At 35.7% G+C, this 245,895-nt stretch overlaps 7 protein-coding genes across 15 annotated transcripts; 3 read left to right on the top strand and 4 right to left on the bottom strand.

Annotated features, from left to right (window-relative positions):
- Nucleotides 1–3,252: 3,252 nt before the first annotated feature.
- LOC138332301 (clathrin heavy chain-like) lies at nt 3,253–33,535 on the bottom strand. 2 transcript variants are annotated; one of them, XM_069280339.1, is made up of 9 exons: nt 33,395–33,535; nt 30,618–30,728; nt 18,727–18,829; nt 14,837–14,989; nt 14,116–14,234; nt 13,766–13,930; nt 13,058–13,174; nt 12,608–12,781; nt 3,253–10,739 (listed from the first exon to the last, which is right to left on the bottom strand). In XM_069280339.1, exons 1-9 carry the CDS (start codon nt 33,437–33,439, stop codon nt 10,521–10,523), a joined length of 1,206 nt encoding a protein of 401 aa, XP_069136440.1. In that variant the 5' UTR covers nt 33,440–33,535; the 3' UTR covers nt 3,253–10,520. The 2 variants fall into 2 exon arrangements, with proteins under 2 accessions (XP_069136440.1, XP_069136441.1); XM_069280340.1 differs by having other exon boundaries at nt 14,116–14,231.
- A 230-nt stretch (nt 33,536–33,765) lies between these two features.
- Nucleotides 33,766–38,012, top strand: LOC138332302 (ribosome maturation protein SBDS-like). Its single transcript, XM_069280341.1, has 6 exons — nt 33,766–33,898; nt 34,174–34,303; nt 34,460–34,660; nt 34,947–35,031; nt 35,794–35,879; nt 36,957–38,012. The coding sequence occupies exons 1-6, from the start codon at nt 33,768–33,770 to the stop codon at nt 37,080–37,082; spliced, it is 759 nt and encodes a 252-aa protein (XP_069136442.1). The 5' UTR covers nt 33,766–33,767; the 3' UTR covers nt 37,083–38,012.
- An 830-nt stretch (nt 38,013–38,842) lies between these two features.
- LOC138332299 (leucine-rich repeat-containing protein 74B-like) lies at nt 38,843–121,502 on the bottom strand. 8 transcript variants are annotated; one of them, XR_011209803.1, is made up of 15 exons: nt 120,632–121,500; nt 66,013–66,202; nt 64,498–64,617; nt 59,594–59,766; nt 58,943–59,050; nt 58,378–58,471; nt 58,058–58,107; nt 56,589–56,756; nt 55,795–55,910; nt 55,452–55,530; nt 54,711–54,806; nt 54,152–54,394; nt 50,705–50,790; nt 42,958–44,497; nt 38,843–41,788 (listed from the first exon to the last, which is right to left on the bottom strand). XR_011209803.1 is itself a non-coding variant. In XM_069280332.1 (15 exons), the coding sequence occupies exons 1-15, from the start codon at nt 120,953–120,955 to the stop codon at nt 44,495–44,497; spliced, it is 1,884 nt and encodes a 627-aa protein (XP_069136433.1). In that variant the 5' UTR covers nt 120,956–121,502; the 3' UTR covers nt 38,843–44,494. The 8 variants fall into 8 exon arrangements, 7 of the variants coding, with proteins under 7 accessions (XP_069136433.1, XP_069136432.1, XP_069136435.1 ...); XM_069280332.1 differs by adding an exon at nt 49,489–49,522 and having other exon boundaries at nt 38,843–44,497; nt 120,632–121,502; XM_069280331.1 differs by having other exon boundaries at nt 38,843–44,497.
- Nucleotides 121,503–129,971: 8,469 nt separating this feature from the next.
- On the top strand, nt 129,972–133,496 carry LOC138332298 (coiled-coil-helix-coiled-coil-helix domain-containing protein 2-like). The gene is made up of 4 exons (XM_069280330.1): nt 129,972–130,130; nt 131,208–131,361; nt 132,284–132,509; nt 133,122–133,496. Exons 1-4 carry the CDS (start codon nt 130,093–130,095, stop codon nt 133,130–133,132), a joined length of 429 nt encoding a protein of 142 aa, XP_069136431.1. The 5' UTR covers nt 129,972–130,092; the 3' UTR covers nt 133,133–133,496.
- A 4,691-nt stretch (nt 133,497–138,187) lies between these two features.
- Nucleotides 138,188–166,370, bottom strand: LOC138332295 (kinesin-like protein KIF22-B). The gene is made up of 16 exons (XM_069280328.1): nt 166,270–166,370; nt 155,914–156,057; nt 154,156–154,283; nt 153,362–153,522; nt 150,979–151,124; nt 149,208–149,381; nt 148,043–148,118; nt 145,236–145,280; nt 144,655–144,799; nt 144,169–144,304; nt 143,539–143,774; nt 143,094–143,246; nt 142,423–142,503; nt 141,870–141,994; nt 141,318–141,377; nt 138,188–140,413 (listed from the first exon to the last, which is right to left on the bottom strand). The coding sequence occupies exons 2-16, from the start codon at nt 156,054–156,056 to the stop codon at nt 140,390–140,392; spliced, it is 1,833 nt and encodes a 610-aa protein (XP_069136429.1). The 5' UTR covers nt 156,057; nt 166,270–166,370; the 3' UTR covers nt 138,188–140,389.
- A 19-nt stretch (nt 166,371–166,389) lies between these two features.
- On the top strand, nt 166,390–172,685 carry LOC138332296 (PAXIP1-associated glutamate-rich protein 1-like). The gene is made up of 4 exons (XM_069280329.1): nt 166,390–166,512; nt 166,888–167,241; nt 168,894–168,973; nt 171,212–172,685. The coding sequence occupies exons 2-4, from the start codon at nt 166,961–166,963 to the stop codon at nt 171,832–171,834; spliced, it is 984 nt and encodes a 327-aa protein (XP_069136430.1). The 5' UTR covers nt 166,390–166,512; nt 166,888–166,960; the 3' UTR covers nt 171,835–172,685.
- Nucleotides 172,686–174,086: 1,401 nt separating this feature from the next.
- LOC138332294 (mitogen-activated protein kinase 1-like) lies at nt 174,087–244,437 on the bottom strand. Its single transcript, XM_069280327.1, has 11 exons — nt 244,278–244,437; nt 217,799–217,931; nt 201,765–201,820; nt 190,211–190,400; nt 188,487–188,619; nt 187,369–187,440; nt 185,871–185,950; nt 185,483–185,561; nt 180,568–180,677; nt 180,216–180,352; nt 174,087–179,646 (listed from the first exon to the last, which is right to left on the bottom strand). Exons 1-10 carry the CDS (start codon nt 244,397–244,399, stop codon nt 180,218–180,220), a joined length of 1,110 nt encoding a protein of 369 aa, XP_069136428.1. The 5' UTR covers nt 244,400–244,437; the 3' UTR covers nt 174,087–179,646; nt 180,216–180,217.
- Nucleotides 244,438–245,895: the final 1,458 nt, after the last annotated feature.

The raw sequence follows: 245,895 nt of genomic DNA, 5'->3' as shown, positions 1-245,895 counted from the left end.
ATGGCTCACAGCGGGCGATGACGGACAAAACACGATGACTACTGTAAACCAACTTTTATTCGCGGCTCTTAAATTTTGCTAATTCCATTTCAAAACAAATTTGCAGAATTGACAAATTTAAGATTTTTTCCTTAACTTTTGTATTGCTTTCTTATGGGTAATTTTAAAGTTGAGGAATGTTTATGAAACTGGGTCCTCACTATATTATTAGAAAAAAACCCAAAAGAAACCCAATTGTTTAATTTTGTAGAATTGGATGCAAAAATCAATTGTATTGATGTATTATTTTAGCTCTACAGTTAAATGATTTGTTTACCAACGTCTGTGTGTCTGAATTGTTTTACCAGGCATTCAGTTCAGTTGGACAATTATTGGTGACATTTGATCCTAGTCTTTTAACATATTGGATATAAAAGTTTTGTGAGTACAGACTCTCACAGTTTTAACACAAACGTACAAATCACTGAGATAATCCCGTACATAACAGGTGAATGGCAATTTACAATTGTCAAACAATTATCAACCAAATAACCTTAAGCAGTGTTTTCAATGTGACAAATGCTGTGGTCTGAAGGATATTTTGATCTGCCTATTGACCAAAGGAGATCTGTATTTACATTGGTACTCAAATACGGTAGATGTCCGACAATCATATTATCAATATTTAATCTTTAGTTTTGACTACTACCATAGCTAGCCCTGGATCCGGATCCACCTGTATCTTTATAGTGACTTGGTGGCTGATTGGTTAAGGTGTATTCTACCACTAAATAGTCTCCTATATATATATATACCTTTTGAGTCACAGCAGGTCCAAAATCCATTTAGGACATTAAATTGCTCGATTTATGACTGATTTTTTTGTTATTTATTTTTCATCTTTTGATTTTTAATGCTTTAGTTGTCTAGCTCCTACCAACAAATACCACATATCCTTCGGTGACCATGTGTAGCTATTGGTAGAATATACAAAACATAAACAAACGTAACTAAACAGGAAATACGTGAGAAAACGTATACTGGACAGGTATGTATAATAATTACGCTAATTGTAGAAACCTGTATATTTATGTGTAGTAGTACATTTTTTACAGTAGCGGCATATGCCTTTGCGGGAGTTTACTGTACACAGATCGGCACCAGCGATTACAAGACTACAATTGTTTTGACTAGAGAGAGTTTAATTTCTCTTAGCTCGTTGGGTTTTACATTAGACTAGAAAGTCAAAAGTCTCAAGTTTGATCCCTAGCAAGGGCAGTAATTTATATAAAATGCCCCAAATGTAAAACACTTAAATGTCAATAATTCATGATATTAAGAGTTATTTCCCTTTCTGACATTAGTATGGAATAAAGCTCACAAATCTTTGGTGATTTGAATGTACTGTACAAGTATTACACAACTGCTTTACATGCTGTGGTAATTGATTGCAATGGTACACAACTAAGGTGGTTATAAATGTGAAAATCAATGGGTAGCTCTGCAATGTACTGTACAAGTATTACACAACTGCTTTACATGCTGTGATAATTGATTACAATGGTACACAACTAAGGTGGGCGTAAAATGTGAAAATCAATGGGTAGCACCAATGCTGCTTTAAATCATTCACCCCTGAAATTCCACAATAGTCTTTTCTAGTCCTTGATTCAGAAGGAGTGTGAGTTTAAATATAAGATTACTTTGTCACATCAGGTTATGAATTACAGTTAAGGTTTAATCTCCATTGGTAATTGTATGTAAGACTTATTGAAATACAATTGTGATGGAGATATATTCCTAAAACTTTGTTTTATTATTTCAACAGATTGCGGATACAGTATGAAGCTCTACTAAAAGAAGAAAGAGAACAGAAAGAATTCATAGAGCAATTCACTTTACAGAAATAGCCCTGAATATCATTACCATAATACCGTCCTTTGTGAATAGTTCACATCTAAATTATCATGTACATTGATTTCATTTTCTATAGATATTTTCTACACATACATTGTATTTTTGTAAATAAAACAAAATTAAAAGTGTACTGCAATGTTTTGGTGATTTTTCTTTTCTATTTTCTGAAAAATTATCACTCTGATTAAATTACATGTATATCACTTATACAACATTCTATCAGGGTCACATTCTGATAACCTTTATACTCCCTGTACATATGTACTTCAGTTTGAATCCATCTAGCTCTGTCAACTGAAACATTTTGTTACTGCATATATAGCTATTTTGTGCTCTTTAGCAGGATAACCACATACATGAAAATGATTCTGACAGCTCTTCAATCTTTTTGTCCCCTAAGATTTACTTCAAAGATCCTGGAAGTAGAAATTTAATTGACCAATTCGAAATGTCACCAGAACGTAACCACTAGTGGGATGTTCACGGATCCTTTATGAAACGGAGTGACAATAAGATTGAAAACATTATGATATCCAGAGTGAACCTGATCTGCTTGTTTTGAAGATTTATGGAAATACCGGTATGAACTTTATTTATTTTACATCGATTGCGAAACAAGTTATACAACTTATACAAATCACTTTTGATGGCCTAGATGTTAGTGCGCGAGGTGTCTTAGAGTGGAAGGTAACCGGAGCGCCCGAGTGAAGACGATTGGTCAGCTGATTGCTTCATAGTTCTTGGTTTAGATTCTTACTCTGGCTGGTGCAATTCTCTGTCTGAAGAAAGCTACAGTACTGTAACTGGTCCTAATAATATAAAGCTAAGAAAACTCTATTACATATGGTAAGGCCATACAAAACGTGTTTGGTTTTTGCTGTTCATCTCAACATGCATAAGGACCTGCGTATCTCCTGGTTGTGCATTTGGCTTTATCTTATATCCTAGTATAACACCCAGAGTTGCCAAGGTTAGGAGGAGAAAATATAATATATAGGACCATGAGTATTTTCTTATATGATTTTATGAGACATTTTTTCAAGAGCAAAAATTAAAACTTCAAGATGTGTTTATGTTTTGAAAACCCTTGCATGAAAATGACAACAAAGCAAGATCTATAGAAAAATTGCCAACCTAAAGCCAGAACCTGGCAACAGTGCCATGTGGTGGGTTTTGAACTTGAATCCAAGGGGTGGAAAACTAGTGAATTTTTCGGACATCTAACCCAGCTCAATCAATGTGAGAGGTTATGTAAAGATAATTTGGTTACAGGTACTTACATTACACCATATACCAGGTAACATAAATAGTCATAAACCTTTCTGCTAGGTGTGTCAAAATCAAAACAAAACACTATTTTCTAATTAAGTTTTAATATACATGTAGCTTTAAATGTTGCAGTACAAGATTAACAAACAAAATCATAGATAATGTACATAAAATATTTTATATACTATAATATCGGAGATGTCAGATAATATTTCATTGAGGAAAAAAGTTTTATCCTTGAAATACTGAATTCAATTGTCTATTAAAACATTTTTTAAGAATGTTTATAATATATACCGGTATACCAGTATAAATAATTATTGTCTATTTGTCAAGTAATTTATTTACATAATATTGGCCAAAAATATGAGACAGGAAACCATGAGACCTAACGTTCCTGTGTATGAATGGTTGTCAATTATAAATTGGTAAATCATATCAAAGGACATTAATCTTTGGGAGACATGTAAACATTATACATACGTGGATTTAAAGCTCCAGGAGGTGAGTGCCTGAAAATATATTAATTGACTTGATTCACCCCAGAAATTTCTATATTGAACTGTTCCAGCTTGAGCTTTAGAAGAGTTTAATGTGTCTTCATGGGTGAATGACTTAATACATCTCAAGCAAAACTCATATTATGTAACATACTCCAAAGTCCTGTTATTTAATGTGAAATGTAAGATTATTGGTTTACATTGTAATTTATCAATTACTGTAATTTCTTTATCTTAATGTGTGTCTATTGATTCCAGGAGGCTACACTGTATCTCTGTGCAATCAACTGTGGGTTTCTTACAATGAAGATGGTTATTTAAGGATTAAATTTAATAGATTTTTTATGTTATGGAGATATAACACAAAAATCTGAGTGTATCTCTAGATAAACTGCGAATGAGAGTACTTTCAGATTTTTGTGTTATATCTCCATAATATACAAAATCTATTCAAATTAATCTTTATAATTCAATGTAATAAAGATGATGGCTTCAATATTCAAAATTCATTTTGTGACTCTTTTGTCAATGAAATCATTACGCTGTCATCTCAGCCAATCAGAAGCAACATTACAAACGGCAACACCATTTTTTTCTTTATGGGCTGATAAAGTAAATTTTTAAGCCAATGAAAATCCTTGTAACAAGCAAAATTGAATTATTTATTGCTATCAGAGACAGAATTGACAGCCTCATTGATGTAGTATGAAGCATAATAATATAAACTTAGTTATAAAATAAAAAGTAATAACAGAAATAAACAATAATAATAACTCAACTATATATCACACAGTATTAGTAGCCTCACACAATACCAGAAAACTTAAATATACGTATATATATATATATATATATATATAAATCTCAAACATATTAACAAGCTACAATCTAACTTGTTACACAACATGTAAATATTTACAAATGTTGATCGATGTAAAAAGCCATTATGTAAAACATGGGAAGATCAGTTTCAGTCGGTGATATTTGAAGATTGATAAATACACAGGGACTTAATTGGTAGGAATTCTGTAAATATGATTTAAATATAGATAAATAATATATTCCCACTCTGTTCCATAGAGGATATCTGACAACATCCCATCACAGGGAAGTCAATGTGATTGTCCAACAAAATTACCGATACTGTCTCCAAAAATCTTGAAGATAAAGTTCCAAGGATTCAACAGTTTGCAGAGCTTTCAAAGTATACATAATCCTTTTCATGTATGTAGTAATATCACAAAAATTGTAACAGGATTAAAAAGAAAATAGTTACAGATCACCATAGCATGAACGGTTGTCAGATCTTTTATGAAATGGAGAATAAGGATTCATATTTTAATCAAAATATTATTTATTTATCATGTAATATAATTACACCACTTTGTGAGAACATCCTCAAACCCCGACGGCACGTTATTGTTTACCAGCATCAAGTCCTGAGGTCACAATAAATTTCCAGCCAAAAATATTACATGTGTGAAGTCACTGGATATCAGGCGGATTATGTGATAAAAGTAAGTACTGCATTTACAATCAAGATCAGAGATGGATTGTCAACATAATAAATACCGTATTCCACCCAATTAGTGCCCATGTCCAAATAAGCGCCTCTCCCACTTTTGAGGCCTAAATATCATTATCCGAGCATAAATAAAGACCAAAATTACATAAATTTACAATAATTTCATCTTATTAAGCACCTTTTCATTTTTCAATTTTCTGAACAAACTGGACACTTATTGGGTCAAATATGGTACTACAGATAAAATCATAGGTTACGTTTTTATCTATAATGCTAAAAATGTACAATATCAACTAAAAAACAAAATATCATTGATATACATGTATAGTCATACATTTAAAAATGGCACAAAAATACAAATGATTGTTTACAAGTTAAACAGTAACTATATATAACAAGCATTGAAATACACACATATATATATATATAAAGCCTTCATAAAGTAAAATTTCTAGCACTTCTAGACATAAATTTAGACTTTTTCACGGTATATATACTCATTTACATTTACAACAAGTTTAAAGGTTAAACCAAGACCATTTTACATGGTACTATAGTTAATACACTAAATTGGATATTTTTCATTACTTTTAATTTTAATATCACAATTCCTTGCTTTTAATACTTTTTGAATTCAACTTGAACAATATTCTGACGAATACTATATGTCTCCATCATGAACCTCAAGCTAACTTTTCTTTGATTTGCTAACATTCAGTTCCAAATTGAAAATATTACACCTATCATTTGTACTGTAAATGTTCTCATTATGATGTTATCAAATTTTAGTGAAAAATCACTTCTGAACAGATCAGTGTAATGATAAATCTACACATTCATATGGTTATTACTATTCTTATGACAGAAAATGCAATTAGCACAAAATGTCTGGCGCAGAAAGAGCTATAAAATATGATTAACGCTAAAATATAGACATTTACTGTAATGGTACCTGAAAATTTTTGACAGTTTTACACAGAAATAAGGGCTAAAAGCTGCCTTCAGTACATCAGAAGGCACTAGGAAATGCTGCGGAGGTAGGAAATAATCTTAAAGGCTAAACCAAAAAATTCTGTCAGATTAGTCGAGCCTGCGACATTGCCAAAATTAATTCTGCATTAGTATATTCTGGAGTTGTCTCCTCTTGTGTGTAGGTAATTGATTTTGACGTTATGTTGCTGTAAGTTTAACGACATATTTCTAAGAGAAAACAACATGATTTGTGCGTGTAAACTTATTATGTCAAATCTACACACAAAGGCAGATAACTATGTAAGGAGATGGAGTGCAAAGCTTTGGTAAAATTTTAGAACCAATTTTCAGTGCCAAAGAGCAATTATTAAAGCAACCACACAAAACTACTGATATACAACGTCATAGTAAAGCTATATTACTATGTACAAATCCTTTTACATGAACAAAAAATACTGTGGTAATGCGTAAATATGTAAACTGTAATTTTAGGATTTCTAATAGATTTAAAGCTGAGTGTTTGTGACAATATTATTTAAAATGAATACTAAAATTCTGCTAGAAGTAAATGTTTCACGACAACAATTAGGACTACACTGTTTTATAATTACAGATCATTGTATTTTACTTTTGGCACAAAGTTGATTTTACAGATGGGTTTCCCCAACTTACACACAAACTAAACAAGCCAGGTAATAAACTAACAACTATTCGATGTAGCTCCAAATGTCAACAATATATAGCTATACAACAAACATTTGAGTGGTGTTAGTAAAGGTTTGATTCAATGTGAAATATCTTCATCAAAATGCTGTTATTTCGAAATTCTGATACAAATGTATGTAATTTACATGTATTATGAAATGAAAAATCAAAGGCAATAAAATTTTTCTTTTATTGAAAGAAAATTTTTGCTGTTAGAATTTCAGTCATATTCTGAAGAAAGATAATTTATAAACAAAGTATTTTTGGAGCAAAAAGCATGATATGATTTTATTATCAAACTTGTTTTAAAGAAATTTTGTGTTTGGAAATTTAGTGCTGAATCAAAACTTTACAAAACCTTCACTTTAAAGCCAAGAAGTATTCAATGTGTAAGAAATGACGACTGATCGAGGCATCCTGATCCACATATCAACCATACCATCAAACCTCATTACTTTTAACTAACTTCGCTGCGGATATTTGATTTTGCAATTCAAAGTCATATGGGTGTATGTTACTCATTCTTGTGACTCTATTGCAGCAATAGCCATTCTCATGACTTCTGCTTTACCGCAAAATTGAAGCATACAATGTAGGTGAAAATAAAGGATTTACAGTAACTCAGTAAGTGAAAATAAAGGATTTACAGTAACTCAGTAGGTGAAAATAAAGGATTTACAGTAACTCAGTAGGTGAAAATAAAGGATTTACAGTAACTCAGTAGGTGAAAATAAAGGATTTACAGTAACTCAGTAGGTGAAAATAAAGGATTTACAGTAACTCAGTAGGTGAAAATAAAGGATTTACAGTAACTCAGTAGGTGAAAATAAAGGATTTACAGTAACTCAGTAGGTGAAAATAAAGGATTTACAGTAACTCAGTAGGTGAAAATAAAGGATTTACAGTAACTCAGTAGGTGAAAATAAAGGATTTACAGTAACTCAGTAAGTGGGGCCATGATAACAGTTCAATTCTGAATATTTGTATGTTCTGCTATTACTAATACAATTAATGCTTCAAATTAAATGGATCTTCAACTTAAAGTAAGCCAATATTCTTTCCCATGCGATTGACTTTGGCAAATTTCACATGCCCAGTAATTTTTTGAAAGTTGATCTTCGTGAATGAACATTTACAGCATTTATATTGATATGAATTTAAAATTCAATTTTTAAACCTGCAAATGATTATCTTCTTGAACTTGTTTTGAAATGGAAATTGCGAAATTTAGTAGACGCAAAAGACCATTTTGTTACTCATACCATATCATATGTCATAACTATTGTTGTATATAGTATTGACATCACACCTACATGGATTTCATCAAAAAAAAATTTGATCCTACAATGAGATCTAGTTTATATATCAAAGCGGTTAAGCATACAAATAAGCTACCACAAGATGTTAATAAGATTTAAAATACCCTTACACTGTAAACCAAATCATTTTCTTAGCAACTAATTTCTGCATTTTTCCTTTAATCACAAGAGAATAAGTTGGTTTACAACATCACAAGTGTATCCTTTTACACCAGTGTCAATGGCTGGATTTCTATTGAGAAAAACGTGGATTTTCTATGGATTTCAGTCAACAACAAATATAGTGGACCATCTATAATCCAAACTCTTAGTGTCCCAGGCCTAAACATTTGGGATTGTAAATGTTTCGAATATCGTTTACTAAATCAGCTTCCGGATTATCATTCCATTGTATGTTTAACCACATATCATAACTGTTGAAAGCTAAAACAGATCTTTCCTTTGTTTAGACAAATAATATCACATTAGTCAGGATAAGAAGTTATATTGACACAATATTTAAATTATTTATTAAAAATTTGTATAAGTACTCTCTTCGGAACTAATTCACTTACATACTTTAATCAACAGATTGACTTTTAATTGTGTACAATTTATGAAGACAATTACTGTATCAATTATAACATCATGGCTCACATTTCTGCCGGTATTAGACAATATCAGTCAATTAATTAGACATGACTATCTATGACATTTAATCTTAATATACGTAACACAAATTAAAATTATGGGAAACACTGATGATTCATGACCTACGAAGGTTAAAGATTTATATACTATGTATATTTGATGAGAGGTGAAATAAGACCAACCAGTAATAAACAATATGAATAGGTGTAACTCTAGAGACCACTAGCCCTAATTAACATTCACCAGGTAGTTAGTAGCTAGTAGCCACACATCATGCATGTACCCATTCAATGTCATGGAAAAAGATGTTGAATCATAATACAAAATGCAAAGTCACATGTGTTACCCACTGGCGATTCGTCAATATACCTCTTGGCTAAATAGAGTTTCAGTAACCCTGATAAACACTAGCCCCAATATACTGGCACCCCTCGGCCAGAGAGAACATTTATAAAACTGGTATATACTAGCCCCAATATACTGGTACCCCATGGCTAGCTAGTTCCAATATACTGGTACCCCTGGGCTAGCTAGCCCCAATATATTGGTACCCCTCGGCTAGCTAGCCCCAATATACTGGTACCCCTTGGCTAGCCAGCCCCAATATACTGGTACCCCTCGACTAGCTAGCCCCAATATACTGGTACCCCTCGGCTAGCTAGCCCCAATATACTGGTACCCCTCGTCTAGCTAGCCCTGATATACGGGTACCCCTCGTCTAGAGAGAACATTTATACCACTGGTAAATACTAGCCCTGATATACTGGTAACCCTGGGCTAGCTAGCCCCAATATACTGGTACCCCTCGGCTAGCTAGCCCCAATATACTGGTACCCCTCGGCTAGCTAGCCCCAATATACTGGTACCCCTCGGCTAGCCAGCTCCAATATACTGGTACCCCTGGGCTAGCTAGCCCCAATATACTGGTACCCCTCGGCTAGCTAGCCCCAATATACTGGTACCCCTCGGCTAGCTAGCCCCAATATACTGGTACCCCTCGGCTAGCTAGCCCCAATATACTGGTACCCCTCGGCTAGCTAGCCCCAATATACTGGTACCCCTCGTCTAACTAGCCCCAATATACTGGTACCCCTCGTCTAGAGAGAACATTTATACCACTGGTAAATACTAGCCTCAATATACTGGTAACCCTCGGCTAGAGAGAACATTTATAACACTGGTAAATACTAGCTGCAGTACACTGCCTTATAACACATTGGTTGATACATTTTGATGATCAATGTACTACTGTATATGATGCTATCAATGCTTTAATATTGAGAGGTCAAACAACACACTATAAAGCTGATGAGGATACTGATGATGAGAGATGAAGCTTCTTATGAAACGTTTGAGACCGGATGATATCGTCTTTGAACATTAAAACCATCAATGAAATTCTGAAATGCTATCATGCTGACTAGATTAGATATAAGAGATCAACTTCAGTGGTTATTGTGGGTTTACAACCATCTGAAATTGATGTCAATGTTTCAAATAAGCCAAATGTCACATGACTTACAGCAATACCACATCCATTAACACTATCTTGTAATCCATATAAGATTTTCTTTTACATTCCAATAGATGGTACATATAGCTAGAAAAAAAAATTCTGTAATCTTGACTTGATTTGTTTGCCAAACTTTATCATCAACCTGAGACATCGTTACCATTACAAATGTGTTTATATTGATGTCTGTATCATTTCAGTTTTGATATATTGCTGTTTGCATCTCGTAGCAGAAAAGAGTTTGGCTCCATTTGGGAGGATGTGCTGGTGTCCCGCGATCCCCTTACATCCTCATCATTGTCTATCTGTATAGAAATGGCCTTCTCTAGTCGATTGGCCTGGTTTGTCTTCTTGGCAGTATCACGTACATACTTGATGAAACCATCCTTTTTAATATCCACAGTTACAATCTGAAACAATCAAGAATAACAAACTAACGATCTAGCCTAAATTGTAAGTCTTTGATATTGACATACAAAGTTTTAATGAAGATATTACCTGGAGTTAAAATCTACTGATACAAATTTTATCATTGTAACTGTTTTGGATATTATCAAAGTCAAACTTGAATTGCTTGATAAACATGTAGAGTATCACTGAAAAGCAAGTTCTAAATATTTCTGATAATTCTTCAAATAACAAGAGGGCCTGTATCGCTCACCTGGTTTGTAATGTCAAGCCATATTCTGAATACAGGTTCATTGTTTCTTTTCTGAAGGAATTTGAATTTTTACCTCTATTTCCCCTATTGGACCCCGCCCCTCCTGCCCCCGGGGGGTCAGAGCCAAAATTTATACAAGTTCTGTTCCCCTTTACCCAAGGATGTTTGTGGCCAAATTTGGTAACAATCCATGCAGAACTTTAGGACAAGTAGCAATTTATAGGAATTACCTCTATTTCCCATATTGGGCCCCACCCCTCCTGCCCCGGGGGGATCAGAGCCAAAATTTATACAAGTTCTGTTCCCCTTCCCCCAAGGATGTTTGTGCCCGAATTTGGTTATATATTCCATGCAGAACTCTAGGACAAGTAGCGATTTATAGGATTTACCTCTGTTTCCCCTATTGGACCCCGCCCCTCCTACCCCCGTGGGGTCAGAGCCAAAATTTATACAAGTTCGGTTCCCCTTCCCCCAAGGATGTTTGTGGCCAAATTTGGTTACAATCCATGCAGAACTCTAGGACAAGTAGCGATTTATAGGATTTACCTCTATTTCCCCTATTGGGCCCCGCCACTCCTGCCCCGGTGGGGTCAGAGCGGAAATTTATAAAGGTTCTGTACCCCTTCCCCCAAGGATGTTTGTGGCCAAATTTGATTACATTCCACGCAGAACTCTAGGACAAGTAGCGATTTATAGGATTTACCTCTATTTCCCCTATTGGACCCCGCCCCTCCTACCCCCGGGGGGTCAGAGCCAAAATTTATACAAGTTCTGTTCCCCTTCACCCAAGGATGTTTGTGGCCAAATTTGGTTACAATCCATGTAGAACTCTAGGACAAGTAGCGATTTATAGGATTTACCTCTATTTCCCCTATTGGGCCCCGCCCCTCCTGCCCCCGGGGGGTCAAAGCCAAAATTTATACAAGTTCTGTTCCCCTTCCCCATAGGATGTTTGTGGCCAAATTTGGTTACAATCCATGTAGAACTCTAGGACAAGTAGCGATTTATAGTATTTACCTCTATTTCCCCTATTGGGCCCCGCCCCTCCTGCCCCAGGGGGGTCAGAGCCAAAATTTATACAAGTTCTGTTCCCCTTCCCCCAAGGATGTTTAAGGCCAAATTTGGTTACAATCCATGTAGAACTCTAGGACAAGTAGCGATTTATAGGATTTACCTCTATTACCATTATTGGGCCCCGCCCCTCCTGCCCCTGGGGGATCAGAGCCAAAATTTATACAAGCTCTGTTCCCCTTCACCCAAGGATGTTTATGGCCAAATTTGGTCACAATCCATGCGGAACTCTATGACTAGTAGCGATTTAAGTTAAATGTTGACGGACGGACGGACGGACGACCGACGGACGGACGGACGGACGACGGACGCCGCGCCATGACATAAGCCCTTTGGGCCAGGTGAGCTAATGAGTCAGGGCATTCACATTTACTTGTACAGCCATCGTGTTAACAAAATATGAAATAAATGCTGACAAAACATGTGTGATAGATACCCCATATAGGGCCTCTGTAGATACTCTCTAACTAAAGTTTCATAATAAACATCTGAAGCTAACTGTTGAAATAAGACTAAAATTTAATAGTTTACAGAGGAAAAGTGTACCTGTCCGCCCCGCGTTACGCCCACTATTCCCTGAGAATCGGTGTTGAGCGTCGAGGTAAAGATGACGTTGAGCGAGACTCGTGTACAACACAGACAGGCAGCCGTTTCCATGTCACACAGATAAAGATAACCATATTTGGTCATCACAAACAGCAGGCCGTACTTACAGGATACCTGCACACACACAAACAACAGCTTTATATATATACATGCTTGGAAATTATTCTCTCACAATACTTAATAAATAGTATACAAACAGCTCTAGTGGGACGGACATTTAGACGATTTTGTCAAAGATACCAATTAAATAGGCCATGGCTTACAACATGAGACTTATTATCAAGATTGAATTATATTTCTTTTGTGATTTTCATTAATATTGTACTCAAACTCTCATAAAATATGAAAATCTAAACTTTTAAGTTATCGAACAAATTTTACCACACTTACATGCAGAGATACTGGGAAATCATAACGATCAACGTCATCTAGATACTGAATGAGGTCGTAGTTGTTTCGCGGGGCAAAGTTTCCCTGTTTGTATGGCCCCAGCTCTATCACATGTACCTGTAACAAGAGTTTGTCAGAGTCAGATGCTGAGTTGCCAACCTTTAAACATGTAAGATTCACATCAAGGTCAGTACTTTTGACTTGATATTACATTATTTTGGTAAATTAGCAAAATTTATCTATTCTTTCTATCGAATTAGAATTTATTAAAGGATGTTGAATATGATGAAATACCTCTACAACAATGAACATTAGATAGAGACGTTCTGATACAGGGGAGAATTCTGACTGTCAATCCACCACTACTGTTACCCAACTTCTTTTGCTATTTACATGATCAACATCAATTGACGAAAATTCATCTCTTCAAATAAAGTAGCTGAATCATAATGGATGGTTTTTCAATCTTATTGGTATATCAGCAAAAGTTGATCGCTGCAAAATGGTTTGAAATGGAAAGGACAAAATTTAGAATTACCACCAAAGAAAGTTGGTTCACAGAAAACTGAATAGTTAGTGGATGATATAGTTAGAACTCATTAGGTACACACATTCTATACCAAAGAACTGAAGCGTCCATCTGAAATGTAGTCACAAAGAAAAATCTTTAAAATGTGAAAAATTCCTTGTTTTTGTGTTGGAGCTGACCTTCCCGTGGTCGTGGGTCTCCCTGGAGGCCACACACATGACGGTGGACTGTGACGGATTGTCGTCATAGTGATAGGTAGAGAAGCAGACGGCGTGGGCACCAATACACTGTGTGATGTCATCACTGACGCTGTACAGCTGGGTGATCCCCGAGATCCTCTTTTCCTAATTAAACAGATATGAACACACCAAGTACAGTTGAAACAGTTTAGAATCTAAAGGAAGGGAAAGAAGGGGATTCAAAGGTTTTTTTCCCAGACAAAATCACATTTGACTATAAAGCAATACCCACCACCCAAAAAAATGAACACAAAGCATCATCAAACATGCATGTCTTCATGTAACCATACCTCAGGGGTGAGTCCTGTGACCGCTAACCATTTGAGGCTCGGGTCAGCCTTATAACTGATGATTTCACTGAAGGCAAGCCTCGGGTGACGACAGAACACTCTTTCCGGAGGATTGTCTGCTGGAACAATACAAAGATTCTATTTTTCTAGTTACAATATAAAACTGATGTTTTTTGTCTATCCCCCGATTTAACTTTCAATGCCAATGGACAAGGGCTAAAGACTCTTATATATTCCCATATTTGCATATTACAGAGTTGTCTGCCCTTATGTGTTTCTGAGGATAACATCATACTTTTCAGAGATAATGACATGAGTTACACTCACAAAATAATGATGTCACAATTGATACCTAACTGAAAGGGAGATAACTCTGTTATATGAATCAAATATACCACTGAGGAAAATCAAAAATTTGATTTGATGAAATATAAATTTTAGGGTAAAATTACGAAATTTTTGACCTGTTAAAATGAGTGGCTATATAGTATTGATTTTGTATGTTTTCTGTTACCAAGAAGTTTGTCTTTAATTGTTCAGTCAATAATGGTAACCAGGTATAGTATAGCTTCATATGAAATTGGCTACTGGAAATATTAATTGTCTTGGAATTAGCTTATGTGCTTGCTCCCTAAACATATGGCTGTACTGCGGTATATGAAGTATTTTTAATACAAACTAGGTATTTTGCTAACATATAGCTATACTAGTGTCGACTTACTCTGCCATAGGTCCCAGTGGTAAATGACCGTGTCAGTAACCATGGCAATGATATCCGGGTTTAGCCATGTCCAGAACACCACAGGTTCATGTATCTTGGTCTTACTGATCATAACCTTGGTGTCAAAGTTAAACACTTCAAACCGAGCTCCAGCTAGTAAATAAATAAAGGCTTTATTACAAAATGTCTACCAGTGACAGTAATGATGTTGATGGAAAATGTCTGTAAAACAATGTACTGTATAGTTCCTTATATTAACGGAGGTTTCAATTTTGCTGAATTCACGGATTCCATCAAATCTGCAAAATTGAAAACCTCGCCAAATTTTTCAAAAGTCATGGATTAACATAGCACACAGTCATATAAATGACACTTTCAATGGCTACAGGGTGATCCGTGAAAATTAACCCCCGTGAATAAATTCCAAACAGTAAATTGAAAAATTTTACACCTGCAAAATTTACAACTATAGAGTAAATGTCTTGACTACCATATAGGGAACAACCAATTTTAACTTAATGAAAAAAAAGACCTTCAAAATGGCCGCTGTGTATATAAGATTGAGCCCAGGATAGAATTTTAACCTGGCCACTGATTAATGGCTAATTATGAATTTCAAAAGTAAAAATGTTTTCCGACAGGTAATTATTCCTAGATAACCATGTTATGAATTTGGAAATTCAGATTGAGATTCAGGTTCAAAATATCAATTTTGATAATGAATAGGTGAAAAACATTAGAATTTCATGATTTTTTAGTGGAAAATGTGCCTGATTTCATTAGAGCTACCATGGTTGAAGTTTGAGCTGAAGTACCCCAATTGTTTTTTTCTATCTAGTGTTATATGAGAACCTAGACTTTAATCATAGAACACAATAGCTACTGTAACTAATATTCCTTTGTTTTCATAATACATTACAAAACTTTAACAAACTTTAACACTGTGGTCTATGTAAAATTATTTAGTTGGTTGTTCTCTATTTGATACCTGAATGGGACACAAAGTGATAACCATGATATGAATTTGGAAATTCAGATTGAGATTTAGGTTCAAAATATCAATTTGATAATGAATAGGTAAAAACATTAGAATTTCAGGATTTTTTAGTGCAAAATGTAAAATGTTCCTGATTTCATTACAGCTACCCTGGTTGGAGTTTGAGCAGAAGGACCCAAACTTTTTTTGAGACTTTTATCATAGAACACAATAGCTACTGTAACTAATATTCCTTTGTTTTCGTAATACATTACAAAACTTTAACAAACTTTAACACTGTGGTCTATGTAAAATTATTTAGTTGCTTATTCTCTATATGATATCTGAATGGGACACAAAGTGACAAGACGGATTGAAAGGAACAGGACATGACATCACAAACATGGTTAACACTAGTAATATATGCCCCTCTAGTTCAATTTATAAAACATAGTAAAGAAAGGATTGGGTGCAGATACAACACAGAATTATTCGTAGAACCCATAGATACAGATATATGTTTACCAGTAATTAGACTTCTATTTTGATAGATACCTAAATAGATAAGTGACTAATAGGGTACCAGGACATGAAGACCACTTAATTTCATTATACACAATTTGAAGTCAGTCTACCTTTATCTATCTTGTTTACTAAAGTTGATTGATAAGATATAAAGTTTAGCATGCATTCCTTTCCATTTTGTTGGCATCAGTTATCTGCAGCACCAGGGTAACCAATACCGCCACAGGAAGTTAATTTTTATGTTTGGAACATGTATATGTACAAGATATAGTCACCATCTCAAATTATTTTTAAAGAAAAACTGGATTTATTTAATTACTAGTAATACACCAGTGAAATTATTACTGAAAAGATGAACCATGAAAATTTCTCAAAACAAAAGAGCCCAGACATATTTCATGTAACACATTATTTTGTAGAGAATGTTGCATATACTGTATTTGACCCTATAAGCGCCCCTGGCCCTATAAGAGTCAATCCTCCCCCTTTTTGAAGCCTAAATTTCACTTATCTCAAATTAAATGAAGACCAAAAATATGAAAACCATTAAATCATTGATTACTTTTGCAAAATTACGTATCTTAATCCTTATACCTTTGTTTGTGGTTTGGCGGTCCTATTAACCACCCTTCACATTTTTTCGAGTATCTAAACATCCTGGATGCTTATAGAATCAAATATGGTATGTAACACAATTTTGCTTTCAAAACAGAGGAAAAATAAGTTTAAACCACAGACAGAAGTACAATAATCATATACAATAATGTGCTATATTTCACTGGTAAATTTACAGTGTAACTAACAGAAGTTATATGTCTCTCCAATTATCACCATCAGAACTCAGCACAATCCTCACTTACAATCCCTAACACTATGAATATTTCAGTGGAATTACCCCTGACATTTAGTGTAGAAAGTCTAGCTAGGGCAATCATTCAAGGACGTCCAATGATGAAGTTATCTGTATTCATTATAACACTTAAATATTGTGTCTTCATCACCCATATTAACACTATAAACCATAAATAAATAATAGAGGTTTTGTGGTTGTCGAAGTATCTTAAAGTGTCCGACTTTCTCTCACTAACTCTTCCCATTTCTCCAGGCGAATGATTTGGACATTCTTATGTACTTTTGTTTCTCTAAGACTACTCTGGCTTTTCTTCACTATAGCTAATTCTGTTATCAGACATATACACTAAACTAAATAACATTTACAGTTGACACTTTTAGGCTTAAACTTTTATAACTGAACGACTGTAACAATCATTGATTTTTAATATTTTTATCGTTTTGTAATAACTTCATGATAAACATTTTAACTTAAACACTCTAGTAACTCAGAGTTTCTTCAATTGTCTCAGTAATTTTATGGTACTTGGTAACATTAGATTTATTCCAAATTAATAAGCAGTTTTTTTTCGTTATTGAAGGTAGAACCAAATTTAGCCGGGTGGTTAAGATGTCCCGACATTTTACCACAGGCCCTTCACCTCTAGGTTGTGAATTCAAATCCAATGTGGGATAGTTGTCAGGTACCGACTGAAGGTCAGTGTTTTTTCTCTGGGTACTCTGGCTTTCCTCCATCTAAACCTGGCACCCTTAAATGGCTGTGATTGTTACTACAATATTAATCTAATTAAACTAAAAGAACTAAATTCAGCAAGAAGATCAAAACCAGAGTAAATCATCAGTGGACTAATACCCAGATATGTTGCTTACTTCCTAGAAGTGCCATAATGTTGTGGTCGGGATACTCTGTAATTTCTGTAAAACAGACATCTCGGAGTTCTACAGCCAATTCACATACAACAGGTGATAATTGGATTCTGTGATGACTAAAATAGATTTTTTTTAACTCTAGTGACTCCAGGAATATTCAATTATAACACACTCGTATCTCTCTTCAATCTGACTATAGCACTGCACAACAGACAAAGAAAACAGCATCCAGACTGCAGACTCAGTGATTAATGATTCTACTGTGAGTTCGACCTGAAAGCTGTCATTTCACTCCAACAATCGGTATAACAATATTCTCCTACCATAGCGATGACAATAAAGAACCAATACGATGATAAAGAGCCTCAACTCTGTGAAAGCTCTACATTGATCTACATAGAAAACTTCCTTGCCCATTTTACACCCATACATATAGTCACATATAATGAGCAACCCGTCGCCCAGGAGCAATGGTTTTCTTTGAATGTTTTAGTGTATAGTTTGGTTTTAGTGTAAAGTTTGGTCGCAAACTGCAGACAGTTAAACCTTGTTTATCCAATTTATAACTCAAACAATGAGACTACTCTGACCTTGACCTTTATCATAAATTATATTTCTGATATTAAGTTTACAGTGACCTTTATTACAGACTTCTAATATGTCTGACCTTTTAAAGCTATGACAGGCTGGGTCGGATTCATCTGTATCGAGTCTGCACTCGTCTGTCCAGCATACGATATGACGCCATCCTTCGGGTTTAGCACTGTCACCTGAAATGATACATATACATATATATCTCATCTTCAAAAACTACAGAACACAGAAATTTGCAGATTATTATAAAATACAACTTATATAGCTACCAATACTGACCTTTCTGAAATAAGTCAATATTAAAGTATGTTAGCTCCTTGTTAACCTGTTAAATCCAACCCCTCGACACCCATTAAATTAAATGTAACATCACAGAAAGGCACCATCTTCTCCCTATAAAGTGGAACTTGTCTATTCTGACCCTTCATTGTTATAGCAATGATACTAGTTTTTACCAAAATGAGAGCTCATGATTGCCAAACCTGCATAACAAAGGTACATAACTAAAAAAAAGACACAGGTATCATGTCCAATATAAATTTTGCATATCTATACACTTTATATGGAATATTGTCACCAAGATTTATTGTTTTTAAATTCCTCCAGATTTTTAGAAAGAGTAGTTATATAATCTATTAATTCAAAATTGTTGTGAGTATATATGGACAGAGAGAAAGAGAAGGATAGACAGACAGACTGACTGAATTCGGTCATACTTCCCCCCTCCCCCCCAAACCAATTTTGTTCAAGGGTGTGCCTATAATAACTTTGTTGTGGGGGATATAAATACTAAAATCTAAAACTTTATAGGTTAAAGTATTTTGTTGCTGCCAGATTTGGCAGGTTCCATTGCAGTAGTTAGAACTATACCGATCATTCAAACTCATTCTGCCACACAAAAATAGTTTTCTTTGGTAATTGTTTATCTGAAACTTTGATAGCTTTTCCATATCACCAATTAGCATATGTGTGTGATAATGGCTATTCAAGAGGAACTTGGGAAGGAAAACATCTGGGTCTAACACGTAGGAACAAGGGCATGGTCAGGCTTGAGACAGAGAAAATATTGGCACCAGGGCCAGACAGAGATCAGTGTAGCTAATTCTGACTGAATGGAACTGAATCATATAGAATCACCTACATAAATTTAGTTTTTACATTCTTCACTTATCAATCTAATCTCACTCCTTTATAGAACTGAAGTTTTAAAATCTTCACAACCAGAGGGAGATTTTAAAGTTCAAGCAAAGAGTTTTAGGGAAGATACCCAGCAGACAATTCCACAAAAAAGTGCAACTAGCTGTACGTATATTATGTTAATTAAGGGAAATCAAAAGTACGACAATTACCATGAAGATGTACTTGGTAATTCAATAATGATCAGATGTCATTATGACAAATCTAAATAAAATTCCATACTTTATGTGACATTCCATACATAATTTCTAATAAACATATGCTGTTGGTGACGAAGAAAATCTAAAAGCGGCTTGAACAGAAAACCACCTGGAGTAGTGAACTGTGATTGTAAAGGCTTCATTATAACCATTAGGCAGGGTGGTCCCTCGAACACACACCTCTATATCAGACCAAATTTCACCAGAACTATTCAGTGTTTATCAGAAAAAAACATGTATTTAGATAAGAGTGGGATTTTACATCCTGAGACAATTCTGTGCATTATACATGTACACCGATGGAATTGTGATACTAACAGTCTGGTCGGCTTTAATTTGTTACACCAGATGCTCTGGGTTAAAGCAGTGCCGAGGAGAAGACATGTGTCTGCTGATCGGCTTTGTTACACCAGATGCTCTGAGTTATAGTGGTATGGAGGAGAGGACACGTGTCTGATGGTAGTGGTTTTTGATCTGGTAAGGGATCAGAATCTACAAAGGGATGTTGACCTGTTTATCTCTGTTCAACCCAGTTTCCCAATTGTTGAATGATGTCTTTTATCATGCAACAGGTGCTCCTCCTTCATTGTTGTTTATATATAAGAATCACAGTATATATGTAATTGTATTTTAGCGATTGATATTAGAAAGTGATAATGCCTCATTGCACACACAGCGCAGCCAGTAAGATTACTTTGTCAATGAAATTAAAGAATATTATATTGCTATTATATGTATATATGAATCTTGACTATTCTAAAGAGATCTTGGCTCATAATGGAATATGTTACATCTTTTTACAATTTATGACATTTTAAAATGTGTTTTAAGTGTCACTGCCATGTAGTACAAGTTACATATAATACAGTAAGATAATATATAGGACAGTTACAGGTAATAGTCTTAAGTGTTTTTAAAGATTATTATAAAATTCAAACCTTTTTTTGACAATTTTCAAAAACCATTAAATAGGCAGTAATAATTAATTGATATTTACGGAAATACTTGAAGGGAGACAGATTAAATGTTGATCAGCAACTGGCAGCATTGGTTTTTTTTTATGTCTGATCGGGAAAAGCAATCCTTTGATTGTGATTGATAAAATAAACATATTCAATACATCAACAAAGTTTTATTCCACATATTTGCCTTGTATATATTTCCTTATTTAAACAAACAGAATTAGGTATCAATAAATTCTAAAACCCATGTCTAGTTTTTGATAATTATATATAAATTGACAGTGACATCAACATATTGCTGCAGCCTGCCCAGGATTTCCTGTACACCACACCCCGTAGTGGGGGAAGTAAATAGTGTATAATTACCGGGCTAGTCAGTGTAACAGGAAATTCTGACCACTGCCTTGTCATTTAACTTAGATACAAATCATGTAATTTAACTTTCCTACAACTATTTAAACATCTATATCACGAGTTTATTTTTATAATTACAGATTGGTCAGTTTTGGACATATAATTGTCTGAGACATATTTTACCATTGTATGTTCAAAACTGATCGATTATCAGTTCCCTTTCTGTTTCAAAAATGGGGTGAAACTCTGATATCATGGATATTAAGGGTCAAAATGAACATTATACAGATACAGATAGGATAGTCATTTACCAAGACAACTCATTTTTCCTTTCACAAAATCATAGCACAAAGTAAGCCATAAATCAATTGTCAAAGAAATCAATTGTCAAAGAAATCAAAAAAAGAAACTTGGTTGTCATATTTTTGCAATGAATTTGAAGTGAAATTGAGGCTTTTAAAAGGAAGAATGGCAGTTATAGGGACAAGGGTGCTTAGTGGTTAAAATACGGTATCTGTTCCGTAACTCTGTAATTACATCACAGTAATACATTACAGCAACAGTATAAGGCCCATTCATCAGCTATCCCATTATTACTGTTATTCCCAGGAAACAAAACCAAAAAGGAAATCCAATTTCACTTGGTGTTAAAACTTCCTGCAACAATAGACTTCCTAACAGTACACAGAGTATTGTGTTAGAACGTTATGGTCCTTAATGTAATGCTCTACCAGGGAACCCTCCTGTAAACACTAACATGGACCTAAGAGTCTGGCACCAGCTAATGTAACTAGACTTCTGAAAAGTCGGCTGGGTCGGCCCACACCATAGTATCAGACTCAACCACAAGCAATTCTCTACTATAATACACAATAATGCCAATTATATTGAAATATTTGACTCAAGGCAACAGAAATGACTAGAAAATGTCCATAAAAATGATAGAAATGATAAAATTCATTAGGATGTTGGCCAAATAGCCTTGTCCTCTAACGACGGCCAGATGTCATTGAACTATGGTAGCAAACCAGAGAAGAACAGCCTGGCCACGGTCTATATTTTTATTAAGTGGGGAGCCCCTGTTTTGAGCCATGCATAAACAATTAAAAATCAAATATATTCTGAAATTGGTACATCCAATATGGAGGGTTTGATATAAGTTTCATTTTTTTCAAAAATAAACATAACAAAAATGGGTTAGAGATTACAATTCTGGGCTCCTCCGGAAGTGCGTCTTGACCGGAAATGCTAGCTTTACTTGAAGGAAAATCCATGGTGCGGGTTTAGGCAAAAATATTGAAAAATCCACCTAATCGACCTATGAAATGAATTAGCTTATTTTGCCATTGTGATAGAAGTGCTCAATTTGAGGTAGGTCTTAAGAAAAAAATTGAGTACAATTTTCTGCAATTTTGGGCTAAAAATCATGATATTTTGCAATTTTTCAGGTATTTTTTTGTTGTTACCATGGTATTCTCATGCATGAATAAGCGCAGAATATGGCCAAATCTGCATCAAAATATCAAATTGTAATTGCAAAAGTTGTGCTGATTAATAATATATATACTTTTGTACAGGTATTTTTTACAGTTAAATGACTATATCTATATTTCTAAGGCGTGCGCCTTAATTTCATAGATTGTCCAAATCTACTGTTTTCTGCTACCTTATACTGCATGGAAAAAGAGATTTTCGAAGGAAGTGCATTGTCAGTTGTAAATAAGCAGCGCCTCTGTTCATTATAGCTGGGAACCTCAAGAAAACAGGTCATAGACAGGGAGAAATCATGATTTTCACATGGGATGGGTAAGGGGAGGTAATTGGCTTATTTGCTCATTTTCATGGCATGTATACATGCTTATTGTTAAATAATTTGGCTAAAATTCATTTTGCTTTCATTTGTTTGAAAACTAACTCATTATAACTTATTGGATGTTATACAACCCATATTGCATGAATTCTGATTATTTTAACTTGATTTATTGCCCGGTATCCATGGAAACTTAGAGCAATAGTGTTATTTTGTGATTTTTTCTGTAAAAACACTATTTAACTTGTCTTGATCTCAAAAATGCATGTATTTGTCCAAAATTGAGTGTGCGGCAAGGCCGGTATTGTCTATTATTACCAATTTCTTAATTATATGAGGAAAAACAGTCTATTTTTGATAAAATAGGGGTGGCGGAGACTTTTACAGATTATTCATGAAAATGCTTATTTCCAGGGTAAGAATACAAAACCATAATGTCATATACATGAAATTTCCAAATCCTTGATGTCATGTCATTATTTAGATATCAGAATCAGTTTATCTGTTGCAGAGCAACAGTATAAGAAGGGTTTCTGACCTTATTTTTGACGTCATTGAGTATTTATGACGTCATAGATACACACTGATAATGTCATGGTTACTGATGACGTCATAGTAATTATGACGTCATACAGCAGGGTCAATATTGATGAAATCCTTGTTTTTTCCACTGCATGTCATAGAGAGAATCTCAAAATAACACATTCAATATTCAAATCCATTTTATTTCAGTAAATGACAGAGTTATAGGACTTTTAATTTTTAAAATTACCTCCCCTTGTTGCTTGTTTGAGAGGAAAATCAATCAAAATGTACCATTCAGGGAAATTGGCAGTACTCGGTGACTATTAAAGATACGCGTTAACCGGATATGTCATTTTGTTCGTCGCATCATGTTCAAGACAATATTTGGGTTTTCGAGAAGCTTAGAAAGTTATAACTTGGTGTATAAGGTAGCAAACCAGAGAAGAACAGCCTGGCCACGGTCTATATTTTTATTAAGTGGGGAGCCCCTGTTTTGAGCCATGCATAAACAATTAAAAATCAAATATATTCTGAAATTGGTACATCCAATATGGAGGGTTTGATATAAGTTTCATTTTTTTCAAAAATAAACATAACAAAAATGGGTTAGAGATTACAATTCTGGGCTCCTCCGGAAGTGCGTCTTGACCGGAAATGCTAGCTTTACTTGAAGGAAAATCCATGGCGCGGGTTTAGGCAAAAATATTGAAAAATCCACCTAATCGACCTATGAAATGAATTAGCTTATTTTGCCATTGTGATAGAAGTGCTCAATTTGAGGTAGGTCTTAAGAAAAAAATTGAGTACAATTTTCTGCAATTTTGGGCTAAAAATCATGATATTTTGCAATTTTTCAGGTATTTTTTTGTTGTTACCATGGTATTCTCATGCATGAATAAGCGCAGAATATGGCCAAATCTGCATCAAAATATCAAATTGTAATTGCAAAAGTTGTGCTGATTAATAATATATATACTTTTGTACAGGTATTTTTTACAGTTAAATGACTATATCTATATTTCTAAGGCGTGCGCCTTAATTTCATAGATTGTCCAAATCTACTGTTTTCTGCTACCTATGGTCAGTTGGCTCCTATCTTAATTCAAAACAACTTTGATTCCGACACTTCATGAAGTCATAAAAAGATGCACCAGGAAAGAGGCAACATTGACCTTGACCTATAAAGATAGTGACCAAGTTACTTTGAGCTCTAAAACAATAGCCCTAACCTCTGACTCATTGAATTTGTAACTGACCTATGGTCAATTGAGTCTCTGCATAATTCTTGAGCAATTTTGCTCCACATGTACAATGTAATCAGAAATAATGTCAATCAGAAAAGATTTCAAAATTGGACCTTGCCCGGTGACCTAGGTCTCTCTGAGTTAATTCCTCGTTTGTAAGTTGTGGATAACTTTGGATCCTAATGTTATCACAAAATTTTTACCAGCAATATTACTATTATGATATATCATTGGTATAGAATGTTTAATAGACAGCAGATTCACAGCATCCCAGGATCAAGTCTGGGACGAGGTTACAAATGTATAATTTACCATTGGTATTTAGATTGAGAATCAATGATGAATATTGTGACTATCCTAATGCAATTCTACAGACAGCTTATCTTAGAACTAAATAGTCTGGGGCCAGTTGAGTTCATATCATACATAAATTGCGTCATTTTCAGAACTAGTGATGGAAAACCTGACTTCTACAATTAATTATATAGGCAGATTATCAGTCAGTCTGGAGACAGCTAGCTTTATACTGCTGGTGTATAGATTGAAGTATTGATGAAGGAATGACTGTGGCTGAACTAAGATATATTATTTACTGGGGTATGATACATTGTAGACAGAAATCAAGGAGTCTCATGATCATGGCTTGGCTAATGGAACCCCATACTAATCAGTGATAGGGTGGTAGTGCCCTATACATGTAAAGTACTGGTGATCAATGTTCAGGCTAATCCTACTTAAATCCTATAGATAATATACTGGGGGTTAGTCTTGGATCACTCTTATGACAATGATGCAAGATATCAGTGCTGAACTATTCATTTTAAAGCAAGAAGCAAATTTAGTCAACCAAGTTCCCAAACAGAAGGACTAATTTTAAAATAACTTCATAAACCTACAATATCTGATAGCATTTATACTCCAGAAAACTTGTCAGATGTTTCATCATAACCACAGTACAATAACTATCTAACCTTATTGGGCGATTAGTACAGTTATTTTATGATTTGACCTCAAACTAATTGCAAAAGAATTAATTTCACTCGTTATATAGACAATGTGATACCCTTAAAACATTACAAAAAGTCTAGGAAAACCTAAATGGGATAGCATTACAAATGTCTGTGTCTGTAATCAAACAGTGGTAACACTGAACTCTTAACCTATACATGTATGGGATGGCGTAGAGAAATTAGAGACAATTCACCCCAGCTCTACCTATACATGTATGGGATGGCGTAGAGAGATTAGAGACGATTCACCCAGCTCTACCTATACATGTATGGGATGGCATAGAGAGATTAGAGACGATTCACCCCAGCTCTACCTATACATGTATGGGATGGCGTAGAGAGATTAGAGACGATTCACCCCAGCTCTACCTATACATGTATGGGATGGCATAGAGAGATTAGAGACGATTCACCCCAGCTCTACCTATACATGTATGGGATGGCATAGAGAGATTAGAGACGATTCACCCCAGCTCTACCTATACATGTATGGGATGGCGAAGATAGATTAGAGACGTTTCACCCCACTTTTACCATAATTGCTTGAAGCAAAATAAAACTAGATCGGGTGGTGTAGTGGTTAAGCCACTTGTCATTCACCTAGCCAGTTGGGTTAGATTTCCGCCACGGACATGAAAAGGTTGGTTTTCTCTGGGCACTCCAGTTTCCTCCCACTCTAAGACCCATCACACACTTTTATCTGGGCCATTGAAAGTGATTTGTATAGCAGTATAAATTGTTTCACATTTGATGTATATTAATAAAGTTTATATTTATTTAACCTAATCCATCAGTGATCATTTTCATTACTGCTGGTATGACGGGAAAATTTGATGAAACGAAAAATTTGTGATAAAAGGAAAATCTTTTATCTATTGCTAGCACGCCACAGCAAACCCACATGGATAATTTTGAACTTGCAAACCAGAGTAGATGTGAAAGGATAGTGAAAACCATTTGGCCATGTCAACCACTGAATATAGGTAGAATTTTATTGATATCAGGTCGCATATTTCCGTCTTTGTATATGACAGAGTTACCTCCCTTGGGGGTAGGTATCAATTGTGACGTCAATATTTTTTGAGTGAAATTCATGTTGTTTTCTCTGAATAGTATGATGTTAGGATCGCAAATACATGATGTAACAATCATTATACCTGTAAGGGCAGATAACTCTGTAATGTGCAAATAAAGAATGATTACATAATTTTAATTCCGAATGTGTCACTGTGTTGACATTATTATTATTAAATCATCCTTCTTGATAATTTGAAATTAGAAATGGAACCCACTTTCTAACCTGTCAGTTACTTATCAGAGAAATCATGGTCTAAATGATGAGGTTTAATCAATGTTTGTGTCAGACCGACCTAACATATTGGTGGCTGGCTATTGATTGAGGCTGTAAAATGTAACTCCTGCTGTCCTATCCTATTACCTGTCGAGTGAAGTGTGAATAGTCAGGAGCATATGATGAATCAGTCGACAACCCTCCGGGATTTTACACAGAAGAATTTCTGTGAGGCCTTATAAATAAGTTCGATAAATCATTTCTTTATCTCAATAATTCCTACTCAGATCAAATAAAAATCCCCTTATTCTGAAAACTACATTTTCCAAAATGTTATAAAAAATGATAGTCTGTAATCAGATACATTGTTGCTTCAGTCTTTGAATCTAGAAACTCAAATTATATTGATGTCCTTGTTATCGTCCATCTGTACCTGTGATATGACTAATTAAGTTAAACATGATTAACACAATACATTGTTATTCCACTCTCAAACCACTGCATGAATGTTCTGTTGTTGGTTAATTACACTTAAGTGATGTATGTACTTCAAGTCTATGGTCAAGATTTAGAAATTTGTGACCCAAAGGTGATCATATGAGTATTGAAAATATGTTGTAGAATATCCGTAGGACTTTGAGAACGACAATTTAACATGTGACCCAAAGGTGATCATATGAGTATTGAAAATATGTTGTAGAATATCCGTAGGACTTTGAGAACGACAATTTAACATGTGACCCAAAGGTGATCATATGAGTGTTGTAAATATGTTGTAGAATATCCGTAGGACTTTGAGAACGACAATTTAACATGTGACCCAAAGGTGATCATATGAGTGTTGTAAATATGTTGTAGAATATCCGTAGGACTTTGAGAACGACAATTTAACATGTGACCCAAAGGTGAAAGTTAAAGAATGTTGGAGGAAATTCATTGGCCACTTGACTTTATATTAACTTCTATTTGTAGACACTATTTCAAGTTCATCGTTTCAGAATCAGAAGGTTCAATTTCTGATCTGAATTTTATTCAAAGGAAGTGCCATTAAATTGCAATTTCATTGAAACATGTGTTTTTGTTCACTTATCAAAGGTTATAAAACTTTGAAATAATTATTTATATAGATGGGTCTTGAAAAATCACAGTTTCTTGGCATGCATGCAGCACAACAAAGTACAGCAGACGAGCAATAATGGTAGAGGGTGGTAGCGATACCAGACTACATTTATACAAATGTACATTGTTTTGTACATGTAGACACAGGCTATTTTAGTGCTCATCATCAACATCAATCTATGAACCTGAATCCCTCTCTTACATTTATACAGATAAAACTTCAAACAGATAAATTAATACCTACCATAAACCTAATTAGCTATATATACACACACTATAAATAGACGTCTAGTGGTGCCAGGAAATGGAAGGCGGCTTACTCTAAAACATGGACTAGCAGATTCTCATATGCATATATATATATATATATTTGTATTTGCTATCATTTATAGAAGGTGCATTATATTCAGAGTACAGCTTTTGGCAATTCATGTTTACCAAATAAAATATATATCACTGCCAAATCAATTACAACTATTATTGGATTTTAGAATCCTTTTTTGATACAAGAGTGAGCAACATTTTTGTGAAAGGGTATACATTAGGTAGTCCAAGTTTGGTCCCATCCTTCTTGTTAATTAAATGGGCACACTGGGTGCCTATTGGGTTTGAAAACAGTAATAGGTATATGAAATGTGTAACCTAGCTCGAACCCAGTAATAAGTATATGAAATGTGTAACCTAGCATGTTTCCTTTTGATAAAACTTACCATGGATGATATTTTGAACTGATTTTAATTGATTGAAATCAATATTTTGAATTAACATGACGTAATGATTAAGTGCTGTCAGCTTGTTTGACATGTAACTGATATACATATTTATTCCATAATTTATTTACATCAATTTATATATTAAGAGATATAATATTTTCAGCTATTATCTCGACCTTTCAATAAAACCTTGTTATATTGCACAGTTCGAAGCTATATTGCACGCTTCCATATGGAAATGTTATATTACATGGTTCAAGATGTTATATTGCACGGCGTTAGAAACACCTCTCTGTTGTTGTCTGTTGTTTTGTAGAAACTTCTGAGGAATCGCACGTAAAAGTGAGTTACCTTATTATGACGTCACAAAAATTAAGACTCAATTTCACACTATGATAGATCTCGAATCAAGCACGTCATGTAGACGTTTATTGAGTAGAGGACGGACATGACGAATGTAGTAGATTAAAGGCTGCGTGCAGGTCTAATAACGTAAAAGAAGACAATAAGACATCCAAACAAGAGTTGCAATGTGAAGTACGTAGGCTATACGTCAATCTTCCATAGGATTTGAAGTTTTTTCAGTACGGTACAGTGTTGATGATCTTGTTTAGTTATTGTCGTATTCGTTTATAAAAATATTCAACTGAAAAATTGGTGATTATGTAATAATACAAATATTCCATGGGTTACTCGGTGGTAGTAATCAACAAATATTATATTGCATTCAGCTTCGTACAATATAATATTTGTTGATTACCGCCACCTCGGGTTAAATATTATGAACTACTAGAGCACAGTAACCTATAGAATATTTGTATAAGAAGGATTTGTGTGCCGCACAGATCAATATCAACACAAGAACTCCCACTTTGAAAGTCATGTTTGCAAGTCTGTTACGAAATATAAACAGGACACATTTTCTTGTTGTCTCCAGAAAAGCAACACGTTAGCCTATGTAGACTATCATCAAAGGCAAGACAAAAAACAGGATTATCTACGATAGAATCAATAAGAGTTATCTATCATACTTATATGACCTCATGACAATACATAGCAACATCTGTCATTATATCAAATAGAAGAATATATATCATATGATTTTATGAAGGTTTTGTTGAGGATGAAACAACAAAACTGCCATGTACAGCACATGTACCCTAATGACTCATACAACAAATGTTTAAAAGCAATATTCTATCAATCAAAACAGGGATAAGTAAAATTCATTATAGTATTAAATAGAGAAAAAAATATTCCTGCAATTATATTTGCAAAAACATAAACATGATGTATTTTGGTTAAGTAACGAATAAAACCCTCTCACAAGGATACTTAACTCTGCATTTAATGCAGAATTAAAAGATCGTCAATGCATGCATTCAAAGGTGATTTGAGCAGTGTCAGATATCATACCCTACAGATCTATAAGAGATCATCAGATATATCATATTTCCTTTAGACTTGTACTGTGGTATACCATATTTCCTTTAGACTTGTACTGTAGTTTTTTCCCTATAAGTTATAACTACCACTTACCATAGCTTCCTTATCCTCCTTGTTGCTATGGCGGATGGCTATCCATCGGTCTGATGTCATGGTCACCCTGGACCATGTTACCTGGTCACCAGGGATACCAATATGGGCCAGCTGTAACAGACACATTTGATAAAGAGTACATTTAACAAGACTACAGGAAATTAAGTCAACAATATCTGTTAGATATACTACAAATGGCTACTTAATGTCTGTTCATATTTTTTTAAGCAAATAGAGAATTAAATAATTAAAATAATCCAATAGATTTGTATGCATCAATTATGCACTGATTTCTTGTTTACATGAAATCAAAGTGCCAAGGCCACTCATAGATGCTGTGATTGAAGGATTCAAACCAAATGATAAAGAAATTGGTTTTTCATTTAAATATTGAATTTAGTACACTTTAAGTGCGCAGTGTTGAATTTTGGAGTTTAACAAAATATATTTACGGTATACCGTATTTATTTTATGATATTTGAAGTTTTTCAAGAACAATAAGTTGAATAACTCATATTTCTGAAATAACTGTAATAAATTTCATATCTAAATAAAATTATTTCTGAAATAACAATTTCGACACCAATGAAACAGTTCAGAACCTGAGTATCATTTTTTATGATTCTTTTTAATTACTTAATTATCAATTTCATCAATGTCTCTTCAAAAACAAAAAATAATAAGTAAACAATATTACCATTTCCGGACATGTTTTGGTTTCCTTTTTAGAAAACCTACATGGGTTGCTTTGACGACTTTTGACTAATAAGTCATGGCCAGATACTTTTGCCAAATAAAAGGTACATTATTTCATTACTATATCACTCGGAGTTCTTTTAAATTCACAAGATCGCTAGCCGTTAACATCAAGAAAACTTCATGTAATGTACCGGACTTTAGCAAGTCTTCGTAAGCCAAACAGTAAGTTGGGGAGATATCATCGTTTAATACCGAGAGTTGTGCTTTGCCGACTTTTGACTCATAATAAAACATGGCCATATACTTTTGCCAAGTGAAAGGTACATTATTTGGTTACTTATAATACTCAAATGTCTTTTGAATTCATAAGAACGCTAACATCAAGAAAACTTCATGCAATACATCGGACTTTAGCAAGTCTTCATAAGGCTACCGTACATTACACAGCAATATAAGTTTATTTGTCACTTTAAAATGCTCGTACATATATAGGTCTAAATTATCATTATATTTTGTGTACATATATAGGTCTAAATTATCATTATATTTTGTAAGTTTACGTTGATAAATTTTGTACCTTTCTCCTTTCAATATAACGCAGTTGTTGATAAATAAAAGACACAACTCCCAGTGACAGATCAAGAGAGGAAACGCATACTCAAAACTATTAACCTTTACTGTGCAATAATACCATCGGATATAGTTCGTCAATGCAACCAACACAAAAAACTTTATAAGCGTTATAAGAACTTTCTTTTGTAGTAACCTTCCTAACATTTGATTACAATAATCGATTAGTAGCATGAATTACGTCAAATTTAAATAAACATACACAATCCAAAATCCACCGAAAATCTGTTGCGGAGGAAGACAGCGAAGAAGGCGTTGTTCGTGATTTTCGAGAGACTAGTATCTCGGAGTAATACCAATATCATAGAGTCCCAACTGAACACTAAAAACACTCCATTCATGGTGTATATGTATGTACAAATTCAATGTCTGTGGTTTTGAATATTGGGGTTTTATTTTTCATACCATCAAGTATTATGTAAAATGAACAGAACAACTTTTAATATTCATCGTGGAGTGGTTTCATTGTTTTGATGTGCACAGGCTTGCCAAGCGTACCTAAGAAAGCTGTTTCACAGCATCAAAAACAAATGAATCACCTGTATCAGTCTAATATAAGTCTTAATCTACAATATAGTACATGAATTAACACACTCCTATAATGTGTGACTTACAGTCATTTTGATAGATGAATCAATTACCAGAATATCACTCAGAACACCTAAATTACAATATCTTTATCAGTGAATCCTTATAACAGTATGCTTATTTATCTATATGTGATGCTTAAAAACGAAATTAATGTTTTTATTTTCATTTTCTTTCTCAATACTATTTTTTGTCAGTTTTATTCCCTATTTGCATGTCATGGACTTCCAAATTATCAATTCTATAGTCATCTTTCAATGAATTAACAAGATGTTAATTGCCACTAAAGCAAATTATACAGTCATCTCTTTCATTGTTTTCATAAATGATTTTCTGAACTACTGGCCATAGCACTTATTTCTAAGATCAAATGTCATTTGTTATCACTTAAGTACCCTGTCTGGCATTTTTTTTCATTTTTTTTTTCTTTAAGAAATAAAAAAGTTGATAAATAAAAAAAAAATGAAAAGACGAAAAAAACAAAACAATTTCAAAGCTAGTGTTTGTAATAATTACATTATAATAATCAAATATGTAATATGTATATTTAGAATCGAATATGTGTGATGTGTAAGGTTTAGTGTAGATTCAATGTAATCAGTGCATCTAAAATTAAAAGAAGAAGCTGCATAAAATGACAAAAACTTAATTAGATAAATAATGAACAGATTAATCATACATTTCATTTAAAATATACAAATTGTTGTCAATGTCAGGGAAATACTGTTATTCAGATCAAGCAATGGACCTCTTTAACAGTGACCATGTGAACTGGACAGGTGCTACTGTACTGACATTGACAGCTGAGAGCCTGAGATAACGTTAGATGACTGCTACTGAAGTATCTGGAGATCCTTTACCTGTATTAACTCATGGATGGATACTGGTGGTTTCGTGTCAGTCATTTTATCCTAACCGAGATCTGCAGATCCATAGCACCGACAAAAATGCAGTAAAATCCTCACTCTTCTCAGCATCTTTCAACAGGTTGTTCAAACAAATATATCAAAACATCCTCCTCCTGTGCGCACTGACAGTCAGAACTCTTCTAAAACGGAAACCACAAATAGTAGTCTTGCTGTAACTTCCGGTGTTGCTTCATCGGTTTGTTGTAGATGCAGTATTTCATTATTTCGCGTTTTATTTCGTGTCGTCGACATCCATTCTTTGTGACATAGTTGTAGAATCAGACACACTGTATCAGCTTTAGATTTAGTGTGGATCGTCAGCGAAATGGCGACGCTGAAACAGCCAACAGGTCAGAAACGACTAACCAACGTCGCTGTTGTGAGACTGAAGAAAGGAGGGAAGAGATTTGAGATAGCGTGCTACCCTAACAAGGTTGTGTCATGGAGAAATAAAGTGTAAGTTTAGTTTCCAGATAATCTGTTTAAAATTTTATATCATTTGGTTACTGATACAGTAGCTGAATGCGTGCGGTTTATTGAGCATATGTTGAGAATATTTGACATCTTTTTAACTATAACAGAGTTATTGCCCTTCGTCAGTTTGTTAATTTATTTTGTTTCAGCCAGAGCTGTCAGTTTTCAGAGTAGAATCACTATAATTTTTCTACTTCAAAAGATATGTAACAGCTATAATTTGTATTCTTACCTGATAATATGATTTAATTTTGCAGGGAAACAGATATTGATGAAGTGTTACAAACCCACTCAGTTTTCACCAATGTTTCTAAAGGAGAAATGGCCAAAACTGCAGAACTAAAAAAGATCTTTGGTACAGACAACCAGACAGATATCTGTTTACAGGTAAATCTTCTGCAAAACAAATAGAAACATTGTCATGTTTTTTTTTCAATTTTACTTCTTTAAAAGCATTTGAAAATGTTGATTTTAGTTCAAGTTGAAACTCGAATGAGACATACTTTCTGCATTTGATTATTGAACTTTCATTATGTGTTTTAGATTATTGCAAAAGGAGAGCTACAAGTGTCAGAGAAGGAACGCCATGCACAGTTAGAATCTATGTTTAAAGACATTGCTACAATAGTATCAGATAAATGTGTGAACCCCGATACAAATCGCCCCTACCCAGTGACACTCATAGAAACAGCCATGAAGGACATACATTTCTCTGTGAAACCAACAAGAAGTACAAAGCAACAGGTAGGCTTGCTTGTTAGATATACTGGTAATTAGTAAATAATAAGTTCAGAGTTATTTGCTCCTTCTGAGTCTTTTTATCATATTTTGCATGCCATTTCATTATTCATTACAATGAGTTAGTTATATTCAGCTTTATCAATACTAAACAAACTGGAGAATTAAAAAAACTACAGAATGTGATACTTTCAAATTTTCTTATATTCAGTGAAAGTTGTAATTTTTGTAAAATATTATAATTGTAAACCTGATGCAGTACATGTATCAGTAAATTTCTTCATGGCTTTAGGCTTTAGAAGTCATAAAACAGCTGACAGAAACAGACTCAATCAACATACAGAGAGCTCACATGCAACTTAAGATCACTGTCCCAGGTAAGTCACCAACATAATATCAATTTCCTGGTAAATTTTACCTGTAATACCAAAGTTTATTTGTTTGCAAATTATTCATCAATGGCCTTTTATACTATTTGTATATAGATGAAGCTCAGCTTATCCGATTATCAATTCAAAGTGTAATCGTTTATTGGTCAGGTTATTATTGAAAATTATTGTAAATAAAGAAAATTGCCGATTATCAGATTGGATAAATCTTTTGAAACCAAGTGATGATCAATTATTGTAAAACAACTTGATTTTTAATTCTCAGTCAATTAAAGATTGTGAAAAATCCTTGCTCTTAAAATGTATCAAATTATAATACAGGTGCATATTAGAACCATACAAATCTAAATACTGTATTCGATCCTATAAGCACTCATGTCCCTGTTAGCGCCCCTCTCCCTTTTCCTCAATTTCAATTGTCCGGGCGTAAATAATGACTTAAACTATCCAAACTGTATTAGCTTCGTCTTTGTAAGAATCTTTTCATTTTTATAATTTTTTTAACGCCCTGGGCGCTTATTGGGTCGAATACAGTTACCATGTAAAAATAGTTGTTAGGCATAAAAACGGTAATTCAGTGGCCACGGAAATCAGTTGGTTTACAGTATACACCAATGTCTAACTACCTAGTTTGTTACCTAAGATACTATGTCAGACCAATACTAATCCTTACTGACGTATGCTTTGCGTATATGCTTGTTCAGCTTTTGAGCTTGTAGGCATGCATTTATGTTTTTTATGTTATTTAAGGAAAAGATGGAAAGAAAGTTAGAGAAAAAGTGAAGAAACTTGCTACAACAGTTGAACAAGATGAATTTGATGATGATCTAGAAATGGTAATGATTTTCAAAGCTTGTTTCCATTTCTTTACATAAGTATCAATGACATTGCTTAAACTGAATGTTCATGTATATAACCATTTACTTAAATACATTTAACTTAAGATAAATAAAATTTATATGTTAGCATGCCAATGATTTTATTTTTATTGAACCTGTATGTCACGAGAGTGATAATGTGTGGATATGTTCTCTTCGCAAATAAACTACTCTAACAACTGTAAACAGCTGATAGTTTTATTATACGCAAAACGGAGACAGATAACCCTGAAATAAAAAGAACAATACCTGACAATACATAGGGACACATAAATGTACCGGCTATAATGATATATTTATACTGTAAAGTAATAAATATCATATACAGGTATTTATTAATTATATATCTATAGTAAATTCTATTTTAGTTGCAGAGTTATTACATTTAGTTTACAATCACTTGACCCTATACCTTACCCGAACCTAACGGACCACCTGCGGTCCTTTGTTATACATATTAAAGGTTTATGGACAATTTATTTAAAGAAGTTATAACAGAAAACTATTAAGTATATTAATTATTTTGCATAATGAAGAATAAGTCAATTACTTTATTTCTAGTTATATATTTAATAAACATACCTTTCAGCACTGTGGCCGTAAATCACACAGGCTTCCCGCTATAGGTGGTATCTGTCGGTGCCTATTTTCCATGTAATGTGTGGACACGCTTCCACCAGGGTTGGCGTGCACGTGCAAGGACAGGGTCATGCAGGGTCAATGTGATACACTCAACCAATCCATTCACTCACCTCTCATACGTCATCATAACAACTTACATACACACAGATTTACATGTACAGAACATTACATGACACAGGGACATGTAAATTCAGACAATACACAGCGCATGTAGTTTTAAGACCTAATATAATACAATATTATATCCACCGTGAATTCAAACACCGCGACATTGATATAATAATAATATTCTTGTGTAATCTTGTTTTGTCGTCATTAACGAGTTTACAATGTGCTGATTTGTGAGTTTATTGTAACATGAAGTAAGCTATATAATTTATGTTTGTTTGACAGGTGATACTGGTTGATCCAGGCTGTTACAGAGAGATACACGATGTTGTGGTGTCGGGGACAAAAGGAAAAGGACAATTCGAGGTGCTGAACTTAAAACATGTGGAGGAGGGTGACGAGATGATGTAAAGAATAAACAGTATATGTGTTCACTGTGCCTAGTCATCCTACTGTGTTGATAGGTGATACAGTGTCCATCTTGAGTTTAACATTCGTATAAATACAGTGAGACTGGTAGACTCCACCACTGGCCAAGCCATCATCTGTCATCCTGAGGAACCTTGTGTCTATACAGGCTGTGTTGTAAACCATCATCTTCCCTCACAGACCAATCAAGTGGAGGCAGAGTGCCCATCTGAAGTGTTAACAGTATCATTTTCTTCGGGTGTGAACAGCTTTTTCCTCAGGACTACAGATGTGTCTTACAAGACTCTATATGGAAATTTAGATCATGATAAATGTGTTCATGCATGCAATAAGCAGTATCTTATGTTTATCATTTGTAGGACATTATACCCAAGACAGCAAATTAATTTGTTATGTCCCTTATGTTTTCTTTGATACTAATCAGACATCAACGAGTACTTTATTTTCTGCCAAGAAACAGCATGTGATTGTATTTTTTTGTATTGTTCTCATAAGATTTAGAATTACATGTACTAGGCAGACACCTTACTGGTCACGGATGCTGAGTGGTGAAGATGTCTTGATATATTACCACAAGTCCTCCACCTCTGGGTCATGAGTTTGAATCCCATGTGGGGCAGTTGTCAGGTATACCTCTGGTCGGTGGTTTTCCTTGGGTACTCTGGCTTTCCTTGACCAGTAAACCTTAAATGACCCTGGGCATTAAATCAATGAAACCAAACCAAACCTTAATAACCAAGTTCTGCATTACTGCTATATTGAACAGTGTCCACATAGTACCAGTATGTTCTATGATCTTTTAACAGAATATTTTTAAAATGTTCACAATGAAGAAGAATAAGACTATTGGTTATTCTGAATGCAATGTTTGAAGTTTGGAAGAAAAAATAAATCAGTGCAATCTTATTGAAATACAGATCTTTATTTTGTTTCTGTTTCATAGAAAATCTGAAAAAATCAAGAGTTTACACCTGTATACTCCACCATCAACCCATAGTGCAACAGGCAGTGTCATCTGTATCAAGTCATTTACATACAACAGGGATCTATTAACACGTTTTTTTGGTCGTTTTTGAGCCACCCATTAGAGTCCTGGCATGCTTATCGAAGGAAGTCAGAGTGTTCAAGACGTTGATATCTGGCTATTTTCAGATGTTTCAGAAGTAACATTTATACAGAATGATATATATTGTATCATACCAAATTAAAGATAAGAGTATTCCCATTGTTACATCTTATACGGTTTGTTAATAATCATTCTTAACTGAAATCGGATATTTGTTATATGGCTGACTGAGTTATAGACCTTGACACAGTATTACATATATATATATATATACAGAGAATATATGTACATGTATAGAGCCAAACGCCTGTGGTCAAATTGGTGTTATATTATATCAATGAACCTGTTTATGCCTTATGGAACCAGATTTGGCAAAGATTTCATACAGAGGATGTTGTCAATGAATCAAAGCATAGAATATTAACTTGGCCAGATCCCAAATTTGTATTTCCCTTTCATAACTCTCTATCCTAATTTATTGAATTTAACAAATCTATCAGTTTATGATTTGCTTGACTTTAACTTGGATTGTTGCTACATGATGTTAATATTCCTTGTCAGTTTAGTGTATTGGGTGTATTTGTTACACAGAATTTTAATGTCAAATTAAATCCAGTCTCCAGAAAAAAATGTTCATTCAGAAACCATGTAATTAATAAAAACAGAAGGAATGAAATGTTTAATAAATATAGACTTTTATTTTGTATTTCATCACATGCTACAGTTATACATAGCAACACAAAACAACTTTGCTGAAGTTTAAAACTTTTTCGTTAAAAGTCTAAATATAGGTAAAAATGCATGGTAACAAGTTAAAATCACACTAGAGAATGATGCCATTGGACATATAACAATCTTACTATCTTAGAGTGTAAGAATAATGAAAAGAAAAACAATATCAATATAACAATAATAGATATTGCAGAAATAAAAACATCTTCCGAGACCCATAACTAATTGTACTACTGGGATTTCTATTTTTGCATATTACACAGTTATCTCCCTTACTGGTAGATTTTCATTGTGAGTGAAATTCACATCATTTTCTCTGAAAATCATGACGTCGATTTTTTAGAAATGTAGCATTGTGCAATCAGCAATGGTCACAGAGGATGAAATAAAAAGAACAGATATACTGTAGATATCAGTCAAAACAGAGAACTAAAAAAAGACTTTCAAAGCCAATAATGGTAATAATGATATTTGGTAATTAACCCTGATGGCCAATTGAGGCAAGAGTTGTCTACCTTGAGTCGCTACAACCCAATACACAATCAGACAATGGTGGATCAACAAATTATATTTACAATGTAATTACATTTGCAAATAAATAAAATACACATTAATAACTTATTTATATTACAAAATCCAACATGTTGAGATGGGAAGTAAATAAGAACCAGGAGATCTTTAGTTACACTATAGCTAGCACTTTATATACAGATATACATATGTACAGGATAATTATTACAGCAGATCATGTCACAGCAGATTTATTTTAATTGTTATAATTGTTAATTGACTTGGTAGCATGTCAAGATTTCCTCCTGATCACTCTCCTCTTATTTCTCATTGTAAACATGAATAATTTGCTTTTGCTGAGTTAAAGAGGAAAATCTTTTTCTTAATATGTTAGTAATGTAAATACATACTAGTTTCAATTTTTTTTTTCATTTTTTCTTAGATGGCATCTTGGTCAATAAAAAATTGTTATAACTTATGTTAAAAATTTTCTCTAAGATTTGAACTGTGCGCAAATTGTTGTTTACAAACCATATGAAAACAAATTGGAGGTCTATTCTCAAGACCAATGTTTCTAAAACGAAAAATGTAGAAAATCATTAACCGAGAGCAACAACAAATGACAAAATGATGGACGGAAAACACCAAATAATATCACATATTGCTTTATTATCACATCATACTACAGATACTTTGATGTAGGAGGACAGAGTTGATAGCTACAATCTTTAGTGCTACAGGCATTGTATAATGTAAACATTGTTGTAATTATTGAAATCCTTCAATTGAAAAACTGTAACTAAATAGGAAAAAATAAAAAAATTTCATTGCATAATATATTGAAAAACAAACAGAAAAAGTTATAATTATATCTCTTTCAGATTGAAAGCTATTATGTAACAAAGCTAAAACAACAGGTTGAGAGTTTATCTAGCAGGTAGAGATTACAAACAAACCATACTGACAAGCCTATATAATATACACTTACTAATTAACTTCATTGTTAGCATGTGAGCTTATGGACAAACTTCACTTAAAAAGCTTACTAATAAAACTATTAGGTTAAGAGCTTACTAATGAACATTCAGAGCTTATCACAGGTTGAGAGCTTACAAACTATATTGACAAGTTTAGAGCTTAGTTACAAACTACATTGACAAGTTGAGAGCTTACAATCGACATCAACAAGTTGAGAGCTTCGTAACAATCCACACCAACAAGTTAAGAGTTTACAATCTACTTTGACAAGTCGAGAGCTTAGTAACAATCCATACTGACGAGCTGAGAGCTTACACAAGCCATTTTGACAATTTGAAAGCTAACACAGACAAGTCAAATGCTTACAAACAAACTTCATTATTAGGGTTAGATCAAATATGAACCAAGTGGGTGGAGAGCTAACACTAGAGTGAGCAGGCTGCTCTCTCTACACACAATACTGATACTGGGATGTCCTTCTGACGTTATAATCGTTGAAGCAATACTGTGATGTGTAATACTGAAGGAGACAGCCTTTATATTTTACCATTAAAATAATTGTTCGAAAATGTGGCAAAAGCTCCTAGAGCTTGAGCAGAGAAATTTATAAACATAAACTCATTAACTCATACTACAAAGTAACTGGATGGTCTGGACCAAAATAAGCTGAACTTGTATACTCGGATATTTCAAATTTCATTGTTTAAGTTGACGAGGTTTGACTGTCCAATAAAATGTTGATACAAAGAAGTACAGCAGAAATACCATCGAATAAAAAAATGAAAATATTGAACTATTTATAAAAAAAAAAGAAAACACATTATACAAAAAAATTAATTATGAAAATGAAATAACAATAAAAATTGCAAAGGGAAATAACTCTTGCTTACTGACAGTGACATTGGTATTCTAATCTACACTCTTCACATAAACAAAATTGACAACATTTTCCAGATGCATCCATGGTTAATGGTACCCTATTGCACAGTCAGAATAAAGTGGAAATATGTATTAAGTAAATGAACTAAAATATTAGGAAATATTATTGAATCACCTACAATAGTAAAGAAATAAAATAAGCACAATGCATTGCACTTTCATCTTCGGGAAGAAGCTAGAGTACAAAAAAAGGAAATATTATGGGACAGATATTGCTCATGCTCAAATATACATGTATACCTCATTGTGTATAATTATTACAACATTATAACCGTAACATTTGAGTCCATGACATATCATACATACATGTACTACACAAGGTTTCTATTAATATTCTTATTCAAGTTTGAAAGTTCAAAGTGATACAAACAAAAACAGCGATAAAATCTTGTGTGGAAAACTGGACTTAAATGCCTAATTACTTGAAAGCCTTATAAAAGTATCTAAAACATATGTCATTGGCCTCATCTAAAACATATGCCACACAGGCGCTTAGCCAACAAGCTACGAGCCTATAAATTCTCCAACCAAGTAATAAAATGGATTACAAACTTTTTAGAAGGAAGAATACAGCATGTTTCAATAAATAATATAAACTCTGAATGGACAAACGTATCGTCAGGAATTCCACAAGGTTCAGTTCTTGGCCCTCTAGTCTACTGTTTGTGATTTTCGTGAATGATCTCCCTGAAACAGTTAATTCGGACATGTACCTGTTTGCAGATGACACCAAAATTTTCAAGGTAATTAAAAATAGCGAGGACGAAGAAATTCTACAAAAAGATCTTATTACGATGGGAACCTGGAGTGATACATGGCTATTAAGAATGCACCCTGAAAAGTGCAAACATATGCACATAGGTAAACAACAAAGGCGTACAGTGGAAACACCAGCAACATATAAACTTCTTGGAAACGACCTTGCACGTACGGATAATGAGAAAGATATTGGAGTAATAATCGACCCAGAACTAACATTTGAATATCACATAAGCGAAAAGATCAAGAAGGCGAACCAGATATTCAGTCTTTTGAGAAGAACCTTCCATTTTATGGACAAGAAATCATTCATGCTGTTATACAAAATCAAGGACATCGATAGACTCGAAGCGGTGCAGCGCAGAGCTACTAAAAGTCTTCCAGGAATGAACAACCTATCATATCCAGAAAGACTGAAAATTCTAAATCTCCCAACCCTATCATATCGAAGAATCAGAGGAGATATGATTGAACTTTACAAGTTAACAAATAACATCTACGATGAAGAGGCGAGTTCATTTTTAAATCTATGGAAGGATGTGGCACCCCGGCACAGCAGCAGAGGAAACACAAAAAATGATATTCCCGCAGCATTCCAGAACATTGTTACGGAGTAACAGCTTCACCATCAGAACAGTAAAGATGTGGAACAGTTTACCAGAAGATGTTGTTTCAGCACCAAACATTAACTGCTTCAAAAATAGACTTGATACTAATTGGAAAAACGAAGACGTAATTTTCAACTACAGGGCTACCATAACCGGAAAATGAACAGTATATGTTAAAACATGACATTTTCGAGTCCGGTGAAGAGGAACAATAGTTCCTGTACTGGAAATTATCTATATCTATATCTATCTATATGTCATTGGCCTGAACTGAGTACCTGTTTGAAGTACATTTCTGGAGCATCTGCAAGTAAAACTTATAACAAGATTCTGATACAAATTAAAATCAACACGAAGCTATCAGTAACCTAATTACTATAGAGTACCTGCATATCATTGTGGAGCCGTTGTTAACAGTTCTACATACATATCACATTATTCATGTCAGACATAATCAAATATAAGTAACATGATCTTTAAAGACGCTCCACAGCTGACAAAGGATATTTTTTCACTATAAAAAACATGAGCAGATGATTTAGTATTTTTATTCAGTTACAAAAGTTACTTACTTTACACCATTAACACCATTGAAAAGTTTGAGCTTCTAATTTTATTTCAAGACAAAAATATTAAAAATAATTAATTGCATCTAGAAAAAATTCTGTGGCACGATGTCCTTTATGAAATGAAGTATTGATTGCGCATGCACCAAAAAAAATGAATTATTTCATATTATTTTTTGTGTTAATTAGACATATATACACAATTTAACACCAATTATTCTTAAATTGATGAATATTATTTATGCTCTGTCGGTGGTGGAGAATCTTAAGAATATTAGAATATCACATTCACTAAAGGTATCTTATCTTGATCACTTTTGATATATTTCACTACAGTGATATGTTCCTGTAATGATTTCTTCATATCTGTATACATGAATTGTCTCCCTTGTGATGTAGGAAATGGCCTGTCTTGTGATTTCATTTCACACATCTCCTCTATAAGTTCATTCTATTTCACACTTACTGTTTATAGAAGTCAACCTTGACGTCCATATATTCCCATCTAATTGAAATACAAGCAAATGATACTTTAAGCAGCATTTTCTTAGATAAGCTGTCTATCAGAATGATAATCCTTTCTACGTCCCAAGGGACAACATTATGTTACAGGAGAGGAGCAAATGTGACAGCGAGATTAGGTTTCAAACCCTGAACCTTTGAACCCTAGTCCGATGCTCAAATAGATGCTAACGATTGATCTATCTGGTCACTGACAATCGACCTAGTCCAATCCTGTCACAGTTACATAATGATGAAACTACATGACAAAGATGACCTCGTTGTGACAGTCATAGTTTGTTAATAAGATGAAGCACTGGTCTACTCATTAATACAGAAATCTTCTGTGGATTTTCAAAGACTGTGACCATTGGTCGAGGCCAAGTGGTCAGTCTGTATCATGTAGATGGTAGTTTAAAGGACAAAGTGGACATCAACCTAGTGGGATAAGTGGTGGTCAGTATGATGCCCAGTGCCAAATGATAGTTTGTCTGCTCCTAGTGGTGACTGTCAATATGATGTGGTTATTAGTCTAGAACTAAATGCTTCTAAGTTTTGGTCAAGTGATGCTCAGTTTCCTAAGTCCAAAACAAAGTTGTCATTGCTATGGACTGAGTGGCGGTCAGTACAATAAAAGTCCTGGACTATGTAGTCATCGGTCTAGGCTGAGTGGCGGTCAGTATGTTATTGATAGACTCTTGTTGCTCCTGGAATCCAGTGTGTCCAATCACCAGCTCACTGTTAAAATAGAACACAAGTATGAGAATTACACAATACATGTCTTTCATATATAGTGTCTAATTATCAATGCTGGAACAATTACAGCCTCAAAGTTAAACAAAATTCTGTTCAATAAATTGAAGAATTTGGTGCATCAAGCACAAAAAGTTTGATGGTAGCTATGTATCTTGTACTGTAGAATTGACAGATTAAAACATATTTGATTATTGTTGAGTCAAATGAGATTCCTCAAATAGCATCTGATTATTCAGAAAACATGGATTTCCTGTACAGTTTGTTTGTTTGTTTGAGTTTTACGGCCCATCGACAACTAAGGTCATTTAGGGCCAAACTACAAGTCATGCATATACAGGCAGATAGAACTACTAGCCACACATTTGGTTATAAAAGCCCATTGCGACAGGCAGAAAATGTGAAATAGAAGTAAGGAACAAGAGTCATATATTTAGAAATATTCTAAATAGCTATGCCAAGATGAAAATATTAACTCCTTGCATAACAAGCAAAGGGGAGATAACCCAATGACACCAAATATAGCATAAAACAAAGCAGCTGATTTATGACATCTTAAAGCAAATCAGCATATCCTTAACCATAATAGATTTGTTGATCTCTTCATTTCTCACATGCACCAATTAACGTATATATAACTTAACAGAAAGTTAATAAAAATGTAAAAAAAAATTGGTACATTTTACTATCCACATTTAGACCATTTTATTTGAAAATAAATATAAGAATATATAAATGATTAATATATGAACATAAAAGTTTGATACACATTGCAATTACCTTAGAGCCTAAATTGGAAAGTTAGAATTACTTTAAATTACAGAAATGACTATGGATTAACAAAACTGATCATGAATATGTTAATAGATATTTGATCATGAATTTGTGGATAGATATATGATCATGAATTTGTGGATAGATATTTGATCATGAATTTGTGGATAGATATTTGATCATGAATTTGTGGATAGATGTATGATCATGAATTTGTGGATAGATATTTGATCATGAATTTGTGGATAGATATTTGATCATGAATTTTTTAATAGATATTTGATCATGAATTTGTGGATAGACATATGATCATGAATTTGTGGATAGACATATGATCATGAATTTGTGGATAGATATTTGATCATGAATTTGTGGATAGATATTTGATCATGAATTTGTTAATAGATATTTGATCGTGAATTTGTTAATAGATATTTGATCATGAATTTGTGGATAGATATATGATCATGAATTTTTTAATAGATATTTGATCATGAATTTGTCAATAGATATTTGATCATGAATTTGTTAATAGATATTTGATCATGACTTTGTCAATAGATATTTGATCATGACTTTGTCAATAGATATTTGATCATGAATTTGTTAATAGATATTTGATCATGAATATGTGGATAGATATTTGATCATGAATTTGTTAATAGATATTTGATCATGAATTTGTTAATAGATATTTGATCATGAATTTGTTAATAGATATTTGATCATGAATTTGTTAATAGATATTTGATCATGAATTTGTTAATACAAATGTAGATATTTGATCATGAATATGTGGATAGATATTTGATCATGAATATGTGGATAGATATTTGATCATGAATTTGTTAATAGATATTTGATCATGAATTTGTCAATAGATATTTGATCATGAATTTGTTAATAGATATTTGATCATGAATTTGTCAATAGATATTTGATCATGAATTTGTCAATAGATATTTGATCATGAATTTGTTAATAGATATTTGATCATGAATTTGTCAATAGATATTTGATCATGAATTTGTGGATAGATATATGATCATGAATTTGTGGATAGATATTTGATCATGAATTTGTCAATAGATATTTGATCATGAATTTGTCAATAGATACCTGATAAGGTAACATTTGTGAAGTCTTTATCTCTATCCCACCCACATTACCACTTAATGTTTAGACAATTTTATGCTTGATTCCTTAAAGCACTGACAGACCCATTGGGTTGTAGATGCATATGTTTGATATTAATTGACCAGTCGCTAGGCAGTATGTAGCCATGCTTTGTGCTTGAAAATCAAATGTTTCTGTTCAATATCAGGGCAAACATCGTAGCATATATATACAAAGCAAAATGAGGTACCTGACGGATGGCAACCTCTCCATTATCCCAACCCCCAAACTACTACAAAAATACATATATTCAATATATTTCACCGCCATTTCCATATATATTTATAACATTAACCAATTAGAATAGGATTGTAGGAATCCCTATAATTAAGAGCATTAATTGTGTGTATTTATACCGAGTGTTTTTTGGTAATCAGATGTTAATAAAGCCAACATTTCACTCTACCACCTGCTCCGTCTGGTATGCATAAATTGTGATGTCACCAGTTCGTGTGTGAAAATCATGTTGTTTTCTCTTTAATCATATGACTTTATATTCATAATCTAAACTTAACAAAACCTACACAAAAGAGCAGGTAACTCTAATTTGCAAAAACAGAGAGCAGATTACTTGCTGCAGCCAATGCATTTTGTTGCCATGCGTGTTGGTTTTATATGTATGTATAGTGTTTGAAGCTTACAAAACATTTTGCCCAATTACCTACAGGCTATTTGCTGAAGGTAAAAACAATTTGCCCCAATGCTCTTAAGATGTATAGGATAAACACAAAGGTTCTATAGATTGTAAGGCTAATGTGCTCATCACCCCACGCCGTCATCCTTTAGGATTAACTTTCAGGATACAGGATACTGTATATAGGATTAAGTGCATCTATGAGCCACACCTTAACCCTTTAGGCTGTATAGGATTAACCTATAGGTTGTACAGGATTAGTGCCTCTATGACCCCCACCATCACCTTTAGACTATATAGGATTAACCTATAGGTTGTACAGGATTAGTGCCTCTATGACCCACACCATCACCTTTAGGCTGTATAGGATTAACCTATAGGTTGTATAGGATTAGTGCCTCTATGAGCCACACCGTCACCTTTAGCCTATAGGATACATCATCAGGATATATAGGATTATGGGCCTCTATGACCCCCACATCACCTTTAGACTATATAGGATTAACCTATAGGTTGTACAGGATTAGTGCCTCTATGACCCCTACCGTCACCTTTAGACTGTATAGGATTAACCTATAGGTTGTACAGGATTAGTGCCTCTATGACCCCCACCGTCACCTTTAGGCTGTATAGTATTGACCTATAGGTTGTATAGGATTAGTTAGCCCTGCAGGTAGGGCGTTAGAATTGCACCTGTTGCCCCTATTGCATGATCGTAAAAGGCGACTAAATTAAGGATCTTATCTTTTCTATTCTTCCTAACTGACTTTATCTTTCCTAACGTCTCCCTTGACACCGCCTCACATTTGGCCTTGAGTTGAGCGTTCGCCCCTGTGAGGAAGGCTCTGGGTTCTTTCCCCTGAGACACACCAAAGTCTATAAAAGTGGTAGTTTCTGCTCCTGCTTAGCGCTCAGCAAAAAGGGAGTGGGACGACTGGTTCGCCCGTTGTAAGTATAATGTGACCGGGTGGGGTGTGTTGCTTGGTGTCTTCGGTGGCATGCTCCAGTGATATAGCACTATATAAAGGGCAAAAGTTCCACTATACAAGAAGACACAACATGAACATACCGCAGTAAACACGAACCTTGCACAACATACACACAACACACCACATACATGGGAGGCTGTCCTTTCATGACCATAGCTGTTAATAGGACGTTAATTAATCAAACAAACAAACAAACAAAGTATAGGATTAGTGCCTCTATGACCCCCACCATCACCTTTAGGCTGTATAGGATTAACCTAAATGTTGTATAGAATTAGTGCATCTATGACCCCACCATCACCTTTAGCCTATAGGATTAACCTATAGGTTGTACAGGATTAGTACCTCTATGACCCCCACCATCACCTTTAGGCTGTATAGGATTAACCTATAGGTTGTATAGAATTAGTGCATCTATGACCCCACCATCACCTTTAACCTATAGGATTAACCTATAGGTTGTACAAGTTTAGTACCTCTATGACCCCCACCGTCACCTTTAGACTGTATAGGATTAACCTAACCTTAAGGTTGTATATGATTAGTACCTCTATGACCCACACCATCACCTTTATGCTCTATAGGATTAACCTATAGGTTGTATAGGATTAAGTGCCTCTATGACCCCCACCGTCACCTTTAGCCTATAGGATACACCTTCAGGATATATAGGATTATGGGCCTCTATAACCCCCATATCACCTTTAGACTGTATAGGATTAACCTATAGGTTGTACAGGATTAGTGCCTCTATGACCCCCACCGTCACCTTTAGGCTGTATAGGATTAACCTATAGGTTGTATATGATTAGTACCTCTATGACCCCCACCATCACCTTTATGCTCTATAGGATTAACCTATAGGTTGTACAGGTTTAGAACCTCTATGACCCCCACCGTCACCTTTAGGCTATATAAGATTAACCTATAGGTTGTACAGGATTAGTACCTCTATGAGCCACACCGTCACCTTTAGGCTGTATAGGATTAACCTATAGGTTGTACAGGATTAGTACCTCTATGACCCCCACCATTACCTTTACCCTATAGGATGAACCTTCAGGATATATAGGATTAGTGCCTCTATGACCCCCACCGTCACCTTTAGACTGTATAGGATTAACCTATAGGTTTACAGGATTAGTGCCTCTATGACCCCCTCCATCACCTTTAGGCTGTATAGGATTAACCTTAAGGTTGTATATGATTAGTACCTCTATGACCCACACCATCACCTTTACCCTATAGGATGAACCTTCAGGATATATAGGATTAAGTGCCTCTATGACCCCCACCGTCACCTTTAGGCTGTATAGGATTAACCTATAGGTTGTATAGGATTAGTGCCTCTATGAGCCAAACCGTTAGTCAATGTTACATTGCTGCAGTGTCACTATACTTACTGCTACTGGTACCATGCCTACTTCTGAAACAAGACTGTCGGCAGCCATAGCTAGTTAATATACAGACTCTAACAAGCTAGACATTGTTGTTACCTCTAAAAGCTGGCATAATACTCAGTATTACCAGGCAACATGCAGATCATTCTTTATTGTCATGATGACTTGTAGAAATAGAAGATATGTCAAGAGGATATCTTTGAAAAAATATACTTAAAAATTGCTAAAAAGCAAGCATTACAAGTAAAATACAAAATTACAGAAAGAAAATTAGCCTTGATGCATTAATATAGAATATTAATTTTGCTATATGTATATAAAATCATGTATAGTGAACACATAACATGCATACATAGTACAATATTGTGAAATAGGAGTTTGATAACACAGAATACAATAAATCTACTACACAGCTATACTCTTTCTAATCTACCATGTATGATTTTTTTCTTTATGAATATTTGAATCATTTTCATAACCATTTCCTTAAATATTTCACAAAATATAAGGGCCCAAAATTTCTGAGATTTCTGCAGCATGTCTTGTTAAATAGTAATCACCGTTTCCATATTTATAGTTTATCAGTCAATGGTAACAGGCCATGTCTGTACAAGTAGGTAAAACAAGAGCCATAACTCTAGTCAAACACTTTTTTGGACTAAAGTTATATATAACAGGCCAAACACGGGCCACAACTCTAGTAAAAACATTTTTTTGGACTACAGTTATAAATAACAGGCCATATAAGGGCCACAATTCTAGTAAAACATTTTTTTGGATTACAGTTTTATATAACAGGCCAAATAAGGGCCACAACTCTAGTAAATCACTTTTTTGGACTACATTTATATATATCAGGCCAAACAAGGGCCACAACTCTAGTAAAACACTTTTTTGGACTACATTTATATATATCAGGCCAAACAAGGGCCATAACTATAGTAAAACATTTTTTGGACTACAGTTATTTATAACAGGTCAAACAAGGGTCACAACTCTACTAAAACAGTTTTTGGACTACAGTTATATATTAGACCAAACAAGGGCCATAACTCTAATAAAACATTTTTTTGGACTACGGATACAGGTTACAATATTGCTAAGTGTGAGACTATTCTTGTATATAAAACATGACACTAGAGATTCTAACAGCATAGTCTATAACTCAAGATATATGTTTTAGGCCCGAGGGTCAGACTCGAGGGCCAAGGTTACCTACCTGTAGTTGATTTCACCGTCACCGTCACTGTCCAGTTCCAGTAGCAGCTGACTCACTTCATCACTGGACAATTTGATACCCGTCTCCTGCAGACAGTCACACAAAATAGTTATAGCTCACAAAAAAAGTCTTGTAGTAAAAAGGTTTTCAATAATTATTTCACTGAGATATTACTACAAGAACAATCATGAAAACATGATAACATGTACTATACATTTAAACCTTTTTTTCTTAACTTCTAGAAAAAAAATTACCCAATTTCATAAAAGTAAAGATTGCCAACAATCAAGAGACAATAATGAGGTAAAGAAATGTACAGTGTACTTTACACAGATATATCAATCGATATACAATTGCCATATAAGATATAATTAATTTTGCACAAGAATTATATATATCTTATATATTATTTATACAATTTTTATAAATATTAAAAAAACATGCCATTTTGCACAATATATTTCTGATTTATTTGAGTATTTAAGTAAAACAACACCACTTTCCCACAATGGTAACCCACACATACAGCCAATCTAGATTAGTAAGTAATGGTCTATAAAATATGCAAAGCTCAAAAAACATATTTTCTTTATATTTCACTGACTTTTCTATAGATTTATCATTGTAATATCAATCAACATTTCTGATCATATGTTATGTATTTTGATCTTTGAAGTTTAAGATTTAGATTGCAATAATACTATTACATTAATATGATTGATATATAGTAATACAAGCTTTAAATCTTGATAATCAAAATATAATTCTGTACATTTTAAATGAAATGCTTGTTACGCAGATTATACTGAAATCAATACAAGATTGAAAGTTTAGAGTCTGATAACTTCAATTTGATATGTTCATTTAAAATTATTTCAATATGTCAAAATGCAAAATGCAGAAAAAAAAACCACCATAAAACTTTTTTTCATAACAAATAGATAAATCATTAAATTGAAATGTAATTGTAATTAATAAGTTAACACCTGATAAATACACTATGTAAATACAAATATAAGTAACCATCATATATATCCATCATGCATTAATATGACCACAGCACTTATTGTAACACCACACAAAATAAAACCTGAATTACTTCTGGTGGCATAACTAACTCTACAACAAAAAGTCAATTTTATATTCCTTTATAGAATTATTTGTGAATACTATCTGGTGCCATGACAACACATCCTGCAGTAATAACAAACACAAACATCCTGATGCCATAGGAACTTTTATAGTTCCCTGGTCCAATTACATGACAACAGATGATAATGAATCAAGTTCCCAGCTCAACACCACGACAACCACAAAGATGATCAAATTCTCAATTGGTACCAGGACAACCAGTGGTGATAAAGTTCTAAGCTGGTGCCATGACAACTAGTGGTAATCAAATTCTCAGCTGGTGCCGTGACAAACAATGGTGATCAAGTTCTTAGCTGGTACCAGGACAACCAGTAGTGATCAAATTCTCAGCTGGTACCATGACAACCAATGGTGATCAAGTTCTCAGCTGGTACCATGACAACCGATGGTGATCAAGTTCTCAACAGGTACCTTGACAACCAGTGGTGATCAAGTTCTCAGCTGGTAACAGGACAACCAGTGGTGATCAAGTTCTCAGCTGGTACGATGACAACCGATGGTGATCAAATTCTCAGCTGGTACCAGGACAACCAATGGTGATTAAGTTCTCAGTTGGTACCAGGACAACCAGTGGTGATCAAGTTCTCAGCTGGTACGATGACAACCGATGGTGATCAAATTCTCAGCTGGTACCAGGACAACCAATGGTGATTAAGTTCTCAGTTGGTACCAGGACAACCAGTGGTGATCAAGTTCTCAGCTGGTACCAGGACAACCAGTGGTGATCAAGTTCTCAGCTGGTACCAGGACAACCAATGGTGATTAAGTTCTCAGCAGGTACCAGGACAACCAGTGGTGATCAAATTCTCAGCTGGTACCAGGACAACCAATGGTGATTAAGTTCTCAGTTGGTACCAGGACAACCAGTGGTGATCAAGTTCTCAGCTGGTACCAGGACAACCAGTGGTGATCAAGTTCTCAGCTGGTACCAGGACAACCAATGGTGATTAAGTTCTCAGCAGGTACCAGGACAACCAGTGGTGATAAAATTCTCAGCTGGTGCCATGACACCCAATGGTGATCAAGTTCTCAGCTGGTACCATGACAACCAATTGTGATCAAGTTCTCAGCTGGTACCATGACAACCAATTGTGATCAAGTTCTCAGCTGGTGCCCTGACAACCAATGGTGATCAAGTTCTCAGCTGGTGCCCTGACAACCAATGGTGATCAAGTTCTCAGCTGGTACCATGACAACCAATTGTGATCAAGTTCTCAGCTGGTGCCCTGACAACCAATGGTGATCAAGTTCTCAGCTAGGTGCCCTGACAACCAATGGTGATCAAGTTCTCAGCTAGTACCATGACAACCAATGGTGATCAAATTCTCAGCTGGTACCATGACAACCAATGGTGATCAAATACTTTGCTGGTACCATGACAACCAATGGTGATCAAATTCTCAGCTGGTACCAGGACAACCGATGGTGATCAAATTCTCAGCTGGTGCCGTGACAAACAATGCATGGTGATCAAGTTCTCAGCTGGTGCCATGACAACCAATGGTGACCAAGTTCTCAGCTGGTACCATGACAACCAATGGTGATCAAGTTCTCAGCTGGTACCATGACAACCGATGGTGATCAAGTTCTCAGCAGGTACCTTGACAACCAGTAGTATAAATTTATTGTAGTCACAACATGTTTGCGCATTATTTTCTTAGCTTTACAACACCTATCACTAGTTACCTTGTTTCGACAAAAACTGAGACGGTTTAAAGCAAACTTTGCACACTGGAGAAAACATTATAAAGGTTTGGCTTATATGTATCACATTACTACCTTGTTTTTGTATACATATCATATATCATAACAACATATATTCTTGTAATGTCACAGACCTGTCTATGTTGAGGAAGTTAAAGCATACCAATCATTTCTCATACACAGAAACAATTTATTTATATTCATATGAGTATAGAAGTTATCTGTTTACAAATGGTCTATATATTTGAATGCAACAAACTTAAATATCATAATTATGCAATATCATCTGTGTGCACTGTAAATGTGAATATATTTTTTTTTGTCTGTGTAGAAAGGGTCAGCTTTAAAACACAAAGTACTTTTAAGAGCCAAGAACATCTTGGTTTACAACAGAGTTATCTCCCTTGCAGTAGGTATCAATTGTGACCTCATTACTTTGTAAGCAAATATTACGCCGTTTTCTCTAAAAATAATATGTCGATACAATCATAAAACACCACATATCAATCAGTACCTACCCTCAAGGGCAGATAACTCTGTGATATATGCAGACTGAGCACTAATATACATTGTATATCCTTGTCTACCTACCTCTATGCCTTGTTGGAACTCTTCGTACGTCACACTCATACTTCCATCTTTATCAAACTTATTGAAGAAGTCCACAAGCCTGAGGTTGTTTTTCTGTATGTAGTTGGCCAGTTTGACCATGGGGTGGACAGGTTTCTTTGGCTTTTTAGGGGGCTCCATTCCCCCATGTTTTAATTTCATATCAGGGCATTGTTCTTGCACTTGTTTGTAAATATCATTAAAGTCATTGTTCACAAGAATATCCTGTTAAAAGAAAAACATTATTTCACATTGTAGCTAGTTTACTAAAATAAAGATGTCCCTTCATTTAATTTTTTTGAGTGTTATCTCTGTCAACCGTTATTGGTACCTCAATTTATCAAAAACATGTACATAATCAGCAACATGCATTTCAGATTTTCACATTTCCTTTTGTTTTGGTAGAGAAAATGATGACTTAGTTGATTTATCCTCTGAAAGTTTAATTTGGAAATAAATATTTGTATCTTTATATGAGCTACTCAAACACGTTAACAGTAAAAACAAAATGAATGATGTGAATTAAACATCAGATACTCACAGAAAAATCTAGCTCCTTTAAAATGCTGTTAGGATTGCGTAAAATGGCAGCACATATTCCATAGCACCCAGCACTCTGCATCGGATTCTTACCCATCTGTTAATATATAAACCACAGGTTATGATGATAGCACAATCATGTATGTCCTTGACGAGTTATTTACTTATCTCAACTACAACTGTCGCCAGAGTGGCAGAAGAATACCTCCTGCTCGGGCTAATTAGGTCATTTAATTAGTAATAATTCCATTAATAGGGGACAATAAAGAACCCTATAAAGTTTACTCAACTTCCTTTTATGTCAGGGTTCTGCGTACTGAATCTTATCAAAATCTGGTCCACAGTTTAGAAGGAGTTTGCCGGGAAAAGTTGTGCCTACAGACAGACAGAGAGACGGATGGATGGAAAACCCAATTCCAGTATACCCCTCCCCCCCTTTAACTTTGTTGAGGCGGTTATAATAAACTGCTTTCCTCTCCTGTTTTCTACTCTTTAGAGTATCTATCCAGGAATTCAGTTGTAACTACAGACAAAAATATATTTGTTTGTTTACACAGTTTTACAATAATAGAGAATACTAAATTGTTTCACCACACTTGTATACTGACCACCTGCTGTAATAAGATCACTTTCTTTGTGTCCCAATTGATCAATTTGAACACTTCGAGACACCTACTTTGACCTGTGTATAAAGACCTTGCATAGTCCCTCTTTAGCAGTCGTTCTATATCAGAAGGTTTACCTTTAGAGACACGAGAGTCTCATTCGCAGCTATTCCTTTGCCTAATATCACAGCACCCTCGGCAGTTATACGGTTATTCCTGTAGGAAAAAAATCAAATTCAATTTAAATGAAAAACATCAAACTGAAGGAGATCATCATTTTCAAGAAAAAAATAGACTCTGGTGTAAAGTTGATACCTTGAGTCTAGCTAACAACATTTGCTAGCTTAGGTGGGCCAATTTTGTTCTGTGATCAGGTTGTGACTCAATAAACTTGACGAAACTTGAATATATTGTTATGCTAACATGTATTTAGAGGGTATATATGGTCAGAATATACTGATTTCTAGCACCAGAACTCACGTTAAATCTAACTCCTCCAATGTCTGGTTGTTTTTGAGAGCGTCACACATAGCTATAGACCCATCTAGTCCGAAACCATTCCAGGACAAGTTGATTTTCTTCATGTATATATTATGCTAAAAAGAACAGCAAATATTACAGTAGATTTGAATAAATATAATAGCAAACATTACAGTAGATTTGTATAAATATAATAGCAAACATTACAGTAGATTTGTATAAATATAATAGCAAACATTACAGTAGATTTGTATAAATATAATAGCAAATATTACAGTAGATTTGTATAAATATAATAGCAAACATTACAGTAGATTTGTATAAATATAATAGCAAACATTACAGTAGATTTGTATAAATATAATAGCAAACATTACAGTAGATTTGTATAAATATAAAAGCAAACATCACTTCATAATGGTCACAAAGGTAAAATATCTCTCCTACAGTTGTAAGATCTTTTGTTTTTTATAATAATAGAAACAACATTTGAACCACACAGTTTTTTCATGGGGACATTTTTTAACTTCACAGGACATTAAATTTAATACAAACAACCTATCTTTCGGTATTTATTTTCAAGTGAAAAATAAAACATTTTTTTTTATTTCCATGAACTGTTTAGGTACATGTATCTATTTTATCGGTAAAAACTACAAAATTTTTGACAAGCAAAAATAATCAGCTATACACCTTGTAAAAGCATTCATTGTGCTGAATACACTGCCTTTCCACTTTAAAACATGCATGTTTTTTAATTTCCGAATATTGACAATCACTTAATAAATCTTTACCTTAATTCCCTGTGCGAGAGCTATAGCACCCTTCCTGCGTAGAGAGTTCCAGCTGAGGTCAAGTTCCTTCAGAGAGCTATTTTCAGCAATGGCGGGGCCTAGTGCCATACCCCCTAGCTCTCCAATCACATTCCGACTCAAATTTAGGTACTCTATTTTTGTTGTATTCTAGAAAAAAAATTATATAAACACAATGATTTTAAATTTAGGACTTTATTTGCATTATAACTTATTGTGATCAAATTACCTGTGAAACATGGTTATAACAAATTTCTTGGAACCAAGGAAAATTCTTTGTTTTAATCACCATTTGTTATGAAAGGGGGAAGCTAAGATCCTCATCCTTGATACAGTCAAACCTTGATGATTCAAACTCCAATGAATCGAATTTCTCACCTGTAATAGTGTGTCAAACGTTTTGTTTGGCCCCTTTCTTCACTATATAACATTACTAACAAACCCATGTATGAATCGTAGTTTTATGAATCAAAGTTCTCGATGTATCAATTTTTTTTCATTGGTCATTTGTTATAGAATCATAGGTAATTGACACTTGATGATTCGATTAAAAATTTACCTGTACAGATCAGGTGTTCGCCGATACCCCGCGGCATGCTGTCACACCTGTCTCGGGACAGACCTTCGCCAGACAATAGGGATTATGACAGCTTGTGTTGCTTGCTTGATACCATCAAAATAATTAATATCACTGATCACGCCGATACCGGGTGCTTTGTTTTTAAAAGCTACGTTATTAAATCATTAGTACGGCAAAGATACTGTTAGTCGTTTTTGATGTTTGCCACCGCCACTGGTAGTGGTTTGTAGAATTTACAGAATTGTAAATAGCGAGCCACATAATAGAGTATCTCATACTCAAAGCTGTTACATTACAAAACTTCGGCATTTATACTGGAGCAAATCCATCATTCTAAACCGAAGTATTTTTGGAGGCGTTGTAGCGCTTTCAGTTTCTTCTTTTTAGTTTCGTTTTTACACATGTTTTCGTTTTTATATTTATTCCATAATATTAACCATCGCTTTAATAGTCACCATATGTACATGGGTTAGGCCTAGTACATGTAAGTCTTGTTTATAATATATTGCTAACAATAGCAATACATGTGATTAATTGAATACTTCGTTTTTATTTTGTTTTGTTTGTGGTGAACACAATGATTATAAAGTTTACGGAACTGAGACGACATGTACACAACTACCACATTTGGTCTTGGTAAAAAAACATTGGTTTGATTCCAATCACGAATGATTCGAAGTCTCAATGTTTTGAAGTTGTTCTGTCGGTCCGTTGAACTTTGAAACATCAAGGTTTGACTGTACTTTATATCCTATGCCATGAGTCAATTTAGTAATATCCATTCTAAGACTTGCGTTTTATCATTATTTAGCCAAATAAATGCGATAAAGTTCATTAAAATTAGAATTATAATTCAAAGAATGGACCGTACCATGATAACATCAGCAAAAGCCAAGGCAGCTGTATCGTCAAAGTCGTTACCTGTAAATACAAACAAACATTACTAACAACAAGCCTTATCATCAAATTCATTAACTCGTTCATCCTTGAAGACATATTAGACTCTTCTAAATCAAAGTTTAGACCAGTCCATTATGAAATTTCAGGGGTGAACAAGTTCAATAACAACAGCAAAATTAATTGAAGAATTTTTTCTTAACAATCTTTTAGCTTGAAATACCATTCAAACATAAAGTCTCACCCCATACATCATCAGGAGGGTGATATGTGCATATCATATGAATTGCTTACCTGCTAATATGATATGTGTAAGTGTTGAGTTAGCATTGAGAATTTTCCCTAAATGTTCTGCCATGTGTGCCCCAAATTTGTTGTCTGATAAATCCTTAAAAACACAAAGGAAATAAATGAATGTATATAACGAATTTAAAATACATAACATCAGCTGTTTTCCTCCACCAATAGTCTTTTGTTCAATAGAAGTTATCTCCCCTTACATAACTGTAAACCATTACATCTAATGTTCATACTGTGTTAAATTTGAAGTTATCTCCCCTTACCTAATTGTAAACCATTACATCTAATGTTCATACTGTGTTCAATCTGAAGTTATCTCCCCTTACATAACTGTAAACCATAACATCTAATGTTCATACAGTGTTAAATATGAAGTTATCTTCCCTTACATAACTGTAAACCAGTACATCTAATGTTCACAACATGTTAAATCTGAAGTTATTTCCCCTTACCTAACTGTAAATTATTACATCTAATATATAATGTAGTAAACCTAGTTATCTCCCCTGATATAAACTGTAAACCACTATATCTTATATATATACTGTATGAAATGTACCAGGAATGTGATGAAGCAGTTCTCTTTAAGCATCTCACACACGGCCAGTCCACCATGATGTCCGAGCCAGTTATCACTCAGGTCCAGCTTCACTATCTGGGTGTTTGTCTGCAGACAATAATAGTAATTTGTATACTTGGCAGAATAAACCTACATTGTATATTACTTAGGCCAAAAAAAATTGTCGGTTTAGGGTTACATTGGCAAAACAAAATAGGGTCTGTCGGTCGGTCGGTCGGGAGGATTTTTTGTTATTTCAGTGTCTTTCACTCTAAAATAATGGCCGGAACCGGAGTCTGAGATGAAATCCCAACTTTAAATTTTTTTGTAGAAAAGTGGTAAAAAAAATTAAGGTAGGTCAGGTAACCCTATGCAGACATATTTTATTTTTTATTTGGCTTTATGCTTAAATACACTTATGATTCCAGCACTTCAAAGTACATGTACTGCAGTAATGTTTAATATAACCAAGGGCAACAGGAAGGTACATGTAACATTAATAATGTTAGCCATTGCTATGGGATTTATGCTATGGGATTTATGCTCATAGGTCTACAATACCATAACATATATTGATATGGGTTTTTCATGTCCATAGATCTACCTTGCCATAAGAGGCAATGCTATGGGTTTTGTGCCCATAGATCTTACCATTAGAGACATTGCTATGGGTTTCATGCCCATAGATCCCAGTCCATGGTGCTTCATACTAAGGTTCTGGTCATGCATGTGTCGCAGGAAGTAGGAAGCAGGTACGACGCCCATCTTTTTACAGCCTTCGATGTACGCTGTTCGACCAGTGCGGTCATATGTTGTAGTTTGTTCTGTAAACAGGATTTTATAAATGTTTTATAAAGAACTTTTATTTAATAAACTATGAACTCTGACAGTTTGATTTTGATAAAATGTACATGAATAATGATGAGAATTTTATAGGAGTTAGTCCTTAATAGGACTAACTTATTACTTTTCATGGCTGTGTTATGAATTTACTTTTTTTTTTTTTACATTTCTTTTTCTTCACAATACTTTTCTTTTTATTTGGTCATTATGGTAAATAGTCTTAGAAACTGCTTTCTGGACACGGCAACACACACAAATCAATACACAGCTATACAATTAAAAAAATGCATGCGCCAGACGTTCAAAACAACATGCAGGTAGGCGATGAGAACAGGGGATGGTTGGGGACCATCGTCAATCATTATACCACGTCAAACACAACTACATTTCCTTTTCATCAGTTAATGTTCAGCTTAGGTGCCTTTTGATGTTGATTGCGTTTGATTTCACCCCACACAGAACTCAGCCTTATTGTGTAATGATGTCAGATCAACAGGCACATAAATCAACAGCTTCGTGTGAAAAACAAAAAGATCAATAAAAACAACAGAAATGATTCATATGTTTTGTTTCTTAGTTACAATAGAGAAAATATGTAAGATAAATATTCAGATCTATAGAAAGTCAGATCTCACCCTCATCCTCTTTTAGATTTACCATTCCCAATATTCCATCATTTCATATTACAGAGTTATTTGCAGTGCTCCAGATAATGTTTAGGGGGGATGGGTGATTGTACTAGCACTTTTGAAAGATTATGTGCAAATAATTGTGTAAATATATATCTTAATCAAGAGCACATATTATTTAGACTCTTAAAAATAATTGGAAGTAACCTGATTCTACTAAATTTCTTCTGGTTTTATATCTGGATGTAAGCGGTCATACTATTTGGGTTGAGTATTGTATGGGTAATTTGTACACGTTCAAACAATTATAAGGGGTAATTGACAGGTTTCAATGGGTATTTTACCTGTGTACGCAGCTTAACTGGAGCACTGACTTGCCCGTGCAGGTATATAAAGTTTGTTATGAGTTTGTGTCCAAAAGTTTTGTTTTCTCTGAAAAATATTTTACTCTTACATGACATCACAATCAAAGCCAACCTTAGAGAGAAGATAAACTAGTATTACACTAAAAATAAAATAATCAAGTTATCATTCCTGAAAGCAGGTTTAGATTTTGATATCATGCTTTTGCGATGAAAGTACAAATGAATGATGTTTTCCTCATAAACAAAAGACGTTATATTATATACCTGCATTAAAGGGCAGACAACTGATAGTCTTGCCTAAAGAAAAGACTTAATTAGATGTCAGATTAGTCTCTTTATTAAAATATTTGTGTTAATACCACATGATAGAGTGAGTACAGCCTGATAATTACCTAGAGCCAATAAGTAAAATATACACCCAGTTACCAAATACAACTAAAAATCTTTTCATTCTATACTGAAATTTTATACAGTCAAACCTCGATGTATCGAAGTTCAAGGGACCGTCAGAAAAACTTTGAAACATCGAGACTTCGAATTATTCGTGGTTGAAATTAGACCGATGTTTTTTTTTTACCATGACCAACTGTGGTAGTTGTGTACATGTCGTCTCCGTTCCGTAAACTTTATAATCATTGTATTTACCACAAGCAAAACAAAATAAAAACAAAATATGCAATTAATCACATGTATTGCTATCGTAAGCAATACATACGTATATTATAAACAAGACTTACGTGTACAAGGCCTAACCCATGTACATGTGTTCATTTGGTGACTATTTAAGCGATGGTTAATATTATGGAATGAATATAAAAACGAAAACACGTGGTAAACAACTAAAACGGAGGAACCAAAAGCGCTACAACACCTACAAAATACTTCGATTTAGAATGATCGAATTGCTCCAGTATTTATGCCAAAGTTGTGCAATGTAACAGTTTTGAGTATGAGTTATTAATAATGTGGCTCGCTATTTACCGTTCCGTAAATTCTACAAACCGCTACCAATGGCGGCGGCGAACATCAAAACGACTAACGGTATCTTTGCCGTACTAATGATTTAATAACGCAGCTTGTAAAAACAAAGCACCGTGTATCGGCCTGATTAGTGATATTAATTATCTTGATGATAGCAAGCAAGCAACACAAGCTGTCATAATCCCTATTGTCCGGCGAAGGGCCGTCGCGAGACAGCTAACAGTTAGGTTTGACAGCATGCCGCGGGGTATCAGCGAACATGACACCTGATCTGTACAGGTAAATTTTTATTCGAATCATCGAGTGTCAGTTACTTATGATTCTATAACAAATGGTCCATGAAAAAAGTTCGATACATCGAGAACTTCGATTCATAAAACTTCGATTCATACATGGGTTAGTTAGTAATGTTATATAGTGAAGAAATTCGGGACCAGACAAAAAGTTCGATACAGCGCGAAATTCGATTCATCGAAGTTCGAATCATCGAGGTTTGACTGTAGTTCGGTACTGTCTAGTATAACGGGGCTATATGTGACATTATTTGTATCTTCAACATCGTCCACCAACATATGATCCACACATAGATAATGAAAAACAATGCTTGATTTCTATAAATAATATTGTTCTAAGCTCAGATTTTTTTTTCCAAAGGAAATTTTGTGTTTGAATGATTTGTGATTTAATTTGGAAATTCATAATATAGATGTAGTTTGATAGAAGTGACCTTTAATAATTCTCCCATAACCAAACTGTAACCTTGACCCTTTAAAATATTAATTATGACCTTAATCCTGCAAAATATTAATAATAACCTTGACCCTGTAAAACTATTCATTATGACCTTGACCTTTGTATAAACATCTCACCAACATCATATGGTTCATTGTCATTTTCATCTTTGTCATCAAGTGTGAAATGTAACCATTCTGTAATTGTTAAAAGTTTGAAACAGAAGATATAAAATAATCATATTGGATCAGAAAAAATGATCTGAAGGTAAAAAATATTAAGAAAATATAATAAGAAAGCCACAGTACGATGAAGCATTTATCTTTTTATAAACTGTGCTACTATTTAGAGTTACTTCCCTTTGTGTCATAGAGTACAGAAATAATATTGCAACGACTTAGTAGATGGTGGGATCAGTCTAAAGATTACTGACACGTTTTATGGTCTGACCTTAAAGGCAGCAGAATTATCTATCACACATTTGAAATGTTCCATTTTCTTATTTTTTTTTTTTTTTTTTTTTAAATGAGAAAAAATGACACCAAAAAGGTAAATAATTGTAGACAAAATTCATAAATAATAGTTATTCATGAATAATCAATTATATTTTTTTTTGTGATTTGTTGGAATTTAAGGAAAAACATTAAGAATATGATATAGTGATGACTCCTGCAATTACTTTATATTAAAATCATATATTTGTTCATTAATTCAAGATTTCCCATAAATCAAAGTTCAATACTACACAGTATTCAGGTACCCATTCAGACATTCATTTTTTTAATTGTACTACATGTACAGAAATTCTTGTGCAAAATCCATAATATCCATAATGATTTTTGAGGATGACTGGACATTATAAAACTCTTTATGCCTGCATTAACATATGAAAGGGGCACAGAAATTCTCCGATGTAGTGCAAGTTTTCTGTACAATTAGATGCAGACAATGAAAAAGGATGCAGACATAAGCAGTCAGACTTAATGCACATGCTAAAATAAAAATAATAAGGTTATACCCTCCGTATCATCACTCTCTAAAATAAAAGACAAAATCGGTCCTCTATAAAAATAAAAAACACTACCACGTGGAGCTAGAAACGGCAAATAAAAACTGCTCTAATGATCACCATGACAACTGGTTCATTGATTTTCCTGAATAGTAGACAATGGTATTTCATGAATGAAAGCAAAACATTCCGTACACCTAGAAGAGATAGTTTTTCTCTTTATATAAAGTATCCAAAATAATCATAAATAATCTTGTATAACTCAGGGTAGAAAGTATTACCAAGCTTTTAAAAAACTTTTTGTTTGATCACAATTCCTCCAGTCTTGCTTGTAATGAGCATTTTCGTATGCTTAAATATCCATGTTATTATATCGTAACCTAAAAAAATTGCTTCCAGCTTAAAACGTCATTTTTTAACCGAAAAGTCACTCAAGAAAATAAATTCAATGAACACAGCATTACTGGATCACATTAATCCTACATAATATGCTTCCATAAACTTATTAAGCCATATTACTTCCAAATGCTCACAAACTATGACATACAGTAATGGGTCAATACATTGTTCAATCCATTGTCATGCGCTGTATATTGTAAAATCAATTTTTTTCATTTCAATCCGCCAGTAGTTAATTTTAATAAAATCATTTTATATATACCTATTTATAGATATACATGGTATAGAAATACAAATTTTACAAATTTTACTCAATTTATATTTACCGGAAGGTCAATTTTGTTTCTGATATAAAATATTCTCATGTTTTAAATACATCTATTGCCCAATATTGCACTTTAAATTAAAAAAAAAAAAAAAAAATAACAGAAAAAAAAACAATCATTTAAAAAAAATTGATTTTACAATGTTCCCTAAACATTGGACCTTTTGTAAAATTGTCTAATTCTATATAACCACAACTACCACATGTTTACATACTCTTACTGAAATCCACTACTTCTACACGTCAAATAAAACTACCACAAGGTTACATACTGATGGTTTTATAAACATCATTCATGTCCGATATAAACTTGAGGCTGCTATCCATACAATAGGAGAATCGGAAAGCCTGAAAGTCTGCTATCATTTCCATGTGACTTCCATACGCAGGCACTAACAAAAACCACAAATATAACCATCAAATATACCGTAAAAACTACATTAAGAAACAGTGTTTATCTGTAATATATTCCATTAGTGTATCTGGAGTTGTACTTAATATCTCTGTTTTGAGATCCCAAAACGGCATCATTACAATTTACCGTCGATTACTCCCACCGTCTCGTGATTATGACGTCACAAAACTCATGTCAAATGACAACCTCCTACTCACCGGATGGTGGGAATAATCGACAATAAATTGTACTTTATCCACGTCATTTTGGGATCTCGAAACCCCCATCTTCAATTTAGTTCAATCCTGGCTTCGATTTCTAAAAACAAAAGTGCAGACTTAAGTCAAATCTGAAGTGTTTCTCCTTATGAAACTTATGTGAAAATTTTGATTGAAGTCACTTTCATCAGTTTGTTTTGAGAAATTGGGGCAATTTAACTTAAACACATAGAAGTCAAAGAATCTTTCTTAATATGCAATACATCTATGGTCAAAGTTTACATTTAATAACTCTTAAAACTAAAACCAAATAATATCTGACTTCAGGATTATTTGACTGGATTTTCAAAATGTTGACAAATGTTGTATACCTTTATGTAATAGACCAGGTAACACTTACAAGATTGCTTATTCTCTCGTAAAGAATAATTGTTTAATATACTAGCTCTTCACCAAATATGAAGATTAAACAAATTGTTGCAGGCGATACCTCTGTGGCATTAATGCTTTCAGGGTACAGTACGGTTAATTCCAGGACTGAAAAAAGTCTGTACAATTTCTAATGATACACTATCACAGGAAATTGTCATTTCATAGGTAATAACGGTACAGTAACTTAACATACATTAATCATGTAATGACAATTTAGCATAATCAAATACAAAGTTCATGGATCATGAACTGTAGTTTATAGATTTAATGTGAAATGTTCTATACACTTTTGATTAAATGCTTTCTGACAGAACTAATACATGTAGATGTTTCTAAATGACATTTACCAAAAACTTGTGATCCATAAAAAACAATTACAATATGTACTTTTTATCCGTTTAAAAATGATATTTTCTAAATGAATGAACTAGACATAATACTGGCGGACACATCTAAATCTCAATGTATGTTTATATCACAGATTAATTTTGGGAAAGATATGTAACATGAATGGTTGAATTAAAATACAATTATGAAATAGTTTTGATTCCATACAATTTTTATTGGCTTTTTAAAATGTTCAGCTAATTGTCATAACTTTTTTCCGAACAAAATTTGCCTTAACTGTTCCCTAATTGCAAAGAAATATCAATTATCATTCTTCAAATAGTTATACAAGATAGGGTCTTCCAAATTGACAACTTTTAGCTTTTATTTCTAGCATTGGAAGAGATATGTCATACCTTCAATTTCCAGGTCGGTATCAAATGCCTTCTCGTCTGTGATGTCCACAGTGGCAAAGTCGACCTCCAGGTGGGTCTTTTGTCGCGGGACGTCATCATTGTCTGTATCACTGTCTGAACTGTGTCCTGTCTCAAGACGAGACCCACTACTGGCTGGGCGAGACTTCCGGCTGCTAGCACGACTGATCGTCTGAAATAATAATGATAAATAACGGTTTAAAGAAAAGAAATGACAAATCATAACTCCGTTTTTTTTTATCTTGCATGAAAATTGTCCATCATACTTTAAGGATAATGTAAAATAAAGGTTTTCATCATCTTTTTAAAAATTTGACCAAAAATGTTTTTAAATAATTACTGTAATATTTTCTTTAACAAATGACCAAAGTTTATCAGAGTGGCAATGGACCACAGAAGTTAATTAGTCATACAGAGCTCTGAAATAACTTTGGTTACAATAATGTCAGACACCAGAAACCATTTTATACATTGATCACTGAATATTTAGTCACACAACTATGGTATATAAAGACAGGCTCTCTTGTAATGACGTTCATATCAGTGATTAGGGCAAATGGAAATAACTTTTGTTAAAGTGATTGTATTAATATTGAATTCAATTTTTATTCCAACAGCTTTTTTCATTGGAAATGGCAAAGTAATAGGCAAACTATAGAGAAGTCAGAATCTTTGATATATGTCACATAAACCCAAACATTTCTAATGAATAATAGTCCAGTTGATATCAGACACACGGTAATTGATTTAGAACTATCCTATTCGTGTGTCTCTCTTTCCATTTCCATTCAGGACTCACGCCCTCATGTATACAATGTTTGGTGTCTTAGTGGTAAACTTAGAGTACTAGACACCATATCAAGTATATCCTTCAAACTAAGATCAAATATCAATTATACAAATATTTATTTGCCGTTTTATAATTGTTTCTAGTGAAGTATATCTTTGGTTACTTTATAGGGTCATCTGAGCCTCCATTGACCATATAGATACACTGAGGGGTTTCCAGTCCTTCTGTACTAGTGAATACTAGGTATACACTCCTGGTATACAGGTATTTGGTTTGGATCATATTCTCTTGTATAAATAGTTCCTATATAAGGGCTAAGTCAATATAGGATCCAAGGTTTTCAATGTCTACAACAACACAACAAATACCGTAAATTACCAAAGTGCCCCCATCCCTATAACACCCTTCCCCCTTTAATTTGAGGCCTCCATTTCACTGACCTTGAATTAAAAGCAGAAACCTTTAAGTTTTTTTAATTTGATTTCTTTTTCAAATTATTTTTATGACTTAATTTGTGAAATAATTTTTCATAAAGGATAGTCCAAATTTGGTTCTATAAAGTGCCCACTTTTTTTCTTTAACTTGTGCATTGTGCACTTATTGGATCGAATACGGTGCTTCTTAAAATACTAATGATCAGCTTCAAACATTTCGGTGACAGACTTTGAACCAAACAGGAGATTATAACAGTAAATATGCTTAATTTGGCATGGAATGATAAAGGCATTCATTGTCAGTTACCTAATTACACTGAAATCATTACAGAAAAACTTCAAATCAGAGCAAAGATATTCTAACTTTACCTTGAGGTCAAGGTCACAATTACCTGTATATTTACTTGGCATGATACAAGTGTAAACTGTTTACCCTGTAGTCATTATAAAGAATGTATGGCCCGGACAAAAATTCTATGAATTAAACAGAATAAGAACAACAGAATCACAAAAATTTGTTTATACAGTCAAACCTGTCTATAAAGACCACCCGAGGGACAGCCAAACCTGTCTATAAAGACCACTCAAGGGACAGTCAAACCTGTCTATAAAGACCACACAAGGGACAGTCAAACCTGTCTATAAAGACCATCCGAGGGACAGTCAAACCTGTCTATACAGACCACCTGAGGGACCAAGAAGCAATAGTATCTATACACAGGACAAATTGTGTTGAAATAAGCCATTTGGAACCCTAAAAAGAGAGGTCTTAATATAGAGGTGGTCCCTAAGGCAGATTTGAAAGATGAAAAGTTCTCAGGAATACGACAGTCTGATTATTTCTGGTTTTGGTATTAGTCAACAATTCTCACAGCATTAGGATCTGGACTGTTTTCCAGAAACTTGATGTGGACTCAGTACAAAAGATCTAGTGTGTCTCTTTGACAGAGACATGAAGGACAACTAGGAAACAAATGATGTTTGGAGACAACCTTATCTCTGTTGTACTGGATTACTGGATTAGGCAATCAGGAAGGTTCTGTGGAGGTATCTACAGTATACAACAGTATACACATTATCTGATAAGGACTATACACTGGGTCCTTTATTACTGGACCCTTCACACTTAGTCTATCTCACCAGGAGTTTAACTATATCAACTTTATCATACAGTTTCTATCTCATGATGACTAGTCTAATGGTTTGTAATTATATCTTTACTGTCAACAAAAATTGAAGAAATAGTCAACAGGGATATCTGGGTGACTAAGACACCTGGTAGCCTGGTAGAGCATGTCTGACTAATGTTGAAGGGTCCTGAGTTTAATACTTGGTCTGGCCCCCATATTTTCATCTCTCTTGTCATAAAATTGGCAAGCACTATATATCCAAATCCTGTTAAATTAACTCATTCATAATGAACTCTTCTCTAGCCTTTGAAGGAAAAGAGATCATTGATATGTCATCAGGGATGAATTATTAAAAGCCTTTACAGTTAGCAGGGAATACACAAACTTATAAATAGATCATTGATATGTCATCAGGGATGAATTATTAAAAGCCTTTAAAGTACAGTTAGCAGGGAATACACAAACTTGTAAATAGAGATGTTGTGTTTTAGGGTCACAGACGTGGAATAAAGACAGAGTAAAATATTGAAGTATTTAAATAGGTTGGTCAATAGTGACCAAGTAACTCAATCAGTTATGTCAGGCTACTCATGTTCAAGGGTTCTGGGTTCAATATCTCTTTTCTTGTTTCATGACAATCAGTTCCTCAGCATTTTTTTTAATTTACAGGAAAAAATATGACTGATAAGTAGCCATCTTGGATTTTAACACTTTTACAGAAAGTTAATTTGAGATTTGACTCTTTAATTGATTCTGTTGTCAAGCTTTTCAGTCAGAAGACATTTGGTCACCTAGTTGTTATTGAGAATGTCTGTCATCAGTATGAACCCTTTCTCTGAACCTGAGAATGTCTGTCATCAGTATGAACGCTTTCTCTGAACCTGAGAATGTCTGTCATCAGTATGAACCTTTCTCTGAACCTGAGAATGTCTGTCATCAGTATGAACCCTTCTCTGAACCTGAGATGCTCATCTCCTCTCTGAACCTGAGAATGTCTTGTCATCAGTATGAACCCTTTCTCTGAACCTGAGAATGTCTGTCATCAGTATGAACCCTTTCTCTGAACCTGAGAATGTCTGTCATCAGTATGAACCCTTTCTCTGAACCTGAGAATGTCTTGTCATCAGTATGAACGCTTTCTCTGAACCTGAGAATGTCTTGTCATCAGTATGAACCCTTTCTCTGAACCTGAGAATGTCTGTCATCAGTATGAACGCTTTCTCTGAACCTGAGAATGTCTGTCATCAGTATGAACCCTTTCTCTGAACCTGAGAATGTCTTGTCATCAGTATGAACCCTTTCTCTGAACCTGAGAATGTCTGTCATCAGTATGAACCCTTTCTCTGAACCTGAGAATGTCTGTCATCAGTATGAACGCTTTCTCTGAACCTGAGAATGTCTTGTCATCAGTATGAACCCTTTCTCTGAACCTGAGAATGTCTTGTCATCAGTATGAACCCTTTCTCTGAACCTGAGAATGTCTGTCATCAGTATGAACCCTTTCTCTGAACCTGAGAATGTCTTGTCATCAGTATGAACCCTTTCTCTGAACCTGAGAATGTCTTGTCATCAGTATGAACCCTTTCTCTGAACCTGAGAATGTCTTGTCATCAGTATGAACGCTTTCTCTGAACCTGAGAATGTCTTGTCATCAGTATAACGCTTTCTCTGAACCTGAGAATGTCTTGTCATCAGTATGAACCCTTTCTCTGAACCTGAGAAAGTCTGTCATCAGTATGAACACTTTCTCTGAACCTGAGAAAGTCTGTCATCAGTATGAACACTTTCTCTGAACCTGAGAATGTCTTGTCATCAGTATGAACGCTTTCTCTGAACCTGAGAATGTCTTGTCATCAGTATGAACGCTTTCTCTGAACCTGAGAATGTCTTGTCATCAGTATGAACGCTTTCTCTGAACCTGAGAATGTCTTGTCATCATTATGAACCCTTTCTCTGAACCTGAGAATGTCTTGTCATCAGTATGAACGCTTTCTCTGAACCTGAGAATGTCTTGTCATCATTATGAACCCTTTCTCTGAACCTGAGAATGTCTTGTCATCAGTATGAACCCTTTCTCTGAACCTGAAAATGTCTATCATCAGTATGAACGCTTTCTCTGAACCTGAGAATGTCTTGTCATCAGTATGAACGCTTTCTCTGAACCTGAGAATGTCTTGTCATCAGTATGAACGCTTTCTCTGAACCTGAGAATGTCTTGTCATCAGTACAAATGCTTTCTCTGAACCTGAGAATGTCTTGTCATCAGTATGAACGCTTTCTCTGAACCTGAGAATGTCTTGTCATCAGTATGAACGCTTTCTCTGAACCTGAGAATGTCTTGTCATCAGTATGAACGCTTTCTCTGAACCTGAGAATGTCTGTCATCAGTATGAACCCTTTCTCTGAACCTGAGAATGTCTTGTCATCAGTATGAACGCTTTCTCTGAACCTGAGAATGTCTTGTCATCAGTATGAACGCTTTCTCTGAACCTGAGAATGTCTTGTCATCAGTATGAACGCTTTCTCTGAACCTGAGAATGTCTTGTCATCAGTATGAACGCTTTCTCTGAACCTGAGAATGTCTTGTCATCAGTATGAACCCTTTCTCTGAACCTGAGAATGTCTTGTCATCAGTATGAACCCTTTCTCTGAACCTGAGAATGTCTTGTCATCAGTATGAACGCTTTCTCTGAACCTGAGAATGTCTTGTCATCAGTATGAACCCTTTCTCTGAACCTGAGAAATGTCTTGTCATCAGTATGAACGCTTTCTCTGAACCTGAGAATGTCTTGTCATCAGTATGAACCTTTCTCTGAACCTGAGAATGTCTTGTCATCAGTATGAACGCTTTCTCTGAACCTGAGAATGTCTTGTCATCAGTATGAACGCTTTCTCTGAACCTGAGAATGTCTTGTCATCAGTATGAACGCTTTCTCTGAACCTGAGAATGTCTTGTCATCAGTATGAACGCTTTCTCTGAACCTGAGAATGTCTGTCATCAGTATGAACCCTTTCTCTGAACCTGAGAATGTCTTGTCATCAGTATGAACACTTTCTCTGAACCTGAGAATGTCTTGTCATCAGTATGAACACTTTCTCTGAACCTGAGAATGTCTTGTCATCAGTATGAACACTTTCTCTGAACCTGAGAATGTCTTGTCATCAGTATGAACGCTTTCTCTGAACCTGAGAATGTCTTGTCATCAATATGAACACTTTCTCTGAACCTGAGAATGTCTTGTCATCAGTATGAACGCTTTCTCTGAACCTGAGAATGTCTTGTCATCAGTATGAACGCTTTCTCTGAACCTGAGAATGTCTTGTCATCAGTATGAACGCTTTCTCTGAACCTGAGAATGTCTTGTCATCAGTATGAACGCTTTCTCTGAACCTGAGAATGTCTTGTCATCAGTATGAACGCTTTTGTCTTGTCATCAGTATGAACGCTTTCTCTGAACCTGAGAATGTCTTGTCATCAGTATGAACGCTTTCTCTGAACCTGACAATGTCTTGTCATCAGTATGAACGCTTTCTCTGAACCTGAGAATGTCTTGTCATCAGTATGAACGCTTTCTCTGAACTTGAGAATGTCTGTCATCAGTATGAACGCTTTTTCTGAACCTGAGAATGTCTGTCATCAGTATTAACACTTTCTCTGAACCTGAGAATGTCTTGTCATCAGTATGAATGCTTTCTCTGAACCTGAGAATGTCTTGTCATCAGTACAAACGCTTTTTCTGAACCTGAGAATGTCTTGTCATCAGTATGAACGCTTTCTCTGAACCTGAGAATGTCTGTCATCAGTACAAATGCTTTCTCTGAACCTGAGAATGTCTTGTCATCATTATGAACCCTTTCTCTGAACCTGAGAATGTCTTGTCATCAGTATGAACGCTTTCTCTGAACCTGAGAATGTCTTGTCATCAGTACAAACGCTTTCTCTGACCCTGAAGTTTGTTAGCAATACCCTATATACACATCTCTAGTACTTCAAACAAATACCAAGTATAGCTGTGTCAATACCAGAATATTTAACACTGTTACAACAAATACAATACATCGAAAGGAATGTGTCCTACCCATACTAAAGACAATTCCCTCTCTGTTAACACAGATATTGATATTAGCTCAATTTGGGAAATACCATTGGAAATTAAATCTTCTCATCAGATAATCTATATCTAAATATTTTCCATGTTTTACTTTTTGAATTGTTCTTATACTTAATTAAAGTCAAGGTAAACTAGTGCTGCAAATGGCTTTATTTATTTCCAAGGTCAACTCTATTTGGGCTCTTTTAAGAAAAGAAATCTTCTCAGAAGATCTTCCAGCTTATAAATGGAAAAGCTTCAAGAAAAAGAAAAGCTACAAATAAAGTGATCAGAAGTTGTATTCCAGATGTACAAGAGGGCAAATTGAGTTAGGCTCCAATATCATGATACACATTGCTGCAATGGCTTTAGTCATTTCTGTAGAACATACCAACAATGGTCGACTGTCTACTTTTTGCATGTCACATTATTTATGATGATTCAACATCACAATCTCCAATCCAAGTCTGTAATCATTATGTGTTGATTACAAAATAAGTTGATAATTACAAATCAATAGACATTATTACTAGATATTTATTTAGTCTGTTTGGATCATTACTCACTACATCAGATTGTCTGATGCGAGACTAGGGTGACATTTTACAGAACACCAGCATTGATTCCCTGACCTTTCATACAGCACCAGATAAAATAATTAGTCTTGATGTAAAAATTATACGGTATGCTTCATTGAATGATCAAAGAATCAAGAATTGTCTCGAAGAAGACATTTTAAGCGACTGTATTGATTTATAAATGTGCAACAAGTTCAGGACCTTCTAGATGTGATTTGCAGCACAACATTAGCCCATTGCAGAATGTTCTACCAAAGTTCATGTTTTGTCGCTTTGCAACAGTGGAACTGAGTAATAAGCTTGCACTTCAGATATTGCAAAATGATTAAACATATTCTAATGCATTCAGATTGTCATAAACATATTCTAAAGCTATACACATACAATATTCTAAACATTCTCTATAGTTATGTTGACAATGAACATACTAATCAGGTTTTAGAATTTTTAGATTGTTTTTAAAGAATCTCTGTTGTAACAATACCCTTAAAGGGATCCTTCAATAACACTCCTTAACAATTAAGATGATTGGGACATGCTTGAAATTGTATAACTAGGATTATATTGTCTGAAACAGTTTCATCAGTTCCATCAGAGAGTTCTCTGAATGAATTCTAGATGTCCTAAGTAATTCAAGTAAAGTGTATCAAAGAATGTCCTTGAACATATTAAATTGGTTTATCTATACATATATGTCTTTTAAATAAGCTATTGTAGGATATTACATAATGATGACATAGTAAGTGATCATCTCATATAATTTTTTTTTTTTTATATTTACTTAGAAGTGATTAAAATGAAAGTAGAAATTCTCCTGCTTCTATAGGGATACTAAGAGATGTGACATCCCTCTCACTGTTTCATTAAACTTCTACCAAGGTATTTCCCTGTAATCAGAGCGATTGTCTTACCTTGCTGGTACACACATACTTGTGTCTGGCGTTCAAATCTATGGCTGGAGTGGACATTGCTTGGATATGTTATCTCCTTACAGATATATATCACACAGAGTTCATCTTCAATATCCTTCACCAGTTCAACAAACAGTGAATAACATCAGACTTTTTGCCATCAATGATAGAAGAATATCTATAATAATTCATAGTTTTAATCATTTACTTTGTCATCCATTGACAAAAAATCATCAAGCGAACAATCAGCTGCCGTTCCTTCTTCTTTGAGTGTGTCTGACACCGCTTTGTATCACTAAGGTAATCCAACTGCATTTTAATGTAGAAGGTAATGACATTGTATATATATAGAAACTCAATCCTATGAATGATTAATAATTCAAAATTCATTAAGACATATTGTTTTACGATCATTGATGATATTTTTGCAAACACTTCAGAAAAAACGTGAGTGAAAAAACTCTCAAAACACAAATAAATTCCTGACAGCAGCTTTATCCAACTTTCAGAAAATAACTTGTTTCAACAGCTGAGTTATGTCTTTGAGAACAAATATCACACCTCATAAAATATCAGAAACACCAAGGAACTGTTCCAGTTATCAGACGACATAAGATTAAGCCAGAGAAATGTAACTGCCTCTGTCAAAGGTTGATCTGAAGTCCTTCACAAACCATAATGACTTTTGTTAACAATAGACATTGTCTGCGTACCACGAACCACAACACGACAAATCTATAACTGGAACCGAGAGACTAACCACCATCTCTGTCACCTGATACCTAGGACTGGTACCAAGTCAGTCTGGCACACACCTGCAGATACCTGGTCATCATACTACCTCAGGTCACCACGGTTACGGTAACATTGCCACTAACATTAGCAAAGAAGGCAAATATTGCCTCCTCTAATCTGTTTAATGTATCATTAAATACCGATCAGAGATGCAGCTGGATGTTCATAAATACACACGACACACTAATCCAATTCATGCACATGGATATTCCAACAAGGTACTAAAACTTCTCCCATGTGTATGAGTTGGAATGAGAAATACTGCCATGAATTGGCTATATAAATGATAAACCAGAAAATCCTGAATCGGGTAGATTTGATGTTAACTGTGTAATGGGTTGAAATTACATGATTATTCAGGATTTATCATGATCAACTGGAAATGTACCAACTTAAATGCAATAAGGTTAACTTTTATCTTTTAACAACATCAGCTTTTTATACTTTTGGAGACTTAGGAAATGAGGTTAATTATTTCTTCTGTTAAACTATCTTAAGAAAATCTTTTATGACCGAGCCACATTGTGGTCCAAAATCTTTCATCAAAATCTCTCTGACTTACGAGGCTGAATTACAATACTTCACAACCAGTCCTAGCCAATGACTGAAAACATAAAAGTTATACAAACAATCAAAATAAACAAATCACCCTTCGATGATTGAAACATGCTTAAAACAACCTGCAAATAGGTTCAAACTATATATCACAGCAAATAGTGCATAATGATATGTAGATGAACATCGTTTTCAGACCAAATGAATTCAAACCCTAGCTCCTCCATACAAGCTCCTCCATACAAACCCAACATTTCATTAAATCCGTTAATATCCAAGATACGACTGAAACATTCACCCTGAGGTGATATATGTACAATATTTATCCTTTTTGCAGTTCTTTGTGACAACATACCACAGTATTACAATACAATTTCAGTCATTTGACAGTTGCGTTGTGTGACAATACACTACAATAGCGAGAGGTGGTACTAGACACAGGCGCTAGAGTGGAGAGTGTTTAAACCTATTATGAGGGAGATATTGGACATTTGTAAATATTATCAGGAATTGTTCCCATCAACCACCGAGGTGATGAATTATGATGGCCTTTATCTCACTCTGCTCATATTTACCTGGGCGACGACAACGCTGCACCCGCTCACTTCCCCTTTACCAGGTGCCCCCATTAGGTAAACATTCACAAATTTTGATAGCCAAAATTGTATATTTGCATTGAACAGCAAATTAAAAACATCACTAAAATTTGGTCTGATAACTTTTGTCTCTGCAACATGTGTGAATCTAGAGTTTCAACTAAGTGGGAGATAACTTAGTATTAGAATTCTGCTGACAAAATCAAGAAATCAGGTGGCCAGTCTATGACAGTACATGTACTTTATGAAATAGTCCTCATTTTAGTTCAACTATCTTTATTTTTTTTCAAATAAGAATACCAGTACAATAAAAGTACATTTCAACCTGCCTTAATGGCCAGTCTGACCACCTCTATATAAAGACCACCTCTATATTAGGACTGCTTTATTGTAGTCCAAAAACGATCCATTTTAAATTAATTTGACCTGTGTTTGAAGACAACTTGACTTTAAAGATCATTTTTCTTGTTTCATTTGGTGGCCTTTATATACAGGTTTGACTGCATATAGTATTGTCATAATACAATCCTATATAAAATCATTATGAATTTTTAAATTATTGATCATTTTATTGATTTTCTGTATAATCAACAGATATGATAAATCATTCGAATACAATGCATGGCTGTCAATGGCTGTTAAATGTAAAGAAAAAAATACAATGCAACTATTTTATCCCATAAATTCCATATCATATCACTATGATCCTATTATCATTTAACTTTTTATTTATTTTCAGCGACAATATGATCCATCAAATGAAAGCAATACAACTATTTTACCACATAAATGATCTTTCATTATAGAAAAGGAAAGGTAGCAGAGCTAATTCTTAACTCAATATCTATTAAACCTCCAGACAGAATAAAACATTTTACTATGATCAACATTTAAGGACACTTGCACTAGAAGTTTACTTCCTAACTAATAAGTTTGTATAGGAGAATGTAATACCACATACTGCCAAACACTTAGCAACAGTAAAGACAAGCGAGGAGGTAACTGGGCAGAATGGGGTGAATAAATACCAGATATTGTACATCACTGTAAGTCTTTGTTACTGCTGATCTATACAACTCACACCATCGACCAGAATTGATCCAAATGTCTTGCCCCACAGGTAAACATATATATTTTCACCATCAAAGAAGCTGTCAGATCAATGCCAGTATACTTTACACCAATTAAATGTAATATTGGAGTTAGGTCAATATTACATATATTATGTGGCTGGGAATGAGGTAATCACGCTGGACTTACAGATCTCACGTCCAATGATAAAGTGTTCATGTAGGCTTTAAACTTCTCACAAATAAATAACTTTCACCGTTGCCAATAAGGTACAGAAAGCAATACATATTTCTTGATTGGTTATATAATAATATGTAATTGAACGTCCTACCAGGTATTAACAGCTAAGATCATTAAAAGACAACTCCCCCTGTATACGAGGCGTCATGAGTGTCAATGTCTGTATTTTGGGAGGCTGTGGTATGTTTATGTTGTGTCTCCTTGCTTTAGTGTGTTTTGGGAGGCTGTGGTATGTTTATGTTGTGTCTCCTTGCTATAGTGTGTTTTGGGAGGCTGTGGTATGTTTATGTTGTGTCTCCTTGCTATAGTGTGTTTTGGGAGGCTGTGGTATGTTTATGTTGTGTCTCCTTGCTAAAGTGCGTTTTGGGAGGCTGTGGTATGTTTATGTTGTGTCTCCTTGCTTTAGTGTGTTTTGGGAGGCTGTGGTATGTTTATGTTGTGTCTCCCTGCTATAGTGTGTTTTGGGAAGCTGTGGTATGTTTATGTTGTGTCTCCTTGCTATAGTGTGTTTTGGGAGGCTGTGGTATGTTTATGTTGTGTCTCCTTGCTATAGTGTGTTTTGGGAGGCTGTGGTATGTTTATGTTGTGTCTCCTTGCTTTAGTGTGTTTTGGGAGGCTGTGGTATGTTTATGTTGTGTCTCCTTGCTATAGTGTGTTTTGGGAGGCTGTGGTATGTTTATGTTGTGTCTCCTTGCTATAGTGTGTTTTGGGAGGCTGTGGTATGTTTATGTTGTGTCTCCTTGCTTTAGTGTGTTTTGGGAGGCTGTGGTATGTTTATGTTGTGTCTCCTTGCTATAGTGTGTTTTGGGAGGCTGTGGTATGTTTATGTTGTGTCTCCTTGCTATAGTGTGTTTTGGGAGGCTGTGGTATGTTTATGTTGTGTCTCCTTGCTATAGTGTGTTTTGGGAGGCTGTGGTATGTTTATGTTGTGTCTCCTTGCTATAGTGTGTTTTGGGAGGCTGTGATATGTTTATGTTGTGTCTCCTTGCTATAGTGTGTTTTGGGAGGCTGTGGTATGTTTATGTTGTGTCTCCTTGCTTTAGTGTGTTTCGGGAGGCTGTGATATGTTTATGTTGTGTCTCCTTGCTGAAGTGGAACTCTTGCTTCTTTTATAGTCTTATCCCACTGAAGTGCAATATCAATGCAGGAATATCAAAAGAAAGCATGTGTCATATGAACACATTTCAGGAAATGTCATTAAAAACTTGAAATCTATATATAATGGTCACACCTCCGTGTGGAATCAGGACAGAAATCACATGGTAAGATTGGGGTTCAAACTAGGACCTGCTGATCTGTGAACAATTAAGCTCTCAGGTCACTGGTAAATGACACTGTCTAGTTCTGCTGCAAAGAAATAAATGTACATCTGTATGATTATAATGGGCAAATATCCCAGTCAGTTATCATTGACAAATTTTACCAAAAAACCTTGGAAGATAAAAAATATTTCACAAATTGTCAATATTACAATAAAAACAGTCAAAGCAATACAATGGTTTTAAGAAAGCACCTGCCAAAAAATTCTATCATTTGAGTATAATTAATCCTATTCAGCGATGGCGACATCATATTATCTTTTTTTTATTGACTGTGTGACATTACAAGAACTAGAAGTTATACTAACTATACATAGCAAAGCTGCCATATTAACGATAAGCAAACTCTCAAGGCCATTCAGTCAGAGTGAATATGTTCACTTATTAGTTGGTATAAGAGTATAAGAATGGACACAAACCCATGATCCATATAAAGGAATAACAGACCATAGTTTTAGGTAATGTTTCAATGTCCCTTTTTTGTTGATTTGATTTTGTTTACTCTGACAGAAACATAAAAAGCCTGTAAATCTACCATATTCATAATTGATTATTTTCCTTATCATCAATTATCTATACAAACTATGAAAATATGGCCTAATATTAACATAAACTTTAAGCCACAATGCCATGTTGGGTAGAAAATATATTGGGGGGAAAAAACATCACAAAACACACCAATACAACCATCTATTGAACATATATGTTCAGTAAATAAATGTATCTTTTTATGAGCAATATGATAGAAATTGTATCAACGATGTTTTAAAAACGCCTTTTGTGCCAAGTTAGACTGGCACTTGATCACTTGCAGGAAATCATTGTTAATGTATGTATGATACACAATTACATATAAAGTACTATACAGACATTAAACACTAAGGATATAGGGTAAGTGGTCTGAAGTGAATCTTTTACCAAACTCTGACCAAACTTACAAACAATAACAGATGATAGTCTAACCATGTGATCAATCTCTCTCTATATACTGATAACATACAAATAAGGTTCAATATAAGATAAAGTTAAAAATCTCTCTGAATACCCTAAAACTCTCTCTGAATATCCTAAAACTCTCTGAATACCCTAAAACTCTCTCCTGAATATCCTAGATCTCTCTCTCTCTGAATACCCTAAAACTCTCTCTGAATATCCTAAAACTCTCTCTGAATATCCTAAAACTCTCTCTGAGTACCCTAAAACTCTCTCTGAATATCCTAAAACTTTCTCTGAATATCCTAAATCTCTCAATGAATATCCTAAATCTATCACTGAATATCTTAAAACTCTCTCTGAATATCTTTAAACTCTCTCTGTATACCCTAAATCTCTCTCTGAATATCCTTAAAACTCTCTCTGTATACCCTAAAACTCTCTTTGAATATCCTAAAACTCTCTCTGTATACCCTAAAACTCTCTGAATATCTTAAAACTCTCTGCATATCCTAAAACTCTCTATGAATATCCTAAATATCTCTCGGAATATTTTAACTTAAAAACATTGGAGCTTGTAAAAGACATAAACTTATAATTTTCTCTACACTTCCTAATAATAAAAAACGGTTAATATAAGAGATGATATAAGAGTTAATATAAGAGATGATATAAGAGTTAATATAAAAGATGATATAAGAGTTAATATAAGAGATAAGAGATGATATAAGAGTTAATATAAGAGATGATATAAGAGTTAATATAAGAGATGATATAAGAGTTAATATAAGAGATGATATAAGAGTTAATATTAGAGATGATATAAGTGTTAATATATGAGATGACATATGAAATAATATATGAGATGACATATGAAATAATATAAGAGATGACATATGAAATAATATATGAGACAATATAAGAGATAATATAAGACATGATCCCATATATCTCTCCTCATTTCCTTATCATAAACAATAGACAATATAAGATAATATAAGAGATGTTAAAGAGATGATATAAGAGATACTAGAGATAGTAAAAGACATAATAGAGATGATAATAATAGAAATATGTAAGAGATAGTCCTATTAATCTCTCCCCATTTCCTAATAATAAACAAGAAACAATATAAGAGATGATATAAGAAATGATATAAGAGACAATAAAAGTGTAAGAGATAATATAAAAGATAATATAGAGATAATATTAAATAGATAATATAAAAGATAGTATAGAGATAATATAAGAGATAATCTTACAGCCCTCCTACAGAATCTGTGCTGGCTTGTGACATAAATCCCTGACATCTTGACTCAGCCTTGCCAAGGAGCAATAGTGTTCACGGCGAGAAGCATTAACCTCTACTGACTAAAGAAAGTGTCGATGAGGAGCTTTTTAAAAAATGTTTTATAATCTACAGCTGCCACGACCTACTGTTTCAGATCCATATCTAAAAGACAGATAGTCCTTCAGGTTACTTATAATATTTTATTCGGCACTTGAGGTATTGACAGAGAGGTGAGACCATTAGCGTTCAAACATCTCCACAGTAGGAATAGCAATCTCTCATATTCACCCGACAGTAAAAATGTCACGTCTACATTCCCTACTGTTACGACATAAAAAAAACTTGTACATTTAAAGTGTGAAGTAAATATCCCTGACTTCCATCTCATCAGTCATCTTTTTATCATCAAGTTAAATCAAATCAAACTTAACAAATTTCATATCATCAATTATTTGGTGATTTAATTCTTCAATGAAGACTTGGCTTATATTAAATTTGTTGCTTGGAAAACTTCTCAAGATCAATGATCTTTTTCAAAATCAATTAATGTCACCATGCAAGCTTAAATGAACAGTTCCTCAACCCTGATGCCAGTGCTTTTTAATGCCAAAATCAATTACGATAAAGAATGTATTGAAAATTTGTTCACAAGGTAGAAAGCATTTGCATCGGAATGTCAGCCACAGAACCTACCTTTAGTTTAGATTTGCCATAATGTGGGCGCCGTCTCATCACCACTATCCGATCAGTCTTTATATCCACTAATTTATCCATACCAAAATACTTCAGTTTTAACTCATTTCATCACAGCTCGATAGAATTCTTGGTTTTTTTCTCCCTCTAATCCTTCAAAATTTCAAAAAATCATCAAATCTGAACTATCTACATCTCTTTGGTTACCAATTGCTTGACTGTAGGTTGCCATAATAGGAAATTCAGTTTACTGAATTAATCGTTACATCACTGATCAGGTTCAGACACATGGAAAGAATCTGTGTCAGTACCAATCCTAATGTTAATATAGTCCGGCAGTGGTGCAGAAAATTAATAAAATCCATCAAAATATTCATTAATTTTCCACTAAATGTATTTTTTCTAACTGACAGACATTAAACAATAAGTGTTTGTGTGCGATCAGTGATAAACTGGTACTCTATGTTTGTGATGGATCCGATCTACCAATAACACAAACAATAGGCTATTGTTCTCCACCCATTATCACTTGGTACACTCACAGTTAATGGAATCTCTGTCACAGTTAGACATTTCAATAACGCTGTATATAACAAGTCCAAAACAATTTGTCCAGTAGGGCTGTATCACACCAGTCACCCATGGAGGTTAACTGGTGCGGAAAAATGTTTATAAGCTGTCATAAAATATAACCCTGTGGTGTAATAGAGAGGTGCTAAAAAGATCAGTATATAAGGAGATACTGACCTTAGAATGATGTGAAAACTTAGCCCCCCTAGACAACGTTAATCATCATCTATCCCCAAGTATGGAAATCTCTATCTACGAACACCGAGAATGGAAATCTCTATGATACCGTAGTACCGAAATCTCTACCTACGATCACTGAGAATGGAAATCTCTATGATACCGGAGTACGGAAATCTCTATCTTTATCAATGAATTATAGGAAGCTGCACAAAAAACTCTTTGAATAGATATATAAAGGAAAAGTTCATTAAATTATCAATTTCATGAAAAAGACTTTATGATACGAAATGGTCTGATTAAAATTCTATTGGGGAAGTATACATTGATTAATAACAAATTATGATCATGTGGGTTCTAAGTTCAAGCTAATGAGTTTTGCTTTGAAATGATATAGGCCACTAGCATGCACGTCTCTCTAATACTAAAATTAATATATAACTATGATCAGAAAACATATCAGAACTCAGGTACTCATTTTCTACATAATCAGTTGAAAGAAATGTTATTTCCTCTGATCAATTTGTATCGAATCTACTGTATTTTGCATTCACTTATTCAACTAATCAAATCTAGCCTCCAGTAAATGATGAAAATTAGGTGGGGGTCTTACGGAGTCACGGAGGAAATTAGCTTCATTGATTGACAAAAACACATTACCTTTGATTACCATGAAGACCATTACTGTTTCTCTTTGAAAAACTATGACTGACTATAAGACATAAATGTTTCGCATCTCTATATCAAACTGAGGCACACTGTACCCACCCCATTTTAATGCAGGGTTATAGGTAAAAGGTGAAGGCTCCAAAAGAAATCTGACTAAAAAAATCATCACCAATTTCAAAGCCTTCCAAGGGTGTTAAAAGAGAAGTCAAATTTCAAAAGTGAACATTACAAACTGTACTAGAAATTCATAATGAGCTAAAACATCATGTCCACGACCACCATGGCCTGTAACTGCCACACACACACAATTTTTAATTGGTCCCTTCTGTAGGAAAACTCTTATAAATCTATATTCCTTATTGATCTTTTGCCAAAAATTTTGTACGCCTTCAAACATATTCAAACTGCTACAACTGTTGATAGGTTTGTAGCAAGATTGGGCTGAGTCAAAATCAGTGACCAGGTAGCCCAGTGATAGAGTATTCCACTACTGATCGGAGGTCCCGAGTTCGAATCTCAGTCTGGTCACTACAATTCTCCTCTCCTGTTATAAAATTGGCGCCCAATGCCGCTACATGATTATAAGCAATAACCATTTTGAACTGCATGGCCCATGGCAATTAGAGAGGAACATACAAAAGCCAGAATTAGGACTCGAACCTCAGACCTTCTGATTTTAGACAATATAACCATAGAGCTATTCCTGAAGATTCAGAGTCAGGGAACATTGTATTTCTATATGGTTCCACTGCCTCAATATTGTTCCATCAATTAGGTAGTTTCGGTGATTCTTAACACGATCTGAATGACACTTTGTTTGGATAACAGCCTCAGTAACTATCAACTACATGTAATTATCAAAAACTCAGCAACATTTTAGGTAACATTTTATTTAACATCTTGCCCAAACAAAATCATGCTACATAATATACTCCCTTTGTAAGGAACAAAAGCAAAACAACAATAATGAATTGTCCAAACATTAACAAAATTACACAAATTGGCTTAAATTAAGTAGGACATTCCAATTTCACCAAAATAGAGCAAATTTTTAAATATGGATTGACATGCCAATCGAGTTGCCAGTATTATAACGGATTGATTGATAGATATTCCAACTTTCATTGTTGGTCTGATTTTCAAAATTTAAATCAATCAGCTTCCTTCCAATTATCTACATTAACGTGATAAAGTTTCTAGTAATGCATTACAGCAACATATTGCATACCAGCTATACTTTTTCATGTGGTATAAATATGTCAAGGTCTATTTAATCTATTCACCACTGGGATTTTGTAATGGACTGGTCTAGTCTTTGATTAAGAAGAGTCTAAATGTAACTTCAGGGGTTGAAAAGTTAAGGATAAAAAAGATGTGGTGTTATGTCACAATTTAGACAGAAATGTCGATGATTTATGACCTAATTAACCACTAAGCCAATAAAACAAGGTAATTATGGTATAAGTTTTTTGTAGTCCGTAGTTTGACAAAAGGCCCGCACTGCACATCACAAACACATTAACCTGTCTCTGTACTGGTCCTGCTGGGATTTGGTCCACTATTATAATCTGTTACATCCTAATTAGGTACAGGTTGATGTCGTTTACCAGGTAGCTATCATACTGCTTATCTAATTGGGTATACAGGTGTCCTTTACCAGGTAGCTATCATAAATACATAAGGTATAACTTATCATGTGTACATGTTCTCCCTATTTGTATATTGATTCTCCATTTTCTGAACGTACCCTATTATCTACCCCTATAATCTGGATAGCCTGTAATGATAGAGTACAATAAAGGGAAGTAATTCTGATTGATCAGAATGGCTGCACCTTTGATAATCAAAGCTTGTATATCCCCCAAAAAATCTTAAATTTATACCTCAATTCTCATTTTTAAATACATTACATCCATTGATATAATGATCCATAAAAATGATTACCTGGTAAGTAACATTAACAAACTTCAATGAAACATGATTTTCAATTCAGATAAAGGAATTATTTCATTTAATGTATTCATATAAAGCATACATATTCGTTTATATACAATTTATTTACCATACTAAATTCGCTGACATGGCTGTTATAACATGTATAACCTGTTTTTAGGAGCATTCCTTGGTCCCCATGTCTTGTCCTAATTTACTGGTATACCTGTCCAGGTGAGATACAGAATTGTAGTCCTAACACACTGATATAGACGTCCCTGTCCATATGATACCTGTCATTTACCTGGTAACAAACACTATACCAGCCCCTACCATCACCTATCATGTGACACATATATCTTGGCAACGCATGAAAACTTTTTTAAAAGAAGGTTAAAGATGCTCCACCGCCGACAGAGCATAAATGATATTCATCATTTGAACAATAATTGGTGTTTAATCGTGTATATATATGCCTAATTAACACAAAAAATAACATAAAATATTTTATTTCGCCTTTGGTGCATGCGCAATCATTGCTTCATTCTATATAAGATATAGTGCCACGGAATTTTTTCGGGATGCAATTAATTATTTTTCATATTTTTAACTTGAAGTAAAATTAGAAGCTCAAACTTTTCAATGGTGGTAATGGTGTAAAATAAGTAACTTTTGTAACTGAAGAAAATTCAAAATCGTCTGCTCCTGTTTTTGATAGTGAAAAAAATCCATTTGTCAGCGGTGGAGCATCTTTAACAAACTTGTTCTTCACTTTCAAGATTTGAAAAAAAATACTTTAACAAGTATCCAATAGTCCTTAAAATTGTTTTTTTTTTATTCATTTTAAATCAATTGTGACACAAGTTATATAACTTATACAAATCACTTTCAATGGCCTGGATGTAAGTGTGCAAGGGATCTAAGGGTGGGAGGAAACCAGAGTGTCTGGATAATACCCACATAGGACACCAGATTCTAACATGACCTTTTCAAAGCTAAGATAAAGGTCATGGTAAAACGTAAGTGACTTTAACCACTATGCCACCCAACCATCCAAAGGTACCCCGTCTTTAATTATTGCAAGTCTTGTCAAACTGAAGTTTGTAATACCTGTGAAAACTAAGACTGCCTCTCTTGGAAACTAAGGTCTCTAATATCAGCACAAACTTGTAAGATATTGTAAATGAGTAAACACTGTAAAAAAAAAATCAGTAGAAACCGAGACTCCTGATTGGTTGTGTATTACCTAGTGACAGGTAAGGACAATATGGGTCAAACAGGTGAGAGTTTTACACCCCCGTGTTTATATCGGTATGTTGTCGGGTAACGAGCACAACCTCGTATCTACCAGATTACATCACAGCAAACAAATTTCTCTACATAAAACTCAGAAATGACATGTAATGTCATAAACTTAGGAGTTTTCGAGTCAACAAATGTCCCACTAGGGAATATCGACAGCTGTATATATACCCTAAAACGTTGTTGAACACCACTGAATCAAGAGGGCTAGAACTTTGGGCCATAATTGTGTGCCTTGTCCTTGATTTTTATCTCTTATCAAAGCATCTCATAAATTTGTTTAATAGATGTAATACATAAAATTTACAACAAAATAAAGGAGAAGATTTAGCCTTTAAAATGTATACAGCAAGATATACAGAATAAACCTAAGTTATCTAAATAGTGTACAGTAAATAAAATACCAGTCAATAGTATAAATAATGTCTTTAAAAACGATCAATTTTTAAAATTATTTTCTACAGTTCAGTATTGAAAATGTACTTTTCAGGCAATGAGAAATTCTGTTCAGTAAAACCTGTCTATATGGAACACTCAAGGAACAAAGGCAACATAATCTTAATTGGTTGTTAAACATGTGTCAAAAATTACCAAAGTGGTCTTATCAAGCAGGTGGTCATTTTACAAAGGTGATCGCTAAGACAAGTTTCCTTGTATTTTCATATCTTAAAAATGTAAAATATGTATGTATACATGTTGTAGAATATTTAATGCAGTTAGTTAAGTACATAAATAATATTTGATTCATATCAACTTTGAAAATTACTTTAACTACACACATATATCAAGGTGTGTATTGAAATTTAAAATAAAATTGCTCGGTTTCTCCGTATTTAAACAGCACAACAAACATTCCACTCAAGGTGACATGGGCAGACGACAAGATAAAAATCTCTAACCATAATATCATGTTATCTCCGCCTTGTCATTATATCAGCACTAAGGCCGATCATGAACCTCGCACAGTGGATTATCCTTACAAAGGCAGGATCAATGATAAATCGGGGAGAGTGTCTGATGTAAGGTGCAGTCTTGTCACCTCACTTCTTAGACACAGAATATTAGGGTCTGATGTAAGGTGCAGTCTTGTCACCTCACTTCTTACAGACACAGAATATCAGGGTCTGATGTAAGGTGCAGGCTTGTCACCTTACTGACACAGAATATCAGGGTCTGATGTAAGGTGCAGTCTTGTCACCTCACTTATTACTGCCACAGAATATCAGGGTCTGATGTAAGGTGCAGTCTTGTCACCTCACTTATTACTGCCACAGAATATCAGGGTCTGATGTAAGGTGCAGGCTTGTCACCTTACTGCCACAGAATATCAGGGTCTGATGTAAGGTGCAGGCTTGTCACCTTACTGCCACAGAATATCAGGGTCTGATGTAAGGTGCAGGCTTGTCACCTTACTGATACAGAATATCAGGGTCTGATGTAAGGTGCATAGAATATCAGGGTCTGATGTAAGGTGCAGGCTTATCACCTTACTGACACAGAATATCAGGGTCTAATGTAAGGTGCAGGCTTGTCACCTTACTGACACAGAATATCAAGGTCTGATGTAAGGTGCAGGCTTGTCTCCTTACTTCTTACTGACACAGAATATCAGGGTCTGATGTAAGGTGCAGGCTTATCACCTTACTGCCACAGAATATCAGGGTCTGATGTAAGGTGCAGGCTTATCACCTTACTGACACAGAATATCAGGGTCTGATGTAAGGTGCAGGCTTATCACCTTACTGACACAGAATATCAAGATATGATGTAAGGTGCAGGCTTGTCACCTTACTGATACAGAATTTAAGGGTCTGATGTAAGGTGCAGGCTTATCACCTTACTGACACATAATATCAGGGTCTAATGTAAGGTGCAGGCTTGTCACCTTACTGACATAGAATATCAAGGTCTGATGTAAGGTGCAGGCTTGTCACCTTACTGATACAGAATATCAGGGTCTGATGTAAGGTGCAGGCTTGTCACCTTACTGCCACAGAATATCAGGGTCTGATGTAAGGTGCAGGCTTATCACCTTACTGACACAGAATATCAGGGTCTGATGTAAGGTGCAGGCTTGTCACCTTACTGACACAGAATATCAGGGTCTAATGTAAGGTGCAGGCTTGTCACCTTACTGACATAGAATATCAAGGTCTGATGTAAGGTGCAGGCTTGTCACCTTACTGACACAGAATATCAGGGTCTAATGTAAGGAGCAGGCTTGTCACCTTACTGACATAGAATATCAGGGTCTGATGTAAGGTGCAGGCTTGTCACCTTACTGATACAGAATATCAGGGTCTGATGTAAGGTGCAGGCTTGTAACCTCAATTCTTACTGCCACAGAATATCAGGGTCTGATGTAAGGAGCAGGTTTGTCACTTTACTGACATAGAATATCAAGGTCTGATGTAAGGTGCAGGCTTGTCACCTTACTGATACAGAATATCAAGGTCTGATGTAAGGTGCAGGCTTGTCACCTTACTGATACAGAATATCAAGGTCTGATGTAAGGTGCAGGCTTATCACCTTACTGACACAGAATTTAAGGGTCTGATGTAAGGTGCAGGCTTATCACCTTACTGACACAGAATATCAAAGTCTGATGTAAGGTGCAGGCTTGTCACCTTACTGACACAGAATTTAAGGGTCTGATGTAAGGTGCAGGCTTGTCACCTTACTGACACAGAATATCAAGATATGATGTAAGGTGCAGGCTTGTCTCCTTACTTCTTACTGACACAGAATATCAGGGTCTGATGTAAGGTGCAGGCTTGTCACCTTACTTCTTATACTGGCACAGAATATCAGGGTCTGTTGTAAGGTGCAGGCTTGTCACCTTACTTCTTATACTGGCACAGAATATCAGGGTCTGATGTAAGGTGCAGGCTTGTCACCTTACTTCTTATACTGGCACAGAATATTAGGGTCTGATGTAAGGTGCAGGCTTGTCACCTTACTGACACAGAATATCAGGGTCTGATGTAAGGTGCAGGCTTGTCACCTTACTGACACAGAATATCAGGGTCTGATGTAGGGTGCAGGCTTGTCACCTTACAAACTGACACAGTACATCATGTCATATACAATATATTGCAGTTACATAAGTTCACTAATGACATTCAGTTGAGCATTTTCAGATTTAGGTATCAGTCCATGTAATAGGGGTACAGCTTACAGGGCTGATAGGAACATCTAAGTGTCTGTAAGTTACATTATTATTCTAAAAAGAATGATGATAAGAAATTCCAATGACAGCATTTGTACTTATGGCATAGGATAGTTGAGAAAGTTCTGTTAACTTATCAAACAAATTTGGTATTCATCCCCATCCTCATTTCATGGTAAAGGCATACAAATAGAGGATAAGAAATAAAGTTACCATAGAATTTTACAATTCTAATGACAGCATTTATACTTTAGGCGTAAGATAGGTGAAAAAGTTCTGTTAACTCATTAAAAATAAATTTGGTATGCATTTCCTTCCTCATTTCATGGCAAAGGCATACAAATAGATAAATAAAAAAGACTGAAACAAAAACTTAAAATTGATGAAGATTACACCATTGAATCAGCATTTCTTAATTGTGATGTGTTTTCTGTCTGACTGTAGCCATATTAATGCTATCAGACTTCTATTTCTCCAGAGTAAAAATGTCATACAGGTCTGACTGTAGCCATATTATTTGCTATCAGACTTATTTCTATTTCTCCAGAGTAAAAATGTCATACAGGTCTGACTGTCGCCATATTATTTGCTATCAGACTTCTATTTCTCCAGAGTCTTTAAAAATGTCATACAGGTCTGACTGTAGCCATATTAATGCTATCAGACTTCTATTTCTCCAGAGTATAAAAATCATACAGGTCTGACTGTAGCCATATTAATGCTATCAGACTTCTATTTCTCCAGAGTAAATCAAATGTCATACAGGTCTGACTGTCGCCATATTATTTGCTATCAGACTTCTATTTCTCCAGAGTCTTTAAAAATGTCATACAGGTCTGACTGTAGCCATATTAATGCTATCAGACTTCTATTTCTCCAGAGTCTTTAAAAATGTCATACAGGTCTGACTGTAGCCATATTGATGCTATCAGACTTCTATTTCTCCAGAGTCTTTAAAAATGTCATACAGGTCTGACTGTAGCCATATTAATGCTATCAGACTTCTATTTCTCCAGAGTCTTTAAAAATGTCATACAGGTCTGACTGTAGCCATATTAATGCTATCAGACTTCTATTTCTCCAGAGTATAAATGTCATACAGGTCTGACTGTAGCCATATTAATGCTATCAGACTTCTATTTCTCCAGAGTCTTTAAAAATGTCATACAGGTCTGACTGTAGCCATATTAATGCTATCAGACTTCTATTTCTCCAGAGTATAAATGTCATACAGGTCTGACTGTCGCCATGTTATTTGCTATCAGACTTCTATTTCTCCAGAGTCTTTAAAAATGTCATACAGGTCTGACTGTAGCCATATTAATGCTATCAGACTTCTATTTCTCCAGAGTATAAATGTCATACAGGTCTGACTGTAGCCATATTAATGCTATCAGACTTCTATTTCTCCAGAGTATAAATGTCATACAGGTCTGACTGTAGCCATATTAATGCTATCAGACTTCTATTTCTCCAGAGTATAAATGTCATACAGGTCTGACTGTAGCCATATTAATGCTATCAGACTTCTATTTCTCCAGAGTATAAATGTCATACAGGTCTGACTGTAGCCATATTAATGCTATCAGACTTCTATTTCTCCAGAGTCTTTAAAAATGTCATACAGGTCTGACTGTAGCCATATTAATGCTATCAGACTTCTATTTCTCCAGAGTAAAAATGTCATACAGGTCTGACTGTAGCCATATTAATGCTATCAGACTTCTATTTCTCCAGAGTAAAAATGTCATACAGGTCTGACTGTCGCCATATTATTTGCTATCAGACTTCTATTTCTCCAGAGTCTTTAAAAATGTCATACAGGTCTGACTGTAGCCATATTAATGCTATCAGACTTCTATTTCTCCAGAGTAAAAATGTCATACAGGTCTGACTGTCGCCATATTATTTGCTACCAGACTTCTATTTCTCCAGAGTCTTTAAAAATGTCATACAGGTCTGACTGTAGCCATATTAATGCTATCAGACTTCTATTTCTCCAGAGTATAAATGTCATACAGGTCTGACTGTAGCCATATTAATGCTATCAGACTTCTATTTCTCCAGAGTATAAATGTCATACAGGTCTGACTGTCGCCATATTATTTGCTATCAGACTTCTATTTCTCCAGAGTCTTTAAAAATGTCATACAGGTCTGACTGTAGCCATATTAATGCTATCAGACTTCTATTTCTCCAGAGTCTTTAAAAATGTCATACAGGTCTGACTGTAGCCATATTGATGCTATCAGACTTCTATTTCTCCAGAGTCTTTAAAAATGTCATACAGGTCTGACTGTAGCCATATTAATGCTATCAGACTTCTATTTCTCCAGAGTCTTTAAAAATGTCATACAGGTCTGACTGTAGCCATATTAATGCTATCAGACTTCTATTTCTCCAGAGTATAAATGTCATACAGGTCTGACTGTAGCCATATTAATGCTATCAGACTTCTATTTCTCCAGAGTCTTTAAAAATGTCATACAGGTCTGACTGTAGCCATATTAATGCTATCAGACTTCTATTTCTCCAGAGTATAAATGTCATACAGGTCTGACTGTCGCCATGTTATTTGCTATCAGACTTCTATTTCTCCAGAGTCTTTAAAAATGTCATACAGGTCTGACTGTAGCCATATTAATGCTATCAGACTTCTATTTCTCCAGAGTATAAATGTCATACAGGTCTGACTGTAGCCATATTAATGCTATCAGACTTCTATTTCTCCAGAGTAAAAATGTCATACAGGTCTGACTGTAGCCATATTAATGCTATCAGACTTCTATTTCTCCAGAGTAAAAATGTCATACAGGTCTGACTGTCGCCATATTATTTGCTATCAGACTTCTATTTCTCCAGAGTAAAAATGTCATACATGTCTGACTGTAGCCATATTAATGCTATCAGACTTCTATTTCTCCAGAGTAAAAATGTCATACAGGTCTGACTGTCGCCATATTATTTGCTACCAGACTTCTATTTCTCCAGAGTCTTTAAAAATGTCATACAGGTCTGACTGTAGCCATATTAATGCTATCAGACTTCTATTTCTCCAGAGTATAAATGTCATACAGGTCTGACTGTAGCCATATTAATGCTATCAGACTTCTATTTCTCCAGAGTATAAATGTCATACAGGTCTGACTGTCGCCATATTATTTGCTATCAGACTTCTATTTCTCCAGAGTCTTTAAAAATGTCATACAGGTCTGACTGTAGCCATATTAATTCTATCAGACTTCTATTTCTCCAGAGTCTTTAAAAATGTCATACAGGTCTGACTGTAGCCATATTGATGCTATCAGACTTCTATTTCTCCAGAGTAAAAATGTCATACAGGTCTGACTGTAGCCATATTAATGCTATCAGACTTCTATTTCTCCAGAGTAAAAATGTCATACAGGTCTGACTGTAGCCATATTAATGCTATCAGACTTCTATTTCTCCAGAGTAAAAATGTCATACAGGTCTGACTGTCGCCATATTATTTGCTATCAGACTTCTATTTCTCCAGAGTAAAAATGTCATACAGGTCTGACTGTAGCCATATTAATGCTATCAGACTTCTATTTCTCCAGAGTAAAAATGTCATACAGGTCTGACTGTCGCCATATTATTTGCTACCAGACTTCTATTTCTCCAGAGTCTTTAAAAATGTCATACAGGTCTGACTGTAGCCTTATTAATGCTATCAGACTTCTATTTCTCCAGAGTATAAATGTCATACAGGTCTGACTGTAGCCATATTAATGCTATCAGACTTCTATTTCTCCAGAGTATAAATGTCATACAGGTCTGACTGTCGCCATATTATTTGCTATCAGACTTCTATTTCTCCAGAGTCTTTAAAAATGTCATACAGGTCTGACTGTAGCCATATTAATGCTATCAGACTTCTATTTCTCCAGAGTCTTTAAAAATGTCATACAGGTCTGACTGTAGCCATATTGATGCTATCAGACTTCTATTTCTCCAGAGTCTTTAAAAATGTCATACAGGTCTGACTGTAGCCATATTAATGCTATCAGACTTCTATTTCTCCAGAGTCTTTAAAAATGTCATACAGGTCTGACTGTAGCCATATTAATGCTATCAGACTTCTATTTCTCCAGAGTATAAATGTCATACAGGTCTGACTGTAGCCATATTAATGCTATCAGACTTCTATTTCTCCAGAGTCTTTAAAAATGTCATACAGGTCTGACTGTAGCCATATTAATGCTATCAGACTTCTATTTCTCCAGAGTAAAAATGTCATACAGGTCTGACTGTCGCCATATTATTTGCTATCAGACTTCTATTTCTCCAGAGTCTTTAAAAAATGTCATACAGGTCTGACTGTAGCCATATTAATGCTATCAGACTTCTATTTCTCCAGAGTATAAATGTCATACAGGTCTGACTGTAGCCATATTAATGCTATCAGACTTCTATTTCTCCAGAGTATAAATGTCATACAGGTCTGACTGTAGCCATATTAATGCTATCAGACTTCTATTTCTCCAGAGTAAAAATGTCATACAGGTCTGACTGTAGCCATATTAATGCTATCAGACTTCTATTTCTCCAGAGTATAAATGTCATACAGGTCTGACTGTAGCCATATTAATGCTATCAGACTTCTATTTCTCCAGAGTCTTTGAAAATGTCATACAGGTCTGACTGTAGCCATATTAATGCTATCAGACTTCTATTTCTCCAGAGTAAAAATGTCATACAGGTCTGACTGTAGCCATATTATTTGCTATCAGACTTCTATTTCTCCAGAGTAAAAATGTCATACAGGTCTGACTGTAGCCATATTAATGCTATCAGACTTCTATTTCTCCAGAGTAAAAATGTCATACAGGTCTGACTGTAGCCATATTATTTGCTATCAGACTTCTATTTCTCCAGAATCTTTAAAAATGTCATACAGGTCTGACTGTAGCCATATTATTTGCTATCAGACTTCTATTTCTCCAGAATCTTTAAAAATGTCATACAGGTCTGACTGTAGCCATATTATTTGCTATCAGACTTCTATTTCTCCAGAGTCTTTAAAAATGTCATACAGGTCTGACTGTAGCCATATTAATGCTATCAGACTTCTATTTCTCCAGAGTCTTTAAAAATGCCATACAGGTCTGACTGTAGCCATATTAATGCTATCAGACTTCTATTTCTCCAGAGTAAAAATGTCATACAGGTCTGACTGTAGCCATATTAATGCTATCAGACTTCTATTTCTCCAGAGTAAAAATGTCATACAGGTCTGACTGTAGCCATATTAATGCTATCAGACTTCTATTTCTCCAGAGTAAAAATGTCATACAGGTCTGACTGTCGCCATATTATTTGCTATCAGACTTCTATTTCTCCAGAGTAAAAATGTCATACAGGTCTGACTGTAGCCATATTAATGCTATCAGACTTCTATTTCTCCAGAGTAAAAATGTCATACAGGTCTGACTGTCGCCATATTATTTGCTACCAGACTTCTATTTCTCCAGAGTCTTTAAAAATGTCATACAGGTCTGACTGTAGCCATATTAATGCTATCAGACTTCTATTTCTCCAGAGTATAAATGTCATACAGGTCTGACTGTAGCCATATTAATGCTATCAGACTTCTATTTCTCCAGAGTATAAATGTCATACAGGTCTGACTGTCGCCATATTATTTGCTATCAGACTTCTATTTCTCCAGAGTCTTTAAAAATGTCATACAGGTCTGACTGTAGCCATATTAATGCTATCAGACTTCTATTTCTCCAGAGTCTTTAAAAATGTCATACAGGTCTGACTGTAGCCATATTGATGCTATCAGACTTCTATTTCTCCAGAGTCTTTAAAAATGTCATACAGGTCTGACTGTAGCCATATTAATGCTATCAGACTTCTATTTCTCCAGAGTCTTTAAAAATGTCATACAGGTCTGACTGTAGCCATATTAATGCTATCAGACTTCTATTTCTCCAGAGTATAAATGTCATACAGGTCTGACTGTAGCCATATTAATGCTATCAGACTTCTATTTCTCCAGAGTCTTTAAAAATGTCATACAGGTCTGACTGTAGCCATATTAATGCTATCAGACTTCTATTTCTCCAGAGTATAAATGTCATACAGGTCTGACTGTCGCCATGTTATTTGCTATCAGACTTCTATTTCTCCAGAGTCTTTAAAAATGTCATACAGGTCTGACTGTAGCCATATTAATGCTATCAGACTTCTATTTCTCCAGAGTATAAATGTCATACAGGTCTGACTGTAGCCATATTAATGCTATCAGACTTCTATTTCTCCAGAGTAAAAATGTCATACAGGTCTGACTGTAGCCATATTAATGCTATCAGACTTCTATTTCTCCAGAGTAAAAATGTCATACAGGTCTGACTGTCGCCATATTATTTGCTATCAGACTTCTATTTCTCCAGAGTAAAAATGTCATACATGTCTGACTGTAGCCATATTAATGCTATCAGACTTCTATTTCTCCAGAGTAAAAATGTCATACAGGTCTGACTGTCGCCATATTATTTGCTACCAGACTTCTATTTCTCCAGAGTCTTTAAAAATGTCATACAGGTCTGACTGTAGCCATATTAATGCTATCAGACTTCTATTTCTCCAGAGTATAAATGTCATACAGGTCTGACTGTAGCCATATTAATGCTATCAGACTTCTATTTCTCCAGAGTATAAATGTCATACAGGTCTGACTGTCGCCATATTATTTGCTATCAGACTTCTATTTCTCCAGAGTCTTTAAAAATGTCATACAGGTCTGACTGTAGCCATATTAATTCTATCAGACTTCTATTTCTCCAGAGTCTTTAAAAATGTCATACAGGTCTGACTGTAGCCATATTGATGCTATCAGACTTCTATTTCTCCAGAGTCTTTAAAAATGTCATACAGGTCTGACTGTAGCCATATTAATGCTATCAGACTTCTATTTCTCCAGAGTAAAAATGTCATACAGGTCTGACTGTAGCCATATTAATGCTATCAGACTTCTATTTCTCCAGAGTAAAAATGTCATACAGGTCTGACTGTCGCCATATTATTTGCTATCAGACTTCTATTTCTCCAGAGTAAAAATGTCATACAGGTCTGACTGTAGCCATATTAATGCTATCAGACTTCTATTTCTCCAGAGTAAAAATGTCATACAGGTCTGACTGTCGCCATATTATTTGCTACCAGACTTCTATTTCTCCAGAGTCTTTAAAAATGTCATACAGGTCTGACTGTAGCCTTATTAATGCTATCAGACTTCTATTTCTCCAGAGTATAAATGTCATACAGGTCTGACTGTAGCCATATTAATGCTATCAGACTTCTATTTCTCCAGAGTATAAATGTCATACAGGTCTGACTGTCGCCATATTATTTGCTATCAGACTTCTATTTCTCCAGAGTCTTTAAAAATGTCATACAGGTCTGACTGTAGCCATATTAATGCTATCAGACTTCTATTTCTCCAGAGTCTTTAAAAATGTCATACAGGTCTGACTGTAGCCATATTGATGCTATCAGACTTCTATTTCTCCAGAGTCTTTAAAAATGTCATACAGGTCTGACTGTAGCCATATTAATGCTATCAGACTTCTATTTCTCCAGAGTCTTTAAAAATGTCATACAGGTCTGACTGTAGCCATATTAATGCTATCAGACTTCTATTTCTCCAGAGTATAAATGTCATACAGGTCTGACTGTAGCCATATTAATGCTATCAGACTTCTATTTCTCCAGAGTCTTTAAAAATGTCATACAGGTCTGACTGTAGCCATATTAATGCTATCAGACTTCTATTTCTCCAGAGTATAAATGTCATACAGGTCTGACTGTCGCCATGTTATTTGCTATCAGACTTCTATTTCTCCAGAGTCTTTAAAAATGTCATACAGGTCTGACTGTAGCCATATTAATGCTATCAGACTTCTATTTCTCCAGAGTATAAATGTCATACAGGTCTGACTGTAGCCATATTAATGCTATCAGACTTCTATTTCTCCAGAGTATAAATGTCATACAGGTCTGACTGTAGCCATATTAATGCTATCAGACTTCTATTTCTCCAGAGTAAAAATGTCATACAGGTCTGACTGTAGCCATATTAATGCTATCAGACTTCTATTTCTCCAGAGTATAAATGTCATACAGGTCTGACTGTAGCCATATTAATGCTATCAGACTTCTATTTCTCCAGAGTCTTTGAAAATGTCATACAGGTCTGACTGTAGCCATATTAATGCTATCAGACTTCTATTTCTCCAGAGTAAAAATGTCATACAGGTCTGACTGTAGCCATATTATTTGCTATCAGACTTCTATTTCTCCAGAGTAAAAATGTCATACAGGTCTGACTGTAGCCATATTAATGCTATCAGACTTCTATTTCTCCAGAGTAAAAATGTCATACAGGTCTGACTGTAGCCATATTATTTGCTATCAGACTTCTATTTCTCCAGAGTAAAAATGTCATACAGGTCTGACTGTAGCCATATTATTTGCTATCAGACTTCTATTTCTCCAGAATCTTTAAAAATGTCATACAGGTCTGACTGTAGCCATATTATTTGCTATCAGACTTCTATTTCTCCAGAGTAAAAATGTCATACAGGTCTGACTGTAGCCATATTATTTGCTATCAGACTTCTATTTCTCCAGAGTCTTTAAAAATGTCATACAGGTCTGACTGTAGCCATATTAATGCTATCAGACTTCTATTTCTCCAGAGTCTTTAAAAATGCCATACAGGTCTGACTGTAGCCATATTAATGCTATCAGACTTCTATTTCTCCAGAGTAAAAATGTCATACAGGTCTGACTGTAGCCATATTAATGCTTTCAGACTTCTATTTCTCCAGAGTCTTTAAAAATGTCATACAGGTCTGACTGTAGCCATATTAATGCTATCAGACTTCTATTTCTCCAGAGTAAAAATGTCATACAGGTCTGACTGTAGCCATATTAATGCTATCAGACTTCTATTTCTCCAGAGTAAAAATGTCATACAGGTCTGACTGTAGCCATATTAATGCTATCAGACTTCTATTTCTCCAGAGTAAAAATGTCATACAGGTATGCTAATTAACATGGTTTTTTCTGACAATAAAACTGATATTTTTGTTTTAAGTATTTCCTAATTCAGTTTCTATGGTATACTCACTGGAAAGGTAAGCAGTTTGGACAGCCTCTGTTCACGAGTCGCCATTTCGAATATATATATCCCAATTGTATCTCCTGTATTCACTTCTAAGGTATACAACTCTAAACCTTGGTAATAGGCTTCTACAGTTAAAGTGTCTCCTGAAATAAAATCTAAACGTTTTTCACCACTCCATGACCAATTATGTGTGTGTAACAATGCATGTGAAGGTTATAGTATACCATATCATTACCGAGGAAGGGTGATCGGACAGGAGTCTTAAATTGACATCAATCTCCTTTAATAGCGTGACAAACAATTTATTGTGCTTTCTAAGAATGTAAACAGAATAGTGGAGTGAGCTACTTAATTGTGTGACTAACAGATCACACACATAAAATCTGATATGTCTGACGGTGTCACGATTAATAGTCTATCATTTCCAAAGTACTGGTATATCATGGAATTGCTCCCTACCCTCATGACAAAAAATCATCACTATTGATAGCTTGGTCGCTATACGAAGAAGAAGAATTCCAGTTTCAAAATACTAACTGCACCTTAAATCTTTTGGTAGAATTTCACTATTCACGATTTTAACTTTTTCAGAATGTTTTACGTTTCATTTGTTCTTCTTTCTAACATAGACATATGGAAGATCGTATCAGGCATCTATTACATTGTATGAATATTGAAAAAGCACCACAGGAGATCAAAAGGCAAAATTTTATGATATTTAAAAGATCCACATGATATTGATCTGGAGAACAATGTATATTGTATTATCTATGAGATCTATGTTGATATCGACAATACTGATACTCAAGTGTCACCTAACCCATATAAATTAATAAAATATTCATTGAAATATGAAATTGAAACTGGACTTAAATGTTCTCAGTTCTGAAGTCAATCATCATTAAATTTTATTCCTGAATAATATATGGATTTAGCAAATAATTATACAGCAGTTTAGCTGTCAATAGTTATCTGCCTGCAGGATATAAAATAGTCACAAAAGTCTCCGTAAGTTAGTGTATTGAGAAATAATGTCAACAAATTGCAATGTATGTAGGTCATAGGTAATCAATTGTGGCACTACATTTTCCAAAAATCCTCAAAGTTATGAAATATATAACAAGCAGTTACACACAAAGCAGCCACTACTTAAAAAAGATAGTGAACCTGACTTGTTATACACGAATCTGAGTTAAGGAATTAATTCAAATAATTCTCGGCTCAAATACTTTATACATTTCTTACATAAACCCTCTATGACAAAATCCTAAAAATTGTGAAAAATATCACAACCATCATGACCTCGGCAGATATTTCAATTACATTTCAGATTGTAGTTCATGATCACACTGTTAGATTAAATCCTGATAAAATAACATGATTAAACAAACATTTTCACACGTGAATCTATGTATTACTAAGCTTGCCCAGGAGTTGTAAATATCAACAGAATTAATTCGTACTGAATAAACAGGTCAGTATACCAGATTACACAACTTAGCCGAGGATTTGACCATTTACCTCAGTCACACTAATATTAGTCTGGCCCTCTATTGTATCGTACAATTAACTTTTCCAAACATGTATTGGCGGCGACTGAGTGATTGCTTAATCATTAGTGAGGGTTCCCGTAATTGGTAGGTTACTTAAACAAGAGGCCCAATGTGCCTGTTTGGGGCACCTGCATGAACTTCATGTAATTGCATATTTGGGGTTATTTCTGTGAAATTTCATAAAAAAGACATCTCTGAGCTTTAAAGTAGGTGATAAAATAGACATCCCTGACCTTACAAGTAGGTCAATCAAATTATTTAAAATAATTGGTCATCCTTTATTCCACCATGCAACAGGCCTAAAATCAGTTTATGAAATAAAGAAATTGAAGGAATTTCACTGATCCTTTCCATGTTTCATATTTCATGTGATAAGGATATTAGATCAAGGTCATTTGTCTATATTTAATTTTTCACTGCAACCCCACTGTATATATATGTAACGTTACCAAACACAAATTGCGTTGGTCATAGCATGAACTTTCATCTGCTTATTTTGACATCATTATCATTGTGGCATCACAATTGTCGTGCCAGCGATCACGGAAGATGGCTGTTTCGATGTTGATGATGATGAATTGTTTATTCATTAAAGATGCAAATTCTCTTGGAATTTTATTATATTATTGTTATCAAATGTAAATGTAAGCATTGAACTGCATTCAGGTGGCAATGATGGGAGCATGAATGCCAACTGGACAACAGCAATTTCAACATAAAGCGCTAGAGAGCTTCATTAAATTTGCCATTGTACAATTGGCACTTATACTCCCATAATTGTCCCTTGAATGCAGTTCAATGCTTAATTAAACCATAATGCAGACTTTGAGTTATCAGAAGACATTACATTTCTGTATTTTGACTTAACAAATTTGACTGCAACCTTCCTACTATCTAAAATAAACCCAACGGCTTATTATCTTTTCTCTGCTCATGTACCTTTCTTTGAAAAGTTCAAAACAAACATTTGATCACCATACAGGTACATTTTTTCAAACTATCACAGATTAAACTTGAAAGGAGACAATGTTTAAAATCAGAAAAGGGCTATTGAACTCTTGTAAAGTTGGTGGATATATACCAATATTGGTCTACACTCTGGGTACGGGCGAGTCAACAGATCTGGTGTCAATTAGCTACTGAAACATTGAGACTGTACACAGAGTTTGTCTTTGGTTTTAAGAGGTTTACTTACTCACTAGTATATATACCTACAGTACAAATATTGTGTCTATGGTTCACATGCTCACTTGACCTGCTCTGTTCTGTGATTGTATGGAGGATTTCTGAAAGTATTGCCTAAATTGAACAAAACAATGTTGAAATTTTATCATTATCAACATTTGATATTTAATTTATATTAACTGGTTTAGTTTGGCTTTTTTTCTGGTAACTTCTAGCCATGGTTTCTCAGGAATGTACCCACTTTCATTATGGAAGAAAGTACCCTGAAGAAAAATACTGACATTTTTCAATATTTGGCAACTGCCTAGGCCTTTAATAGGGTTTTAACTCACAATTCTGAGGTAGAGGGCTAGTAGTAGAATGTCAGAAACTTTAACAACTAGCTAGGCCACCTTAATTACAAAAGTAACATTGTACTTAGAATCAGATCACTTTATTTTTCTATAGATAAATTACTTTATAATTAAATGTTGTTGTTTTTTTTTCATTTTTATAAAACAAAAAACATTTGAAGGCAAAGATGTTGTTGAAGTTTACCCTTATTTCATTAGTTTTGCTAATTACATCATTTGAGATTTTAAATTCTCCTTGATGTACAAATGGTGGGCTGAAATTAGCCTATAGCAAGTGATTGATGGGAAAATAAGCCAAATTGTCAACTTTTCAATCTACAAGACAATTTCAATATGCTGGTTCATTAATAATTTTTGTTGATCAAATTTAATATTTGAAAATCAAAGTTGATACCTGTGCCTAAATCCCACAAACGGAATCCACAATATTATGAAATATCAATATCTTAACACAAGCTACAATTTTTAATTTTCAGTACAACACATGTTAAAAATCTCGCCTAAAGTTTGCCAATACTACAAGTGTCAACTGAGGTAATCTCAGTCCTATAACAATAATCTTAATTAATTTGTTAAAACCTTAAATAGATTGTTTAACACTTTCACCTGGTGGCAAGTCTTTGTGGTTTATACAATACCCTCAGTTAATGCTATAATCTCGACGTTTACTTACATGTGTTCACAACCTGTCAAATAAGCTACGTATACCACTGAACATTTCATATAATGGTAGGATTGGTGCACAGATCTTCAAGCATGTCTCTATAAAATACACTCTGAATGAAATTTCTGTTTAAAATAAATAGAATGAAGTCTTCTATTGAATAAGTGTTTGTACAGAACGTTTTACACAATTTCAAGTAATCACACACACATGTCATATGATTATATCCAGTTTGTCACAGGCAACTACTCCAAATCCAAAGCAATCATTAGTTTTTACTCTTCCATTGAACAGCTGTTTTTATGCAAACTTTTGTACTAATTAAGAAATTGCACACACACATCATATCATAAGATTTGATTTGTCATGGTACCTTTACACAAAATTAAAACCAACCATTAGTCTTTACTCTTCAATGCAAACATTGGACAACATATAGTTCCCTCACAACTGTTTGGATTTATTTTAAGTCCTATTATTTCCCCTAGAGCCATGTTACAGGCAATTTAAAAATATATCATGTCTAGAAGATATGTCATGTGTAGAAGGTAGAAGATATGTCATGTGTAGAAGGTAGAAGAAAGCCAGAGAACCTGGAGAACAACCACCAACCTACTGTCAGTACCTGGTAACTGATCCAATAGGATTTAAACTCAGAACCCAGAGTTGGAGGGATGGAGGTTATATGTTGGGATATCTTAACCACTTGGTCAATACCGCCTCTATTTTTCAAGTGTCTAAAATATCACTTCTTTGTTGACCTGTATAATGAATTATTCTCATTAAAAAATCAGTTTTCATTTTATTAGAGACTTTTAAACATTACTTTATATCAAATCCAGGTTAAGAAATATTATGTAACTCAATGTAGCTCATATTAGCAGAGCGCTCTAAAGTGTTCACAAGGTCTTTATTTCAGTCTAGCATTTTTCCTGCTCCTCCTTGGTACAATTATACCTTCTACCATTGTAAGAAATAAATTAAAACTTGTACCTACAGACAACCTGAAGTCTATCCCTCAGGTATCTGCTTTTTCGCTTAGCTTCAATAAAGTTTCCTTATTTCATCAATTAAACATGTGACTGCCATGTGACTTACCAGTAAAACATTGTTTTGGTCCACCTCTGTCTCATACCCGAGGTCATCTACACAAGGGGGGTCACCCAAAATGTCTGACCCTTCATCTTCAAGACGGGTAAGTAACCAGTCCATCCTGTTACTCTCCGAGAGTTAATCCTAACGTCTGAACACAGCACTCTGTTAATGGATTTCCAAATGGTGGTAACTTTGACTTCTCTTGTATTCAAGCTGAGAATCCTACTCCAATTTCTCTTCTAGTTTATACAAGAGGAGATTTTAATTTACAGCTGGCAAAAGCACGTTTTACACCAACATTGTAAACTTTTACATAATTTGCACCAATAATTTTTTTCCCAAAAGGTAGGATACATACAATAACAAATTTTCTATTTTCAATCCACAGGAAAAGTTTTGAACACAATTTAGACTGACGTTTCCTCCTTTTGCCACTCAATCCACCGAAAAAATTTGGTGACAACTTGTGATTCCTATAACATTATCCCAAGCTATCAATACACAGCGTGTACCATTTTATCTTTTAAACGAACATGACATGGTTGTCATCCTTGTCGTACAGGATCCACCTGTCCACGTCTTGGCCTTATCAGGGACTGTGGGAGCCACCAAAGCTACCTAAGATTACACGGTACTATAAGTACGGATTAGTATAGGTCTAGTGCACGGGTCACTCGCTCGGCTACTCGATCGGCTCACCCGCTCCACTCACACCTGATTTATCAAACAGCCATTCAAATCTCAATCTCGGCCTGTTTAAACATTTTTATATGCATTAAACACTAAAATTAAGATATAAAATTTGTTTATGAGAAATTAAAAAGTACTGTAAATAAAAATGTGAGCCATGTAGTTTAAAATGGGTTTGAAAGGACAGGGTCTTAGATCAGTGAAACTTGTGTTCAAGCTTTGTGGGATTAGAAATTAGGCACAAAAGGTTTCCTTTCACGCTTCTTTGAAGTGTAATTGAATTATATCGTAGATTGCTTGTGACATCACAGATTTATTACTGATTGTCCTCTCACTTTGTGTGTATAATGGTTTAAACTCAGAGGTAAGAATCTCTGGGAAAATCAACAATTAGTTCTTTCCTATAAATACAGGCTGGATCTCGTTAGTATTAATTTACAGCATGTGCCCCTCAATAGGGTTGTAATGATCAGGGATTATCACAGTACCATTTCGTCAGACTTGATCGTTAAGGCCTTTTTCTATGAAATCCAAAAAAGTCTACTTATTCATGTCATTAATATTTCATTAAACCAAGGTTCCCTCTACAGTTCATTAAACCAAGGTTCCCTCTACAGTTCATTAAACCAAGGTTCCCTCTACAGTTCATTAAACCAAGGTTCCCTCTACAGTTCATTAAACCAAGGTTCCCTCTACAGTTCATTAAACCAAGGTTCCCTCTACAGTTCATTAAACCAAGGTTCCCTCTACAGTTCATTAAACCAAGGTTCCCTCACTTCATTAAACCAAGGTTCCCTCTACAGTTCATTAAACCAAGGTTCCTCTATTAAAACCAAGGTTCCCTCTACAGTTCATTAAACCAAGGTTCCCTCTACAGTTCATTAAACCAAGGTTCCCTCTACAGTTCATTAAACCAAGGTTCCCTCTACAGTTCATTAAACCAAGGTTCCCTCTACAGTTCATTAAACCAAGGTTCCCTCTACAGTTCATTAAACCAAGGTTCCCTCTACAGTTCATTAAACCAAGGTTCCCTCTACAGTTCATTAAACCAAGGTTCCCTCTACAGTTCATTAAACCAAGGTTCCCTCTACAGTTCATTAAACCAAGGTTCCCTCTACAGTTCATTAAACCAAGGTTCCCTCTACAGTTCATTAAACCAAGGTTCCCTCTACAGTTCATTAAACCAAGGTTCCCTCTACAGTTCATTAAACCAAGGTTCCCTCTACAGTTCATTAAACCAAGGTTCCCTCTACAGTTCATTAAACCAAGGTTCCCTCTACAGTTCATTAAACCAAGGTTCCCTCTACAGTTCATTAAACCAAGGTTCCCTCTACAGTTCATTAAACCAAGGTTCCCTCTACAGTTCATTAAACCAAGGTTCCCTCTACAGTTCATTAAACCAAGGTTCCCTCTACAGTTCATTACCAAGTTCCTCTACAGTTCATTAAACCAAGGTTCCCTCTACAGTTCATTAAACCAAGGTTCCCTCTACAGTTCATTAAACCAAGGTTCCCTCTACAGTTCATTAACCAAGGTTCCCTCTACAGTTCATTAAACCAAGGTTCCCTCTACAGTTCATTAAACCAGGTTCCTCTACAGTTCATTAAACCAAGGTTCCCTCTACAGTTTCATTAAACCAAGGTTCCCTCTACAGTTCATTAAACCAAGGTTCCCTCTACAGTTCATTAAACCAAGGTTCCCTCTACAGTTCATTAAACCAAGGTTCCCTCTACAGTTCATTAAACCAAGGTTCCCTCTACAGTTCATTAAACCAAGGTTCCCTCTACAGTTCATTAAACCAAGGTTCCCTCTACAGTCTTAACCAAGGTTCCCTTACAGTTCATTAAACCAAGGTTCCCTCTACAGTTCATTAAACCAAGGTTCCCTCTACAGTTCATTAAAACCAAGGTTCCCTCTACAGTTCATTAAACCAAGGTTCCCTCTACAGTTCATTAAACCAGGTTCCTCTACAGTAAACAGGTTCTCTAAGTTCATAAAGGTTCCCTCTACAGTTCATTAAACAAGGTTCCTCTCATTCATTAAACCAAGGTTCCCTCTACAGTTCATTAAACCAAGGTTCCCTCTACAGTTCATTAAACCAAGGTTCCCTCTACAGTTCATTAAACCAAGGTTCCCTCTACAGTTCATATTAAACCAAGGTTCCCTCTACAGTATCAAGTTCCTCTACATTAAAACCAAGGTTCCCTCTACAGTTCATTAAACCAAGGTTCCCTCTACAGTTCATTAACCAAGGTTCCCTCTACAGTTCATTAAACCAAGGTTCCCTCTACAGTTCATTAAACAAGGTTCCCTCTACAGTTTCATAAACCAAGGTTCCCTCTACAGTTCAGTTCATAAACCAAGGTTCCCTCTACAGTTCATTAAACCAAGGTTCCCTCTACAGTTCATTAAACCAAGGTTCCCTCTACAGTTTCATTAAACCAAGGTTCCCTCTTACAGTTCATTAAACCAAGGTTCCCTCTACAGTTCATTAACAGGTTCCCTATTAAACCAAGGTTCCCTCTACAGTTCATTAGTTCATTAAACCAAGGTTCCCTCTACAGTTCATTAAACCAAGGTTCCCTCTACAGTTCATTAAACCAAGGTTCCCTCTACAGTTCATTTAAACCAAGGTTCCCTCTACATTCATTAAACCAAGGTTCCTCTACAGGTTCCCTCTACATTTCATTAAACCAAGGTTCCCTCTACAGTTCATTATACCAAGGTTCCCTCTACAGTTCATTAAACCAAGGTTCCCTCTACAGTTCATTAAACCAAGGTTCCCTCTACAGTTCTAATAACACACATTTTTTTGTTATATTTGTAGAAGAACAGGGAAAATCACACATGTGATTCCTGTCGAATGCCCCAACCAGGAATCGAACCCGGGTCTCCAGTGTGAAAAACTTCGGCTCTATCAACTGAGCCAAAGAAGCATGCTCCGTCAGCTGAGTGACATAGACCGTATTTAATACAAACCAAACCGACCCGCTCCTTTTACATATTTAATAAACAAATACATTATTTAGCTTCTTTGAAATGAAGTAAATTGTTCATATGTTCATTTTATTTAACAAAAGAGTTGGCAAAAACCAGTCCATTTTATCTTAAAATTTTATATTGTTTTTATCTGTAAAGTTGATTTCGGTATCTTTAAAGAAAACAAACTAAATTGCAGACACAAAATCATATATCCGAGGACTTACAACCAATATATATATATTTATATAATTTGTAGTTAACCGATGTAGATTTCATGGAGAAAACAAAGGGGTCACATTGGCAGAGTAGTAAAGATGTCTCGACACATCACCATAAACCCTCCACCTTTTGCTTGCAAATTTTAATCCCATGTGAGGCAGTTGCCAGGTACTGACTGCTGGTCGGTGGGTTATCTCCTGGTACTCTGGCTTTCCTCCACCATTTTACCTAACTGGCACATCCTATAAAAGACCCTGACTATCAATAGGATGTTAAACTAAACTAACCAAAATAAACTAAACTTGGACTCAAACCCAGGACCCTACAAACTCTAGCATGACATGCAATCAATATAACGCTCCCTGATCACTGATAATCGATACAACCCAGGTATCGCTCAATACCAATCAAAGCTTGTTGATATTTACTGCTTACAATTTTCCGCTCACTTGTCAGGCAGTAATTTAGGATTGAACTGAATACACACGTTGTATTATGATCTGTAGCTGATATGATTCAGTTCAATGGACAAACTCTATCATAACAACCATTTATCTCAATGACACAAACAAATTCAATACCGATAGGATCTGGAAATGAAAACCTGACCCTTTTTTCAGCGTGGGCATAGCAAATACTCAATAAAGCTTTTATAATAATGTATAATTTTGAATTTTATGGTAATGTATGTGTTTATTATTCGTCATGTAAATTCTGATGACATCCAATTATGAGTAGATTTCTATGTGGGATTGCCTAGCAACTAGCCACAAAGCATATAATTGTCTGTCTATAAGAAATACTTCTATACACATACCTAAGAAGCACTGAGTAGTTTTATAACTGATTATATAAAAACCACATAACCATTGAAACCATTTGTTCACTTCCTGGGTTTTCACTTTAACATATAGTTTTCTCCTATTGAACTGTTCCAGGACTTGACTAGGTTGCACATTATCACAGATACCTCAATCAGTAGAGCATTCTGCCAGGGTTCAGTGGTCCTGGGTTTGAACCCAAATCTGAGCACTTCACGTTACAAAATAGTGAGATAATAATTACAAACCCCTATTTCATAAATTAGGGATACTAAAGTATGCCTAGCAGGGGGATGCCCAGCCTTGGTTGTAAGTGTTTGTGTCTTTGGGGCTAAGGATGCCCAGCCTTGGTTGTAAGTGTTTGTGTCTTTGGGGCTAAGGATGCCAAGCCTTGGTTGTAAGTGTTTGTGTCTTTGGGGCTAAGGTTGCCCAGCCTTGGTTGTAAGTGTTTGTGTCTTTGGGGCTAAGGATGCCCAGCCTTGGTTGTAAGTGTTTGTGTCTTTGGGGCTAAGGATGCCAAGCCTTGGTTGTAAGTGTTTGTGTCTTTGGGGCTAAGGTTGCCAAGCCTTGGTTGTAAGTGTTTGTGTCTTTGGGGCTAAGGATGCCAAGCCTGGGTTGTAAGTGTTTATGTCTTTGGGCCTAAGAATGCCAAGCGTGGGTTGTAAGTGTTTGTGTCTTTGGGGCTAAGGATGCCAAGTCTGGGTTGTAAGTGTTTATGTCTTTGGGGCTAAGGTTGCCAAGCCTGGGTTGTAAGTGTTTATGTCTTTGGGGCTAAGGATGCCAAGCCTGGGTTGTAAGTGTTTGTGTCTTTGGGGCTAAGGGCATTGAGGGATTTGTTTATGATTAGTTTCCTAAAATGATAGTTTCTGCTCCTGCTTAGCGCTCAGCATAAAGAGAGTGGGGGTCAAGTCAATATAATGTGACCGGGTGGGGTATGGTGTTTGGTGTCTTCAGCAGAATGTTTCACGGAGATAGCACTATAAAAAGGAAAAGACTCCCACTATAGAAATGAGTCGACATGCGAATATACTGCAGCCTTCACAAACATAGACATTCACACATGCAACACACGGTATCTAGGGGAGGCCGTCCTTAAATGGCCCTGGCTGTTAATAGGATGTTTAGCCTAGCATACAAACCATACCAAAGCATCCATATTTCATGCAGTTCATTTTCTAAAGTGACAGATCTAAGGTTTAATCCTGAGTGACTGACCATTACATTTCTTCCTCTCCTGTTGTAGAACAATCAAAACCATTTTTTAAGGTGATCTTGGTGTTTATAAGGTACCAGGTGACCTCGCTCAGGTGTAATAAAGATCGGTCATGACTCTAACAGTAACCTCCCCTGGTTTAACATGACCAATGGTAAATACCAATAGTGAGATTTGATCTTATTTGAAATGAGAGAAAGGGTATTTTGAACATTAAATATGTAATTTTATTAAAATATGACTTTTGGATTATTTACTTGTTATATTTACAACAGAAGATATTGGTATTTGATGGAAAGAAAAGTTTGCAATACCAGATCCACTCCCATGACAAACAAAATACCTACAGTATATCAATATTAAAGGTATCCGCACTTGTAGATATTTAATGAATGACTGAACAACAAGTATGTATATTGTAGTTACCTCCCTTGTTTGTTATGAAGTGTTCCTTATCTCATTTTGGGTCTACTCTAATGATTTATAAAATATACCTATACCGTATTTGACCCAATATGCTCCCAGGGCTCTTTTTCTACTAAATTAAATGTTGAGATTTCGACCCAGGCTCCAGTTCCGGCCATTAATTTAGAGTGAAAGACATTAAAAAGAATTTGACCTATTGACCTTATTTTTTTAGCCGAAGTAACCCTAAACAGACATTTTTTTTCATTTTTTTTTTGGCCTAATATTTTACAAAATTATTGCACAGAGTAAGTGATTAATCAATTTACAAAAGAAATTAAATAGAGAATCTTACATGGTTTTCAAAGTTTCACATAAATGAAATTGAGGCCTCAAAAAGGGGGGGGGGGGCTTATATCTTACAGGGGCACTTATTGGTTTGGATACGGTAATTAAAATACTATTTAGAAACCTAATGAGAAAATCTGGTCATTAAATAAACTATTTACCAGGTAATTATGGCTTTAACAGTTAATTCCCACCGTGCACATTCTTATACTGATAGGAGTCTTTGGTAACTATCAATAGACTGGGTCGAACATCAGCCACCATGTAGCAATTAGTCCCATCCAGCTAGATGTCCGTCGTCCGTCCGTCTGTCCATCAACATTTCCTTTAAATCGCTACTAGTCATAGAGTTCTGCATGGATTGTAACCATCCAGCTAGATTTCGGAGGTCCTGGGTTCGAGCCCCAGTCTGACTGATTCATTTTCTCTTATCTTGTTTCAATTGTTAGGTACTGTTACAGGAAAAGAATATGTAGCGACCAGACATGGTTTCGAACTCAGGACGTCTGAACACTAGCCGGAATAACACTGTAGATATGGGATTAGTCGAACAACTATTGATTGACCTGGTCATTGATGATCTACCACTGCACGTCCAATGCTGCTGAAGTATAAATGTACAGGATTCTCCGATTATAAACAAAATACATTGGTCTGATTTAACCAAACATGTAACAGAGGCTTGTAGATTTTAAATACAGGATCCATTCATGACTGCAGGAGTTAGCTCCCTTATGTAAAGGTCTAACACTAGATTAAATGAAGCATTATCTATATTTTCACTCCAAGTCTCACTATATGACAGTATTGATTACAATCTACCTACTTCTTAAGGTACAAGTAGAGTTCATGGTGATCCATTCACACATTGGCTTTCATGTACTTTACAATAGCAATATACAATTTTGTGTCTTAAGAATTACTTTTAATCAATAAATTTTATTGTGTATCACTAATCAAACAAATTAGGATTAAGGTAGATTGAAGCAACAGAGCCTAATTAATATACATGCTTTTATATCAATAATGTACGGTACAACAAGACAGAATAATTAAACTCAAAAGGTCCCCTAGGCCTGCCTTGGCCTGTCTTGCCCTAGTTGTACTACATTAGTTGAAATTACATGCTGTATTGTATTCAATTGAATAAGTTCTGTGGCAGGTTTTAATTGTAAATACCAGTAGTGATACAGTCATATTCTACAGTAAATTCAAGCTAACCTGACAGCATACTTGATAATACTCTCATCCTGTTATAGTATCAATCCAAATGCTCAAACAATTTGGGGAAATGGCACATTGATTTATTGGGACTAACTATCACTAAAAACAAGAAATTCATCATCATGATATACTGTTCAGGTAATATGAACCATAATTGAATGGCTATAATCATAACCATATAGATTTGTATTAGTGTGGTTTGATTTAATTAACTACTAACAACTATGATCATTTAAGGACTCGCCAGATTTAGATTGCAGAGGAAAGCAGGAGTATGCAGAATAAAATCACTGACCTGCAGTCAGTACTTGTCCCACTAGAAATTTAAAGTTGCTGTCCAAGGTAATATCTCTGGACATCTTAACAACTCAGCCACTGCAGCCCCTTTCTTCATAAAGGTACAATAATAACAATAATGGAATGGTAAACAAGCATTTCTTTTGTAAGATATATATACCTTTGCTTCTTTATGACAGTGAAAAAGGGCATAATCAGACAGAGCACTATGGTTTGATATAAATGTAATCACTGCCTCTATGTGAGGGATCAAACTCCAGAATGCTGGGTTCTAAATAGAAGTTCTCTCTATCAGAGTGGTATATTGGGGCTAGTATTCACCAGAGTAACAGCTACAAGACCCTTCGGGAGTCTTTTGGGGACAGACAGACACTAGTTATACAAAACGTACCCAGCTCTTCCCCCCGGCCCGCCCTCCATCTCTCATACACTCACAGATTTCATGGCTGGGACATTATATTCTTACTTCCCAAAACCAAGAGATGATCTAGTAGCAAACATAAGAAATGACCTACAACCTCTCTAATCAACTTTTTATGGTGCATGTATTTAGCATCTCTGTGTTAATGGTTTGACATACAGGTAAGGACAGTAAATACCTGGACATACAGGTTAATCAGGAATAGCTTAGTCCAGGTAGTGACAGGTATGCTAATCCTGACAGGTAAAACAGATCAATATCTCTGACATTCCACACCGGACAGTCCTTGTCATTGATCCATGGTATTGACCTGCTTAACAAATAAACCCTGGAAACAATCTGTAGCTTAGCCCTACCGGATATTTTATGGAGGGCAAATTAGCCTTCTGAAAGTTTAATATTGTAATAATTATGATATAAATAATCAGATGTTGTTAAAGTCCTATAGAGTTTGATCAGTTTAATGTTTGTCTACTAACAGTCACATGAGTCAGCATCCTCGATACTCCAGGGGTTCCAATCACTTACATTATCTATACCCCTGGACCATCCGCGATACTCCAGGGGTTCCAATCACTTACGATCTCTATACCCCTGGACCATCCTCGATACTCCAGGGGTTCCAATCACTTACGATCTCTACACCTCTAGACCATCCTCGATACTCCAGGGATTCTGATCACTTATTATCTCTATACTCCTGGACTATCTCATAGTAAACTTGAAGGCAGCTCAGGGGAACAAATTTGAACTAATCACAGGCCTGCAAAAATGTTCTTTGAAGACTACAGAGTACCACTATTTGTCTCTTTTGATGCACATCAAATGACTTAATTACCTGTTCTGTTGCCTCCAGTTTTACTATGAGATAGTCCAGGGGTGTAGAGATCGTAAGTGATCAGAACCCTCGAGGATAATGAGTCAGGGTCATTTTGGGATGTGTCTGGTTCTGATGGTGAAGGAAAGCCAGAGTATGCAGAGAAAAAACACTGACCAGTGGTCAGTTCATGGCTACTGCCCCACATCAGATTATATCTCATAATTTATAATGGTTTTATTTGAGGCAAAGAATACCCAAAGATCTCTATTTCATCATGAACTGCCAAACAAATTTAATGATGAATCTGTTCCTAACTATGGTCATAGCAAATTATTGAAACAGTCATTACAAGTAAAGTTCATGATGAATTTGTGTCTAACTATGGCTATAGTAAGCTATTGAAACAGTCATTACAAGTAAAGTTCATGATGAATTTGTGTCTAACTATGGCTATAGTAAGCTATTGAAACAGTCATTACAGAATATCAATATCAGACACTGAGAAGGACAATGGTGTGTGTCAAGGGAGAACATGTCGACATACCTCTCCATTATACATCCTTAATTACTCTGTATACAGTCTCTGGAGGAGACTCCCCTAATTATACAGAGCAGGAATCAATACAATATCTCAGTATGTTTGATTTAAATAACAGTTAGGTATTGAAACTGACAACTTTACAAATGTCTATAAAGCAGTCTACAATTAACCTGTTTGTTTGAGGTATTTAGGAGATAATGAACTTGTTCACTTAGAGAGACACCTTGGGAACATGTTCTACATTATTGTAGATCTCTGAATAAACCTCACCTTTTAGTTAAATATTAATTATAGACCTAATTGTATTGCATTAGATCTAAGCTTTAGCTACAACGAGCAACAGCATTGCCTAAACAACATATAATAAAAGTCTCCAACCTCTGAGCAATGAGTTCTTATGATAAAGTCCCTACATAGAGAAGATGAACTGATCAGCATGAAGCTTGCAGTGTGCTGACCTACCAAAATCTTGTCAATTAGGGCATTAAATCTTAAGTCCATCAAGCAAGCATCAAAATTGACGACTTCATTGACATTAAGCAATGTAGTTATCAACTGCATGTTTATTTGTGATCTCAATTTGGAAAACTCATATATGAAATATACAGCAAAATTTCTCTAAGGAAAAGACAGTCTTTGCTCGCCCCCAAATACACCAAAAAAAGTCACATATATTGATGTTAACACATATTGATGTTCCTTATGTAATGATCCATCAGGACCAGGTATATATATCCAGGTTACCGACAAACAGCCAGATCAATGTATGTAACACAACCCCAGCAAACACAAGTCCTACATTAGCCGAGATCTTTATATCAGGTTATTGTCCTACCGACAAACAGCCAGATCAATGTATGTAACACAACCCCAGCAAACACAAGTCCTACATTAGCCGAGATCTTTATATCAGGTTATTGTCCTACCGACAAACAGCCAGATCAATGTATGTAACACAACCCCAGCAAACACAAGTCCTACATTAGCCGAGATCTTTATATCAGGTTATTGTCCTACCGACAAACAGCCAGATCAATGTATGTAACACAACCCCAGCAAACACAAGTCCTACATTAGCCGAGATCTTTATATCAGGTTATTGTCCTACCCACAAACAGCCAGATCAATCTATGTAACACAACCCCAGCAAACACAAGTCCTACATTAGCCGAGATCTTTATATCAGGTTATTGTCCTACCGACAAACAGCCAGATCAATCTATGTAACACAACCCCAGCAAACACAAGTCCTACATTAGCCGAGATCTTTATATCAGGTTATTGTCCTACCGACAAACAGCCAGATCAATTATGTAACACAACCCCAGCAAACACAAGTCCTACATTAGCCGAGATCTTTATATCAGGTTATTGTCCTACCGACAAACAGCCAGATCAATCTATGTACACAACCCCAGCAAACACAAGTCCTACATTAGCCGAGATCTTTATATCAGGTTATTGTCCTACCGACAAACAGCCAGATCAATGTATGTAACACAACCCCAGCAAACACAAGTCCTACATTAGCCGAGATCTTTATATCAGGTTATTGTCCTACCGACAAACAGCCAGATCAATCTATGTAACACAACCCCAGCAAACACAAGTCCTACATTAGCCGAGATCTTTATATCAGGTTATTGTCCTACCGACAAACAGCCAGATCAATCTATGTTACACAACCCCAGCAAACACAAGTCCTACATTAGCCGAGATCTTTATATCAGGTTATTGTCCTACCGACAAACAGCCAGATCAATCTATGTTACACAACCCCAGCAAACACAAGTCCTACATTAGCCGAGATCTTTATATCAGGTTATTGTCCTACCAACAAACAGCCAGATCAATCTATGTAACACAACCCCAGCAAACATAAGTCCTACATTAGCCGAGATCTTTATATCAGGTTATTGTCCTACCAACAAACAGCCAGATCAATCTATGTTACACAACCCCAGCAAACACAAGTCCTACATTAGCCGAGATCTTTATATCAGGTTATTGTCCTACCCACAAACAGCCAGATCAATGTATGTAACACAACCCCAGCAAACACAAGTCCTACATTAGCCGAGATCTTTATATCAGGTTATTGTCCTACCAACAAACAGCCAGATCAATCTATGTTACACAACCCCAGCAAACACAAGTCCTACATTAGCCGAGATCTTTATATCAGGTTATTGTCCCACCCACAAACAGCCAGATCAATGTATGTAGATTATATCAGGTTATTGTCTTGTCCCACCCACAAACAGCCAGATCAATGTATGTAACACAACCCCAGCAAACACAAGTCCTACATTAGCCGAGATCTTTATATCAGGTTTCTTATAATCACCCATCATAACAAGTAAACGTCAGCGCCACAAGTGTAGATAACAAACCATCACAAATTACAGACGTATCAATATATCAAACACTTTAATAATACAGTATGCCTGGTGATAATTGCCACATGTAGTAAATATGCTATGATTATGTAGGGATCATTTTGACTAGAAAAATTGCACTGATCATTATCCGATGAATTTTAGGTTCTCAAGATTGTAGAGGGTCATTAACAAAGAGATAAAAAGAAATTTCCTGAATTTCTAGATTGTTTGGTTAAATATCATATCTTACAGCCAGTGCCATTTAGGATGTGCCAGGTTTAGGAGGTTTAAAAAAACTCGGTGAAAAAACCATTGACTCAGTACCTGGCAACTATCCCACATAGCTAGGATTCAAACTCATGATCCAGAGATGAAGGGCTAATTTGGTAATGTGTCAGGACATCTTAATCATTTGGTCATCGAGGTCCGATTGCAAAATGATGACAATTTCCTGTTTTTGGGTTTTTTTTTTAATCTAAATGTAATTTCCATGATTTATATCTGATTTAGGGAGTGTGTTGACCTCTGACCCAATTGTACCTGTACTTTGTACCCAGATAACATTTTTGAGTGTCAATATTTTTTCTTTAAATAACTTAATTAAACAGTCACTGCATGACATTTTTACTTCTTTAGAAAATTTTTTCCAACACCACCATTTTACTTAAAAGATAATTTCATTATGATTGTGACTTTACCAAACCTACCCTAATATAACAGAAGGGAGACAAGTTAAAGATACTGTATATGAAATAAAAACTTTTTTAAATCAATAAAAATATTTTCAGCGAGCCTACAATACAAAGCTACAAGGCCACCTAATCAATGGGCCTATGTGTGTCGAGACCTGAGATTATTAGAAATGTTTTGATACCATAAAATCAATTCCTCAAACAAACTCTGTTGGAATCAACTGTAGAAGCTAGCTAGGTCATACAGTGACGTGTGTTCTAATTATCTCCATAAGTTAAGTTAAAAATATATTTGCATGAAATCTTGATGCTGCTTTGGTGTGATTGCAATCTACACTCAAACAATGTTGTACTGAAATCACTGATTTTTTTATCTAATCTTAAAACTGTGACTCAATTTACTGATAATATGTTTCACACAATTTTTGTTCTTTAAGGTCTACAAAAAATCATTTTTTTTATAAAGTAGTAAATGCAAACCAGAGGAATGGTCAAATATTACACCAAGAGGTAATGAATTAATGTAGTGAACAAAATACTACTCATGGGAGATAACTCTTTTCCTTGTTGAGGATTATCAAGGGATAACCAAGGGGAATAACTCTTTTCATTTATGGGTAACCAAGGGTAACAGTCTTTTCATACTCTGATGTTGAGGATTATCAAGGGGTAATCACAGGGTGGGGATAACTTTTTTCCGTCTTGTCCTGCAAGGGTAACAGTCTTTTCATACTCTGATGTTGAGGATTATCAAGGGGTAATCACAGGGTGGGGATAACTTTTTTCCGTCTTGTCCTGCAAGGGTAACAATCTTTTCATACTCTGATGTTGAGGATTATCAAGGGGTAATCACAGGGTGGGGATAACTTTTTTCCGTCTTGTCCTGCAAGGGTAACAATCTTTTCATACTCTGATGTTGAGGATTATCAAGGGGTAATCACAGGGTGGGGATAACTTTTTTCCGTCTTGTCCTGCAAGGGTAACAGTCTTTTCATACTCTGATGTTGAGGATTATCAAGGGGATAACTCTTTTCATTCAAGGGTAACAGCCTTCACTCTGATGTTGACAATTATCAAGGGATAAGCAAGGGGGATAACTCTTAGTCTTCACTCTGATGTTGAGGATTATAAAGGGATATTCAAGGGGGATAACTCTTAGCCTTCACTCTGATGTTGAGAATTATCAAAATATTCTTCAAAGGAAACAGCCTTTATCTGATGCTGGGTATTATTAAGGGGTAATCAAGGTGGATAACTCTTTTTTTTAAGGATAACTAGCATTCACGCTGATGTGGTGAATTATCAAGGGGTAAAAAAGGGAGATAATTCTTTTTCTTATTTTCCTTCAAAGGTAACAGCCATCACTCTAATGTTCAGGATTATAAAATCTAATAGCACCAAGAAAGATCAAGGGGATAAACAAGGGAGATAACCTTATCCTACAATGTTATTCATCCTCACTGTGGAAGTCTAAATCATCAACATGTCTTCCTAAACAATGCAGTTTTAAACCTATAATTATACATTTGATAAATAAATTGTCCAAGTATCACATAGTATTAATTCTGGTTCTTTTTGGAACTAAGTGACATAAATGTGGACATGTATGAGAACACAAAGGCAAAGAAAAGAAGCCTTCTCAGAAGAGCTTCCAGTTTATAGATGGAAGATTTTCCAGGTGAAGAAGAGCAACAAATTAAATTCTGGAAGTTATATTTCTTAAGCTGAAAGAGGGCAAATTAAGTTGGGCCCTGGCATAACACTACATTGATACCTGATTATACCAAAAGTACTGTATTTGATCCAATAAGCGATCATGTCCTTATATTATAGTGCCCCTCACCTTTTCAGGTCTCATTTCAAAGCCCAGGCACAAGACCAAAACTATCAAAACTGTATAGGTTTGAAATAATTATTAAGCACCTTTATATTTTTTTCAAATTTGTACACAGCTTGGTCCAATACAGTATAAGGGGTAAAAAATAGAGTAACATACATTGTAAACTGTGTGTGTATATATATATACAGACTTCAAGTTATAACAAAATATTTGAGATTGTTCTACGTAATAGAAAACACTAATCAAGATTATGCAGATAGCATACCACAGTAAACTAGAAAGTACAGGGGGGCTAAACAACCCCCACCTCAAAGAGAACGTCATATATACATACAAGTATTTCTAGCCAGATCTCCCGCAGTGAAATGTTTCCTTTATATATAATTTGTTCAGTTACGTGTGTACACATAAATTGGTATGCAATGCCCTTAACTGTACAACATGTGCATTTTTTTTTCTTCTGAATAATTCATGTGTCAGAAAATATTCAATTGGAAGTAAAAGGATTGAAAATTTGCGACAAAAGTGTAAGAACTTAATTCAGTTCAATATGAATACATTGAAGCATGGTAGTTAAACTGGCTATTATGTACATGTCTGTCCCCTGACCTGCTGACAAAAAGCAATTTGAATATCAATTTATATCTTGTACACTTTACCGGTTTAAATGCCAGTGAAGTCCCATCTATTTCTAGCTCATTCAAAAACAGATCTGTCATCCATGTGACCAACACTAGGAGTAAATTTGAATTCTTTCTGAGTGCTATTGGATTCATAACAAATACATATATTTTATATGATGGGAATCCATATGAACAAATTCAATACTTTCAATTTCCCTTCTCAAGTTTCCACTTAAGCCTTTATATGGGCCTATACAATGAAAGGACTAGTAAATTAACACTCTCTCCCAACAGACTGAAGTTTCTCTGTTTCACAACAATTTATTATTCATATTTGTCTATAAATATGATGTCATATTTTTCTTCACAATAAAAGGTGTTATTGAATATATATAGTCTGAATATGAATAACTAACGATCCCCAGTCAAGAATAGAAATTGAATGCTCTGGAGGAATAAGTTAAATATTTCCATTTCATGTTTGAATAATGAGCAAAAAATTCAGTGTTCTGAAGAAAATTTTTAATTTACCTATAAAACGCCTTGGTGTATTGTCACAGGTGTATTGATTATCATCAGGGTTGTTTATTCTTTATGTAAGGTGGCTCTTTATGAGACTTGTTTGTATGTCTATAATAAGGGTCACGTGTCTGGGGATCGCAATAACCTTAAACAGTCAATATACATAATGATCATTAGCACCTAATACAGTGAAACCTGCCTTAGTGACCATCTCTCTAATGCCAACCTGTTTACTAATAAGATTATGTTTGTAGGGTCCGAATGGTCAATTTAAACACAATTTGACCAGTACAAAAAGATATCTTCATTTGTCTTTATCCTTTAGGTGGTCTTTATAGATAGGTTTGACTGTCAACCAAAAGTAAACGAAAAAGTCGAGTGGAAATTTCTCAGGATGTAAATGGTTTCTATAGATAACCTAGAACCTATGTTATCTTTTTGGTAACACATGTTAATGTGCAATATCAGAGGTGTTACAGTTAGAGACATTTACCACCGATACTTTATTCGTGTACACCAGACGACAATAGACTGAAGACCTTAAAACAACATTCTACTTTTGTCGTTTAATAGCGTCATTAATCCGAAGGCCATACTAAAATTCTGGCCAAGTATAGAATGTTCACCTAGTGAATGTCTCAATTTCAGGCCAAGTTATTACACAACTTTAGTTTTCCTTTTATACTGGTGATTAAAATTTTAAGCTCAAATAAAAGAGATAAATCTTAAGAAGCCATGCATGTATGGGAAAATTTTCCCCATGTTTACATTTCGATATTGATATTTTCATCTAATGTTAAGAAAACATTTGTTCACATATCCATTAAGATGTCATTTTTATTTTTAGTTTTATATATATATTATCTATTGATCGGTTTTTATTATGAAGCCTTTTACAAAGTCATGAGGCCTTTTAAAATCAATAAACAATCTCCCCAGAAAATATACACTGGTTCAGAATAGATATGTAAATTTAAATTTAATTATGTAAATCATGAGATGTACATGAATAAACAAGACTTTCTGTCCTGTTGATCACTTTATACAGATAGTACTTACATGACTTTCTTGTAATAGCAATAATAATGGTGTAACAATGCATTAATTTTATTTTTAAGTGTGAAATTTCAGTATTTTGATGAGTATGAACCTGTCCATGAAGGTCCAACATAGATTAATTCAGCGATAACTAACAAACATTATTCTGGAAATGGTGAGCCCCTAAAGGAATTTCTGACAGAAAGGCTTGATGTACATGATATCATTAAGGTGTAATTAAAGACTAATTTATGTAAATAATACTCACCCTTCGTGTTGGTGATGCTGATCCTGAATGAGTTTCCACTGAAGATGTCCGTGACTTTGACGTACTCGGGCGAGTATAACGACTCCCTGGACGACTCAGTGCGGCCGACACACTGGACATCGGTCGTCGACTGCCACCCGTCACCGGTCGACTCGTCGATTCCAGCAATGCCAATTCTTCCTCTGTTTCCTCTTTGATAATTCCGATTTGTTGTTCATCCTGAGCTGGTTCTGGTTCAGGTTTAACAGGGGGTTTCTTTCGAGTCTTAGAGTGGCTGTGCCGACACTCTCGGCCACCACTTTCTGATGATCCTCCTTTATCCATTATAGAATAAAATAGAAAACTATAATTTAGTTCACTGCTGTGACAAACTGAAAAATTTCAAAATCTGTGACGTATTTTCATGTATATATCCATTTCAATCGAGGAATTCATACTGTTGAACAAACATATAGATATGTATTAAAATGCTCCCAGTTCACGTTACTTATACATATCACCTATAAAATATCCTCATCTATAAAACCCTTTAACTAAATCCGGCAAGACACTTCAGCAAATATCACGTAGCACAAGAGAAATATTATAAAAACTTCCAATGTTTGTATATGATTTAAGGAGTTCACAACTGAAATTATTCCTTATCAGCCGGCTAAATCCCATTTAAATATCCAAGGTGAGCTAGGCATATATATATATGTCATATCACCGTTATCCGCCACATTCACCGGTAAGTGTTGTGTGTATAATTCTCTGTATATCTATTCACTCAGAAAAGTATAATTAGATCAAGTTCAGGATTCCTGTGATCGGGAGTACATGAACTGGCCTCGCTCACTAACAAATGTAAGGCAGACCTAAATGGTTTATAATCTATATACTCCACTGTGTCTGTTGTCATTGAATCACTGCCGACAGTATTACATCAATATCCAGGCTTTGTATTTTACTGAGCATGGTGAAGCCGACCCTCTACAGAGTCTGAACCAATGGTAAACAAAGATCAAATACAGTCAAACCTGTCTATAAATACCACCCAAGGGACAGTCAAACCTGTCTATAAAGATCACCCAAGGGACAGTAAAACCTGTCTATAAAGATCACCCAAGGGACAGTCAAACCTGTCTATAAAGATCCCCCAAGGGACAGTCAAACCTGTCTATAAAGATCCCCCAAGGGACAGTCAAACCTGTCTATAAAGATCACCCAAGGGACAGTCAAACCTGTCTATAAAGATCAACCAAGAGACAGTCAAACCTGTCTATAAAGATCACCCAAGGGACAGTCAAACTTGTCTATAAAGATCACCCAAGGGACAGTCAAACCTGTCTATAAAGATCACCCAAGGGACAGTCAAACCTGTCTATAAAGATCACTCAAGGGACAGTCAAACCTGTCTATAAAGACCACCCCAGGGACAGTTAAACCTGTCTATAAAGACCACCCAAGGGACAGTTAAACCTGTCTATAAAGACCACCCAAGGGACAGTCAAACCTGTCTATAAAGATCACCCAAGGGACAGTCAAACCTGTCTATAAAGATCACCCAAGGGACAGTCAAACCTGTCTATAAAGATCACCCAAGGGACAGTCAAACCTGTCTATAAAGACCACCCAAGGGACAGCCAAACCTGTCTATATAGACCACCCAAAGGACAGCCAAACCTGTCTATAAAGACCACCCACCACCCAATGGACAGTCAAACCTGTCTATAAAGATCACCCAAGGGACAGTCAAACCTGTCTATAAAGACCACCCAAGGGACAGTCAAACCTGTCTATAAAGACCACTCAAGGGACAGTCAAACCTGTCTATACAGATCCCCAAGGGATAAGGGACTACATGAATCTACAGAAGCCTCCCACAACATAGATCTATATTCACACCTTCAATACAAGGTAAAATTGGTCTCTACAGTAATGCGGCCTTTATAAACAGGTCAAATTTTGTTACAATTGACCATTTGGGACCCCATGAAAGTGGTCTTATTAAGCAGGTGGTCATTATACAGAGGTGGTCGCTAAAGCAACTCAGCTTCACAGAATGGCACAACATAAAGATCTCTTTTACATAAATGGGGCAAATAACCAGTTCATAAAACTATTTGCAGAAAAATGTGTAATTGTGTAACATATCGGTTATTAAAACATTTTATGGAAAATGTAAAAAATATGGATAACATTTGGCAATACAAATGAAAGGACCCAAAACAATAATTGGTCATTGATTACTGCCAAACTGTCATTCTGCTTTATTTCCAACAGATTCAGACAAATCTAATTAATCTGTCATTAAACTTTGACATTTAATATGATATTTTATTTTCATATTCTAACTTGAAACCCCTTTGAAGCGAATCCTATATGTCAGCCCAGGGTGACAGTGAAGGTGTACATGTATGTATTCAACAATGTGTTCACATCGCATACTGACCGATTCCTGTGATCAAAGCTATAATATTGGGATTATTTATTTTCACTAGCCTACCACAGGTAAATCCAATTTACAGAAGGACATGTCAAAGTAAATAACCTGTCAACAACAGTTTCAGCTGTGTTTGAAGTGCTTTCTTCTCATTACAACAGTCTGTGGTACACAGGAAGTCGGCCATGACTGGACAGATTAATGGAAATGGTTGATTCTAAAGACAGACTCCTTTTTGCTATCAAATCTGACCTAACAGACAGTTATATAGGTCTCTGAGTGTTATGTTTGTAAATGGCCTTGTTATCTTTTAAATGGACTTGTTATCTTTTTCTACAAGGACATGGTTACAGTAAAACATGATGTAAATGCTTACATCATTTTCAGCGTTTGAAATTAACACCTGTCCGTCTGTCCGTGACCGGCAACTTTATAGTAGGGCAGACAATTTCTGCCATGCAACTGGTCCTTTGACCAGCAACTTTTTAGTCCAGTTCTGATAGAGTACAAAAGACAAAACAAAAATAGCAATAGCATTGTAGATATCTTGAAGATCAAACTATACAAAACAATTTTTCATAATGTTCTGATTTTCAGTCAACTTTGTTGAGAGCGGACGATACTAAAACAAATATGTGGATATTTTTGTTAGTAAAACTATTACTTTGTAAGTATACAAAAACTACAAGGATGACTAGTAACTTTGTTAAAGGACCAGAAACTTTCAGTCAGGACCAGTAACTTTTAGGGCCAGTCAGTCCTTGGGACCAGCTGGATAATATCATTAAGGGAGAACAAGGGGAATGATTTTGTGGTTAGTTTAACAGTATTTTATTCATATAATGTTACATATAATTCAGTAAATAAACACATTTCGGGATCGGAAAACAAGCTTAAAACTTATATAAATTCCTTTCCCTGATTTTGTGATTTGATGTAGTACTACTTTCAAAATATGTTTGTAACATGTGTATAACAAACTACAAAGCAATTTTGTTGGTCCTCAAAGGTTTGTTATAACCCTGTTTCACTCTAGTTGGTTGGTTGGTACAAGATACAAGAATTTAGAGTAACCAAAAACATTAGCTCTGTAGCTATTATTGGTTGATTGTGCTGAATGTGCTAAGAACATCTAGCGTCATTCAAGGACAGCCTTTTCTGTATACAATGTAATGCATTGTGATTATCTGTAGATGTTATGTGAGGCACCAGTACCATGTTATGTTTCCTTGTAATAGCGAAAGCCATACTCTTTTTTTAACATCTGTAGTGCTATCTCACCGAAGCATGTCGTCAAAGATACCAAACAGCACCCCCATCCAGTAGCCTGGAGGCCCTACACATCCTAACTAGGAATTATGGGTAGGGCCTCCAGGCTACCCTATTCAGTCACATTATTGGCCTTATATCACAATGAACAAACATGTGAATCATCTCACTCATTTAATGCTGAACACCAAGCAGGAGCAGTAACAATCACTTTAATATTACTTGAATATTTTTCATTGAAAATTTTGGAAGTCTAAAAAATCACTATAAATCCATTGCACACATTTTTATTGAAAGTAATTATATAAATGAATGTACATGTATGCAATATACTGTATTGGGCATTAATTGACATTTACTTTTAATCAATCTGGAAGATTACAATGAATTAAAATGGATAATTATACCTACCATGCTGAATTATTGATACTGATAAAGCACTAGCTAGCTAATCCATCGACTTCCTTCTAATTTAGCAGCTGTTGCCCTTAGAGATGGATAAAGGTTTCAGAGGAAGTCCTCTCATCATTACTGACACACACATCTGTATACGTCGAACTTGAACATTACGCTTGTAAATAACTTTTTGAACTGCATCCTCGTTGTCTTTCTACCTTCTTCTTTCCAATACAAAAGAGTTCCAGGAATCGTAACCCTAAACGCGATGCAGGAAAAATGTATAACCGACAAAGGCCAGTGAATTGTATGGTATATACCTGGTATAGGCTTATCTATATTGACAAGTAGTTACAGCTTAATTATAATTATGGACCCACCAGAGTGCCCATAGACCATTTTAGACGTTTTAGGGGTCTAGATCACAAAACTTCCACGACCCGTTGAAAATGGTCTATTGGCACTCCGGTTTGTCGATAATTATATAAATTGTCATATTCCTGTGACGAAAATGAGCATGCAACCAAACTGAGGTCAAGTCAACCCCGATCCTCGATATCTACCTCTGGACTATCTCAAAGTAAACTTTTATAATGAACTGTTTCAGCTTTTCTGGTTGGAATAATCTAAATATGTGTTACACATAATTTTAAATGATAGACGAATAATAAAATGAAAGATGTGCGAGAAAAAGTTTTTAAGTAATAGTGTACCCACCTTTCAGAGAAGGGAACCAACTTATGATATACACCGCGTCAACAGTTAAGCACCAGTATATTAAATTAGTTATTATTTACAAAATGGCTTCATAAGGCTGTCGTATGAGCCAGTGGCGTAGGAAGTTGAAACGTAATGGGGGTGGGGGGGGGGGGGGTTCTCAATATTTTGTACGGCCCCCTCCCCCTACCCCCCCCCCGAAAGCGCGAGATTTTGGTGTTTGGGGGGTCCGGGGACTCCCATGGGAAAAATATTACGATTTAGAATGGCTTAGATGAGTGTTACGATGCATTTTGATGAATTTGCGAGCGAACAAAGGCGCGAGAATTTGGTGTTAGGGGGGTCCGGGGTCTGCCCCGGGAAAATAATTACGATTTAGAATGGCCTAGATGAGTTTTACGATGTATTTTAATGATTATATTTAGCGTTCTTAACATGGTAATTTTTCGATTTAAAGTTACGTGCATTTAGAAATGATAATTGTGTCGTCATGACATTATGCGACCCTACTCGATCTGAATATACCGGCTTCACACCATCGGCACATTGTTGTGTAACATAAAAAAATGAATTTTTAAGAGACATTTTTTTAAATAGTACATAGAATCCCTTGATGGACATTTTTTCACTAATTAAGGTTTGACATTATGTGCTTGAACGTTTTAAGAAATACGCCGCGCAGCGGAAAATTTTTTAGAATGAAGCACTAAAAATGTGCAGGAGGACCCTTATTCTTTCAAATAAGCATTTTTAGAAAATTTCAGTCAACGAAAATGGGGGAAAAGACGAAAAAGACATGTTTGCCCCCCTTGACCCCCTGCTTCCTACGCCCCTGTGACCGTTTATCCGTAAGGTATTTATTCAATGTATGTTTGCGTACTGAAAGCGCTACTGTACCCGTCAACACTACAGGGATCTGAGAATTAGTTACAGATTATATAATCATGGACCCACCAGAGTGCCCTAAGACCATTTTTAGATGTTTAAGAGGTCTAGATTAAAAAACGATGAAATGGTTAACAATACCAGACCATCTTAGAAAGAGTATCACTTCCCAGTTTTGACAACTGATCACTCGTGAATATCAAATCCCATGGATGACAATGCTATTCCTCATCGATCATACGTAAGCGACTTCCCCCAAAACAATGTCATTGACACTCTTCAGTGGTAGAATACGAAGAGTCCTGATCACAACCCCATAGACAGCATTTATTGGATAATTTAGGACGCCAAGTCAGAGCTAGAGTTCAAAATCTACAAAAGTTGAAGACGACACTACTTGAGGAATAGAGAAAAATCCCAGCCAAAATTAAACAAGAGGCCCATACTGGCCATAGGCCTTAAGGGTCATCTGACTATTGGCACCATACAGCACCTCAAAGAATATTGTAGTGGCAAACAATTAATGCAATACAAAAGAACTCTTTTATTAAAAGAAGTTCGTTCAGGTTCTAATATATTTGATGACTTAGAGTTAGACCATGAATGAAGGTCCCTTGATCCCCATCATGCTACAGATCAAATATCCAGTCTCTAGGCCTCTTAGTTGTTCACAAGAAGTCGTTTAAGATTTTAGCCTATTTGACGCCTGTGACCTTTAATGAAGGTCAATGTCAGGTCATTCATTCCAGCATGAGTACTCTGGACCTTTAAAGGTCCCTTGATCCCCATCATGCTACAAATCCAATATCCAGTCTCTAGGCCTCTTAGTTATTCAAAAGAAGTCGTTTAAGATTTTAGCCTATCTGACGCCTGTGACCTTTAATGAAGGTCAATGCCAGGTCATTCATTCCAGCACGAGTACTCTGGACCTTTAATGGTCCCTTGATCCCCATCATGCTACAAATCCAATATCCAGTCTCTAGGCCTCTTAGTTATTCAAAAGAAGTCGTTTAAAAGATTTAAGCCAAGTGACCCCTGTGACCCGAATGAAGGTAAAGGTCATTGATTTGAACAAAGTTGGCAGCCCTCCATCCTAACATGCCACAGGCCTAATATGAGAACCCTGGGCCTTTTGTTTCTTGAGAAGAAATTTGTTTAATGATTTATGCCTATTGGACCCCTGTGACCTTGGATGAAGGTCAAGGTCATTCATTTGAACAAACTTGGTAGCCCTTTATGCCAGCATTCATGATACAGGTAAGGCAAAGGCCCCAAGTCGTTTGAATAAAAAGTTTACGCACACGACGACGGACGATGCATGATGACAATAGGCCTAAAAAGAACACTTTAAAAGCAAAATGTTATCGTCCCAGGGCCATGGGTATTAGGCAAAGCAAGGACGTATATGAGAAGGATAAGTCACACTGGGTTTTGGGGAAGTCCGAGGCAGGCGCTTTTGTGTTTGTGCACTGACCGTGACGTTGGGCGTCGACTGATTTTCCTTTGATATCCGCCGGCGCAGCCTTTGATGTAGCTTGCGGGTGCGAGGGTTACCGTCTTACTTTCTGAAGCGGTGCTGTCATTTCATGGGCTGTCAATTTTTTAACGAAAATTTAAGACATATCCCCTAAATATTCCGCCTTTAATTAAGGATTGATTGTCAATTTTGTTGCTTGCATTGACTGATGAAGAAAGTTAATCTCGTGCAAATGAAGTGAACTGCGAAGCAGTTCATGTAACATTTGCACGAGATTAACTTTCTTCATCAGTCAATGCAAGCAACAAAATTGATAATCAATCCTTATATTTACATTAACCAATTTAAAAATTCCGCTGTTGAAAAAAGTCAAATTATATGTGTTCGGTATAAGATTATTATACAATTTTGCAACATTGTACCAGTTATCGTACATGTATGTACAGCTACGGAACAGCCGCCAGTCAGTTCTTCTCGTCACCAAGGCAACACAAAATGTAGTTCCGAAAATAACTTCATTCTTTGTGCGTTGTTACGATAAAAAACGGCGATTTTGAAATATTGTTTTTATATTCAAGAATTAATGGCTTAAATTTTATCATAAAACATTATTATGTAGCTTCAAATACAAAAATTGCTGCGCAGTACTAGCAGTGCAGTCAATGTGTAATCCGGTCGCTCGATTGAGCAGGGGTCTGGTTTCAAAGAAAATGACGATTGTGGTGAAAATGCTGAATGGTTGGTATCTAAACATAATCAAACCTTTTAAAACTCAATTATAATTGTTATGGAATTAACTTAATGTTGTATTTCCGTCTGATAATTATTTGTAGCTGACATTTAAATATGTATTAACTAAACCTGTTGTGAAATCCAACCCCTGTGTCTATAGTATGTGATGCAGTCCAATAATCATGCTTCCGGGGCTCAATAAAACGTGTTAAAATGCGGGACTTAGTCGCAGATCACTGGAAGACTTCTGTGTTATTCTTGAAATGTGATAACTTCTCTGTCTACTGGAGTTTGGGGATTAAAATTCGATATAAAGTAAGTAGAGAAACATCGATTTGAAATGTTGGCGGTTTCCAACGACCCTCCAATGCCGTGGATTTTGACACTCACAGAATCGTTTCGTTAGGCTTAATGTCACTGAAATTAGCCTGTTTGCTATTTGAGCGTATTTTCATGGAATCTATCGTTTCTAAGCTTACATGTATGACACCGTTTCACATATATTGTAGTACACATTAAACTATTTGCGTTCGATTATGCCTACTAGGCTATGCGATGAGTGGTGAACCTCACTGCGTTCGGTCCTAACGTGACGCTAACCCAAATTACACTTTTTGAAGATAACATTGTTAAAATTTTCTTACGTGTGCTTGAATTAAGATATTTCTGTAAACATTAAACAAATAAATGCTTTTAGTTTTAATTTCATGCTTTGTTTACTTGTCAGCAGTGCATATATTTATAGGCCTAAATAGAGAGCTTTGAAGCATCCCCGGTTCAGGCTATGCTCAGCATTTTTTTACCTGGGCTTGAGCCTAATTCAGTGGGTCATCAAAATACGTGTAAAATATCTCTAGGCGACTATAATATTATATTACTGACAATTTCTAATATCACTTTATCAAGCATTCCTGTCTGTGTTTCTAAATGTACAACGATAGGCCACATCGCAGAAAGTTCGTTCAAAACTGAAGCGGCGTAAAACTACAATGTAGGTCAAAATGTAAACAATGTCAAAATGTATTCTCACGCCGGCCAGAGGTCAGCACGTGACCAAGCATCTTCATTGGGAAATGAAGTGATCGGAGTTTACTAGTTTCATTGAGGCGGAGCGAAGTGAAAATGTAAATATAGCAGTTATAAACGTCGTGAAATTTAATAAACTCTACAATGGTGTTTCGTTTGACTCGATAAGACAAGTATTTGTTGAGAAAAACGGTTTTTATTCCCGGTTCATAGGCGTCTCGCGTGGTGTTTAGTAATGTAAAGAGACAGACACGAATCCTTCTCACTTATAAATCCTTGGGCAAAGTGTAAAAACAAACTTACAAGTCTAAGTAAGACAGAATGAATGGAACAAGGGAAATAACTCTAAAATATCAGAATGATGCAGGCGATATTTTAGGTTCGATTTGATTGGTCAACTTTTCAACCAATGACATCTTACATATTCGTTCTGCTCGGTGTTGTTACAGTCGAAGGACAACAAGAAGGACGAAACGGCACACGTGTGTTTTGCTAGGAAAATAACTACTTAAATCGACTAGTTTGGTCAAAAACATGGGTCGTCGAGGGCGAGCATCATCTCCTATGTCCAGGTATAGTATATATAGTCGAATATCACACTTAAACGACGCCAATTGGTAATAAGTATACATGTTGCATCAGCTGATTCGCGGCTCCGTCGGTTTTTGCGCAGACGCTTTTTTGTTGTCTCTTATTGTTATAAATGTTTTCCGTTTACCGTAATAATAATTAATGTGTGCTTTTAATTTGACGTTTTTAGTTTTTACTAAAAAAATGTAGTTTTTAGAGAATAATTATTACTTTCATCGAATACGATACGAATAGGCCTATATAATAAAATCGGGTTATGCAACACATAACTTTTACCATTAGTCTGAGTGATTAAAATACAGACGCGTATACTCACTCAGTTTCATAAAGGATTTGACAACATTCCATTAGGGGTAACATTCTGTTGATTAAACCTAATGTTATAATTTTTCGCCTTGTATTTCGGTTCAAGCTCCATAAACTGAAAACGACATTTCGTCCCAATCCACTTACACATTTAGTTATTCTGTGCTCTTTGGGCGAGATGACTACTTCCACGAAAATTATTCTGACAGCTGTACTGTACGACAAACTATTTTCAATTTCCTCTCTCAAAATTTACTCCCGAAGATTCTGGAAGTATCAAATTGTGACCAGAATGTGACCCCTTATAGGATGTTAGGAACATATGGATTTGAGAATCAAAGTGCCTTTTCTAAGCACCCCAAATTGTCACCTATTGATTTTGGTACTATCTGACAATGGCACAATTGTACCAAGATACTCGACATGAACAAGTGAACTTGAGTTACATTTACCGTTGTTATGCATGCAGATCAAGGGAGATTCAATGCAATCATGATCTACATCTAGATACATTGTATGAACAGTATATATAATGTGGATGCATGAACCATGAATATTTAGTCTCTTGTACATGCACATACAATACCCAGAGTCACATTTTAACCTCTTACTTCCGTGAACCCAACCAGTCAAAATAGCCCTATTAAAAACATTTCTTAATTTATTTCATATTTTCATTGTCTTTTGGATATATAAAAAAAGCATATACCTTGAGTTCTTTGATATTTAAATATCATTATTGATTAATTTAGGAGGGCATCACCACCACCTGCTGCTCCACGACAGACGCTACCAGCACAGGCTCCCCCATCAGCACCTATGATGGCTCCTCCCCAGCCCCGACAGCCAGGGATGATGGCACAGATGGCCGCCACTGCTGGGGGTGTAGCTATAGGATCCACTGTGGTAGGTATACTAGGACTGGCAGTGTGGCTATAGGATCCACTGTGGTAGGTTTACTAGGACTGGGGTGTGGCTATAGGTAGTACTAGAACGGGTAACCAGATAACCGGTTCACGGTTCGGTTTCAGCTTGTATCCGGTTAGCATTTCAGGTATCCGATAACCGCCATATACATTTCGTACGACAAAAATATTCCTTCTAAGTAATGAAATTCCTGTACAAACGATCGTCTTCACCTATAGTATAAAATATACATGCTTTCAGAAGCACAATTTTGTAATGAAATTAAAAGTGTTACGACAACAGTGTTGTTATCGGAAACTGGGTCGTCACTAAAACGCTTATAGGTGTCACTTGGCGTCTATGCAAACGTTCCAGTGAGCGTGATGTGTGCAAGTGCCATGTGCAAAAGAAACCATGTGCAGGAAGTAGGCCTACTTTGACATTGTAAGTGTTTACACCGATTTCAATTCACTGTCATAGTTTTATTAAAAGCAATCAAAATAAATCTAATTCAAAGTAATAATTCTTTGTGTTAAATGAGTGTTTCCTGAAAGATATAAACAATTGTTATGGAATCCAGACAAAGTATGACTAATTCATGGCATCGATGTACGACTGAAACGTTACTTAAACAGCTACAAAATTGTACGGTTATCCGGTTACGGTTCGGTTAATCCGATCAGGTTAAACGGTTGGCATTTTTACTAACCGTTCCAGCACTAGCTATAGGATCCACTGTGGTAGCTAGGTTTACTTGGATTTTGTTTGCGGCGACGATAATGTGTTATCCATAGACAAATATGACCATGTGGTTGGAGTCTTACCTTGACAATCATCATGTTATGCTTGAACATAGAAGAATACATTTAATAATGACTTAATTACGCAAATATTCTTTACTTGACCATTAATGTATTTATAGGGACATGTCGTAGGTCATGCCATCACTGGAGGCCTGGGTGGTGGCTCAGCCCCACAGGAAGCTGCCCCCCAACAAGCACCAGCCCAGCCTATGTACAATCAGCAACAGATGAGTCAGCCTTGTGAATATGAGATGAGACAGTTTTTGGAGTGTACCCAGAATCAAAGTGATCTATCTATGTGCACAGGAATTAACCAGATTCTCAAAGAATGCAAGCTGAAATATAGTAAGTTTAGTCCATTAGAGCCAATACCATTACACACACATCTTTTATTACACAGGATTACTTTCACGAAAAGCTAAAATAAAGATACAAAATGTCCATACTTCCATCACCACAGTGACTGGTGACATTCTTCAGTGGGTGTCAGCATAGCCAGTAAGTTTCAGATTTTTACATATTTTGATACGACATTGTCTGTACCAAAATCAGACAAAATTCGAAACTTACTGATATTGCTGGCATCCATTTTTGATAGCTGATCCGGTGTCAAGTGACTCAATGAAAGCTGACTGTAAAATAAGCTTTATGTTCTATCTTGACTTTATTAACTTTATGGCAGATTGTTGATGGAAAACAATTTCAATAACCCTTCTACATGTTAATAAAACTTTTCACTTGGAGGTTGAAAATGTGTCCATTACCTCAATTTTTAATTGCTATAGAGAAGAAATCTCTCCAATAATTTTTTTTTGCATCAAATCAAAAACAACTACATGCTTCAAAACATTTTTGATGCATATACAGATTAATGTGCTTAAAGTAATATTAGAATACCGCTAAAATGCATTGTAGTTAATAAGAGAAATAATTTTGAGTGTTTTCTTTTCTCTTCAGATATAATGTAAAGAGCAGACATGGAGAGTGTATAGCAGGTTCTAAAGTGTGACAGGATGTATTTTACAGGAATACAATATGGAAGGATATGAACTTCAGAAGTTCAGAATGGAAATGAAACCTTATATTTATATGCTTGCCGGTTGTTTTTATTGGATGTGATATTAATTAGATGGATTTATTAATGTTTACCTCTGATGTACAGCAAAAAGATTGAATCTATTGATCAAATTAACATCAACAAATAAGGAAAATTATCAATGTTATCTAATTCAAGGTTGATGAAATAGTACAAAGTACAATGTTATAGCATTATTCTGGTAATCCTTGATCCAGGAAACTTAAACATTGGTTAATAAATGGTTTTTAATTTGGTCTCTGTCTTTGTTTATTTCTTTGGATCCTATTAAATAGTACTTTTTGAGAAAGAGTGAAAATATGCAAGATGCCTCTTTTAAAAAATAGCCATGTTGATTTCTGATTGGTCCCAAAATGGAACATGTACAACTATGGATTGAGGCCTCTAGGGAAACCATATGGAAATTGAGAAAATGACTTGTGGGTTCTTTCCGAGATGTAGCAGCAACAAATTTCCATTGTCATATGGCCAAAGATGGTGATTAATTGTCAGCCATAGAAAATTAGGTACCATACCTACAGCAGGTACCCCACAATTGTTTGGTTTGATTACTATAATGTTGCACCGACAGCCACGGTCATTACAGGATGTGTCGGGATTATAGAGTGTCCATAGAAAAGTCACCGACCAGTGGTCAGTGTCTGGAATTTGTCGCACATGTAACTTGAACTTAAGATCCAGAGATGAAGGGCTTGTGGTAATTTGTTGCGACATCTTACCCATCATGATCCCACAAGACAGGGACTCGGAATTGAGAATTCAAAATAACCACCTATACAGTATTGTGTACCATACAGCTATCATTGATTTGTCAGTAGTAACAGCTACCATTGATTTACTTTGTCAGTAGTAACAGCTACCATTGATTTGTCAGTAGTAACAGTTACCATTGATTTGTCAGTAGTAACAGTTACCATTGATTTGTCAGTAGTAACAGCTACCATTGATTTACTTTGTCAGTAGTAACAGTTACCATTGATTTGTCAGAAGTAACAGTTACCATTGATTTGTCAGTAGTAACAGCTACCATTGATTTACTTTGTCAGTAGTAACAGTTACCATTGATTTACTTTGTCAGTAGTAACAGCTACCATTGATTTGTCAGTAGTAACAACTACCATTGAATTGTCAGTAGTAACAGCTACCATTGATTTGACAGTTGTAACAGTTACCATTGATTTACTTTGTCAGTAGTAACAGCTACCATTGATTTACTTTGTCAGTAGTAACAGCTACCATTGATATACTTTGTCAGAAGTAACAGCTACCATTGATTTGTCAGTAGCAACAGCTACCATTGATTTGTCAGTAGTAACAGCTACCATTGATTTGTCAGTAGTAACAGCTACCATTGATTTGTCAGTAGCAACAGCTACCATTGATTTGTCAGTAGTAACAGCTACCATTGATTTGTCAGTAGTAACAGCTACCATTGATTTGTCAGTAGCAACAGCTACCATTGATTTGTCAGTAGTAACAGCTACCATTGATTTGTCCGTAGCAACAGCTACCATTGATTTGTCAGTAGTAACAGCTACCATTGATTTACTTTGTCAGTAGTAACAGCTACCATTGATTTGTCAGTAGTAACAGTTACCATTGATTTGTCAGTAGTAACAGCTACCATTGAATTTGTCAGTAGTACCAGTTACCATTGATTTGTCAGTAGTAACAGCTACCATTGATTTACTTTGTCAGTAGCAACAGCTACCATTGATTTGTCAGTAGTAACAGTTACCATTGATTTGTCAGTAGTAACAGTTACCATTGATTTGTCAGTAGTAACAGTTATCATTGATTTGTCAGAAGTAACAGTTACCATTGATTTGTCAGTAGTAACAGCTACCATTGATTTACTTTGTCAGTAGTAACAGCTACCATTGATTTGTCAGTAGTAACAGTTACCATTGATTTGTCAGTAGTAACAGCTACCATTGATTTACTTTGTCAGTAGTAACAGCTACCATTGAATTGTCAGTAGTAACAGTTACCATTGATTTGTCAGTAGTAACAGCTACCATTGATTTACTTTGTCAGTAGTAACAGTTACCATTGATTTGTCAGTAGTAACAGTACTACCATTGATTTACTTTGTCAGTAGTAACAGCTACCATTGATTTGTCAGTAGTAACAACTACCATTGAATTGTCAGTAGTAACAGCTACCATTGATTTGACAGTTGTAACAGTTACCATTGATTTACTTTGTCAGTAGTAACAGCTACCATTGATTTACTTTGTCAGTAGTAACAGCTACCATTGATTTACTTTGTCAGTAGTAACAGCTACCATTGATATACTTTGTCAGTAGTAACAGCTCCCATTGATTATGTCAGTAGCAACAGCTACCATTGATTTGTCAGTAGTAACAGTTACCATTGATTGTCAGTATAACATACCATTGATTTGTCAGTAGTAACAGCTACCATTGATTTGTCAGTAGCAACAGCTACCATTGATTTGTCAGTAGTAACAGCTACCATTGATTTGTCAGTAGTAACAGCTACCATTGATTTGTCAGTAGCAACAGCTACCATTGATTTGTCAGTAGTAACAGCTACCATTGATTTGTCCGTAGCAACAGCTACCATTGATTTGTCAGTAGTAACAGCTACCATTGATTTACTTTGTCAGTAGTAACAGCTACCATTGATTTGTCAGTAGTAACAGTTACCATTGATTTGTCAGTAGTAACAGCTACCATTGAATTTGTCAGTAGTACCAGTTACCATTGATTTGTCAGTAGTAACAGCTACCATTGATTTACTTTGTCAGTAGCAACAGCTACCATTGATTTGTCAGTAGTAACAGTTACCATTGATTTGTCAGTAGTAACAGTTACCATTGATTTGTCAGTAGTAACAGTTATCATTGATTTGTCAGAAGTAACAGTTACCATTGATTTGTCAGTAGTAACAGCTACCATTGATTTACTTTGTCAGTAGTAACAGCTACCATTGATTTGTCAGTAGTAACAGCTACCATTGATTTACTTTGTCAGTAGTAACAGCTACCATTGATTTACTTTGTCAGTAGTAACAGCTACCATTGATTTGTCAGTAGTAACAGCTACCATTGATTTGTCAGTAGTAACAGTTACCATTGATTTGTCAGTAGTAACAGCTACCATTGATTTACTTTGTCAGTAGTAACAGCTACCATTGATTTGTCAGTAGTAACAGCTACCATTGATTTACTTTGTCAGTAGTAACAGTTACCATTGATTTGTCAGTAGTAACAGCTACCATTGATTTGTCAGTAGTAACAGCTACCATTGATTTGTCAGTAGTAACAGCTACCATTGATTTGTCAGTAGTAACAGCTACCATTGATTTACTTTGTCAGTAGTAACAGTTACCATTGATTTGTCAGTAGTAACAGCTACCATTGATTTACTTTGTCAGTAGTAACAGCTACCATTGATTTGTCAGTAGTAACAGCTACCATTGATTTGTCAGTAGTAAGTTACCATTGATTTGTCAGTAGTAACAGCTACCATTAATTTACTTTGTCAGTAGTCACAGCTACCATTGATTTACTTTGTCAGTAGTAACAGTTACCATTGATTTGTCAGTAGTAACAGTTACCATTGATTTGTCAGTAGTAACAGCTACCATTGATTTGTCAGTAGTAACAGTTACCATTGATTTGTCAGTAGTAACAGTTACCATTGATTTGTCAGTAGTAACAGCTACCATTGATTTGTCAGTAGTAACAGCTACCATTGATTTGTCAGTAGTAACAGCTACCATTGATTTACTTTGTCAGTAGTAACAGCTACCATTGATTTGTCAGTAGTAACATCTACCATTGATTTGTCAGGAGTAACAGCTACCATTGATTTACTTTGTCAGTAGTAACAGCTACCAATGATTTACTTGTCAGTAGTAACAGCTACCATTGATTTACTTTGTCAGTAGTAACAGCTACCATTGAATTGTCAGTAGTAACAGCTACCATTGATTTATCAGTAGTAACAGCTACCATTGATTTGTCAGGAGTAACAGCTACCATTGATTTACTTTGTCAGTAGTAACAGCTACCATTGATTTGTCAGTAGTAACAGCTACCATTGATTTGTCAGTAGTAACAGCTACCATTGATTTGTCAGGAGTAACAGCTACCATTGATTTACTTTGTCAGTAGTAACAGCTACCAATGATTTACTTGTCAGTAGTAACAGCTACCATTGATTTACTTTGTCAGTAGTAACAGCTACCATTGATTTGTCAGTAGTAACAGCTACCATTGATTTGTCAGTAGTAACAGCTACCATTGATTTGTCAGTAGTAACAGCTACCATTGATTTGTCAGTAGTAACAGCTACCATTGATTTACTTTGTCAGTAGTAACAGTTACCATTGATTTGTCAGTAGTAACAGCTACCATTGATTTACTTTGTCAGTAGTAACAGCTACCATTGATTTGTCATTAGTAACAGCTACCATTGAATTGTCAGTAGTAACAGCTACCATTGAATTGTCAGTAGTAACAGCTACCATTGATTTGTCAGTAGTAACAGTTACCATTGATTTACTTTGTCAGTAGTAACAGCTACCATTGATTTACTTTGTCAGTAGTAACAGCTACCATTGATTTGTCAGTAGTAACAGTTACCATTGATTTGTCAGTAGTAACAGCTACCATTGATTTACATTGTCAGTAGTAACAGCTACCATTGATTTGTCAGTAGTAACAGCTACCATTGATTTGTCAGTAGTAACAGCTACCATTGATTTGTCAGTAGTAACAGATACCATTGATTTACTTTGTCAGTAGTAACAGCTACCATTGATTTACTTTGTCAGTAGTGTATCATCTTTGATCAAATATCCAGCCAGTAACAATGAAGATACCATACATACGGTAGATGTCCTCATCAAATGGGAGTATATATAGTGGCACTAAATTACAATAAGAACAAGTAAAAGGTTCTAGTAGTTTATTTCCCATAAAATAGACAAATATCAAAATATTTAGGATTGTTTTTAATGATACAAAGATTTGTAACAACTCTGACCCAGTGACACTATTAAAGATATATAAATAATTGTAAAAAAAAAACAAACAAACAAAAAACTGTGTGTGTGTGTGTGTGTGGGGGGGGGTTTGATCAAGGATTTGACCATACAATAAGGGAGTTTCAAGATACCAAAAGGATGTGGGTACATTAGGATTTACCGTCAATTAATTCCACCTCCCTTTCCATTGATAATTACATCATAAAAATTAGATGTCATGATCAGTGAAAAGTGGAACTAAACATGGTAAATTGTACTTCACCCACGTCAATTTGGTATCTCAAAATCATTTCATTACATTACAACACACTAAGCTGATACCACAATATTTTGTTGGTATAATTATCTGAAATGTGTTTCAGTTTGAAGATTATGCTTATATTGTAACCATTTTGTTTCTGTTTGTAAATCCGCATAATGTGAACTTCATTCCTGATTTGTATTTGAAATATCCTTTACAATCATTGGTTCATATTTACATTAAACAGTAAAGAATGACAGATAGAAAGATGAAAGTATAAGATTGCTCTGTTGAAGACAGATCATCATTACAAGAAACAATCTAGATGTAAATGAGATGAAGTTTGCAGAGGTGAACAAAAGAGATCAATGACGAGATTTACTGTCAATCTACCCGTTAAATATACTGAACAGTGATATTATATCTATGAAGTTGTTTTACAACTATGACTACAACTGTCCGTGCTTCAAGAATGTACATATGTAGCTGTAGAGAAAAGTTATAAATCGTCATCATAAAGAGTTGTAAGGAAATCTACATATTTTTGTTAGTGTGTAGGGTATGTTTCTACATATATACACACACATACACTGCACTAATTACCATACCCTAAGGACCAAAGGAACATATAATTAGTGTGTAGGGTACGTTTCCACATATACATACACACATACACTGCACTAATTATCATACCCTAAGCACCAAAGGAACATGTAATTAGTGTGTAGGGTAGTTTCTACATATATACACACACATACACTGCACTAATTACCATACCCTAAGCACCAAAGGAACATATAATTAGTGTGTAGGGTACGTTTCCACATATACACACACACATACACTGCACTAATTATCATACCCTAAGGACCAAAGGAACATATAATTAGTGTGTAGGGTACGTTTCCACATATACACACACACATACACTGCACTAATTATCATACCCTAAGGACCAAAGGAACATATAATTAGTGTGTAGGGTACGTTTCTACATACACACACACATACACTGCACTAATTATCATACCCTAAGCACCAAAGGAACATATAATTGTTGACTTTTACTGATTACTCATAAATGGTGATGGTGATGCCATGATACTTTAGATACGTATTTAACAACACATCCACAAGATGAAATTAATATTTCGATCATGATTGCTTTTATATTACATATTTACAATTTTACAGTATTTACAATTTGAGATCATGATGAAGACATACTGAATGAAACATTATATTCAAAAGTTAGTCTTTGGCTATTTCAGGGGTAAAGTCCACTAATAATAAGTGTTATTTTTCTTCCAAACTGGCTTTCATATGAAATTTTAAAAATAAAATTTTGTCAATTCAGTGATTTAAAATAATATTTCTCAAACATTACAGTTAAATATCATAGCTGCCTTATTTGATACTGTAAACCAACTGTCACACACAATATACATTCACGAATTTCTAACATCTTCATCAGAATTCCAATTCAGTTTTTAAATCTGCGAACATTAATCTTCACAAACTTAATTTGAAAAGGAAATTGTGAAATTTAGAAGCTGCCAAAGACAGTTGGTTTAAAGTATATGATCACAATGTCTTTTGTTTTACTAGTTTTCATCATTCAGCCAATCTTGGTCTTACACAAAGTCTCACTGGCCCCATGCTGTATGATAAATAGTGAAAACTGTTAAACTGAAGCTGAAATCCTCTTTTTAACTTTAGCGTGTCCTGAGTTTTGGCATCCAATCCATGTACTTTTTATAGTACCACTTCATCATCCAGGTCATTAGCACAGCTTGCTCTGACGTTTGTGTCCTATCTCAGAATAGTGGTGGGGCTGGGTGCATCACTACTGTTCATTCAGAGTTACTTCATGATACTGCTACTAAATTACTCTGTAACGGAAGCCAAAGACGAATAAATATTGGTCCATTACAGCATCATTTAATCTTTCAGCAAAGTCAATATGTCATATGAATGTAAAATTGTTGTTTTTTTATCCCAAAAAAAAAAAAAAAAAAAAAGACAGAATGCAAATGAATTGTAATTCCGCTCCACTATGATGCTCTATGTTAAAGATGCTCCACTGCCGACAGAGCATAAATGATATTCATCATTTGAACAATAATTGGTGTTTGATCGTGTATATGTATGTCTAATTAACACAAAAAATAATATGAAATAATATGTTTCGCCTTTGGTGCATGCGCAATCAGTACTTCATTCCATATAGGATATAGTGAGAAGGAATTTTTTCGAGATGCAATTAATTATTTTTCATATTTTTAACTTGATGTGAAATTAGAAGCTCAAACTTTTCAGTGGTGGTAATGGTGTAAAGTAAGTAACTTTTGTAACTGAAGAAAAATACTATATCGTCTGCTCCTGTTTTTGATAGTGAAAAAATACCATTTGTCGGCGGTGGAGCATCTTTAAGTATACGCTCCAATACAAGATTTAACAACAGCCCGTTCCAGATCACCTCAGCATGATCCATGGCTTAGAAACGAAACATCTCGGGCCATTCTGTTAGCGGTTTATACTTCCTACAGGTGTCATGCTCAGGTGAACTCGAAAGAGGAGTTGTTAGATCTTGTATTGGACCTTAACATAAAGCATCATTGTGAAGCAGAATTACAAGTCTAATTTTAATTAGATCAGTCCTCACGTTAGCAATAAAGTGATAGCTTTTGACAACGAGACATCTGCAACTATTCATTTGTTTTCCAAACAATACATGAAACAAGCTCAATTAGTTTCTGTTTTTAAACAAATATCTGCTATTTACAATCTACATACCTTTAGCAGATTTCCTATGTATTTATCTGTGAAACCAGGGATTTTCTTTAAATCTTCATACTGAAAATAAAAACAGATTTTGAGTTAGTGATGACTTACATAAAAGTTTTATGATCTTGATTAGCAGTGCAGCTTATAAAACTGTAATTTGTCGTTGTTTTTAAGAGTATGGTTACATGTGGATACCGTACATACTGTACATACAAACCTCCTTCCTATTTCACTATTCCAATTACATTATTATTTTTTTTTAATAAACTATATTTTACATCAATAGCGAAACAAGTTACCAATGGGAAAAATATAGTTATATGGCCTGGATGTTGTCTCGCACACTGCCTTCATTTTTACTATGACAGAGTCCAGGGGTGTACATAATAACAGCGATAGTAACCCCTGAATATCGAGGATGAAATTATATAGATATTATAAAATTTTAATACCAGTAATTTGATCAATAGATATATTATACAATAGCCATACACAATGTTATAATATAAACTTTGTAGATCTTGTTAAACATGAAGGTCTTTGATAACATTACTTCCTTACATTAGAGAAGCAGCCATATGCCTCCCGCCACTCAAAGATGAGCTTGGCCCGCTTCACACCTACTGTCTGTAGTGACTGTAGGTCCTTAACCGACGATGTGTTGAGTCTGTTCATAAATTCCTCATCTGAAGGAAATACAAAAGATACAAATGAGTTTTGATAATTGAAGTGATATATTGTATTAAAATTTTAATATCTATAGACGCTCTTAAACTAACTTATTTTGGCTTAGTAGGATTATAGATATATAATATAATAAAACAATAGCTGATGTCACTCAAATTGTAACTGGTACTCTTCAAAACACTAGGGAAATAGACCCAATACTGTCAACCAGTTTATTTTTGAGGCAGCTACATTTTACTCTTCCTTGTCCAAAAACCTTTTTACCATTCAATTTTGCCATTTATGGTTATGAAAGTTTTATTGTTTTTAAATCATTTCAGTTGATATTTACAAATTCTAACGAAACCCAAAATGCAATATCTGACAAAACTATGTAGTTCATGGCAATATTTGTTAGCACTTTCAGGTTGTACCAACTAGAACATACTTATAGTAATCTGTAAATCTGTCGAGTTGAGTGACTCCTCTGCTGCTGGTGCTGATGATGATGTTGATAAACTCTTTGTGTCTATAAAGATAAAACAAAATATGAGACTAGAGTAATTATTACAATCAAGTTATCCTATCGCCGGTCATCTATGTGGGTCAACATTTTCGCGATATGGCTTTTACTAATAAGGGTATATATTTCTCAATATTTTGTGGATTAAACTTTTGCAATCATAGCAATGTCCCGCAAAATCAAGAAAAATATCATAACTGAAAATTTAACTGAATACACAGTATCCAAAAACTAAACAGAAACCATAGTAGCAGGTGATCACTTACTATTTTGCCCTCAGGAAATAGGACATTCCTTGGGTAAACAAATCGTCATGTCTCCGTACTGCCAGTGCAATAAATGCATTCTGTAGAACTTTTAACCTAGACCCCAGGGACTAGGAGATCACAACTTCCAACCATAATTTCCTTTTTTAGATATCTCTTGTCTTCATTATAGTCTAATCACAGTACAGACTGTTTCAGAAAACATGTTGATTTTAGATTCTTTTTGAAAAATTGTGAATTTCAAAGAAAAACTAAAATGAAATATATCACCATTTTTTTGATGCAATATTTTACTGTTAGGATATCATAATAAAACATGATTCTACTCACCTAGAAGTCGGGAGGAGCTTGCTGAGGACCTGAACCCCTTCTTGAAGACTCGGGGCTGCGACACAAACAAGGGACTACAGCTGATGTCGTTAGCACTCTTCTGACGCTTGAGCTTGGAGGTTTTTGTTTTTGGTTGTGAAATGTTCGTCTTGTCTAAGAAAATAATGAAGCTAAATAAATCTCACTTTAACAAAAGACCGTGACCAACTACCAAACATTTGCATATCAATGTGCTAGAAAACCAAATGTATATGTTACAAACAAACATGTCAAAAATATGACAATCAATGCTTCAATAAATGCTAGAGCTTTGCAGACAATCAATTGCATTGTCCTAGCACCCATTTAGATTTGTCTGCAAAGCAAATCTCTATCAGAGTCAATTTTGTAAGAGAAAAGTGTTTATTTGTAAAATGAAATGGATTATTAATAAGCATGAACATACCAGCCAGTACTTGAGGAGGGACAGGTGATGCTGGTGGAGTATGATGTGCGATGGACTGTAGTTGTTGCCGACTGGCTTCCATTTGTTTGCTGAGCTGAGACAGAAAGTCTGGGTTTTGTGCTGATTGGCCAGATGCATTTGACATCTCTTTCATCTGGTTGAGTATGTTCTTCTCTAGTTCCTGAAGTCGCTGATTGACGGTTTCCTCTAGACGATTCTGTCGCCTTAGTAACGGACTGAAATCAGCAAATATAGACTATTGAATGTCAGAGACAAGTGCACTTCATCTTTGTTTAACACTAAGTGACTTTAGTAAGCATTTCAGGATGGTATGGAAAGATGGTGTTGATGGAAAGCTTAAATCACTTAAGACAAGAAAAGAACTGGACCCTTCGATTTCAAGTTCTGTTTTGTTTTGCTCACATAGGATCCAGTGTGTATTTTATTAACTGAGGAATAGAACAGGATCTAGTGTTTATTTTAGTAACCGAGAAATAGAGCAGAATCCTGTGTTTTTTTTATTACCTGAGGAATGGAGCAGGGTCCTGTGTTTATTTTATTACTTAAGGAATGGAGCAGGATATATGATATGAGGAACAGATCAGCAGGGCCCTGTGTTTATCTTATTACCTGAGGAACGGAGCAGGATCCTGTGAGACAGGTGGTGTGTTAGCCACTTTAGCAGACATTCTTGCTTTCTTTGGTAGACTTGCCTCATCATCATTGGGACAGACAGGCATTTTTCTCACAAGCTCCTGTTTGGGTGCTTTTGGATACAAAATGTACAACAATGTACATCATATTTTTAACACTATAAAACGCTCCTAATTGTTATGAGAAATCAGATCATAATACCCTTACATATCAATACTTAAACACAAAAGTGATGATAGAAGTCTATAAGGATTATACAATTGAAATATCTTCCCGGCACCAGAACCAGTAAGAGCACAGTATTATCTGAGCTAGGATTTTAATCTTATCCTCTTATCCTATTTCAATTTACATAATTCTGTGTCTGGTTCCAATGTTATACTGGAAAACAATCTTTTAAACTATTGCTAAAAGATATAAACAACTGTAATATCTTTAACCTTGTTTTTGTATCAGACTTACGTATTGTCTCCCTCACACAGGTGTTGTTGACAATCTTTTTACTCTTGCTGGCAAAGTTGAGTGTACAGTATGTATCATAGTAGTAGCGTTCCTCTGGAGCAATGTTGGTAATCATGACTGAGTGACAGGAACCACCTATGGAGTCCTGAGGGAGACAGAGAACAAATGTATCTAAACTGATGGGTAATGTCAAGTGTAAGTCTTTAGATTCCTGGGAGAAGACAGATATTCAAAAGTATTTTTGCAGTAGTAAGTTCTATAATGAAACTGTCACATTTAAGTGTTATCATATCAAAGTGCTGACATCATTAATTTTGACACAGTACAACATCCCTGTAATGATGGCGCTATGATGTTTTCAAACAGCTGAATTTTCACTATTTATGTTAAATATTTGAGAAAGAATCAAACATGGGTCTGTCAGGAGGACAGGAATATTTCAGTACTTGTGAAAGATTTTGGCCACAACACTCGTGTTGACAGCTAAAAACCCTTCACTCAGGTTGAAATGTTTCTGTCCACATGACAGACCCATTTAAGATTCTTGACAGATCCATATAAGAGTTGTTTAACAAACCTACCTGTAGAAGTCTGGTGAGTTTACTATTTCTGTAGGGGACCCTGGGCTGTAAACACAAGCAGTGATATTGACTTTATATAGATTAACAAAAATGTCTTAGCAAGTATTCAATTCTGCATAATGGTTACACAAATTTGGTAAATATGTATTGTATCTAATTGATGTGAATGTCTGATATTGTAATGCACTTATTTCTGGAACGTTATTTTCCATCTGAGAAGTTTTTCTTCTATTTCTTGTATCATACTGAGAGCAAATGATAATCTTCCATTCTCATCTGGTTTCAGGTAAAACCGACACACAAAGGTTACATACGATTTACACAAAGAGTACATATTATTTACACAGAGGGCACATATGACATACACTGAGGGTACATACGACATACACAAAGGGTACATACGACATACACTGAGGGTACATACAACATACACAAAGGGTACATACGACATACACAGAGGGCACATACAACATACACAAAGGGTACATACAACATACACAGAGGGTACATACGACATACACAGAGGGCACATACAACATACACAGAGGGTACATACAACATACACAGAGGGTACATACAACATACACAGAGGGTACATACAACATACACAGAGGGTACATACAACATACACAGAGGGTACATACGACATACACAGAGGGTACATACAAGATACACAAAGGTTACATACGACATACACAGAGGGCACATACAACATACACAAAGGGTACATACGACATACACAGAGGGCACACACAACATACACAGAGGGTACATACAACATACACAGAGGGTACATACAACATACACAGAGGGTACATACAACATACACAGAGGGTACATACAACATACACAGAGGGTACACACAACATACACAGAGGGTACACACAACATACACAGAGGGTACATACAACATACACAGAGGGTACATACGACATACACAGAGGGTACATACAACATACACAGAGGGTACATACAACATACACAGAGGGTACATACAACATACACAGAGGGTACATACGACATACACAGAGGGTACATACAACATACACAGAGGGTACATACAACATACACAGAGGGTACACACAACATACACAGAGGGTACACACAACATACACAGAGGGTACACACAACACACAGAGGGTACACACAACATACACAGAGGGTACATACAACATACACAGACGGTACATACGACATACACAGACGGTACATACAAGATACACAAAGGGTACATACAACATACACAGAAGGTACATACGACATACACAGACGGTACATACAATATACACAGAGGGTACATACAACATACACAGAGGGCACACATAACATACACAGAGGGTACATACAACATACACAGAGGGTACATAAGACATACACAGAGGGTACATACAACACACACAGAGGGTACATATGACATACACAGAGGGCACATAGGACATACATTGAGGGTACATACGACATACACAGAGGGCACACACAACATACACAGAGGGTACATACAACATACAAAAAGGGTACATACAACATACACAGAGGGTACATACAACATACACAGAGGGTACATACAACATACACAAAGGGCACATACAACATACACAGAGGGCACATACAACATACACAGAGGGTACATACAACATACACTGAGGGTACATACAACATACACAAAGGGTACATACAACATACACAGAGGGTACATACGACATACACAGACGGTACATACAAGATACACAAAGGTTACATACGACATACACAGAGGGCACACACAACATACACAGAGGGTACACACAACATACACAGAGGGTACATATAACATACACAGAGGGTACATACAACATACACAGAGGGTACATACAACATACACAGAGGGTACATACGACATACACAGAGGGTACATACGACATACAACATACACAGAGGGTACATACGACATACACAGAGGGTACATACGACATACACAGAGGGTACATACGACATACACAGAGGGCACATACAACATACACAGAGGGTACATACAACATACACAGAGGGTACATACAACATACACAGAGGGTACATACAACATACACAGAGGGTACATACAACATACACAGAGGGTACATACAACATACACAGAGGGTACATACAACATACACAGAGGGTACATACAACATACACAGAGGGTACACACAACATACACAGAGGGTACATACAACATACACAAAGGGTACATACAACATACACAGAGGGTACATACGACATACACAAAGGGCACATACAACATACACAGAGGGTACATACAACATACACAGAGGGTACATACAACATACACAGACGGTACATACAACATACACAGACGGTACATACGACATACACAGGTTACATACAAGATAAACAGGTTACATACAAGATAAACAGGTTACATACAACATACACAGGTTACATACAACATACACAGGTTACATACAACATACACATGTTACATACAACATACACAGGTTACATACAAGATAAACAGGTTACATACAAGATAAACAGGTTACATACAACATACACAGGTTACATACAACATACACAGGTTACATACAACATACACAGGTTACATACAAGATAAACAGGTTACATACAACATACACAGAGGGTACATACAACATACACAGAGGGTACATACAACATACACAGGTTACATACAACATACACAGGTTACATACAAGATAAACAGGTTACATACAAGATAAACAGGTTACATACAACATACACAGGTTACATACAACATACACAGGTTACATACAACATAAACAGGTTACATACAAGATAAACAGGTTACATACAAGATTACTGTTAATGGCATCCACCACCTCTCCTAACACAAATAGAGACTTGTTGATGGCTCCACTCTCCTTCAGTCTGTAACACAAGGAATACACCGCAATACAATCAAACAGTTTTTCATGGCAATGTAACTAGAACAAAGTGAATATCTCCTAACCCTATGGACTCTATTGTGTCTACCCTAAAGTGTTTTAGCTACTCTTTAGGGATAACTATTTAATACCGTATTTATTCCATTAGAAGCCCTGTCTCTAATAAATGCTCCCACCTATTTTCTTAGTTATTTTTCCAACCTAAATCACAAAACTTCCCATCAAAATGTCAAATTTTCCAAATATAAGTCACCAAACTCCCCATTAAAACGTCAATAGTTCACACTCTAAAGGTAAAATCAATAGAGAATCAGTTTCAAAATCATGACAACACATTTATCTTTAGTGTTCAAAGGGCTGACTTGCAGGCCCACTGTTATTAGAGGGTGACGAAGCCATGTGTTCACTGGGCCAATTCTTCTGGTATTATTATCAATGTGGTGAACTATCTTGACAAAGTTTCATATACATATGCGAGTATAAACTGCATTTAAACACTGCATGAAGTATTTCTTGTGTCTCCTTTACAAAAGCACTGTGACACTCTCTTCACACACCAGATCTATCAAATATACCTTTATACCAACCAGTGATTGGACAAACTTCCCTAGATATACCTGATACCTTGGTTACCAGTCCTCCTGTTGTCCTCAGATCTAGCCAGATCTATCAAATACACCTTTATACCAACAAGTGACTGGACTAAACTCCCTATATATGCTAGATACATACCTGATACCTTGGTTACCAGTCCTCCTGTTGTGCTCAGATCTAGCCAGATCTATCAAATATACCTTTATACCAACAAGTGACTGGACTAAACTCCCTATATATGCTAGATACATACCTGATACCTTGGTTACCAGTCCTCCTGTTGTCCTCAGATCTAGCCAGATCTATCAAATATACCTTTATACCAACAAGTGACTGGACTAAACTCCCTATATATGCTAGATACATACCTGATACCTTGGTTACCAGTCCTCCTGTTGTCCTCAGATCTAGCCAGATCTATCAAATATTATACCAACAAGTGACTGGACTAAAATCCCTATATATGCTAGATACATACCTGATACCTTGGTTACCAGTCCTCCTGTTGTCCTCAGATCCAGCCAGATCTATCAAATACACCTTGCCATGTAGTTCTTTGAATGGTGCGGACAGCTGAGTCTTTTTTACATTGAGAAGGAGGATACAATGACTCCTGCTGGACCGGTCATTTAGCTTTGTCATGGCAACAGTTCTGTAACAGCACCATTCACATTACATAAAGCAAAAGTTCTTTCACAAAAATAAATTGCATAACGTCAACACTACAGTTCCATCATGAAGCAGTTCCCAGTATGTCACTCCATACGATGTACTAAAACTAATACCATATTATTACAGAAACAGTTTTGACATGAAACAAATTTCATGCATATGTACTGAAATATGTTATAAGTCAAACCTATACACACTTTATGATATTTATTATTGCTATATGAGGTAAAACCTAAACCCATTTAAGTATTGTTATAATAATTCAAACCTATACACACTTTATGATATTGCTATATGAAGTAAAACCTAAACCCACTTAGGTATTGTTATAATAATTCAAACCTATACACACTTTATGATATTGCTATATGAAGTCAAACCTATACACACTTTATGATATTGCTATATGAAGTCAAACCTATACACACTTTATGATATTGCTATATGAAGTCAAACCTATACACACTTTATGATATTGCTATATGAAGTCAAACCTATACACACTTTATGATATTGCTATATGAAGTCAAACCTATACACACTTTATGATATTGCTATATGAAGTCAAACCTATCCACACTTAGGTATTGTTATAATAATTCAAACCTATACACACTTTATGATATTGCTATATGAAGTCAAACCTATACACACTTTATGATATTGCTATATAAGGTCAAACCTATACACACTTTGATATTGCTGAGACATTGAAAAAGCTTATCTGGCCTCTATCTCCTCCATTATTATTCAACATTCTGGTATAATTAGCGAGTGAATGGTCCATGGTCATCCAGGTTATACTGTCAACCAACTTTCTTTCAGGACTATTAATATAGCTACTTCAATTTCAAAATCAATTCGGGAAGATTTTATAGGAAATACCTTCCCTCATATTGAGGTACATATTATTCATTGAGATAATAATTTTTCAATAATAAATTTATTGAGAAATTTATAAAAATGAATATCATGCGAAAGAAAGTTGATTTACAATACACCTAATCAGGTGGGGTTAAGCCTGACCCAAGAGATGTTTTATTGATGCAGTCTTGTTAGATTATTTCATCTCATCAGTGGGAAATGGTAATGGTGCCAATTAACGTATCACATGATACCTGATAATGTTTTTGACTTTTGTTTCTATTGGTGATGGAATGATCCTAACAGATGATATCCCGAGGTAACGTTATTTTAGCGAGAAGATTACAAACCGTTATGTTCCATCACCACGCTAGATCTATACTAGTCCCGCACAAACATTATCGAGTATAATGATTTTATCTTGATTTAGTCACATTGAGGAGGAAAGTAAATCTTCAGTTTGCTATTATTCCGTCTTTGCATATTACAGAGTTAGCTCCCTTGGGGGTAGGTATCAATTGTTACGTCATTATTTTGTGAGTGCAATTATTATTAATTCACGTTGTTTTCTCCGAAACATATGATGTTACGCTCTTAAACACATGACGTCACAATCAATACCTATCCGTAAGTGCAGATAACTCTAATATGAAAATTCTGAATAGATCAGTGTAATATATAATTAAACTGAACCACTTTCTCATCAGACTAACCTGTTACTGGAAGCTGGTCCAAAGTGAACTTTAAACTCGTCAAAGTTTTCTATCTCCTGCTTTGCCAGCCCTGGGACAAATATGTTTTTATCTCCGTCTTCTCTGATGGGTAGGTCAGAGTTCTTTACATCTAACAAGTCCATTACCTACACACACAAAAATAAAGAAAAAAATAGAAATATGTCTGTTAGACATTTAGCGCTCGCTAACTACTTCCTAACCTTAATTTCCGCTATGAAATCATCCTCTGCAACAGGTGTATGTAGCACTTTCACTCACTATCCTTAGGACTATTGCAAGGAGATAGTATAGATTATCACTGACAAGTATATCATAATAAATGTTTTTGAAAGTTTGGTGTCACTATTCATGGCGACATCTATTAAACGCTATAAGACACTGACTTTCGGTATCGCGTGCACAGTTGGAATCTGCGCATAGAGGATGTACACAGACTCTACACCTGACAAGGAAAATAATGGTACGAGTACACTCGCACTAAAAATGCAGAATAAGTAGACACTACAGGGCTTAACTGGAATGACCCTCTTCTTCTAGAATTTAACTTCAGTTTTTTCTTTCAGGAAGACTTTTTAATCTAGGAGATTAAGATCTTCTGGGAAAAAGACAACTTGAATTGACCTCAGTATTGTAACACTCAATGACACAAAACATGTCCATGACCATGTCATTTATAGCTCTAGGCTCTCAGGGAATAATATTTTATTGAACCTTCAGCAGTGTATGTACCTGTAGCTATAGGCTCTCAGTGAATAAGATTTTATTAAACCTTCAGCAATGTATGTACCTGTAGGCTCTCAGTGAATAAGATTTTATTGAACCTTCAGCAATGTATGTATCTGTAGGCTCTCAAGTGAATAAGGTTTTATTGAACCTTCAGCAATGTATGTATCTGTAGGCTCTCAGTGAATAAGATTTTAGTGTTTTTTCTGCCTATATATTTGGGGCCGAAATAAGGCCCCATTCCCAATTGTATTTCTTGTTATTTTTTCCCAAATCTATGTCTAAATTTCCCAAATCAGTGAGATGACGCCAATTTTGTGTGACGAAACAAAAAATTCTTGAAATCCCAAGTCTGAACGTGGTATTTTAGTATACATTCTTACACTTGATTCTTAGAGAAGGATAATTGTTTATTTCTACCTTTTCCAAAATTTCCATAAACACTGTTAAAATTTTTCATTTCATACTTTTATCGCACAAAATTTCCCAATTTTCACCAGGTGACAATTTCCCCAAAATGCCCAGGAAAAACACTGGATTTTATTGAACCTTCAGCAGTGTATGTACCTGTAGGCTCTCAGCGAATAAGATTTTATTGAACCTTCAGCAATGTATGTACCTGTAGGCTCTCAGTGAATAATAATTTATTGAACATTCAGCAATGTATGCACCTGTAGGCTCTCATGATCAGTGCATAAGCAATGTATGTACCTATGCCATATTCAATAGACATAATCAGCAATGTATGTACCTGTACCATATTCAATAGACATAATCAGCAATGTATGTACCTGTCTCATATTCAATAGACATAATCAGCAATGTATGTACCTGTACCATATTCAATAAACATAATCAGCAATGTATGTACCTGTGCCATATTCAATAGACATAATCAGCAATGTATGTACCTGTACCATATTCAATAGACATAATCAGCAATGTATGTACCTGTCTCATATTCAATAGACATAATCAGCAATGTATGTACCTGTACCATATTCAATAAACATAATCAGCAATGTATGTACCTGTACCATATTCAATAAACATAATCAGCAATGTATGTACCTGTCTCATATTCAATAGACATAATCAGCAATGTATGTACCTATGCCATATTCAATAGACATAATGAGCAATGTATGTACCTGTACCATATTCAATAAACATAATCAGCAATGTATGTACCTGTACCATATTCAATAAACATAATCAGCAATGTATGTACCTGTCTCATATTCAATAGACATAATCAGCAATGTATGTACCTGTACCATATTCAATAGACATAATCAGCAATGTATGTACCTGTACCATATTCAATAAACATAATCAGCAATGTATGTATCTGTACCATATTCAATAGACATAATCAGCAATGTAATGTCAATTTCAACAGACAGGGTTTTAATGCACATTTAAGAATATCATACATTTTATGACTGTCATTTTTACTACACATGAGCTGATAGGACTTCGACTTGTTTTAGGTATAAACTTTCATCTTGCTATCCAAGGCAAACACTTGCAAACAGAAGAAATCTGATAATAATGTACATTTTATGAGAGTGTTCATTTGCTGGCATGATACACTCACAAAAGAAAACTTTTCTAAACTAATAATGTGTTGCTTCACCTTTTCATTGTATATTTCCAGATAGGAAAAAGAGACACTGTATTTCCACTGCTCTCCCTTACAAGCTTTCTTTTCCTCAGAGATTCTCTGGAACAGTCCATTGATGACCCGGGGGATGACACCTGGGTTACTGGGAGATCCTAACATGGTGTGGGTCTTTCCTGAGGACAGAATTTAAGATATTCAGAGGATGGTATAATGCTGTAAAGATTTTATCATAACGTTATCATTGTTCACATTTATAGTATATAATACCACAGTGTTCACACATATCCATCATTTAAAATTCAACACCAGAGTCAGGAGTGACTGCTAAGCACTGATAGTCACTGTCACAATGACTGTGCATGTGGTCTATTGATCAGCCCTGCTGGATTCACATATATACAATGTATATATATAAGCCCTGTACCTTCCTGGCTGTAGATCTAGAGTTGACCTTTATTCGTCATCATTTGCATAGTACAGAATTATCAGCCCTTGTGGGTTGGTATTAGGCCTGCAACAATTCACCATCCTTTTGTTTTGATGCAATTTTCAATACTTTCCTTTTGGTTTGGTTATTTTCAGAGAACTGATTGCAGTCCCAATAATGACATTTTTGGTGAACCCTGGTGAATAGCTGCATCTCTATAGTAGGTATTGATGATGACATCATGTTGTGGGCATTACTTCACTTTACTTTAAAGAAACATGCTGTAATTTCCGCTACCAAAATAATAACATCACACTCGATACCTACCCACAAGGGCAGATAACTCTGTAATAGGCAAAGACAGAAAAAATATACATACCAGCCCCTGTGGGTCCATAAGCGAATATGGAAACATTCTGTCCTTGTAAAGCATGTAGAAGTTTTGGCTTCACACAATCTTGGAACAACTGTTGCTGAGTCGCTGACATGTCATACACTGTTGTGAAACTGAAATCATACACACGTCATACACTGTTGTGAAATTGAAATCATAACACATGTCATACACTGTTGTGAAATTGAAATCATACACACATCATACACTGTTGTGAAATTGAAATCATACACACATCATACACTGTTGTAAAATTGAAATCATACACACATCATACACTGTTGTAAAATTGAAATCATACACACGTAGTACACTGTTGTAAAATTGAAATCATACACACGTAGTACACTTCAACTCTTTTTTTACCAGTATGATTTTGGCTAATGTTCACCCTCTTTCCTTATGGCAAAGCCTCTAAATTTTTCCCAATTCAAGCCCAAAATCAAAGTTTCTTGAAAATTATCCAAAAATATGTACTTAGGTCACACATTTCCCAAATTCAAAGCCACAGGCCCAATTTTCAAAGCAGTAAGAAAAAGCTTTGCATTTCTGCTATATCATCTATCCAAGCCAAAGTGAAGTCTATGTGGGTATAACTGTCTTAACTGACACCCAAAATGGGATCATTATTACATGAACAGAGTTGACATTGTAATGTTAACTGATCACCGTCAAACTGGCTATTCCATCTTGTGGAGTATATTGTTGTTGATAAACGGTTTAATGCATGAACATTCAAACTCAGTTAAAAATGTAAATATAAACTATGTATCTTCCTATGCAATATACAGTCCATATAGAACGAATATATACGTACCCGGCCTACTATACCTTTCGGCCAGGTACAAAATGGTGCCTATTTGTCCTAGTGGAGCACTGCCTCAGAGAATCACTCAGGCACACAATTTTCTGAACTTTTTTGTAGGTTTCCAATAATTTCATACATATACATGTATTTATATGTTATTTTTGTCTAAAACAAACATAATGACCATTATTATTATCAACCGTACCGGTCATGATCAGAAGACATCTAATTCACAGGTAGTAGACAGACTTACTGTATATTCTTTTCTTCGGAAAGACTTTCATAATTATATGTGAAGCAAATCTCGCTGTGAATTTGATAGGGAATCAAGTTGACCCTTGACTTTTAGCAGATATAGGAGTCAAATCACAATTTCTTAGAAATCTGAAGAGTCAAACATATGACAAATAGACATGTCACATGTCAATGTGTTTCAAACCCAGGAGTCAATTAACAAATGAATGATATTTTATATGGTACAGTTTCATTGCCTAGTAGCTTTAGATAAGCGATATAAAATAGGCATTATAAAATGCATACAAATGTTTTAATCATGGTTTGCATAATCATTACTTTGCTCCATTTAGTAATAGGCACCAATTGTAGCTCTAAAGACGACATCATTATCTTCTGAATGTCTTTCAAGCTAAAATATTGCAGCTAATAGTTGATATAGATGCCAGAGTTTTGCAGACAATCGTCTCACAACGGACTAGTGCACATTATGAAGATTGTCTGCAAATTTAATGCTCTGGCATCTATTTAGACCATATAATAGGTTCCATATAGGAAGGTATTGTTCATGATCAATGCTTAAATAATTTCCCTCAATTAGGATTTTCACAACATTGTCATATTGCTAACAGAAATGTGTTAAAATGTGTAAGGATATCATAGGATGATTGGCAAATATAGCATAAATCATTTTAACTTACTCATATTTGATGTTTTCATTGACATTGCGGTGATTGAAGATTTCGACTGAGTTAGCGGTGCAGCTAACACAGTTCTTGTCATCTATCTTCAGAATGGGTCGTACACGAACTACCACTGTCACTTTGGATTTCTTCTTATCCATACTACAAAACAGAAAGTCTAGATCTGTTAATCACTTAATGTTTATTAATCACTTCAAACATTTTATCATGAAATTGAATGCTAATTATATTTGTTATAATTAGTAACATCAGGGGTTACACAAGACCTTTATAGTTTATATAATATTGTAGCGATTCCCGCCTCCGGTCCTCTTGTAGGGTTCCTTCGTCAGTATAGTGGTAGTCGCAGACTAACTGGAATGTCACATACAAATATCTTATCCTGGCGTCTCCGGAGTACAGCTGTTTTCTGGACGATGTATTTCTAAGTTAGATATTAGCCAGATTTTAAGTATAAATGTTATTATTAAGAAATCATCAGAGTTAACTTACAATATGCAAATTGCAATAGATTAGCAACCTCATGAAATCTCTGACTAGAATAGGTGAAGTTCAAAGAACAATTTTAACTCGAACTAATATCAGAGTACGAGCCTCAATCCATCCACAGATAAATTCACAATAAATATAAATAACAGAAAGCTTAGAAACTCTCACTAGGGATAATAAATAATATAAGTAATTGATCTTTGACAAATAGCTAAAACTATAAGTCCCAAAAGAAAGATAATTTATAATATTGGAAAATAATTACAGACAAATAGATTTATTTAAGGTGAATAAATAGCCTTTTCCCTATGGTAATTTTATCCCAAGTACTGTACCAAAGTTTGTTACTAATTCTAATAACAATTCTATAATTCCACTAGTTAAAAATCACTATAAGTATCCTTAAAGACGATGTCCTAGCGCTAGCCTACTATATAGGAGTAACAGTGCTACATTTCAATACAACTTATACTGGCTTATATATCTTTAGTTATTAAGTCTCAAGGCAACATGAATCGTGGTGCAGATCCAATACATAGCATTAGTTTCACTGCTATGTTTCAATTACTGGTGATAACACCAAGTAATAACCATTACATACATTGTACATTTCGATTCAGCTGTAGACCTACTGTAGTTAGGGTGAACCCAGAGCCGCGGTCGAACGACTATTGGCTGTCCAGCACATCGGACACAGTATTTATACCCAAAGCTATATCATTGACAGTTACAATATTATATAATATACAATCCCTGTCTAGCATTTTTTTTAGTTTGGTTTGTATTATACTATGTAGCAAGCATGGAAAATTTCTTTTTTAGCTGTGCTTTTTTAACATATGTCCCATAATCGTATCCACTATATAATGTATGTCTTTGTATTGAAACTGTATGCTGTGAAACTATTTAAAACTTCGCATTATTATTACTATCCTATCTTTTACATAAATATAATTTCATTTGTTATAAAATGTTTATACCATTGTTTGTCGTAAGAATAGGAGATTTCAGAAAAGATGGCGATGACGTCACACAAAGGTAGGGCTGAAACGCTCAAAGGTACAACTCCGTTTATCTGTACACATTAACATGGTGGGAACACACCCGCTTGCGATGTTTGTTTACATTTTATTGTAATAAATAGTACGACAAACCGAGAACTATTGCGTTATTTTAATTTTAAAAAAGTGTAAATAAAAATATTTTACAATAATGCACTAATTTAAACATATGGTATTCATATATTTTACTCTGTTTATACTCCATTTTCGACCGCTACGAGAAAACACGGTCGCCATTTACGTATAACATTGACAGACATATTGCAAATATCAACTTGAAATTACAAATTAAATTCAAAATCCCCCAAAATATTATTATAAGTTATTACTGTTTTCGAAGTGTTACTTGATAAAATACCTTACAATGTATGATAAGTGCAAAATTAAACATTTGCTTTCGTATATTACCCCAAGCCCACGGCAGCCATTACAGTACAGCCGAGAACCCGAATTTCGTCCATTTTCAGTGTCAAAAAAATACGTATTCTGGTTAATTTTTTTTCATCAATTTTGGGAATTAGTTTATAACATACAAATGAGTCAGTTTGTAGGTTCATTTTATCACATTTATAAACAAAACTAGAGTATTTATGATTCTCGAAGCCGTGCGCAATGTATCCTGGCCGGCATTTACAGTACTACGATCTGTAATTTATATCAATTTAAATGAAGTCTAACTAATATGTTTTCAAATTTTCTAAAAGTAATATCACTTCAATTTGAGACTTAACATAGCAGTCTATGGGATAAAAGCAGCAGAAAATGAAATATTAAAAATGAAATCTGCAGCATTAAAACTGAACGATTTCACCATTTTATTTTTCGAGATCGGCAGCCATACGTGTACGTGTAACACAGTAGTTTAATTACTATTCGTCATTTTGTTACGATACAAGAGCATTCCATTAAAACAACATGTACATATTAAATAACAAAATATATATCTTAAACAAGTCCTTATTGAGATAAAAGTGTTGGTAATTATCAATATGATTTATTTTCCAAACAATGCTGTGGCCTGCGGTGATCTACCAGCGACGAAGCCATGCACGAGCGGCCGTGGTCTAGCCAGATATGGTCCACCTTTCGTTATGTTATATAGTGTTGTGAGCAGCTTTTTCGCGCATGTACAACAGGACAAATAAAATCAATTATCTATTCATAACTTTTTCACAACATGGATTTCATACGTGTGAACAAAAAACGGGTTCGGTGATGTGACGACCCGCCGACATTGGAAGTCGCTTCGCAACACTAAATCTACCTCTTAAACAATTTCGGCCCTCATTGGAAGTCAGGAGACTTATGGAGAGGCATTGATGGGCTCCGTGATTGCGGTGACTGATTAGGGGTTTTTTAACCCCTCCCTACACCGACTAGAAATTGAGTTCCGGTTGCGCGCGCAATTAAAACGTAGTATTTACAGTTCATATAATACAAGTTAAAAATGCTAGTATAGCATATTGAGTGGAGCCGAAGGATATAGATTTGATTTCTCATGAGGTATAATGTCATAATTAATATTTTAAAATATAGTATTTTGGCATTAATATATAAATTGGTGGTAATAGTGGCGGGGCTTTCCCCAGACATCTATTGACACCAGTTGGTATAGTAAAGTTTGATAGTGGACACACTTTAACTTAAATTCTAGATTAATTGGGTAGATACTTAAAATTTTAGGCCAGTATTAGATTGTCACTAAAATGATTTGGCCATATACTTAATTATTTGGAAAACGATCCTTGGTTAACACACAGAATCAGTCGGAGCCGAACTTGCTTGGATGATGTTTCCAATGGTTGTTCAGTCTGCTTTTGAAGATATTGACATTTGGTGCACTCGATACGTCGGTAGGAAGACCATTCCATAGGTTTACCACACGGTTCGAAAAGAAGTTTCTGCTTGAGTTTAGTCTGAAGGACTTCTTAAAGATTTTATTGGCATTTCCTCTAGTAGCTGTGTATGTTGGTTTTTGAAACATCCTTCTTGAGTCTATAGAATCTATTTGATTGATAATTTTGTAGGTTTGAATCAAGTCGGATCTTTTTCTCCTATACTCCAGCGTTGGGAGGCCAAGTTTTCTTAGTCTCTCACCATATGGGATGTCCTTTAGGGAGGGTATCCTTTTAGTTGCTCTTCTCTGGACGTTTTCAATAGCTCTTTTGTCTTTCTGGTACATTGGTGACCATATAGTTGAACCATACTCTAGGTGAGGTCTTACAAGTGTCTTGTACAATATATTGAATACATTTGGGTCCATGTAGGTGAATGTTCTGAAGATTACCCCCATGATTTTGTTTGCTTTCGCTGTTGCGTTGTTTACATGTTCAGTAAAAGTTAATTTGTGGTCTATAGTCACCCCGAGGTCTTTTTCAGATGTAGTTTTCTTGATTGTTATCTTCGAGTTGCTATCTCCAATAGTGAATTTTGAATTTTTGATTCCATTTCCGATTTCCATATGTTTGCACTTATCTAGATTGAGTTCCATAAGCCAGGTATTTGTCCACTTAGTTATGTTGTTTATGCTGCTTTGGAGCTCATGAATATGTGTTATAGTACTTGATGCTGAGTATAATTTGGTATCGTCTGCGAAAAGCTTTGTGATACAGGTTGCAGCTTCTGGTATGTCGTTAACATATATTAAAAATAGTACTGGTCCAAGTACGCTGCCCTGTGGGACTCCACTGCTTACTGTTTGCACATCAGATTTTTGGCCATTAATAATAACTCTCTGTTCCATTCCAGATAGAAAGTCTTTTATCCAAGATAGTAGCTTCCCTTTAATTCCGTAGCTTTCAACTTTATGGAGAAGCAGACGGTGAGACACTTTGTCAAATGCCTTTTTGAAGTCAAGGTAAATGACGTCGATGTTATAACCGTTATCTAAAGCAGTTATCCAGTCTTCTAGTGTCTCTAGTAGTTGGGTTGTACAAGATCTCCCATGTCTGAATCCGTGTTGTTCTTTAGTGAAAAAATTGTTGGTATCCATATGTTTGATTATTGCGTCACGAATTATACGTTGTAAAATTTTAGAGGGAACAGACGTCAGGCTGATGGGTCTGTAGTTTCCTGGATCTTTCCGTGACCCCTTTTTGTATATAGGGCTAACGTTGGCCTTTTTCCATTGGTTTGGGAGGGTTCCTTCTTGTAGAGATTTCCTGTAAATCAAGGTGAGAGGCCGTTTCAGTTCCTTGATGGTTTTAACGATGAGGTTGGGGTGAATGTTATCGGGTCCTGGTGACTTGTTGCTATTGATTTGTAGTACAGCTTGTTCAACTATTTGTTCCGTTATTGGGACATTTTCCAAGGGAGACTGGTATGTTCTTGATGGTAGATGGGGAAGTGGTTTTGAAGGATCATCTTTAGTGAAAACACTAGCAAAATAATTGTTCATTATATTTGCTACCTCTAAAGGGTCTTGGGTGATGATCCCATCTGTAGATTTGACACTGAACATTGTCGGCGCTGTTTTGGTTTTGGATCTCACATATTTCCAGAAGAGCTTGGGGTTGGTTTTGATCTTTGAGGCAATGTCCTGCTCGTACGAATATTTAGAAAGTCGTAGTGCTTTAGTTGCTTCGTTTCTGGCTTTTTTGTAATTATCAAAGTTTGTAGTTGTCTTACAGTGTAAGTATTTTGTCCAGAGTCTGCTTTTCTTTCTTATTTTATCTTGAGCCTCGCGGCTTATATATGGTTTCCTTCGGCTTTGATTTCCAAGCTTATAGGTTGGGACATTGTCCGCTATTTGTTTCTTCAGGTAGTCTTCAAAGGTATTCCAAGTTTCTTCGATGGTTGAACTGGCTTCTAGCGGTGTCAGATCAAGTTTGTGTAGATTGTCATTTATTCGGTTGTAGTTTCCCTTGAGGAAGTTATATCGTCTCACATCACATGTTTTGTTGTGGGTTTCTGTGTATGTCAGTAGATTGAATGACAGAAGGAGGTGGTCGCTTAAGCCTAATCCGGGGTTGAGAGTTAGGTTATCTATCATTCCCTCTTCATTTGTAAATATCAAATCGAGTATATTGCTTTGTTGACCTTCTCTAAAGCGGGTTGGTTGGTTGACGTGTTGATACAGATAGCAGTCCTTGACCTTGGATATAAATAGGGAGGATGGATGTTGAACTCCAGAGTTTGATGTATATGATGTCCAATCAATTTGCTTGAAGTTGAAATCTCCCACGATTAACTTGTGTGAGCTGTTGTTTAAATATATTTGGTCCAGCAGGTTTAATAGTTTGAGATTTCCTGTAGCTGTAGAATTTGGGCTTCTATAGATGGTACATAGGAGCAGACGATCATTTCCCAGCAGATTGATGATACAGCATAGTTGATCATCCATGTCATCGACTAATTCAATAATGTCCACACTAATATGACATTTGACATAGACTCCTACTCCTCGCTTGCATGTTTTGGGCTGCAACAGGTTATAGTCATCCAATAGCTTAGAACGGTCGTCACTCTCATAAAGGGGATTCTTGTAATTTGTTTCTGTCAAACAGATGATATCTGGATGATGGTGTTGTATATAGTCCTCCAGCTCGGTTTTCTTTGTAGTAGTTAGCGTGTCGCAGTTGGTGTATATTATCGACAGGGAGCTTTTCACGGTGGAAAATATTTCAGTTTTTGGTTTTAAAATATTAAAACATTCATCCTATCTGGATTTATTTTGTTGATCGGTCTGGTTGGATTCTGTTGAGATTTCTTCGTCAGAGTCTAACTCGTAGATGAGTTTTTGTGAATGATCACATATTGCAACATTCGGAGACTGGAGAGCGGTGCTATTATGTACATCCACTGTAGTTAGTATTTTGTTGTTGTTCGATGTTCTCATATGAATTGGGCTTATGGAATGACCATTTATGGTTGTAGCTGTTGTTTGTATATTTTTTGCCATACTTTTGATCTGGGCTGTTGGGATACCTATGGCGGGGCTATCCCCAGACATTAGGTTATCCGGTAGTGTTGTTATTTCTGTCAAGGCTGGTTTCGCGACAGGGCAATTCCCAAACACTATGCCTTTCTGTTTTTCGTTAGTCTGCCCCTTGTTTTTAGATGGATCGTTGTCTCTCATATGTTTGGTTGTTTCAGATTGGGCATGTTGTTTTTCAAGGTATTTGTTCTTCCTATCGTCTCTCTGTTGTTTCGTCAGGTCCCTTGTTAAGATTACTCTCTTCATAGTGGGAGGAGCGTACTGCTTGATATGTCGAGCATTCTCTAGTAGTTTCTTCCTCTCGTTTGGGTTTTTCATAATGGCTATTAAAGGTCTTGACTTATCTGGAGTGAGTTTACCTATTCTATATAGCGCAAGTATTTGAGGATCTTCTATTCCCAGTATCCGTGACAGCTCCTGGAATATTTTTTGGTCATGGGCTTTGAAATCTTTATCCTCAGATGTTGGTGGTAATTCAGGCATATGGAATAAAATTATATTGGCTTCTTTGGACTTCCGGTCATGTAGTTCTTTGGTTCTTTCATCTACAAGGTTTTTGATAGTAGATTTTAGTTCGTCGACTATTTCTGTCTTGCTTGACTGGACTTCAATTTTGATTTGATTTCTCGTTGAGACTTCTATTTGGTTCATTCTTGTTTCTAGTCCATCTAATCTTTCTTCATTTTTCTCACAAAGATTTTTGAGCGAGTTGTTGATTTGGTCCAAGGTTGGTTTGGTCTTGGTACATACATGGCAGGTCCACGACAGGTTAGGTATTTCGCCTGTGATGATACAGTCATATACAGTCTTAGAGATGCCTGTGCAGTGTTGACAGAAATTTAAATTGCAGATTTCACAATTCACATGGTTTAACATGGTGTCCAATTCGATTTGACATCTGCCACACATGTAGATGGAATCCTCGGGCTTGGACCTTTTCCGGTGGTCTAGACTCTCAGCCATTGTTTTCTAAGTTGGTATGGGTAACCGTGTATATATGAGGTATCGAGTGATTTGTTACAACGTCTTAGTGAGATGGATAGTCACTTTTGAATTCACACACTAGTAATTATATTATGGTGATATTGATATAAATATATATATTGTAGATATATATCTACAACATATAGTTAACACTACGTGATTAGTTGCACTATTTATAGTATTACATATATTAGGTGGGATGGCGAGTCAATCCCCAAACATCCCCGAGTTGCTCAAAAATATCTATTATAATCTTAATCAAGACAGATAATGGACAGTCCCCATTTATCCACTATGGATCTCTATTCCTAAAATGTAATTTGGCTATGCGAGAGATTACACTATTACATATACATTTAAAGGGATGGCGAGTCAGTCCCCAAACATCCCTATATGTACACAAAAATATTGGGAAGGTGAGTTATTCTCTAAACCTATCCATGATACTCTATTCAAGATAGTGGACAGTCCCCATATATCCACTGTGGATATCTATGCCTAATATGTAATTAGCTATGTGATAAATTACACTATTACATACAATGGGTGGGATGGCGAGTCAATCCCCAAACATCCCTGTATTTACATAAAAATATTGGGAACAGTTATTCTCTAAACCTATCCAAAATAATCTATTCAAGTTAGTATAGGCTATATCGAGATGGAAGATGGACAGTCCCCATACATCCACTGAGAATATGTACAATGTCAATTTAACTCATGTATTTATATACAGATATGGTTGGATGGCGGGTCAATCCCCAAACATCCTATGGTGGTATATTTAATTTATGCACTGCTCCTGAATAAGTACAATAACTATCTTTCTCAGCCAAGCTCTGCTCAGAACTTCGCCAGGATGTATGCCGTCTTTGTAGAGGCTATAAGATGCCTTAATGGTGGTGTGGTTCTTATTGCTTTTTCTGGATTTGTAGACATCACACGGGAACCTCGGCGCTCTTCACATCCTGGCTCAGATTGATCTCACGTATGCCGATGTTCAGCTCTTGGATCCTAGAGTCCAGCAGAGTGTTATTGTCAGTAAAGACTTCTGGGCTTTTGTGGCCTCTCGATGAGTTCCAGATAGGTATTGAGAGTGGGGGGCATTCAAGGAAGACAGTTTTAACTTCGTTGCCAAAGTGCTTGATGCGAGTTAGCAGTATTCGATATGAACGCAAAATGTCCGATGGGCTAACGTCATTATTAATATCGATGAATTTAGATTCTTTCTTGATGGTTAGGTCGCATGTTCCGGTCCATATAGCTAGTAGAATTGGGCCATGTGTCTTAACGATGTCGTCTAGCTCTCCAACTACATGCTCGATTATTGCACCCGTTGTTTTACCTGGATGAATAAACCACAATATGGATTTCTCGGTATTTGTAAAGGCTTTATCCTTGATGTATCTCCCCTTGCTATCCGAGCACACAACAAGCTTTCTTTTTGGCGCGATATCGACGGCGAGGTCCTTTTCCGACTTCTCGAGGTATTTAATGAGTTTTCCTGTACTCATGAGGATAGATAGGGTACGGAATTTAACGTGGTTGTTGAAATCGGGTCCTCCATGTTTGATTATAGATGTGTACAAACAATTACAGGAAGGTACTCACGTTGGATTTCATGTCCTCCATGTTTGAATATAGATATGTACAAACAATTACAGGAAAGTACTCACGTTGGATACCATGTCCATATATGAATATGTAGATGTGTACAAACAATATTACAGGGGGGTATTCACGTTGGATTCCTCCATACTTTGTTGTTTCATAGACTAGTAATATACCTCCATACTTAGTTTTACATAGACTAGTAGTAAATAGTAACTAGTAATAATAGTAAATGGTAGTTAGTAGTTAAGTAGCTCCCCTAATTCGTGTAGGGTGCTAAATTAAACTACCCGCCAATATGGCTGACTTAATGGGAAATACTTGTCACATGTTGGGAAGGATTTGTATAATAAATAGAATTGTGACGCGTACAAAATTTTAAGATAATGGTCTATGGCATGTTTACAACATTTTTACATAACTCTGACACCTTACAATATCTGAAGTGAGTTGATGATTATCGATTTTCTTCACGCGAAATTGGAGCTGGAGATTTGGTCGTCCATGCTGTCTGCGCGCGCAACCGGAAGAATCATTTGTGTCGACGTCACGCCATCTTTTCTGAAATCTCCTATAGCTCGATCTACAGAGCTAATGTTATTTGAACTTATTTCATTGTATGTATACAACACTAAATAAAACCTGTTGTATCTTTGGCTCCAGGGCCATTTTAGTTAGTACATGTATATGTCAAACCATGTAGAATTTGGGCCAAATTCAACTCTTCAGTCTACCACTTGTACTTAGTAGTAGACACATATAAAATGTTAACATAATTGATGTTTTATCATCATCATAAATATCGTAATATTGGAATATGACGTACCTAGTAATGAATAATTTGCGTGCTCCTGTGCCTAGACTACAGGGGCCCGTATTTACTGCTTATATATAGTATGGGCCTCTGTGTCAAGACTAAAAGAGTATATTTGGCCCCTATAAACAAGGCATTAGTAAGGACTTTAAAAATTAACAACCATACGATTTAAGACAACCCAATTTGGAATGGTATACAATTGACTGATTCGAATTTACTTAATTTAAGGGCCGTATTTTATTAAGCCTACTATGTATACACGTATAGTACTGGCCATTTCCATGTCGTTCAGTGCATAAGCTACTGTACTGAATTAGTAAGAAAATAACCGCCATAAATCTTCGTTTGCATGTTGTTGTGTGTCGTTTGAACGAAATCATCAGTTAAATATACATACTACATCGTCTCTGATGCTAAAATAAGAAGCATTGCAATTATTTTTGTGAGTAAATTACCTTTGTTTTGCGAGACGTCCGTCTGATACAAAACACTCGTCCACTGTTGTTTTGAACTTCCCACTCTTCCGGTGGAATCAACCAATCAAATCGTTCCATCACATCTTGTCGACGAAAAGCTTCAAGCGCTAAAACGACGTTGTCATTGTGCGGGAAAACACCAACCCTGAAAATATGTGTCTGCGTTATAATTATAGTTAAAATAATTAAAAGATAATTATTTCACCAAAGTCAACACAAAAGGTACGTTAAGCATACATCAAATACTTTATATATTTGTTCAAACCATTTATTTCCCCTCAAGCTTCCACACAATAGTGCTTATTGTAATGCAGACCATGTTACAGGACTTGAGACTGTAACTCAAGTTGAGTCGATCGAGACTTATGTGTATGCTTATACAGACCTATACGACCCATATACTATGCCCTTTGGTTATGCAATCAGTAAGTGAAATAAAGAAGACATATATTAATTTTTATTCCTGCATGATCATCAGTCTGCATGTAACTTTAATTAATGTGTATTTAATAATGATAAATTACCATTAAACACTTGTCCAACTTTTTAGCATTCATAAGTTACTAAGTACAAGATGAGTTTTTTTTCTCCTTTCAGCAAGACAGACAATATGTAAAGCATATTTGGACAATCCAGATATTTAGTTATTGACTAAAGACAACATATAGTCATGGGATTGATTGGAGAGTCAGGAACTGAGAAAGAGGCTTGGTGTGTTGAGGGCAGTGATGATGAAAAATATGACCCAACAAAATCTGGAAAAGGTGTTTGGGAACCTACAGCTGAAGATATTCTACTGCTGTTTGAGAAAATTGAAAAGGAAAAAGTATTGGAGTTGAGTTGGAAATGTCCTGGCCGGCGTCCACCAAAGGGAACTGAAGAGGAAGATATGGATGCTACCCAGGATCCTGGCATTGAAGCAGAGCCAGAGGAGGCGGAGGAAGAGCCAAAGTACGGAAACTACAATATTACAGAACATTGTCAGTGTTCTCCCCAGGCCCTTTCCGCATAACGGTCCCGTTACGTGGAAATTTTGGGCCGTTGCACGGGAATTTCTTCCGTAGCGCACTTTCGGCCTCCCGTTGCACATCAATAAATCAGACCCCCATTTTCTCTAAGTAGGTCTACTGAATATAAACCTCATAATAAATCCCTCCTGCTACCTGACAAGTAGTATTCTTATAAATTTACGGTGTCTGTCATGCCGCTATGCCATGTGGTTGGCTCCATTTTTACGACCGTGACAGTGTTGATTAGGTCCTTACTTGTGATCCGCAGGGGTGCCCTGCCAGATTGTACTGTTAAATTGCATTGATAAGTAAACAAAAGAGGTGTGACTAGTCCCTAACCAAGACCTCACTGGTTCTATTTAGCAGTCTGGGGATATAGGTCAGCTAGAGAGAGGAGAAATCACTGATCAAATCCCTTTCAATCATGTGAGCTAACTACGGCGACGTAACTGAAGTACAGCACATCGGCAGTTTAGGAAACAAACTGACACTTTTTCAACAGATTTTTGATTATAGCTAGTGAGCATCATCCTAAAAGCAAACACTGCCTGTGATTGTAATTGATGTACTCACGTTTTTAATGTCATATACTGCTGAAAGATACCACAAACATTGCAACCGAAATGGCCGCCATTTTGGTGTTAGGTAATTGTAATAATAGAGCCAGATGGGTATAAGAAATCCGAATTTGAAAAAATTTCCAAAATTTGTAATTTGTAAATTTTAAGCATAATTGGATGATAATAAACATGTCATATAAGTGTACAGATATGTGTTATAAAAGACTTAAATTTTAACAATAATTTTTTTATCTCTTTCAAAAGTTACATTTACAGTACCAGACAGTAACTAAAGTCTGTTTTAAATATTTTAAATACACAAACAGTGATGGGTGCATAATCCTATAATAATCTAGAATTGTGAAACACATTAAAATAATTCTAATTTAAAAATTTAAATAATTCTAATAATTTTTAAATGCAATTAATCTTGATTCAGTAAATGTGACAGTGAGATCAAAATGTTATTATTTTTTGTTATTTTTATTTTAATTAAAACACTAGGTCATTATAATTAAATTGTGGTACAAAAAAGATTATTCGCGCTGCGCCGCGCAGTTTGCAACGGGAAAAAAATTACCATAGCGCAGTGAAAAAATCCTGGGGAGAACACTATTGTACTGTAAACCAACTTATATCCTGTCTTGATTGCAATATTGTAACTTAATTGTTAAAACCATTCATTGTCTAATCTGGATCGCTGTGTATTCCCGAATACATTGTACAGTATATATTCCATCTTAATTTGTAGTAATTTACACTTGAATCTGGAAACCTGGCTTCTGGCTATATGCTGGTTCCGGTGGCATACACTTTTGACAATTAAGTTACTCTGTACTTCTGAGGTGCCTACTTCATTAACATTTAATCCAGAAGAGATTGAATATCAAGCATAAAGTGTCATAGTGGGCTAGTATTGTACTAAAACATTATGGTATCTCCCACTTAACACAAATGTGAATGCTCAAATAATTGATTGACACAAGAATTATATTAAATTTCCAATACTCAATGTAAGTTCTTTTTATTGCAGGCCACAGCAACCAACAGAATTTGATTTTGATGAAGATGAATTTGACACTGCAACAAAGGTGACACCCAGGAGGACTCCAGGTTTGTCATAAATATATATACAGTGTACCCGCGATAATCCGAATGCCGATAGTCCGGAAAACTCACAATCCGGACAGAAATGTCAGGGTACAGATTTCCGTAACATAATTAATATTCACTAGTCTGGAAATTCATATTCCGAATCCGGAACTCCATTTTGGGAATGGAATGTAATTTTCATTATTAAATTCCCACAATATTCCGGACAATTTGTTGTCGCCACGTGCCGAGAAAATCCAAGGCCAGCTACAGTCATGTGTTCAATACACACTCTCACTTGACACTGAGTGTGTTGTCATAATGACGGCTGCCAGGTCATAGCTACGGGCGTTTACCTGAACACCTTTCACACGGGTACATGCAGTCATGTAACGGATCATTGGTTTTCTATAGGAGATCAAACTTCAGTGTTGTAATTGAGATACGCAATATATTTTTAGCCACACGCTTTTAGACATGCAGTTTGAGCTTGGGTACGGGTACGTATGTTGTAACAGAGACATAGATAATTTATACTATCTAAATCTCTGGCTGTAATACCTTACTTGTTTCGCATGCAGAATATATCGCTATGAGTATCGGATACAATAATAAAGTGAGATAATACTCACAAAATTAATAAGAATTTTAAATGTATGTGAATCTATTCAAATTCATCTTCTGTGGTATAAGATATAAAGGCTACGGCACATGCCATTTACACGTGTGTGACATTGTGCACGAAGTTAGACGTGAACGGGCGCATGGTTATAATATGTTACACATGTCTGTAAGTCAGAAAGCAAAGACTTGTAGAAATGGTCATTAAAAACACACATTACACAAAATAACAATTATACATTTTCACAAAATATTCACAACTATTTGTTATAGTTTTTTAGCCCACCATCATCAGATGGTGGGTTATTCAAATCGCCTTTCGTCAATGGTCTGTCGTCCGTCCGTCCGTTAACAATTCTTGTTACCGCTATTTCTCAGAAAGTACTGAAGGGATCTTCTCAAATTTCACACGTAGATTCCCCTAGGGCCCTAGTTGTGCATATTCCATTTTGGGACCAATTGGTCAACATGATGGCCGACTGGCGGCCATCTTGGATTTTGATAGTTAAAGTTTGTTACCGCTATTTCTCAGAAAGTGCAGAAGGGATCTTTCTCAAATTTCACATGTAGGTTCCCCTAGGGCCCCAGTTGTGCATATTGCATTTTGGGACCAATCGGTCAACAAGATGGCCGACCGGTGGCCATCTTGGATTTTGATAGTTAAAGTTTGTTACCGCTATTTCTCAGAAAGTACTGAAGGGATCTTTCTCAAATTTCATGTGCAGGTTCCTGAAGGGGTCTAGTGCATTTTCGGACTTATCGGTCAGAAAGATGATCAACAGGTAGCCATCTTGGATTTTGATAATTGAAGTTTGTTACTGCTACATATCTTAGAAAGTACTGAAAGGATATTTCTCAAGTTTCATATATAGTATGTAGTAAAAGTTTGAAAAGCAGGGAAAAGATCCCTCTTTCTGTTGTCAGACATAGATCATTCTTTGGTGGGCGTCAAGATCCCTCTGGTTTTTTTATGCCAAGAATGTAGATATTGATCATTGGTTAGGCAATTTGCCATACAACATATCAAGAGTGGGATACGTAGCTATATGCATACATAATACACAATTAACGATGGCTTTAGGTTTCGTATTTTGAAAAAGAAATACGTTTGTTTAATAACCTTAACGTAATGATATAAAAAATATCTATAAAACATAACAAACGAAGTATTTATTATAATACACATGTATTACATAGAAGCCTATCATCGATTACAAGGTCAAGGGGCAAGGCCAAGGAGAGTAACTCATACGTGACAATTTAATTGACTAAGAACACGGAATTCGGCAGTCCGGAAAACTCGTAATCCGGACGGTTTAGGCTGGGAACGATGGTGTCCGGATTATCGAGGGTCCACTGTATATATTCATTGTCATTATTAGTCAGTATGATCCAAAATACCTACCTGTTATTTTCATTGCACCACCAATCTGCTATTCTATTATTTTTCCCTATATTTCAAACTCCATTTCTAAATGCTGCTGTCATGAGCTTAATTGTCCTTTATTAGAATTTAGAATGTTTCAGTAGATTGTGACTGAGTCAGATAATCTATAAATAAATAAACTTAATATTTAATATTTTCACACCCATGAGGACTTTTCATTAATTGGTAATGCTCTGTTTTATTTCCACTAGGTGCCAAAACTCCAAAATCTCAGAAAAAAGTTGCCCGTATGGACAAAGTGTTACAAGACATTATGATGCAGCGTATACAAAATGCAGCAGAAAAACAGGCAAGGAGACAAGGGAGAAGTCCTGGTAGTACTCCGTCTGGTCGTGGCAGGATGGGAATGTCTCCAGGGTCAGGAGGTCACAGATCCCCAGGATCTTCTCCAGCCTCTTCCCCAGCTCCTGTCAGACCTGGATCCTCCCCGGGACTAAGGCCAACTAGACCAGCCATGAACATGGTAACTCGGCCCTCAATGGACCCAGGTTTGACCACTCCAGTACGGTCAGTGCCCTCTTCAGATATCTCTCAGACTCCACAATCTTGGTCAACATCTACAGTCAATACAACACACACAGCTACACCAAGCAAAGATCTGGGAAACACACCTGTTGGAATTCCTCAAGGAGCAGTTTCTCAGGCTGGCTCAGCACCGGCCTCCTCTTCTACATCCATTCCACCATCAGATAATGTATCAGCTAGTCCTGTGGTCCCTAGTGTTGGTCAGAAGGCCATGACAGACACAGTAACAAGTGGAGCTCCACCACAACTACCACCACTACCCCCTGCCCCTGATGGGAGTAGCTCATAATACCCCCACATCCCTCCCCCCTCCCCACCCACACAACCTCACACTCACACAAATCCCCCCATCCCCCTACCCGCAAGATGTCATTAAAAAATTTCCTTTAAGCTGTATGGATTATGAGGAATGAAGTGTGTGATGTCTTGAATTCCCTAAATACATGCTTTATGGAATTTGTTTCTTGATGTTTTATTACAGAGATGAAAATGTGAGTTGTCATTTTATTTACCCCACAGGTATAATGTGTGTGGTATAATAAATGTTTATAAATATTCATCTTTTTTTTTACCACCATGTCCATTGAAAGTATTTTACCTTAAATTGTAATGATCCTGTTTCAATTGAGATTCCATTAAACTATTTGTAATCATGTTTAAAGCTGATCTTTTATTAGGTGTTTTACAGGCGCCATTGAATAAAAAAAAGTGTGTAAATGTAATCCACTTTGTGCTACTAGAGATAAAAGTTTAAACAGAAATTATTGGGTAATATTTTTGAAGTCTCCCATTAATACATTGTTTATGGCCCATTTTCACGATACAGATTTGGTGCTCAAAAGTCTCTTATAAAGTACTTATATATGAAGCAAACATGAGTACCCGTTATGTATAAGTCCAACAAAAATATGTTGTTTAGAAAACTTCTCACTGTTAACATACATAGTTTAGCTTTAATCTGATTTTAGATGTTTCCATGCAAGTTTTGATGCTCTAAAATAAAATAGTGTGAATTGTAATTCTGTGTATCATTTATATAGCCATTTGATTGACTGTATTCTTAAATCTGAAGCCTTGGAATACTGATATCAGCAATGATATTTTTCTTGAAAATCTGTAATAAATACTGTGAAAAAAATAGTTCTGGCTTGTTGAATTTTTCTTCATATTACTTAATTATTTGGAAAAGTGAAGATTTGGAATGAAAACAATCCCAAATACCATTCTGGTAAATGTTTTCAACAGTGAACACACCAATGTATATATTTATTGTCAATTTGAAGATACAGTACATCACTGACTAGTTCAACAAATCTCTGGGAAACTAGGAAAAATATTACTACCAATGATAGCTAGGAGACTTGAATGGAACTAAAAGATACTACCATATGTTGTACCAGTGGTAACTAAAAATTTGTTAGTTTTACTGTATCATTTGACGAGTTCATCTTTGGCATGAATTGTATATCAAACAAACTGAGCAGCAATGCCATTCACTGATGGTAATACATATCAATATAAATAAAGAATGGTTTTAATTTGTATTTTCTGCATGTAGCAAGCTTGCTAGCTCACCGGTAGTTATTCAAAAGATGACTAAGGCTGATTAAAGTTTTTAACGACAAATTAGATCAAATGGTTTCTGGAAGAACTAACTTTACAAAATGTTATATATTGTAAAAGTCAATTTTTTACCTTCTTTCCAATTTTAGGGAAGATAAATCTAAAGCTTTTGAAGCATACCAGAAATGAAAATTTCTTTAATAAAGTGGTTATACCAGCAGTAATCCTTTTGAACAACCTTGCCCTTGTTAATGAAGAACAAAATGCAAGAAGAGCTGTTGTCTTACAATTACATCCCTTGTCCTATAAAATCTTCATAATCAATCATCAGAAATTAAACAAATTTGACCAGAAGCATTTCTAGGGATTTAAAATCTGATAAACTGTTGATTTGTCTCCAGGAGTGGGGTACATGTCTAAGCAATCTAATTAAAATAGACTTGAAATTCTGCTTCACTACGATGCTCTACGTTACGCTCCAATACAAGATTTTATCAACCTCAGTATGACCCTTGTGGTTAGCCAATCGGCGCCCCACCAACAAAATCTTCAGTGTGGTTGATTCTCCCAAAAGTATAACCTGCTCAGAATGTCCAGAGATGTTTCGATTCTAGGGCGTTGTTAGAGCTTGTATTGGAGCATAATGTAGAGCATCATAGTGGAGCGGAATTACAAGTGTAATTTTAATTAGATTGCATGTCTAACCATTCTATAATATAAGTAAAGGTTCTGTTGGTTAAGTTTGTATTGGAACCCTTTATTGTCAAGGGTCATTAACAACATACAGATTTAATAAGTGCAGAAAGTCAGATTATTGACTTTGAAATTTCAGAAAATAAAAAGATCACAAGGATTGTTTTACAGATGGATGATGGACATTGGGTGAAAAGCAATACCAATATCCCATTATCTGATGCTTGTATACTTAAAAGAACTTTACTGGACTTGTTGAAAAAAACAAGAAAAAAACACACAAAGTGAAAATGTCATAAGCACAGTTTATTTAGATTTTTCTAATATAAAGACAACATAACCAGTACATTGGACAAGCATCCATACTCTTCATTCTCTCGAAACATGAAAACTTTCACCTGGCACTTCCCGATCACAGTACCCTCAGGAGTGTTCTCAGTACGCACTACACGTAACATATAATATATATATATATATTTATATAGATAATCAAAGATCTCGGTCATTTGTAAATGCACAACAAAAGAAAATAGTGAAAACAAGGGAAGATAATTTCTTCATATATTACGAATAACAAATTACCAAAAGCAAAAGTATATATATCTGTCACTATTATAGTAATATGTTTTAATGCTTTTGGCTCTCTATAAAAGATTCTGGTGAATATTCTCTAAAAGGCTTTTTTTTGGCTTTAATTCAAAGAAAAAGATCTGATAATGTGACAGCAAAACTTTTCATAAAAATACAAAGGGAAGTACTACACTTCAATTTTTTTCTCTTTGTGTTTTGTATGTGCTACAGAAAGATGTAAAGTTGAAATGCTTCCGACGACTGATACAAGTATTAAATGTAAATTTCTTATTGACTAAAAATTCAAATATTGGTTATAAACATCACCTAGTGAAAATTAGTGTTACAGGTGTTTTTAAAAAGTTTTGTGATCTAACTAAAAATTAGGCCGATGAATAATGGATAATAATACCAGTCTAATGATTACTGTACTTATCAAAACAGTCATACAATAAAATTTGAGACATCATACTACTGCCTAGCTTCTAACTTTATCGTCATTATTTGACCTATGAAAATTTAAATAGATTGTTAGTACCTATAGATTGTAAAGCTTTGTCTCCTTTTGTAAAAACAATTCATCTTTAAAGTTATTATGGACACACAATCTTCAAAGATCAGTCTTTCAAATTTTCTTCAACAGTTTTATATTTTGAACTCATCCCCCAAATTACTTCAGGAAATAAAAAACATTTTACACATGAAATCGCAAGATAAATTCTACCTTGATCAACAATAGGATGCCTAGCACATATGCAATTTATCGTTTGAACTCTTATAGCTATATATGTATTTTTTCATTGAGCAAAACTATAGTTTAGACACATTAATTATATCACATTTATCATTTTCATGCCTTTACAAAATAATTGGTTGATGCATTAAAATATGAAGAATCATATTCGAGATCATTCAAAGTCTCTTTCCTCATTATCAAATATACCATTATCAGTGCTAATGCAGTTCTTTATATGTTAATAGTAAGTTAAGTACTGGTGCACATCAGATAGCTCAATTAATTTGAAAAAAAGACTGAATTCTATTTTTGTATAATTTAAAATGCCATAGAAAAATGTTTTAAATCTAATATACTTTGTACAACACAACAACACAAGTCAAATTTTAGTTGTAGTTAACATGGAAAATTAAAATTAACACATTTTAGCACTTAGAAAATCACAGTACTACCATATTTTATATATAATAACATACACCGTATTCGACCCATTAAGAGCACCCATCCCTAAATGCTCCTCTCCAGTTTGAGGTCTCCATTTCACTTACATTACAGACTGAAACTGTGAAAACCATGGAGGTTTCTCTATTTCATTCTATTGTAAATTGTGAATTGTGAGCCAAAATATGTTCCTAATAAGCGCCCCTCCATTTTAAAATTTTTTAACTGCTGTGGGGGGGGGCTTATTGGGTCGAATATGGTTATCTATTTTCTAAACCCTATCTCCATTTTTGAAAAAACAAAAACAAAGAAATGTATTTATACAGCTTTCTTCCAAACTTTACACTTGTCAAACAAGATCGTTCCTAATAACCTAGTACACTCTATGTACAGTATACAACAAGTAGTTAGTTACTCCCTAGTTATAGAATGTACCAGTAATTGTTTATAACTCCTTTATAAAATACATCTAATACTTACATCTTTTTAAAAGGTAAACAAATGTAATGTCATCAGAATTAATTAATCGTATAAGCACATTGTGCGTTTTGATGAAACAAATAGGATGGGCCTTCACAAAACCACATAAGGGCACTCTTACTTATATTCCCACCTCCTGGTCCAATAAAAATGTAGAATTGTGCTTATAAGATAGAATATGGTACAATGAACCCCCCCCCCCCCTCCCTCCCCCTCTTTCAATTTTATAAAAGTTCCTGCCTGACCATCATACACAAAGTTTTTGTACAGGAATTTCTTGGCTAAATTCTATCATATTTATCTCCCCTTAGTTTTACCATTATTATCTCCCCCTATACTTAAATCTGTCATACATCAAGACCAAAATAATATAGCCCATATTCATAGTTACTTTTAGTGTTCTAGGAACTGGAGGTGAGTTTGACGACTCATCGGCTAGGCAATGTGACGAGGATACCTCTATATATATGGACAGCATCAGAGATAAATACAACCCAAGGTGATCCTAGGAGTCCTTTATAGTCTGCTAGAAATCTGTGTCCATGTACAGTTATATAATTAATATTGTATCCATATGTGGTCATGTTTCTAATCGGACCAAGATTATGATAATTCTATATGACGTGGCTGTACAATCGTACCACAAACGAGATCCAATCATCTCTTGAAGACAAGGACTGGGTCTGTAACCATGGAAATATTCTCGTGTTCAAACAGGAATTTTGTGCTTAAACAACTTACAGTCTTCAAAATGTTATTATAGACATGAGAAATAGAATTCATTCACTTTAACACATGGTCATACTATATAAAACCATGTGTACAAACCCATAATACCAAATATACAAAACATATGATAAATCAACACAAGAAGGCCATTTTTACAGTATATAATTAGCTAATCAAACTGCTTTTTTTCTTTCTTTTCTTTTATCTTCTATATATCAGCAAGACAAATGTTTTGCTTAAGTACAGAATCCATGTTTAGACACTGGTTACATAACTGCAGCCCCAAATCAATAAGAACAATGTATATGTAGAACAGAGGTTTATGTACAATGTAAGCACTTGGTATCAACAATACAATAATAAACAGTGTATATTATGTCTAGGATTAATTGATAACAAAATTAGCACAATTCATTAATACCATTATATAAAGCTAACAGTATAATCTGTTTTTATCTGTAGATAGCCCAGACAACAGCATTACACAACACCACCAACAGTTACTAACATCAAAGAGATGAACAAGAGATCCCACACAGTCTTGTCACCCACCAAAGAATGTCAGTGGAAAGGATCTTTTCCTCTGGTTTTCCCTTCCTCGAAATATTGATTACAAGTAGGGAAATTCTACATAAAGGCAACACACTTCAATTGTCAAATTCAATATGGCTTCTGCCTGTCTTGTGTAAATTTAATTTGAGGAAGACCACTTTAGTACTTTCTGAGAAAGTGTTTAAATGCAATTGGCAGAATTACAGGAACTAAAATGAACCTAAATACAAAACTTCAGAGGGATCCCTTCAGTATATTTTCAAAAAATTTAAAATTCTAATTGTGAAAATCCACGTTTGCTGTCTGTCAGTCATCAGCGATTGGTGCCAAAATGCAACATGCTTAACTAAAGCCCAAAGGAAACTACATTATTGTACATACGAAATTTGAGAAAGTTCTCTTCAGTGTTTTTTGAGAAATAGCAATAACAAGAATGGTTTAATAACAAACGCAAGAACCACAGACAAAAGGCAATTTGAAAAGCCCACCATCTGATGATGATGGCCTAGAAATTGGAAAATATACATTGTAAATAAGCAGCCTTGATACATCATCACTATGATAAACTCTGAATCAGTAAAACATGTCTTATATTTCAATGGATTTTTAAGTGATAGTATAACAGATTATATCATTCTGTTAGTGTGGTGTTGTGTGTTGAAGCCTTTTTAATAGCCAAGGCTTTAAAAGGTGAAGAAAAATCTGCAGTATTAGGAGAAAAACCATCGACCAACATTGATTCAAAAGGAAAATTCAGGTAACGATGACATATAAATTAAATTGACAATAATTTCCATTTGATTAACCCGTTAGAAGACAGTTGTTCAAGGGAGGTAATCTGCTTGATACAGTGGTGTGTCTAACAAAGGCAGCTGATAATAATACATAACAATCCAAAGGTTAATATCATCAGTTTAACTGTTATAATCCCTAATCAAACAGGCTTAATTCATTCAACAGAAATCGTCTATCAACAGTACCACAGATGATTCTCACTTTCACAAAGTGAGAACGATATATATGGAATAAAGATACAAAATAAGAATGTTAATGCAAAAAATGAGAGAGAATTTCATTATTAGGAGACATGATTACCATGGTAAATAAACGTTTTGCCCTTTTTTAACATTGAAGACATCAGAGCAAACAAATATGTGAGAATCTTAACAGTGTTTTAATATTTGGTAAAAAAATTAAATCAAGTTTAAGCATTACACATTTGAGGAGAAATGTCTTGTCATGAACAATCCTATGAATATCCTTTAAAAACTCTTCAGTTTATAAATTATAAGAAAGAGAAATTAGAATATGCTGCTATAAATAACTTGACTATAGCAAAATGTCTGCCAGAGTTACTTCCCTTCCATGATCAAATGGATGTTGATCACCATGACATTGTGTGAATGATGGCATTTTAATATGCTTCATGATACAATTGTGTTTGCATATCATAGAGTTCTCTGCCCTTGCAGAAAGGCATTATTTGTTACGTCATATGTTTGTGAACACAATGTCACCATGATGTCGTCAAAACAAATACCAACCAACAAGGGGCAGTAACTCTGTAATATCTAAAAACAAAGTAAACAGCAGTATCAACACATGTTAACAAAATGTTTTTATGATATAGAAACTAAAATCTAAGATCAATATGATATTCTAGTAAATGTAACTGGATTACAAGAGATATTTACCTCATAATCTATAATCAGTTTTTTTTCATAATTCAATAAAAATAATATAAAAGTTGATGTCAGAAGTTGAAAAGGAAATGGTTAAGTTTTCTTAAGAAAACAAATGTAATGATATCAATTAATTCCAGGCTTGATGACAAACTTTGTGTCAGAACAGATAATCATCTGTTGAAATGTATCACTATAGTATGATAAATTAGCACTTAGCAGTAAATTAAATTAGCACTTTACTATCAACTTATCTACCTCCATCACGGGAGAGCTCAGCTACTATACTGGAATCTGAGGAAACTCTCTTATCACATTTGTATCAAACTGAAGGAATATGACAAAGAAAGAAATGATCTCTACTTTGGAAGATTGTCATCCATCTTGTCTCAATATTCTTATAACAACTGTAACCAGCTAAGGTAACTTCTGCTTCACAGTTACCACGGCCTTGTAACTAGGTTACAGCAGGCCAAACACAGAAATGACCCGAGGCCTTGATTGATATGGGGTGTATAAACTACAACATTAATGATACACCACATATTGTCTATGAGAAATGAGTAAAACGTCTTTTATATATATATATGGTTGTCCACAGACAATACATGGAAATCAATAAGGTGATGATATGATCTGCCATCCTATTGTGTACCTGTAAAATGAAGGGAAAAAACCAAAATTAATGATACTTTGTTAATTATAATGACACATTATATTGATATTTACCTTCTTCAAGAAAACTTGTGTTCAAGAAGAAAAGGACCATGTATGGTCTTTACCCTTTTTGTCTCTCAAATCCGTCAAATTTTCGAATCTGTTATAGTGATTGAATTGTTGAATTTCAAATATCGGGTTCATCCTTTTTGCAATTTAGTTGATGTTATCATTATAACAGTTGTGTACTGTGCAGTTGATTATTATGCAAATCCGTTACAATTTAATCAGTGACGCACTAGATATTTCAAATACAACCACATATATTATTAAGACTTTACAAAATTATGGATTTAGGGGCAGAAAGGCCCAGACCTTATATAGTCCATTGCAGTAAGTTTAGTGTGAAAGCTTAATTGCACAACCTTTGATTCATCATTTGGTTGCCAGAAAAAAACAAAATTTGATAGTTATGATAAATCAACAATTCTCAAAGGCATTTGAAATAAGACTAGGTATAAAAAAGAGTACAGAAAAAGCAAAACCACATGTCTAATCTATCTATACCTTTATTCCTTCATTTGCTGCTGTTGTTGGTGTTTCTGTTCGAGCAGTAGAGTTTCCTGGAATATCAACTCCTTCAGTCTTTCTTTAGGGAGATCATCAAGTTCCATTTCAAATGTGAAAGGTTCCTCGGCCACAGGCTGAAACAGCAAAACTCAAAACCTGGAGAAAACATGCAGGCTTTGGGTATGGTTATGAAGCATCAACTGTTTCTACCTTGATTTTAATGTTATCTACTATTACTTTATCATGATGAAGTTTGAGAATTTTTACCCCAGTAATTAAATTATCTACAACCTTCAGTTCCAGCACATATATAAAGATCCTACTAGTGTGACCTTGACTTCCGGCTTACCTCATCTTGAGGGTCATAGTACTGTTCTAGATATGGGTGTTCGAGTGCTTGTTCAACAGTAATTCTCTTGTGCGGGTTAAATGTAAGCATCTTCTCCAAAAGATCAAGGGCTGAAACAGTGCAAAGTAATGTACAATACATGCATACACTCATATGTTCATTAGACTTTTACCTTTGGGAACTAACTCATTTACAAAATTTGAAATGAGAACATAAAAGGTATTTTCTGAGTGCCTCAATCTCATTCACAGACAATGTATTCTTATACATCAGAACAACAGTCAAACAAAAACTAGAACTGTCGCTACAGTGGAAGATTAATACCGCTCACTATACAAAAACTAGAACTGTCGCTACAGTGGAAGATTAATACCGCTCACTATACAAAAACTAGAACTGTCGCTACAGTGGAAGATTAATACCGCTCACTATACAAAAACTAGAACTGTCGCTACAGTGGAAGATTAATACCGCTCACTATACAAAAACTAGAACTGTCGCTACAGTGGAAGGTTAATACCGCTCACTATACAAAAACTAGAACTGTCGCTACAGTGGAAGATTAATACCGCTCACTATACAAAAACTAGAACTGTCACTACAGTGGAAGATTAATACCGCTCACTATACAAAAACTAGAACTGTCGCTACAGTGGAAGATTAATACCGCTCACTATACAAAAACTAGAACTGTCGCTACAGTGGAAGATTAATACCGCTCACTATACAAAAACTAGAACTGTCGCTACAGTGGAAGATTAATACCGCTCACTATACAAAAACTAGAACTGTCGCTACAGTGGAAGGTTAATACCGCTCATGATCACTATACAAAAACTAGAACTGTCGCTACAGTGGAAGATTAATACCGCTCACTATACAAAAACTAGAACTGTCGCTACAGTGGAAGATTAATACCGCTCACTATACAAAAACTAGAACTGTCGCTACAGTGGAAGTTAATACCGCTCACTATACAAAAACTAGAACTGTCGCTACAGTGGAAGATTAATACCGCTCACTATACAAAAACTAGAACTGTCGCTACAGTGGAAGATTAATACCGCTCACTATACAAAAACTAGAACTGTCGCTACAGTGGAAGGTTAATACCGCTCACTATACAAAAACTAGAACTGTCGCTACAGTGGAAGATTAATACCGCTCACTATACAAAAACAAGAGGTCGCTACAGTGGAAGATTAATACCGCTCACTATACAAAAACTAGAACTGTCGCTACAGTGGAAGATTAATACCGCTCACTATACAAAAACTAGAACTGTCGCTACAGTGGAAGATTAATACCGCTCACTATACAAAAACTAGAACTGTCACTACAGTGGAAGATTAATACCGCTCACTATACAAAAACTAGAACTGTCGCTACAGTGGAAGATTAATACCGCTCACTATACAAAAACTAGAACTGTCGCTACAGTGGAAGATTAATACCGCTCACTATACAAAAACTAGAACTGTCGCTACAGTGGAAGATTAATACCGCTCACTATACAAAAACTAGAACTGTCGCTACAGTGGAAGATTAATACCGCTCACTATACAAAAACTAGAACTGTCGCTACAGTGGAAGATTAATACCGCTCACTATACAAAAACTAGAACTGTCGCTACAGTGGAAGATTAATACCGCTCACTATACAAAAACTAGAACTGTCACAGTGGAAGATTAATACCGCTCACTATACAAAAACTAGAACTGTCGCTACAGTGGAAGATTAATACCGCTCACTATACAAAAACTAGAACTGTCGCTCAGTGGAAGATTAATACCGCTCACTATACAAAAACTAGAACTGTCGCTACAGTGGAAGATTAATACCGCTCACTATACAAAAACTAGAAACTGTCGCTACAGTGGAAGATTAATACCGCTCACTATACAAAAACTAGAACTGTCGCTACAGTGGAAGATTAATACCGCTCACTATACAAAAACTAGAACTGTCGCTACAGTGGAAGATTAATACCGCTCACTATACAAAAACTAGAACTGTCGCTACAGTGGAAGATTAATACCGCTCACTATACAAAAACTAGAACTGTCGCTACAGTGGAAGATTAATACCGCTCACTATACAAAAACTAGAACTGTCGCTACAGTGGAAGATTAATACCGCTCACTATACAAAAACTAGAACTGTCGCTACAGTGGAAGATTAATACCGCTCACTATACAAAAACTAGAACTGTCGCTACAGTGGAAGATTAATACCGCTCACTATACAAAAACTAGAACTGTCGCTACAGTGGAAGATTAATACCGCTCACTATACAAAAACTAGAACTGTCGCTACAGTGGAAGATTAATACCGCTCACTATACAAAAACTAGAACTGTCGCTACAGTGGAAGATTAATACCGCTCACATATACAAAAACTAGAACTGTCGCTACAGTGGAAGATTAATACCGCTCACTATACAAAAACTAGAACTGTCGCTACAGTGGAAGATTAATACCGCTCACTATACAAAAACTAGAACTGTCACTACAGTGGAAGATTAATACCGCTCACTATACAAAAACTAGAACTGTCACTACAGTGGAAGGTTAATACCGCTCACTATACAAAAACTAGAACTGTCACTACAGTGGAAGGTTAATACCGCTCACTATACAAAAACTAGAACTGTCACTACAGTGGAAGATTAATACCGCTCACTATACAAAAACTAGAACTGTCGCTACAGTGGAAGATTAATACCGCTCACTATACAAAAACTAGAACTGTCACTACAGTGGAATTAATACCGCTCACTATACAAAAACTAGAACTGTCACTACAGTGGAAGGTTAATACCGCTCACTATACAAAAACTAGAACTGTCGCTACAGTGGAAGATTAATACCGCTCACTATACAAAAACTAGAACTGTCGCTACAGTGGAAGGTTAATACCGCTCACTATACAAAAACTAGAACTGTCGCTACAGTGGAAGGTTAATACCGCTCACTATACAAAAACTAGAACTGTCGCTACAGTGGAAGGTTAATACTCTCACTATACAAAAACTAGAACTGTCACTACAGTGGAAGGTTAATACCACTCACTATACAAAAACTAAACTCATTAAGTGGGTACATACAGTACACATATTAGTTTACCATCCCTTTAATAGGGTTTACTCAGCTCCCCTTTATGTAGGGTCTGTGTACCAGAACCCTATGTAGTTTACTCAGCTCCCCTTTATGTCAGGGATCTGTATACCAGAACCCTATGTAGTTTACTAAACTCTCCTTTATGTCAGGGTTCTGTATACCAGAACCCTATGTAGTTTACTAAACTCTCCTTTATGTCAGGGATCTGTATACCAGAACCCTATATAGTTTACTCCCTCCCCTTTATGTCAGGGTCTGTGTACCAGAACCCTATATAGTTTACTCAACTCTCCTTTATGTCAGGGTTCTGTGTACCAGAACCCTATATAGTTTACTCAGCTCCCCTTTATGTCAGGGTCTGTGTACCAGAACCCTATATAGTTTACTCAGCTCCCTTTATGTCAGGGTCTGTGTACCAGAACCCTATGTAGTTTACTAAACTCCCCTTTATGTCAGGGATCTGTATACCAGAACCCTATGTAGTTTACTAAACTCTCCTTTATGTCAGGGTTCTGTGTACCAGAACCCTATGTAGTTTACTAAACTCTCCTTTATGTCAGGGTTCTGTGTACCAGAACCCTATATAGTTTACTAAACTCTCCTTTATGTCAGGGTCTGTGTACCAGAACCCTATATAGTTTACTCAACTCTCCTTTATGTCAGGGTTCTGTGTACCAGAACCCTATGTAGTTTACTCAGCTCCCCTTTATGTCAGGGTCTGTGTACCAGAACCCTATGTAGTTTACTAAACTCCCCTTTATGTCAGGGATCTGTATACCAGAACCCTATGTAGTTTACTAAACTCTCCTTTATGTCAGGGATCTGTATACCAGAACCCTATGTAGTTTACTAAACTCTCCTTTATGTCAGGGTTCTGTATACCAGAACCCTATGTAGTTTACTAAACTCTCCTTTATGTCAGGGATCTGTGTACCAGAACCCTATGTAGTTTACTAAACTCTCCTTTATGTCAGGGATCTGTATACCAGAACCCTATGTAGTTTACTAAACTCTCCTTTATGTCAGGGATCTGTATACCAGAACCCTATGTAGTTTACTAAACTCTCCTTTATGTCAGGGTCTGTGTACCAGAACCCTATATAGTTTACTCAACTCTCCTTTATGTCAGGGTTCTGTGTACCAGAACCCTATGTAGTTTACTAAACTCTCCTTTATGTCAGGGTTCTGTATACCAGAACCCTATATAGTTTACTAAACTCTCCTTTATGTCAGACTTATACCAGAACCCTTGTAGTTTACTAAACTCCTTTATGTCAGGGTTCTGTGTACCAGAACCCTATGTAGTTTACTAAACTCTCCTTTATGTCAGGGTCTGTGTACCAGAACCCTATGTAGTTTACTAAACTCTCCTTTATGTCAGGGTTCTGTGTACCAGAACCCTATGTAGTTTACTAAACTCTCCTTTATGTCAGGGTTCTGTGTACCAGAACCCTATGTAGTTTACTAAACTCCACTTTATGTCAGGGATCTGTATACCAGAACCCTATGTAGTTTACTAAACTCTCCTTTATGTCAGGGATCTGTATACCAGAACCCTATATAGTTTACTCAGCTCCCCTTTATGTCAGGGTTCTGTGTACCAGAACCCTATGTAGTTTACTAATCTTTATGTCAGGGATCTGTGTACCTTTTATCAAAATCTGTACTTTAGGTACTTTCAACAAGGCTATATTTGGTTTAGCAACACCACTGGCAACAGTAACCATGGGAACCTAATATACACTGAAAAGTCAAAGTAAGGGAGATAACGGATTCATCATAGGGGTTGTTTACCTCTTGGGTCTGCTTTTGGGATCAGTCGAGCCCATGGAACCTTTGGTTTTTCTGGCAATGTCTCTATATAGCCTCTAGCCTATAGTGAGAATAAACAATTCATTTCTTAATGGTGATCACTATCAAAGTTTGTTACGTTGTCATCTAATGTTGAGAAGGAAGTTATTTTCATTGTTAAAAACTTTCTCAATCTGGCTATCAAATGTTCATGACCATATTGAGAGGATCTCAATCTGGCTATCAAATTGTCATGACCATGTCTTCTCTATCTCAAAAAATAAAAGAAATTATCAACCTACAAAATAACTAGCTATATAGCATAATAATAACAGTACTGCAACAAAACTTGAAATTTTACCAAATACAATCACATAGCAGAGCTACAAACCTTATCATTGATAATACAGCTGAGGTCTTCACGTTTTGGAGAACCTAAGACACCCAGTATGTGGTTAAGTTGGTCAAGATCTGGTAGCAAAGGTCAAGGTTGTTTAGTTTGTGTTTTTATTTAGATTATTCAAAACTATTAATTGAGAAAATAAATTTAAGAGCAGTTTTCAATTTCTACACCTGACTGCCAATGTCTATATATGACTCAATCAAATATTTTTAAATATAGCAATGTCCCACAAATTGTGTAATTATCATACCCCCGAAAATAACTTCCTATCTATACATTAAATTTGAATAAATTATCAAAACAACTAAAAGCTATAACAAGAGGCCCAGAGGGCCTGTATCGCTCACCTGGTTTGTAATGCCAAGTAATGTTCTGAATACAAGTTCATTGTTTCTTTTCTGAAGGAATTTGAATATATTTACCTCTAATTCCCCTATTGGGCCCCACTCTTTCTGCTCCAGGGTTCAAAGCCAAAATTTATACAAATTCTGTGAACCCCAAGGATGTTTCTGGCCAAATTTGCTTGGTACAATCAATGCAGAACTCTAGGACAAGTAGCGATTTTTAAGATTTACCTCTATTTCCCTTATTGGGCCCCGCCCCTCCTGCCCCAGGGGGTCAGAGCCAAAATTTATACAAGTTCTGTTCCCCTTCCCCCAAGGATGTTTCTGGCCAAATTTGCGTGGTACAATCAATGCAGAACTCTAGGACAAGTAGCGATTTTTAGGATTTACCTCTATTTCCCTTATTGGGCCCCGCCCTCCTGCCCCGGGGGGTCAGAGCCAAAATCTATACAAGTTCTGTTCCCGTTCCCCCAAGGATGTTTCTGGCCAAATTTGGTTACATTCCATGCAGAACTCTAGGACAAGTAGCGATTTATAGGATTTACCTCTATTTCCCCTATTGGGCCCCGCCCCTCCTGCCCCCGGGGGTCAGAGCCAAAATTTATACAAGTTCTGTTCCCGTTCCCCCAAGGATGTTTCTGGCCAAATTTGGTTACAATACATGCAGAACTCTTTGACTAGTAGCGATTTATAAGATTTATCTCTATTTCACCTATTGGGCCCCCGCCCCTCCTGCCCCCGGGGGTCAGAGCCAAAATTTATACAGGTTCTGTTCCCCTTCCCCCAAGGATGTTTGTGGCCAAATTTGGTTACAATCCATCCAGAACTCTATGACTAGTAGTGATTTTAAGGAAATGTTGACGGACGGACGGACGGACGGACGCCGCACGCCGTGCCATGACATAAGCTCACCGGCCCTTCGGGTCAGGTGAGCTAAAAATACACAACCCACAGTCCACTGAAGAAATAAATAGTTTCTATTTATTATTCTACTAGTTCTGACTTTCTTTTAGATACTTTTTACTGAGCACATTCCCCCTGAAAAAGGATAACAGGATAAGGAGTTCTGATTTATAAACTGGCATGATCAAAGTTGATGGAGTTGATGCAGTTGATTCCTCAGGCTGGAGTAAAAAGGATACAGTGCTTTCCGGGGAAGAGTGGTCTGTTCACAAGCATCTCGGCAAGAATACAGCCCACTGACCATACATCAACTGGACACAGTCAAGGACAAATCATAGTGTACAAAAATCACTGAAATAGGCTAAAAACTCACTTATTACAAATATAACATTAGGTTTCAAACAGGCTTGTGCCATGACAGATATACATGTATCAGTTTGGTTATATTCTGTATTTGACATATAACAGAATTATCTGCCCTTGCAGGTTGGTATTGATTATATTACAGAATAATCTGCCCTTGCAGGTTGGTATTGATTATGATGTCAAGTGTTTAACAGGATACCTAATATAGATTTTTTCAAAGAAAAGAAGACGCTTTATAGTTCAAGTTAATGTAGTGCTTGAATGTTACCCGGTACTTTAAATGTTAGACTCAGACCAATGTAAGATTAATCATCAAAGTTCCACTGTACTTGATATACTTACCAAGTGTTTTAGACCAATCACTTTCTCAAGTGTTTTAGACCAATCACTTTCTCAAGTGTTTTAGACCAATCACTTTCTCAAGTGTTTTAGACCAATCACTTTCTCAAATGTTTTAGACCAATCACTTTCTCAAGTGTTTTAGACCAATCACTTTTTCAAGTGTTTTAGACCAATCACTTTCTCAAGTGTTTTAGACCAATTACTTTCTCAAGTGTTTTAGACCAATCACTTTCTCAATTGTTTTAGACCAATCACTTTCTCAAGTGTTTTAGACCAATCACTTTCTCAAGTGTTTTAGACCAATCACTTCCTCAAGTGTTTTAGACCAATCACTTTCTCAAGTGTTTTAGACCAATCACTTCCTCAAGTCTTTCCGTTTAGATCAATCACTTTCTCAAGTGTTTTAGACCAATCACTTTCTCAAGTGTTTTAGACCAATCACTTTCTCAAGTGTTTTAGACCAATCACTTTCTCAAGTGTTTTAGACCAATCACTTTCTCAAGTGTTTTAGACCAATCACTTTCTCAATTGTTTTAGACCAATCACTTTCTCAAGTGTTTTAGACCAATCACTTTGTCAAGTGTTTTAGACCAATCACTTCCTCAAGTGTTTTAGACCGATCACTTGCTCTATCACTAACAAAGGATACTGGACTTCGTGTAACCTTTGGAATTAAGCATGATTTCTGGAGCTCTGTACCATCTTGTCGCCACATATTCTGTTAGGAATCCTGTGTGGTCATGTTCAGGGTCTGCAACTCTCGCCAGTCCAAAATCACAAATCTGCAATACAACACAATTCAGTGATATTCTGACAAATCATATGATATTTCTTGTTTTCGTTTTTCTCCTTATTGTCCAGAGAAATTGTAATAACTGGATTTTATTTAGTTATAATGGATGCAATGTCTAGATAACATTACATGAACTTTTGGATGTTTGTAGTACTTATGTTGGGGCAGGCATTAGTAAAAAGATAGACTATATATGTTTGTAAGACTGCGCTGGCCGAGTGGTTAAGATGTCTCAAAATATTTCAACAAGTTCTCCACCTCTGGGTCGCGAATTTGAATTCCATGTGGGGCAGTTGCCAGGTACTGACTGCTGGTCGGTGGTTTCTCTCTGGGTAATCCGACTTTCCTCAACCAACAAACCTGGCACGCCCTTACATGACCCTGGTTGTTAATTGGACGTTAAACTTATAAAACCCTAAACCTGTAAGACATAATGCCCTATAGCTAGTTTACATATGAAATCGGAAACAAATGTGACAGGAAATACATGTTTTCATTCAAAGGTATGCCATCCATTTCACAGCAGAAACAAACTTAATGTCATAAAGATCACAGATCAAAGATCCTGGGTTTGGGCCAGGGAGATTACTTAACATTTCAGATCAAAAGTCCTGGATTTGGAATACAGAAATAACTAAGATCACAGAACGAAGATCCTAGGTTTGGGTTATGGAGATAACTAAGATCACAGATCAAAGATCCTTGGTTTGGGTTATGGAGATAACTAAGATCATAGATCAAAGATCCTGGGTTTGGGTTATGGAGATTACTAAGATCACAGATCAAAGATCCTGGGTTTGGGTTATGGAGATTACTAAGATCACAGATCAAAGATCCTGGGTTTGGGTTATGGAGATTACTAAGATCACAGATCAAAGATCCTGGGTTTGGGTTACGGAGATAACTAAGATCATAGATCAAAGATCCTGGGTTTGGGTAACGGAGATAACTAAGATCATAGATCAAAGATCCTGGGTTTGGGTTACGGAGATAACTAAGATCATAGATCAAAGATCCTGGGTTTGGGAAAGGGAGATTACTAAGTTCATAGATCAAAGATCCTTGGTTTGGGAAAGGGAGATTACTAAGATCACAGATCAAAGATCCTGGGTTTGGGTTATGGAGATAACTAAGATCATAGATCAAAGGTCCTAGGTTTGGAAAAGGGAGATTACTAAGTTCATAGATCAAAGATCCTTGGTTTGGGAAAGGGAGATTACTAAGATCACAGATCAAAGGTCCTGGGTTTGGGTTATGGAGATAACTAAGATCATAGATCAAAGATCCTGGGTTTGGGTTAGGGAGATAACTAAGATCATAGATCAAAGATCCTTGGTTTGGGAAAGGGAGATTACTAAGATCACAGATCATAGATCCTGGGTTTGGGTTATGGAGATAACTAAGATCATACATCAAAGATCCTGGGTTTGGGAAAGGGAGATTACTAAGTTCATAGATCAAAGATCCTTGGTTTGGGTTATGGAGATATCTAAGATCGAAGATCAAAGATCCTGGGTTTGTGTTATGGAGATAACTAATATCATAGATCAAAGATCCTGGGTTTGGGGTAGAAAACTTACCTTAAGATCACAGGTGGTATTGAGAAGCAGATTACTAGGTTTGAGATCTCTGTGGAGTACGTTAGCGGAGTGGATGTACTTGAGCCCGCGAAGGATTTGGTAGAGGAAGTAGCAGACGTGGTCATTACTGAGTTTCTGTGTCTTTAACAGTTTGTACATGTCTGTTTCCATCAGGCATTGTACTATGTATCTTAACAGCTGGTTAAGGAAAACTTAGACAACATTTAACAAATAAATCAATATCATCCTGCTTTTGTTATATGGCTATTTGTTAGAATTAACATAAATACAACGACAAAGCTTTATTTTCTCACATATATTAATGATGCCACAACAGTTGCTATGTTTTAAGTAACGAGAAAATATAAAGTTCTCTGCCCTTACTCACAGCAAGCAAAGAATGATATCGGACGCACATACAAATGTTTTTACTCAGAAAGTGTGTTTTTTTTGTATCATTGCTACCAATAGAAACACTGAAACCTAACACTCTACACTAAATGATTTAACAACTTAAGTAATAGAAAGTTGTTTTCATTCAAAGATTAAAGCAAGCTTATCTTCAAGTTTCATAATGAAACTTAGTAAGAATCATGAAATATATTGTACAACTGCCATGATAAATATACATATAGATATTGAAGTGGGAAGGTTTCATTATTTTTTTGAAGCTTAAATGCCAACATGCAGCATCTGTGCCAAGATTTATAAAATATTGTAAATACCTAGTCTGTGTAGGGCTGTTGGAGGGCATTTCTGTCTGAATCTCAAGACTTGTTATCCCATTATAAACAGTTGATAACAGAGATTTTACTGTGGCTGAGCATCTGGTAGATAAAGCATCCCCTCAGATTGTCACAAGGACAAGAGGCCCAGAGGGCCTGTATCGCTCACCTGGTTTGTAATGCCAAGTAATGTTCTGAATACAGGTTCATTGTTTCTTTTCTTAAGGAATTTTAATATTAACCTCTTAATCCCCTATTAGGCCCCACCCCTCCTGCCCCCAGGGGTTCAGAGCCAAAATTTATACAAGTTCTGTTCCCCTTCCTCCAAGGATGTTTGTGGCCAAATTTGGTCACAATCCAAGCAAAACTCTAGGACAAGTAGCAATTTATAGGATTTACCTCTATTTCCCCTATTGGGCCCCACCCGTCCTGCCCCTGGGGGGCCAGAGCCAAAACTTATACAAGTTCTGTTCCCCTTCTCCCAAGGATGTTTGTGGCCAAATTTGGTTACAATCCATACAGAACTCTATGACAAGTGGCGATTAAAAGAATTTACCTCTATTTCCCCTATTGGGCCCCGCCCCTCCTGCCCCCCGGGACCAGAGCCAAAATTTATACATACTCAATTCTTATTCTCCCAAGGATATCTCTGGCCAAATTTGGTTACATTCCATGCGGAACTCTGTGACTAGTAGCGATTTAAAGGATTTACCTCTATTTCCCCTATTAGGCTCCGCCCCTCCAGCCCCCGGGGGGGCCAGAGCCAAAATTTATACAAGTTCTGTTCCCCTTCCCCCAAGGATGTTTGTGGCCAAATTTGGTTCCAATCCATGCAGAACTCTATGACTAGTAGCGATTTAAAGGATTTACCTCTATTTCCCCTATTGGGCCCCGCCCCTCCTGCCCCCAGGGGGTCAGTGCCAAAATTTATACAAGTTCTGTTCCCCTTCCCCCAAGGATGTTTGTGGCCAAATTTGGGTACATTCCATTCACAACTCTATGACAAGTAGCGATTTAAAGGATTTACCTCTATTTCCCCTATTGGGCCCCGCCCCTCCTGCCCCTGGGGGATCAGAGCCAAAATTTATACAAGTACTGTTCCCCTTCCCCCAAGGATGTTTGTGGCTGATTTTGGTTACATTCCATGCCAAACTCTAGGACAAGTAGCGATTTAAAGGATTTACCTCTATTTCCCCTATTGGGCCCCGCCCCTCCTGCCCCCGGGGGGCCAGAGCCAAAATTTATACAAGTTCTGTTCCCCTTCCCCCAAGGATGTTTGTGGCCAAATTTGGTTACATTCCATGCCAAACTCTAGGACAAGTAGCGATTTAAAGGATTTACCTCTATTTCCCCTATTGGGCCCCGCCCCTCCTGCCCCTGGGGGGTCAGAGCCAAAATTTATACAAGTTCTGTTCCCCTTCCCCCAAGGATGTTTGTGGCCAAATTTGGTTACATTTCATTCAGAACTCTACGACAAGTAGCGATTTAAAGGATTTACCTCTATTTCCCCTATTAGGCTCCGCCCCTCCAGCCCCCGGGGGGCCAGAGCCAAAATTTATACAAGTTCTGTTCCCCTTCCCCCAAGGATGTTTGTGGCCAAATTTGGTTCCAATCCCTGCAGAACTCTATGACTAGTAGCGATTTAAAGGATTTACCTCTATTTCCCCTATTGGGCCCCGCCCCTCCTGCCCCCGGGGGTCAGAGCCAAAATTTATACAAGTTCTGTTCCCCTTCCCCCAAGGATGTTTGTGGCTGATTTTGGTTACATTCCATGCCAAACTCTAGGACAAGTAGCGATTTAAAGGATTTACCTCTATTTCCCCTATTGGGCCCCGCCCCTCCTGCCCCTGGGGGATCAGAGCCAAAATTTATACAAGTTCTGTTCCCCTTCCCCCAAGGATGTTTGTGGCCAAATTTGGTTACATTTCATTCAGAACTCTACGACAAGTAGCGATTTAAAGGATTTACCTCTATTTCCCCTATTGGGCCCCGCCCCTCCTGCCCCCGGGGGGCAGAGCCAAAATTTATACAAGTTCTGTTCCCCTTCCCCCTAGGATGTTTGTGGCCAAATTTGGTTACAATCCATGCAGGACTCTATGACTAGTAGCGATTTAAAGGATTTACCTCTATTTCCCCTATTGGGCCCCGCCCCTCCTGCCCCTGGGGGATCAGAGCCAAAATTTATACAAGTTCTGTTCCCCTTCCCCCAAGGATGTTTGTGGCTGATTTTGGTTACAATCCATGCCAAACTCTAGGACTAGTAGCAATTTAAAGGATTTACCTCTATTTCCCCTATTGGGCCCCGCCCCTCCTGCCCCTGGGGGGTCAGAGCCAAAATTTATACAAGTTCTGTTCCCCCTCCCCCAAGGATGTTTGTGGCCAAATTTGGTTCCAATCCATGCAGAACTCTATGACTAGTAGCGATTTAAAGGATTTACCTCTATTTCCCCTATTGGGCCCCGCCCCTCCTGCCCCTGGGGGATCAGAGCCAAAATTTATACAAGTTCTGTTCCCCTTCCCCCAAGGATGTTTGTGGCTGATTTTGGTTACAATCCATGCCAAACTCTAGGACAAGTAGCGATTTAAAGGATTTACCTCTATTTCCCCTATTGGGCCCCGCCCCTCCTGCCCCTGGGGGGTCAGAGCCAAAATTTATACAAGTTCTGTTCCCCCTCCCCCAAGGATGTTTGTGGCCAAATTTGGTTACAATCCATGCAGAACTCTAGGACAAGTAGCGATTTATAGGAAATGTTGACGGACGGACGGACGGACGGACGACGGACGACGGACGACGGACGACGGACGCCGCGCCATGACATAAGCTCACTGGCCCTTCGGGCCAGGTGAGCTAAAAATGACCAGTACATAATAGTCATCTGTCACATCTTTAACATCCATCACACAGTCTTAGTGATATAAAAAGTTGCATGACCCTGCTAATTTAAAATGTCAGTAGAGTTACCCGTCCCTGATTTAATAGTTACATCAGCAGAGTTATCAGACCCTGAAAATTATTGGTATTGTCAGCAGAGTTACTCACCCTTGATTTAATGGTAATGTCAGCAGAGTTACTCACCCTTGATGAATGGTAATGTCAGCAGAGTTACTCACCCTTGATTTAATGGTAATGTCAGCAGAGTTACTCACCCTTGATTTAATGGTAATGTCAGCAGAGTTACTCACCCTTGATTTAATGGTAATGTCAGCAGAGTTACTCACCCTTGATTTAATGGAAATGTCAGCAGAGTTACTCATCCTTGATTTAATGGTAATGTCAGCAGAGTTACTCACCCTTGATTTAATGGTAATGTCAGCAGAGTTACTCATCCTTGATTTAATGGTAATGTCAGCAGAGTTACTCACCCTTGATTTAATGGTAATGTCAGCAGAGTTACTCACCCTTGATTTAATGGTAATTTCAGCAGAGTTACTCACCCTTGATTTAATGGTAATGTCAGCAGAGTTACTCACCCTTGATTTAATGGTAATGTCATCAAAGAAGTCTGTCTTTGATTGAATGGAGATTTCATCACCAGAACAAGAGCAGTGATGACATAAGTCTAATCTATATTATAGCCCTACAGCTATACTTTTTACCCATTAAGTCTAATCTATATTATAGCCCTACAGCTATACTTTTTACCAACAACTGATAATGCTAACATATGATGCCTCAGATACCCATGAAAGTAGTATAAATGGCGAGATATAAACCTCGACAGCCCCTCATAAACAGTCTGCACACCTAGCACACAGTAATTACCAGGTACATGTAGACAGTCCCTGCTACCTAGCACACAGTAATTACCAGGTACATGTAGACAGTCCCTGCTACCTAGCACACAGTAATTACCAGGTACATGTAGACAGTCCCTGCTACCTAGCACACAGTAATTACCAGGTACATGTAGACAGTCCCTGCTACCTAGCACACAGTAATTACCAGGTACATGTAGACAGTCCCTGCTACCTAGCACACAGTAATTACCAGGTACATGTAGACAGTCCCTGCTACCTAGCACACAGTAATTACCAGGTACATGTAGACAGTCCCTGCTACCAAGCACACAGTAATTACCAGGTACATGTAGACAGTCCCTGCTACCAGCACACAGTAATTACCAGGTACATGTAGACAGTCCCTGCTACCAAGCACACAGTAATTACCAGGTACATGTAGACAGTCCCTGCTACCAAGCACACAGTAATTACCAGGTACATGTAGACAGTCCCTGCTACCAAGCACACAGTAACTACCAGGTACATGTAGACAGTCCCTGCTACCAAGCACACAGTAATAACCAGGTACATGTAGACAGTCCCCGCTACCAAGCACACAGTAATTACCAGGTACATGTAGACAGTCCCCGCTACCTAGCACACAGTAATAACCAGGTACATGTAGACAGTCCCCGCTACCTAGCACACAGTAATAACCAGGTACATGTAGACAGTCCCCGCTACCTAGCACACAGTAATTACCAGGTACATGTAGACAGTCCCTGCTACCAAGCACACAGTAATTACCAGGTACATGTAGACAGTCCCTGCTACCAAGCACACAGTAATTACCAGGTACATGTAGACAGGCTGCCAAATATTTTAATAGAAAACTCAGAATCTCTACAAAATTCTTTCTCCTCTCGAGGACAAATGTGTCAATTCTTAATACCAAAACGATATTTTCTTCCAAGTCTCTGCAGATTGTTTAGATAAACCAATTCTACCAGTGCCATCTCAATCTTTTACATATCTTATAAATTACTTTTCCATTAAATCTAATCAACTTCTTCAAATGTTTTGAAGATAAATGATGCCCTGCCCTCTGTTCACTATCTGATTATCACAAAAGTCTCTGATATCGCTAACACCCAATTCTCTTTCCTTCACATTTGATAAAACTATTTTGTCATTGTGTTTTATTTTATAATAAACTAGAGCAAATGAAAGTAGCTAGCACAATTTACAATTGCTCGGTGACCTTGACATAGTGACTTTGACTCCGTGACCTTGACATATCTGACATTAGGTAGTTTACAACTGGTTTGGGTTTGAAAAACATCAAAATGTAATTACAACACCATTTGAGCTTGGCTTTGTTTCTGAACTGAATTTTCTACCTCAGTGTATACTTTGTAAACTAAACATTTTATGTTAACCACTCAATCAATATCCAAACAGAAAACAATACTTGTGGACAAACAGAAAAATAATATAGCATCAACCATTGATCTTTTGAGTGTGCATTAAGGCTTATTTCCGCAAATTAAAATAATAATTGAAAGATATTTTGAGTTAATTATGTTATCCAAGAAAGTTTGTTTCTGCCAACTTGAAACTGAAACCACAAAATTCAGTACCAAAAGAAAATCAGTTTATTGTATATATACATAGGGCACATGCATATATAACACAGAAACGACTACCATCACATAAATTGTATCGTCTAATAACCAACAATCCACAATAACCAATCATATCTTCACACATCATATCCTAATACCAAACCTAGAACCACTGACAACTGAATCACCACATATAAACCACTACATTAACACCTTACAATGATATACCTATGTCCTGATATATAATAAATGCTGAGGCTGATGGTCCTAATACAACTTGACTTGATCTGTTTTATAGAGCCACATATCTATTAGCCTACTTCCTGTTAAAGGGACAGTGAGGCTAAATCGCCACCTGTCAAGTAATATGGCCTTTAAACACTTCAAAACAATCAGATCTTGTAGAGAAAACAAAAAGCGTCCATTGATGGTATCGCTGTAATACTGCTGCTAGCAGTATAAATGGAATAATTTATAACTACAAATAATTATCTGGCCATAGCAGGTCAGGTACACTGTACAACATACTAACTGAAGTAGGCACATTGTAGATTTGTCTTTGAACAGTTATTGTTGGTAAATTCATTTGTTGTTCTAGCTTGCCATCTCAGAAATAACTGGAACATCAGTTTAGTAAGACCACTTTCCTAAATGGACCCAATTTCAACAGTTTTGCTGGTATATAAAGACCACCTGGCTATTAAAAGATTTCTAATTTTTCATTCAAATAGTTTGATTCTATGTCAATTCATCCTCTGTAAAATATGGGTAAATGAAGACAGCATTTTTCTATTTAAAGATGTACATATATCAGTATATTTGCAAATTGCATCACATTTTTAGCCTAAGATGGAATTCTAGCCTTCAGGACAATTTTCCTTCCGACTGATTAACTCCTAATTGGTTATAGGAAATTTAAGTCCTAAAACTGTTTAAGATGGTTGTAGACGTTCCAGAGAAACTCATATCACTACAAACCTTATATATAGGTAGCTAGATCTGTGTAGTTGCCCCTAACAACCAGACTTGAGACGCTGGGGACATTTATATATAGACAGGTCTGCATGTCCGCATACACATATCTCTTGCCAATCAAACTGGTTTTACAGACTTACACCCAACAGAGACTGATAAATTAAAACCCAGCTTTCACAACTTAGAACCCCTTGGTAGACTTCTCTGTAGTAAAACTAAATAAGGCTAAATAGATCAGTGGCATATTCAATTATGTAACAGCAACAACCACTCAGTACAACAGAAACCAAGTATAACAGTATCTACAACCACTCAGTACAACAGAAACCAAGTATAACAGTATCTACAACCACTGGGTACAACAGAAACCAAGTATAACAGTATCTACAACCACTCAGTACACCAGAAACCAAGTATAACAGTATCTACAACCACTCAGTACACCAGAAACCAAGTATAACAGTATCTACAACCACTCGGTACCCCAGAAACCAAGTATAACAGTATCTACAACCACTCGGTACAACAGAAACCAAGTATAACAGTATCTACAACCACTCAGTACACCAGAAACCAAGTATAACAGTATCTACAACCACTCAGTACACCAGAAACCAAGTATAACAGTATCTACAACCACTCAGTACAACAGAAACCAAGTATAACAGTATCTACAACCACTCAGTACACCAGAAACCAAGTATAACAGTATCTACAACCACTCAGTACACCAGAAACCAAGTATAACAGTATCTACAACCACTCGGTACCCCAGACACCAAGTATAACAGTATCTACAACCACTCGGTACAACAGAAACCAAGTATAACAGTATCTACAACCACTCGGTACACCAAAAACCAAGTATAACAGTATCTACAACCACTAAGTACACCTACAACCACTCAGTACACCAGAAACCAAGTATAACCGTATCTACAACCACTAAGTACAACAGAAACCAAGTATAACAGTATCTACAACCACTCAGTACAACAGAAACCAGGTATAACAGTATCTACAACCACTCAGTACACCAGAAACCAAGTATAACAGTATCTACAACCACTCAGTACACCAGAAACCAAGTATAACAGTATCTACAACCACTAAGTACACCAGAAACCAAGTATAACAGTATCTACAACCACTAAGTACACCAGAAACCAAGTATAACAGTATCTACAACCACTAAGTACAACAGAAACCAAGTATAACAGTATCTACAACCACTGGGTACAACAGAAACCAAGTATAACAGTATCTACAACCACTCAGTACACCAGAAGCCAAGTAAAACAGTATCTACAACCACTCAGTACAACAGAAACCAAGTATAACAGTATCTACAACCACTCAGTACACCAGAAACCAAGTAATCAGTACACCAGAAACCAAGTATAACAGTATCTACAACCACTCAGTACAACAAAAACCAAGTATAACAGTATCTACAACCACTCGGTACACCAGAAACCAAGTATAACAGTATCTACAACCACTCAGTACACCAGAAACAAGGTATAACAGTATCTACAACCACTGGGTACACCAGAAACCAAGTATAACAGTATCTACAACCATTCAGTACACCAGAAACAAGGTATAACAGTATCTACAACCACTCAGTACACCAGCACCTAAGTAAACCAGAATCTACAATCACTTGTTACGACAGACCATAAATAAAACAGCCTCAACCAATGAGTACAATACCCTCAGTAAAACAGCATCAACCAATGAATACAATACCCTCAGTAAAACAGCATCAACCAATGAATACAATACCCTCAGTAAAACAGCATCAACCAATGAGTACAATATCCTCAGTAAAACAACATCAACCAATGAAGACAATACCCTCAGTAAAACACCATCAACCAATGAGTACAATACCCTCAGTAAAACATGATCAACCAATGAATACAATACCCTCAGTAAAACAGCATCAACCAATGAGTACAATACCCTCAGTAAAACATGATCAACCAATGAGTACAATACCCTAAGTAAAACAACATCAACCAATGAGTACAATACCCTCAGTAAAACATGATCAACCAATGAGTACAATACCCTCAGTAAAACAGCATCAACCAATGAATACAATACCCTCAGTAAAACAACATCAACCAATGTGTACAACACCCTCAGTAAAACAACATCAACCAATGAGTACAATACCCTCAGTAAAACATGATCAACCAATGAGTACAATACCCTCAGTAAAACAGCATCAACCAATGAATACAATACCCTCAATAAAACAACATCAACCAATGTGTACAATACCCTCAGTAAAACAACATCAACCAATGAGTACAATACCCTCAGTTAAACATGATCAACCAATGAGTACAATACCCTCAGTAAAACATGATCAACCAATGAGCACAATACCCTCAGTAAAACATGATCAACCAATGAGTACAATACATACCCTCAGTAAAACACCATCAACCAATGAGTACAATACCCTCAGTAAAACAGCATCAACCAATGAGTACAATACCCTCAGTAAAACATCAACCAATGAATACAATGCCCTCAGTAAAACAGCATCAACCAATGAGTACAATATCCTCAGTAAAACAGCATCAACCAATGAGTACAATACCCTTAGTAAAACAGCATCAACCAATGAGTACAATACCATCAGTAAAACATCAACCAATGAATACAATACCCTTAGTAAAACAGCATCAACCAATGAGTATAATACCCTCAGTAAAACAACAACCAATGAGTACAATACATACCCTCAGTAAAACAACATCAACCAATGAGTACAATACCCTCAGTAAAACAACATCAACCAATGAGTACAATACCCTCAGTAAAACATCAACCAATGAATACAATACCCTCAGTAAAACAACATCAACCAATGAGTACAATACCCTCAGTAAAACAACATCAACCAATGAGTACAATATCCTCAGTATAACAACATCAACCAATGAGTACAATACCCTCAGTAAAACATACAATACCCTCAGTAAACCAGCATCAACCAATGAGTACAATACCCTCAGTAAAACAACATCAACCAATGAATACAATACCCTCAGTAAACCAGCATCAACCAATGAGTACAATACCCTCAGTAAAACAACATCAACCAATGAATACAGTACCCTCAATAAAACACCATCAACCAATGAGTACAATATCCTCAGTAAATCAGCATCAACCAATGAATACAATACCCTCAGTAAACCAGCATCAACCAATGAGTACAATTTATCTAACAAAACACTATCTACAACAACAAGTGGCTACAACACAACCTAAGACAGTAATTTGGGATGGTATAAAAGTGGTACTTCATCACTTTTGGCTTTTTACATTCTAGGCTCAGTACCATTATGCTGTTCCATTTTGGGATCATCCATGATCATACACAAACAAAGCAATAAAGGACGTCCACTACTTCACCATGGACACTACGTGAATTTTCCACTTTCCCATATTTTTTTATTTATTTTAATTCCTGGTTATAAACAATATCCTGCTGTGACTACATAGAATAAATAATTCATGTTTGACGAGTCTGATCAGACCATAACCAACACAAAGAGTATCACTTTTCACATGTGTCCTTGAAATGTCCTTGTGACGAGTTTAACATGGAGGTAGGCTGTTGTTCTCCATCATACCACATGGAATTAAATACATTGTCATAAAAGATTTCCTTTCCAGATTAGAACCATAAGTCTCATTTCAGCAGCGTATTACATTTAGACTGATGGAAAACAAAGTGTGTACTTGAGACTGTATAACTCCTATATCAAATTTATATTTGTACAGTAACACTGACAGGATATGACCACTCACAAATCACTTCACATCTATAATACGTCACCACTGTGTGTACAGTGAATCTCTCATCCTAGTGTTACTGATACTGGTACCACAATAGGTGCCACATGTGGTGACCAGTAACACATCATTATCATATTGGTTACTAAACGTGATTACCAACAACATATTGGGTGCCACATGTGGTTACCAACATATTGGAATCATATTGGATGCCACATGTGGGTACCAACAACATTTTGGTATCATAGTGTGTGCCACATGTGGTTACTAACAACATATTGGTATCAAAGTGGGTACCACATGTGGTTACCAACAATATATTGGTATCTAAGTGGGTACCACATGTGGTTACCAACAATATATTGGTATTATATTGGACAATATATTGGTATCATAGTGGGTGCCGCATGCGGTGACCACAACACTATAACCTTATACCAGTAACACATTACCAAAGCATGTGTAAGGTTAATTACTTTTGCGAGTAAAATGTCTTTGTTATTAAGCAGCTATAAAACTTCACAATTTGTCTGTAAAGGTATATACATTTCTCATATTTCTCAGATTTCACAAATCAAATTTCCACGACCAAATGAATGTCCTGTAAAATTATCAAAATATCCTCAACGGATACATTATCAGTTATAACTTTATCACAGTAATGTTACTCAGTAAAAAGGATACACATCTTTCATGCAGTCTAAATTCTCCTCACGAAGTATGTTTTGAATGTTGATTATCTGAAACAAAAAAGAAAAGATTTGTTAGAAAAGTCATCAACACAATGATATATACCATGATAAATAATGTTATATTTATATCTGCACAACCATTTCAGATCAAACCACACACGTTCAAAACTTCAAACAAGACATGACTGGTATATATAACTGGGAAAATCTTCAATATACCGCCTGTTTTGTATTAAATGACTAAGAATCATACCATTGCGGTATATAAACACCTTTTCCCTTTTATCATTTCAGGACTGGATGTTCTCAAGACTTCTGCACTGTTCTGTTCTCCATTGAAACAAGACAACTTATTTCTCAGAAATCAAATCTCGGGATCTCGCACATCAAATGCAGAAATAGTTATCCATTCAATCAAAAAGAATGCGGTATTAGTTCAGAAGTAAAAGTAGATACAAATATGATAGTTGTCACAGAGGCTTGTGTGAAGCCTAATCAACAATACAGTCCTTATATAGATCTATCGCGTTATGTATCCCAGCTGTCTATATGTAATCTTGGGCAATTTGATTCCACTGAAACGTCAAAGATCCATAACTCTGGTTTAAAGTGATAAATATCCCTTTCTTTTGAACCCTAAATGAATTACTGTGACTGGTTCTTCTTGGATATTGCTTTAATTCTAATGTGTTTTATGGGAATTGGCATTCCTATGGCAAGAATACTTATTTAAATAAAACAATCGGTCCAATACCATATGGATTTTTTTGTTTTTTTTGTTTGTTAATTTCACTATAATTATAATGGAAGTCAAATAACTTTGGAAGCTGATATTCAGTAAACTATAACTACAACAGATGAAGCCCTCCATTACCAATACTTTTTCCATTCAAATATGCCTATAGCTAGTGGGGATAAAAGCTAAAACTTAAACGAAATTATACTAACTCAGACTTGTCAATGCAAGATAAAAAGTCTGAATATGAACTTGAAATCACAAAGGTTGTACAACAGAGGTTTGTTTATCACTGTGTCTGGTCTCTGTCTGGACGAGAATGTGGAAAATTATCTCAGCATGATTAATATCCCAGAGGCTACATCGCATACTGTTTGTCCCTTTTACATGAATAATTAACATTTTGTTTTTATTATCAATGTAACTACACATTCAATTATCACCACTATGTATTGCTGAAGCAATTGGTAGCATTCTGGACAAATACAAATATAACATTAAAAATCATACAATATTACTCAATCAGCAGTACCAATATAACACAATATGTAGCAATAGGGAGAGGGCTTATATAGGCATAGCCTGCTGCCCAATCCCTATTAAATCAAATGATTTAATAAAAATATTTTGAAATGAATGAAATATGAAGCAATCTACCGACAAACATATACAGAAATGTCACAAAAACAACCATACAAAATAATCCATTGCTTGATACAAAATCCTATGTTGTAAACATAACATTGTAGATAAACAACTGTAATACAAAATCATACATTGTAGACAAACAACAAACCCTGATACTAAGTCATACATTGTAGACATACAACAAACCCTGATACTAAGTCATACATTGTGGACAAACAACAAACAATGATACTAAGTCATACATTGTAGACAAACAACAAACCCTGATACTAAGTCATACATTGTAGACAAACAACAAACCCTGATATCAAGTCTTACATTGTAGACAAACAACAAACAATGATACTGATTCATACATAGTAGACAAACAACAAACCCTGATATCAAGTCATACATTGTAGACAAACAACAAACAATGATACTAAGTCATACATTGTAGACAAACAACAAACCCTGATACTAAGTCATACATTGTAGACATACAACAAACCCTGATACTAAGTCATACATTGTAGACAAACAACAAACAATGATACTAAGTCATACATTGTAGACAAACAACAAACCCTGAACTAAGTCATACATTGTAGACAAACAACAAACCCTGATATCAAGTCTTACATTGTAGACAAACAACAAACAATGATACTAAGTCATACATTGTAGACAAACAACAAACCCTGATACTAAGTCATACATTGTAGACATACAACAAACCCTGATACTAAGTCATACATTGTAGACAAACAACAAACACTGATACTAAGTCATACATTGTAGACAAACAACAAACCCTGATATCAAGTCATACATTGTAGACAAACAACAAACAATGATACTAAGTCATACATTGTAGACAAACAACAAACCCTGATACTAAGTCATACATTGTAGACATACAACAAACCCTGATACTAAGTCATACATTGTAGACAAACAACAAACACTGATACTAAGTCATACATTGTAGACAAACAACAAACCCTGATATCAAGTCATACATTGTCGATAAACAACAAACCCTGATATTAAGTCATACATTGTAGACAAACAACCAACCCTGATACTAAGTCATACATTGTAGACAAACAACAAACCCTGATATCAAGTCATACATTGTTGACAAACAACAAACAATGATACTAAGTCATACATTGTAGACATACAACAAACCCTGATACTAAGTCATACATTGTAGACAAACAACAAACACTGATACTAAGTCATACATTGTAGACAAACAACAAACCCTGATATCAAGTCATACATTGTCGATAAACAACAAACACTGATACTAAGTCATACATTGTAGACAAACAACAAACCCTGATATCAAGTCATACATTGTCGATAAACAACAAACCCTGATATTAAGTCATACATTGTAGACAAACAACCAACCCTGATACTAAGTCATACATTGTAGACAAACAACAAACCCTGATATCAAGTCATACATTGTTGACAAACAACAAACAATGATACTAAGTCATACATTGTAGACAAACAACAAACCCTGGTACTAAGTCATACATTGTAGACATACAACAAACCCTGATACTAAGTCATACATTGTAGACAAACAACAAACCCTGATACTAAGTCATACATTGTAGACAAACAACAAACCCTGATACTAAGTCATACATTATAGACAAACAACAAACCCTGATATTAAGTCATACATTGTAGACAAACAACAAACCCTGATACTAAGTCATACATTGTAGACAAACAACAAACCCTGATACTAAGTCATACATTGTAGACAAACAACAAACCCTGATACTAAGTCATACATTGTAGACAAACAACAAACCCTGATATTAAGTCATACATTGTAGACAAACAACAAACCCTGATATTAAGTCATACATTGTAGACAAACAACAAACCCTGATACTAAGTCATACATTGTAGACAAACAACAAACCCTGATATTAAGTCATACATTGTAGACAAACAACAAACCCTGATACTAAGTCATACATTGTAGACAAACAACAAACCCTGATATTAAGTCATACATTGTAGACAAACAACAAACCCTGATACTAAGTCATACATTGTAGATAAACAACAAACCCCGATATTAAGTCATACATTGTAGACAAACAACAAAACCTAATACTAAGTCATACATTGTAGACAAACAAAAAACCTGATACTAAGTCATACATTGTAGACAAACAACAAACCCTGATACTAAGTCATACATTGTAGACAAACAACAAACCCTGATACTAAGTCATACATTGTAGACAGTCATACATTGTAGACACACAAAAAACCCTGATATCAAGTCATACATTGTAAACAAACAACTAACCCTGATACTAAGTCATACATTGTAGACAAACAACTAACCCTGATACTAAGTCATACATTATAGACAAACAACAAACCCCGATATTAAGTCATACATTGTAGACAAACAATAAACCCTGATACTAAGTCATACATTATAGACAAACAACAAACCCTGATATTAAGTCATACATTGTAAACAAACAACTAACCCTGATACTAAGTCATACATTGTAGACAAACAACTAACCCTGATACTAAGTCATACATTATAGACAAACAACTAACCCTGATACTAAGTCATACATTGTAGACAAACAACTAACCCTGATACTAAGTCATACATTATAGACAAACAACAAACCCCGATATTAAGTCATACATTGTAGACAAACAATAAACCCTGCATGCAGATACTAAGTCATACATTGTAGACAAACAACAAACCCTGATACTAAGTCATTAATTCTAGACAAACCACAAACCCTGACACTAAGTCATACATTTTAAATTATTAAATAATAGAACAAATTCTACATTTTAAATTTTAAAATCTCTAGACAGACGAGGAGTACCTTACAGTAGCAGTAGAAACTGACAGCAGTATTGTTCTAGGCCTTGTGTCCAATCTCTAGACAGACAAGGAGTACCTTACAGTAGCAGTAGAGATTGACAGCAGTATTGTTCTAGGCCTTGTGTCCAATCTCTAGACAGACAAGGAGTATCTTACAGTAGCAGTAGAGACTGACAGCAGTATTGTTCTAGGCCTTGTGTCCAATCTCTAGACAGACGAGGAGTACCTTACAGTAGCAGTAGATTGACTGCAGTATTGTTCTAGGCCTTGTGTCCAATCTCTAGACAGACGAGGAGCATCTTACAGTAGCAGTAGAGACTGACAGCAGTATTGTTCTAGGCCTTGTGTCAAATCTCTAGACAGACGAGGAGCACCTTACAGTAGCAGTAGAGATTGACAGCAGTATTGTTCTAGGCCTTGTGTCCAATCTCTAGACAGATGAGGAGCACCTTACAGTAGCAGTAGAGACTGACAGCAGTATTGTTCTAGGCCTTGTGTCCAATATCTAGACAGACGAGGAGTACCTTACAGTAGCAGTAGAGACTGACAGCGGTATTGTTCTAGGCCTTGTGACCAATCTCTAGACAGACGAGGAGTAACTTACAGTAGCAGTAGAGACTGACAGCAGTATTGTTCTAGGCCTTGTGTCCAATCTCTAGACAGACGAGGAGTACCTTACAGTAGCAGTAGAGACTGACAGCAGTATTGTTCTAGGCCTTGTGTCCAATCTCTAGACAGACGAGGAGTACCTTACAGTAGTAGTAGAGACTGACAGCAGTATTGTTCTAGGCCTTGTGTCCAATCTCTAGACAGACCAGGAGTACCTTACAGTAGCAGTAGAGACTGACAACAGTATTGTTCTAGGCCTTGTGTCCAATCTCTAGACAGACCAGGAGTACCTTACAGTAGTAGTAGAGACTGACAGCAGTATTGTTCTAGGCCTTGTGTCCAATCTCTAGACAGACCAGGAGTACCTTACAGTAGCAGTAGAAACTGACAGCAGTACTGTTCTAGGCCTTGTGTCCAATCTCTAGACAGACGAAGAGTACCTTACAGTAGCAGTAGAGACTGACAGCAGTATTGTTCTAGGTCTTGTGTCCAATCTCTAGACAGACGAGGAGTACCTTACAGTAGTAGTAGAGACTGACAGCAGTATTGTTCTAGGCCTTGTGTCCAATCTCTAGACAGACAAGGAGTACCTTACAGTAGCAGTAGAAACTGACAGCAGTACTGTTCTAGGCCTTGTGTCCAATCTCTAGACAGACGAGGAGTACCTTACAGTAGCAGTAGAGACTGACAACACAGTATTGTTCTAGGCCTTGTGTCCAATCTCTAGACAGACGAGGAGTACCTTACAGTAGCAGTAGAGACTGACAGCAGTATTGTTCTAGGCCTTGTGTCCAATCTCTAGACAGACGAGGAGTACCTTACAGTAGCAGTAGAGACTGACAGCAGTATTGTTCTAGGCCTTGTGTCCAATCTCTAGACAGACGAGGAGTACCTTACAGTAGCAGTAGAGACTGACAGCAGTATTGTTCTAGGCCTTGTGTCCAATATCTAGACAGACGAGGAGTACCTTACAGTAGCAGTAGAGACTGACAGCGGTATTGTTCTAGGCCTTGTGACCAATCTCTAGACAGACGAGGAGTAACTTACAGTAGCAGTAGAGACTGACAGCAGTATTGTTCTAGGCCTTGTGTCCAATCTCTAGACAGACGAGGAGTACCTTACAGTAGCAGTAGAGACTGACAGCAGTATTGTTCTAGGCCTTGTGTCCAATCTCTAGACAGACGAGGAGTACCTTACAGTAGTAGTAGAGACTGACAGCAGTATTGTTCTAGGCCTTGTGTCCAATCTCTAGACAGACCAGGAGTACCTTACAGTAGCAGTAGAGACTGACAACAGTATTGTTCTAGGCCTTGTGTCCAATCTCTAGACAGACCAGGAGTACCTTACAGTAGTAGTAGAGACTGACAGCAGTATTGTTCTAGGCCTTGTGTCCAATCTCTAGACAGACCAGGAGTACCTTACAGTAGCAGTAGAAACTGACAGCAGTACTGTTCTAGGCCTTGTGTCCAATCTCTAGACAGACGAAGAGTACCTTACAGTAGCAGTAGAGACTGACAGCAGTACTGTTCTAGGCCTTGTGTCCAATCTCTAGACAGACGAAGAGTACCTTACAGTAGCAGTAGAGACTGACAGCAGTATTGTTCTAGGTCTTGTGTCCAATCTCTAGACAGACGAGGAGTACCTTACAGTAGTAGTAGAGACTGACAGCAGTATTGTTCTAGGCCTTGTGTCCAATCTCTAGACAGACAAGGAGTACCTTACAGTAGCAGTAGAAACTGACAGCAGTACTGTTCTAGGCCTTGTGTCCAATCTCTAGACAGACGAGGAGTACCTTACAGTAGCAGTAGAGACTGACAACAGTATTGTTCTAGGCCTTGTGTCCAATCTCTAGACAGACGAGGAGTACCTTACAGTAGTAGTAGAGACTGACAGCAGTATTGTTCTAGGCCTTGTGTCCAATATCTAGACAGACGAGGAGTACCTTACAGTAGTAGTAGAGACTGACAGCAGTACTGTTCTAGGTCTTGTGTCCAATCTCTAGACAGACCAGGAGTACCTTACAGTAGCAGTAAAGACTGTCAACAGTATTGTTCTAGGCCTTGAGTCTAATCTCTAGACAGACGAGGAGTACCTTACAGTAGTAGTAGAGACTGACAGCAGTACTGTTCTAGGCCTTGTGTCCAATCTCTAGACAGACAAGGAGTACCTTACAGTAGCAGTAGAGACTGACAACAGTATTGTTCTAGGCCTTGTGTCCAATCTCTAGACAGACGAGGAGTACCTTACAGTAGCAGTAGAGACTGACAACAGTATTGTTCTAGGCCTTGTGTCCAATCTCTAGACAGACGAGGAGTACCTTACAGTAGTAGTAGAAACTGACAGCAGTACTGTTCTAGGCCTTGTGTCCAATCTCTAGACAGACGAGGAGTACCTTACAGTAGTAGTAGAGACTGACAGCAGTATTGTTCTAGGTCTTGTGTCCAATCTCTAGACAGACGAGGAGTACCTTACAGTAGTAGTAGAGACTGACAGCAGTATTGTTCTAGGCCTTGTGTCCAATCTCTAGACAGACGAGGAGTACCTTACAGTAGTAGTAGAGACTGACAGCAGTATTGTTCTAGGCCTTGTGTCCAATCTCTAGACAGACGAGGAGTACCTTACAGTAGCAGTAGAGATTGACAGCAGTATTGTTCTAGGCCTTGTGTCCAATCTCTAGACAGACGAGGAGTACCTTACAGTAGCAGTAGAGACTGACAACAGTATTGTTCTAGGCCTTGTGTCCAATCTCTAGACAGACGAGGAGTACCTTACAGTAGCAGTAAAGACTGTCAACAGTATTGTTCTAGGCCTTGAGTCTAATCTCTAGACAGACGAGGAGTACCTTACAGTAGCAGTAGAGACTGAGCTGACAGCAGTATTGTTCTAGGCCTTGTGTCTAATCTCTAGACAGATGAGGAGTACCTTACAGAAGCAGTTGAGACTGACAGCAGTATTGTTCTAGGCCTTGTGTCTAATCTCTAGACAGATGAGGAGTACCTTACAGAAGCAGTTGAGACTGACAGCAGTATTGTTCTAGGCCTTGTGTCCAATCTCTAGACAGACGAGGAGTACCTTACAGTAGCAGTAGAGACTGAGCTGACAGCAGTATTGTTCTAGGCCTTGTGTCTAATCTCTAGACAGATGAGGAGTACCTTACAGAAGCAGTTGAGACTGACAGCAGTATTGTTCTAGGCCTTGTGTCCAATCTCTAGACAGACGAGGAGCACCTTACAGTAGCAGTAGAGACTGACAGCAGTATTGTTCTAGGCCTTGTGTCCAATCTCTAGACAGACCAGGAGTACCTTACAGTAGCAGTAGAGACTGACAGCAGTATTGTTCTAGGCCTTGTGTCCAATCTCTAGACAGACGAGGAGTACCTTACAGTAGCAGTAGAAACTGACAACAGTATTGTTCTAGGCCTTGTGTCCAATATCTAGACAGACGAGGAGTACCTTACAGTAGCAGTAGAGATTGACTGCAGTATTGTTCTAGGCCTTGTGTCCAATCTCTAGACAGACGAGGAGTACCTTACAGTAGCAGTAGAAACTGACAACAGTATTGTTCTAGGCCTTGTGTCCAATATCTAGACAGACGAGGAGTACCTTACAGTAGCAGTAGAGATTGACAGCAGTATTGTTCCAGGCCTTGTGTCCAATCTCTAGACAGACGAGGAGTACCTTACAGTAGCAGTAGAGACTGACAGCAGTATTGTTCTAGGCCTTGTGTCCAATCTCTAGACAGACCAGGAGTACCTTACAGTAGCAGTAGAGACTGACAGCAGTATTGTTCTAGGCCTTGTGTCCAATCTCTATACAGACGAGGAGTACCTTACAGTAGCAGTAGAGATTGACAGCAGTATTATTCTAGGCCTTGTGTCCAATCTCTAGACAGACGAGGAGCACCTTACAGTAGCAGTAGAGACTGACAGCAGTATTGTTCTAGGCCTTGTGTCCAATCTCTAGACAGACCAGGAGTACCTTACAGTAGCAGTAGAGACTGACAGCAGTATTGTTCTAGGCCTTGTGTCCAATCTCTAGACAGACGAGGAGTACCTTACAGTAGCAGTAGAGACTGACAGCAGTATTGTTTTAGGCCTTGTGTCCAATCTCTAGACAGACGAGGAGCACCTTACAGTAGCAGTAGAGACTGACAACAGTATTGTTCTAGGCCTTGTGTCCAATCTCTAGACAGACGAGGAGCACCTTACAGTAGCAGTAGAGACTGACAACAGTATTGTTCTAGGCCTTGTGTCAAATCTCTAATCAATACTGACCCTCGGAGCGCAGCCATCACCACCATCCCTAGCCTCATTAACAGTAAATGTATTAGGTATACAGAATGCTGTAGGATCACAATGCTACAGTAGAACCACCGATCCTAGATTTCACACCTTTGGGTATGGCTGTCACTGCTTATATTTCAATAATCTCATCAACACAATCACCAATACATGTGTCACAGCGTCCATATTGGACGACAACGAACAAAGGATGGAAAATCAATCTGACCTTCAAACCTTTGACATATGAGTATTTTCATTTTTTACAGAGATTAATTATTAAGAATAGTAAATTGTAAAAGATTTTTACAATATACTCAGTTCAAATGATACTATTGCAACAGGACGGAAAAAATGGGGAGACTTTTTTAACTTTGACAAATGATTTATAGAACCCCTTTTCTTGTTTCTCAAAATACAAAATTGCAGTGGCTACAGTATAGTATAAACCATCATATACTTACAACAAATGTTCATCTTTTTAGATTAGGTATTAAAGAAAGCCCTTTTTGTTCGCTTGTAATGATGAAATAGAAACTATTAAGCATGCGTTTTGGAACTGTTACAAAATTCAAGAGTTTTACAACACTTTAGAATATTTCATTGATGCTCTGCTAATTCCCTTTAGATTTAATAAAAAACATTGCTTTTCGGATTTCATAATAGAGTAACAAATAGCGAAATTGATAATGAAATAGTTCTTATGATTAAATGGTATATATATAAGTCCAGATGTCTTAATACACCATTATCCATCACAGCTTTCATCAATCATATTAAAGATCGGTACACTATTCAGAAATTTAATATACAAATTAGTGATAATATACTGAAAGTTAAATTTGAAAGGAAATGGGTAAAATGGCAAAGGTTACTAGAATTATCATGATTATTAAAAAAAAAAATTGTCGCCATACCTTTCTCTCTTAATGCTTTACCAGGTATATTTTTCCGAGTAGTTGACCACCATAGTCTTTTCTTTTAAAGTTATATAATTTAATCTAAATGCTTTTCTACTGTATACTGTTATGTTTTTTTAATGTAGTTTTAGTGTTGTCTTTTGTGCAGTGTTTTGTTTATATGACTATTTGTGTGAGGAGTATGTGTGTCTTTGCGTGTGTGTTTATTTTTTCTGTTTGTTTGTGGAAGTATGATTGATATAATGTTGTGTATTATACATGTACGATAAATTGGAAAAATAAAAGATATATAAAAAAAAGAATAGTAAATTATATCAGCTTCACCAATACTGTATAGCTTTAATTGTTGGTTGTGCAGAAATGTTCATTATCAATCCAGCAGCCATCGTGATTTTTAATTCTCTCTATCCCTTTCTAGTTTCTATTTTGGCCTTTGCTTTATAACTCAAAAGTGAAAACTACTGAATCCCTTGTTTGATATCAGATATAAGGTTCTTTCCTCCACCACAAGACTGCCACGTCTTCGAAATGTTGAATGTCATTTATATATATATATATCTCATTATTCGGTGTAATCCTGTATGCAACTTGAAATGTACTTCTATATTTCACACAAATGGAATATGCAGATTCCCTATACCAACAAATGTCTATATGCAAAAGTCAATACATGTTATGATAACCATCATGAAATGTCTGACAATTTATAACATTTAATAAAGGAATTTTTGTCTACTGTATATATTCAATACAGTTTGAAATACAAGCCAAAAGAGATAGAAAATTCAACAAAGTAGTGCATGGCACTCAGATTTCAAAACAAATTTGAAGGCACACTGAAACATTGTCAACAATTCCTATCGTCAAGGTAACTATGTTGATTGACAGACAAGTCCCTAGGGTTGAGCCAATTGTCTTTCCAATTTTCAATTGCATCGCAGACTTGTACAGAATATCTATGTACATCCCAGATTGACGATCTCCCTCTGTCTAGCATTTTTATCCAATTCCAATAACTTGCTCGCCATGCGGAACATGCGTTATCTTGCGCCACATGATTCTTGCGTTCTATCTAATTCTCTAAAGTCTAACTCAGAATCAAAATTCATTCTTTTATCCCAAGAGATTCCTTACTGTTTTTGTAAAGATAGCGTTTCTATAACAAGACATTTGCATTAATGCACTTCAAACAAATGCACCTACACTGCATGAACATGATTTAAATGACATCTTACCAAATTGTATCATTACACTCACTGTAGCCATTACATGGCCTTTTTACTTTGTTAAAAGTAGACCAAAATGTGACCTTGAAGGATCCAAGGGCATCATCCTGCCTCTTGTCCTGACACTAATAAGATATGTTTTTTTCTCTTTCCCTTTGCTTCATCTATCATCTATGTATTAACATTTCTTTTTTTTCCTTTTTCCATTTCCTTCATTTATTCATTAACTTCTTCCATGATCATTTATTCATAGACATATTGATAAATTCAGTAATTTCAAGCATGATTAGTCCTCAACTACATGGTTTGGTATAGGGCTTTGATTGTTGTATTACAGTTAGAGTTCTGTTGGACATGAATCATGGCCCAAAAGTAGATGACCAGTAGTAGAATGCTGGACATACCTTTATGATCACCTGGCCATTTCCTTCAAGCATATTGAATTTAAGGAAATAGACACTAGCTGATATCAGTCATCTAATTCTTCATGTAACATTACAGTATTATAAAGATCATTAAGTTTATGTATTTGTATGATTTGTAACATTGCTATTATATACGATACCTGACATGATATATTACAAAATTAAACACATTTCACACAATCAAATTTAAGCAAATTAAATTTTCAAGAAATCAGCAGTATGATCAATCTTCACTTTCCTAATCCTAAATATTACAAATGCAATTAGAGCAATCATCGTTTTACTGCAGGGAAAAACTCTGACAAGGTTTCCACTTGAATAAATCTATATATGTTTTCATTAAAAGTATTAGATCAGCAATTGCATTTACCAATTCATTATTAATGAATCTCCCATTTTATTGTTATTTTCACCTCTATTATTTGCTTAAATTATTAAAATATGACTCCTTTCTGCTTACTTTGAAGTTTCACTTTATTTGATTATAGATATTATTAGCTTAATAGCTTTTCTGTTAACTGCTATTGAAGAAATAATTATTCTTTCTTAAATTATATTGATTTTTCTCCTACTCTTAATTCATTCGCTTTAAAAGTTCCTCAATTTTTTTCTATTCTTCATTCATCCCCTTTAAAGTTATTGACGATAAGATGAAATTCCATCCTAGTTTGAGATGAAAACAAAACGATAAGCCTTCCCCAGGCCAGATCTAGCTGACCTAAATAATTGACAAATTGTATGAAAACAGCATTATTACTGATCACTAGCATAGTCATTACCCAGGAAGTTCCCCATTTCTGAGCACTCACAAAAGACTTCCTGCCAAGACTTAATTTTTGTCAATATGAGAAAATCTGTCGGATATATAAGAACAATGTGTTATTGATTAATTTCTGGCATTGTCATTGATCGGTCCACATAGGACGATCATCCACACAGCCGAGGCTTTAGCTGCCTAACATGGCTGTGCTGTATATACATATCCTTCACATCACCTCCGCCACGCTAACCATCGCAAATCGTCACGCCCAGCCTCCAATCGCATTTCCATGTCATAGTCCATCCATATCAAACCAGTGATGGGTTGTTTGTGACAATTTTATCAACCCGAGTGCTTCTTAAATTAATTGAAAGGCACATGGTGGATTAGCACACGAGAAAGGTAGTCTCTGGAGACGACTTACAAATCCATTGTTTCACCATCTCCTGAGTGTATCAAATTATGTCACTACGATAATGCGTAAACCTGCATATCTGGTCAATGTATGCTGTACCTATGGCTGTTACGCTCGCTCGTGTGTTTTGGCTAACTTTGATCTGCAGCTACTCCAAAATAGATAGTTTAGAGAATAAATACATGCCATGCCTGTTACTTTAGAAACAGCTAGTGTTGTGTTGTTGTTGGCACAATGTATACTGTAAACTGAGGTAAACACTGATCCAGCAGTCATATTATATTTGGCTTACAATTACTGATTTTCTAGTTGTTCTAATAGTTGTCAACTAATACCGGTTAATGGTTCAGTAATACATCAGGAGTTGTGTATAGATGTCAGTTGTTATCAGTAAAGCTGCACCACATTGGCTATAGATGTCAGATTTGCAGTATAACTCTAGTTATCAGTAAAGCTGCACCACATTAGCTATGTCAGATTTGCAGTATAACTCTAGTTATCAGTAAAGCTACACCACATTAGCTATAGATGTCAGATTTGCAGTATAACTCTTGTTGTCAGTAAAGCTGCAATACATTGGCAATAGATGTCAGATTTGCAGTATAACTCTAGTTGTCAGTAAAGCTGCACCACATTAGCTATAGATGTCAGATTTGCACTATAACTCTAGTTATCAGTAAAGCTACACCACATTAGCTATAGATGTCAGATTTGCACTATAACTCTAGTTGTCAGTAAAGCTACACCACATTGGCTATAGATGTCAGATTTCCACTATAACTCTAGTTATCAGTAAAGCTACACCACATTAGCTATAGATGTCAGATTTGTCAACAAACGTACCAAATCAGTTGTCAGTTATAAATACTACAGATATTATTGAGTACCCATTTACATTCCATGGAAGCCATTGTTATGCTGTCTTTTCATGTGACACAGTTATCTCCCTTGCAGGAATTCTCGTAAACACATGACGTCACAATCAATACCTACCCGTAGGGGCAGATAACTCTTTAATGTGCCAAGACGGAATAATTATCTTCGGTTCACATTTCCATGTCAGTAGTTCCAGATACAGACACACTGATGTCTTTGATTTCAGACTAAAACCAGAAGTCATTATCGTTGTCACTACAAGTCTACAGAGCGTCAAGCAGCTAGAACATTAAGCCAGATGACATAGAAGATGTCTCGTACAGGAAATTATATTGAAGTGGAAATTTCAAATGTTCAAATTGCTGGAATGAGGAAACAGAGTGGTATCAATAATATTTTTCCAATTTCCTGAGATTTGAAATACAATCAAAACCCATGACCTTAAAAGCTTTCTCTGAAAGTCAAATCTAAGGAGATGTGGCATACTTTCAGTAGATTGAAGCTACACTAAAATCACATTTTTCTGAGAATGCATTAATATTCTTCCTCAAGATTTTTTCTCAAGTTACAAAAGTTACTTACTTTACACCATTACCTCCATTGGAAAGTTTGAGCCTCTAATTTTACTTTAAGATAAAAATATTGGAAATATTTAAATGCATCCCGAAAACATTCCGGGCCACAATGTTCTATATAGAATGAAGTTCTGACTGTGCAAAATAAAGAACTTTATATTATTTTTGTGTTAATCAGACATATATGTACACATCAATATTAATGTTCAAATGATGAGTATCATTTATGGTCTGTCGGCGGTGGAGCATCATTAACGAAAATGAGAACCAAAAGAATGACAAAGGTACTCAACCAATGTCTAAATATTCAAACCACAGCAAATAAGGAAATCACAATATAATAATTAAAATTACATGAGTAAGATGTTAACGAAGATGAGAACTAATAGAGTGTGTTTAGAATTACATAATCATGTTAGACTCTAGGCTGATCTTGATGATAGCGGACACATCCTGGGGTTGGTATAATACTCCACTGCTGTCAGCATCATCAGCACCAACTGACAACGTTTTGTTCACACAGCAAGATTTCGGTTTTTTCCATGTTACACAAATGTTTCATGTTGAACCAATAAAAACAATCTACACAAAGAACATCACAAACACAAGCTGTTGTCTATACATCAGCAACAGAAAACTTTCCACAACAACACTGACAGTATATACAATATATATCTTACTGATCAAAGATTCAAGTTATCAACATATTTGAAGGGTGGAGCTTCATTGACATTTGTATATGCGATCCCTTTAATTTTCTCTATGAGAATTATTCCATGTAGCCAAGGAATGCATACCATATTGATGAGTTATATCATGCTAATCTAACAAAATTGTCTTCAGAACTGATGGAACATGTACCCTGTAACCGAGCCTGATCAGTTACCAACAAGCTACATGTCTGATACTGTATAACCCAAACACAGTGATCAGCTAACAACTCGTTACACCTCCTATATTACATTATGGCTTCCTTAGGAGTGATAAATTGATGAATTTCTCCTTATCATCATATTCTGCACATTATTTATTATCTAAAGTACCATAAATGTTACATAATTAATTGCTGAATTAGATGGAATATTTAGATAACATTTTAGTACACCAGTCTGAACCTTAGGAATCTGAAGACAGGTACAGTAACAAGTCGGTCTGTATACTTACCACATGTTCTTTATAAACCATCCCCTGCCCACACAACTTAATAGTACATGGTAATTAAATCAGGATTTCCCAACAGACCTCTGATGGTCTGAGGTCAAATCCACACTGATCTTTTGGGGCTACATTTACGTCTGCTAAACCTATACAATTCTTATAGTTTTACTGTTTGGGTTTAAACACACGACATCATCGTTTTTACTGTCTTAATGATGACTGATGAGTTTTCTCCTTTTTGCGGTGAATAAATTACCGTTTTCTTGAACAACAGTGTTCTTTTTTATGATGATGGCAAAATCAAAACTTGACATTTATATCAGGATTCAGACTGGAAATGGCTGTTGTTAACACCCCCCACCCCTCCCCCTTTCCATCTCCTTGTCGAATCTGGATTACTACACAACACAACAAGACAGAATTGAGCAGCACTGTATGATCCTGCTGATTTATAAACATCTTAATTTTGATGTTTTCTTTATCGAATAAAACAACTAATAGAACATGTTGATACTTACATTTTCATGCTTAAATCGTGTAAGAATCTTTATTTCTCTTAGAGTTCGCTGACAGTATGTCTGGTGCTCGAACGGCGAGATCTTCTTTATAGCTACACGTTCTTTTTTCACTGTTGTTGTATCTATGGCCGATCTACAATAGAAAAGTTTTTTTTATAGGTCAATTGAGTAAATAAAGAAGTTTTTCATTACCCAATCTAAAGATTCTTCAACAATTCCCTAATCTGCAGGGTTAGCTGTGAGAAATTTCTGTATCAACCCGAGCTAAGGGTACATAAGATTTTGATTGCATGTGCCAACTTTCAACCTTTTCAGCAGGAATAAATTTGATTTGTAGTAGTCAACCAGGATTTGATCCCCCGATTTGGTAGGAAATAATATGTGGTCACCTTGACCACTTGGGTATGATCTAACTGTACAAGTTCCTCCCAAATTCTCAGTAACACCTCATGTGATATCATAATGACAAACAAAGAGTAGATCACAAATTAGTTTATGCAGTCAAACCACTGAAGGGACAATCTTGTAGCCAAATGTACTTTATATACGAGTCATATAGTATTGAAATCACTATTTGGAACTACAAGACTGGTCCTATTATACAGGTGGTCTTAATACAGAGGTGGCCTTTATACAGAGCTGGTATTAATACATAGGTGGTCTTTATACAGGGGTGGTATTTAAACAGAGGTGATATTTATACAGAAGTGGTATTTATACAGAGGTGGCCTTTATACAAAGGTGGCCTTTATACAGAGGTGGTCTTAATACAGAGGTGGTCTTAATACAGGGGTGGTCTTAATACATGGGTGGTATTTATACAGAGGTGGCCTTTATACAGAGGTGGCCTTTATACAGAGGTGGTCTTAATACAGAGGTGATCTTAATACAGAGGTGGTCTTAATACAGAGGTGGCCTTTATAAACAGGTAGTCTTTACACAGAGGTGGTCTAAATATAGATTCGGTATTTATATAGAGGTAACCTTTATACAGTGGTAGCCTGTATACAGAGGTGGTCTTTATACAGAGGTGGTCTTAATACAGAGTAGATATTTATAAAAAGGTGGTCTTTACACAGAGGTGGTCTTAATACAGAGTTGGTATTCATACAGAAGTAGCCTTTATACAGAGGTGGGCTTTATACAGAGATGGTCTTAATACAGAGGTGGTCACTAAGACAGGTCTAACTTGTTAAACATTCATTACTGTTGTGAAATATACTGCATTATATATATATGGTGTCAGACAGAACAATCTAAGTGGAACTTAATCAAAATATATAGCCATACTGTAGTAGCTGTTACATGGCCAGGATATACATGATCATTGTGTGTAGTCTATCTAACAGTGATGACATGCCAGGTTCATTGCCAGCCTTAATACCAATTTACATTAGTCCAATAAAATATCCCACTCCATGAAAATTGTGGTTATGAGCTATATATGATATATGAAGCCCTAATACTGGTATGTGTACAATATGACACTGCCGTTTATATAGTAACCATTAGAGTAATCAAGCTAATACATCAAGACCACCCATGGGACAGATGGTCATTTTACAGAGGTGGTCACAAGGACAGGTTTAATTTAATATGAGGGTGAGGACTACATCATCCCATTCATTAAAGTGACCTGATAAAAAACATAATTCATCACTTCCTTCACAAATTTTCAATTGTCCCTGCATATATCTTATATTGCACATTTTATTAATTTCTAAAAATTTCTCATCTTTCATAGCTTTTGTATTAATCCGATAGCTAAACACAAGAATTTTCTTCAAATATCCACATCATTTCTTTTTCTTCATCAATATGATTGATGATACCAAAAACATATTTTCAAAATGTATTTTTTTTGTCTCATTCTTCAAACAAATATATAATCATAGCAACCAAGAACAAAAAAAGACAGAGCACTGATGACAGGTCTCTAAGTAAATCATTGACATTACAGAGGACAGTTACAGCTGAAGAGAATCAAGGTCACAAGAGTGTCGAGAGAGTGTCGCTATGTGTAACAACATCAATCTGTCACATTTCCAATAATCATACGATAAAAATACCCTAATGGATGACAATCAAGTGATGGAGAAAGCGTTGTCCACCGACAGTCCTCGGTTATTACCTTCTCCTTCTATTACTTACTCTAAATCGCCGGGGCAAATCATGTATCATAGTTACCATGGCAACACGACCAGTAACATCAACATAAACTTGGACAGGAGTGAAACACTGGAATCAATGTTCAATTGTTCCTGGCAATCCCCGATGTTCAACTTCCTGTCCGATTGCTATCCATATTGACAATAATTTCTACAATGACACTTCAGTGTGTCATAGTTCTGTATTTTCAAAATATCATCTATTTCCTTAATGCAGATAATCTTGTATACAATACCTTTGGAATGTGAGAGCTTTATTTTGACTTATCAAATTTCATACTTCCTCTCATCTAAATTTACTACATGTATGTGTACGAGCATTTAGACTATATATACTTGTATTATTAAACCATGCACCCCTTACTTGTATTATTAAACCATGCACCCCTTACTTGTATTATTAAACCATGCACCCCTTACTTGTATTATTAAACCATGCACCCCTTACTTGTAGTATTAAACCATGCACCCCTTACTTGTATTATTAAACCATGCACCACTTACTTGTATTATTAAACCATGCACCCCTTACTTGTATTATTAAACCATGCACCCCTTACTTGTATTATTAAACCATGCACCCCTTACTTGTATTATTAAACCATGCACCCCTTACTTGTATTATTAAACCATGCACCCCTTACTTGTATTATTAAACCATGCACCCCTTACTTGTATTATTAAACCACGCACCCCTTACTTGTAGTATTAAACCATACACCCCTTACTTGTATTATTAAACCATTCACCCCTTAAGACGCATTTAGATTCTTCTAGTTCAAAGGCTGTTATAGTCCATTTTGGAGTTTCATGGGTGAACGAGTTGAAGGAAATCAGTCAGCAGTCCAATCTTTGCCCAGTAATTGCTCAGATTCTTCTGCTAATCATGTTCAACTTTTCCTGACTAGTTGCATCCATTAGATTTATATATATTACATACAGCTGACAAATAACAATGCTCACAGCCTTTTCAGGAAAAGCCTTAATAGCAAAGAACCATAAATGGAAGATCATCATTCTTTCACAATGTGTCTTGATGTAACATGGCCTATGGAAGTAGTGATTTCTCTTATCAAATAGTTCATGCACATATATACCAGATAAAGAATGATTCAGTGAGCTAGCACTATGTAAACTAGGTAAACTAAACTACACATATATACCAGATAAAGAATGATTCAGTGAGCTAGCACTATGTAAACTAAGTAAACTAAACTACACATATATACCAGATAAAGAATGATTCAGTGAGCTAGCACTATGTACACTAAGTAAACTAAACTACACATATACCAGATAAAGAATGATTCAGTGAGCTAGCACTATGTAAACTAAGTAAACTAAACTACACATATATACCAGATAGAGAATGATTCAGTGAGCTAGCACTATGTAAACTAGGTAAACTAAACTACACATATATACCAGATAAAGAATGATTCAGTGAGCTAGCACTATGTAAACTAAGTAAACTAAACTACACATATATACCAGATAAAGAATGATTCAGTGAGCTAGCACTATGTAAACTAAGTAAACTAAACTACACATATATATACCAGATAAAGAATGATTCAGTGAGCTAGCACTATGTAAACTAAGTAAACTAAACTACACATATATATACCAGATAAAGAATGATTCAGTGAGCTAGCACTATGTAGACTAAGTAAACTAAACTACATATATATACCAGATAAAGAATGATTCAGTGAGCTAGCACTATGTAAACTAGGTAAACTAAACTACACATATATACCAGATAAAGAATGATTCAGTGAGCTAGCACTATGTAAACTAAGTAAACTAAACTACACATATACCAGATAAAGAATGATTCAGTGAGCTAGCACTATGTAAACTAAGTAAACTAAACTACACATATACCAGATAAAGAATGATTCAGTGAGCTAGCACTATGTAAACTAAGTAAACTAAACTACACATATATACCAGATAGAGAATGATTCAGTGAGCTAGCACTATGTAAACTAGGTAAACTAAACTACACATATATACCAGATAAAGAATGATTCAGTGAGCTAGCACTATGTAAACTAAGTAAACTAAACTACACATATATACCAGATAAAGAATGATTCAGTGAGCTAGCACTATGTACACTAAGTAAACTAAACTACACATATACCAGATAAAGAATGATTCAGTGAGCTAGCACTATGTAAACTAAGTAAACTAAACTACACATATATACCAGATAGAGAATGATTCAGTGAGCTAGCACTATGTAAACTAGGTAAACTAAACTACACATATATACCAGATAGAGAATGATTCAGTGAGCTAGCACTATGTAAACTAAGTAAACTAAACTACACATATACCAGATAAAGAATGATTCAGTGAGCTAGCACTATGTAAACTAAGTAAACTAAACTACACATATATTCCAGATAAAGAATGATTCAGTGAGCTGGCACTATGTAAACTAAGTAAACTAAACTACACATATATATACCAGATAAAGAATGATTCAGTGAGCTAGCACTATGTAAACTAGGTAAACTAAACTACACATATATACCAGATAAAGAATGATTCAGTGAGCTAGCACTATGTACACTAAGTTAACTAAACTACACATATATACCAGATAGAGAATGATTCAGTGAGCTAGCACTATGTAAACTAAGTAAACTAAACTACATATATACCAGATAGAGAATGATTCAGTGAGCTAGCACTATGTAAACTAAGTAAACTAAACTACACATATACCAGATAAAGAATGATTCAGTGAGCTAGCACTATGTAAACTAAGTAAACTAAACTACACATATATTCCAGATAAAGAATGATTCAGTGAGCTGGGCACTATGTAAACTAGGTAAACAACTAAACTACACATATATATATACCAAAAAGAATGATTCAGTGAGCTAAAGAATGATTCAGTGAGCTAGCACTATGAAACTAAACTAAAAAAATATCATGAGGTAAAACTAGGTAAACTAAACTACACATATATACCAGATAAAGAATGATTCAGTGAGCTAGCACTATGTAAACTAAGTAAACTAAACTACACATATATACCAGATAAAGAATGATTCAGTGAGCTAGCACTATGTAAACTAAGTAAACTAAACTACACATATATATACCAGATAAAGAATGATTCAGTGAGCTAGCACTATGTAGACTAAGTAAACTAAACACATATATATACCAGATAAAGAATGATTCAGTGAGCTAGCACTATGTAAACTAAGTAAACTAAACTACACATATATACCAGATAAAGAATGATTCAGTGAGCTAGCACTATGTAAACTAAGTAAACTAAACTACACATATATACCAGATAAAGAATGATTCAGTGAGCTAGCACTATGTAAACTAAGTAAACTAAACTACACATATATACCAGATAAAGAATGATTCAGTGAGCTAGCACTATGTAAACTAAGTAAACTAAACTACATATATATACCAGATAAAGAATGATTCAGTGAGCTAGCACTATGTAAACTAGGTAAACTAAACTACACATATATACCAGATAAAGAATGATTCAGTGAGCTAGCACTATGTAAACTAAGTAAACTAAACTACACATATACCAGATAAAGAATGATTCAGTGAGCTAGCACTATGTAAACTAAGTAAACTAAACTACACATATACCAGATAAAGAATGATTCAGTGAGCTAGCACTATGTAAACTAAGTAAACTAAACTACATATATACCAGATAAAGGATGATTCAGTGAGCTAGCACTATGTAAACTAAGTAAACTAAACTACACATATACCAGATAAAGAATGATTCAGTGAGCTAGCACTATGTAAACTAAGTAAACTAAACTACACATATATACCAGATAGAGAATGATTCAGTGAGCTAGCACTATGTAAACTAGGTAAACTAAACTACACATATATACCAGATAAAGAATGATTCAGTGAGCTAGCACTATGTAAACTAGGCGTAGTTCTGTCTGTTACATGAGAAGACAAACATTAAGTCTCCATTCACTAATTTTCATCTTTTATCCTGCAACTGTCCCACATACTGACCGATAACTACTGCCGGATAAACTTGTGCTTTATCCGTCAATACGATATGCTTTATCCGTCAATACGATCACGTGAATTTGTTCCATATCTGACGGCACTTTTTCTAACTTGACCCAGAACTTGAACCTTCCGGTGAATGAAACGTCATTCAGTCCCGCTAAAACGTGACGTCACATTCACCGAAATAACGTCATTTTTACGATATCGAAAATCTCGTATGGCGGTGCCGTCTTTTTCTTGGCTCATGACAAAGGTATGTATTGTTAAGTAATTCTTTAATGGGTATCTATTGTTATTTGAGTATTTTCATTTCCTTTCAGTGATATATCACACTGAATAGAATTATGGTGACTGTTTGTGAATGCGCTTATTTATTTCCCACGGCAGTAAAAAGGAGTGCACTCTCATTCGGTTAAGTGAATGAATCTTTACCTCCGCATCAAAGAATCGTCTCGCTTCGAGCGAAACAAAGTAAGGAACTGTCAATTTGCTTTCGTTTTGAATGCCATAATGGTTGCAGGATAAACAGAATACACGGTTAGTACCTTACAATACAAGGTTTATTTTGGTGCTCGACACGGAAAGCCGAGATGACTCGGCATAGCCTCGTCATCTCGGCTTTCCTAAGTCTCGCACCAAAATAAACCTTGTATTGTAAGATACTAACCGTGTATTCTCTATATATATGATATCTCCTTAAATTCACTCATTTTCATCTTATACATGACTATATCTCCTTAAATTCCCTAATTTTCATCTTATACATGACTATATCTCCTTAAATTCACTAATTTTCATCTTATACATGACTATATCTCCTTAAATTCACTAATTTTCATCTTATACATGACTATATCTCCTTAAATTCGCTAATTTTCATCTTAAACATGACTATATCTCCTTAAATTCACTAATTTTCATCTTATACATGACTATATCTCCTTAAATTCACTAATTTTCATCTTATATATGATTATATCTCCTTAAATTCACTAATTTTCATCTTATACATGACTATATCTCCTTAAATTCACTAATTTTCATCTTATATATGATTATATCTCCTTAAATTCACTAATTTTCATCTTATACATGACTATATCTCCTTAAATTCACTAATTTTCATCTTATATATGATTATATCTCCTTAAATTCACTAATTTTCATCTTATACATGACTATATCTCCTTAAATTCACTAATTTTCATCTTATACATGGCTATATCTCCTTAAATTCCCTAATTTTCATCTTATACATGACTATATCTCCTTAAATTCCCCAATTTTCATCTTATATATTATTATACACACATAAATCATGTAAACATGATAAATGAAGTAATGAACACCTACAGTGTCCAAAAGTTCTGTTAGAACACCTGTGGTCAAAAACATTTCCTTTAGATTTCTAAGGTATGCGCAATCAACTTCATTACAGATGATACATGCAATCCTTAAATCAACTTTAATTTTAAAGTTTATTTCAAGCAAAGTGAGCAGAGAAGTTTGCTAACTTAATTCTTTGAAGGTTTCTCTCTGCATTGCTGAAGCTGAAATATTTTGTTCGTTCTTCATCACAACTTAGCAGGCTGATAGGTTAAGGTTTCATAAAATACAAACTAAACAATCAATAATTAACTGTAACTGTGTTACCAATATGTACAACATTACACCATAGAACAGCCTCGTTAAGTGAGTTACCATGCTAACTAGACTGTTACCAATATGTATAACATTACACCATAGAACAGCCTCGTTAAGTGACAGTTACCATGCTAACTAGACTGTTACCAATATGTACAACATTACACCATAGAACAGCCTCGTTAAGTGAGTTACCATGCTAACTAGACTGTTACCAATATGTACAACATTACACCATAGAACAGCCTCGTTAAGTGACAGTTACCATGCTAACTAGACTAAGTGACAGTTACCATACTAACTAGACTGTTACCAATATGTACAACATTACACCATAGAACAGCTCATTAAGTGAGTTACCATGCTAACTAGACTGTTACCAATATGTACAACATTACACCATAGAACAGCCTCGTTAAGTGACAGTTACCATGCTAACTAGACTGTTACCAATATGTACAACATTACACCATAGAACAGCCTCGTTAAGTGACAGTTACCATACTAACTAGACTGTTACTATTATGTACAACATTACACCATAGAACAGCCTCGTTAAGTGACAGTTACCATACTAACTAGACTGTTACTAATATGTACAACATTACACCATAGAACAGCCTCGTTAAGTGACAGTTACCATGCTAACTAGACTGTTACTAATATGTACAACATTACACCATAGAACAGCCTCGTTAAGTGACAGTTACCATGCTAACTAGACTGTTACCAATATGTACAACATTACACCATAGAACAGCCTCATTAAGTGACAGTTACCATGCTAACTAGACTGTTACCAATATGTACAACATTACACCATAGAACAGCCTCATTAAGTGACAGTTACCATGCTAACTAGACTGTTACCAATATGTACAACATTACACCATAGAACAGCTCATTAAGTGACAGTTACCATGCTAACTAGACTGTTACCAATATGTACAACTTTACACCATAGAACAGCCTCGTTAAGTGACAGTTACCATGCTAACTAGACTGTTACCAATATGTACAACATTACACCATAGAACAGCTCATTAAGTGACAGTTACCATGCTAACTAGACTGTTACCATTATGTACAACATTACACCATAGAACAGCCTCGTTAAGTGACAGTTACCATACTAACTAGACTGTTACCAATATGTACAACATTACACCATAGAACAGCCTCGTTAAGTGACAGTTACCATGCTAACTAGACTGTTACCATTATGTACAACATTACACCATAGAACAGCCTCGTTAAGTGACAGTTACCAAGCTAACTAGACTGTTACCAATATGTACAACATTACACCATAGAACAGCCTCTTTAAGTGACAGTTACCATGCTAACTAGACTGTTACCAATATGTACAACATTACACCATAGAACAGCCTCGTTAAGTGAGTTACCATACTAACTAGACTGTTACCAATATGTACAACATTACACCATAGAACAGCCTCGTTAAGTGACAGTTACCATGCTAACTAGACTGTTACCAATATGTACAACATTACACCATAGAACAGCCTCGTTAAGTGACAGTTACCATGCTAACTAGACTGTTACCAATATGTACAACATTACACCATAGAACAGCCTCGTTAGTGACAGTTACCATACTAACTAGACTGTTACCAATATGTACAACATTACACCATAGAACAGCTCATTAAGTGACAGTTACCATGCTAACTAGACTGTTACCAATATGTACATTACACCATAGAACAGCCTCGTTACGTGACAGTTACCATGCTAACTAGACTGTTACCAATATGTACAACATTACACCATAGAACAGCCTCGTTAAGTGAGTTACCATGCTAACTAGACTGTTACCATTATGTACAACATTACACCATAGAACAGCCTCATTAAGTGACAGTTACCATGCTAACTAGACTGTTACCAATATGTACAACATTACACCATAGAACAGCCTCGTTAAGTGACAGTTACCATGCTAACTAGACTGTTACCAATATGTACAACATTACACCATAGAACAGCTCATTAAGTGACAGTTACCATACTAACTAGACTGTTACCAATATGTACAACATAACACCATAGAACAGCCTCGTTAAGTGACAGTTACCATGCTAACTAGACTGTTACCAATATGTACATTACACCATAGAACAGCCTCGTTAAGTGACAGTTACCATGCTAACTAGACTGTTACCAATATGTACAACATTACACCATAGAACAGCTCATTAAGTGACAGTTACCATACTAACTAGACTGTTACCAATATGTACAACATTACACCATAGAACAGCCTCATTAAGTGACAGTTACCATGCTAACTAGACTGTTACCAATATGTACAACATTACACCATAGAACAGCCTCATTAAGTGACAGTTACCATACTAACTAGACTGTTACCATTATGTACAACATTACACCATAGAACAGCCTCATTAAGTGACAGTTACCATGCTAACTAGACTGTTACCAATATGTACAACATTACACCATAGAACAGCTCATTAAGTGACAGTTACCATACTAACTAGACTGTTACCAATATGTACAACATTACTCCATAGAACAGCCTCGTTAAGTGACAGTTACCATGCTAACTAGACTGTTACCAATATGTACATTACACCATAGAACAGCCTCGTTAAGTGACAGTTACCATGCTAACTAGACTGTTACCAATATGTACAACATTACACCATAGAACAGCCTCGTTAAGTGACAGTTACCATGCTAACTAGACTACGATGCATGTTATCCATTGTTCAGATCCAAAGAAACTGAAAGCGAGAAGATAGTATTTCCCGGCACCTATTGCGATGATGGTGCTCCACCGACAAACAATCAATAATCAGCTGATGATGTGCCCTTTCTGGACTGAAATCTTAATGTAAACGGCAAAAGCTGTTCTTTTTAACAGATGTTTTGGATGCGGTGTCTGTTACATATTACATTAATAATGTCAAATTGTCTTTCTCAGTGTAGGCTTATACTGGTACACGATAAAATTTGTTACATAGAAGACGCGATTTTAATGTCAGAGGGACCACTACTGACGGTGGACAATTAAGTGTTACTATTTTAGGATACATTGCGACTGCTAGAAGACAAAATGGCATAGCATGATGTTCTTCACCAACATTGGCGACGAGAATTAATGTGAAAAATACTACAAACCTCAAACCTACATACTCAAACCTGACATTTTCTGTGATAATGCAATCTTTGATTCATCTCATATATCTTATAGTTTCTTCTGCTTTGTTATAAATACATATAACCTAGGTGTGAAAACAGCTATGTGCGGTCATAACCAAAATGTGATGTCACAACCAAAATGTGATGTCACAACCAAAATAAGATGTCACACAATTACCAGGGTAAACTGCAGAAACATCAAGATTCTGCTAGGATTTCACATGTCTTTCTCTTGCCCTAGACAGGGATATCCACAGTTTTACCATTGTGAGATTTTTCTATCTCACCCTAGGGTAAAGACAAGCTCCAAGAGATCTTTGCACATGTTCAACAATTGTATGACGTCACAACGACAGTATCATGATGTCGCAGTAATAGTATTATAACGTCACGACAACATGAAATGACGTCACAAAGACAACTATCCATTGAGGTTACGTCATCCTCGCTTGCATAAGTGACATCTGTATTTGAGACACAAAGTGGTGCACAGGGGAAGAGAAAAAGAATCATTCACCCTCATTGGGGTGAGACAGGCGATCTCCACCCTCGGGATAAGATTCTTATAAGCTGTCAAACACTCGACAAAGCCTCATGTTTGACAACTTAAGAATCTTACCCCTTGGGTTGAGATTTTCCTGTCTCACCTTAAAGAGGGTGAAATATTCTATTATTCCCAGAATCAGAATTGAAAGATTTTGCAGATATCTTGAGTTTTACAAACAACAAGGTGATCAATAGAACCTAGCACAAGTGCCTGTTTTATAGGATACGTAGTTAATAAACTCCTTAATAATTTTATATCCCACTTGTCTAAAAAGCTCTTCTAAATGATTGAATTTGTTACATGTTTCATGATCACTCAAGTGAGATCCTTTATTCAAGTAATAAACAATTCACTATCGTGATGAAGTTTCATGAAATTCATTTTTATTGCCAATGATATTTTTGCCCCAATATTTTATCACTTGCAAACATTAAAATTTCATAACAAAAATCACACATTCTACCTCTATATATTACAGCAACACTATGAAGTGTTAATGAACTGTATTTTTTTATGACAATATATAGACTACTACAACACTATAAAGTGTAAATTAACTGTATGTTTTATGACAATATATAGACTACAACAACACTATAAAGTGTAAATTAACTGTATGTTTTATGACAATATATAGACTACTACAACACTATGGAGTGTAAATTAACTGTATGTTTTATGACAATATATAGACTACTACAACACTATGGAGTGTAAATTAACTGTATGTTTTATGACAATATATAGACTACTACAACACTATGGAGTGTAAATTAACTGTATGTTTTATGACAATATATAGACTACTACAACACTATGGAGTGTAAATTAACTTTATGTTTTATGACAATATATAGACTACTACAACACTATGAAGTGTTAATGAACTGTATTTTTTTATGACAATATATAGACTACTACAACACTATGGAGTGTAAATTAACTGTATGTTTTATGACAATATATAGACTACTACAACACTATGGAGTGTAAATTAACTGTATGTTTTATGACAATATATAGACTACTACAACACTATGGAGTGTAAATTAACTTTATGTTTTATGACAATATATAGACTACTACAACACTATGGAGTGTAAATTAACTGTATGTTTTATGACAATATATAGACTACTACAACAATATGGAGTGTAAATTAACTGTATGTTTTATGACAATATATAGACTACTACAACACTATGGAGTGTAAATTAACTTTATGTTTTATGACAATATATAAACTACTACAACACTATGAAGTGTTAATGAACTAGTGGTGCGCGGTATTATCGGTATACCGATATATCCAGGTTCAATTTGAAAACGATACGTATCGCGGTACGATTTAGTCGTATCGGTTCACTCGGAATCATTCGGGGATTTTCCGTATATTTCCGTGAAAATTTCGTTTTTGACGGGAAATATTTTTAAAATGAGAATTTGTATAAAAATTAAAACTGAAATATATATTTTAACAACATTTCAGACAAATGTATAGGTTAAGATGGATTTTTGGGATGTTATTATACGTAGATTATGATTGATCTTGTGCTTAGTAACCTTTCAAAATGGCGACCTTCATAGGCACGAATGATAACCTCGTAAAAAATCCCAAGCAAAAGCGGTTGTATGGCAGCATTTTGGCCTTATAGTACGTAAAGGGGAAATAAATAGCGAGTAAAGCATCGCTTGATGTCGATTGTGTACGGCAATCGTTAAATGTAGTGGCGGAACAAGGAACCTGACGACTCACTTGCGTCGCCATCACCCAGCTACTGAGTCCCGTCCAGTAGTAAGTGTTTGCAAAACATCGAGCGGAAGTAACACAGACATTATCTCGCATTTTTTAGATAAAAACAAGAATAAAAGTGATATATTGACAAAACATTTATTTCATACTCTTTTTAGGTGATTGACAGAAAAAAACATGCAATTCTTATTCTACAAAAATAATACCAAAATATCATGATACGTATTATAATACACTTATGATGTATCGTGATATATCGCGATACAAAATTTTTCGCGATACCCATCCTTATAATGAACTGTATTTTTTATGACAATATATAGACTACTACAACACTATGGAGTGTAAATTAACTGTATGTTTTATGACAATATATAGACTACTACAATACTATGAAGTGTAAATTAACTGTATGATTTATGACAATATATAGACTACAACAACACTATAAAGTGTAAATTAACTGTATGATTTATGACAATATATAGACTACTATAACACTATGGAGTGTAAATTAACTGTATGATTTATGACAATATATAGACTACTATAACACTATGGAGTGTAAATTAACTGTATGTTTTATGACAATATATAGACTACTATAACACTATGGAGTGTAAATTAACTGTATGATTTATGACAATATATAGACTACTACAACACTATGGAGTGTAAATTAACTGTATGTTTTATGACAATATATAGACTACTATAACACTATGGAGTGTAAATTAACTGTATGATTTATGACAATATATAGACTACTACAACACTATGGAGTGTAAATTAACTATGTTTTATGAAAATATATAGACTACTACAACACTATGGAGTGTAAATTAACTGTATGATTTATGACAATATATAGACTACTACAATACTATGGAGTGTAAATTAACTGTATGATTTATGACAATATATAGACTACAACAACACTATGGAGTGTAAATTAACTGTATGATTTATGACAATATATAGACTATTACAACACTATGGAGTGTAAATTAAGTGCATGATTTATGACAATATATAGACTACTACAACACTATGGAGTGTAAATTAACTGTATGTTTTATGACAATATATAGACTACTATAACACTATGGAGTGTAAATTAACTGTATGATTTATGACAATATATAGACTACTATAACACTATGGAGTGTAAATTAACTGCATGATTTATGACAATATATAGACTACTACAATACTATGGAGTGTAAATTAACTGTATGTTTTATGACAATATATAGACTACTATAACACTAAATAGTGCTAATTAACTTCGTTTTATGACATTAGATATACAACCGCGGTATGGCAGTTCCTATACAGTGGACCCGCGATAATCCGGACGCTGGTAGTCCGGAAAACTCACAATCCGAACGGAAATGTCAGGGAACGGATTTCCGTAACGTTATTTATACTCACTAGTCCGGAAATTCGTATTCCGAATCCGGAACTCCATTTTGGGAACGGAATGTCATTTTCGTTAATAAATTCCCGCAATAATCCGGACAATTTGTTGTCGCCACGTGCCGAGAAAATCCAAGGCCAGCTACAGTCATGTGTACAATACACACAATCACTTGACACTGAGTGTGTTGTCATAACGACGGCTGCCAGATCATAGCCACGGGCGTTTACCTGAACACCTTTCACACGGGTACATGCAGTCATGTAACGGTTCATTGGTTTTCTATGGGAGATCAAACTTCAGTGTTGTTATTGAGATACGCAATATATGTTTAGCCACACGCTTTTAAACATGCAGTTTGAGCTTGGGTACGGGTACGTATGCTGTAGATACCTTACTTGTTTCGCATGCAGAATATATCGCTATGAGTATCGGATACAATAAAGTGAGATAATACTCACAAAATTAATAAGAATTTTAAATGTATGTGAATCTATTCGAATTCATCGCCTATGGTATAAGATATAAAGGCTACGGCATATGCCATTTACACGTGTGTGACATACTGTGCACGAAGTTAGACGTGAACGGGCGCGTGGTTGTTACAAACGTCTGTAAATCAGAAAGCAAAGACTTGTAGAAATGGTCATTAAAAACACACATTATACAAAATAACAATTATATGAGTTCATAAAATGTTCACAACTATTTGTTATCATAGTTTTTTTATGCCAAGAACGTAGATGATATTGATCCATTGTTAGGCAATTTGCCGTACGACAGATCAAGAGTGGGATACGTAGCTATATGCATACATAGTACACAATTAACAATGGCTTTAGGTTTCGTATTTTGAAGAAGAAATACGTTTATTCAATATTTTTAACGTAATGATATAAAAATACCTATAAATCATAACAAACGAAGTATTAATTATGATACACGTATATTACATAAAAGCCTATCATCGATTACAAGGTCAAGGGGAGTAACTCGTATGTGACAATTTAATTGACAAGAACACGGAATTCGGCAGTCCGGAAAACTCGTAATCCGGACGGTTTAGGCTGGGAACGAAGGTGTCCGGATTATCGAGGGTCCACTGTATATGTAGTCTACGAGTTACCTGATCCCGGTATAGAATTCCTGTATAACACCTGGATTTGATCTAGATCTATAGATGATGTCATTACAAGATGCTATAAACTTTTCAGAGACACCTGAGCTCAGATTTAAAGCAATAATTGAAATGTGGATATTATTATTATTAAACCTACATATGAAGCATCTCGTCTAAATATATGATGACCGTGTATTTAAACTTATGAACTATTAGTTATATCTATATGGCATTGGCTATGAACCAAAGCAAGCCTGAAAGAACCTTTATAGGTCAATGGTCAAAGGTGTAGGTTGCAATGACCTACATTGTTGCAATGACCTACATTTGGAACAAGACAAGATGCCATTTCCACTAGGGCTGAAACGATTAGTCGAATAGTCGGAGGCGATTAGATTAATGAAGCGAATTGCTAATAATCGATTAAAGATTTTATCAATCATTAATCGTAACATGCATAGCCAGTGCATTGTAAGCTGACTAAACACGTTGACAGATCATTGATTTCTGAGTAAGCCATTCCGACTGGAGTTTCATCTCTTCATGTACATATTTTGAACTCTACAAAGCATAAATGATGTGAGAAATACTTGTTAAATTACGTCTCTGTGGAAGTTAAAGTCATTAATCAATGAAAAAGTGGATGTCATGAGAAAGCTTGCAACACACTGTTTGCCAATTTTTACTAGCGATCGACTCCATGTTGTTACGTCACGGAGGCCTAATCGCCGCCGGGACGCTCGGGAGCGGGAGCAATAATCTTGAACATTTACATTTTACTATTGCATGTGTTTATCAAATAAAAATAATGTTTTTGTTCATATTCTAATTGAATATAAGAGTTGTTGATTTATTTTATTTTTTTGATCACGGAAATAAAAAAGTTCATTGACGAAAATTTGGTCATGTCGCTCCGTGGCGGCCAGATTTGGTTGATTAGTCGTACGTGTGAAGGTCACGTCAAAACAGCGGGTTAGCAGACTTGATTTAAACGATGTTACGGAACACAACACAGGAACGGAATTCAGAGCTTATTAGGGATAAAATATGTTTGTTTTGTCAATAAATCTTTTCTTATTTGTTGGTAGGCTTATATTATATAAGGCATGTCCTCTGTCATATTATACGGTAGGTGTTATTATTAGTTGATAAAAAAACATGGCGGACGTTTTCAGTAGTGAAACAATATAGTTGCCTTCAATTCAAACGATTAATCGATTAGTAATCGATTACATGTGACCGAATAATCGAATACAAAAATCACTAATCGTTTCAGCCCTAATTTCCAGAACTCCTGAACTGCAAAACACAAATATGAAATGTAATTGGCAAGCTTTCTATAAGATTCATTATACAACTTATGTTCAGAAGAACAACTAAATTTCCTCAGGTAACCGGTGTGGAACTAGAATGTCTAAAACTTCCGGCCTCCATATAAAATATAGTAAAATTTGCCTTAGAGACTACCTCTGTAAAAAGACACCTGTTTATTAAGACCACTTTTTAGTCCCAAGTGACCAATTTCAACACAATCTTACCTGCGTATAAAGACCACCTGGCTATAAAGTCCACTTTCCTATATCCCTATGGTGGTCTTCATAGGCAGGTTTGACTGTACAAGAAGGATGCTTCCATATGGAGTGTAGATACAAGCAAACAGAACATATTTATTTTGCATGATCATTGAAGGATGTGAAAAGTTTATAAGTGAAGGAAAGACGGCGTAACCAGAGAAATTCACTGACCAGCAGTCAGTACCTGCCAACTTCCTGACATGGGATTCAAACTCACAACACAGAGGTGAAGGGCTTGTTGGAACATTTTAACTACTCTTCCACCACAGTCTACCGCCCTGAATATAACAGGTCTGGATGGTAGGAACGGACAGGAGTGGTAGAGGAAGGTGACATCATGATCAATAACATGTACATTGAAAGACAGCTGGGGAATTTCACACACATACTCCACTTACAAGTAAATAATATGATCCAACTCAAGGACACAAGACATTACCCAAACTCTACTGTACCTGGTGCTCCCGTTACATTCCTGTAACTTCATCACCACCACACATATACTGAAATTAATTCTGCTTCTCATATGCAAGCTGAACATAAGCAATGTACTTGTAGCATGCATCCTACAATTATAGAACCATTACAAATCTACTTCCGACCATTAAAACCACTTACAGGTGCCAACAAATTAACTCAACGCAGGTTTTAGTAGTAATCTCGTCAGAAGACATTGTCTTAATACAATCAACAGATAGTCTAACCTTAATCACTTTGTGGTGAAGCCACTTTCCAAGATTGCTCGTTCTTCTTTAATGATTGTGGTACTATATTCTCCAGTATACCACTTACATTTCTGGTAAGGAAGATCAGTGTTAGGTTTTTCACTTTCTCAAATTAAGAAGAACATTAATAAGCATATATCCTATTTGCAGTTGTACAATAGATAGGTATCATTCCTTATTGTGAACTCCACTCTGTCTTTCACAGAAGTATTGCTAATTATTGCCCAGAGTAAGACATTAATCGATTTTCAAAAGAGATAAAGAGACAAAACTATACAATTTTCAAAATTCTGCATTTAAGCCAACATAAGAGAGAGATATCCACTTACAGAAACAAGACGCTTATTGGGTTGAATACAGTACGTTTGGTGTCTGACCATTTTTAACAAGATGTGATTTCATTTCAAAATCCATCATCAAATTATGTGAAATTGTCATGATTTTTTAAAACTGAAAATCTCTGCTAATAGTCAAAACTTATGAATGATTATCATACTACAGACCTAACAAAACTTAAAGCTTCCTGAATATTCAAAAACAAGTGAATTATGCTTTGCAGATTAAAGTGTTGCTCCCCTATGCACTTTCAATTGAGGGATTTATAATGGTACACACCAGTAGAATTATGGTGATATGTACAATAGTCCTTTATCTGTCAACAAACCTTGAACACCATAGGCTAGTTTTTTAATAAGTTGGTCCTAAACCATAGCATGGCACACCCCTGGGAGACGACAGTTACTCAAGTCGTCAACCTATCACTAATTGTGCCATTTAGCCAGTGTCTGTCGTCTCCATTATCACTAATCATTCCACAAATGTATCTTGAATGACAAGCATCCTCAATAACTCTGTAAGCTTGTTACCACGACAGCAAGCAATCACCATGCCACCAACTATCTCTTAACAAACAGGTGTGATTTATTCAGTTCTTGAAGAAAAATAAATATATATACAGTGGACATGAGTAACAGTAAAACTTTCAAATATACATTTTTGAACACTTATTTCCACGAAAATAATAATTTTGTGATTTCTTTTAAATGCAGACTGAAACTACAAATATCCCTTAGGTTTTTTTTCTAGAGCAAATTGATTTGTAGCTTACTTTGGGCACTGCATTTGGTGAAAGGTTAGTCTAAATCTGGGGCCATTAAACACCCCCCCCCCCTATCTTCACAATTTTCTTGCACCCTGGGAATTTAATTGGTCAAATACATTAATATGTATTCATTAAAAGTTACCACTGTGTAATGATGTGAAATTGACAGGTTTATGTCCGGTTTTTAGCACTGTTAACCAACAATGATTCTTCTGCTCTCTCTTGGACAGGGTAATAGCTGGTCAAAGTTTTAATAATTTTGACATTTTGAATACCGGTATTAATTCAAGGTGAGTAGTCAGGGGCTTCAAAATGAAGAAAGGGCAATTAAAAGTGGCACTTATTGGTGTGAATAAGGTCTTTCATAACTCAACTGTTCTGTATTTCCATGATTCTTAAAGAGTTATCTTCCCTTGTGGGTAGATAATACTTCTCAGTGAAAATGATGGCGAGTTTTGCTCACAATGGATACCTATCTACAAGGGAGGTAACTCTGTAATATGTAAAGGCAGAATGCTACATTACCAGAGAATTACAGACGTGTCTTAAAAGGTTCAAAGTGAATAGTCGGGCAAAGAGAACCAGTCTAAATGCGTTCATTGGCCTTCCAAAAGTTATCACATATTAATACGACGGTCAAGTTCTGCTTAGTTTCCCAGTTCTGGCCATTAAAGTAAAGAAAAGTTAAAAGCATTGAAAGCGAGGCTGCGTGGAAATGTAACCACTGACCTAGTGAGCCGGGAGGACGTTTTAGAATTCCCATACTTTAAATTAATTTTTTCGTACGCAGACAGATTTTGACGAGAGCTTTTATTTTTCTATTTCATAAGAAATTATACTGGATACATTCACACCATTTTTACCGACTTTAGCCATCCTTGCCCGACTGTTCACTTTAAATATTTTAAGAAATGGAAACAAAAATTAAGGCGTTTATTGGGACTACTAGGGTATAGTGTAGTGATTAGAGTAGAAGTTATTGAGTGTCGCTATGGGGCAAATTATCACTCCGTTCGAACAAGGTTAATAACAGTATGATTTACAGGGTTGTTTTCATATCCTTGATTTTTACATCAATTATTGAAGTCATTACAGGTCAGCGGGGTCGTAAATCTTTAGTAATTAAAATGTTAAAGCCATTAGATTAACGACGGAAGTTTATACCATCATCAGGATAACAAATCCTAAACTCATTACACAATGATCAAATTCATCGCTTCAGATTCATCAACATGAGAATGCTACCGATTCTCATTTCCATTTTTATTGGAAGGAATGAAATTTGTACTTTTTAATTTGAAAATCAATCGGCTTTAGAGGCAATGGGAATGCTGTGATTTCCTCACTTTTTACAACTCTGCTTCCTCATTCTACTAGCTACCTTGGTAATTCGGGGCTGGAGACAGGCATTAAAAGATCACTGTAAAATAGTCACAAATCTAGAGATCAACATCCTAGTTATATTACAATGTATCTGTAGACACCAACTCAACAACATCCTATTTATTAAATAATATATAATGTGAATTAAGGACTGGAATTAGTTTTTTTCCCATATTTATCTTTAGATTGAAATAGCCTTGATTACTACAACCTTATTCTTTGGTTTATGCAAGTTTTTATGTGTTCAAATGATAGCAATCTTCGATTTTCATTTGACAATGCTATATACTGTAACAAATGTATTTCCTATTTGCATATTGCAGAGTTATCTGCCCTTGCAGTAATTATAGGTATTGATTATGACATCATGTAGCTATAAATGAGCAATTCATAATAAATTTTACAGAAAATAATGTGGTTTCACTCAGAAAATAAGGACACCACAATCAGAAACTACCCACAAGGGGAAATTATTCTGTAATATGCAAAGACACTCAATTTATGTAACTCACAAATGGTAAAAGTCAAATATTGTATTGGTCCATTGGTTCAAAATATTATGTTTGCTCCATTATGTATCAAGCTTGAAATTATTTCCTATAGAAATATATATTGAACCTTGAGAATTTTAATAAAATTACCAACTTCATAATATACATCATAAAATTACTTCATAATATACATCATAAAATTTTTATTCAAAAGGTGCCCCAGACTGGTTTTTTTTTAAACAAACGAAGTGTTTGTTACTATTTTATGTGTCAAGAGCAATTAACTAGAAGAACATAATGATTAGACAAGATATAAACTTGGTACCACTAAAGTTGTTTACTACAAATCTACACTAATCTACACAACTTGTATACTATACTGTATAGCAACCCATATAGCAAAGCATTATTTGAAATATCTCACAGCATTAACAGTAGAAGAAATGATGGTACCTTGAGGTCAACACACAAAATAAATGTCACCACCGAATCAGGAGTATATTTACACTAGTTTTGTTTAATTTTAGTATCAAGCCAGCTCTGATCTAGACTTTTAAACCTCTTATAGATCAGGTATAGTCCCCTAGGGCATTTAGTCTGCATTTCTGTTTTTTAACATTAATGTTAGTGTATAAAAATCTTTAAACTGTGTCACACTAGCAGTCCAAAGTTGTTTTATGTGTCTGACCTGGAGAAAAGTTGTTTCCCTTTCTTGGTCACTACTACAGCTCCCTTGTTACCTAAAGATGAAAACCTAATGGCAGACTATCAAACACCTTCACCACTTATCCAGTGGCTACTGTGGCCCTTCGTGACCCCGATTGTAATGTTTATGGTAGAATATTGACCATCATATGGCTTCCATTGTAGTTGAATACTAAAGACACCTAAACCAATACATGGGTAAAGTACAATCTAGCATGGTCAATTAGTCCCAAAACAATGTAAGTAAAGTACAATTTACTGTGGATTAGTCCCACCATCAGGTGATTATGACATCGTCATTTGACATGAGTTTCGTTGCGTCATAATCACCAGATGGTGGGACTAATCAACAGTAAATTGTACTTTACTTACATTGTTTTGGGATCTTGAAACCCTTGTATTGGCCACTGTGCCCTTTGTTACCCAGATTGGAATATGCTTATAGTATGATATAAGACACCTTAACTACTTAGCCACTGTGGCCGCCTGTGACCGAAACTGGAAAGTTTATAGTAGAATGTCAGACATCGCAACCACTTGGCCACTATAGCCCCCTTGTGACTCAAAGATGTAGAGATGATGGTAGAATGTCAGACACCTTAACCACTTGGCCACTATAGCCCCCTTGTGACTCAAAGATGTAGAGAAGATGGTAGAATGTCTGACACTTTAACCACTTGGCCACTATAGCCCCCTTGTGACTCAGAGATGTAGAGATGATGGTAGAATGTCAGACACCTTAACCACTTAGCCACTATAGCCCCATTGCGACTCGAGCTCAGAGATGTAGAGATGATGGTAGAATGTCAGACACCCTTAACCACTTGGCCACTGTAGCCCCATTGTGACTCAGAGATGTAGAGATGATGGTAGAATGTCAAACACCTTAACCACTTAGCCACTATAGCCCCATTGTGACTCGAGCTCAGAGATATAGAGCTGATGGTAGAATGTCAGACACCTTAACCACTTGGCCACTATAGCCCCATTGCGACTCAAAGATGTAGAGATGATGGTAGAATGTCTGACACTTTAACCACTTTGGCCACTATAGCCCCCTTGCGACTCAGAGATGTAGAGATGATGGTAGAATGTCAGACACCTTAACCACTTAGCCACTATAGCCCCATTGCGACTCGAGCTCAGAGATTTAGAGATGATGGTAGAATGTCAAGACACCTTAACCACTTGGCCACTATAGCCCCATTGTGACTCAGAGATGAAGAGATGATGGTAGAATGTCAAACACCTTAACCACTTCGCCACTATAGCCCCCTTATGCCACCCATATGACCCAGATTGGAATGCTTATGGTAGAATATTGGCAATCCTCTATATGGCTTCCCTTGTTGGAAAAGCTACTACACTAGTCGTAAACTTTTACTATCCCTTTCCTTCCAGTTGTACAATGTAAAGCTGATATTAAATGCTTGTTAATGTACAAGTTGATGGTCCTATAGTATTGATGATGCCAAACCTCAGATACTGAAGACTGGATCAGAAAGTTACCTGGATTTGACCTAGATTTCTGTGACAAGTATTGTCATAAGCTCAACCTTTCTCACCTGTTCCCCGTCCCTTCTTTGGAGAGTGACCTTAAAAAGCTTTCATCTGACCATTCTAGATAGCCGAGTATATAATCCTATATGTCTGTTAGGCCAACATATCATAATCAAAAGAATTGTACATTGTGACTCTCATAAACCGAGATGTTTATAGATTTATGGTAGAATGTCAAACACCTAATAACCACTTAGCCACTAAAAGCCCCATTGTGACTCGAGCTCAGAGATTATAGAGCTGATGGTAGAATGTCAGACACCTTAACCACTTGGCCACTATAGCCCCATTGCGACTCAAAGATGTAGAGATGATGGTAGAATGTCTGACACTTTAACCACTTGGCCACTATAGCCCCCTTGTGACTCAGAGATGTAGAGATGATGGTAGAATGTCAGACACCTTAACCACTTAGCCACTATAGCCCCATTGCGACTCGAGCTCAGAGATGTAGAGATGATGGTAGAATGTCAGACACCTTAACCACTTGGCCACTATAGCCCCATTGTGACTCAGAGATGAAGAGATGATGGTAGAATGTCAAACACCTTAACCACTTCGCCACTATAGCCCCCTTATGCCACCCATATGACCCAGATTGGAATGCTTATGGTAGAATATTGGCAATCCTCTATATGGCTTCCCTTGTTGGAAAAGCTACTACACTAGTCGTAAACTTTTACTATCCCTTTCCTTCCAGTTGTACAATGTAAAGCTGATATTAAATGCTTGTTAATGTACAAGTTGATGGTCCTATAGTATTGATGATGCCAAACCTCAGATACTGAAGACTGGATCAGAAAGTTACCTGGATTTGACCTAGATTTCTGTGACAAGTATTGTCATAAGCTCAACCTTTCTCACCTGTTCCCCGTCCCTTCTTTGGAGAGTGACCTTAAAAAGCTTTCATCTGACCATTCTGATCAAGCAGTATATAATCTATATGTCTGTTAGGCCAACATATCATAATCAAAAGAATTGTACATAAAACAAAACAAACAGGTAATGAAGCATATAATGTCTGTGACAATCTCTTGGGACAATTCAGTGAACTATTGGATGATGACAACGATCTATCTACTCCAGCCTAAGGACATCTCATAAACCGATATTGATCTAATGTAGATAATAAATGGACTGGAAAACTGTAAAATGAAATGGAGGTGGACATCCTCATGCTCGGCCATCATTTATAGATAATTTAATGTTAACTCTCAAAGGATTCACACTTTCGCGCTAATCACAGCAAATTATTTCAAAAGAAATCCCTCTACTGAAACAGCCAATTATAAAAGTTCACACATTTTTCTCATGAAGAGGGCTTTCAACTAGAAGAAGAAATATTAGCTTTGAGGGACAAAATTTGCATCAATGACTTTAACAGAATAATTACATTATTCAGCAATTTAAAGTTATAGGTACAAGATATATATAGATCAACACAGCAGCATTATACAATTTCTTGAAAACGTCTTCATCATTTGATGTTTTTGATGGGGTTTTTTCATTTGTCTCCTAATTAACAGTCAGGGTCAATAAAGGATTTGTGAAATTTAAATGGTGAAGAAAAGCTATATTAGAGTTATACCAAGCAAACCAACAACTAGTACCTGGAACCCTCCCCCCCCCCCTTCTCCAATCCGCAATTGAACCCTCCCCCCCCTTCTCCAATCCGCAATTAAATTATCTTTATGTAGCAAAATGGTTTTACTTTATATTGTCAAGATGTAAAGACCATCAGAGAGATTGAATTGTATCACCATACAGTTCTTTACAGAAAGGGCTTAAATTACAGCCTGGGAGTAACATACTGGACAATAATTCTGTGTATTAATAATCCGAAATAAAAGGCCAAAATAAATTCAAAGTAAAATCAAAATCATGTCTATAGAATATATATTCAGCCACTATAGGGCCTTCTTCAGTCTGAAGACTGTGACATATGACATTCCCTGCACATTACAAATTTCTAATTCTAGTTTTGTTCCTCTTAATAATATCTAGATGTCAACATTACATTACATGAAGACCCTGACACCAAGTGTATTGGTTAATTGTAAAAGTTTTAATTCATTATCATCCTATTATAATACTGAATTACTGTACTATACAAGATAATAGCATGTAGTCATTTCAATTACAGGGACCAATTATCAGTTTCAAACATTGTTGATTATCTTACTTTGTTTCAACTGATAATGGATATATAGCTATATACAACAATTTGAAACATTGTATAGGACTGATACAATGTAATGTTTATAACTGTCATACATTGTACAATACAATGTTAAGCTGATTGGGTTTTAAACATTATTACATTTTAATGGAGACAGGACACAATATTTCTTTATCTATTTCTAAGTAATATAACTCAACTCAGAACAACAATAGGATTTCGCATAGCAAGTCATGCATGAAAAATAATAAGAATTTGTTATTTGTCCAGTATCAAGGAAGAAGCATATACCTTAACAATGTCATGCTCTAATAAACACTTACAACAACTGTTTCCATTTGCCAATATGTATAATGATAATATATAATATGTAATTTAAGACGTTGGAGTTGTCTAAGCTAAAAATAAACAAACCCCACCCTTACAAGTATGCATGTCTTGCATGACTGTGTGCATGTGTCACAATTTGGCATTTTTTTCGCAATGACAGGTCAGTGAAAGTCAACCAGATATGGCGAACTTATTGCACAACGGATCTAGGTGAAGCGTGACCGACCATAATACGGAATACACAATATATATTGGCTACATCAGTCTGCACTTCCTACTCGTGCACGTGGTCAATGGAATGGATGTCCATTGCGCGTGCATGAGTTACACCTAACATAGTATGCGTTGTCAGATAGAAACAGTGACAAGAGACCCTAGTAGCGTCAAGACGTTCAAGTGGTCTTTATATCACCGGACGGTACCGTGATTTTTAACGTTGTCTTGTCGCCTTGCAGCGAGCACCAGCCGAGTTAGACAGAAAAATAAGTGGTGCGCCATTGTTGAAGCTCTGATACACTGGAGCATGGACTAGACCAACTAATACTTACACGACCATTCCATAAGCCCCCTCTCCGATATACTGGAGTTCTATGTACCGCGGCCCGACGTGGAACTCCTGTCCCTTCACAACCGCTACATCCATCGGGTTGCTCGCCATTTTGAATGACATTCACAGTGAGTGTAGTAAGCGTGATCACGTGACGTATTTGGATTGACGTCACGGGCACTTCACCGCTGGCTATTGCAATTATAATTTTAACGCATACGTACGGGCATTTAGTTTCAGTAAATGTGCACTATTACAAACACAGCATGCATATTTTATCAGTATAAGTTAAAGAAAATAATCAATTTTATAAGATATGGGATGGTTTATTGTATTTGGTTTGTTTTTCTTTGAAAACACACCATCTTGACAGACACAGTGTACTGAGTGTTTACAGCATGACAGCTCATAACACAACACGCCCTAAAGTATACATGTCTGAATGATTTTTAATATTAAATTGTAGTAAAAGAAGATGTTCATATGAACATTTTTAATTAATTATTCTTCCTGTTCGCATACTTCACTACACCATTATATTTATCAAATTTCACGTATTATAAAATTGGACAACGCGCGCGAACGTTAATTGATGAGGTGAAACGCCAACCAGTTGTCTCCCTTGCATACAAATCGAAAATTATAAACTATCAATGTCACATTTCCTGTCAGTCAAAAGCCCACTTTTTTCAAAAACGACTTTTAATTTTTAAAATGGAAATGTAACACGAGATTGATAATTTTGTCGTGTCGCAATTCACATGGCATATCTGTGCTGTTTAATTCCAGATATGGAAAAATGGTACATGGTCTGAGAATTAGTACAGTTTATATCAATTTGGACCCACCAGAGTTGCCACTGACCATTTTAGACCACGGACAATTTCAGACTAAAAAAGTAATCTGAAAGCATGTTTTGGTAATATATTGTCTTAAGAGAATATTACCAAGACGTCTAATAATAAAATATTTATTAAAAACAAAAATTCGTGCGCATGTGTTTTAGATTTGAGACGTCCTATCCATGAACGTACAGTTTAATTATTACTGCTGTATACCTTTATCGAATACTTCTGATTGTATATAATATTGTAAATATGTTTCCTCTATGCATCTATTATGAAAAAAGAAGAAATATAATGAATTTGACTTTGAATTTACACGACTCTGGTTGTTAATATGACGTTATAATTAATCAAGCACACAAGCAAACCAAACTATCACTGCGCCACACGGCAAAACAGCGAAATGAAGCTCCACTTTTCATATAGATTAGCAGGGAAATTTGTTTGGTGTTGTTCATTTTTTTTTTTTATTTCGGAAAGAAAGGGAGTCGATCTTAACTTATTCTCAGATCCATGTGGTTCATGACTAAGCTACATTCCCGAAATTCAAAACGTAATCTCAAAGACAAGGCTTTCACAAAAAGGGGATACAAGATTAAAGTTACAGTGATCTACATGTATGCGAATTTGAGATAAAATCGAACCTGAATATAGAACCATTCAGAGATAGTACTTATCTAATTCTCTGGCGGAACTTACCGTTCAACTTTCTATTGAAAGATATATTTGTTAAAATAACAAGACAATATCAGCAAAATGAAACGAATGATACAA

The sequence above is a fragment of the Argopecten irradians genome, chromosome 9 (assembly GCF_041381155.1).
Source record: "Argopecten irradians isolate NY chromosome 9, Ai_NY, whole genome shotgun sequence".
Taxonomy (NCBI): domain Eukaryota; kingdom Metazoa; phylum Mollusca; class Bivalvia; order Pectinida; family Pectinidae; genus Argopecten; species Argopecten irradians.
This window is presented reverse-complemented; position numbering and strand designations above follow the sequence as displayed.

Excerpts from the sequence above, each read along its gene's own strand:
- LOC138332301 (XM_069280339.1), bottom strand. The coding sequence starts at position 33,439 with ATGACTGACACGAAACCACCAGTATCCATCCATGAGTTAATACAG. Across the intron at positions 30,729-33,394 it reads CCATCCATGAGTTAATACAG|CTGGCCCATATTGGTATCCC; the intron begins GTAAAGGATCTC and ends TGTCTGTTACAG. Across the intron at positions 10,740-12,607 it reads GCGTAACGCGGGGCGGACAG|ATTGTAACTGTGGATATTAA; the intron begins GTACACTTTTCC and ends TGATTGTTTCAG.
- LOC138332302 (XM_069280341.1), top strand. The coding sequence starts at position 33,768 with ATGGCGACGCTGAAACAGCCAACAGGTCAGAAACGACTAACCAACGTC. Across the intron at positions 34,304-34,459 it reads AGACAGATATCTGTTTACAG|ATTATTGCAAAAGGAGAGCT; the intron begins GTAAATCTTCTG and ends TATGTGTTTTAG. Across the intron at positions 35,880-36,956 it reads TTGATGATGATCTAGAAATG|GTGATACTGGTTGATCCAGG; the intron begins GTAATGATTTTC and ends TTTGTTTGACAG.
- LOC138332299 (XM_069280331.1), bottom strand. The coding sequence starts at position 120,955 with ATGGATAAAGGAGGATCATCAGAAAGTGGTGGCCGAGAGTGTCGGCAC. Across the intron at positions 64,618-66,012 it reads TACCGACCTGGAAATTGAAG|TGCCTGCGTATGGAAGTCAC; the intron begins GTATGACATATC and ends GGTTTTTGTTAG. Across the intron at positions 59,051-59,593 it reads CCATAGCAATGTCTCTAATG|ACAAACACCCAGATAGTGAA; the intron begins GTAAGATCTATG and ends TATTGTCTGCAG.
- LOC138332298 (XM_069280330.1), top strand. The coding sequence starts at position 130,093 with ATGGGTCGTCGAGGGCGAGCATCATCTCCTATGTCCAG. Across the intron at positions 130,131-131,207 it reads GCATCATCTCCTATGTCCAG|GAGGGCATCACCACCACCTG; the intron begins GTATAGTATATA and ends TGATTAATTTAG. Across the intron at positions 131,362-132,283 it reads TAGCTATAGGATCCACTGTG|GGACATGTCGTAGGTCATGC; the intron begins GTAGGTATACTA and ends ATGTATTTATAG.
- LOC138332295 (XM_069280328.1), bottom strand. The coding sequence starts at position 156,056 with ATGGATAAGAAGAAATCCAAAGTGACAGTGGTAGTTCGTGTACGACCC. Across the intron at positions 143,775-144,168 it reads GATCCTGCTCCGTTCCTCAG|TCCGTTACTAAGGCGACAGA; the intron begins GTAATAAGATAA and ends TGCTGATTTCAG. Across the intron at positions 141,378-141,869 it reads CATATGGCTGCTTCTCTAAT|TATGAAGATTTAAAGAAAAT; the intron begins GTAAGGAAGTAA and ends TTTTATTTTCAG.
- LOC138332296 (XM_069280329.1), top strand. The coding sequence starts at position 166,961 with ATGGGATTGATTGGAGAGTCAGGAACTGAGAAAGAGGCTTGGTGTGTT. Across the intron at positions 167,242-168,893 it reads GAGGCGGAGGAAGAGCCAAA|GCCACAGCAACCAACAGAAT; the intron begins GTACGGAAACTA and ends TTTTTATTGCAG. Across the intron at positions 168,974-171,211 it reads GACACCCAGGAGGACTCCAG|GTGCCAAAACTCCAAAATCT; the intron begins GTTTGTCATAAA and ends TATTTCCACTAG.
- LOC138332294 (XM_069280327.1), bottom strand. The coding sequence starts at position 244,399 with ATGTCATTCAAAATGGCGAGCAACCCGATGGATGTAGCGGTTGTGAAG. Across the intron at positions 187,441-188,486 it reads CAAAGGTTACACGAAGTCCA|TTGATGTATGGTCAGTGGGC; the intron begins GTATCCTTTGTT and ends GACTGTGTCCAG. Across the intron at positions 180,353-180,567 it reads ACTATGACCCTCAAGATGAG|CCTGTGGCCGAGGAACCTTT; the intron begins GTAAGCCGGAAG and ends TTGCTGTTTCAG.